Here is a 237,064-nt window from a genome sequence, read left to right on the forward strand (position 1 = left end):
ATTAAGAGTCAGTGAATTATTTAAGTATTTCTAGGGTGTTAATAAATCTTAAATATATTATTTATTAAAGGTATAGAGGGAGTCTTTACTTTCGACTTTTTTTCCATCTTCAGTATTTAGGAAAGCTAGATGTGATAAAAGAATTAAAACAATAATTTTGCTATGTATAACTTGTAGAACATAACCGACTTAATTTTCAAAGCAAAATACGAAGATGTAAATGTTTATTATAAAACAGTATTTTTGTCGTAGACGTACACTGAAATAAAAGAATCTTTGATGTATGACGTTGACTTTCATTTATAACCCACAATTCCCAAACATACAGTTGATCGTGTGAATACATCGTAAAAGAATTATCGCGTTTTGAGTACATCGTAAAAGAATTTAAATAATCACTTTAAAAATGAAGTACAAAGGACATCGCACACATCTTATGGAAAATATAATGTCACTCAAATTCAATAAAATTTATACCAATAGATTCGTTTTAAATTAACGATCAAATCTTATCATTGCGCCAACTCTCTATTTTCAAAAATAAGAGCAGAAATTGATATAAATAAATCTGAAATCAAATGGGTAGGTACATAAGTTAGACAGAGAAATAATATTTTAAAATACCCAGATTTTCGGTACTCCATAAATCAGCGGATTAGTTTCACTAATCCGCTTAGGTCCAGCGGGTGCGGGATTTAAGCTGTTATGAATAGCACTCAGAGCAATAATGATTGTAAACTAACATTTTATGGACTCCAAAAATGTGATTTCGATAAACTTTAATTGCAATTTGCGCCGTAATTAATCATAATTAAGAGTTGGCGCAATGATAAGAATTGATCGTTATATTAAAACGAATCTAATCGTATAAATTTTATTGAATTTGAGTGACATTATATTTTCCATAAGATGTGTGCGATGTCCTTTGTAAAAAGAAGAAATTTTATTATTTCAGTTAGTAGTTATTACGTCCCAAGTGGCTATGCCGCGCCTGTGCCCGAAGAAGCCCAAACACTGAATGTAGCACCATCTGGTAGCAGAATGCTGCACTAATTAGGATTTAAGACTCTTGAGTAATAATTAGTCTAGCCCCCTGCTGCCAGATGGCGCTACGTTCAGAACAATTTTAATTTTATTGTTGTTTTTTTTTAGTTAATTAATCCCACTAAAACAAATTAGTTTTATAATAATCTACAAACGATTTTCTATCACATTAGTTTTTATTTACTTTCATAACAAATCTACAGTGGTTCAAGTTCTATCCGTTTCAAGACTCAATCTACTTTTCCATGTCATCTGTCACTGTCATTTAGTATTGATTTTTATTTGCTGTGTGAGGGAAAAACGGTAAAATTTTTGAATTCTAAAAATTTGTGAATACAATCTGGTTTTTGTGATAATTTACATAATAAAAAGTCAAATAGAAACTAAAAATGACTGCTGCCGTACAGAAAAGTAAATCATCTATCACCGTAAAAGGATCAGCTGATTTAGTCTGCGATTATCTACGTAAGTAATTAATTTCAAGAATTTTTTAGGTTATGTATAGTGGTTTTTTGTAGATTATGGGATAAATTCTATTTTATTTCAACGGGGAATATATCCACCTGAAAGTTTCAAATCTGAACAGAATTATGAACTTACTATTCTCATGTCCACTGATAACAAGATTAAGGAATTTTTGTCAAAAACTTTGGATCAATTAAAAGGTAAGGCAGCATGAGTTTTTGTTTATATCAACATTTTGCTGGTTTGGTTTTACAGTAAAACCTCCGTTAACCGAAATACCTAATTGGGGGAAGGCCGTTTCGGATAACAAGAATTTCGGTTAAAAATAACATTCTTTTTCGATTTTTCTTGTATCAAATTAAATAGTACTATTCTTGGTCAAAGTTGGTAGGTAATGTCGAAGCGAAGATCGGTGGGATATGCGCATTTTATCAATGAAATTCGATATTTTAAAGATATTCCAGAAGCCGCTACAGATAAAATGTTTTAACAACCTATTAATCATTCAGAATTACTCGACGGATATTCGTACAGTTAAAATAATTAATACGATACCGGACAATAATGATTTAATGAGTGAAATTTAAAGTTTTTTTACTTTAATGACAAAAAAAGCAAGCCCATTAGCAGAACCCAATTAAAAATTATTTTACACATCATATTTGAAACATTATTTGGTTGAAAAATCTCATTTTTGTTGGCAAAAAAATATATTAATTTGTTTGGACTAAATTACAGTTGTGTTTATCTTAAAAAGGATATTTTTTTCTCTGATTCTGGCATTGGTTTAGAACTAGAACCTTTAGCCACGTAATTGTATAACTTATCACTAACTCAGGTGTAATGTGTAGTGTGTCTGTTGAGTAAGTGTCTTGTTACTTTGCAAAGTCGACGTCATTGTCTTTGCAAAGAGACGCAAATTGTATCTGAACGTCTGCGGTCCCTCTGGTGAGTACTGATCCCACAAGGACAGAAACTATTGTCATTTATTAATTTATAATAAATGAAAAAATCTCTGACCCTGGTGAGATTCGAACTCACTACCATTCGGAACTTTCGATTCAAAGGATAGGGGCTCTTACCACTGAGCCACAGAGGGGTTTAAAAAGGATATGTTACTATCAACATTCACACAGTGTTGCTAAACTGAATTTTGTTATTTTGAGTGTAAATTTTCCCAGCGATCTCCGAGGGTACAATACTAAAAAATACTATGAGGTGATTTCGTAATGTGTTGTATATTTAATTGCATTTGTTAGGTGTATGAAATATTGATTATGTTGACAAATTATCATCGATTTTGCGTTAAAAATTTAGTTTTTATTGACGAAATCAGCTGTTTCGGTTAAACGATGTTTCAGTTCAAAAGGTTTCAGTTAACAGAGGTTTTACTGTATTTAAAATTTCAATATCATATTTGTAAGATAAATACACCATTAGCTTAATGTTTAAGAAGTTTTGAGTTTCGAATTGAATCCTGAACATGAACCCTCACTTAGGTGATATGCCTGTTCAAGGTAGAGTATTATTTTGTGGGGGTGAGTTTAAGGACATCATTAAATTGGAGGGTCTGAGAAGTTAGCCACATTAGATTTTCACAGAACCTTGAATTTAAGTTTGACAGTGTTGCCATGTGATTATAATGTATAATTATGTTGCACACTTCAAATATACAGAGAAAGCTTTGACTTTGAAAACTATCTTTTTTACATTATTTTATGGATTTTGCTATTTCTTAATTTATGTAAAACACGAACACTAACATATTTGTTGTTTGTTTTGATATTAACTGCAGTTAATTATTAGAAATTTTTTTGTGGCAATTGCCTTGATAGATTACTGGATAGATTTGGCAATAGAGTCAGAACGTCTAAATTTGCGTTTGCCAGATTGCTCAGGTGTTACACAGATATAAATTTATGACTTTATTTTTATTATTTTATTATTTATTATTTGGAATGAATGTACCTACCTGAATACTGAGATGCTGTTAGTTAATGAAAAGTGTTCACTTCGTCAGTACGTTACTTTTGTGTTTATTGTGTGCCTTTTTAAAATAATAAAGTGCCTACAACTATATTGTACCACGTGAAAGTTTTTCACTGTTTAAATTTATTATTTATACAAATCGTATTTTGATATAGATAGTAATAAACTAAAAGTATATAGTAAAATCTTAAAGCAGCAGAATTTTACTTATTTTACACTTTTTAACTTTATTATTTATACTAAAATCTTGGTATTTCGACAATTAGAGAAATTTAAAAATTTTTCTCGTTATTTTATCTATATAGTTAATGTTTTCCATGTTAATAAATAAATTAATAAAAATATATCACATGCTCTTTTCCGATTTATTCTAAAAACACATGACAACACTGTCATGCCTCCATATCCTTATATCTGTAGCTAACTTCTTGGACCCTACAATTTAATGATGTCCGAGTTTAATATTAGCCTGCATTCCCAACATCTCCATAAACTAGTTTTTTCCATTGTTTCCGGTAGGTACCAAGTCTGCCCCGAAAGTACAAGTTCCTTGGATAACAATCAATTTTCTTTCAGAATTTTGGTTTTTTATTTTTGGAAAACTTGTGGTTAGCTATGGCTAGATTCTCACCTGGAGAAGGTATCATTGTGCAATTAGATCGAGAAACCCACAAGAAACCGATCTCCCCCTGTTCTTATTGTTTGAATGTCAACTCTAAACACTCCAGTTGGTGGTCTGTCAGGCCAAGACTACAACCTAAAGAGTCAGTTTTTTAAAATTAAATAATCTACATTGTAGAGATTTTCAGTAGGTCTCTCTTGTCGTTTCCCCATTACTGAGGATCGTGATTTCTTCCAATACTCCTAACAATGTTTCTCCATTGGTCTCTATCTTCAGCTGCTCTAAGAGCTACACAGAATGAGTTTCCAGCTGAATGCTTTATTTGGTCAGACCATCTAGTTGGTGACCGTCTTCTTGATCTTCTCCCCAGAACGTTTCCAGAAACAATTAATCTCTCCAAACTGGTGTCACCTCTGCGAACCATGTGACCCAAGAATTGCAGAATTCGTTGCAGGCATATTGTGGACAGCTTTTTTTAATATTGAGTTGGTTTAGAATAGAAACGTTTGTCCTATGAGCTGTCCAAGGTATGCGCAGCATTCTTCTCCATCACCACATCTCAAAGGCATCAATTTTTTGGCGCTCGCATGCGTGAAGAGTCCAAGTCTTTCAGTAGGTACCTTTCATAAAAATGAACACCTACATTTTACATTAGGTACATTTATAAAAATCATTTTATTTTTCCAAAAAAATTTACTTTGTCCTGATAGACCACCCTCGTTTACTTAAGTTTTTTCATATACAAAAACTTACAGTTCCCTCTAGCAGAAGTTCCTATGTAGTTCCTTGTAGTAAATTTGGAGTAGACCTAGTAAAAAGGTATTTGCAATCTAGAGCTGCAACATCAGGATTACATTCGCATATTCAACATACTCTTATGAAATACTCTGGAATGCAAATAAAAAACCGACCTAATCCACTCTAAAAGAGCAAGCAAGCAAATACTGTAATAAAAGGAAAACCCGATATTTTTGCACATTTTTCAAATGTTGATTATGATTACACCATATACTAGCCTGTTGTGAGGAGTGTATTCAGAAAAAAACCTAAGAAACTATCTGCGTGACTATTTTTCTGTATTTTCTGTGTAATAGAATTTTCCTAAACTGTTTGAAGTTTTTAATAGTTTGATTATTGTTTTAACCAGGTTTTGTAAAATAAAAGAATAATTTGATTTTTTGTAAGTGTGATAAGCTATCAAAATGATTATGTCAAATATTGTGTGATTTTTATTGTTTTTTTGTCTTGTGTTGTGAACTGCTTTTGTGATTTTTTGTTGTTTATTTTCTAGTTGTTTATGTTTGGATACGTGTATGTCGCAACCATGAAGGAGCTAAGGTTTTCTTTCCAGTGAGGATAAAGGAATAGGTTGGCTTGGTTTTTTTATGACTGCTGGTTCGTTTGGTTGTATATTGTTTTGGATCATTGTCTCTTCTATTAGTGTTTTTGTGATTTTGTGTGTTTAAGAAATTTAAGAATTGAACAACCACTTTTAATGTTTTTATGTTATATAATATATATGTGTTGTTTATCGGTATTCATGTTTATTTTAGGCTGGTTAGTGGATAGGTCAGTCAACAAAATAGCACTAGTGGTAACAAATGTAAAAACGCTGGAAGTGATGGAACGATGGGATTTTAAAGTTGAATATGAAGAAGACACCCTTACCAACCCGGATAGAGTATCGGAAAAACCTCTAAAACAAATTAAAAATGAAATCCGTGATGTACTTAAACAAATAACATCTTCGGTTACCTACTTACCTCTATTAGACTGTGTATGTAGCTTTGATATTCAAGTCTACACTAAACCTGATGTGGACTTGCCAACAGAATGGGCTGAAGCGGAGCCAGCTAACATTAAGAATGCGCAAAGTGTTAAGATGAGGTCGTTTTCTACCAATATTCACAAAATGGAAACTGTTGTTACTTACAAGAATGAAGATTAACGATTGTTAGAGTGATTTAGTAAATGTGTCAAATTTCTTAGGTCCACACTAAAGTGTTTTCTATTTATTGATGTTCTCTCCTTTAAAAAGTAGTTACTAAGTATTAAGAACATTTTTTTAGAATATTATATTAATATTTTTGTTTGTAATGTTTAAATAAACTTAATGTTTGTGAGTTTTAAACATTGGATATTTTTTTATGATTTTGTTTTGTTGAAAATATTTCATCGGGAAAATGGTTAAAATTAATTTATTTGAATTTATTAATTTACTTTTTTACTCTTTATGAATTGTCTTTTTAAAAATATACTATAAATGGTAAAATGAACACTTTTTTCATTTTGAATCACATTCAAGTCACCTCCAAAATACATTTTTTAAAATAAACTATTTGGTTAAATGAAGTTAAAAATGAGACAGACTCATTTTCTTTTATAATTTAGGGTTAAGAGGCTACATCATCGCGTCATCAATATTTTTTTTCAAAAGTTCTGCAAACTATCAGCAGTGCGTCGGCAGTACGACAGTGACACTATACTATCAAAAACAAAGGCACACTATTGTGATAATAATTATTATACTCATAGACGCGCTAAATGTTGCCAAGTCAGTCAAGTTTGATTTCTTGTTAGATAGATAGATAGATAATTGATTTTTAGTAATTCTAATGTGACACAAAATCCAGCCATGGGATAGAAAAGCTTATTTGAAGAAAGTGTATTTTTTATTTTTTTGTTCTTCTTAATGGCTGTACAGAGTCGTTTTTGTAATATTTTATTTAATTATAGAGTAATTTCCACATACTAACATATTTCTCAAATTGGTACCGCTATTCTTTACTATATTACGAATATGTGTGCCAAATATCTCAACAAAATATTCAAAATTAAATATGCAATCTTGGAACGCATTTTCCGCGTGCTGATGTTGCCTTTTAGCTATCTTACTTATACTGAAGATAATAATATTTGGATATGATGTTACAGAATTTGCAATATAAAACTTTAAAATCATATATTCAGTATTTTTAAGATGCTTTATGCATTTTAAAACAATGATTTATTGATCAAATACTTTATTAAATTTACACCCACAACTCAAACGATTCCATTTTTTTCATCGATGTCAGATTTAAGGTCCAAGCTTTCATTATATACAATAACTCTTATTATTCTCGTCTCTAGTTTTTTATATTCCGATTTTATTTTCCTAGACCTAGAAATAATCATTTGTGGAGTTCATCATTGTTGAAAGATATGCATAATATTGTTAGCAACTATGGAATAAGTAATATCAAAAAGGTAATATTTAGTAGTAGAAAACACAAGAAACAAATTAATACTTTATTATTTGGTAAAATGCTAATACTCTTTAATCCAAATTCTTTGGTGTGGTCACTGTATGTCTTCATCGAAATTCTTCATAAAATATTTTGTATTGTACCCAATTTTGCCATTAAATTTTCATCCATTTATCTATAGAATACTCTAATGCTGCTATCCATCTGAAAATTGTAAAAATTTAAATTAAAAATTATTTATATTCAAGATTATAATTACTTTTTGTATTTGATAGGTATGTCCTTTTCATGGGCATTTTTCAGCGCGTCACAAATGATAAAAAAAGGTAAGTCCGTGAAAATACACATTTATAACATTTATTCTAACGACATTTTAGTTAAATCTGACAGTTGTCAAATTTGATTTGCAATTTGGCATAAAAACAAATCAGTTTATTGCATTTATAAAATGGTATTTTCTTTGATTTGTATAGTCTTATAAATTGTACAGATTATATTCGTAGATATATTATATAATTCTTAAATATTTTTTTCGATTATAGCGCCATCTATCGACAACTAGAATAAATGTTATAAATGTCTGTAATCACGGACGTGCCTTTTTTTCTGTCACATACAATTTAATGCGTTAGAAAGAAATCGAAAAACTGTGACTCACTGAAAGATGCCTATGAGAAAAAGAATACCTACATTTTAATTTAATTTACTTAATATGTTTCATTTCGATGTTGCTTTAAAGCAACGGTATGCAATGTAGGGAATTTACCTATATGTTAAATAGTTTGTTAATTTAATCTTTACAAAATGTTTTTACACTACTCAAGAAATTAACGCACCACCTTAAAAATCGGTCATTTTGATGTCTCGAATTTCCTAAACCTGTTGTCGGATTTTAATATGTTATAGCCTTATTCTTTAACATTATCGCTGTAATAAAATTGTTGCTAGACAGGTAAATTGTCACTGTATACTGGGTATCCCACTCAAACTGTGTTTTTTTTTTCTCAAACTTCATCACACCCTGTGGAATATTCTAGCATTTATCAAGTACTGAAATTAAAACCCAACTATAGCCTCAAATTGTTTTGCACCTCCTTGTTATCTATAAACCAAACATTTCTTTTACTCTTACCAAATCAATGTGTGAATTTATTGAAAAATGTAGTAGAGAAAAAGAAAATTTAATCATTTGTGGAGATTTCAATTTTAAGGATTTAAAATGGCCAGTTCAAACTCCGCTTATTGGAGATAATCCGAGTGTTCCATTTTACAATTTATTTTTTCAAACCAATCTAAACCAATTGGTGAAAGAACCTACTAGATATCGTTAAGGTAATACACCTTCGATTTTAGATTTGATAATCACTAATGAGGAAGAACTTATCAGTGAAATTCATTATCTTTCACCAATAGGTATTTCGGACCATGTAGTTCTTCAGACACAAGCTCAATTGGACATTACTGGAGCAATTAATGAAAAAATAGTTAAAGAGCTTAGTAAAATAGATTATGTTAAATTAAATCACTATTTTAGAGAAGTAATTTGGCCGGATTTAGATAATTGTTCATGTAATGATTCTTGGAATAAATATAAAGAAATTATATATAAAGGTATTGATAAATGTTCTTCAAAGTACACTATTAGGACTAATCCCAGAAGCCCTTGGATCGATAACCGACTGATCGCAATGACTAAAGAAAAAAACATTTTATGGAAAAGGGTAAGAAAAAATCCATCGGAAGAAAACATACTTACACATAGACAATTTTCCAATAGATTGACAAAGGAGTTGAGATTATCGAGAAGTAATTATGAAAACAGAGTTAGCTCCAGAGGTCCCAAATCTTTTTACAAATACGTTAGATCAAAATTCTGTACAAAAACTGGTATTCCTTTATTAGAAAAATCTAATGGCGAAATATGTTTAAAAGAAGAGGTTTGTGAGTTATTTGCTGAGACTTTTTCCACTGCTTTTACAGTTGACACGGATGCTGCGTTTTCAGGTTTGCCCACTACTGATAGAATAATGGAGAGTTTATCAACAATTGACATCTCTACTGAATTGGTTAGAGAGGTATTATGTTCTTTAAAGACTACTGCGTCTCCTGGATCGGAAAATATTTCACCATTGTTGTATCATAATTGTGCAGATAGTTTAGCGGCTCCAATGGCAGCTTTATTGGCCAAATCTTTGCAAACAAATTCAATACCAGCTTCATGGAAATCTGGTATAGTAACACCGATCTATAAAAGTGGAAATAAACTCCTTTCGTCTAATTATCGCCCAGTAACAGTTCCACCAACATCGGTTAAAATAATGGAAAAATTAATAGCTAATAAATTAATATCCTTTTGGTTAGAGCATAATGTTATTCCAGTCTCTCAACACGGATTTCTGCCGAACCGTTCTGTAACTAGCAACCTTCTTCACTCTCTTAATGAATGGACTTTATCTTTGAACCGATTGACATTATTTATATAGATTTTTCGCGTGCATTTGATAAGGTACCCACACAAAAATTAATGCTGAAGCTAGAGCATTACGGCGTGCGTGGTGAGTTGCTATTGTGGTTAGAAAACTTCCTCTCTGAAAGAACTTTTTCGGTCAAAGTGGAAAATGACTGCAGTGTTCCACGTGCGGTAGCCAGTGGTGTCCCTCAGGGATCAATATTAGGGCCTATTCTGTTTTTGTTGTACGTATCTGATTTAACGTTCGGATGGCAGTCAAAATCAGTTTCATATGCCGACGATTTAAAGTTATATTACTGTCCCGATATTGTTAATACTCTTCAGAGTGATCTTAATCAGCTATCAGAATGGAGCATGAAATGGGCTATTCCATTAAATTCGCGTAAGTGTTGTGTTGTTCAATGTGGATATACTTGTTTTTGAAACTATAAAAGTTATGTCAGACCTCACCTGGAATTTGCGGTATCTGTTTGGTCACCTCATTTACAAAGAGATATTAATTTATTAGAAGGAGTACAACGAAGAGCTACTAAGCTACCTTTTAATTATGCAAGATTAAGCTATGAAACTCGATTAAGAAAGCTTAAGTTGTCTCCATTGACTCATAGAAGAGAGAGAGGTGATTTAATATCTACTTACAGAATTCTTAGGAGAGAATTTTGGGGAACATCGAATTTTTTTAATATCAGCGAAGATGCTAGACTACGAGGTCATCACTATAAATTGAAAAAGGAACCTTTTAAAACTACTGTAAGGCAAAACTTTTTGGTAAATCGAGTTTTTGATAAATGGAACAGTTTAAGTGATGACATCGTAGGGGCTATTAGCTTAAATAGTTTCAAAAACAGGTTTGATGAGAACTAACTGGACATTGTATGTGTAATGTTAGCAATTTTTGTTAAAATAGTTGTTGTAAAATATAAGGATATATTTTATTTTTTTTTATGAGAAAAAAAAATTGTAATTTTTAGGTATACTTACTTTCTAGTTTTTGTATCTTTTTTAATTTGCTATTGTTGTAACAACTTTTATGAAAACAAATTCTTTTGAATATTTACTTTAATTTAATTTTTATTTTGTAAGAATTTGTTTTATGTTATATTATTTAGTTTAAGACCTACAATTATTTTTGTACTTTGAGCCATATAAGCTCTGCTTTGGCTCGATATTATTGTATAATAATAATAATAATAAGCAGAAAGCTGTACTAGCGACGGCCAGATGCGTACGAAAATTTCTGGGAGAAACTCCAGCATACCAAGTCACCTAGGGCTCGATAACACGGAAAGAGTCCCACCAGAGCTCAATCCTTTTGATACCGTAGGTATCTGGGATGAGTCAATTTTCCCCTTAGAGGGAGTGTGAGCCGTATGGCTAAATCTGGATAATAATAATAAATTTTCTTAACATTCTGTTTTTTAATTCATTCACTTACTTTAGATAATAAAAAAATTAGGTACTTTAACAACTAGCCATGTTCTTCATCAATACAAGGTGTTCCTAAATAAGTGCGGCAAACTTTAAGGGGTAATTCTGCATGAAAAACTAATGACGGTTTACTTGATAAACGTATGTCCGCAAATGCTTCGTTTCCGAGATAGGGGGTGTTGAAAATTTTTCTTACAAACTGACGATTTATTTATTGCTCTAAAACTGCGCATTGTTTGACATACAATTAAAAATTTTATGTTCTTCATTGGCTCGCATACGGGTCATATTACAAGTCACGTCAATGGTAAATATAAAATTCTTAATTGTATGTCAAAAAATGCACAATAACTACATCTTAAAACCCACCAAATTTCATTTGGATATCTCAACCGGTTTTAGAGCAATAAATAAATCGTCAGTTTGTGAGAAAACTTTCAACACCCCGTATCTCGAAAACGAAGCATTTGCGGACATAAGTTTATAAAGTAAACTGTCATTTCTGTTTCATATTACCCTTTAAAGTTTGTCGCATATTCTGTATTGATGGAAAACATGGCTAGTTGTTAAAAATACCTAACTTTTTTATTGTTCAACATAAGCGATTGCATCAAAACCAGATTGTTAAGAAAATCTGAGGCTATAGTTGGGTTTTAATTTCAGTATTTTATAAATGCTAGAATATTCCACAGGGTGTAGTGAACTTTGAGAAAAACACAGTTTGATTGGTACACCCGGTATACAATGACAATTTACCTGTCTAGCAAGAGCGATATTGTTAAAGAATAAAGCTATAACAAAATTCGAGACATCAAAAATGACCCATTTTTAAGGCGGTGCGTTAATTTCTTGGAGTAGTGTATCTTACCTCTTTTTGTCAGCATCGGAATCTGTATGAAAATAATAGTGTTTCTTGTTAGAGTCTGGTGGTACAATTTCAAAAGCATACTTTTTAGTTCCTGATAAGTATTGTTGTACTCTATATCCATGTAAATAAGCAACCCCTGCAAAAAATAAAGACGATAGTCATTGATAGATTATTATCAACCCACATTGTGGAAATGTATATCATCATACAAGAAGAACTGGATAGACTTCGATAGCACATCGAATAAGTATCGAAAAATTCGTCATTGGGATCTATGACAACCCAACATATCTGCATGTGGTCTACGGGCCAAAAAGGTTTGGGGAACACTGGTGTAAATAGTATTTTTCCAGAAGTAAATAAGAATTTGTAAAATTGAAAAGGGCGTAATGCGTTGGATGTCGGATTATAGGCTATTGATTATGTATTTTAGAAAGGAACTACAACGTTAACGGGGTTTTATTGTTTCATATAGTCAATGGACCTCTCAGTATAAAAAACCGCGGAGTGCTACCATTTAAAGCGGTGCGTTTTTGAGAAAAGGGTGAATTAGTCCCTAGGCACAGGGCGAATTAGGGTGAGTTCTATGAACATTTGGTGCAAACAAGTCTACAGGAAAATTGTTTCAGGTTAAATTTACTATAGAAATATCACATTTTAAAGTCAAAAATATTTTTTTTTACAAAAATATATTCAAAAGAAAAGCAAGAAAAAAACACGAAAGATAGCAATTTTGTTTTTTATCCCAAAACTTTTTTCAATGGGGATATAGGTATAGGCATTGCTTCACAGAAAAAATACTTCCATCCTTTTTCTTTAACGTGACGTTTGGTATAAGTCCCTATGATTTATAGTTTCCAAATTATGATTTTTTAAAGTTCGCCACTCAGTGATTTTGGGACGTTTTCCTTGTTACTTCGCAAACATTGTTCTGTAACTTTTTCCCGAGCAGATTTAGGTAAATACAATGTTACATTTAATAGGAAGAAAAATCAATTATCTTTAAAATGGTCTATTGTAAAAGGATGTGTGACTATTTTTAAGCAAGATATGGTTGTTCAAAGTTGAATACTTTTAATGATTTTTGTTGTATATTTTACGATTATTTTTAAATTTCTCATTATAACTTTTTTTATTGTATATTTAGGTATATACATTGTTCAATAAAAATAAAACTTATTTTATTTACGTTAAAACTGTCTATTGTAAAAAACTCTAGGACTATTTTTAAACAAGATATGCTTTTTCAAAATGTCACATACACATGCATTAATTCCCACTAAGCTGGAACCATATGGAAAACTTTTTTATTATTAACTTTATGAAAAAAAGTTATTCTTTATAAAATGCTCTGCATAGTCTAAAACCTAAGATGCAATCATCAGATATAAAATTTTGTCAATAGTGTACGAGGTATGTTAAAAAATATGAATTTCGCTCAAGAGTAAAGTAGCTTTATATTTCAAAATATCGAAAAATATTATTAAGAAAAGTTATTTGGAATTAAAAATTCTGTTATAATATGCCATTATATTCTTCTAATTGAAAAAAATGAAAATTTTTAAAATTTTTCTCAAATTACGGATACCCTTGGATATCCTACGGATATCTTGTTTAAAAATAGTCCTAGACTTTTTTTCAATACACCATTTTAAAGTAGAGAAAATATGCCTTTTTTATTTTACAATGTATATACCAGAATGTACAAGAAAAAAAGTTATAATGAAATTTTCTAAAAATAATAAAAAATATCAAAAATCATAAAAGTATAAAATCTTGAAAAAGCATAACTTGCTTAAAATAGTCGTACAACCTTATACAATGGACCATTTTTAAGGTAATTGACTTCTCTTTCTACTAAGTTTACCATTGCATATAACTAGAAATGCGTAGAAAAAAGTTACAGAACAATGTTTGCGAAATAATGGGAAAAATGGCCCAAAAATGCTGTAAGCGGCGAAATTTGAAAAATCCTATTTCAGAAACTATAAATCCCAAATTCTTCTACCAAACGTCATTTTAACGAGGAAGGATGGTAGTTATTTTTCGCTGAAGCAATGCCTATACCTATATCCCTGTGAAAAAAAGTTATGGGCAAAAAAACAAAATTGCTTTCTTTTGTGTTTTTATCTTGTTATTCTTTTCAGTATATTTTTGTAAAAAAAAATATTTTCGACTTTAAAATGTCATATTTTGATAGTAAATTTAACCTGGATCAATTTTCCTGTAGACGTATTTTTACTAAAAGTGCATAGAACTCACCTTAATTCACCCCTTTCTCAAAAACGCACCCATTTAAATGGTAGCACTCCGCGGGTTTTTCAAATTTAGAGGTTCATTGATCATATGAGATAATAAAATCTCATTAACGTTGTAGTTCCTTTTAGCTCTCTTATTTTGAACATAATCAATAGCCTATTACTAGGGCGGTCCAATACGTAGGTACTTAGCATTTAAAAGAAAAACGAAAATTTTGGAAAACTGGTGATTTATTTCTGAACGTAGTCTCCTTTCAGCTTGGTACACTTGACCCAACAATTCCCCACCTTCTTTAACCCGTCTGAAACATACCTTTTCTCGAGGTCTGCAAAGTAGGCTTCCGTGGCCGTGATGAACCCTTTACTAGACTTAAATTTCTGCCCGACGAGTGGTTTTTTCAAGTATGGAAACAAAAAGTAGTCGTACAGGCCCAAATCTGGAGAATACGGTGGATGAAACAACAGTTTGTAGTCCATTTCGACCAATTTAGCCATGGCGATGGCGGAGGTATGATCCGGACCGCTGTCATGGTGGAAGAGTATTTTTTCATCGCAATCAGACACTGCTCTGAATTTGTCTCATGGTTGCATTTATTGTTCAGAGCTAGATAATGCGGTAGCTATCACGCCAACAGCTTTTTTATGCCCAAGATTTCATGCAGGATATGACCAAGGAGATCTTTTGAGATGTCTACCGTCTCAGCTATCTCACACACGTTCAGTGAGTGATCCACCAATACGAGATCATAGATCTCTTATGCTGGGGCCACAGTAACGTTAACGTGTAACGTCCATTATCGTATTAATTAACACACCAAAAATGATGGAATAAACTGCGCGTTAAAGTGACTGGCCACACTTATTTTAGCGCATAGTCAACAGAAAACGCGTTTTTTAATCCAATAATTTAAAGATGGAAGTCAAAGCTGCTACGCTGTTGTATTTTATGTGTGCTAATTATTATTTTATGAATTTATTATTTTATAAACGGATCAAGCAAAAACCAAGACTCAAAAGAAGATGGTGGATGATAAAAATGCACAGAAAACCAACACGGTAATGACATCAAATGCAAACCAGCTTGTTTTATATACCTCATTCGTTCCCATGCCAGATTTTAACGATTTTTTATATTTATTTAAATGGGTCCTATAGTATCCCATAAGTGTGTCTTTTTTCTTTTTCAAATCTTCTACCGTCGCTGGAAAAGATAATGATTGCACAATTCGACGCCAAGCGTCACCATGAACACCACGATTTTTATGTGATTTTTGTCGGGGATCCCATAAACAAGGTTCTGTTTCAAACACTGTTAAAAATTCAATTATTTTCTCATTACTCCACTCCATTTTCGTAGAATAGTATGTACCTATTTCAAAAAACAAATTACTCTGCTGCGCTGCAAGCTAGAACTTGTTGAAACAGTGCAAGTGTAGCCACAACAACGCGATAAGTAACGGAGTAACTCCTTTAAAGTGTCGAAAAAAACCGTCACCCGATCTATCGCCTAACGTTTAACGGCATTAATAATGGCAATAACAAATTAGCGCGCTAAGTCGTGGCTACACCTCTCGTTAATGTCAAATAACGCGTTAATTAACGGCATTAGACGTTACTGTGGCCCCAGCATTATGGGCCATTCCACGAACATACGCCCATTTTGGATTATTTCGACAACGAATATTTTATTGTGCAAAATAAGAAGAACGAAAGTAAATTGCAAATTACATTGTTGTTTATTGGAATAATTATTAGCGCCATTTACTTTCGTACTTCTTATGTTGCACAAAAATATTCGTTGTCGAAGTAATCCAAAACAGGCGTATGTTCGTGGAATGGCCCATACACGTTATCCTCAGCGGTAGCTGTTTTCGGGGCACCTGGGACTGACTTATCAAAAACCGACGTGCCACCGCGTTGAAACTTGTTAAACCAATTTTTGACGATTTTTATCGAAAGATAAGAGTCACCGTTTACAAAATTCAAGCGCGTTTTGATCTCGCTGCTGGATTTACCTTCTAAAAACAAGAGTTGAATCACCGATTGATATTGCTCTTTTTTCATTTTTGCATTTTTCTTAAATCCCCAAACACGCCCGCTTACACACGCGGTCAAAACAGAACCAACAGAACTGTGAGTCCAATTTGGCTGATATTTTGACATAGGCCGTCTACAGAATGTGTATTGGCTCCGTGCGTCTCCCCACTATTTGCAGCAATTTAGTCACGTGACACGCTGTCAGTTTTGTAAGGACGTTTTAGCATTGAGTCTTATGGGATTATTTTGTTAAACTTGAATATTTTATTTTCTAGTGATAATTGATAATAAACGAAAACAAATTGTTAGAATTCATTAGCTATTCTTTTATAGTGTCATTTATAGTTCAACAAAAATATTTTTTGTCGTTAATAAAGATTTATTGACATAATCTGCGATAGTGAGGTTATGTAGGTCATGCCGTATCCGTACTTTTTGGAGTCAATTCGGATTTATCAGAGCTAAAAAGTGTATGTAATATGTACAAAACTTATAAAAACGTAAATAATATTATATGATGTGTATATTGCCACATTCTTCGTATATATAGAAAAAGTTAACCTCACTTCATCCTTCTAACAGCGTTAATTAATTTTATTCTTTGATCTAATTTTTTTGGGAACGAGGAAAATGAAAGTATTTCACATCACTATTTCTCCATGTATTTTTACAGTGAACAACAACAAATTACGTAATATGGCATTTTTTTAAAATGTCCCATTTAAACATACACTAAAGCGTCCTTACAGAGATTCAAGCACCCGCCACCATGAGCAGGTCGGTCGGTTTTGCTTTGACACTTTGTTAACGCTCGGAGCGAATTACACAGTCATAGATAGCCACCTTTACTTAACAAGCCATGAAGTTGAAATTTGGCAACATCTATTGGTAGACCGATTAATTCTGACAGTTCTCATTTGTTTTTAAATAATTTTCACTGTATTTACAGAGAAACTGAAATATTTTACAATATTTCGTGCTCTAAATTATAAAGAACATTTAAAGGTATGTTATTAAGATGATTTTAGTTCAATATAATATATTTTTATATAAACTTGCGTGCATATAGAAATCCGTCCACTTAAAAATTTTGTCATTTTTAATGTCTTATATTTCCTAAATCTGTTGGCAGATTTAAGTGATTTTTTAATATGTTATAGCCTAATTCTTTTACAATACCGCTGTAATAATATTGTTGCTAACTAGTTAAATTTTTATGGTGTACCGGGCATTTATAAAATACTGAAATTAAAACCCAACTATAGACTCCGGTTTTCTTAACATTCTGTTTTTTTTTGATTAATTCGCTTATGTTTAACAACTAGATTTGTTCTTTATCAATTCAGGGTGTTTCTAAATAAGTGCGACAAACTTTAAGCGGAAAGGAACAAAATGTAAAATTTTGACGCCTGTATTTTAAATGTAATCATTTTTTTCGAATCCTGAGAAAACTAAAGCGTCGTTTAAACACAACGATAAGTCACAGCAACTAGTTGTGATGACAAGTTGAAACACTGTTTAGACGCTGCGATTCAATGCGATACCACCTTCAACCCAACTCCAACTTTGATAAGTTGTGCGATGCACCGTTTACACACAATGATAAGTTGCAACAACTCGATTGACCTTGATAAGTTGTTTGATTTATCGCTGTGTTTAAACGACCCTTAATAAGTATTTTTGAAAAATTTAAACGCAGAATGAAAGATTACTTTATTGCCGAGGGCAGAAAGTCCCTTAGAATGAATAAAATGTTTTTTAATGACATATTTGAAACTAAAAAACACATTAAATTTTCTTAATTTTTCACCCCTGTAACTTATTAAAATAAACATAGAAGTTTTCAGGGACTGTCGGCCCTCGGTCCTAACGTAATCTTTCATTCTGCGTTTAAATTTTTGAAAAATACTTATTAGTTTTCTTAGGATTCGAAAAAAATGAATCCCGTTTATATTCTTGTTATTGCTTTTTTTGTGTAATAAACGTTACTTACAAGGAATTACTTTTAATATTATTTTGTACAAACTTCTAATTAATAATATTTTCTTATTCGACTCAAAAAATACTATAAATTTTACCAGAATTTGTACTTTAAAATCGTAGTTTCTAAAGCGGTAGTCCGAAAGTCGGACTACGGACGTCATCAATTGCGACGTTGCCTTTTTCTCTTCATGGCTTGTAAAGTAAAGGTGGCTATGACACAGTGGTAGATTTCTCTTGCGACAGTGGCGCCATCGAGCGGATAGGTTAAGTACTTATCGGACCACCCAGGTAGATGAAGTGTATTGTATGTTTACTTACCAAAAGCATTTTTTGCATTAGCATCCTGATAAAAATATAAACACGCGTCCTTTAGAATACAATATCTCCTACTCCAGCTCTTCCACTGTGTGCCCAATTTTACCAAATAACCAAAACAGTCTGGTTCTTTAATCGAACAGGGAGGTAACATCAAATTACTTTTCGTCCTATCAAGAAAACTGTCTAAAAGCTGTTTGTTATCTATCATCAGTTTGTTCATCTCTTCTACCCATTTTTCTTGCATACTCGAGGATTCTGCGGCTAAGTACAAGGGAACACCGTCATGTTTTTGGACTATGAACACGTGGGATTTGGAAAAGTTTTCTTGGTCGTCTACAGTTTGGATTTCTTGATCATGTAGCATTGTTACATCTACAGGGTGTTTATCCTAGAAAAAAGGAAACTATTATACGTAGGATTCAAAAAATGTAAGTTCTAGCGCAAAATTCCGGACCAATGCTTTGTAAATGCATTTATTTTTTTCGAATCCTGAGAAAACTAATAAGTATTTTTGAAAAATTTAAAAGCTTAATGAAATATTACATTATTACCGTGGACCGAAAGTCCCTGGAAATTTCTATAAATTTTATTTCATTAAGTTACAGGGGTGAAAAATAAGTGAAAATTGAGTGCGATTTTTAATTTCAAATATTTCATTCAAAAGAAAGTTTTCATTTATTCTAAGGGAGTTAGGCCCTCGGTAATAAGATAATCTTTCATTCTGCGTTTAAATTTTTCAAAAATATTTATTAGTTTTTTCAGGATTCGAAAAAAATGGAACAGAATGTGGTGACAGTGACAAGGCTACTAAATATTTGACACGGATTGAGGAATATTTTGAGTTGTTGATTAAATAATATTGATATTGTATTTTGATAAATAATTGATTTAAGATCCAAACACAGAATACACCAAGTCAGTATATTCTGTAATCCAAGTATTTTGTTGTCAGAGATGCTCAAAATTTATCTAAGCGTTCCCTAGTAGATAACAGTATATTATTAAAATCACTTTTTCTCTTTTTTGATTATTAATTTTTATTGTATAGTATATAAATTATTATAATCACTGAATACATAGTTAGTGAAAAAATAATCCTATTAATTAATTGATAATTTAAGCGATTATACAAATATCGGTTATCCACGAACATTCAAAAACTGAACGAAATAGTCATCTCTATGTTGCTGATGACAATGTCATTGTCAACTAATGTTTACATCTCCTGCAGCTTCCATACCAGTGAGAATACTACACGTAATTTGACGTGTAAAGAAAGAAAAAGTAGGGATAGCCGTAAAATATTTGTGCCTACGCTCTTAAGCTTAATTAGCTAAATGGGGATAGCTCCTGTGATTTGACTGTATATCATTTAGTTGAAAAATTTAACATCGAAGTAAAAAACGTTTTCGGACTTATCAGTCCATCTTCAGTGAACTTTGAAGTAGTTGCGCCAATACCCTTAAAACCAAACAGTGGTTGGGTTTAAATTGTTGATAACATACCTACTTAAAAGTATTAATTTAAATGACTTGAAGTAGATGAATATTGATCAAAACTATCCGGGGGCTGCATGTGCCCCTACTCGAAATGAAATCAGTTGAAAGGCTTAAATCTTTAATTCTTACCATGTCCGTTTTGTAGCAGTATAAACATCCATTTTGCTTTAAACAGAACCATCGCCTCATCCATCTGTTGCTAGAATTCCCACTGGCGTATCCGCTGAGTTTCCAAAGGTATCCACTAAACAAAATTTTGGAAGGTTCTTCTTCTTGTTGCGGACTGAGCGCGTAACAGGTCCTGGCCACCTAAAAAACAACAATTTCCGTAGAAACTAAGAGTACTATTAAAAATCTACGAGGAAAAAGTTTTCTTGTAGTTGGCTGTATACCATATATCGTCGCCTTAATACTATAACTTAAAGATTTTAAAGATATTTGTGCTGCTACCATGATGTTGGTAAATACGGAATTCACTCTGCAGCTCTAAAATACTGTTCCTTAACTTTTTGGCTACTGATCTATTTTGGAATACGGTGCAAATTTATTTTCCAATATGGAAAATAACATGAAAAATTAAAATTATCAACTTTTAGCACTACAAACTAATATTTTAAGCATTATTTCGGTGAAAATTAGCCCTCTGCGGTGGGGGTTGCCAGATCTGCTAACAATTCTCGACGTGGTAAGCTCAATGGTTTCACAAAAACATGTGCTACAACTAGATAACTAGAGTTAGCTAGTTGTAGCATTCAGTGTATGTCGTATTCACGATTATTTCAATTAAACAATAACTTGATAACTTATCTTCTCAAGTTTTAGCACTGAATATTAGGGGCATTTGAGTTTTATCAACTTTCGTCAATCATGAATAAATACTTAACCCGTTTGGAGCGAGTTATCAATATTTTACAAAATATAGAGGCAAATGAAATACATCTTGTGAACTAGTTATTTCAAAGACGTCAATTTTGGAGTTATCAAGTTATAGTACTAAGGCGACGATATTACAAAACGATTAAAATCCTTTATAAAAGGTATATTTGTTAAAATCCCTAAAAAGGGGCTACATCCCAGAACTAGTTTTCGATCGGATGACCGATCATCATCAGTGCTTACGTGAATCTAACATGCTAACCACCAAAATACAAAAATATGTGGGTAAAAACCCTTTACAATTGATTCGTCATGGGAACATAGATGAATAATGTGAACTTAAACATGGATGTCCAAAATATCCAATGTATTATGCTCTAGGTACCATTGAGCTCTCACCATATAATCAATCGCTACCATATAGTCTACATGTGAACAAGTCAATTTCGAGCTCAACTTGGTACAGCACTTGGTACAGGATCGGACTCAATGGAGACAACAGGCCAACAGTATTTAGAGTGTCACCACGTCCTGACAAGGGCTCAAGAAATGAGGAGGCGGATAAAGAAGGATTACCTACTATCCTTTAGGTATTTGCCTAGATGACTCTGTGATTCTTCAGGCATAATTACTCTTATTGTTAATAACAAAACCTAATGTCATGTGCAAAGAAACCAGAACAGTATTTTCATACCCCATGACTTCATGACAGTAAATTAGGATATCAATAAATATTCCTATATCAATTCTGTGCTTACCTCCATTTTCAACGTGTCACTTCCAGCATGGGCAATTTTAACAATCTCCGAATGATTCTTGTCGAGAACACTGACTCCGTTAACCGAAAGAACGATATCTCCCACCTCCAAACCAGACGTTTCTGCTGGAGTTCCTGGTTCTATGGCGGATACAACAACTGGTTTCGACCCGTGGATCCGAAATCCAAATTCGCCCGATTCTCGGCGGACTATGACGGTTTTGTCGCAATCTGAAAATCAATGGTAAATCAATTAATTTAAGATATATATACCGCTTTAATAGGCGTCAACGCACTTCCGGTAGGAATCTATGGAAGAGTATCACCGAGCCGCAAGCCCTTATCTCTTGCCGTACTGCTCCCCCATAGTCAATCAGACACCAGCGTATTCTAGTCTAACCCTCAGATTCATATTAGAATTTTAAACTACTGCGTTAGTCGTTTTATTTTTCCATTCAACGGGCTAGGGTTTGAACGTACATCCACTAGATCCACTTCAGCATGGAAGTGAAGTAACAAGTAACGTCGACCTTCTGTCCCGCTTCGCTATCTGATCGACCTATCTGATATAATATAACTAAAGTTAATGTTAGCCTAAAAGTATACGAACCCTAATAACTATATCTGTGGCTTGGTGACTTGGTGCAAAAGAGCCAATGTTAATGTTTTGCTGTTTTGTTTTATTAATGTTAAATTCAACCAAAAAGCCGTATATTAGTGTAATGTTGCTTCTGCTTACTCTTGTATTACACTAGAATGGGTATTATAATCGAAAGTTAGGCAGTTAGGAAATAAAAGTTAATATCGTTTACAAACCATGTAATGCTTCTTTTTTTCGACACCAAACCAGTAACATAATCTTTAATATCTCTTCTAATTTTGCCTTTAACTCTACAGATTGTATATCAGGATCAAGTTCGTTTTGTGTATCGGTTAAATGTCGTTGTAATGCTGGAATTTAATAGAAAAGGCATTATAAAACAAAAGAATTTGAGATTAATATTCACAATTTTACAGAAAAAATGAATAAAAGAGTCACTCTCTGAAGCTACAAATAAAAATATAAAAGAAATGGACACAAGTAGGTCAGCTACAGACAGTGCTGTTTTTGTGACGGTACGCGCCGGTACGCCGTACCGGTACCTTTTGGGACAAAAATAAAAAAACAACAAAATTAGAGACAAATTCCTGAATTTTTTCCTTGCTCACAAATAGCATTAAAACGCCCTTATTGAGGCTAAATTTTAAAAGTTTTCCCGGGGGCGGACCCCCTTTTATGAACACTCCCCAGACCCCCCAGAACATTGCGTACCGGAACCTATATTGTTACAAAAACAGCACTGGCTACAGATATAGATAAACCTTCAGCACAGTTAGTGCTGTAGGTTATGAAGATTATGGTAAGCTCTGTTGAACAACTTCAACCACTACTAAAGAAGATAAGCAGTTTCTGTGAAAAATATTGATTAAAAATTAATATAAAAAAGACTAAATATATGATAATAACAAAGAAAACAAGTATACAAACAAACATTTATATTTAGGAGATGTATCAATTGACAGGCTGATAAATACAAATACCTGGGAACCTGAATTTAAGAAAATAATGATTAAACAACAGAAATAAGGACCAGGAGAGAAATAGCAGAAATGTGTTTGTAAAAATGAAAACAATTATCTGCAATAAAGACCTTACATTAGAACTGAGAGTAAAGGACTCATGAGATGTTACTTCAATATGGACTTGAAAGCTAAACATTCAAGCAAGAACAGTTATTTCAAATGTGGTGTTACAAAAGGATAATTAGATTAGAATAGTATGGAGATATAGGAAAACGAACACTGAAATATAAAGAATACGAAATATTAAACATAATAGAAATAAGAAAGTTACAATATCTCAGACAGCTATAGGAAATGCTAAGATTGATAATAATTAATACAGGAAAATATGAGAGGAGGAAGAATTATAGGAACAAGGACTGGTTGAAAAATTTAAGGGACTGGTTTAAATGCTGTTCAAAAGAGCTATCCAGAGCTGCGGTAGATAGAGTAAAGATAGTAATGATTATATCGAACCTCCAATTGAGAGACGGCACTTAAAGAAGAAGAAGAAGAAGGCTAAAGAATTTACACCAATAGTAGATGTTAGCAACAGATCAGTGTTCCGAGCAAAAATTCATTAAATTGAAGATCATATAATACGTTGTCCACATTCTAAGAGAATATACACTTTAGGTATTACCTTCGATTTAATATCAATGAAACCAAAATCTATAAATTAATGCATAAATAATACAAATGTTGTATAATAAATTTAATAGACCACCAATAAATATAACTTTGGTTTAAAAAAACAAACTTACCCAACATTTTGAAAAATCGCAATCAAACTTAAGACATGTAGCTAAACAGACCACCGTGGCTATTTTTTGAAAAGTGGGTATCAATTCCCGAAATAGAACTCATAAATTTAATAATATCAAATGGGATGCCGTCGCACGAAAGTGTGTTAGAACAACACAAAAATCGAATTCTTACCGGTAAAGCGTGCTAGAAACAATATTTTTAACCGGGAAGGGATACAAATCATTAAATATAGAATTCCAAAAGCGCATTATCAAATAAATATTTAGAGATTACGTGGCGGGAGACAACGATTTGGCATGAATAGAGACTGTTTTGAAAGGTTTGCATTTTGGTCAAATAAACAATGAGGATGTAAGTACACACACATATTTTACAGTCTGATCCGTATAATAATCATTCCTAACGAGTTTTGGCAAGGAGTAAAAACACTGTGCAATAGATTCACGGTGGACGACCTACGTTAAACTGAAAAAAGTTTGAACTGACAAAACATTTTAGTATATTGCATTTTTGCGCATTTTGTAAATACATGTTCTTCCAATAATACTCCTATTTCTTTTTCATTTCTACGTCTGAGGTGATCCATTTCCTTGAGCGTTCCAATGTAGGACATATCTAGAGATTCTTTCTGTTCTCTGTCCATATTATGAGAGTGTGTTATACAGGGTGTCCCGAAAAGATTGGTCATAAATTATACCACACATTCTGGGGTCAAAAATAGTTCGATTTAACCTAACTTGCCTTAGTACAAATGTGCACATAAAAAAAGTTACAACCCTTTGAAGTTACAAAATGCAAATCGATTTTTTCCAATATATCGAAAACTATTAGAGATTTTTTATTGAAAATGGACATGTATCATTCTTATGGCAGGAGCATCTTAAAACAAAATTATAGTGAAATTTGTCCACCCCATAAAAAATTATGGGGATTTTGTTCCCTTAAACCCCCCCCCCCAAACTTTTGTGTACGTTCCCATTAATTCATTATTGTGTTTCCATTAGTTAAACACAACGCTTTTAAAACTTTTTTGGCTCCTAGTATTTTTTCGATAAGCCCGTTTTTATCGAGATGCGGCTTCTTTTTCAATATATTTACGTAAACATTTTATGGGGATTTTGTTCCTTTAAACCCCTCTAATGTTTGTGTGCGTTTCAATTAAACTATAATTGTGGTACCATTAGTTAAACACAGTGTTTTTAAAACTTTTTTATCTCTTAGTCTTTTTTTGATAAGTCACCTTTTGTCGAGATGTGGCTTCTTTTTCAAAATATACCTAAAAATGTAAATTATAAATAAATTTTCAGATTATTAACAGGTCTCTATAATCGTACTAACCATATACAAATATGTGGTGGATTCGACAAATATTCAAAATATCTCGATAAACACTGGCTAATCGACAAATTAATAAGAGGCAAAAAAGTTTTAAAAATATCTTGTTGAACTAATGGCAACACAATATTAATTTAATTGGAATGTACACAAAACTGTGGGAGGGTTTAAGGGAACAAAACCCCCATAAAATTTTTATGGGGTGCACAAATTTCACTTTAATTTTTTTTTAAGATGTTGCTGCTATAAGAACGCCACATTTCCATTTTCAATAAAAAATCTCTAATAGTTTTCGATATATGAAAAAAAAATCGATTTTTATGTTGTAACTTCAAAGGGCTGTAACTTTTTTTGTGTGCACTATTGTATATAGGTATGTGAGGTTCAATCAACCTATTTTAGACCCCAGAATCTGTGGTATAATTTATGACCAATCTTTTCGGGACACCCTGTATACATCTGTACCTTATGACAGGGCATTTACATGCTTTTCACACTTTATCGATATTATGCAAGCGACGATTCAACCTAAATACCTTATTATCAATAATGTTGGTTTCAACATTGAAAGGATTAAATCAATTTAAAAATAAAACAACGGAATAACTTACCAAAAGATTTGTTGTTTTGCCTTTTATACATTTCTAAACAAGATTTTCGATGCACCATTCGATGTGTTACAGCTTGAAACTTCTTTCTGAACTCCTGTTCAGATTCCGTACTCGATATTGAATCTTTTCGGGAAGATGGCTTGTCTATAACAAAAAAATATCCCTTTACTGATATTTTACCGATTTGCCGTTTGGCATGTCACAATCTGGGCTTCGACATTAACTTTTCCAAACCCAATATCATGGTATTCCACAAGAACCCCCATGAACAAATTACACCCAACATACAAATAAATGGTATCACCCTTCATAGTTTCCAAAAGCTTCATATACCTAGACAGAGAGCTAAATAGTCACCTAGATCACTCAAAAGAAATTAGAAGACGCATTGAAATAGCAAAGTCTGATTTCATGAACATGCGTAAAATGTTCTGTAACTCCAAGCTATCAGTCACAATAACATTGAGAACACTAAAGTGTTATGTGTGGTCTCTATTACTATATGGCGGTGCAACCTTGATATTAAAACAGTATGACGTCAACAAACTGAAATCATTCGAAATGTGGATGTACCGCCGAATGCTAAGAACCAGAAGCTGAATCAGCAGAACTACGAATGAAGAAGTACTAGAAATAATGAAGACACGTCCTCATCTGGTCAATACAATCAAAATTAGAAAGACGTCATATCTAGGACACATAATGCGCCATAGGGAATTTGATCAGCTCCAGGTAATATTAGAAGGCAAGCTCAAAGGTAAAAGGGATCAGAGATTGGACCCACACAACAGGGAATGACTTAATTCATTAAGTCATGTGGTCGTTGTTCTGTCACAACACAGAAAAATTTGCTTTATTAATTACCAACCTCAATAGAGAAGGCACTTATGAGCTTTTTACCTTTGGCGTTAGGAAGAATATCACTTCTCTTACTTACCACTTGGACTTGAGCAGGATGTCCTCGCGATAACTTCGTCCCTTTCGTCAATGTGTATCCAGCAACCTTCCATGTAAGGCACATCGTAAATACCTGTATCGTCCTCGTTTTCTGGTGCCCCAGGCAGAACACTTGGACTGGAATCAGTCGCTTTCAGTTGTTCCTGACTGCTAGTGGTAGATTTAGCCATCGGTCGCAGTTTGCTTTTATATGTGCTAGCTCCACGTTCTTCTGACTAAAAATAGGATATAGATTACATATACCCTACAATAGTAGAAAAGGGATGTAAGAATTTATCTCATTATTAAGATCTTTTAAAATTCCTTAAATTAACTAAATTAATCATTACATATTTATTTATAAAACAATAAACACTATGCATACGTTTAATTGCATAAGTAGAACACCTTAGGTAAAGTGCACGCAATTTAGTTTTGCTAACATCAACAAGGTTGTTTTTTAAACTTGACACAGTAAGAAGCATGAAAGGAACAAAAAGGAAACAAATAAGAGGAATTAGAAATGAGCGAAATGAATTGAAAACAAACATACAAGACATACTAACCATATGGAATAAGCACTATAAAGAAAAATTCGAGGCAAGTAACCAACAAGATGAGGAGAGAGGACAGCAGGCAAGAGAAGTGGATAGAGACAATCGAGTAGACGAAATTCATATCAAAGATATTGAAGAAGGATTGGCAAGAATAAACACTGGAAAAGCGGGAGGTGCCGATGACATAGATCCGGAGATGATGAAGTACGTGGGAGAACGAGGCAAGCTTTGGCTGCTGGAAATAATGAGGGAAGCATGGAGAACAGAAAAGATACCGGAAGACTGGGAAGAAAATTTATTGATACCAATACACAAGAAAGGAGATGAAGCGGAATGTGATAACTATAGGGCTATATGCTTATCATCAGTGGCATATAAAGTCTACACCGGGATAATAGAAAGGAAGCTCAGGAAAGAACTGGAAGGAAAACTAGAAGAACAACCGGCATTTAGGAAGGAAAGAGGAACAACAGATACTATATACATACTGAGAAATATAATTGAAAGGAAAAACGAAATAGGAGAAGACTTATATATTACGTTTATAGATATTAAAGCTGCTTTTGATTCTATAAATAGAGAAGTAGTATGGTCAGTAATGGAAGATCTGCAAATCCCGCAAAAGATAGTAAGCGTGGTAAAAAGTACGTATAGAAACGTACTTGCTAAATTACAAATAAATGGAAACAGATCGCCAAAAATAAACCTAAGGAGAGGAATAAAACAGGGGGACAGTCTCAGCCCAGTTTTGTTTATATTAGTAATGGATAGAGTAATGAAGAGCGCTAAAAGAAGGTCAAGGCAATTACAGTCAATAATAGGGTACAGGAATTTAGTACCAGTGATAATGAAGGGATTACTATATGCAGATGACTTAGTAATAATAGCAGACAATAAAGAGAAAATGCAAAATCTAATCAATATATGGGTGGAGGAAATAGAAAATTTGAAAATGGAGGTAAATGTAAAGAAAACGAAGACCATGATCATGATAGTAACCCAAAAGAAAAGGGAAGAAATAAACCAAACGATATTTAGGTGCAAAAACGAAATAATAGAAACAGTCTCGACGTTTGAATACCTTGGAGTAATAATATCAGAGGATGGAAAGATAGATCAAGGAATCTAATACAGAGCGAAAAAAGCAAATAAGATCTACTATGCACTAAATAAAACAATATTTGGAAAGGAAGAAATAGATAAAGAAATAAAACTGAAGGTATACAGCGCAATCTCTGTGCCAACTTTAATATATGCAAGTGAGACATGGGTAAACAATGCAAAAATAGACAGTACAATAAACGCAGCGGAGATGAAGCAGCTAAAAAAAATAGCAGGGAAAACGAAATTGGACAGAATAAGAAATGAAGATATTAGACAAAGACTGAAACAGGAATCGATAATAACCAAGATACAAAAAAGAAAATTAAAATGGTATGGACACATTAACAGAATGGACCAGGGAAGACTACCAAAGCAGGTGATGGAATCGAAAACATATGGTTATAGCATTACGCTATAATATTTCTGCTAATTATATTATCTTATTTCTTTTATTATTTTTTCTCAAAAACCAAACAACGTTAGTCATTCGAAATGCACATTCAAATATAAAACATGGTTTTAACCTGTCACCATCTGTTTTCTCATCCACATAAAGTGTGTCAACAACTCACTATGCATTCGAGTGTTTTTTGTTGTAACTGTGAAAGCATACACCAGACCTAATAAATGATTTATTAGTCAGTCATCTGGTCAAAAGGGACGAACGATAACAGTAATCGTTGTGGTATTTCTTTTCAGTAACAACTCGACAGGCAGCCGCTTTGGGTCGCACCAAACGCTCTCATTTTTAACAATCGACCTTTCTTCCGAGAGACCTAAACAAAACACATTTTCGTTCCAATAATAAAATTACCGTTTGTTTTATTATATTCATTTTTTAATTAAATTCCGCAACTCACCCATCGGAATATGGTAAAAGAAGGAAAGGGAGGCCAAGGAAGAGATGGATCGATCAGATTATAGAAATTGGATAGGAAAAAGGAAAAACACATCAACAAATGAAAGAGTTAGCAAAGGACCGCAAGAAATGGAAGAGATGGATAGAAGATGAATAAAACCTCCGACGCCCCTAAGGAACATAAGGAGTTTCGAGAAAGAAGAAGAAGAAGACACAGTAATGAAAAAACATAGACAAACATATTTACATAACGATGTATTGATAAATAAGGGAACACGATTAGATTCGGATTAATTACGTCATTTTAGTGAGTCAGACGAGTTAGTTAGTTTTGGGGGCTTGCTACCCTTAGTACAGAATAATGTAGTCATCTGTCAACTGAATATAGTATTTGTTCACCTAATAAACGAGTTATGCCTATTTGAGAGTATTCCTGTTGATCAATCCCAACAACCACATCTTTATAGGGAACTTTCTAACTGTATTCCAACAGCATGGAAAACGGTCAAATAACTTCAAGTAGAAACAAAAAAAAATAATAAAAAAAACCTTTTTCAATATGAAATATATTTTTAACTTAATATCTTACCTTTGCCCTAACTTCTGATTTATACCGGTTCTTCTTATTCTCCAAATAGTTCCTTTCCTCAGATCGAATTCTTCTTTCCAGCTTCTTGAACAATCTACCGCTTGTTTTGACTCTGGGTGAATCCTCAAACCCCGCTGGTGGTTGAACGATCTCTTCGGGATTTTCTAGACTGGATATACTTTTATCTGGGTCATCGGTGGTGACAATATCCACTTCCTTTCCACAGTGGAGACAATGGACTTGATGATCTGCTGTCTGACTGCTCGGGTCGCTGTAGAAAACGCTGTCACTGCCTGAAACAGTGTCAAAAATAACATAATGGAACATTTTCTCTTCTTGTTACTATCGTGTGCTTATTTATTTGATGTATTTTATGAACTTGGAAGAAAATTATTTGTTCAGACTTACCTGGACTCACCGATCTTAGTGACTCAGCACTTAGTGCTTTCAATTTTGTCGAGTCTTCAACCTTCTTTGGACTTTGGCGAGTTAATGATAATGGGGAACTCACTGAACTAAAAAGAAAAATTTATTACAAACAAGATAATGATAGAGAATTCCCATTTATTAATACATGAGGAAATGGAATAAATGCAAGAAACAACATACTGTTTACCAATAATAACATGCAGATTGAAAATGTGGAAAGATTTACGCATCTTGGAAGTGTCATATCAGAAAGCGGAGGTACAGAAGACGATATTCGTATGAGGATAGGAAAAGCTCGACAAGCTTTCAGAATGCTCAACTCTGTTTGAATGTCTGGCCAGTATAATACTCGGAGGACAAATATTCGAATACTCCAGTCAAATGTCATGTCTATTCTAATCTACGGATGTGAAACCTGGAAAGTGACATAAACCCTTGCAGAAAAACTGGAGGTCTTTATTAAGAAATGCCTACGAATAATTGTTCGTATTTTCTGGCCTAACATTAACAGAAACCAAGATCTGCTACACCTGGCCGAACAAAAGACAAAATGAAATAGGGTCCAAAAATTCTCGTTGGATTGGTCATTCACATACACCGAAAAAATAGCTCCAGTATTGGAAAGACTGAGGGGAACCCTCAAGGAAATAGAAAGAGAGGTCGTTCAGCACAAACATGGAGAAGATCGACCATGGAAGAGATAAGAGGTCAATGAATGAGAGAAGATCTTAGCGCAAAATGTTGAATAGATGACGTCAAAAGAACTGGAAGAAATTAAAGGAAGACTATGTTCAACTTTGAACACATAAGGCTGGATGATGATGATGATAAGAACAAGCATATGTCAAAGTATTTCGGGATATTTTGATGTGCGCATTAAATAATAAAAAAGATGGATCAGCTAAGAAAGTGTTGAAGGATTTTATTATAGTCCAGGGCGGATCTGTTTTGAGATGGACGTTGAGAGGCGACTCTAATTTTTTTGCAGAAATTGCTTGGAATTATCCCATATAATAATAATTGAGATATTCTCCCACTCAAAAAGGTCCGGAACATTGTTTAAATAATCAAAATGTCAAAGAATGAAGGAAAAATTCGATTTTTTTCTTCGTTTTTTGATTATAACTTTAAAAGTATTCACTTCTGAGAAAAGTTGCACTAAAATAAAAGTTGCCTAATTAAATTTCCTACAATATAAGATTGGTTAAAAATTTTAAAATTGATACCTCTGTTGCAAAATAGCAATAACTGCGAAAAAAACATACAATAATGTAAATTTAGGTTAGATCGGTTCAATAGATTTTGCAAAATACATTTTGCAATCCAGCTTTCGCAAAAAAAATTCATTTTTTCAAAATGTTGCAGGACTGAAAATAAAGCAGATAGCAAGTTAAATTTTTTTTTACAAATAGAAGAATACTCTACCTTTCATTTGAAATTTGTAAAATTAAAATCGGTTAACTACAACGGCGTCAGGAATTTTTTTTAAATAAGCATTAATTTTTGGTGCTACGCGCAGGACAGCGCAGCGGTGTTCGATTCACACAAGTTGATTTCCACCAAAATTTCTTCCAATCTTTATCTAATATATTATTTTCTTACTCCATATTTTGTTGTATGTTCATATTTTAATTCCACAAATATCAAACTAATTTGATTATTGTTTGTGAAAAATTGTTTAAACAATTGCATATTTTTAAAAATAATAGACTTTTATTTTCTAAGTTAAAATGTATGAACAAAGAAAGTTTTTGCTAAAAAAAGTGTTATTTCAAAGGACAGAGTATGTGTTTTGATTTTGCAATAAACAAATTTATTTATTTATTTCGAAATATACTAAAAATTAAAATTTATCAATCATTATCAAAGGTCATTGGAATGCCCAATCAGAGCGAACGTATCCGCTGTCCTGCGCGTAGCACCAAAAATTAATGTTTATTTAAAAAAATATCTGACGCCGTGGTGGTTAGCCGGTTTTAATTTTGCAAATTGTAAATGAAAAGTGCAGTATTCTTTTATATGTAAAAAAAATTCAACTTGCTCTCTGCTTTATTTTCAGTGCTGCAACATTTTGAAAAAATGAATTTTTTTGCGAAAGCTGGATTATTTAAGCAACCTCAGCAATGTTTTTAAGTTATAAACAATTTTTTGGCTTATAAACAAATTAGTGCTGTGGCCAGGAGGGGGTGCTACGAAAATTTATTTTGCAAAATCTATTAAACCGATCTTAATGAAATTTACAGTATTATTTTATCATATCATGAAGTTTTTCTGGGTGAAATATAAAGGTCCTAAGTTTAGCATAAATGGTTGAAAAACGTAAAATGCGAATATTTGTTTTTTATGTTTTTTTAGAAATTATTGCTATTTTGCAACAAGAGTGACAATTTTTATTTCAGTTAATCCTATACTGTAGGAAATTTAATTACACAACTTTTATGTCGATGCAACTTTTCTCGAAAATGAATACTTTTAAAGTTATAATAAAAAAACCAAGAAAAAAATCGAATTTTTTCTTCATTTTTTGACATTTTGATTTTTTAAACAATGTTCCGGATCTTTTTGAGTGGGAGAATAACTCAAATATTATTATTAACTATTTATATGGGAAATAAGCTTCAATTAAATTGGAAAAATAATTTTATTAACGTTTCGACGCCCAAATCAGGTGTCGTTGTCAAAACACAAAATACTACCATAAAACCAGCTCTGAAATGAACCTAAAACAGCTAAACTTATGGCTAAAATTTAACAAACTGACTTTAAATATTAATAAAACAAAATATATCGCCTTTAGCCCAACAATTGTTGACCAACCTACAAATTTTCATATAAAATTGCATAACGCAAAATGTCAAGGACAAAATTGTGACTGTTCTCAATAGAAAAAGTTTTCTCTAGAAAGTATTTAGGTGTCTTCATAGATCAACATTTACGTTGGTCAGACCATATCACTCATGTCAGTAAACGAATAAGGGCTCTAATGCATAAATTTTATATCTTAAGAGATATTCTACCCAGGAAAAAATTAATCATGGTTTATAACTCACTTGCAGAATCAGTCTTAAGATATTGTATTGTAGCATGGGGTGGCGCGTTTAACAAAACTCTTAACATTTTAGAAACAGTTCAAAATACTCTATTAAAAATAATTTTTAAAAAAAGAAAACTGCATCCAACAAAAAAATTATATGATGAATCCGAGATATTTAGTGTTAAATCCCTCTACATCTACAACTGTGTTTTAAATGTTTATATAAACTCAAAAAAATTTAAATTTCAAAGCAACCGATTAACTCGATCAGTAACAAATATGGATATTAGTATTCAGCAGTTCAAAAAATCAGTAACACAAAGATCCCTAATGTTCTTTGGACCTAAATTTTATAACATAATTCCTATACATATCAAACAAGAACCTAAATTATTTAAATTTAAAAAATACATAAAAACCTATCTAAAAACCCACTTACAATTATTTTTGGACGCAATGTCTTAATGTATGAACGACAGCATAAACAGAGTAGAATTTGGGTGTATATTGGTATTATAATTAACAAAGTATTCAGCAGCTAGAGAGGTTTACCGTCCGTCTTGTTCTGTTGCATTATCTCTTCGATAGTTAGGTATGTTACTTCTTAGTTCCAACCTTAATACTACTTTTATGTACAATTTATACAGTTTCGATTGACATAGTACAGTGCAAAACAGGCAACTCTTGCCTAGGCATGGTGCTGAGTCAGTCGATACTAATAATAATATAAGATTTAAATGTAAAATATTGTACACAAATATTTCTGAATAAATTTGAATTTGAAAATTTGAATAAATTTGAACTACTGAATTAAACAAAAATATTGTTGCTAAGTAAAATATTCTTCTAATAATTTATTTAATCTGACTCATTTATATTGGCAATTCAGACATATATTATACATTTTAAAGTAGAAGACTTTTCAAGGGGTTGATTTCATGTAATCGAATGAACGATCTTTCAGTAAAGTCGTCCCAGGAAGGCAACTCATAAATATTGGCAATATCATTTTAAAGTCTTCTACTTTAGAATGTATAATATATGTCTGAATTGCCAATATAAATGAGTCAGATTAAATAAATTATGAGAAGAATATTTTACTTAGCAACACCATTTTTGTTTATTTTAGTAGTATTTTGTATTTTCACAACGACACACGATTTGGGCGTCGAAACGTTAATAAAATTATTTTTTTAATTTAATTGTGACTTATTTCCCATATAAATAGTTAATCATAAAAATGCCACACGGATATAGCTTCAGAACAACATCAAATATTATTATATGAAATATTTTCAAGCAATTTTTGCAAAAAAATATGAGTCGCCTCTCAACATCCAAATGTACTAATATTTTTACAGATGCCCCCTGGTCTATTAGTCTTTCATGTATACTGACGATATAGTGTTGGTAAAACATATCGCAATAGAACTAGAGAACTCTAGGTGAGAAAGAAGACACAATTTTATATGACAAGTGCTTGAAAGATTCTAACAAAAGATTATTACTTTTTCCTTTCACACGATCCACTTTCAGGAGCTAGATTGTGACTCTGTTTCGACGATTTCTTTCTTGATAAACTTCCCGGTAAACTGGAAGACTTCTTTTCCTGGGCGTTCCTTTGACTCACAGGCGATCTGGGTATTCCTTTCTTCTTGCTGTTTTCTTTAGTTTTCTTTCCCCTTCTCGGAGAATTTTGATTACTGAGATGTTTGACTGCGATGTCGCAACTAGATTCGTCTGAAGTTGCTTTGTTTTCTTTTTCTGAAAGAATAAAATTTTTATTATGATTTTAAGAAATATAAATATTAGTGTGGGCTGATTATCGGAGAATAGGCCATTTTTGGGAAAAGTTATTTACCAGCAATTTTATTGCTGGAATCGAAGCTTATGATTATATAAATATATTAATAATATAGGTATGCAAAGTCCGCAGTTAGTGTGCTACTTTTTTTATTAACAAAATGGCGCCCCCAAATCGTGTTATTTTTTTAATTTTTGCTCCATAACTCCGAACATTTTAACTTTACACCAAAAACACCCTAATAAAAATTCACCGAAATTAAATTCTGCATAAAAACATGTTTTTCCCGATCTGCTCCGACGAAAATTTTCTTCGGAAAATGCGGGTTTTTCCAACAAAATCTTTAAATTTCAAATAAAGTTTTAGATAAGCAATTATCTACCAATAATTAAATAACTTGGTGACATAAAAGCTTTCTTAGTTTAGATTATAGTTCCAGAAACCGGTGAAAATTAAACGAATATTTTAGCAACAATTCAATTGTTAATTAATAATTTACGGTCGCAATAATAAAATTGCTGGTAAATAACTTTTCCATGAATTTTGCTAATTAGCTCAGAGTATAGGTACCTGCAGAAATTGAACCACATAAGATATATAATTAGTTACCCATTCCCAAAAAGTTAAACAAAATAACACTTATACATATTGCTAGAATAGGCATGAATGAACAGGCAGGAACTGAGATGCAAATTGTAGGTCTCCCCTGGCCCTCTTTGATTTCAGCATTCGGATGGTTTGTAAATAATAGAAACCACGAAGGTGTTGCCAGAAACTTGGTCTCAATAAAGGTTTGATTTTTGATATTATTTTTAATTTTATTAAAGTAAAACCGTAAAACTTTGAATTGTAATATATTTTAGTGTATGTGGTGCCATCTATGGAAAAGTAGTTATAGTCTTACAATGAAAATTACTATTACTCTGGGCATTCTCTGGGCTAATTATCAAAATTCATGGAAAAGTTATTTACCAGCAATTTTATTGCTGGAATCGAATTATAAGATCCTATATATTAATAATATAGTTATGCAAAGTCAGCAGATAGTGTGCTACTTTTTTTATAAACAAAATGGCGCCGACAAATCGTATTTTTTTCAATTTTTTCTCTATAACTCCGAAGATTTTAACTTTACAACAAAAACACCCAAACAAAAATTCACCGCAATTAAATTCTGCATAGAGATATGTTTTTCACGATTTGCTCCGACGAAAATTTTCCTCGGAAAATGCGGGTTTTCCTAACAAAAATTCTAATTTTCAAATAAAGTTTTAGGTAAGTAATTATTAATCAATAATTAAATAACTTAGTGACATCAAAGCTTTCTTGGTGTAGATTGTAATTCCAGAAGCCGGTGAAAATTAAACGAATATTTTAGCAACAATTCAATTGTTAATAAACAATTTACGATCGTAATAATAACCAAAATAATCATGATACATTGATCAAACTTATAAAGGTTATAAAGATGAGATGCTTATTTAATATTTTATCGACAAAATATAAATTTTTCTTTTTTTTGCATAATCTTCAAATTTTGAAAAAAAAATAGTTATAATACACTGGTCTAATTAGTAAAGTACAAAGAAAGGTTATTTACCAGCAATTTTATTGCTGGAATCGAATTATAAGATCCTATATATTATTAATATAGGTATGCAAAGTCCGCAGATAGTGTGCTACTTTTTTTATAAACAAAATGGCGCCGACAAATCGTATTTTTTTCAATTATTGCTCTATAACTCCGAAGATTTTAACTTTACACCAAAAACACTCAAATAAAAATTCACCCCAATTTAATTCTACATAGAAGCATGTTTTTTCCGATTTGCTCCGACGAAAATTTTCCTCGGAAAATGTGGGTTTTCCCAACAAAATCTCGAATTTTCAAATAATTTTTTTGGGACAATAATTATTTATCAATAATTATATAGCTTGGTGAAATAAAAGCTTTCTTGGTATAGATTATAAATTCAGAAGCCGGTGAAAATGAAACGAATATTTTAGCAACAATTCAATTGTTAATTAAAAATTTACAGTCGCAATAACAACCAAAATAATCATGAGACATTGATCAAACTTAGAAGGATTATAAAGGTGTGATGCCTATTTAATATTTTGTCGACAAAATATAAATTTTTCATTTTTTTGCATAATCTTTAAATGTTTAAAAAAAATTGTTATAAAAAAATTAACATTTCTCAGAAATTGTTTATTATATTCTAATTTTATAAAATACTTAAAATGCGTATTTCATAGGTCCTGAAAATGAATGCTTTAAAAAAAATTTCCAACCATTTGCAAAAAAGTTATGAAACAGCAAAGTAAATATACGAAACCTCCGTTGTTTATAATTTGTTTTAATTGTTTCAAAGCTTAAAAGTGAGTCTATGGTACAATCTAATTACTCACAAAGAATGTCAAAAATTAGTGCAATGGTTATATTTTAATCAAAGATTAAAAATACTTTTTTTTGTAATTTTTAAAGCAAAAATAGGCCTGATACAGAGTCGGAGCTAAAATGTTCACTCGAAGCGACTGACACGCAGCATATATTATTTATAAAAGTGTACGTCTCGCGCGGCCGGTCGTCGCTCCGAGTGAAAATTTCAGCTACAGTGCTGTATTATTCTACTTCCGCGCGTGTAAATTACAAAAAAATATATTTATAATCTTTAATTAAAATATAACCATTAAATTGATAATCGATATTTTTTGTAAATAATTAGCTTGTAGATTATACTCACTTCTACGCTTTGAAAGAATTAAAAATATATATAAATACCGTAGTAATCGTATGTTTATTTTGCTGTTTCATAACTTTTTTGTAAATGGTTGCAAAAAAGTTTTAAAGCATTCATTTTCAAGATATTTGAAATGCGCATTTTAGCTATTTGTTAAAATTACAATATAATAAAAACTTTCTGAGAAACGTTAATTTGTTTATAACTATTTTTTTTAAACATTTAAAGATTATGCAAAAAAATAAAAAATTTATATTTTGTCGACAAAATGTTAAAAAGGCATCTTATGTTTATAAGATTTCAAAGTTTGATCAGTGTATCGTAATTATTTTGGTTATTATTGCGACCGTAAATTATTAATTAACAATTGAATTTTTGCTAAAATATTCGTTTAATTTGCATCAGCTTCTGGAACTATAATCTAAACCAAGAAGGCTTTTAAGTTACCAAATTATTTAAATATTGGTAGATAATTACTTATCTAAAACTTTATTTGAAAATAAAAGATTTTGTTGGGAAAACCCGCATTTTCCGAGGAAAATTTTCATCGGAGCAGATCGGGAAAAACACGTCTCTATGCAGAATTTAATCACGGTGAATTTTTATTTGGGAGTTTTTGTTGTAAAATTAAAATCTTCGGAGTTACAGAGCAATAATTGAAAAAACACGATTTTCTGGCGCCATTTTGTTTATAAAAAAAAGTAGCACACTATCTGAGGACTTTGCATACCTATATTATTAATATATAGGATCTTATAATTCGATTCCAGCAATAAAATTGCTGGTAAATAACTTTTCCCAAAAATGGCCTATTCTCCGATAATCAGCCCAGACTATATATAGTATTTTTACTACAAAAGCGATATTACGTAGGTCAAAATTTTTGACGTAAGAGAACTGTCAAAAAATTAGAATGTAACTTTTCATTATTTTCATGTTTATTATAAATATGGCAATAATGAAAAGTCACATTCTAATGTTTTGACAGTTCTCTTACGTCAAAAATTGTGACCTACGTAATATCGCGTTTGTATACTACATTCGCTCTCGCGAGATTTTTTTTGACACTGACGTTAGTAATTTCTTTTTTGAAAAATTCAGTTGTCAGAAGTGACTGGAAATTACTACAAAACCAACGCACCTGCTCATATCCAATATTATTAATAGTAAACAGACATAAAAATAACATAAACCTTACGCCAATCAATATTTATTTATTTAAACCATTATAATGTATTGATAGCAAATGAGAAAATTATTTATTTTACAAAATAAAAATATTTTGTAGAAATAAACTTAACAAAATTTTATGAGATTAGTAGACACTCCCACTATTTCTAATAATTCTTCTTTTTTTAATGAAAGATTAAGTTGATTTGAGTTGATTTTAGCAGTTAATAGTGTGAGGTAGGAATTTTTGTGTTGTACGTTTCCTATTCCGAATGTCTCAAAAAAAATCTCGCGAGAGCGAATGTAGTATAGTAAAAATACTATATCTAAATACTCACACCTCAAGATTCGAAAATAGGGCTTTTCATTCACAGTCATTTGTTTCGAGCTTCTGTCATGTGTCGCATAGTATTAATATATCTACGTCATACGTTATTGGTATTACCAATGATACAAACCAAAGACGTATGACGTAGATATATTAATAATATGTGACACATGACAGAAGCTCGAAACAAATGACAATCGATGAAAAGCCCCATTTAAAACTTTTAGATGGGTTGCCTGCAGTTTCTCAACTGTCATCAATACGCCTAACTTCACGCGCAACTTTGATACGAGGGAATCCAACGATCTGTCAAACTATTCCAATATGTCTGGCGGCTGGCATGCAATACATTGAAGGCATATGATAGTATATAATAGTGTTATTTTAGTATTTTAAAGTAATTTTCGTATTTTATGTCCGTGTAAGTATTGCTAAATACTTCTGTGACATAGTAAAAAATATTGCTTACGTCAATAAACTTTAATAAGTAGTTAAAAGGTTTTAACTAAGTAATTTGGAAGATTGAAGAAAGCTAGGTTAACAAATTTTATGTTTTATAAGTTTAATAAAAAATAATATTGAGCATCCCTAAAATAGATTTTAGGTAAAATCATCGAGATAATATATAAATTTTATTATTTTAGGTACCTAGTAATACCACATTGTATCTTAAATTTGGAATTTTAATTTAAATAAAGTATCTAATAAAATCGCTTGTGTGCAGTGTTGCCAGAGAAATTTTTGTAAATGCACCGGAATGACTGGAATAGTGACACAAAGTACTAAACCAACACATTTTGTACAAAAGCTTAAAAAAACGTCGTTTAATATTATTTGAAGCAAATTTGTTATGTCACAAAATTTTAGGTTTTTACTTTAGGAGACTTTAGTATCAAAAGTTTGGTTGTTAATTGTATCAAATTGGTACAATTGTAACAACTCTGGCAACGCTGAATTGCCTGCCATACGTCCTGTTATTAAAAATCACGTGGTTTGGATGGCCTAATTATAAAAAAAATATGCATTGAAATCCTTTTCGTATACTCTACCTTATCGGTAGAGTCTTGTTGACAAACTACAGCGTGTCCCTAACACGGCACGCCAGGTTTTCTCAACACGACTCTACCTTATCGGCAGAGTCTACGAGCAGTGTAGGGTAAGTTGAAGCTGTAATTACAAAAAAAAGAAATATGTATGTCTTTGTACTCGCTTTATCACGCTTAACGGGTTACGGGATCTGGATTTCAATGCATATTTTTTTTTTATAATTCTCTTATCAAAGTTGCGCGTGAAGTTAGTCGTATTGATGACAGTTTCTGGTGACAAACTGAATTTGTGCCTTCTAAAATTTGCAAGAGAAACGAACGATAAACAAAACATACTAGGGGAAATCTAAGATTGCATTCCACAACCCATCAATTTATCTAGGTGAAATTCCATAGAATTTTGATTCCTTGTACTCAGATAGGAGTAAAACTAAGAGAAAATGAAAGACAGTTAATATTTCATTCTGTTTCAGAGACAACCCTCATCCTCTTACGTACGTTTCAACGTATTGGAATCTTCAGAGAGGCCTGTTATCTGCTATGAATCAAAACCAAAACGAACTGTCTTACTAGGCAAAATTATACGATATAATTTGCTGTTAGATGCTCTAGCAACATCTATTTAACACAGTGAGAAGTCTTAGATCCGAAAATCTAAAACTTTCATCGTTGGAACCAAAATGCGCAAGGCAAACGAACGATAAGTGAAACAGACTAGGGGGAATCTAAGACTGCATTCCACAATCAGTCAATATATCTAGGTAAAATTCCATCGAATTGATAGAAGACAGTTCTATTGAAGACAATGATAGAGGTTTTAACAACGATGAAAGTTTTCGGTTTTCGGATTTAAGACTTCTTAGTGTGTTAAATAGATGTCGCTACAGCGTCTAACAGCTAATTATTTCGTATACATAATTTTGCTTACTAAGACAGTTGGTTTTCGTTTTGATTCAGAGCAGACCACAGGTCTCTCTGAAGATTCAATAGTGTGAAACGTACGTAAGAGGATGGTGGTTATCTCTGAAACAGAATGAAATATTACCTTTTTTATTATGAGATAATGATTTACCTTGTATATGAGCTTGTTTTTTGAGCTGCGAGTTTTTTCTACTGCCCTGCATGGGGCTTCTCATTCGCGGCTTAGATCTTTTCGGTTTTTCGGCGGATGGTGAAGCTTTGATATTCCTCTTATTGGGTTTGGTGTTCAAGATGGAGTATGTTTCGAGATATGACTTGTTGGGGTTATTTGATAAGTCTAGGGTAAAGTCTTTGCAGCGACGATGGTGGTTGTTCTTCGGCGACGTCCAGGTTGTGCTGAAAGAAAGAAGAAATTATTACCGCCAGAATATAACATTCGATACCTGACAAAGGTAGATGACAAAAAGGAAGACCACAAATGAGATGGGTAGATGACAGCTCAGGGTACAGATATTATGGAAGGAGTTGTGGAAGGCCTATGCCAAAAATGAACGACAGAAGGCTAGAAAGAATAAGAAAAAGTCTTATAGCTTGATATAAGTTATTATTATAGCCTGATATTAATTTAAACTTTTTATATTAAATGATTCGTCAAAACTAACATTCCAAACAAAAAAAATGGAGAATATTATATTCTACGTGCAGACTGTCCACGATCTAATGTAGGTTAGATCAAATATTTTCCAAATTTCAACTATAGCGGCTGTTTCTTTTTATAAACCTGAATTATCCTAGAAGCCACTAAAACTATGAATCTTTCAACCAAAGGGATGATGGCATCTGGTTACCTTGAACACCAAAACATCTCACGGGTAAAAGGGCATAAGAGCAGCAGTATTTTCATAAATAGTGAACTATGTAATAGTAAATATATTTGATAATTCAGTAGACTTTATTCGGAAGGATTTAGTCTTCAGATATAAAACACTGAAGGGGGAAGAAGAACATATTGGCTTCAAAATCTGCAAAAGTGGTTCAAATACCTCTACAACCGGACTATTCCGAATAGCTATTACGATAGGCATCGTAAGAAGAAGAACAATGTGCCAACTACGACTTTCAATCGCATTGACCAACATGGAGAAGGTATAAAACGATAGGTCTGTTCCAACAAACATCAAACTAGTCAGAAATAGCCAGCAAACAGTTGGTCAGTGAGGGAACATAATATAGTTATCAGTGCTATCCCCTCTATCCGCGTTGGTCGACTATTTGGTGATAGTTTCTGACTGATTTGGCTGCTTGTTGGAACAAACCGTATATAAACAACATCTCTGTAAGTCTATGGTCTCTAATACACGCTGAACGCAGCCTACGGCGTCTATTGGATACCACCGGCTAAGTCGGTGTTGACTTCAATTCACCCCGTAATTTGAATTTGTTTTAGAATTACTCCTTTTTAACTGTTTTCTGTTGTAAGATAGTTTTCGTCTTTCAAAGTTTACTAAAAGTAACGAAAATAAACAATTTTCCTACGGAGTGACGTTATACGCAGCCTACAGCCTCAATTGGAGACCACAGCCTAAGAAAAGGCGCTTTATATATAGGGTGAGGCAGATAAAGGGCCTATTAGAAATATCTCGACAACTAAAGGTAAGAGAATTATGAAAATTGGAATACAGGGGTTTTGAGGTATGAACTATTTAATGAAAATAATTTGGTAACTTTGCTACTTCTGGTTATACCGGATGTTGATTGTAACATCGTTTTTTTAAATGGGGCACCCTGTATATTTTTACATTTTTGGATTCTGCTCGATGTCTTCTTTCTTAAAATATGAGGTTTTGTAATATTATACACGGTAGTTTACAAGATAATTAAGGTTTTTTATAAATTTTGCAGCAAACTTCACACCCTGTAGAATTGTACTGATTTGCTACTAACAACTCCATTTATGTTTAAATGATTTTTCATTTAGTCTTTTATTATTAAAAATTATTCATATAGCGAAACGTTTAATTTTAGTATACAGGGTGGGTCGAAACTCGGAATGATCATTTTCTGAGTTTTCTTAAATAGAACACCCTGTATTTTAGTATTGTAATGAAATGATATTTTATAGTACTTTTTTATTTCTTAAGCATTCCCTATATCTAACTGCTTTAATTTGTAAGATATTCGTAGTTCTTTAAGCCAAACATTAATTGCAACAAAAATTACGTGAAATTTTATTAGGATTGCCATGAAAATATTCAATCATAAATATTTTTTTGAAAATAAATACATGTTAATCTAGAATGATCCTTGAATCATTAAAAACAAACCATAGACACTTAGATTACGAGAACGTTCATACTAATATGCAGATTCTCAGTGACACTAACATTTAATTCATTTTAATCATTTACAATAGTTTTTGTTCGATCAGATTTCTCGTAATCTAAATGTCCAGTTCGTTGAAACCGCTCTAGTAAATTTTGAAAAGTTTCTCTTTTTGGTTGTCATTTATCATAGAATTGCTGATGATAAATTCTTATTGCTAGTACTTAGCACATTTTTATTTGTTCTACTATCCTAGAACAAAAAAACATCTGAATCAGTTCCTCATTAGAAAAATTCAAATTAGTAATGGTAGCAAAGCAACTGGAACTTCAAAAATAGTTAGATTGTTTAAGCAAAGCTTATTTTAGTTTAAGCATATTTAGTGTCAAAGTCATGGCCAACTAGATAGAATCTTGTATGTTTTTATTAATATTAAACACACTAACAATCTTAACTACGTAGGTATTTTGATATATCAATCAGTATTAATAAACTAAGGGTCAGTCGAGATTAATATGTGTTTATTTTCGAAAAATTATTTATGATTAAATATTTTCACGGCAAACTTAATAAATTTTCACGTAATTTTTTTGCAATTAATGCTTTGCTTAAAGAACTACAAATAACTTACAAATTAAAGCAGTTAGGTATAGAGAATGCTTAAGAAATAGAAAAGTACTATAAAATATCATTTTATTACAATACAAAAATACAGGGTGTTCCTTTTAAGAAAACTCAGAAAATTCTCATTCCGAGTTTCGACCAACCCTGTATACTAAAATTAAACATTTCGCTATATTATTAATTTTTAATAATAATAGACTATATTAAAAATCACTTGAACATAAATGGAGTTTTTCATATCAAATCAGTACAATTCTACAGGGTGTGAAGTATGCTACAAAATTTATAAAAAACTTTAATTATCTTTTAAACTACCCTGTATAATATTACAAAACCTCATATTTTAAGAAAGAAGACATCAAGCAGAATTTAAAAATGTAAAAATATACAGGGTGTCCCATTAGAAAAAACGAAGTTATAATCAACTTCCGGTATAACCAGAAGTAGCAAAGAGACCAAAATAGTTTCATTAAATAGTTCATACCTCAAAACCCCTGTATTCCAATTTTCATGATTCTCTTACCTTTAGTTCTCGAGATATTTCTAATAGGTCATTTATCTGCCTCACCCTGTATACTTGATGTACTTACTCATCTTCCATGGGCGATTCATAATACCCAGACGATGAATACCTAACGCTTCTTTCATCGTCAGATACATTAGGGGGGCAGACTTTTTTATTTCTTGAAGGCACTGTTTCCGTAAATCTATCCAGCAAATCCGGAGTGGATCCCACGCTGTAACTTCCACAAGAGGAGCTGCTGTCCTCGGACGGAGTCGATCGGCCGGTGCGGATATTAGGCACTGGAGTATTGCAGAGGCTGTGGGAGGAATCACCAACCGTTGTTGAAGCGCTGGTGCATGGAGGAGGAGGGGAGAAGGATGGGACTACCATGTCGTCGCTGATGGCGTCCAAGCCTCGAGCGCTTTCCAGGCTTGAGCCGTCGGTTATATGGGCTTGTTGAAGGTTGTTATAGAATTCGGGACCCTAAACAAGAACAGTGTTTTTAAATAAATATCTAACAATTTATTACATACGTGGGTGGTCCGACAAGTACTTAGCCTCACCGCTTGATGGCGCCACTATCGCAAACAAGGGCGGATGCAGGACCGATTTTCGTGAGGGGCCATGAACTTTTTTTTGGGAGGGGTACCGGGGGTCTGGGGGTAATTTTTATTAATTAGGGCTACAATGGTGAGTTTTAAGGCACTTTTCTAACACTTTTGATTGCCATAAAGTCGTTAAAAACTCATCGTTTTATAGTGCAGTATTGTTTAGATCCAAGTGCAGTTCTTTCAACAAGTTTAATACTATTTTTCCCAATTCTTCTCCTGTCGGGCCATGTTCTTCCCCTCTTTCTAGTATTTCAATAAATATTTTTATGTTCTCATAAGCGTCAATAATGGACTTGACAAATCTTCACGAATGTTGTTCTTGTGTGTGTACCTATCTCAAATTTAAAGAAAGCTCTTTCAAGTGAGATACGTCGGTGGTTTCGTCAAATACGACAGAGTAATAATTTGCGCTTTGAACCTGATTCATTATTTCAATTATTTCTTCACCACATTATGTTATCAATTAATCAATTGATATTGATTGGTTCTACTAATGTATGTTGCTCGGGAAGATGCTATGGATAGGTGTTGTTTAAGAATCTTATCTCCTGATGCGATATTAAACCTTCACAATTCCCTGAAATTCCCCTTATTGCTAGATCCAGCATCTTCGTCCAGAAGCAGAAGGCCATCTACATGATGGCCTCTTAGAGGGATATTTTGTCGATTTAAGAACACTATAGTCTCTACTATTGGTGGTAGTATTTCTCTATTCTCTTGTATCTGTTTAGACCTCTGAGAGTTTATCTGGTTAATGATTGACTTTTGTAGAAAATCTAGCTAAACCTGAACGCACTCCTTGTGGTCTGATGTTTTTTCATGGAATTGTATGGCTCCGTCGTTGTCAATTGTAGTTTGGCGAAAGATGTTAAAGATTTCATGATAAGCCTTTGCAAAACAATCCTTTTTGAATGTGCGAAAGTACCAATTCTTTGTTCTAAGTGCTGGTGACCCAAGTAACGCTTCATTTCTTTTTTATTCTTTGTGCACAGAGTATAGAAATTGATACGATTTTGATGGCCGCCAAGGTCGTTCTAACCATTGGCACTTTGTAAAATTATCAACATTTTGATTTACACAACATCCAATGTCATTCTTGAAGCTTCCGTTACTGCTTTTGTTCAATTTTTGTCCAGATATATTTATCCCCTGTGTTGTACATATATGTGTTTGAAACTAAAAACATTTGAACTGCAAATATTTAACTTGATATTTTTTTTATTCTCGGAGGGGCTATGGCCCCCATAAAAGCCCTCGCAAAAGAAACCTTCTACCATATAATGCATTCTTGTAGACGGCTAATATCAAAATGGCAGCAGAATTAAAATTGTAGCTTAGGAAAAAAAAGCAATATCGATTGGTGATTCGATTCTTGCTTTTGGAAGGCAAATCACGTAGCGCAATCAAAGAGCGCTTGGATGCTGTGTACGGTGACTCTTCTCCTTCGATGGCAACTGTCAAAAATTTGTTTAACGTGTTTTAACGTAGTTGGACGTCAGCTTTTGATGAACCATGCCTAGGTGTTCCCCAAATGGCTAACATGGAAGATCTTCTTCTTCAGGTGCTATCTTTGCTACGGAGGTTGGCAATCATCATAGCTATTTTAATTTTTGAGGCAGTAGCTCTAAATAGTTGTTTTGAGCTGCGTCCAAACCATTTTCTTAGGTTCTTCAGCCACGAAATTCGTCTTCTTCCGATGCTTCTTCTGCCATCTATATTTCCTTGCATTATGAGTCGCAGGATGCCATACTTCTCGCCCCGCATCACATGTCCGAGATACTGTAGTTTTCTTTCTTTAATTGTAAGTTCAACTTCCTTCTCTTTACCTATTCTTCTCAGTACTTCGTTGTTCGTAACTCTATCTACCCAGGAAACCCTCATAATTCTTCTATAGGTCCACATTTCAAAGGCGTTAAGTCGTCTCATTGTCTCTACATTTAACGTCCATGATTCCACTCCATAGTAGAGTACACTGTGTACGTAACATTTTGTTAGGCGTACTTTAAGAGCTAATGTTAAATCTTTACTACATAGGACCTTTTTCATTTTCATAAAATTAGAACGTGCTTTTTCGATTCTGACTTTGATTTCTGCAGTGCACAAAAATCCACAATCTCAAATCGATATACGACCTCAAATCGATCCACGATTCAGTAGGCATCTCAAAAGGCCGCGTGGGTCATACTCTGCATGAAATTTTAGGCATGAAAAAGCTGTCGGCGCGATGGGTGCCACGTTTGCTCACTCCAAACATTAAGCGCAACCGTGAGACCACTTCAAAGTCTTTGACGCTATTTAAGCGAGATCCGAAGAAGTTTCTACGGTACTGGTACACACTCGAGACCAAGGAACAGGCAAAAAAGTGAATGGCACCCGGCGAACGGGCTCAGAGCCGGGAAATCGGCCGGAAAGGTGATGACCACCATTTTTTGGGATTCACAAGATGCGATCTACATTGATTACCTGGAGAAGGGCAGAGCGATGACAAGGTTTTACTATGCCGAATTATTGGGCGGATTCGACGCCGACACTACGAACTGTTGCCCCATCCACCGTATTCTCCAGATTTGGCCCCGTGCGACTTTTCCTTTTATAGGCTAAGAACTTATCGGATCGCCCTAGTATATGAAAAATCAGAATTTACCTTAATAGAACCACTTTTTCTTGAGCTGTCTGTACCAGAATTGGCAGTGATATAGTCGTCAGTAGTAGTACTTTCTGATACATCCGTATTAGTTCTACAAGAATCAGTTCTAGACAGCAAAAGATCAGGAACTACAGCAGGAAGAGGCGATCCAACGGGTGTTTCTGGCGTGAATTTTTTCCTTATCGGTAAAATATTCTCCACTGATAAGTATTGTCTTGGAGGAAATACCGTTGCAGGAGATTCCACAGTCTTCGCCGGAGATACTTTTCTTAAATATGTTAGGTTTTGGTCCACAGTTTCTTCGTCTAGGTTCTCGGTGTCCATGGAAGATCTTTGTTGGTGTTGAATCATGAGCATGTGTTTTCTTTTTGATGATGGAGTTAGAGCGATGGATGTAGAAACGGGTGACGTGGCTGAATTGAACTCTGAGCTGCTTAAGATTGTTCCGTTGTCAGTTCCTGAGTCCACTTGTAGGACTGTCGCTTGCGATTCGTTCCAAATTCCGTCGGACTGATCCCTTGAACGTAAAAGTTTTATTATTAAACAGAAAACATTACTACACATAAATGTAACATGTAACATGTAACAAAGAAGCTATACACCAATGTGAATTTAACCATAAATAATCAGCCAGTTCAAAGAGTTACGTCCTACAAATATTTAGGGGTTTGGTTCACTGATACTAATGACCAGACAAGAGAAATCAAGAGGCGAATAGAGATAGCGAGACAATCGTTTGTCAAAATGAAAAAGTTCCTATGCAGCCGAGACATAAATATGTATAAACTTAAGAACGAAAATGTTAAGGTGCTATGTTTTCTCCGTTCTGCTGTACGGCATAGAAGCTTGGACACTGAAAAAGATAAACATCAAAAACATTGAGGCATTCGAGATGTGGTGCTACAGGAGAATGTGGAAAATACCATGGACAGAAAGAGTAACAAATCAAGATGTTTTGCTGAAGATGGGAAGGAATGCGAAGTCATAAAAACCATACAAACGAAAAAACTGGAATATCTAGGCCACATAATGAGAGGAGAAAAGTACTCTCTGCTAAGACTCATAATGCAAGGAAAAATTTCGGGAAAGAGAAATGTGGGACGTAGGAGGATTTCCTGGTTGCGCAATTTAAGGGAGTGGTAAGGGTGCAGTTCAATACAGTTGTTCAGAGCTGCAGCCAACAAAGTTAAGATTGCTGTGATGGTAGCCAACCTCCAATAGGAGACGGTACTGCAAGAAGAAGAATATGGATCTTGGACAAACACCTTGGTGGAGCAGAAAACTGGAAAACTAAAAAAAGAAGTAAGGAGGTTATCGAATAAAGCCAAAGAATTGTAGAACTGTGAAACATACAGAAAAACTTTTACTGAATACAATAAACAGATAAGAAGAGTGAAACGAGAATCTTGTAGGAGGTTGAGTCAGAGTTCAGATATATTTTTAGAATCCACAAGATTCTTTTTAAGGATCAGGTATAGGAACCACACCTAGGTACTTAAAAGACCTTAGGGCACCTTTGCCGAATCTAAAAACGAAACGCTAGAGCTTCTTCTAAACTACTTCCCAGGTTTAACAATTATTGATGAGCATACTCAAGCTGATAACATAGAATGACCTAAAGATCCTAGGAAAGAAGACTAGGAAATAGTACTAGGTTATATACCAAAGACTTGAGCAACCGCAAAGGTGGTGTACATACAAAAAATAGGACGACAAAATAACGAAACCGATCAGTCTTACATCATTTCTGTTGAAGTAAATAAGAACAATTCTTGATAGATATATTAAGGAGCGGCTATTGATGGATCATCATCTCAGTGCCAACCAGCATGCATCCAGAAGGAAAATCAGTCACTACATGAACAATGGAGAGATTGCATTAATCGCCTTTCTAGATACAGAAGGCGCATTTAATAATGCACTACCAAATTATCTTTATGGTGCAGCAGCATCAAAAGGAATATTCGCAACTGTGTGTGTGTGTTTTCACAAAGAGGGGATGACATTAGATGAACTTTTTGCCACAGATATTTGGAAGTTGAAGATTGAAGATGTCATTGGATCAAAGCAATGTTGGAAAATAGGCTGATTCTAACAGACCTAGACCTGTAAGGAGAGGAGATTTTGGCCAAAACAACTAGCGGATTCCCACGGAGGGAATGCTTCCTCCCATCCTGTGTTCACTCTTGGTGGATGACTTTATCTCGCTCCCTAACGCAGGTGGTAGAAGTGCAGGGGATAGAAGTGCAGGATCTAGTAATTATGGTAAGAAGAAAATATGGTAATGTTCTATCCAGAACACTCCAAAGAACATTAATTATCCTTAGTAGGTGGTGCGACAGGGAAAAACTTGCCAATTCTAGAGAAACAGTAGTAGTCTGTTTCAAAAGGAGACGGAACCTAGGTTATCTGGATAGAGAAACCGTCAAACGACCATTTTGTAAACTTTCGAAAACTCTTATTCATCAACCTTCGAAAAATAGATCCAACCATAGTATGATTTAAGGACCAGGTGGAAGACCTGGTAGAACACCCAAGACCAACTATATGGCTTGTAGAGCCAATGATGGTGATGAGGGATCAGAGTTAGTAATACAGTAAGATGGAAACATTGGTATTGTGTACCAGAAATAAATTAGTAGGTATTGAAATTGTATGGCGAAGTATTTTAACAGGAATATAAAAAAATTACTTATTTACCTGGTCTCGTTAGCTAAAGAATCATTCGAAGTGAAAGGAGAAAGTTTTGCGTGCGGTAGAAAACTTATGGAAGGTACAATCGAATCATCCTTTAGCCAATTCTCCATGTTGATGTGTTGTTCTCCATTAAATTCGTGAGTGTCCAAGTACGTTCTGCTATAAATTAAATGTTCGTGAAAATCCTCGTCGATCGAGTCCTGGGCGTACATTCCATTGTCCAGTGAAGAATAGACGTTTTCTTCCAGGGGTTTACAGACTCCTAAAATATTAAAAGATTATATTAATTAATAAATAATATTACACATATTTACACAGTTATTACAATCTTGCAGTGTTCAAAAGAAAACAACTTGAAGGCCTTTGAACTGCAGCGGATTAACATATGCACATATAGCCAAGCAGCTATTGGGGCTCTATAAGCCCTAATGTGAACTCTAGGCTGGTGTGGGAATGTCAACATGAACTCGACAGGCTGCTGCAACATAACAGTGTTATTCTGGTATGGGTTCCAGGCCATTGGGGCATTTACGGTAATGAAAGAGCTGGTGCACTTGTCAGGAGAGCATCAGCTACAAAATGTCCAGAGCCGGCCGTGAGAGTGCGAAAAGGCACCATCCGCGAACGTAAAAAAGCCTGGATTCGAAGCCAACACAACTCACATTGGGAGGGTGTACCCGGTTAAACACATGGCAAGATTTATATCGGGCGGATATGTGCTAGTACGGCTGATTTATTGCTGAAAACAAGCAGGAATCAGCTCAGAGTTATAACAGGTTTCCTTATTGGGCCTGCACCAGTTAAGGGTCACCTGCATACAATGGGGCTGTTCCATGGAGACTTGAGCTGCAGACTCTGTAGAAGATAACCTGAAACAGTCAACCGTATCTTGCATGACTGCGAGGCATTGGATCGAAGGCGGCAAACACTTTTTGGAGACATCAAAGTGACTCAAAATATGGCACCCACCTACTAGACCTGTATAAACTAGTACAGGGTTCCAGAATTCTGGAATGGGTTTCGTAAAGGAATGGAAGATGTACAATAAGCCAAGTGGCTGCAGTACGACTGATTCATAACAGACGGCTTCCAGGAAAAAAGTATATTACACATGCAATATGTAGTTCATTCTTTCGCTAAAAGTGAAAGAATTAGAAGTGCAGAAAGAAAGTTAAAAATTAAGTTTAATAATATCTTATTAAAATTTATACCATGCATACTTGCCAACAAATTATTTGATAAAACCGTATCTTAATCCTATTACAAAGTCATTTATATTTGAGTAGTATCGTTAAATTTCGAGAGCTAAAGATACTGAATAGCAGTATAATAATTAAAAGTATAACTGATTAACAATAGATTACTTTCTACCTGCACCGTAAACTTAACCATACCATTCAAATACAAATGACCGTGCCATAAGCTTAAGAATAAGGTTCCTCAAATATCTTGATAGAGACTATACCTTCGTTTTGAATCGGCATTTTCTGGAAATACGGCGTGAATATCCTTTCATCGTCATCATTATGAACATCCTCGTGGCTAACAGAATGAACTGGCTTTTCAGGAACAACACAGTCATCTGATATTTTTACTCTTCTTTGTTCCAACAAAATTTCGCCATCCGACAGAGCCTTCATCAGGGTTCTTTTTGACATTTTGCTTGAAGGGGAAAGTTGCGGCTAAAATAAAACAAAAACTATTAAAAACTATAATGTTCTCTAAAGTATGAGTATTTTGGAACATTAGAGAAAGCTACAAGAGAAAGAAATATACATGTCAGGTAGAAAAACAATCACGATGTAAAATGTTGCTAATGACAATGGCTGAGGACTTATTAGTATGGCAGCTGCCAAAGACCCGATTGTGGAAAGCACATGTTTTCATCATAAGAATTTATACATAAAGCAACCTAGTCACCAAATGGAGACACCACAAGCCAAACTGAATATGTTATATATAAAAGAAAGGGGCACTAGACAAATGAAATATGTTACATGCGCTTAATAATGAAGACATGAAGAAATAGTTTCGGTCTAACAAAAAAAACCCTAGAACAAACCTGAACAGTCGACCAGTCAAGCACGAAAATGTGGAACTGCAACGAGGATATAAAATTAGCAGGCCAAAGGGGTATCCCGAAGCCAAAAGAGAAACGACTGGTCCGACCAATAGTGCAAAAAAATAACGGATGTGAAGAACGAGACATTCAACACCATAAAACAACGAAGAACTAGGGCACCGATAGATAGGTACCTATAAAATTTAAGAAGAGGACAGAAAGGACGAAAAAAGAAACGATGATCAGAAAACGACATATTAGAACTGCTCGAAAGTCATATAAGACAAGGAGAAACAAGAAAATTCTATCAGAAAATGAACATTTTTGGAAAAGAATTCAAGTCTAGAATTAACAATTGTAATAATAAGGACGACAACTTGCTTATCAACAAAGAGGATGTTAAATTACGGTGGATAAGACACTGTTGAGAGTTGCTGGAAGAGGAACCTACTAACAACCTAATTCAGTTCAGAGAAACTGAAAACTGAAGTACCGAAATGAGGAATTTGTGGAACCACTCTCGGTAGAGGAAACCTTCAATCTGACTAAACCTCTTTTGAAACCTATTATAGTCTGTAATTATGTGCCCAGTTTGAAGCTGATTGTTCAAATTTCTGTTTAACACATTCTTGATCATCATCAAGAGCGTGCCCAGATATTTTGTTTAAAATATTTTTGCTAAAGTCAAAAAACTTTCAATTGATACGTATTGTCGGTTCTGACATATGGAACTGAAACATAAGCTTTTAACAACAACATAGTCCACCAAGTGGCTCAGAGAGCTATGGAACGGAGAATGCTCAAAATTAAGCTTAGCGACAGCAAATCCATTGAAGAGATAAGAAGGCGATCAAAAGTAACAGATGTAATCCAAAATGTTAGAATGGAACTGAGCAGCACATATTGGAAGAAATGAGGACAACCGTTGGATGAAGGAATTGTTGAATGTCGACCAAGATCAAATAAGAGAATTAGAGGCAGACCTCAAACCAGATGGACTGATGACATCAAGCTAATGTCTGGTCATGAAGGGCTGCGAAAAACAGCGAACAGGAATGAATAGACACACCTAACGGAGGCTTACATTCGACAATGGATGGAATAGACGTTAAAGATGTTGATAATGACTGAATAAATGGCAGTCTTACCTTAAAATCTATAAAAATCTCTTTTTTGGATTCATTAGAATCTTCAGATTCGTGCTCGTCAGATTTGGTTAAAGAAGAGGTTTCACTATCGGCGCCTGCGCCATTACGATCGGGTAAAGAAAAAGTCGGCGCCTTATCTACGATGAACGGAGATCTAGGAGGTTCGTCGGATTGGGTCCTTTGTAAAGGTTCGTGATCGGGAATCGTATCAAAAGGAATAACTTCTCCGTTCATCGGCGATATGCCGAATTTGCTGCCGGCTTCCGAGTAAGATTTGATCAGTTTCCGGCCGTTTGTGGCTATGCCGTTGGTTTGGGCGCCTTGGGATACCATTTTTACCTGTGAATATAAAAAATAAATACATTTTATAAGCTATAAATGGTATAATGGTGTTGAGCTACCTTTTGTATAGTTCTTGGACTTAGGTTTATGTGCGGAGGTAATGGTTTCCTTCCTAGTCCTACTTCGGTTTGAGTGGCCTGTGTTTTCATCGGCACTCTTTTGATTTTATCTTAAAAAGAAAGACAAAATATTATTAATAATAAGAATGTTTGCAGCTTAGTAGGAGTGTTAAGCTAACGTTGAACTTTTATGGTTCGGGTCACATAATAGCCAGACATTTTTAAAACGAAGCTATATAGATTCCAAAGTGGATCTATTTATTTTAATTGCATGAGATATTTTAGCTGAAAAACTGAGAAAATTTTCTATGTTCTGCGTGAAGGTAAATCGTAGATGAGGCAACGTAAGTTTGATGTTGAGCCTTCTTCTTCTTCTACAGCCAAAATTGAGCCTTGGCCTCCTTTATTTTTTGCCTCCACCCTTGCTTGTCTGTGGCTGCTCTTCTCCATACACGGTCTCCTAAAAGGGCTTCTGCGTCGCTGTTTACTGTTTCTTCCCAGCGCTTTCTTGGTTTTCCAACCGGTCTCTTTCCCTGTATTCTAGCATTCAGTGCTCTTTTTGGTAGCCTATCCTCTCCCATTCTTATCACATGTCCGGCCCATTGCAATATTTGTATTCTAATGAAGTCTGACAGGAGTGTTTCCTTATAAAGTTGATAAAGCTCGTTATTGTATCGACTTCTGAAGATTCCGTTTTCCCTCACAGGTCCTAGTATTCTCCTCAGTACTTTCTTTTCGAATGTGTCGAGTTTGCTTTTGGATGTTTCTTTCAGGACCCAGGCTTCACTGTCATAGCATGTTATTCTCGAATTAAGGTTTTATATATTCTCATCTTTGTATTTCGGTGGACACTTTTACACCGAAATATATGGGAGAGGGCAAAATGCGCTCTGTTTGCCTGCGTTATTCTCTTCTGTATTTCTCCATCTTTTGATCCGTCGTCATATATTTCTACTCCCAAGTATGTAAACTTTCCAAATGTTTCAATGTCATCTTCATGTATAATGTTTTGTGGGACTAGATTTCTTCTCGCCTGAGTCATTATTTTTGTTTTTCTGTGTTAATTTCCAGACCTAGCATTTTTTATATGGGAAATAAGCCACAATTAAAATGAAAAAAAATAATTTTATTAACGTTTCGACGCCCAAATCGGGTGCCGTTGTCAAAATACAAAATATTACTAAAATAAACTAAAGTGTTGTTGCTAAGCAAAATTATTTTTTTCATTTTAATTGTGGCTTATTTCCCATATAAATAATTAATCATAAAAATGCCACAAGGAAATAGCTTCAGAACAACTAGCATTTTTGTTTGTGTTTTTAACTCTGCTTATGTTTCCTGTGCTCATGTTGATGTTCTAATCATAATATTAATATCATCGGCACAAGCGGCCAGTTGAACCGTTTGGTTGGTCAGTAGGTTTCCTCGTCCAGTTTGCATTTGCCTAACCACATACTCCATTGCCAGGTTAAACAATGTTGGGGCCAGCTCATCTCCCTGCTTTAGTCCCTGCGAAATGTTAAAAAAGTCTGTCCGGTGGTTTTGTATTCGTACACATGCCTGAGTTTCATCCATTGTGGCTTTAATGAGTCTTATTAGCTTGTGTGATATTGCCAATTCAGCCAATATATAGTATAGCTTGTTCCTTTTGACTGAGTCGTATGCCTGTTTGAAGTCTACAAACACGTTGTGAACATCAATATCGTGTTCCCATGATTTGCTCAAGATCTGTTTGACTGTAAATATTTGATTCAGAGTCGATTTTCCCTCTTGGAAGCCCGTCTGATACTCTCCAATAATATTTTCTGCTAGTGGTTGGAGCCGCTGGTTTATGTTGAGTCTTATCAAATGCCTTTTCAAGGTCTAAACGACATAAGTAAATGTCCTAATTCATTGCATATCTGGACCAACACATTCATGTCGAACAAGGCTCTCTTTTACCCATACCATTTCTAAAGCCAAATTGTGTGTCACTAATTTTACATTCAAGGATTTAACAATTCTGGTGTGTATTATTTGCAAAAATATTTTAAGTATGTGACTCATTAAAGCTGTTGCTCTGTGATCTGATCAGGTTGTTTTACTTGACTTTTTGGGAATTGCTACAGATTGATTGAAGCCATTGTCTGGGGATTGTAGCAGTCTGACATAGGTATTAGTTTAAAGAGTTAAACAATTACGTCAATAACATCTTCATCAATGAGTTTTAATAATTTGATAGGCACATCATATGGTCCTGTAGCTTTGCCCTCTTTTATTTTTTGATGGCATAGACGACTTCTTCTCGTAATATTGGTGGCCGATATCCTCTGTCTTTTCTAATATAATAATAATATAATGACAGTTCTTCTCTTTCATCATTAAATAGTTGTTGGATGTAATTGGTCCAGTTACACAATCTCTCATTCACATCAATATAATAATATCCTCTTTATCATTTTTAAGAATATTCTTTCTAGTGCACTTTCTAGAACCTGGCATTTCTTTGATTTGTGTGCAAATTAAAGCTATCATACCCTTTATCCAGATTTTCTATTTCCTTGCATTTATCGGTGAGCCACCTTTCTTTCTGTTTCTGTTCAATTTCTTTGTTTTTATTCAGGTCTTTTGCTTTATGTTTTCTTCGTTCTTCCATGTGTTCAAGAATTTCTATTGTCATCCAAGGTTTTCTATTTTCTCCACGTGGTTTGAGGTTTTCTTTTCCAACTGACACAAGGGATTTTTTCCCATTTTTGGTCAATAGCAGTTACGATCTTCTTTGTCTTTCTTAAGTTCTCGTTTATTTTAAATTTCGTTATGGTATATCTGTCGTCTGGTTTGAGCGGCCATGATTTTTTGGAACTAGGGCCCTTGTAGTGATCATGTAGTGATCCTCTGCAGTTATAAGCTGAAAAAGTAGGAGTATGCTGAAGATTATCTGTGTGTCTGTGACGCCGTACTAACCAATGATCGTATGCTGGTGTGGAAACAGCTACAACAAACCTGTACCCAAGAAGATCTAAGGCAATCCAACGGAAGAACCCTGGATGCCGTAAACACTGGAATCTCACAATTGGACTGGAGCTGAATAATATGGTTTATGACTTATTGGCATAGACTTGCAACTTAGAAAATCTGACTAGAAAGAGTCTAAACGTATTCAATCATAACGTACAGAATGTTAACGTGCACGAGCTGTATGACACGTAGAGCCATTTTTCTGAAACTACATATCGTTGATGTCCATATCATTCAATTTAGACCAAAGGAAGTAGGTAATCAATAACCACTACCATGGAAAGATTTCGATATATTGCTGTTACTTACCACAAAAGACCTCCTGCTCAGGTTGTTTAGTAATGATAGGCGTCAACTCAGGTTTCCTAACATCCAGTAACCTCTCTTGGCTCGTAGCTATCTGATTCAAATGCCCAGTAGAATAACTAAGGGTAGATAGCGCGTTGTCAAAAGACGCCAGAGTATGAGATCTTGCAAAACTAACATGCTTTTTCCTAAAAGTAACAATCGAATAAATTACAAAACTTGCTTATTGGAAAATATCCTTACCCTGGCAGCATAACAGAAGAAGAATTAGTAACCCTATCATGGCAGTTTTCAATGATAGACCTAGGTTTTTCCATTCTGACTGACTCATCATCGGAAGGCATCCAAGTGTAGCGGCTTGGATCAATGATTGGTTTCCTTCTAAAGTATGACGATTTTAAATCTTCATCATAGCGGTAGATATCAGATACTACCGGACCCCATGGATATCTAAAACAATTTTATTAGTCTTTATTTTATTTATACAGGGTGGGTCAAAGAAAACAGTCCACCTCGATATTTGGCAGTATCTAGTTATTAGAGTTTAAGGAAATGCCGAAACAGGTCGATTTTTGTTTTTATATTTCAATTTTTTGGCATATATTTCATAGATACTAGTGACATCATCCATCTGAGCGTGATGACGTAACCTAAGATTTTTTTAATGAGAATAGGGGTCGTGTGATAGCTCATTTGAAAGGGTGTTCAATTCTCTATTCAGTAATATAAGCATTAATATCATTATTTCCACAGGGTGAGCAAAAAACGAATTTTTAAATTAAATTAATTGACGCAAAAAGAAGAATGTATGTAATATATTTAACTTGAAATACATTGTACTGCTATTAGAAAATAAAAAAAAAATGATTATTTCTCAAATACTGGAACAATTTCACAACTCACTGGAAAAGCGCAGCTAAGGACAGGCAGATATGAAAGGATTTAGGGAAGGCTTATGTCTAAAAAATGTGATAGAAATGGGCTGAAGAAGAAGAAGAATTATTACCTGCTTCTTCTCGGATATGGAGCATACTCCGAGGGATGCCTTCTATAAAGATCGTACAGATTCTCGTCCGAAGGTACTTTCTGTCTCACGCAAGCTGTAAGGAGAGATGTACGGTTTGAGCAAGAGCCTTGATGAGACGAAAGACATCCGAACAAGCTTTGTTTGGTTTCCAAGGCACCCAAACCGCGTTCGGTGATGCAGTATTGTTCCCTAATGTCTTCTCTGTTGTAGTGTGGTGTGCCCTTTCTGTCGCGGCTCATCCGGCTCATCATCTCGTCCTCAGACTCGTAGTTCAGCGCACTATGTTGAATATTGGCCTGAAAATAAAATAGAAATTTATGTATTTTATAAGCTATAAAATCTTCACTTATATATTTAAAAGATAGACAGTAAAGAAACACAAAATCGTAAAACACAGAAATAATGCATAAGCAGACAGAATAATCAGAATTTGATGTATCATGGGGCATAAAACTTCCACCCTCATATCTTTTAAGCCAAAACATGGATATGTTCATGGTCTTGCTTACGTACATCAAAACCTCAATTAACTTTTAATAAAATATAACCTCAACAACTTGGCGGGTATATATTTTTTCAACACAATTTCTTTTCTTCATTAATATTTTTTGAAAACGATTTCCGGAGTGGATATGGAAAGATCAAAATTGGTTAAGAAATAAGTAGACTTATGCTTTGATCTACTTTGTGTTCGTTCTTGCTACCATTATTTGTCTTAGGGATTAGCCGAACTACTTCTGAGGAGAGCTAGCCAGGGTAGAGATCTCCATGATTGTATTTGTGGTGGTGAAGAGGAGACACTTTAGCTAAGGTTGACCTCTTCACGATCCTAAATCAATCGTGGATTTCAAAATGGTTGGTCTAACGTGGTTAGAGCCTAACACAATGGCGCCCAACGTGGGGCGTCAATGTTGACAAAAAAGGCCTATTCTGTTTGCAACGAAATATTTAAAGATTCTAAGTCTCAAAAAGTAGGTAGGGATATCGATAAGAAAATTAAATATTGTATGTATATTTGTTGAAATTTTGAAATACCAGGGGCACCACCGAAAACTTAATGAATAGACAACACAGAAAATAAAAAGGAGAAATTGAGAGCCAATTATTTTGATTTTGAGAATAAAAACAAAACAATAAACAAAAATAAAGGGTTGTTGTATTAATAAATACAGGACCACATCACACAATATAGTCGAGGTCACCCAATTCATATAAACGAAGAACAGACCAAAAAAGCAATATCCTTATTAAAAAACGGCCGCGCCCCAGGGCTGGAAGGAATACCTGCAGAACTACTTGAAAATGGTACTGACAAATTAGCTAAAATAATAACAACATTAATGAACAGATTTCTAAATAGAGAACCGGTACCACAGACATGAAAAGAAAGATGGATAACATCTATACATAAGAAAGGTAGTAAACAAGATCCAAATAACTACAGAGGTATTACCGTAACTATGTGAAGAGTACCATCCATACGAAGCAGAGGAACAAAGCGGCTTTAGGGCAGGTAGATCCACAATAGACAACATTTTCTCTATAATTCAAGTCATAGAAAAAAGGCTGTCAAGAGCCCAAGAGTTGCATTTACTCATGGTAGATCTAACGAAGGCATATGACACGGTCCCCATTAATAGACTATGGGAAGTACTAGAAAAGACCATCATAAATGTATCTATTATATAGGCACTCAAAGCACTATATAGAAACTTGACATCCAAAATTAAAAGCTGAAATAAAATATCAAAAGGTTTCCTGGCCACTAAAGGTCTAAGGCAAGGATGCTGTATATCGCCAGTATTATTCAATATATTTAGACAATGGAAGAAGAAGTGCAATGGAATGGGACTACCGATAGAAGATGCGATACTCTATACGCTGCACTATGCAGATGACCAAATTGTAATTGCACAGGACAAGAAAGATCTTGAATATATGGCAAGGAAACTAATAGAGGAATATAGAAAATGGGGCCTGAAGGTGAATACGGGTAGGGTAGGACGGGAAGAAACGGAGAACCTGAACCTGAAACAGGAGAGTTACAAGCTGCAATGAATACATATATCTGCGAATAAAACTAACTAGTACAGGACGAAACGAAGAAAATATTAAGGAAAGGATAGTAAAGGGAAAGCAGGTGATAGGAGCCCTGAATTCGGTATTGTGGCAAAAAAATATAAGAACAGAAAATAAAAAACGAATTTACAACACAATATTAAAACCAGTGTTAACCTATGGAGCTGAAGTCTGGCAATTAACCAACAAGTACAAAGATAAATTACTAGCCACTGAGATGGATTTTTGGAGGTCAGCAAGAAGATCTAGACTAGAACACATAAGAAACGACGACGTTAGACAACAAATGGAAATAGAAAGAACAATCATAGATGACATCGAAAGACAATAGCTAGTTTGGTACGGACACGTAAGACGAATGGAGGAAAGGAGAATCCTCAAAAAAGTGTTAGAATGGACCTCCACAGAAAAACGAAAACGAGGAAGACCAGCAACTACATGGATAAAGGGCATCTCCAAGGCGATGTCTGAAAGAAATCTAAGAGAGGAAGACTTCCACAATAGAAAGGAGTGGCGATTAGGAACGGAAAGGCGTAGAACGCTTTAAAACCGATATAATATATATGTTATATTAATAAAAAGAACAGGAAGAGAGAATAAACGATAGAAAATTAGGGAAATATAAAATATAGAAGCTGTTACGATATATAGAACGTCACACAGAACCTTATTACAACTTGTTTAACAATCTTATATATGTGGTATCGAATATTCTAAAATATAAACACAACTTTTGATATTGTACCAAAATCCAGTAACAATTTTCCCTTCGATGTTTAATGCTACAGAACTGTTTAGTTTGTATGAGTTTGCCTGGAGCAGTTGCGCGAAATATATTAGTTTTATTTCAGGAAAGCTCGTTTCTTGTTGTTTTATGTGCTTTGCAGAAAGTTTGCTTATTAGATAAGTTAAATGAGGTCGCAGTTCTTTCGGTAGATAATGCGCGAGTTTCTACAACGCGGAAATTTTATACCACTTCGTAATTAAAGATTGTTTGTATGCATGTTGTTTATTTTATGCTCGTATGAAATTATGTAAGTTAAAATATACAGCGAGCTATGATAGGCAATGTCATTAGTTTCAGTTAAGTGTCCATTCGGTAGATTTCGTAATAAAATTTCATGGATCAGCAATAACAAATTTTTAAAAGCTTTTTTAACTAATGAAGTTTTTAAGAGTTTGACATTCTAATAAGCTCTTAATGTTTATATATTGAGAGGTATACGTGGTAGAAAAAATAAAACGGGGAAAACATGTGTATCTCAAGTTCATAAAAATAATTTAGGATTAAAAACAGCTTATGTTTCATTTTGGTTCAGAGATCCAAGCTGCCTATTTAAGCAGAATTATGAAAATATTTCTACGTACCGGACTCTATAGCGGTAGCGACATCTATTGGAGAGAAAGGAGAAGACCCAGATCTAAACAATAAATCTGAAAATTCTCGTGGAACCACTTTCTGGTAACATCCTTAATCTCTGCCTTTTACAATTTATAAGGCAAGGAGACTATTTAAGCCGAATTATTTTCTTGATGAAAGGAGATAAAACAATGAAAGATGGCTTCTATGAACGACTCAAAAGAATGCTGGAAAGAATAACCAAACGAGACGTGCAAATAATCTACGGAGACTTCAACGCGAAAATTGGCAAAGACATCCGAAAAGACGACAACACAGCGTAGTCTAGGCGCCAGAGGGGTCACCGTGTCCTTTTCAATTCTGATGGACAAACTCAACGGTTTTTTATAGATTATTTGCTGCTAATTACGAATTTCGAGGGTGGATTTCGATCCGAGTGGTCAACAAATTGTTATCAACAATTTAATTGTTTATAAGGCTCTGGCTCATAAACTAAAAGAGATAAAAAAATGTTTCAAATAAAATCTGTTCAAAAAAAAAAACGTTTACTAAACTTAAATCCAACAATTAGAACTCAAGATATTGTAAAATTAGTGCACAATGCAAATTTCAAATTGCAAAATAAGTATTTTTCGAAGCTTTATCGATCATAACTCGGCTTCTACGCATGAAATGAAGGTCTCATTTTAAAGCTTAATTAATAGGCAATTACTTTATCTTCATTTGTTTTAAAGTTATACCCGTTTGAAGTTATAATTTTCTTAAAAAAATTATACATTAATTTGTTTATAAGGGCTTCAACCAAATTTGAGCTATAAACATTTATACTTGAATTAACAATAATGATAGAAGAACTCAAAAGGAACAATTTGAGGTTATGAAAATGTTCGTAAGTTTATTTTTGGCCAAGATATCGATATTTTAATGGCGCGGTATGAGGCGCAAGATCGGCTCACAGTCAAGTAAGTGACGAAATTCGTAGCCAAAATATCGATATCTTGGCCAAAAATAAACTTACGAACATTTTCATAAGCTCAAATTGTTCCTTTTGAATTCTTCGATCATTATTGTTAATTAAAGTATAAATGTTTATAGCTCAAATTTGCTTGAAACCCTTATAAACAAATTAATGTACAATTTTTTAAAGAAAATTATAACTTCAAACGGGTATAACTTTAAAACAAATGAAGATAAAATAATTTAACAAGCTTTCTTTGGAAGCCTATTAATTAACACGTTGATGGTCAGAACGTATATGGACGTCTAATTTCAATTGATGTAATGTGACACAACGTCTATAGACGTTGCATTTTTCCTATTCTACTTTGCAAAATACATATAGTGTCACAACACTTGCTTATACATTTGAAGCACTGTCCGTCAACGTGTTAAACTTTAAAATGAGACCTTCTAAGGCTCATTTGCATGAGTAGAAGCCGAGTTACGATCGATAAAGCTTCGCAATATACTTATTTTGCAATTTGTAATTTGAATTGTGCACTAATTTTCCTATATCTTGAGTTCTAATTGTTGGATTTAAGTTTAGTAAACGTATTTTCTTCGTTTTTTATTCAGGAATGGCTTTTATTTGAAACATTTTTTATCTCTTTTAGTTTATGAGCCAGAGCCTTATAAACAATTAAATTGTTTATAACAGTTTTTTGACCACTCGGATTGAAATCCACCCTCGAAATTCGTAATTAGCAGCTAAAACTCAATAAGAAACCGTTGAGTTTGTCCATCAGAATTGAAAAGGACACGGTGACCTCTATTTGGCGCCTAGACTAGCGTGGACGCTGAAAAAGTCAATGAAGAGAAATCGTCAGAAGAATATTTGGCCCCTGTTACGTCACGAATACTGACTAGTACCGAATGGTAACAAACAACGAGGCCAAATAGATGTACACACAATATTTAATCCCATATAAACAATATTTAATTTAACAAAGTTACAACAATAAGGACAACTACGAATTCTTTGTTGTTTCTTTTTCTTTTTCCCAAAAGCCAAACGTAAACTTATACACCAAAGATTTAAAAATATTTACCTGTGTAGAGACATCCAGGTGATTGAGAACCACTCTAGTGCTTCCCGGTAATCCTGAAAAAAATATATATTGTTTTATTTTAATTTATTTAGGTACATATGTTACAGTGAAAGTTGACGTTTCAGGGAAGGTTAACCTTTCCTAGTCACGGTCGACTCTCGCTGGGCATCTTAGTGAAAGTTGAATTCTGAAATAACAAGATCAACTTTCACTAGTGAAGGTTGACCATTCTTAGTGAACGTCAACCTCCCCTACAGCAGTCTAGGGAAAGTTACACAGACGTACAAACAAGATCAACATCCACTAGTGAAGGTTGACAATTCCTATAGTGAATGACAACCTCCTCTACAACAGTCTAGGGAAAGTTAGAGAGAAATAAAAGACTAATCTTAAATCACGTATACTTTTATAACAAAAGTAAATTTAGAATTTGAAAGATGAACAAATAAGAACAAAATAAAACGTGAAACTATAGTCTACAATTTAAAGACTATAATAGAGACGAAAATACTATAGTCAACAATAATAAAATTATTTGTTGCAACATGATAATGCTTTATGGCATTTGGAATTGCATAAAACATTGTTTTTTATGCAGTAACACTTCTTTGTTTGGCACTTCTTGTTACAACTGCACTTAAAAAATCCTTGCCCACTTCCGGTTGACTGAGTAGTAGCAACTGTTCGTAAAGTAAGTGTCTTTTCCATTGGAATTTCATCTTCTTTTATAATGTTTACTGGACAAGTATTAAACTGGGATCTGCAAATAAAAAGATACTTGCAGGCTTAAATGTAAAATTACTAATTATTATACTATGCGGTATTAAATACGTTCAAACAAGTTAAACTTCATAAAAGTATTAAAAATGTAAACTAAATTGACGACAGGTCAAGGTCGTTCGCCCGCCGTGCACATCCGCCAGATGTTCAACATTCCCTAGGCTGATTCCGTGAAGGTTCACCTTCCCTAGTGAAAGCTGATATATATTTTCTACTATCAACATTCACTGGTCATTTCAGTGAAGGTCGACAATCACTAGCGACGGTACACCTTGACTAATATTCAGCTTTCACTGTAACACATACACTAAATAGTTGAAATAGTGGTGAACTGAGATCGAACAGTTCTCTAGAGGTCTACACGATTTCTACAAAATGCATTATCTTTAAATAAAGTATGAAAATAATGTGTAAATATATGAAAAGGAATATTCACACCTCCGTCTATTTCCGAGACGCGTTTCGCGATTTGGAGCTCATCAGTCGGTCTTTGCAAGACACATACGAAATCAGAGAATACCATTTCCGTATAACGGCTTTGTACTAGGATTTTACCACCTAGTAGTTTACGACTGGTTGAAAACGAAAGTCAAATATTTGGTCTGCAATTAAACATATCAAAGACAAAAATCATGATAGTGGATAGACTACATAATAATCATCCACTTCTTCTTCTTAAGGTGCCGAGACCGCTTGTCGATCGTTGGCTCTCATGTTGCGCAGCATATTAATAATCATTGTCTTATTTACAGCCGCACGAAATAGTTCAGTGCTAGTTTTCCCAAACCATTGGCGTAGGTTTTTAAGCCAAGAAGTTGTACGGCGGCCCACACTTCTTTTTCCCATTATTTTACCTTGCATGACAAGGTGAAGTATGTCATATTTTTCTGGGTGACGCATTATATGACCAAAGTATTCCAATTTGCGCCTTTTAACCGTGTTCACCACTTCGCAACTTTTATTCAAACGTTGCAAAACCCTTTCGTTTGTGACTCTTTCTACCCAACTGATCTTCAGAATACGGCGGTAGACCCACATTTCAAATGCTTCTAGGTTTTTTAAAAGCGATTCTGTCAGTGTCCATGCTTCAACCCCGTAAAGAAGTACTGGGAATATATAGCATCGGACCATTCTTATCCGAAGTTCCAAATTTAGATCATGACTGCACAGGATTTTCTTAAATTTCATAAAACTTGTTCTTGCTTTGTTGTGTGTGGATTAATCATCCACACATAACCACAATTGATCGGTTTGAGGTTGTGAGCTCATACTTATATCTGGGATCATTAATCACAAACACAGGGTCACTACAGGAAGAAATAAAACGTATATGTGATTAGCAAAAGGCGCCACAGCAAAAATGACCACAATATGGAAGGACTGTCAAATTTTAAGAGCGTTAAAGATGAGGTTGATTAACTTCTTAATATTCCCAATACTGACTTACGGATGTGAATCTTCGACCCTGAGAAATTCGGAAAGAAGATAGACGCCATTGAAATGTTCTGTTGGAGACGAATGCTACAAATTCCTTGGACCGACCATAGAACAAATAATTCGATTTTAAGAGAGCTAAAAGTTAGCCAACGGCTCTCCAGTAAAGTCCATATCCAACAATTAAAATACTTTGGACATGTTATGAGAGCCAACACAGAAAACATGGAAAGACTCATTACACAAGGAAAGGTGGAAGGCCGAAGATCACGAGGAAGATCCCCAACAAGATGGATCGATCAGATTACAGGAATATGCAAAAGACCTATGCATGAGTTAAAAGAAATGACCAGAGACAGAGATCTTTGGAGACGGACAATACACGACATCACGTCGACCACTATACTCCCTCCGGGGGATCAGGATTGAAGAGAGAGAGTTTACGAATTTAGTTACCAAATTACGAATTGTCCGTTACCAATTGTCCTGTTGCGAATTGTCGCGTTACGAGATGTCTGGTCACGGGTAAATATATTGAAATATTTTACCAACGCATGCCTTTAGCGACCTCTAACGAAGAAAGATGAAGTGAGTGTCGATAACGATTAAAGTAAACTGTAACCCAGGCTTAATCAAGCTATCTGGTGATGCTAGGAATCTACTCCACTAATGCATCAACAGTTTATCCATTTAAACCGGGCACGCCAGGTTTTCTCAACACGACTCTACCTTATCGGCAGAGTCTACTAGAAGTGTACGGTAAATTGAAGCTGTAATTACAAAACAAGGAATATGTATTGTTAAATAATTTTATGGGGAGAATTTAGAGAATTAATTTTATGTCAAAGACCACGAGATCATAAATCAAAGACCACGAGATCATAAATCAAAGACCACGAGATCATAATTTTCATCGCCCTGTATATAGCCAAAATTTGTAAATAATATGATTTAGCCGTAAGCAATGAACTAAATTACGGTCGGTTTTAGAAAGTTAATGTGCCGATTTGGAATAGACAATAGAATGTTTCTAAATGATTTCCTAGAAAGAAATCGACGGCAAACAATTTCATTTAGTTTTAGAATATAGGGTTTTTTCTAGGATATAAGAAAACATTTAATTTTAATATCTCCTGGAAATTTGACAAGACAGAAAATTTGTATACGACACTATTTGTTCTTAAGAAATGAAAGTAGGGATGTAATGTGTAGAGAGAATGCTTGTGATTGGCGAAAAGCTTGATGGAGGGAGAACAGAGTGGTTGAGTGTCAGATTGATGAAGGAAAAGATTTACTGTGTAATTAAGATCGGAAGGGAGCAGTCCAGTTCTAAAAATAGTAATTTGTGTAAAGTGGTGAATTTGGTGGCCGTGTAAGCAGATTCATGTTGAGACAAAATCGTGATCGAGTCGAGAAGTACAAACTCCTCGTGTCTGAAGAGATTCCAGTTTTCTGTCTGGAACGAGAAGCCTGTTTGTATCAATTTTGCACAAGATATCGAGCTGAAAGGAAAAATCTTGGAATTATAAAGATTGATATTGTTTGTATCGAGTCGGAAACTAAATAGAGGAGAGATTTCGAGCGAGTGCTGTTTTTTGTTTGTGAAACAGTTTGGAAGAAAAAGACCGTAGCAGCATCCGAGGAGCACGTGTGGGAGAACCGAGGACAACACAATCCATGAGAAGAAGTTAAAGAAGATAAAATAGGTTAGTCAGTTTATTTGTGAAAAGGAGAGATTTGTTGTATGTTACATACCATATTTGTTTTTGTCAATTTAACAGTTTTTACAGCATAATTTATTCATTCATAAATTCATAGAAGAGATAAATAATCTATTTAAAAGGGGAAAATTAAATTTTGTTTTTTTTTTAATAATAAGAACAGTCTACCGAATCATTTAAATGAAATTTTGTTAAAAGAAAAAGGAGATAGTAGAATTAAAGATTAATTTATTGGATAAGAAATTTTTTACAACAGAATAAAGTTTTATAGTCGATTCGCTAAACTCAGACACAACTGGCTAGTAATTTTAGTCGGTAATTTTTTTCTTTTTGGCCAATTTTTCCAAAATTGTCAAAATTACAAACGACTTAGTAATTAATAATTGTTTAGTAATTATTTTTTTTTGCCAATTTTACCAAATTGGCAAAATTATTTATTAAAATCACTAGTTAGTTGTATCTGAGTTTAGCGAACCGACTATAGTATACATTTGAATCTTATATTTATGGTATAGTATAGTAGTCGAGGAAATGAAGCTGGAAAAATGGCAAAACCTCGCAATTTTTTCGTCTAGCATCGATTTGTACAAAAATTTGGGATTAGGCTCATTTCACCCTCTAGTTCATTTTCTATATTGAGCCGTTGTACGCTTTTGGTTTTTTAAGGGTGAAAACCACCCCTAATTGTAAAAATTATAAAATAACATTTTAAACTTTAACATTGTCAACATTTGCTTCTTATTATTTAGATAATGATTGTTTTGTGCTTTAAGATATAATATCATATTTCAACCCCTTGTTGGAGCTATATATAAAAAGTTTACTTATCCTAAAAGAATAATTTCGGCTTGCATCAATTTACATAAAAATTTGGGGATAGGATCATCTTACACTGTACTTCATATTCTATATCATGCTCAAGGGCGTTGATTATTTTTAGGGGTGTAAACTACCCTTATTTTCAAAAATTATATAAAAACAATGTAAACTTTAATATAGGTAAAATTTGGTTTTGACTGCTTAAATAATGATCTGACGCTATTAGCAACAAGCAAAAAAGAACTACAAAAGTTAATGAAAAACATAATAACAGAAGCCAAAAAATTCGGACTTAAAATAAATGAAGAAAAGACAAAGTATATGATAATGGGAGAGATCCAAAAAGAAAAAGAGAATAACATCATAGTACAAATAGATGGAGAAAAAACATACTCGTTTAAAAGAGCCAAAGAAATTATTTACCTGGGAGCCAAAATAGATGAAAATGGTCATGAAGAAGGGGAGATAAAGGCAAGAATAGCTAAAGGAAATAAAAAATATGGAGCATTACGCACATTATTGAAATCCAAATACGTATCAAGAAAAACAAAAATAAGAATTTATAAGACTGTTATCAGACCTACAGTAACATACGCAAGCGAAACATGGGTGCTCAAAAAGTCAGAAACAGACCTGTTAGAAAGATGGGAGAGAAAAATGCAAAGAGCAATATATGGAGGTGTGAAAATAGAAGGTCAGTGGAGAAGAAGAACCAATAAAGAATTGGAAGAACTATATCAAGAGCCAACGATTACGACGACGATCAAAGCACAGAGAATACGATACTTGGGGCACATAGAGAGAATGGGAAGTAAACGAATGCCAAAAATGGTACTTTCACGAAGACCAATACAAAAGAGGAGGAAAGGCAGGCCAAGGAAAAGATGGAAGGACAGTGTATATGAAGACTTGAAGAAAAGTAACATTGAGAGATGGAAAGAACTAGCACTGGACAGAAGGAGATGGAGAGAGGTTGTGAAGGAGTGTATAAAAAGACTGAAGTGTATTTAAATAAAATTTATAAGTTATGTAAGATATATTAAGTTATTTACTATATTATTTATGTAATCAGAAATGTAAACATTTTAGCCCTAGGCCTACAAGGCCTGTTGCGCTTAATAAATAAATAAATAAATAATGTTTGTTTTATGCTTTAGGATATAATATCATATTTCAACCCTTAAAAACCACCCTTAATAATATTGCAATTTTTATAAGTAGACAATTTAATAGATCTATACAGAAAAAAAGTAGAATTAAAGAATTACAAAAACATTTATTTACACAAAAATAAGAATTTACAAGTATATAAAAATACACATATAAATAGTTTTTTAGTCAACTAGTATACGAACCGGCTTTGTGGTAATATATAGGTACATTGAACATGCTCTATAATGGGACTATTCAAATTTTTCGAAAAAAAAAATTAGTTTTATAAACATAGCTCCTTCATTTTTGGCGATAAAAAGTTTTTTCAATAACAGTTTTGTAGAATTTTTGAAGAGTAATAAGACTGTTTAAATTAAATTCCGTGAGATCCCTTAATTTTTAATTGAGGTGGGTTTAAAGGGCTCGAATAAGGGGATGTTTGCTCGTAAATAGATGTTTTAAACAGCTATATCTCGCTAACTGTTCACTGTAATGAAAATATATGCATAAGGAAATTTTAGCTATTAAAAAAGCTACAATTTAGTAGTCTATCATTTTTTTCGTATCTCCAGTATTTTCGGAGATATTTTGAAGAAAATGATAAAAAATGCAAAATTGCAAAAAATCAATTTTTCTTTAAACTCCAATTTTTCTAATAGGTCAAACTTCTTGGGTGTATTGATAATATACATATAAAAGGAATTACAGAAAGACGAAGATCAATTTTTAGTCACAAGGGTAGGTAGGGGGTTGTTTTCACTGTATTTTTCGTAGAGAAAAATAGGTACCGACATTTTTTTGATCATAAATTCCTCAATTTTTATGTTAGAAACTTTTTATTATTATTTTTTAAAGATCTTATTGTATACTTGAAAAAACATCATGTTAGTTTTCCTGGAAAATTGCAAAGTTTTCCCGTTAATTGGCTTTGATTATTTCAAATTATACATTTGACGAAAAAAGCTAACCTTTAACATGCCGTATCTCGGTTTGTATTGGTCGTAAAAATATTATAGAAAAACAGTTTCGTTTGCGTTACTAAAAGATACAATTTTGATATCTCCAGTTTTTTTGATTAAATGCATATTTTTCGAGTGATTCTCAAAAAACCCTCTAAAAAAGTCGATTTTTCCGTCGAAAAACTGTTATTTTAAACCACGAATAACTCGAAAAAGATTAGTTTTACGAAGAAAATGTAAAAAACATTTTTTTCTTAAAAAATATCGATTTACATGATTAAAATGTAATAAAAATTTCCCACCCCCGAGATGGGGTGGCAACTACCCCCAAGGTTTTAGCGTACAGCAGCATGATATAGAAAATGATCCTTGGACTATTCCCTACCTTCTGTGAAAATTTCAAGTAAATCCATGCTGGACGAAAAAATTGCGAGCCAAAATGCTTCATTTCCTCGACTATAGAAATAAATGATATTTGGAGAATTTACATGATTTTGAGTAGGTATATTTATTTTCCCTGTTTTGTCCTGGATAAAGTAAGCAACGAGAAATACTAGAAGCCACAAACTAAAGGTGATACATTAGAATCAATTCGCCCTGAAAATATATTTTATTGGAAAGTTTTATTAAATTTCGGTTTTGTTTCCATGAGTAGCAATTAAAATTATTAATTATTTAATTGAATTAACAAGATGCTGATCAATCTCATAACAGAGAGAAAATACAGAGCATAATAGGATGTCTTTGTACTCACTTCATAACGCTCAAAAAATTACGGGATCTTGATTTCAATGCATTTTTTTTTTATAATTCTCGTATCAAAATTACGGGTGAAGTTAGTCGTATTGATGAGAGTTGAGAAAACGTGGGCGATCCATTTAAACCGCTATCATTTTTACTCTGCACCGAGTAAAAGAGCGTGAATCAAAATAAACATAGATGATTGCCTTTTAATTCAATTCGATTCTCTTACCATCCTCTGACACATGCTTCTAGATCTACCCGTTTACTCCAGGCTGTGGGTGAAAAAACGTGATATAATTCAGGAATTTTTGAAACCTATCAGGTGTTGTAAAGGACGATGCCAGGAATAACTTCTACTAAAATGTAACCAAAAATATTGTGCGCTTTTTTTTATTGTGATTTTCATTTGTTAAATTTGCAATTTTTAATGATTTTTAATTTTGTACCTTAGGATATTGATTTTAGAGAAAAACTTTTTAATAGAAAGTTGTAGTAAATTAAAAACCCTACAATTTGAGCTATAGTATGTTTAATTTCGTTAATTGGTTATTGCAAAACAGCCTGCGAAAGGTCCGAAATGGCCGTTTTTTACAATTGCATTATTTATTGTACAAATATTTTTTTTTATTTTTTAAAGCTTTAAAATGAAGATCCTTTAATTCCAAACATAAAAAAAATTGTAAAGCCAGATTAACGAATTTGTTGCTTAGATATTATAAATTGTTTATCCCAAGAGGTCAAATGTCGAAGGCTATAACTTTTTGAAAAAAAAAATCGTAGAGAGTTGGTGAAACATCCAATCTCCTTTTAAAGAGTCATATTTTCATATTCTGATGTAAATAAATGCGTAAAACATTTTTAAACCTCTAATTTTTGGGTTTGAAAATAAGGGGGCAAATTTCGTTATAAACATTTAGAGGTGAAGCGGCCCTGTACATCCTATGAGTTTTTAACTTACAGATTATTGTTGCTGAAGATGAAACGAAGATTTATAAAAAAAAAATAAAAAATTTCTACGACCAACTGAAGCCGAGATAATTTTTGGGTTTGAAAATAAGGGGGCAAATTTCGTTATAAACATTTAGAGCTGAAGCGGCCCTGTATATCCTATGAGTTTCTAACTTACAGATTATTGTTGCTGAAGATGAAACGAAGATTTATAAAAAAATTAAAATTTTCTACAACCAACTGAAGCCGAGATAATTGTTTTTTTTTTCTTAAATCGTAGTGCCATTATTTATAATAATTAAGAAATTATTTTACAGTCATTGACTAAAGAAAGACTTATATTATCTTAAAATAAAAATTATTATAAAATATAATTACATTTAATTATAAAAAATTATTTTTTAAATCGGTGCTTTTGCAAGCGGCCGAATTTTGCAAATCGCCCGGCTCGCTTCAAATCCGCGCGCTCGTAACTTGTATTAAATTTTGACACAAAACAATTTAATAATATTACCAGTATAATATACAGTCTATTTACCACTGTATTTGTTTTTCTTGATAAACTTTTATATGTAAAATCCAAAAAGAATAGTCACTACAAGAAGAAAAAGTTTTATATTGTATATTATAGTAAGAAGTAACATTGTTATTATTATATTTATGTAACAATGAAAAAATTAAAAATATAAATAGTTATATATTTCATATATATGTATCATTTTTGTAATATTATTTCTTCAGAAATGAAATTTCACATATAAAAGTTTATCAAGAAAAACAAATAGAGTGGTAAATAGACTGTATATTATAATGGTAATATTATTAAATTGCTTTCTGTCAAAAATTAATACAAGTTACGTAAAAATTTTCCGACCGCGCGGATTTGAAGCGAGCCGGGCAATTTGCAAAATTCGGCCGCTCGCAAAAGCACCGATTTTAAAAATAATTTTTAATAATTAAATGTAATTATATTTTATAATAATTTTTATTTTAAGATAATATAAGTCTTTCTTTAGTTAATGACTGTAAAATAATTACTTAATTGTTATAAATAAAGGCACTACGACTTAAGAAAAAAAAAACAATTATCTCGGCTTCAGTTGGTTGTAGAAAATTTTTATTTTTTTATAAATCTTCGTTTTGTCTTCAGCAACACTATTCTGTAAGTTATAAACTCATAGGATGTACAGGGCCGCTTCAGCTCTAAATGTTTATAACGAAATTTGCGCCCTTATTGTCAAACCCAAAAATTATCTCGGCTTCAGTTGGTCGTAGAAATTTTTTACTTTTTTATAAATCTTCGTTTTATCTTCAGCAACAATAATCTGTAAGTTAAAAACTCATAGGATGTACAGGGCCGCTTCAGCTCTAAATGTTTTTAACGAAATTTGCCCACTTATTTTCAAACCCAAAAATTAGAGGTTTAAAAATGTTTTACGCATTTATTTACATCAGAATATGAAAATACAACTCTTTGGAAGGAGATTAGATGTCTCACCAACTCTCTACGATTTTTTTTTCAAAAAGTTATAGCCTTCGACATTTGACTTCTTGGGATAAACAATTTATAATATCTAAGCAACAAATTCGTTAATCTGGCTTTACAATTTTTTTTATGTTTGAAATTGAAAGATCTTCATTTTAAAGCTTTAAAAAATAAAAAAAAATTATTTGTACAATAAATAATGCAATTGTAAAAAACGGCCATTTTGGACCTTTCGCAGGCTGTTTTGCAATAACCAATTAACGAAATTAAACATACTATACCTACGGTGACCATATGTACTTATTTAAGTAGGACAGTACTTATTTTTAAATGTTGTCCTAATGTACTTTAAAACCTTTCTAAGGACACGCGAATGTACTTATTTTTTCTACAAAATGAATATTTTTATCTTTTACTACTTTTAAATAAATTTCTTTGTATACTGTTCCAGGTATTTCAGCTTTTGTGTCTTGATGGTTTCCAATATTTCCATTCTTTTGTTGACTCTTCTCATGACTTCGTTGTTTGTTACAGGCTCGATCCATGCTATCTTCAGGTACCTTTACCCACAATTCAAATGCTTCCAATTTTTTAGTAGTCGACGTGTTAATTGAGCATGCTTCTATCCCGTAAAGCAGAGTCGAGAAATATAACACCTTGCCAGCCTAACTCTCAAGTCTTAATTATTTCAGTTCTCTTGCACAAACTACCTTTCTCATTTTATTGAAGTTGATTCTTGCCTTCTCTATTCGAACTTTGATTTCTTTGGAGTAATCGTTTGTGTGATTAATTATTGTGCCAAGATAGTTGTAGTTTTCAACTTGTTCTAAAGTTTTACCTTTAATTGTCAGGATTTTCTTCGTTTTAACGATAAAACGAAGAAAACTCGAGTCATTACTTCAAAATATAATGCAAGGAAAAATAGAAGGAAAACGGAATCCAGGCCGTAGAAGAATGTCGTGGATGCGGAATTTGAGAGAGTGGTTTGGCTGCACCACTAATGAACTTATTAGGTCAGCTGTAAACAAAGTCAGGGTAGCCTTGATGATTTCCAATCTCCGATAGGAGTGGCACAAGAAGAAGAAGAAGTCAGGATTTTATCATTATTTTGGGTTTTTTATATCCTCATAAATTTAGTTTTCTTGATGTTTATTGATAATCCATATTGTTCTCCATACTCAACTATCTTGTTCATTAGCTTTTGGAGGTCTTGGAGGGTGTCCGCTATTATGATAGGGTCGTCCGCATATCTAATGTTGTTAATTGGCGTTCCAGTTAGGTACCTTTATTCCTGCTGTTTCTCCCTCAAGAACTTTTTTCACAATTTCTTCAGAGTATGCATTTAATAGTAGTAGTGACAATACACACCCCTGTCGCACTCCTCTTTTAATTTCGAACTCTTCTGATGTTTGTTCGTTAATGCGTATGTGTGCCTGCTGTTTATAATATAGATTTGTTATAATTCAAAGGTCATTGTATTGTAGCTGTTTTGCTTTTGAGGACGTCCATTAGCTCTTTGTGGCGGACTTTATCGAAAGCCTTGTTGTAATCTATGAAACAGAAGTACATATCCTGGTTCACATCCAAGCATCTCTGGATTAGTAGTGTAAATCCAAAGTGGGTTTCTTCAATATCCATATCAAGTGTTTGGTAAATGCGTTTATGAATTATCTTTAAAAACATTTTAAGTGTGTGAGACATTAAGCTTATGGTGAGGTGGTCGTACACAAAACTTCACTGCACAAGTGAAACATTTTTACACAAAACGTGTAACCTACCTAGAAAACTGGAGTACAAATTTTCATGAATTTAAACTATTCAAAAGCATAGATCTAAAGCGGGCTGCACACTCTCGGCGAAGTCGGAAGTACCCTCTCTACACACTCGTTCTACTTCGCGAGGAAGTGTGATACCGACAAAGAGCGGTGCGATACCGACAAAGATCCCTTTGACCAGACTGACAGAGAATGGAAGTAGAACGAAGTGAGGCAAAGTTACACAAGGTGGCCGTCTACGCACTCTCGTACTTGTTGAACCTTGATCGACTTCGGCGAGAGTGTGGAGCTCGCATAAGAAGTGAAATAACATGGAACGATGTTTGTTATTCTCTCGAAGCTTTTAAATTGTATACCAAGGCAACCATGTTAAACGAAGATCAACTCTTTGAAGAACTGGGAATTTTGAAAGACGTGGCTACAAGTGTAAAAAATTGCTGAGTGGAACAGAGAAGAAAAAATAGTCAGGATCGATGGCTTAAAGTTTTTAAGTGTGTAGGTCCATTCAAACTGAAAAACTTACAAATATTATGCGAATTTATCTTTTGTCTTCCGGGTACTAGTGCGGCTATCGAGCGTTTATTTTTTGTAATAAATAATTATTATTGGACGTCGGAAAATCACTAATATCCATATCCACTCTCAAGGCAGCGATGCTGGTGTACGCAAGTTCTGATGAGACTTGTATGAAATGTTTCATTTACTTCAGTCGAAGCCGGACCTTCTTAAATTAATTTTAAATTCAGAAAAATATGAATGATGCAAAAAACCGGAAGAAGTTAAGGCTATTCCAGGTCCCTCATCTAAAAACTCTTAATTACAGGCTTGTAACTTTTTCAAAGTTAAAGTAATCTGTTATGTTTAGTTTACATAATTGATATAATTTTTTATGTTTAGCTACATAGTTTATTTATTTTTAATGCCAAAAAGTTATATTTGTCCAATAACAAGATACATTTTGCGTTTTTAATACATTTTTGTTTTTTGTACTTTTTTTTCTTTCAAAAGATATGGTCACCGTAACTATACCTCAAATTGTAGGTTTTTTAATTTACTACAACTTTCTATTAAAAAGTTTTTCTCTAAAATCAATATACTAAGCTGCAAAATTAAAAATCATTAAAAATTGCAAATTTAACAAATGAAAATCGCAATAAAAAAAAAGCGCAAAATATTTTTGGTTACATTTTAGTAGAAGTTATTCCTGGCATCGTCCTTTACAACACCTGATGGGTTTCAAAAATTCCTGAATTATATCCTGAAATCGACCTATTTTTCACCCACAGCCTGGGGTAGTTATCGGAGAGGCTCGTAAGAAGACTGAGCTAAATAAAAGTTATTAATACAACGTTATTACATGAACTACTTTGTAAATTGTCTATTTTAGTATATTAAACAACGTTTTTATTATTTTTAACGAAATAAAATTACATCTTTACAAGAAATTTTTCTAGAGCGGAATATGGAACGACCCACGTTTTATTAGCGCTTTACAGGTCATCAGGTCATTCTTTATCTCCCACGGGATCCCTCTCAACTTTTAAGGTGGAAAAGTGCATTTTCCAACGCCGAGGAAGGTGTGGGTGTATTAAAAATTCCATAAAGGCGAGGTTTGTGTGGGAAATTAATGGCAAACACCTGCGATGGATTTTATAGCAGGAAAAATTTCCCGGGAAATTTGTTCTTTTATATTTTGAAATCGCGAGCTCAACGGCGAAATGGAAATGGGCTTTTAAAAATTAAAGTTAATACAAAAAAGTTTGAAGTATGCAAAATTATTCATAAGGAAAGAAGTTTTTTCTAAAATATGAACTTTTTAATAAAATGCTTCTTTTTATATTGAACGTGGAGATGGGGAGGTGTAGGTAAAATTAATATCTACAACAATAGGACGAACATGAACCAGCAACCAGCAATCTATGTAAAACAGAGGTGGCTGGTTGCAAAATATGAGACTCTTATCTGTAATTTAGGAATATCTTAAACACTATAGGTTGAGATAGCTATCCAATGGTATCTAATAATTATGATATTACTTACTAGTTAAAGTTATTCAAATGTATTTGTGCATTATTGTCTATCAAAAGTCACTGTCACGTAGATCCTGGTTGTAGAGACGTGGACGTGGCCCCTATGGGGAATAACAAATGACCATTAAAAAGTGTCTGCTCCCATTGTTTAATAATATACAGGGCGAGTTTCGCATTTTGATAGAAATTTATATTCGTCATAATTTTTGAACGATCAGATCGATGTGTCTCTTATTTTGGTCAATCGTTACACTATTACCACCTAAACTGATTTATTCAAACTAGAAAAAAATCAGGTCCGGCTTTAAAAAATTAGTTCGTTTGAGTCTTAGAAAAAATTTCACCCTGTATACGCTTTTTGAAAACTCTAATATTAATTTTAAAAATTAGACAAATAGGCAATTAAAATGACATATTTATTTTTTTCCAAACACGATTACTTAATTTTTTATAAAAAAATCAAATTTGACTATGAATTCAAAATTTGGTAAAGTGAACCATAGTTTTAAAAAAAATTAACTTTTATTACAAAAACTAATTTTTTTAAACAAATATTTGATTTATGTTACCACCCAATCAACTGATTTATTCAAACTAGAAAAAAATCAAGTCCGGCTTTAAAGAATTAGTTCGTTTGGGTCTTACAAAAAATTTCACCCTGTATACGCTTTTTGAAAACTCTAATATGAATTTGACACATTAGATAAATAGGTAATTAAAATGGCTTATTTATGTTTTTCCCCACACGATTACTTAATTTTTTATTAAAAAATCAAATTTGTCAAAATCGCAATTTTACCAAAAAAATAAAAAAAATTAAACAACGTTTTTCTTAAAATTAAAAGTTTCACCATTTTTTTTTTTCTATAACACGTCTAGATCTAAAACTCCCCATAACACTTCTCTTTGGACTCTATAGTTTAACATAGACGTGATCAAATAGATAAATTTTAAATTTTTTCACTTAATTTTTGCGATTTAACTTTGCAATTCACGAATCTGCACCTTTTATTTTTTAAAATTCATAACTTTTACGAGAAGAAGACTGAAAGTCTACAACAATTGTCATAGTCTTCACAATGGTATAAGATATGTGCTGTAAAAATTTCAGAAAAAGAAATTAAAATGGAACGTTGTAGCGAGTTCAACCGTGATTTCATCTTTTTGTTTTCATTTTTAGGTTAACATTCCGATTTTGACAAATTTGATTTTTTAATAAAAAATTAAGTTATCGTGTGGGGAAAAAATAAATATGCCATTTTAATTGCCTATTTGTCTAATTTGTAAAATTCATATTAGAGTTTTTTCAAAAAGCGTATACAGGGTGAAATTTTTTCTAAGACCAAAACGAAATAATTTTTTAAATCCGGGCCTGATTTTTTCTAGTTTGAATAAATCAGTTGATTGGGTGGTAACATAAATTAAATATTTGTTCAAAAAAAATAATTTTTGTAATAAAAGTAAATTTTTTTAAATCTATGGTTCACTTTCCCAAACTTTTAATTATTATCCATAGTCAAATTTGATTTTTTTATAAAAAATTAAGTAATCATGTAGGGAAAAAATAAATATGCCATTTTTATTGCCTAGTTGTCTAATTTGTAAAATCCATATTAGAGTTTTCAAAAAGCTTATACAGGGTGAAATTTTTTCTAAGACCCAAATGAACTAATTTTTTAAAGCTTGACCTGATTTTTTTCTAGTTTGAATAAATCAGTTGATTAGGTGGTAATAGTGTAATGATTGACCAAAATAAGAGACACATCGATCTAACCGTTTAAAAATTATGACGAATATAAATTTCTGTCAAAATGCGAAACTCGCCCTGTATATTATTAAACAAGGGGAGCAGACAGTTTTTAATGGTCATTTGTTATTCCCCATAGGAGTCTCTATACGAGGTAGGAGTATGTACAGTTCCTCATGACTGACCCTGTATGAATACTGTATTATTTTGTATTTTGACAACGACACCCGACTTGAGCGTCGAAACGATAATAAAGTCATTTATTTGGTAAAATTGTGGCTTATTTCCCATTGAAAATAGTTGATTATAAAAATGCCACAACGAAATAGCTTCAGAACAGCATTCGGATATGTGTACAGCATTTTTTCTTTTTTATAAGCTATATTTCTACTAAGAAAATTTTTTTCGATAAAATACTTACTTTTTGAGTTATTTGAGAAAACCAGTCTAAAAACGTGTTTTTTTTTTTGTTGAAAACTAACCATATTCACCCGCAAATAACTCGAACAGTATTGACTTATGGTGAAAAAACACTATAGAACTAAAGTTTCTTAGAATTATTAGTCAGTTTATTCAATTCCGGACTTATCTTAAACGTATGTTTTTTCACCCCCGAGAAGAGGTGAAACTCACCCCCAGGGCAAAAGTACACATCGGCACAATATCACTTTTTTTCTTTGACATGTTCGCCATGTGTACGCCAAATTTCATGTCAATTCAAGCGGTTTTTTTTTAAATTACAGCAAAAGTTCTGAGTAAATGGACTATAAATTAGCTTGAGTTTTTATAAATATGTATATATGATATATATTTTATGATAATATGCTGATTTATATTTAATGCTTATTAAAAACTTTGATATACAATGTGTGTTTTTATTGGGCGAGCGGGCCCGCATCTCAACTGGAACCAGGCCCGCTGATCTATCAGTACGCCATCGCCACTGAGTATCCTAGATATTTAATATTTTCAACTTATTCAATTAGTTTGTCAGTTACTAATATGTTTATGTTTGGAGTATTCTTTTTCATGATATCATCGTTATTGTTTTTTTTAATTAATTTTAGGGCTCTTCCTCTCTCATTAATTTGTTTAGAAAATTTTATTATTCTTGTTCGTTTCCAACAATTAATACTCTATTGTCGGCATATCGGAGGTTATTAAAAATTATTCCGTGACTTTAATACCTTGTTGTGCCTCATCCAGGGAGATAAAATAAGAGTATATTCTAAACAAAACGTGCTAATAAACATGTTTGTTGATGGTCCGACCTTGAACTTAGTTGATATAGCATCGATTAAAATTTGTTCCTAGTAAAACTAACTTCTTGGTGGTTTATAATCAAGAAACGTTAAATATTTTTACGAAAATAGTGTATTTAAACAACCAAGTTTCATCACACAAAAAAGAAACTGTGAGTACATTACCAATTTAATACAAATTAATTATACATAACCAATAATTCAGTTAAAACACATTCAAGATTTCCTGTTTTCGGGTTTCTCTTGCAGTATCCAAATTAACATTTTTGAAAGTTGGCATGCCCTAATCTGAGTATAGCCATGTCTTAAGCTTTAGGCGTCAAATATTTGTCTCTCCAATAATTACCAAACCAATTCCAAACTCACTCTTAATAACCTATGACAAAACTCCTTACAGAATTTTCCTATCCCTAGATGGTTTAAATTGCTCCTTATGTAATACTACTGGCCACACTGATAAAAACTGCATATCAACATCTACCGGAACGGAATCACCTAAAGAACAAATACATCTCTCAGAACTCGAATCCGTGGAAGCCAATCAAAATAATACAGCAACAAACATTTCAGAAGATACAATCAACTGCTCCAACCCTACTTCTGCAGATATCCCAACAACAAATGATTCGCTCACAACGCACCTTCAACAACTTCAGTAAACAGCAATAATACTAATACAACCAATCAAGCCAAAAGGCAAATATCAACCTCTCCTCAATCTCCTTCAGTGGCATTTTCGTGTCTGAAGAGTGGACTATGTATAATTTTCCCAGTTTATCCCAAAGCTTTTCAATTATATGCATTCAGCAGTAAACGCTACTAATCGTGAATTTTTAACTACATATAAAGCAGCCACTTTTCAGAAAAGTTGGTAAATAATTTGCACGCAGGCCATAAAGCCTGACCTAATGACCCGTTACGTATTACGAAATGTGGGACGCGCCATATTTCATCCTGCGGGCTCTTTCCTCTCGAGAATTAACTGCGACTAAATACATTTCGGGGTCCATGAAGTCCTGAGTTCCGTTTGGCCGATACGGCGCTAATTTGTAGCAGATTTGGACCTGATTGCTCGGAATGAGTTTTCATTACGATGAAAAGAATAATCGATTATCCGAAATCCGGAGCCCAATTACCAATAACAGGCCAAAGTAGTGTAATAGTTGTACAGAAAGGTGTAGATCTCACTGATTTACGTCAACAACCAATAACAATTTTCTTCCATTACGTATACATGAGTAAAACAACAACCAACGATTACTCTTTTTAAATACGATTTTGTATACGGAAGCCCCCTTTTCTTTAAGTGTCATTCTTCTATAAGCTCCCCCTTGTAGTGTCACTTCTATCGGAAATCGGAATGAGGCATTTTCCATTCACGCAAGTTATGTTGCCAGGATATTGCACTGTGATTGTTAGAAGTTAATTAATTTATATTTTGCGGCTATTTATGACTTAACAATGCCAGTTTATTATTCAGACTGATCTCCAGATCATTCTGCAGACATTATGACGTCAGGTCGTTGGAGTACTATACTTCGACAATAATTTTAAGAAAGTGACGCATACACTATGTTCACCAATATTGAATGGCGACTGACAATGAATCACCGTCTTGTCAGAGTATACACGAGACTGCTTTTTAAATATTTTCTGTTGGTGGCTTTGCCATTAGACCAGTAGAGTAGCGAGCGTAACAAAAATTTTCTTCGGTGTACACTTCTTTCTTCTTTTTCTCTCACTTCTTTTTTATTTTGCCTTGCATAAGATTTACTACTCAGCCATACCATCATTCTTTCTTCTTCTTAGTTCAGGGGTCTCGTTAATGTCTGGCGCTAATGTTTAGGCGAGGACTGGACCGTTGCAAGATTTTCCGGATCCTACTTGTTATGGATTGATGTGCTTATCGACACTTTTTTCTATTCTGGTCAAGATGTGTCTCGTACAGTTTGAAACAGTGAAACAATAAGAAAAAAGCCTGTAGTCCTTTCCTGGTTCTAACAAGGCTATTATTTTAGACTTTCTCCACGATTTTGGAATTTCACAAGCTTCACAGCATGTATTATAAAGTTGCAAGATCCATTTTTTTGCTCCTTGGCCTAGATGCTTTATTTGTTCATTACGTATATCATCCACGCCTGCAGTTTTCTCATTTTTTAAAATGTTACCACACCGTCTTGGAGTTATTTTAGTGTAAATTGTGTTCCTAGGTGGTATATCTCCTGATTTAATCTTCTAGTGTTTGAGTCTTTATATTTGTTCTCAGTTCTTACATTCACAAGTTAAGTAGCGACTTGGTTTGCTGTATCCTACAAGTTGGCTTATGTTCCTTAAGATCAATGCTCAGTTTTTTTTTTAAAGATTCTATGCTATTTTCCTACTATGTGCCGTGCCAACTAGCCCACTTCTCCTTTATGGCTTGACTCAACTATAGTAGTAGAGCTGCCTCCAAGTCAATAATTTCTTGACTAAAAAGGCCAGCTTCATAGAGGGTTTGGAATGTTCTCATTAGTTCTTTGAACTCCCTAGACATTCTGGGAACATATTGTTGTATACATACCCTGAAGATAAATTTCCTAGAATATATTTTTGAAGTTATACTTCTTTACGCGCGATATGAGGGTGAATTTTAATAGGATTAAAACCTTTGATCCCGGCGCAGTCGCATTACAACTTTGTTCTAATTGGATGTTCAAATGACATGACAAAAATTATCCAATATGGCAGCTGTGGCACAGCTGTGGGACTGTGGTTTGGTTATGTATGGTTGTTGCGTTTTAAAATTTGTAGGAAGAGAAACAACAAACAAAAAGTTAGTTAATGGTTATACTGCCTTTTTAAATAGTTTTCATATTATATTTTTGGACTTATTAACATACAAGAGATGATTGTTGCATGCCAATGTGAAAGCCCATCAAACTGTGACTAGTATGAGTGCCGCAAAATTACTGATAAAAAACCTATTAGCTCGAAGGCGTAGAGAACTGTGGATAACAACAATCAACCGGGACGATCTACGATCTCGCTTATTCAAAGCTAAAGAATCTTACACTGGTAAGTGTTTTAAAAATAGTTGATCAAATTTTGTTATGATATTTGAACATAGCCACTTTGCACGATGTAAGTGATTGCGAAATTTATTGCACAAGTTCTTGCGGCAAGAACTTCTGCAATAGGTTGCAACTAGCTTTCTGCAATAGAATGATTACAGGGTGCAAGTAATTGCATTAACTGACATGAAATAGACAGAAACTTTGACCTACCATAAATTTTAGGTTATGTTGTTTTTATAAATTAGATGGGATTTTTTGAGTAGAGTTATCAGATATTAGATTAAAAATGTTAGATTATTGAGAAAATTATAATATGTATTATATATGTTACAGTTCAAGTTGATTATCCAGTTGGAGTTGACTCCAACTAGTTGGACTCAACTCTAACGGCTGGTTTCAGTTGATTATAAATATAAAATAAAGATTTATATTCAACATTTACTAGTAAAAGTAGACTCCAACTAGGAAAAGTATACTCTTCCCAATGCCATTTAGTAAAAGTTGATTCTGATTCACACAAACAGCCGATTCTAGAAATTAAATGTTACTGAATATGTTCAAATTAGTCTAGCTGTATCGTCGCCCCCGTTAGGTAAATTACCCCGATTCGAATTTTTTGCACAAACTTATTCAAAAAGAGGTCCTTAAAACAAATCTACTGGGTGCCAGGCAGTACCTTGATCGATAAATTGTTTAAACAATTTTTTTTAGACAAATTCATAAAAATAATTTTTTCACTTCGAACAATTTTTTTTTAGATCATTTGGGTTATTCTGAGCGAAAAAAGGTATTTTGTGATTTTTCTCTAAAATTGATTGTTGTCGAGTTATACGCGATTTAAAATTTGAAAAATGCGAAAATAGCCATTTTCAAGGCTTAATAACTCGGTTAAAATCCATTATTATGAAAGTCAGAAAGTGACCAAATCAAAGTTTATAGCCCCCTCTACAAGATCCAGCAGAAATTTTTGTCACTATTTTATTACTAAGCTTTAGCTTTAATTATTAACAATGAGCGCTAAGTGCGTATTAGGCGGCCGTCAATGGTGAGTGCTAAAGAGATGCACCATTCCAGCCGTCCAATGATGAATCTCACTCGCACTCACATTGACGGCCGCCTCACCTCAATACACGGTTAGTGCTCATTGTTGATAATTAAAAATAATATCTTATTAATGAAATAATGACAAAAATTTCTTCAGAATCTTATATAGGTAGTTTTAATCTTTGATTTTTTTTAGTTTCTGACTTTCATAATATATAATATCGTATGGCATTTTTGCCTTTCGGACAGTTCCGGCGCCAATTACACCTTTAACCCTGTGCATTTTTGCGAATTTGTTTAAAATCATTGTTTATCGATAAACTTCACTAAAATCATTCATTATTGTACTCATTTGCCCTCATTTTCGGCAGTAAAGTAACACTTTGTTGTATTGAAAGAAGAATGTTACTTTACTTGCCGCGATAATTAATCAAATTAACCGAGATTGAATGTAAGTGGTCAATGGCAGCAATCGATTATTTATTTGAGTGAAATTAAAATTTATTTACTTTAATTATTAAAAATATTGTACAAAATTTATCTTATTATTAATAAAATTTATGTCAAAAAGTAAAATTCTGTATACACTATTGATAACTATCGATTAAACATCAAAACCGGCCATCATGCAAAAGTCATATGTCATTACTGTCATACGAATTTTTTATTTCGTCTAAAATTAAAAAAATTTCCTCAAAGTTGTAAGTAAGTGTTAATGTTTTTTATGATTGACGATACAATTTTGTACGCACCACCTCAATACTCTTTATCGAACGCGTCTGTTCCTCTGCTCGTAATATCAGACTAGTTCGATAAAGAGTCACTTTACTGACTGACTTTACTGAAATTGGTTAAACAATTTTTCGACCGCGGTACCGCGTGACACCCTGTGTGTTTGTTATACGGATTGTTATACGGATGTATTTTTTTGAGTAAGTTTGTGCAAAAAATCGAATCAGAATAATTTACCTAACGGGGCGACGTTACAGACTATACTAATAAGTAGTTGAAACGGTCAAAACAAAGAAACGCACACTCATCAAAAATGCACTTAAGATTCTCGTATAATCAACATTTACTGAATCGATCCAGGAAGAGTCAACTCCAACTAGTAAAAGTTGATTTAAATTTTTAAAATCAACTTTTACTGCTCGTTTCAGTTGGAGTTGACTCCAACTAGTTGGAGTCAACTCTAACTGAGAATCAACTTGAACTGTAACATATATATAACAAAATCAATTAATACCTAATGCAAGTATTACCTAGAATACATTATTCATTTACAAAAGGAAACAAGTTGTTACAAAAGAAATAAAAATAGAAAATAGTTTCTTTAATCCTTATGTTGTATAATTAAAGTTATCCACCAGAATAATGTTATCTGTGAAGCGTGAAATTGGTAAAAAGTTCCTATAGTTTCCTTAAAAATTGTTTAGTTTGAAATTTAGGCTGACAGAATGTCAAAACAAACAGTGTAGCTTTAAAAGTTGCTAAAGATATAACCAAATTGCAGAAAAAATTGCATGAACATGTTCTATTTAGCTGCAACTTCTTGCAGCAAGAAGTTGCTGCAAGTGATTGCAGCTTTTCTGTTCAATTCTCGTGTGACACGATGCAATTTCTATTGCTGCAAGAAATTGCGCAATTAGTTGCATCGTGTAAAGTGGCTATCTCGTACATTCACATAACAATATTTTACATAAATCTATTAATTTTAGATGAACCTGCTTATTTAGAGCAAGTAACCGATAATTCATATCGATGTGTTAAGTAAGAAACTCGCCTCAGCCTGCTATGCTATAAGATCTGTTTCGAAAGAACTCAATTTAGCATCTTCTAAACTAACATATTTTTCTTTGTTCGAGTCTCATCTTCGATATGGTCTCCCTTTTTGGGGTTCTAGTACAGCTGCCCAATTAGATGTTATTTTTAAATTACAAAAAAGAGCAATAAGGTATCTGTTTGGCCTCAGAAGAACAACACATTGCAGAAGTTACTTCAAAGATCACGGCATTTTAACCATTACATCTTTATATATTTTAGAAACTGTTTGCTTAATTCGTAAACACATGCATGTCTTTCCAGCAAGGCCTCGTCATGACTACTCCACCAGAAATTCAAATTTTGATGTCTATTTACCGATCCCGTCCTCTGAGTTAGTAAAGAAATCTATATTATATTCCGCAAAAAAACTATACAACCATCTTCCTTTACAACTCAAATCTGCAACATCTTTCCCCAAGTTCCGTAAAATGACAAAAGCTCATCTATCTAAAAGACCATATTATTCAGTAGAAGAGTTTCTTAATGACTAACTAAGAAATTACAGTAATGTACAAGTAACCAAACTTATCTATATTTGGGTGTCACATGCAGCAGCTTAAACTTATTAGTTCCTATGTCTATAAATAGTTTACTTTGTTGTATATTCACTTTGCAATTTCTATAAATTGTTGCAATATATCGATTTTGTTTTTTTTTCTTTACTTTATTAACTTATATTTTGTATTTATGTATATTTTTTTTATATTGACGATGTATCAAATTTCAGAAAATTGTATTTGTTATTGTTATTGTTAGATATTATTTATTTATTTTTTCTGACTTTAATTAAGCTTTGTCCATAAAATTTGTATTTTCAGTGACAATAAAGCATATTTCTATTCTATTCTATTCTATTCTATAGAGGACGAATATCATCCTGATCAAGTTCCATTACAGAAAATGGTACGCAAGCCTCAAAAAAGTGCGTAGGTAACATGATGTTGAAAGAATGGGGAGATTGGAAAAGAAGAAGTAAATTGAGAGTGAGTAAATCCAATAAACACATTTATCTTATGCTTTTTCAAGTGGATATAACAACTAAAAAATAAATAATGAAGAATGTTGACAAATTTGTATAGAAATGACAAGTTTTTGAGTGATTTGAACAATTTTAAAAACAGTCTTCTCCTCTCCAGTATAACAGATTTAATATTTTGATTTTTTGTTAAAAACTATTCTCAGCTGAGTACTGTGCGGTGGTAATAGACTGTCTCCTTCTATGCAATAAACCATCAGCTCATGTGATGCTCCAGCTACAATTTGCTTATTCCATATTTTATAACTTTTTCTCAGCTTTTCGCTTTCATGTATCACATTGTTGTTAGAATTAATGGTTCTGATTTAAGTCGAGTTGTAATGCCACTTTTTTTGAATAGCGTAGTTAACCATATATCTGTTATGTTTAAAGTATCCAAAAATGTTTCTTACGAACTTGGTGTTAGTGTTCTGCTGACTGCAAATTATATTCATATTTACCAGTTTCACGTGGACTCATTTAACTTTTCTCTATTGTTTGAGAACATATAGGCCGTCCGCTATAACTTTTCCCGTGCGGTACGATTCATTTTCAATCAAATTAATTTAAAACAGAAAGTGAAACGTACGCCGAAGTGTGTAGTATGTAGTATAGTATACAGTATACAAAATGTATATACACATCGACGTTCGTTTCAATTTATGTTTTGACTTAATTTGATTGAAAATGAATCATACTGCATGGGAAAAGTTATAGCGGACGGACTATATCTGCATAGGTATGCTCTACATAAATGAAAGTATGCACTCTGTTTAAAATTATCAGCTATTGCTCAAAAATTATTAAGTGAATTGAGTCATTCTTTTTTAGATAATTTCAATTTACATTTAATGTTACATTTATCGTTACATCGAGGCCCCATTTACGTTAACTTTACAGTTTTTCTAGTGTATTCTTGGTCAGAGTTCCTCAGTTTCTTCAAAATATTAATTTTGGAAACACTTGGATCTCTTTGTCTCTTCTTTCCAAGATTTTTCTTCTTTGGAAATTTTTTCTTAGCAGACGTATCTAATAATAAACTAATGCCTTTGATGCATGAAGGGGTTTCCGCTGTTGATGCTTCTTGAACATGTAATCCACTGTGAACATCAGGTACCTTATTTTTATCAGTGAAATTTAGTTCACTCGTAAATTATATAGATGTTACAATGTTTTTATAAAAATATTCATCAATTATAGAAATTAATAGTATTGGTAGCATTGGTTACAAAGTTTTTTCCACAGAGTGATTCAAAATTTGCACTTACAATGAGGTTATTTTATTAAAATACTTTATATTATTTATAGGTCTGGATCCTGCGTATGAAAAAAAAGTTGATTAATAGCAAGCTGAAAATTTGTTATTAGCTTAAGGGTGTCTAGTCGGACAAACATTGATATATGGGAACACTGGAACAGGGGAAGTTTTAACTGTGGAACAGGTTAAAAATTTGGAACGGTCAGACCACGAAAACGGCACATGTATTTTATCCGACAGAACAGACTTAAACTCTCCGAACAGAGATTAAACTGTCATGCAAAAATCAGACTGCTATTTATCACCAAATTGGCGTTTTAATGAGTGGAACATGTAGAATATGTCAAATGACAGGAATTATGACAGGTGATAAATAGCAGTCTGATTTTTGCATGAGACTTTAATCTCGGTTAAAGGTCCCTATACTTAAAAAAAATGAGTTTATTGCAACGATATATTTAATAACAACCACATCTAATTTGTCCTTGCCCTTCTATTTTTTCTACTCTTTCTACTCTATACATACAGTTAATTACATTAATAATGTACGATTCTTCGTGTTGGATGTCATACCTAGACTTCTCTTAAGAAACTCATTCTTAATTCTGTACTTTTTTGCCACTCTAATCATTCATTTAAATACCTATTCTTATTTCTGTCGGATTTGAATATTTCGATATTAGGGTGGTAAAAAATTTTAAAAAAACTTTTGTTTCAAACTGAACATCTTTTCGAGATTTAATCAATAACATCGTTAACTTTTTTATATTCTCATAATTTTTAGGTCACATTTTTAATGAAAAGTGAATAGACAGATCCGTTTTGGGACAAAATACCATTTAACTTTAACCATTTTAATGAATAACTGTGCCTAAAAGGTATACTTCGCATAATTGGCAATTTAAAAAAAATCGTTTTTTATTTCATCATTGAAATTAAGAAAGCAAAGGAAGCCTGGATGGAACAACGATATCGTGAAATGGAAAGACTAAAAAGAAAACACGACGAAGTTAATATAGGTACGCAAAAATCTTAAAGAAATTAATTACACTCAGAAAAAAGAAGTTCTGACTTCATAAAAGACTCAAATGGAAAAATAAGCCCAGACTTAAAAACGAGAAAAATAAATAATGGGCTAAATAGATAAATAGAGCCAAATAGATTTTTTTCCTTATTATGAGGACACCAAATATACATTTTCTGATGAAGGATAGGACGGCTACTTGATAGAAGTTCATTTTATCTAACAACAAAACACTGATAACATTTATTTTTAACACTTCTCTTAAATCTATTAGGTACAATTTATTGTTCTTTCTCAAATGATATTTCTTACTACGCGTCTACAGTTATAGTTATTGACTTCAACACACAAAGAAACATGAAACGTAAATTACGTTTCATGGAAATAAACCACAACTAAACAAATATATGTCCGGCCATTTATGAAACTCTCCGAAAATAAAAATGTGTCATGAGCATGAATCACACTCGTTTCATTGGTAGGCGGACTTTGAGATTTGTTTAGCAGTGTTTTCTTTTCATGAAACATGTTTTTCGTTTCATGTTTCATGTTTTTCGTTTCATGTTTCTTTGGTGTGCGGCTTGGCTAAAAGTTGAGAAGGGAAGAGCTGTTTATTTACGTTAGTATGTCAAAATTTTATCTGTATTATTTAATTTATTAATTTCCTTAAAGGTAGATAAAGGCCTTTATTTCGAATAGGGAGAATTTGAAATTGGTCATTAAAAGAATGATTATGATCTATAACGTGAAATGCGAAAATAGAATCTGTTTTTCTATTATTGAAAACTTTCTTGTGCTCTACTATACGTTTCCTAAAGGTTCTACAGGTTTGACTAATGTAAGTTTTTGGGCAGTCACTACATGTATACAAACTTATCAAACTATAGGCCTAAACGTTTACCTACTTATTACCATTTTATATAAGTATAATTAACCAATGATTGATTATTGATAAGGTGTTCACGGTCTATAAGAGCATCATGTACATTAAACTTCAAAAATTCACTTAATATATCTTTTTCGCGCTATTAATAAGTACAAAACTGAAAGTTCTGCATGTTGTAACGAGTTAAACTATCCTTATTATAATTCAGTTATAATAATGTTAACTCTGAATCCGTATATGTTGGTAGCCTGAGTTGAACTGATTACTGATTGTTGACCATCGACAGTCACTGGCCGTTGTATATAAATTACACATAAGCTGACATTGTTAAGACATTGCTGTTTACCATAAATAATAAATATATAAATATAAGTACAGATTTAGGACTAACAATCATAAATATAATATTGTTTCACTAACGTTAACGCAATATCATTGCATCATTATCGTATATTTAAGTTAGCCGTGAATCAAGATAGTCAATAGCTTGTTATTGTTTACATTTGTGTCCGGTTAATACTCTAAAGTCTAAAGTATAAACATATGTACACACAGGGCCCCCACAAGGCTGAGCGGCGCCCGCGTGCGGCATATATTTTAGCGCCCTTAAATCTACTACAATTTATAACCACTTATGAAACAAATCTAGGTATATTTTTTTATTTTTTACTTGTAATAAAACAACAGAAATTGCGAGAACTCAAATTTTATTTTTCTTGTAACTGATTTGCTGATGATGGCAAAGAAAACAAGTAAACCATTAATATATTAGTTAAGAGCGTAGGCGCAAAATTTCGGGCCAATGCTTTTTAAATGTATTCTTTTTTTTTCGAATCCTGAGAAAACTATGTACCTACGTAAGTATTTTTCAAAAATTTAAACGCAGAATGAAAGATTACATTATTATCAAGGGCCGAAATTCCCTGGAAACTTCTATAATATTTATTTTAAAAAGTTATAGGGGTGAAAAAAAGTGAAAATTTAGTCTGATTTTTAATTTTTAATATCTCATTCCAAAAAATACTTTTTGTTTATTCTAATGGACTTTCGGCCTTTGGTAATAATGTAATCTGTCATTCTGCGTTTAAATTTTTCAAAAATAGTTATTAGTTTTTCCATTGGTCCGAAATTTTGCGCCTACGCTTTTAAATCTAGAAGGTGACATCTTAAATCTAAATTGAATTAAATTTGTGTTTTTCTAGATTTGATTGCATCAAATTCTTTTATATTATCTTCAAAGTCAATTTTATTGGCGAGCTCTTGCTATATAGATAATATTGCCAAACCAGAATAATATTTCCTCTAGCACAGTAGAACTTTTTTAATAACATTAATTTTGAAAATGATCTCTCACCACCAAAAGTAACAGGAACAGACACAGTTAAAGTGAGGAGGATTCTTAATGAAAAAGTGATATTTGGTAGATATGTAAGATACTTTCCAATATATTGATTCTTAAGAGTTTTTAGTAGCAAGTAGAGTTTTTAATGGATCAGTTAACTTCCGTTGAAGAGGAAGACAGTTTTTTTTTAAATATCATCGTCACTTAATGTAATAATATTACTAAAAACCCAAACAAATGATTAGGACTTTATCAATTATTCTAATACTATCTAATTCCATTTCTATGTTAAAGGTATCATCTGCTATATTTGTAAGATTCTCACAAATTTTAATTATATGATATGGCTTTATAGCGTCTATCCTACTCGACCATCTTGTATCACTTAGGGGTTTTAGATTTAACTCAGGAACATGTAGTTTTATAATATCCCATTATAGGAAGAGGAACATACGTAAAGTTCTTGTACTGTATTAAACAAGTCTACTATTTTTATTTGACACTTTAGCAGCATCATTCATTAGATACTAAAGCTATGTGCAGTGCGTGGAACATAAAAGCTCGAGGATTATCCTACCCTTATACACGCATATTGGCACCGTTATCATACCCTTGACTTCTTTCTCATGAGTTTCATGTCTTTTATATTTAAATTTTTTAATAGTTCAACTACAAAATTAAATAACCCTTCCCCTGTAATGTCCAATATTATTCGAGAAGCTAAAAAACTCTCTTGTATTTGAACTTTTTTTAGAATTATCGTTCAATACAACATAACGCAAAATTAGGCTTATTTTCTTTGTACGACTTGAATCTGGGGTACAGTCCATAATTATTGAATAATATTTGGAACTATGCACGATACCCTAAATATTATTTTTTTACTTTAGAAAACATTAATACTGAAAAACCAATATTCGGATATTATATTGTTTTTAAGAATACAATAATTGTAGTAGGTACTTATTAATTATTAACACCAAATACAAATTAAGATTTTCATTATTTTTTCAGTAATAACACAATATTTGATTTTTGAGATTTCTCTATGAGTCCATGAAAAAATTAAAATTAAGATTGTATAAAAAAATGATCTTATTTAAAATAAATATTTCTTATTTACCAAACCTTCGGTTTGGCGCCCTTTCAGGTTGCGCTCGCGTGCGTCGCACGCGTTGCACGCCCGGTTACGGGGACTCTGCATACACAATAAATTAATGTAGTGAAATTAACGAGTTTGGGACGAGAGAGGCATAGTTTGTGATAAACGTACTTGCACAAAGATACCGTGATATATCTGTAGAGATGTACCGTTGTTTATCGACTTTCAAAAGACATTTGCTCGTATTAAGCACTTAATATTGATCGAAGTTGTGAGAGACACTGATTTGAATGGTAGAGACGTTCGCATAATTGCAAATTTGTATTGGAATCAATCAGTTTTAGTAGAAGATTTGGAATAACAGGCTATTAATATAAAAGGAAGAGTACGGCAGGGATGCCCCTTGTTGCCTCTGCTTTTCAATGTATACTCCGAAAGAATTTTCAGAAATGCTCTTTCTGAAAAATAAGGAAAAGTTATCAATAGCTTGCGATATGCAGACGATACAGTACTTCTAGCTTGTGCTCAAGAAAATCTGCAAACATGACTTGACAGTGTCGTTGAGAGCTGTAAGGAAGCAGATCTGAATGACCTATTTAGGATGACAGTGAAGAAGAAAAATAAGATAACTATGATGGCAACCAACGTTTTAAAAGGACCAAGGTACATGAAGAAGAAGTGAAATTAAATACATTTTATTATGAATTCATCTACCTAAGGAACAAAAGGCAGATCACTCTTACCAACATCATTTCGATTATGACAACGTAACATAGACTCAAATTCAAAACGTCAAAGAGTGAAAAACGAAAAGAGAAGCGGAAAAACCATAAAAAAGTGATAAACAGCACTCAAGCTTGTTCTATAAGACCTTTAACATTGTTTAATGCCGATCTTCTGTTTAACTCGAACCATATTTTATTCACGGTATTTTCGTCCGGAGAATTAGCTGTAGCTAAACACATTCCGGGTCCATGAAAGTTTAAACGGATTTCGCCAATATAAATAGGTCTAATTTGCATAAAATACGCGACGGAAACTCTAGCAGAGCTTCCAGCAAACGTAAAAAATCACCGATAAGGCCACAACCAGATCCCAAAAGCGGGAATATACGGGAATACTGGGGTGAGCTACGTTCAACCGGAAACATTTTATCTATATTAAAACCGAGTCAGTCAAAACGTTTAGTCCGGGAGACACGTCACGGAATAATGAGATCGATGATAACACGCAAATTTCAGGAAAATTGAATATCCTTTATAAACCCTTTGTACGAGAGGAGCTGAATCTGTCATGTTTAATGAAATACAAATCTGTCGACGATATACTGGGTGTATATTATAAAGTAATCAGTGAAGGACTACAGAATTTACAGGAGAAACACTAGGATTATTTAATTACAAAAAGTTTATTTGAAGACGTTTCTTGTACTAATCAATACACATCTCCAGTACATTTTACAAAATATATGCAGCTAAATAAGATGGAAGTGAAGAAATAGCTTGACTTATGAACCAAATAGATTACAAACAGAAACAGTTTTAGATTACATGTAAGAAAGAAAGAAGATTATGATATAAGGAAAAACAGAACTAAGTCAGTTTTTACATATAAAATATTGCAAAGAACAGAGTTATAAAAAATTGAAGTGTAAGAAACATAAAGCTTTCCAACATGAAGGACAAACAGGATTCCAAAAAAGCACTGATACTATTTAATAATTAACATTATTAGGTTTTTTATTTGACTTATGGTAGCATTATTCAACAAAGTGTAAATGAGAATTTTATTTTGTATTCACTTCAACGGTTTGATTAGAAAGAGGTTCTCAAGAGGTAATGTACCAGGTCCCAGTGTAATATCCAGGAAACCTACAGAGACCCAACTGTAGCGAGACCAAAAAATCTTAGGTATGAAACCGACTGCCGAGATACCAGACAGGAAGCATGGGGACGCGGTATTGTGAGAACTCAAACCATAATCTCATCTGTGGGAACAGCGAACATGAACGGTATAGAGATTAAAACCATTTATACTGGAAAATGTACAATAACCTCAGGATATAAACTAACAAATCAGTTCTTTATATTTTTACCTCGACCTAACTTCCAATCACAACCCAATGAGCTTAAGCTTGATGAATTTAACAGCCACAGTTTACTCTATAGCTATGCAGAAACGTAGACGCATTGGGGCTGAAACGAGTGATCCCACGTTAATACATAACACTAAACTTCGACCTTCTTTTCAGAACAAAGATTGTGGAACAGAGCAAAATCAGAAAACTGCGAAAAATTTGTAGAATTAATAAAAAATTTGTCTAGGAAAGTTATCCCCAAGGGATGTAGACAATAAGATATCCAGCGATTCCAAAGAGCTAATAAGAACATACGAAACCCTCTCTGATGCTGACCTTGTTAGCCAAGAAATAGTTGACTGCAGAGTAGCCCTACTCTAACAGATGAGCCAAACCAGAAAGGAAAAGTGGATCGAAACTGGAAAAATCTACATGACACATTGTACCAAATTTCGTGTAACCTTTTTGAAAAACTTAGGGGTGATCCTAAGGAAGATAAACCTCTTGCAAGGTTACATCAAACCAAGTCGGTACTTAACTTCTTGTGATTGAAAGAACTTAGAACTAACATAAAATCCCAAACACTATAAGAAGACTGAATCAGGAAACAAATCACTTAGGAACTCCATTTACACTAAAAGAAAGTTGCTGGCATGGAAGACATATGCAGTGAATAAAGCATCTAGACCAAGAAATAAAAAAATGGATCTTGCAACTCTATAACACGTGCTGTAAATCCTGGAAAAATCCAACACCATGAAGAAAATCCATCTAATATATTAGCCGTATTAAAACTACGAAAGAAGGAAGAAAATCCTAATTGCTACAGACCTATTTCCCTGATGTATCACAAACCGCAAGAGAGACATCAGTTGGCCAGAATAAAGAAATTCGATTAGCACCTCATCCCATAACAAGCATCATAACAAGGAGGACTCAGACCCGGCAAATCTTGCACCGGTCTAGTCCTCACACTAATAGAACAAATTGAAGTGGGCTGCAAAGAAAAACTGGGGCTGCTTATCTAGATCTGACAGCAGTCTATGAATAGTAAGGTACAAGACACTCTACGAATTGTACGACACTCTCAATGACCGAATAACCACCATCTAGGTATGGTCATATATTCTTCACTACAAAACAGAGATGTTGTATGTTGGGGGGCAGTGTGGGTTCAGTAGTGGGTGTAGGGAGGTAGGTTCAGTGGGCCAGCCAAGATCTTCGTTTCAAAACGTAGAGAACTATGAATACAATAAGAACGGGGGTCGCTCCATTAAAATCAAACATGGCAAAATGGAGGAAGATAGGCCAGGATGATGTGAACTGTGACTGTGGAGAAATACAAAATATGGAACATATTCTTACCTGCAGAAACTGTCTTCTTCGGTATACCATCGAAGATTTGTGGCTCGCCAAAAAAGATGAACCGACTAGCCCAACACTGACCCAAAATTTTACTGATGGCATGTCCGTACACGATAAATTTTAACACCAGAGAAGTCAAATAATGGTTCGTGGTGATGGTATGTTGAACAAATAAAGTATGATCTGGCTCACAAATTGCTCTTCTTTTCATAAGTTATTTGTTTGGAACTGCTCTCTGGTTGAGCGATAAATTATGGATAATACACCCTTTGCTCCATACTTCAAGCGCGTTTTTTACCAGTTTCGTACATTACAAATTTGGAAAGAAATTGCACCATTTTCCGGAAAATGTGGAAAGGAAATTGCTTCAAGAACGAATTGTAATTGCTCTGAATGTGATACCCCATTAACAGAAATCTTTCTGTTCTACTAAGCGATTCGTGAATTCTCGATCGGTAGCCGGCCCTCATCTATTGTCTGCACCTAAGTGCAAATTCGCGTAAAAATTTATCTTTCCAGTTTTTTCCTTAAAAAGAAGCGTGAAAGAAATTGCTCGAGGGGAAATTTTAACATAAAAGCAGGAAAACTATCACGATCTGTTTGCAATTCATTTCATATCAAAGGAATATCCGGTATGGAATTTTTAATGGAAGAGGAAGGATTATACAGTTGCAATTCGAACTGGAAAGTGCAGTTTTATTATTCCCCATCAAAAATGTGTTCGGTAGATAGGGGCTGTTCATTTTAATATGATTTAAACCTTTTTTTCGAAATTATTTTTAGAATATGATGAATGGGGAGTTTAAATACTCGGGTTTTCTCTATTTTAATCCCAGCATTCAGCACAAAAGAGTAGGGGGTGAAAGAGTAAGCTTTTTTGCAATTTTCAGATACATACTACTATTACTATACTAAGGAAGAGTAAATGTACCTAGGTCACACGATCAAGCTAGGCAAACAGAATCAAACGGCAGAGATAACTAGAAGAATCCGAATTGACTATGACCGAAAGATACCAATAAATCTAAAGAAAAGGGTATTCAACAGTTGTACTCTACCAGTTATGACCTATGGAATGGAAACTATGACACTTACAGAGGTATCAGCCAATAGATTGAGAACGACACAGAGGGCGATCGAACGAGCTACCTTAGGAGTATCTCTTCTTCTTCTTTTTGTATAGACATGACTCTGTCTGCTTTTCAATGTGCCTCTAGTAAGTTGTCGTTCCATCGTTTTCGTGGTCTTCCCACTGATCGTCTTCCTATTGGGGAACCGTCTCTCACTGTCCTGACTACCCTATTTGTTGTCATTCGACTTATGTGGTCATTCCATTCTATTCTTATGTTTCTTACCCAGTTATTAATGTTATCCACCTTGCATGTCCGTCGTATATCTGTACTTCTAGCTCTGTCCCATAGAGTCTTACCATCGATTTTTCGAAGGGTCTTCATCTCCGCTGTTTCGAGCAATCTTTTTGTACTCTCTGTGTCGGGTCGTGTTTCTGCCGCGTATGTCATTATTGGTCTGATGACTGTTTTGTAAATTCTGCCTTTCATTTCTTTTCCGATATTTTTATTTCTCCATATTGTGTCATTCAGGCAACCTGCGGCTCTGTTTGCTCTATTCAATTGATCTTCCACTTCTGTTTCGAGCCTTAGATAATGTGATGCCTAGGTATTTAAACTCCATCACTTGTTCTATTTTCTGACCTTCCAGCTCCAATTTACATCTTATTGGATCTGCTGTTATAACTATGCATTTTGTCTTTTTTGAGGAAATTAACATGTTAAATTTTCTGGCGATTATGTTGAACTGGTGCAGCATACGTTGTAAATCATCTTCACTTTGAGAGATTAGCATTGCATCGTCCGCATAGCAGATTATTTTAAGTTGTTTTTCTCCCATTTTTTTCTCCTTTTTTAGTTCTTACTTTTTTTATTATTTCGTCCATGATCAGGTTGAACAATACAGGACTCAAGGAATCCCCCTGTCTTATCCCATTGCCGGTTTCAATTGGGTCAGCTAGTTCATCTTAAACTTTTACTTTTATTGTGTTGTTCTAGTAGATGTTTTCTATCGTTTTAATTATTCCCAGAGGTACCTCTCTCGAGTATAACAAGTGGATAACGTCCTTTAATGTGACCCTGTCAAATGCTTTCTTAAGGAGGAGTATCTCTGAGGGAACATATACGAAATGAGGAAGTGCGAAGAAGGACTAAGTGGAAGATATAATTGGAAAAATTGCGCAAATGAAATGGAACTGGGTAGGACACGAGGCACTACAAAACATCAAAATGTGGACGAGAAACATTGTACATTGGAGACCACGCGAGCACAGTCGTAGTAGAGAAAGACCACAAAAATGATAGCTCGACGAGATCAAAGCAAAAATGGGACGAAACTTGCACCAAATAGCACAAAACAGAGAACATTGAAGAACTCATGGGGAGGCCTTTGTCCAGGAGTGGATGCAAACAGGCTGAAGAAGAGAGAAAAGAGATACTAAGGAAGAAAAATCAGAATGCTTGCATCTCAACTGGCAAAAATACTCCAACTCTGATGAGGCAGTAGAACAAACATTTGAAGAACCTGTTATGCAGACTAATGAGAAGATAACTTCAGTAACTCCAAAAGAAGACTTGAAGGACATAAATAATTTAAATCCTAAAAAAGCTCCTGGATTTGACTTGATAACTAGAACAATATTAATGCATCTCCCAAAAAAAGCACTAGTGAAGTGAACGTACCTACCTCATTAATGCGGTAATTAAATTAAAATATATTTCTACTAAAATAAAACTTCTAATTGTTTAAATATATTCCTTTACAATGGAAAGAAGCGGAAATTATCATGGTCCCGTAACCATATAATGTTCCGCATAATGTTTTCCCTCACAGACCAATATTTCAACTACCTGTTTTATCAAAACTATTCCAGAAATTAATCCTTATAAGACGACAAAGGATTATTGAAGATACAAAATTAGTGCTCAACCATCAGTTTGGGTGTAGATCCAAAAATTATGGTATTCAACTGTGGGGTTTATAAAAAAAAACTAATATAAAAAAATAGTTCAGACTTTCCAAAATAAAGTATTCAGGTGCATTGTTAATGCATCTTGGTACATCCGTAACCAAGATATCCACAGAGGCCTAGGGGTGGGGTATGTTTATGAAGAAATACAAAAAATCGCCTGCCATTGTGATTGGCGCACAAGAAGAATGTGCTTTAAAAATTACAAGCTAAGTAGATTAATACACCGTTTATACAGGTTTTATACACCAGGTGATTCTTAGATTAAATAGTAAATTAGGATCTATAAAAAAGTTACTACTTGGTCTTTGACTAGATTGTAGCATTAAATAAACAATATAAAAAATTGCTATTGATTCATCAAAAAATGTAATTTATCGCTGATGATGATTTTTCGATGAATATTAGGGTAGAGAAAAGTAAAAATTTAAAAATCAACAAATTTGATCTTACCTTGAGGATGGTAATCCATGTCGTTGGCATTAGCTCGATATCTTTTACCTTGTCCTGTAAATCTGTAAAAGAATTGCTTGTTTAATATCAAAACCTAAAAACATTTACAATATTCCAAGCTCTAGAATATCTTACAAAGCTGTAATACTAAAAACATGCATTTCGAAATTAAATAAACAAACTATGAGCAAATTATGGGGTGTAGGGTTACTCCTGGTGTTTTGGAATGGTGAATTGTGTTCTAAGTTTATAGGCCACGGACTGTAGTTTTGGGTTCCTGGAGTTTCGTCTGCAACTGCGACATACACTATAAAAACTGATGCTGCCCGCTATAAATCTTGTTAATCCCTGATATCAGTACTGATCTTTTTCCCTGTACTTTACCTTCCAATATGATTCGGTGCAATTGATATCTTTCACCTCTCAGCATATGGCCCCAGTACTGTATTTTCGTCTCTTTTAAAATATCTTTACCATTTCTTTTAACAGTTTCTGAATAACTTAATACCTACCTAAATCGAAAACATACTTAACTAAGCTAAAAAGGAACTGAGCAGATTGATGTATGGCACCAATAAAGCAGAAAGAGGTTTTCTGCGCTTACAATACCATTACAATATTACCCCGTTCTATCTGTAAAAAAATTATCGATTTCATGTAAAAATTGTATGCAATCTCTTCGAGGAGATGCCTTGGATGTGCTTCAGACCATTGTTGTAGAGGAGACAAATGATTTCGAACAGCTAAAGAAGAGACTATACATGCGATATGGTCACGAACACTTGAAGCATGTCTATCAGTCGCAGTTTAAAAATGGAAGACAAAAGAGAGATGAGGCTCTTCAAGAATATGAGCTAGATATTACCAGGTTAGTGCGATATGCTTATCCAACAGCTCCCGAAGACATGATGGAAAAGTTATCTGTCCAGACATTTGTTTATGATCTTCTTAATCATAAAATATTTCACTGTGATTAGCTCATCACAAGAGATTTATCGATGTCTTGTCTGCGGTTCTCGAATACAAATCAGCCAGCAGGCCTCTGCAGGGTACAGTAAAGTTCGGACTATAGAAGAGGAAGAAGATGAAAGCAAACTTAACCAACTTGTTAATATGATAAAAGACATTACATCTAAGACAATGAAGGTGCATACGAAGAAAGATAACACAAGTTGTTGTAATTGTGGTGAAATGGGACACGCATGAAATCCAAGTAATAACACATAGGGTATGCCCTAGGGTAGCAGCTACAACACAGAACTTTTTAAAAGACCCTCTCATACTACTTCTTTGAATTGTCGTGAAGCTAGTTTATGTATATTATGTAGATGGAGAAATAAATGGTAAAAGGTATAAATTTAATATTTCGATTTTTTAATGCTTCGTTTACTGGAGTAATACATGTTTTGCTGGTGATAGTTGATGGTAATTTAACGAAATTTATCCGTCTGTTTTTCCTTTGACGAAGGATGAAATATTTTATACATTATCATATTAAATTTCCACCGCACCTCCTTTATTTAAGTAACACATAAACACCTTCTCAAATATCGTATACATCACCACATAACAGCAAATCACCCCCCGTAGACATCGAAAATGACACCCTTTTGTCAAATTTTCCTTCTTTCTCCTGCCGAGCTGTAATTATCTAGCGCCTTTATTAAATGAATAATAGAGAATAAGAGCAAAAGGACGGCATGGCTGGTGGCTCCGCTGCTTAATTCTCAATTTTCCATCCCTTACGGATATTCTAGGTGGGCCCTTCCATCCCGGAATGAAGTTAAATAAATTGTTTTATTGGTGTTAAGAGAATCGGACGAAATACACAAACGAAATTTATGTACCGACTGGGAGACGTGTATAAATTCAACAGTCGGGTTAAAATTTTCATACTCGCGTACTGAAACAACACCAACAACTTTTTGCGCTAAAAAGTTTTAGCAGAAGGTGGTATGGAAGTCGTAATTTTATACTGTTCCGTCCCTCCACACATACTTTTCTTAGTTTGTTATTAAGTATTTTATTAATAATTTCCTTTTCATATTTAATTTAATTAACATATATGTATTTACGTTATGAGACTAATACAGTCCTGTAGTACAGCCCTAACAAACTTAGGGACGCTTCTATGGACCACGAATAGGCTTACATAGCCGCAAGTTAGTCATGTTATAACCTTCACACAAGTGACACACACTTTTATAAACCTCCAACCAAGTAGGTATAAGAATTCCTGCTCCTAGGTGAGGATCTAGAATCTAGACACATATAGCCTCCAAGCGTTTCTAAAAAATAATAAAGCCAAAAGTCTGAAAGGAACCGTTTGTTACCATAGGCTTATTATTTCGTGATGGGATTGGTACGGAAAAACAACAAAACAAAGAAAAATTACTACTCCAAATTTAACCCCAACCTTGAAGAGGCATAGAGGCTAAACGATGTATAAATGACACGTATACATTCATGTAAGAATTCGCAGTTCAAATGCAGAAACCAGTACACTCGAAGAAGAAAAAGCATACATTCATCATCAAAGATACCATCATCATCATCATCAACAGCGTTATAACTCTTCCTGAGTCTTTCCGCGTTTACTATTACCTTCCACGTGTATAAATTTCCCATAAATTTCTACAGTGAACAAATATTTTCAATATTTCAACATATTAGAACCTTGTACCTGTCCCTTCAAAACTAGTTTTTTACCCATATACCCGCCAACTATCTTTTCCCGCCAAACAGCGAAACTAAAAGTTGCCCAACTACCAACTACGAGTCTGTTTTCAACCATCGTCGAATGCACACCGCATTGAAGAAGCTCCAAATAATGTAGTTTTTGTCTATTTTCACCTCAAGTATAACAATATAGTTAATGTCAGTGGCCTTATCAACTAGGTAGTAAGTGATAGTGCCAAATAGTAAAACAATATCAGCTGTATCAACTGTAAGTACAAAGATAAGGCCAGGGTAATAAAACAAAAATATACCCTGTTCGTGACACTTCAGCAGCCAGGGTACTGAAGCGTTTTTTCGACAGGTAATACCTATAGAAACAAATTATAACTATTTCCTGCGTAGGATCTGGCGGCCATTTTTATTTATAAACAATTTCCCCTTTTTTTTTCAAATCAACGGAAAACAGTGAAACTTATGATTTTTTTAGTATAAATATCTTCGAGATTATGGAAAAAGCTTTAAAATCACGTATTACAAAGTTTGATATACTCATTTATTGTTAATATAATTGCGAAAAAAGGTCGGAATTGCAAAAAAAAAACTATTTTCTCAATAACTGTTGTAAAAATTAGTGTACAGCTTTGAAATTTTTATCAAATGAGGGTTCTTTGGTGCTTAATTTGTGATAAAAATTTCAAAGCCATTCATTCAATTGTTTAAATTTTATTCAAATTGTTTATCCCAGAGAGCATTTTTTTGCAATAACATAAGTCAGAAAAAAATGACCTTAGAACCATTCCACAGGTGTCAAATGAAAGAGCATCAGCTACATTTTCAACATGGTTTAAAAAAGTGAATAAAAAAGGAACTTATTAGTAATTAATAATTATGCAAAAGTATCGTCAATTTTTCTTTATAAACTTTTTGAATAACTTTTTCCAAAAAAATTAACTTTTTTACCCTGTTTTAAGTGCACAACTACCAAGTAATGTTATCTATATCATAATTGATAAGAAATTGTAATAATTATGTATAATTTCTTATATAACAAAATAAAAAGTTTATAAGGAAAGATTTACGATACTATTGCATAATTATTTATTACTAATAAATGCATCTTTTATTCACTTTTTTTAAACCAAGTTGAAAATATAGAAAACCAATACAGAAGTAAAAACTTCGAGATGTATTCTGGTATAAAATCGTTTATTTAAAACTATAAAATGTCATGGATTGCAGAACGTTTTCGTTCTAAACAGAACATCTTCAGTGCATCCTGCCGAGTATTTTGAAACTAGCACACTGTAAATAGTGTTAACATCATCGAATATGGTTTACATAATGTAATATATTAAAATGTTATGACTACAAGTCGATGTTGATAGATAAAGTGGAACACATGCTAAAAGGGTGCCATGGTTCCCTGCTCGAAGATGCTAGGTACTTGCCAATTCAATGGGCACAGACCAACAAGTTGAATTGGCAAGAACCTAGCATCTTCGAGCAGGGAACCATGGCACCCTTTTAGCATGTGTTCCACTTTATCTATCAACATCGACTTGTAGTCATAATATTTTAATATATTACATTATGTAAACCATATTCGATGATGTTAACACTATTTACAGTGTGCTAATTTCAAAATACTCGGCAGGATGCACTGAAGATGTTCTGTTTAGAACGAAAACGTTCTGCAATCCATGACATTTTATAGTTTTAAATAAACAATTTTTTTAACCAGAATACATCTCGAAGTTTTTACTTCTGTATTGGTTTTTTAAACTATGGTATACAGCCAACTATTGGGATTTTCCCATTGATTTTTTTTTTTTTGAAATATAGCTCATGCTTTTTCATTTGACACCTGTGGAATGGTTCTAACGTCATTTTCTTCTGACTTATGTTATTGCAAAAAAAATGCTCTGTGGGATAAACAATTTGAATAAAATTTGAACAATTCAATAAATCGCTTTGAAATTTTTATCACATATTTATCACCAAAGAACCCTTATTTGACAAAAATTTCAAAGCTGTACACTAATTTGTACAACAGTTATTGCGAAAATAATTTTTTGTGATATTCCGACCTTTTTTCGCAATTATATTAACAATAAATGAGTATATCAAACTTTGTGATACGTCATTTTAAAGCTTTTTCCATAATCTCGAAGATGTTTGTACTAAAAAAAACCATAAGTTTCCCTGTTTTCCATTGATTTGAAAAAAAAAGTGAAAAATTCCATTTTTTGACACTTAATTGTTTATAAATAAAAATGGCCGCCAGATCCTACGCAGGAAATAGTTACAATTTGCTCTTATAGGTATTACCTGTGGAAAAAACGCTTCAGTACCCTGGCTGTTCAAGTGTCATGGAAAAAACCTTATTACCCTGGACTATATGTACATCTTATTCATTTACCTCTCGTCAAGTTCGCGGTGTTGCCATTGCGGGAAACGGTTTGCTATTCTATCAAAAACTCTAGGCGGGATAAACTGTTTCACAAACTCATAATTTAAATTTATAATTTCAATCTCCTATCTCTCATTTACTCGTAACTTAAACATATAATATCAATCTGCTATCTATCATTTATCCTTCGATTGCCTCAACTCTTCAATATACCTATTTTTTGTTACTTTATAAACATTGTGTTTTAATTACCTATCATCCTCTCCTTATCCCTAGCAAAGATTATTCCTTGCAGGTGCTGGATTTCCAGCTGGTCCTTCGACAAAAAGAAGAAAGATAAAAAGAAGAAGAAGTTCCCAAAATCTGTGTGCGAGAATCTATCATAGAACCAGTCAAGTTTGCTACGGCGAGCTCCTTAATCGCACACCACGTTTGTCGGTCAATTCTTAATATCAAAGGTTTTAATATCAATGATTTACATACACACATAATTCAATAAATTGATAAATTTGCATTTAACTTATTTCTACATAAAATATAAAAACCAGTACCGATTAAATAAATATTATCTACGAATCAACTCTTTAGTCAATAGATTTAAAGTCTGGTCCTTCAGGTTGGATTTGAAATTATTTCAAGTAATCTGGCTGGTGGCTCCCCTGTTTAATTCTCTATTTTCCACCCCTTACGGATATTCTAGGTGGGCCCTTTCATCCCGGAATGAAGTTAAATAAATTGTTTTATTGGTGTTAAGAGAATCGAATGAAATACACAAACGAAATTTATGTACCGACTGGGAGACGTGTATAATTCAACAGTCGGGTTAAAATTTTCATATTACAGAAACAACACCAACAACTTTTTACACTAAAAAGTTTTAGCCGAAGGTTGTATGGGAGTCGTAAATTTTTACTGTTGATTTTTACTTTTTAAAGTGGAAAAATTAAGTGTTTGATGTATTTTCTATAAAATTCTGGGATAAAACTAGTTAAAAAATTGTGTATGAAATGTGTACCCAATATTGAGTTAACCTGGTTAATAAAATAGGCGAGGGGTATACACCTAAAAAGACGGAATAATTATTATACCGACTAATGTTTTTTGCATTTCTACCTCACCAAACCTTTTTAATTCGATTCTATACAGTAATATAAGCGCCAACGTTACTAGATACATGGGTAGGTATGGTTTGTTCGACAGTAAATGGTTTGAGTTCAATTAGTGCCGTCGTAAATATTATTAAATTTATCTACCTGGCCCATTGTTAAGACCCACCCGGAGCGATAAGCCACCGAGGTAGACAGAGTTGGTCTTTTGCAATTAACACTGACTAGACGGTACTCCCATAATAAAGCCTAAAATAAATTTTACCTGAAACCGGGCCTTTTATACTATTATCGGTTAATCCGGGCTGTTTATAGTGGTAACTAATTGAACTTAACCATTTACTGTTTAACATACCATAACTAATTGTTATGCTTATGGGCTAATCCGGTCCGTTCTCAGATGTGACTTACATCCCTGTCATGTTACTGTCAAGAGACTATTCAAAATATTTGTTTTTCCGTACAAAAAATACATTAATTAATAGTATTGTTCTTCTTCTTCAGGTGCCGTCTTCGCTACGGAGGTTGGCAATCATCATAGCTATTTTAATTTTTGAGGCAGTAGCTCTAAATAGTTGTTTTGAGCTGCATCCAAACCATTCTCTCAGGTTCTTCAACCATGAAATTCGTCTTCTTCCGATGCTTCTTCTGCCATCTATCTTTCCCTGCATTATGAGTCGTAGGATGCCATACTTCTCGCCCCGCATCACATGTCCGAGATACTGTAGCTTCTTTTCTTTAATTTTAAGTTCAACTTCCTTCTCTTTACCTATTCTTCTCAGTACTTCATTGTTTGTAACTCTATCTACCCAGGAAACCCTCATAATTCTTCTATAGGTCCACATTTCAAAGGCGTTAAGTCGTCTCATTGTCTCTACATTTAACGTCCATGATTCCACTCCATAGTATAGAACACTGTAGACGTAACATTTTGTTAGGCGTACTTTAAGAGCTAATCTTAAATCTTTGCTACATAGGACCTTTTTCATTTTTATAAAATTAGAACGTGCTTTTTCGATTCTGACTTTTATTTCTGCAGTGTAGTCATTATTTTCTGTTATAAGTGTTCCTAGGTAAGTGTACTTTTTTACTCTTTCGATCTGCTGGCCCTCTACTATCAAGATTTCGTTAGTATTATGGTTGTTTTTACTAATTTTCATAAACTTCGTCTTTTTGATATTGAGAGAGAGTCCGTACTCCCTACTACACCTTACTATTTTACTCATGAGTCTTTGCAGGTCTTGTAAATCGCAGGTCTTGTAAGTCTTGTCTATCGGCTATTATTACTGTATCATCTGTATATCTGATGTTGTTAACTAAGATTCCATTTACTCTTATGCCGACTCTTTCATTTTCCAGAGTTTCTCGCATTACCTCTTCAGAATAAGCGTTAAATAATAGATGTGATAGTATGCAGCCTTGCCTGACTCCTCTCTTTATTTCCATTTCTTCAGATGTTTCTTTTTCAATTCTTACTATTGCTCGCTGATTGTAATAGAGGTGTGTTATTAGTCTTAAATCTCTTTCATCTAGGTTTTTATTTTTTTTACGATTTCCATGAGTCGATCATGTTTTACTTTATCAAACGCTTTATTGTAGTCTATAAAACAGACGTAAAGAGGATGGTTAACATCCAAATATCTCTGTGTCAGCACGTTGAAGGAGAATAATGCCTCTCTGGTACCCATACCATTGCGGAACCCATATTGAGTGTCACTAATATCCAGCTCCAGTTTAGAGTGTATTCTGTCGTGGATAATTTTCAATAGAATTTTCAAGGTATGTGATATTAAGCTTATGGTTCGGTAGTCACTGCATTCTTTTGCATTCACCTTTTTTGGCAAACACACAAAGGCTGATGTCAACATTTCTCTAGGGATGATTCCTGTAGTATAGATAGCGTTGAACAGTTCTACTATTATATCCAGGTTTTTCTCGTTGACCAACTTTATCAGCTCGCTAGGCAATTCATCTGGACCAGCAGATTTTTTGGTTTTTATAGAGTTTATTGCCTGACTAACTTCTGATTTGGTTATCTCTGGGCCTACATCTCCCGTTTGGCTATCTACGGATGTACTAGCTTCTCTCTGGTAATGAAATAGTTCCTCGATATACTCTTTCCATCGTCGTAGTTTTCGTTTTGTCTCCATTATAATATTTCCATTTTTGTCGAGCAATATATTTGAGGTTCTTCTATTTCCTATTCCGGCTAGTTCTTTGACTTTTTTATGTAGGTTGTTTAAGTTGTCATATGTGTTTTGCAGTTCTTCTATTTCTTTACATTTTTCAGAGAAGTAGGTTTCTTTAGCCGCCCTAATTTTTCTTCTTATTTGGTTTTGAAGCTGTTTATAGCGGGTCTTATTAATGGTTTTGTTTTTTCTTCTTTCATTCATCAACTCTAGAATTTCCTCCGTCATCCATTCTTCTTTCTTACATTTGGTTGCAGTAAGTACTTTCTTACTTGGTTCTAATATAGAGGTTTTGAAGACTTGCCACTGCTGTTCTACGTTGCAATTATTTCCTGGGTTTATGTTTAGATTTGTGTTGATTTCGTGTTTCAAATTTTCTTTTGTTTCTTCTGACTTTAGTTTCTGTATGTTAAGTTTATTGTTGTTGCGTCTTTTTTAGTTGAAGTTGAAACCTAGCAATAAGAAGACTGTGATCATAAGTATCTGATCACAACAAGAGTATCACAGAAGTATCTGATCAGTAACAATACTGTGATAGTATTGTTACTCTGCTTTAAAATAACTTTTTCAAACACCAAGAATATTACAATACATTAAAACTTTTCCAACTTTAACAGAGTGACAACTTTAAACGTCAAATACAGCTGATCTACTATTTATCAAACTTCTATGTTTTTATTCAGTTTCTATACATTTTCTGACGTTCTAAACGTCACTAGACATTAAATCAAACGTTGCAACAAGTGAAGGGTCCAGGACTGTAATAGCTCAATGTTCCTATGTATCTAGTAGGGTGGCGCTTACTGTATATACATATCGAAACATATCTCTTCTGAACTATTACTTAATGCATTTATATTTCCTTCATTACTTTTGTTTCAAAACTTTTTTAAATATTCCTTATCCTTAGACGTATCCTATTTCTTCTGCGTCGCAGAGCTCTTTCAAAAGCTTTCCCCAATTTGTCAATATCGAAACGAGTAAAAACACACATCCCCCATAATACATACAAGCATACGTTTAAATTTAAATGGAGCATAAAACCTTCTTGTTGATACACCTGCCATTAGATACAATATTCACTCTAAATATTTCATGTCCTCGTCTCTGGTCTCTGGGATCGTTGCCAAGACTACTATCAACCTAACGGCCTATATGCCGTCATTGAGGCGTAAAACGGCATTCAAAGATCACATAAAACACAATGTTCTCTTTCATTCGATGAATATTCACATGTTTGTTCAATATATTTAATCACATTTTATTCCACACTCGAGTTAGTATAATATACAGTGCGTCCAAATTTAGACGTGTCAACATGAATAGAATATATCAAACTTGTAGGTCTGGATCCCGCGTATAAAAAAAGTTGATTAATAGCAAGCTGAAAATTTGTTAATACCTTAAGGGTGTCTAGTCGGACAAACTTTGATATATGGGAACACTGGAACAGGGGAAGTTTTAATTGTGGAACAGGTTAAAAATTTGCAACGGTCATATCACGAAAGCGTCACATGTATTTTGTCCGACAGAACTTCCAATTGATTTCTTACCCTTTCATTAAACTCTAATGCAACAATCAGACTGCTATTTATCACCAAATGGGCATTTTAATGAGTGGAACACGTAGAACATGTCAAATGGCAGGAATTATGACAGGTGATAAATAGCAGTCTGATGTTTGCATGAGAGTTTAATGAAAGGGTAACAAATCAATTGGAAGTTATGTCGGACAAAATACATGTGACGTTTTCGTGGTGTGACCGTTCCAAATTTTTAACTTATTCCACAATTAAAACTGCCCCTGTTTCAGTGTTCCCATATATCAAAGTTTGTCCGACTAGACACCTTTAAGCTATTAACAAAATTTCAGCTTGCTATTAATCAACTTTTTTTTCATACGCGGGATCCAGACATATAGAGGAATCTGTTCATTATTTTGTCAATCATTTGATGCGTATTTCAATGTCTATTTTCATCACTCAATAAGTTTGTGATACTATGTGTATAATCTTCGGGCTCAGCTGGTGATCTTTCGTCTTTTAGTGAAACACCAAATGCACTTAGATGTTTTATTGATATAGAATGAATGACACTAGGGCAGCGGTTCTCAATCTTTTTGAGTCATGTACCACCAAATATTTTTTTAATATTTTTGGCACCACCTAACTGAAATACCTATCTAGCATGGTGATCTAATTAACTATAATATTGGTGCTGATTTTGGCTATTTTTGCGTTTTGTGTACCACCTCAAATAATGATATGTACCACCAGTGGTACATGTACCACAGATTGAGAACCGCTGCACTAGGGTAAACCCCGGGAGAAACGTTGCTTTACCGATATCTTTCGTATAAAAGTTAAAATGAGACTACCATGATGATGCTACATGTTAAATGTATGAGGTGACTCGAAGGAATGAAGTTGAACGCACATCTTGCCTGGTTGAGTTGACTCTAGTCAATGATTCTAATGCATGCTCTTTCTTAGCTGTAGGATAAATTGGGTCATAGCCCACACGACTCTCGAACAAAGGTTTATATTTAGTCAGCTAAATTAATGTCTATTGCCAAAATATTGTTTACGATTTGCAATAATTAAACTAATTAAATAGCTCGCACATGTTTGCAATATAATAACAAATTGGTTGATGGGATATACGGGGTGATAAATATATTATACTGTTTAACATCGGATGTGAATGATGAATATCATTACGAACAGAAACTCATCATCATCAAAGCTATTCCATCCATCGTCGGATGTAAGCCTCCCTTAGGTGTGTCCATTCATTTCCGTTCGCTGTTTTTTTTTATCCATTCGTGGCCAGCTATTCGCTTGATGTCATGTGTCCATCTGGTTTGAGGTGTGCCTCTACTTCTCTTATTTGCCCTTGGTTGCTATTTAAAAATTTGCTTCGTCCAACGATTGCCTTCCATTCTTCCTACGTGCCCTGCCCAGTTCTATTTTAACATGGCAATCTTCTGGATCTCATCTGTTACTTTTGGTCGTCTTCTTATCTCTTCATTGGATTTGCGATCACTAAGATTAATGTTGAGCATTCTCCGTTCCATCGCTCCCTGAGTCACTTGAAGTTTGTGGACTACACTGGTGTTACAAGCCCATGGCAGTACGTACCGGTCAAAGGTTTTTGCTTTTTAAGCATTTGGTAAGTTTGATTTAAATACTGTTTGCAATCAACCAAATGCCGTCCATGCTAAAGAACATCTATTTAAATCAAAAATTGACAGAAAACAATTGAATACATTCTTCTCATTACTATGATGGCACTAATGCGGTTTTGGGATTATAGCAGGGTAGTCTGCTATATCTAGGGCCTACGATATACAAGGAAGGTAACAGGGCCAGTGCTACGCTTCAACCGCCTATTATTACCCCGGATTTTTCCCAAGGTACTCCTACTACCTATTCAGGCTGAGTCGACCTGGGGCCTATAGACATTTAAAAATATCTAGATGTCCTCGCCGGCGCTGGGTTTCGAACCTCGGTCTGCCTGCGTGGAAGTCAGACATACTACCGCCTGAGCTATCCGGGCCCTCATTATCTGTATCTCTTTATTTATATTTAGATTGTATTTTTTGCTTCTAAGTTAAATTTTTCTCGATTGTACTTGAGCTTTCTCTAAATCTCGTATATACCTTGAAACCGACCGATGGCAAGCTTATTACTCTATGATTCTCACAAACATTATCTTGTCTTTTTTTGTGTGTTGCTAGCCAGCAGTTGTGTGTTTTTCTTCCAGTCTTGTGGGATTTTCTCTGCACTCCATGCTTTCTTGCATATATGTAATAGCTAGTCCTCCTCTTTCACTCTCATCTATTGTATTTCTGGACTTATTTGGTCCTCTTCTGTCGCATTTCCAATTTTAATATTCTTCATAGCCTATAATAATTATTCCTTATATTGTATTGTTTCTATACTTCTACTATTTCTGTAGTCTCTATTTTTAAATGGTTATTTTTTAATTTTTTCGTCATTTGCTTACAATTCTTTTCCGAATTCTTCCCAGCTTGTTCGCTTCTTTTACTGATGTCTTTATCATAATACGTTTCTGAATATATTCTGCTTTGTTATTTTCATCTCTTTGTCCTGTCGCCAGGGGGGGCGACAAACGGCCAACTTTATTCAGATGGATTTTTCCAAGTTTTTTATATGTATCTTGACCCGTAGAACACGAATTTTTTAAGTAACAGCTGATCCGGATGTTGATAAAATTGTTATAAACAAAGAACTTGAGGACTTACATAATAGCAATTTTTCGCAAAAACACAACATTTTTTTGTATTTTTTTGGGTCATTCAAAGCAAAAAATGTTCTTATCAAGTTTTTTCGTAGGATGCATAGTTTTTGAGATAAAAAAAAATTGCAATTTTTTAATGCAATCGTTTTAATGTTGCATGCATGCCTACTCGTTCGATTTTAAATGAGAGATGCATTGAAAACATCACTCAAGCACTATGTGTTTATAGCTTTGTTTAACAATAAAAAAATTAATTTTTAGCGATACAAATATTTAAAACCGGTATAATTTGACTTGAACTTTCAAATGCGGTAAGCAGAATTGCTATTTTATTTTTTAATCAATAGTTATTCGGGTTCAAAAATTGCAATTTTTCGATTTTTTGAAAGTTCATCCGCGTTTATCTCGAAAACTATGCATCCTACGAAAAAACTTGTAAGACCATTTTTTGCTGAGAATCACCCAAAAAATACAAAAAAATGTTTTGTTTTGCGACATTTTTTTGCTTAGAATGACCCGAAAAATACAAAAAAATGTTTTGTTTTGCGAAAAATCGCTGTTATGTAGTTCCTCCAGTTCTTTGTTTATTTTAACTATTTATAATGGGAAATTATAAATAGTTAAAATTGTAAAAATGCCACAAGAAAATAGCTTCAGAACAACATTCTTTGTTTATAATAATCTTATCGACCTCCGGATCAACTGTTCCCAAAAAATTCGTGTTTTACGGGTCAAAATACATAAAAACTTGGGTAAGTCTATTTGAACAAAGGAGGCCGTTGTACTCCACCCCCCCTGGCAACAGGACTATCTACATTGTTGATATTATTTCCAGTCTTGCTTCTTCTTCTTCTTCCATACCAATTCGTCTCTTTTTAGGTATATTCTTTGTAATTGCTCATATATATTCTGTTTATAGCCATGTTTCTCTTTATCTTTTTTTAGCTTAATATTTACCTTAGTGTATGGTTTATCGACTATATATATTCCGTTTTCTTTGTATAAAAAACCTTTTAACAACAAAAGAGACTTTAATAATGTAATTTATGTACGACAATTATTAAAATTGAATTATTTAACATCGTTTTCTTATATTTCGTAGCTTTTAGGCTAATGTTATGATAATTACTTTAATAATTAATGATGTAGATTTCATTTATCAAATAATTCTAAGTAATCCCAAGATTCCCAAGGGACAGAATCTTATGTAATCTTCGGCAATGAAGCGAACTGTTGAATAGAGAGCAAGGATTAGCATTAACCAATCAAGACGTGTTACACGAACACCAACTTTAAGAGGATTTATCAAAATTCATAACCTTGTACTAGAGAAATGGAGAATGTTGTTCGCCAGATCTGCTCTAATTCCCTAAAGGACACGAAAGCCCCGAATTAACAAACGGTGTGAGGATGAAGGACTATCGCGATTTGTAAAATAAGTCTCTTTAGTCAATTTGGGACTGCAAATTGACCTAACAAGACACGAGCGTGGCAGCAGGGTCGTTCCTGGGGGATTGGTCATTTGGGCCATACGTGTTTCGAATGTAGTCGCTAATAACCATTAAGTTGGGCAAAAAGGAAGGGATCGGCTCCTGAAATCCCACACGGCGCGCCGATTCCTTTGCTATTATAACTCTATGGCAAATATTTAACTAGGGGATTAACTTTACACATAAAATAAGCGTCGGCAAATTTAGTCCCATAAATTTCAACCAGAAGATTATTAAATATAAATAAGAATATATTGCACGACAAATTATATACAGGGTTTCAGTAACTAAGTGCGATAAACAGGAGGTGATTCTGCATGAAAAAATGATGACAGTTTGCTACATAAACGTATGTCCGCAAATATACCGGGTGGTGAATTGGAAAATGGGCCATAGAAAACTCAATGTAAAATTCTAAACTGTTGAATTCCTGCTTTCTTAATTATTTTACATCAAAAGACATTAGAAACTATTTGTAGAGGATTGAAATCTGTATTGAAAACAACTGTTAAAATTGTTCTACGAATTAAACATATTCCAAAATTTTGTAAAAATGTAATACATTTTTCAGTTTTTTCAGCCCAAAATTAGGCCACACACAGTGCAATAATGTGTCACAATGAAGATATTTTCACATTCCTGAACTGTCAATATTTTTATTTTATCATTTTTATTGTTTAAAAACAATACAGTTGATAAGATACCCTCAGTTGCGGAGAAAGTATTAATAATAAAGATTTTTTATCCTGTCAATGGTGTGAGCATTGTCAGTTAAATAGTAACGTGTGCCCCAACTTTTCACACATACCTACTGTGGCAGTAGGTATTCTAAAATTTTAAAAATTTTAGAATGCGTTTAAATCGTAGAACAATTTTAACTTTTGATTTTAATACAGATTTCAATTTTCTACAAATATTCTCTCATGACTTTTGATGTTAAATAATTAGGGAAGCAGGAATTCAACAGTTTAGAATAATTGTACATTGTGTTTCCTATGGCTCGTTTTACGATTCACCACCCGGTATGGGGAAACATGGAGAGGAGACAGAAATGGAATATGGATCGAATTCTGCAGAAGGAAAGCAATGATCTGAATATTGGAAACATCTATTGGAAAGAAGGAATACACGAAAAGTACACGTTTGTAACAGAATAAAGAAATGCTAAAAGTTTAATAGAATATTATATACAGAGGGCCAAACAAAAGAGTCCACCTCGATATTTGGCAGTAGGTATTTATTAGATTATAAGAAAATAAAAAAAATGTCAATTTTTGATATAAGGGGGACACCTTTTTACGGTACAAACATTTGTCATTTGTCAACTCCCTCATGACTCTGTCAAAACAGAGTCATGAGAACAAAAAATCATACTTTAAATGCTAAAAATACAAAAAATATAAATCATAATATAAAACAAAAATACTTTAAAAATAATAAAAATTATTGTATCAGAGAAGAGGGAATAAACTCAGATAAAATAATTAAAAATAATAAAATACACAGATATGGTGATAAAATACTAAAAATGAAAATTTATTCGATTCTAATAAACACGGAAACCAAAATGAAATTAATAAAAAAAAAAAACAAACCAAATTAATTAATGACAAACAAAACATTCAATATAAAAATAGGACAAATAAATGGTATGAGAAGTATCACAGTACTACATGAAATAAGAAAAACAGCAGAAGAAAATAGTCTTGATATGGTTTGCATTCAAGAACCATACACAAGACTAGGAAAAATTCAACACATGCCAATTAATGCACAATGTGCAAGCATAGGAGAAAATCCAATGGCGGTAACCGTATTATTCAATAAAAATATGAGACTTCTAATTCTAAAACAATTTAGTGATCGACACTGTATCTGTGTAGAATTGCTAACAAAAGCAGGTAAATTTATCATAGCTAACCTATATTGTCAGTTCTGTGAAGATATTGATGAATACGTGGAAAAGATAAGAGCTATATTTATAACGTATAGAGAGGAAAAAGTTATAGTTGTAGCAGACGTAAATGCAAAATCAATATTGTGGAATTCAACTCAAACAGATCAAAAAGGATTATTAGTAGAAGATATGATTAATGAACTAGAGTTGATAGTACACAATAAACCAGGAAACCCACCAACTTTTCAAAACAGAGCTGGTGCGGCTAGCAATATAGATATAACAATATCAAATGTTGCAGTAGCACACCTAGTTAAGGATTGGAAAGTGATGGAACATGCAACAATAAGTGATCACAACCTTATAACTTTCAATCTTAATAACCTAAATCCACGTAATACGGAAATATCTTCGGTAAGATACAATATAGGTAAAGCAAATTATGAACTATTAAAGTCTGAGTTTCGACCACCTTGTCTGGTACAAAGGGGATCTAATATAAATATTGCAACAAAAGAATTAACCAAACAAATTAAAAAAGCAATGGATATAGCAATACCAAAAATAAAAGAAAATAGTAAAGTAAAAAACTCAGCCTGGAAGGAAAACCTCACAAGAATGAGAAGCAGAGTTAGATATGCGCGAAAGCGATATCAACGATGTGGTATCTATCTTGAGAGGCAAATCCTTCTAGGTGAATATAGAAGATTAAAACAAGAATATAAACAAGAAATAAAAATAACAAAAGCTAAAAGTTGGGAAACCTTCGTATCAAGACACTTAGAATTAGATATGTGGGGAATACCATATAAAATAGTTTCTAAAAAAATTAGATGTCCGACAATGCTTTCTACTTTAAAAAAAGAAGATGGAACATTTACAGAAAGTTGGGAAGAATCGGCCGAAACATTACTTAATGTATTATTACCTCCAGATAAATTAGAAGGAGAAACAGTAGAACAAAGAAATATAAGAGAAGAAATGATACAAGAATACCAAATAGAAGAAGAAAGAGAAATAGAGGAATTCACAGAAGAAGAAGTATATGAAAGTATGAGAGAAATGAAAAGAAAGAAGGCACCTGGACCGGATAATATTCATGTTGAAATACTTCAAGCATTGTCGGAACAAATAATTCCAGTACTAACATCATTATATAATGAATGTCTTAGACAAAGAAGGTTTCCCAATAATTTTAAACAAGCAGAAGTTATAATAATACATAAAGGGGAAGATAAAGATCCTGCCTTACCGAAATCATATAGACCGGTATGTTTATTGAATACAATGGGAAAATTACAAGAAAAATTACTATGTAAAAAATTAAATCAAATAAGAACAGAAATTGGATTACATCCTGGTCAGTATGGTTTTAGGAAAGGTAGATCAACAGAAGATGCAATAAATAAAGTATTTGAAATAGTAAACGAAAGCATAAAAAAGTATGTTTTAATGATCTTTATAGACGTGTCTGGGGCTTTTGACAATCTTTGGTGGCCGTCATTCTTTGAAAGACTTCGAAGAATGAGATGTCCAAAGAATCTGTACGGAAGTCTCAGAAACTACTGTCAAGACCGATATGCAAGCCTAAGCTGTCCAACAGGAAAAAAGACAAAACATATCACAAAAGGATGTCCACAAGGATCAGTTTGTGGACCTATGTTCTGGGATGTAATGCTAGAGGAACTGCTGGAACAATTGACTATAGATCCTGAAGTGCTTGGAAGCATAGCATATGCAGATGATTTGTTGTTGATCATAGATGCAAACTCAAGAAGAGAATTAGAAAATAAATCAAATGAAGTATTAATAAGAGTAAATGATTGGATGAATAAAGTAAAATTAACAATATCAGATTCAAAAACAACATATAGTTTAATAAAAGGAAATTTAGAAAGAGATCCAATTATAAAAATTAGAGGGAAAACAATAAAAAGAAAAATGGAAACAAGATATTTAGGTATTATAATAGACGAACAAAAATTATTTACAAAACACATGAATTGTGTCTGTGAAAAGGCAACAAAGATCATGCATAGCATTGCTAGTCTAGCACAGAAGGAATATAGAATTTCGTTCCGACAGATGAGAATATACCTAAGTACAATACTTGCATCAATTGTAGGGTACGGTTCAAGTGTATGGGCACATAGATTAATAAATAAAAAAAACGCAGAAAAATTAAATAGAGCTCAGAGAGGATTTCTTGTAAGAATGACGGGAGCATTTGGAACAACTGCAACACAGGCACTCACAGTTTTAACTGGAGTAATGCCAATGCATTTAGAAACACAAAAAAGAGCATGTAATTATTGGCTAAAAAACGAAAAACATGAAAAAATAATACAAATAATAGGATTAGATATAAGAAATAAAAGAGAATTAAAAGAAATAATAAATAGAAAAAGACAAAATGAATGGGAAAATTCAACAAAATCTAGACGTTTATACAATTTTATACCAATATTAGAAAACATTCCAAATTATTTTAATCCAAAACAAGGTTTAATACACTTTTTAACAGGACATGGACCGTACCCAACATATTTGGAAAGATTTAACTTAAAAGATGATGCATATTGTGAATGTGGAGAACTAGGTACACCAGAACATATAGTGTTACATTGTGAAAATACTATAGAAAATGAAGAACACAGAGAAATGAGAAGAAGATTAGAAAGAATTGAAATAAGAGATATATTACAAAATGAAGAATATTTTGAAATATTAAACAATCTCGCACAAATAATATCTAAAAAACAACAAGAAATCTATAATAATAGAAGAAGACAACCAATAATCCAACCCTGATGAAGTTGAGTAAGATAAAGTTAAAATAAATAAAATAAAATATAAATTCAAAAATAGATATTTACAATTATAATAATAATAATTCAATATAAAATAAATAAATAAAAATAATAATTCAATACATAATTCATAAAAATAAAAAAAAAATAAAAAAAAAAAAACTACCAACTCTCTTCTGAAAATAGAGGGACTGTCTTTATAACTTAGAAGGGAGTTGATAGTACCAAAAATATTTTAAATTGTTTATTTAAATTTGTTTGTTATACGTAATTAAGAGATTATGGCAAATTGTTATTGTAAAAATAGATTTAATAGTTGAGTAAAAAATGTAAAAATATAAAAAAAAAAATATCTGTAATCCCATCAGGAAAAAACGACCTGGATTAGTCACTAGAGGCCAGGTCATATGTATAAATAATAAATAAATAAAAAATAAAAAAAAAATAAAAATAAAATGTCAACTCCCTCCCTTCCACCTTCCCCACCCAAAGGTTATTCAATTCTCTCTTCAGTAGTATCAACATTGACATAAACATTTATACAGGTGTCCAACAAAAATTATTTTGAATTAAATTAATTGACACAAAAAGAAGAATGTACTTATGTAAAATATTTAACTCAAAATACATTCCACTGCTGACAGAAAACAGAAAAAAGGTTTATAATTAACATTGTTTATTGCTTAAATTCAATATTCAACCTATCAAGAGGCAGATGGGTGGAAGCTTGAACATTGAAATTAAGCGAAAAGCAGTGTCTATTTATCAAACAACATTTTTTTCTGTTTTGTGATAGCAGTAGAATATATTTTGAATTAAATAAATTACATACATTCTTCTTTTTGTGAAAATTAATTTAATTCAAAATAATTTTTCTTGGACACCCTGTATAAATGTTTATGTCAATGTTGATATTACTGAATAGAGAATTGAATAACCTTTCAAATGAGCTATCACACGACCCCTATTCCCTATTCAAAAATAAGGGGTGGGGAAGCTGAAGGGAGGGAGTTGACAAATGACAGATGTTTGTACCGTAAAAATGTGTCCCCTTTAGATCAAAAATTGACCTGTTTTTTATTTTCTTCAAATCTAATAAATACTGCCAAATATCGAGGTGGACTCTTTTCTTTGGCCCACTCATATTATATTATAATAGTACATGTGAAATAATTAACAAAGATAATACAAAAAAAAAAGAAACATAAAGAGAAGCAGAAATTAGATTACACCATAGACTAGTCGTAGCAGAATTTATAGTAAGACATGCAGGAAAAGAAGTTAAAACTTAGTATAGAAAAACAGCAATATACAAACTAAAGAAGAGAAAAATACAAGAAAAATGTCGACACAAAACAAACGAAGAGTTCAAAAAATTCAAAAATGAAGAAATCCAAAGAAATCTCGAAAAAAGTGGAAAATATTTAAAAGAAAAATAACCCGGAATGTGGAAGAAATATGTGGAATATGAAAATTTAACAAACATTTTAAGAGGACATAATGGTGGAGTGAAGAAATCAAAACATTACTAAAGGAAAAAACTGCCCGGAAGAAGTATAATCAAACTCTCATAGAAAGTGATAAGAAAGGATATATTACAAAGAGAAACATCAAACAGAGTAGTCAAATTCGCAAGGAGAGAAAGCTGGGAAAAATTTTAAGGTAGCTTGGATATAAAATAAATAACAAACAATTCTGGACTTGCATAAAGAACAACAAAAACTCGCAACAAAAGAAAAGAAATAAGAGCAATAAAAGACAAAAACAGTCAACTAAAAACGGAGAAAATAGAAATATTAGAAACTTGGAAAAAAAAAAACAGGGAACGTGGGAGGAGGGTTGTTCCTGGGGGATTGGTCATTTGGGCCATACGTGTTTCGAATGTAGTCGCTAATAACCATTAAGTCGGGCAAAAAGGAAGGGATCGGCTCGTGAAATCCCACACGGCGCGCCGATTCCTTTGCTATTATAACTCTGTGGCAAATATTTAACTCGGGGATTAACTTTACACATAAAATAAGCGTCGGCAAATTTAGTCCCGTAAATTTCAACTAGAGAATTATTAAATATAAATAAGAATTTAATGTACGACAAATTGTCGAAAAAATATGTGTGGTTCTAAATTTGGTATAAGCGTATTTGTAAAGATCTCTGAGTCTTTCTTCTTGCGACAAATTGGAAAGAATTTAAGATTATGCAGTTTGAGCCTGCGCAGACTGCAGACTTGTTATCGGCCGATAGTTTAGTCGGCTTCTTAATCAGTACAGAGAGGTATGCAGATGCGCACATTACACCGATTCACCGATGCATACCTCTCTGTAGTTATTAAGAAGCCGACTAAACTATCGGCCGATTAAAAAGTCTGCAGTTTGCGGGGGCTCTTAACCTGATTGATCTTTAGGTGTGATAAGTGCATACTCACCTTAAATTCTTTTCAATTTAGGTCGCAAGAAGAAAGCATCATAGATCTGTACAAAGACGCTGATAGCAAAATGTAGAAGGAAGAAGAACAAGGAGGATTTCGATCAGGTCACGAAACAAACGACCATCTGCAGTGCCTTAAAACTCTAGTTGAAAAGTTTATCGAATATAATAGACCAATTGTTCTTATTTTTGTTGACTTTCACAAAACATTTGACACCTCGATGGGAAGATATTAAATCATCTCCGATATGCCTATGGCATTGCGTTCTCATAAACTCATAACAGACGACTTAGGAGAAGCTAGTGTTATGCTACAACAACTACAACACGTAACACACAGAGTTGATTTACATATAAACTATAAGAAAACAAAAATGATGACCAACCTCGTCTCCAGTGAGATAATAGTAATCGAGAATTCGCTCACAGAACTTGTGGAAAATATGTGTATTTTAGTTAGGAAATAAGGTTAACGATAAATAGTCTATCGCAATAGGGGGTTACGTGGGTACTTTTAGCTCACCGCGATTTATTTATTTATTTATTTATTTATTTATTTACGGCATCCATTTACAAGTTTTACACACAACAAGACTTTTACAAGTTACACCTCAACAATAATAAATTATTAAAATAATAAACACATCAGAATAATACAAACAAACATATTGCAAGAACAATACAGAACTACAACAAACTTATTGTAAGATACCCCTTAGTTGTTTTTTGAACAAACCAATTTTGGAGTCAAAAATATCCATTTGTCTTGGCAGGCTATTAGCACTCCGAACCAATCGTGTAGTCGGTTCATTTATACCAAAATTAGTGTGGTGAAATGGCACTGAAAAGATTTCTGATTGTCTGTTGCTTCTACTAGGAACTTTAAGACTAAAAAGTGATATCAATTGAGGACAATCTATGAAAGCATTAATAACTTTGTGTAGGAAGCATAAATCTAACAATGTCCTCCTTGACTCAAGTGTTGGTAAATTTAGACTATCTCTTACCCACTGATAGTCATATTCCTCTCTCCTGTATCCACTCTTATAAGCTGCTACCCTCAAAAATTTATTTTGGACTCTTTCAATATGTTCAATGTAACAGTTGTATGATGGGGACCATACAACTGATCCAAACTCTAGAATAGGCCTAACGAGACCACAAAGTTTTCTAAATGTGAACAAAGACAGGTCTACAGATGTGCGTTGGATAAATCCCAGTACTTTCATCGCTCTGTTTGTTACTTGATTGATGTGGCATGAGAATGACAGTTTGGTTTCTAACCAGATTCCCAAATCTGATACTTCATTTTTAGAGGCTAATGGCAAGTTATTAATATAATAAACGAATTTAATTGGATTTCTTTTCCTCGAGAACGTCATTTTATGACATTTGTTTATATTAAGTGACATTCTGTTTAAACTGCACCAATCATAAAAATATTTAAGATCTTCCTGTAGTATAACAGCATCATCCCAGGATTAAATTTTTCTAAACAGTTTTACATCGTCAGCAAACATAAGAACACTACAATTTTTAATTTTTTCTACTAAATCAACCAGAAACAAGCAAAACAAAACAGGGCCACAATGAGAGCCTTGCGGCACGCCCGATGGAACTGTTATTTCAATCGAAGTAACACCTCCTAATACCCAAAGCTCTTAGTTTTTGTAATAGGACCCCATGGTTAACCCGATCAAATGCTTTAGAAAAGTCAGTATAAATCGAGTCAACCTGGAATCCCTATTCAAAGCTGTTATATATATGATTGACATACAAAACTAGGCTGGCATCTGCTGACCTCCCTTTCATAAAGCCAAATTGTTCAGGATTAAAAATGCCTCTAAAACACCATGATTTGACGGTGGTATTATAGGTTTTTGGGTCCGTGAATCCAATGGAAGTGGTCTGGAAATGTGGTGCGTTTAATTGTTATTAACAAATTATGGTAAAATTAGGTGGGTTTCAGGAATTATTAGAAGCCCTCTAAATATATTAGTAGTGTTAAGGTCTTCCCTGGTGAATTTTTGGTTGCTGAATCGAATACGACTAGTCGCGATTGCTCAAAATGTGTTCTTATTTTGTTAATAACAAAATAATTGTTTATTCGCCGAAAAGCTCGAAATGCGTTATCTACAGTAAGTTTGACAACGACACCCGACTTGGGCGTCGAAACGTTAATAAATTCATTTTTTTGGTAAAATTGTGGCTTATTTCCCATTTAAAATTGTTCAAGACCTTAACACTATCAATTTATTTACAGGGCTTCTAATAATTCCTGAAAACCACCTAATTTTACCATAATTTGTTAATAACAATTAAACGCAACACATTTGGGCTTCCAGACCACTTCCATTGGATTCAGCGACCCAAAAAACCTATACAGTCGAATCCGCTTATTAGAATCCCTGTTATAGGAATATCCCGGTTTATGGAATATAAATTCAAGTTCCCGAAACATTTCCATTTACTCCTTAATAAATTTATCTGTTTATTGGAATAGGATCTAACTAGATAATACCGCTTATTAGCATATTTTGCAGGTCAAAGAATATTTTTTTTTACAATTTACTAAAAATTTAAATTATGTTTGGTATTATGGTTTGTCGTCAACGGCCTGTAGTGCTGGATTAGATATTATTAGGGTAATAAATATTTATTACTTTGTTACGAATACCAATTCGATCTTTAGCATGGCCGACAAATGCATGGGTCATAAAATAATTTTTATTTGTCTACACAACGGCACTGTTGCCTGTTATAAAATTGTTAGAAGCAGTTTATTTAAAATTCACTCAGAGAGTACCTACTTGTTTGCAAGATGGAATTATGGCTTTGTTAAATTCGAAAAGAAGAGAAAAGAACAAGAATGTAACAATCCATTCCTTGACGCCAATAAAACTTCTATTCAACCAATGGATTAAGGATGACCACACGGATTAACAACGAAAAAGCTATAATTACCAATAATTTCTCAAGAAAAAAAAAGTAATTTTGTTATATATGCATTTTAATAAGAAAATATTTACATATCTACATATTGCATACATTTCATATTAATTATAGAATGTATTCATTCACATACATGTAATGTAATTTGGTATTTAACACATACATAGATAAGTACTAATTACACTACTGTATTATTGACGTAAAAAGACCTAAAACCATTTACATACACTGATTATGTAGGTACATATATGATATACATATTGGCATAGTATGTAATAAAACTACATATTGGCATAGTATGTAAAACTACACATTGGCATAGTATGTAAATAATATTATTACGTATATTCGGTAACACTTATTTCGACTAGCCACCAATGATCGGTTATTAGAATATCCCGGTTATAAGAATATTTTTGCCTTGCACAAAGGCTATTCCAATAAGCGGGTTCGACTGTAATACCACCATCAAATCGCGGCGAGCTAAAAGTGCCCACGGGACCCGCTATGTTGCGACTAGACTAAACGGGTGACAACCAAACATGCGAGCTACTCAGAAGAATAAATTTGGGTTGGGCTGCATTCGAAAAAATGAGAGACGTGTTTAAAACATACATCTCAATTAATTTAAAAAAGAGAGCTTTTAACCAGTGCTTTATACCAGTCCTCACATACGGAACAGAAATCATATATACATATATCGGGTGTTGTACAGCATTCGCCGTTTCCCGCATCCTATTCGCCATGCTTTTCGGTCACGAATATCTTCCTCGTTGAGTTGTCTACTGTTCATTGCTTTCTCTACATCTTGTATCCATGTTCTCTTCGGTCTGCCTCTTTTTCTTCTCTCGGGTGGTACATACTGGATCATTTTCTTGGGCCATCTTGTTGGTCCCATTCTCTGGACATGCCCGTACCATATTAATCTTTTTTGAAATATTCTGTCTATAATATCCTTTTCTACTTTCATTCTTTCTTTTATTTCTTCGTTTGGGATATGCTGCAGTTTAGATATTCTGCAGCTTCTTCTAAGCGCGTCCATTTCTAAAGCTTGAAGTCTTTTATTTTGTCGGTCTTTTACTTCCCACACTTCCGAGTTGTACAGGACAATTCCTTCCACGATAGTTTGGTAGATTTTTTTCTTTGTCTGATTTTGCAGTCCTGTACTCCACCAAATGCCATTTAGCTGTTTTATAGCTTTTCTTCCTTGACTTATTCGATATTCTATATCTTGATCGCATGTGGAGTTTTTGTCAAAAATTGAACCTAGATATTTAAATTCATCACATCCTTTTATGTATTCCCCTTCTAATTCTAAGTCTTCAGTATCACCTCCGACTACAAGGTATTCAGTTTTCTCCATGCTCATTTCCAAACCCCATTTTTGGTACTCCTCTTTCAATTTTCTAATCATGTAACTGGCGTCATCTTTATCAGCAGCAATCACAACTTGGTCGTCAGCAAATAGCAACGTATACAAATAAGAATCTCCTACTGGTATCCCCATTGTTTGGCATTTCCTAGTCCAATATTTTAACACATGTGTAAGGTAAATTTTAAATAAAGTGGGCGACAGACAGCATCACTGCAAAAGGCCTTTCGAAGTTTCAAAGGTATTTGAAAGTTTCGTTCCAATTTTAATTGCTGTTGTTGCATTAGCATAGAGATCTTTTATTGTTTGGATGTATTTTCTATTTAAAGTGGTTTGTTGTAATACCTCAAACATTTTTTCTCTGGGAACGGTATCGTATGCTTTTTTTAAGTCTACAAATACCATGTGAGTTTCTAGATTTCTAGCAGAACGTATTTCTAGTAATTGCCTTATGCAGAAAATGTTATCTGTGCATGATCTACCTGCCCTAAATCCACTTTGTTCTTCGGAATCTTGCCACTCCTTTTCTATCCGTTTCTTTATTATTCGTCCGTACAGTCTTCCAACTGAGCTGGTCACACTAATGCCTCTGTAATTATTACAATTTTTTCTACCACCCTTTTTGTATATAGGGGTAGTTATGGAGTTTTTCCACTCAGAGGGCACGCCACTATTGCCTGAAAGGCATCCGTTGAATATTTCAACTAAAATTTCTTTTGCCTGTGTCGTGCTGTGCTTAATGAGTTCAATTGGAATACCTCCGGGACCAGGAGCTTTATTGTTTTTCATTTCTCTTAACGTTAGTTCTAGTTCTTGAATAGTTATATCTTCTAGTTGTTCCAGGTTGTTTGGGGCGATGATGGTTTGCCTTACATATTCCTGTCTATTCTCTTGCAATAGGTTTCTAAAGTATGTTTCCCACTCGTTTATACTTATAAGGGATATCTGGCATCTTTCTTGTACGTTTTGTCTTGTATTTGATATTGTTCTCCAAGCTTCTCTGCTTTTTTTTCCTCCCATAAGAGTGTCTATTTCTTCACATTTCTTCAGCCACATATTTTCTTTGGTTTTAATCACTTCTTTTTTTGTTTCCATTCTTATTCTTGCGTAGGTTTTTCGGTCTTCTGAGCAATTGGTACTGAGCCATTTTTGATATGATTCTTTTTTTTCCCTCGTCTTTTCTTTTAAAGAATCTGTAAACCAAGGGTGATTAGTGTTATTTGAGGATTTTTCCCCTAACGCTTCGAATGCAGCTTCATGTAAGCACTTTTTTAGCCGATCATATTTTTCATCTGCTGTTCATCATAAGTTTTACAAAAACATTAATTAAGAAAGACATAACGAAAAAGGAGGTATCAATGCTTGGAATAAGTTTAAAAAATATAGTAAGAAACGAAGAAGTTCGTAGAAGCACCGGAGTGAAACGTATTACAAGGCAAAAATGGAGATGGGCGTTACATGTTGCAAGAATGAAAGAACAAAAAGTTGCTTGAGTGGAGACCACGGGGAGCCTAGCGATGCCGGGAAAGAAATAGACCGACGACCTCAAAAGAATTGTGACCAATTGGAGAGCAGAGGCGCAGAACAGAAGAAGATGGAAATATCTGGAGGAGGCCTATGTTCAACAATGGACAAATCAGGACTGATTGATGATGATGCACTTACACAGATAGGACATGGTGGGGGGAACATATTTAAAATGACATATTTATAGCAATATTAATTTCCTGAAATAGCATCTTAAAAATTTAATAGTGAGAGAAATCGGAGAGTAGAAGTAGATGCTAAACATTGTTTTTATTTGACCTGTCGTCTTTTTGAGAATTTGAAAAATGTGCAAATTCGGGCAAATTAATTTAAATCCAGCTTACTGTTCTTATTGGGAATAAACCACAATTTTACTTTAAAATAAAATTTATTTTGATGTTTCGTGCATAGTAAACAGGCGTATGACTTGGAACATGTTTTCAAGAGTATAGTGCCAACTAGTGGTATATTTTCAGATGACATGTTTTTAAAATCCGCGTTGAACGTGTTAGTTTAGAAGTACACATGAATAAAGAAAAAAATTTGTCGGTCTATGAAATCTTTAATGATAAAATAATAACAATATTAGCACAGAAAGTATAAATAAAAAAATCACGTGAAAATCATTTTACAGTGAACTATGTTATCGATAAAAGATATCATATACCAACATTGACCCACAATTTAGAAAAAAGAAATAAAAACTTCAAACTTGAAATATTACCAGATATTTACATTTTGGGGATTGAAAAAACAATGTCGTAAATAAGAAGATAACTTGTGTTCAGGGCCGTCTGGAATTCGCATAAAAAGTGTATAAAATACCGTTGAATGAATTTGCTATTGAAAATGATACGTTATCTAATATAAAAAAAAATTTTGGTAATTGTTTCTTCTTATTAGGTCTGGATCCCGCATAAGAAAAAAAGTTGATTAATAGCAAGCTGAAAATTTGTTAATAGTTTAAGGGTGTCTAGTCGGACAAACTTTGATATATGGGAACACTGGAACAGGGGAAGTTTTAATGGTGGAACAGGTTAAAAATCTGGAACGTCAGACTACGAAAACGTCAGATGTATTTTGTCGGATAGAACTTCCAATTGATTTGTTGCCCTTTCATTAAATTCTTATGCAAAAATCAGACTGGTGTTTATCACCAACTGCGCATTTTAATGAGTGGAATACGAAGAACATGTCAAATGACAGGAATCATGTTGGTTAGTAATAGCAGTCTGATTTTTGCATGAGAGTTTAATGAAAGTGTAACAAATCAATTGGAAGTTCTGTCCGACAAAATATATCTGACGTTTTCGTAGTCTGACGTTTCAAATTTTTAACCTCTTCCACCAATAAAACTTCCACTGTTCCAGTGTTCCCATATATCAAAATTTGTCCGCCTAGACACCGTTAAGCTATTAACAAATTTTCAGCTTACTATTAATCAAATTTTTTTCTTATGCGGAATCGAGATCTATATCTCCAATATTCTGCACCATAAAACACAGCTTAAGTATTTTGTTGTTGGTTAATTCTGACATATCGCGTGGGTTCCAGATGTTTTAAAGGAATTGTAGGCATGTTGTGCTGTGTTACTTTTCTTCTTTCTATATCTTATCTACTACCGCCTGTTTTTTCATGATTGGTCCCAGATGTGTAAAGTTATCTACTTCCTCTATTTGTCTTCCATTTATTTTAATTTTAGTTTCTTAGGCCCATTATGGTGGAGTATTTTGCAAGCTTGTAGATGTTTTCCTAAAATTCTAAAAATTCTAAAAATATACTGGCCTAATAAAGTAACAAACGTAGAACTGTGGACAAGAACAAAACAAGAGAAAAAAATAATAGTCACGATTAAAAGGAGGAAATGAAAATGGATTGGACATATTTTAAGGAAAAACCAAAATAATATATAACCAGACAGAAGAACTGTAATAAGAGATCATGAAAGAATTGGTCTGAGATGGAGAGAGCTCAAAGAGAAAGCGAAAAATAGAGAGAAATGCAAAAGACATATATGAAATTTCGGAGAAATAAAACAGAAGGATATGTGAGAATCGCTGAATAGTGCTGTATATTGTCCTAAATTTTTCCTGGACTTGAACTTATTTCTATTTTTCCTTTAATTTTTTCTAATAAATAAAAGAAACAACATGAAGTTTTCCTTTAATATAAAAATGTGATCAATGAATTTAGTCCTCAGGGGTAAACCTACACGTCTATACTTCAAGTTGCTTTTTCCTAATATTTCCAGGAGTCCGAACTTCCAAGGAATCTTTCAGAGAAACTAATCGGAAAATGCAGTAAATGTGTAATCTAGTTAGAGTTTATAGGACTGGATCCCGCGTACCAAAAAAAGTTTATTAATAGCAAGCTGAAAATTTGTTATTAGCTTAACGGTGTCTAGTCGGACAAACTTTGATGTACGGGAACACTGGAATAGGGGAAGTTTTAATTGTGGAACAGGTTAAAAATTTGGAACGGTCAGACCACGAAAACGGCACATGTATTTTGTCCGACAGAACAGACTTAAACTCTCCGAACAGAGATTAAACTCTTATGCAAAAATCAGACTGATATTTATCACCAACATATGTAATTCCTGTTATTTAACATGTTATGCGCGTCGGACTTAAAATGCCCAACATATTTGTCGGACAAACATTTTTTAATATATTATATAAAGTCTGCTATTAAATAAACTTAAAAACAACCTGCTAATTTTCACAATCACAAACTTGTCAGGATGACAAGTTCCACAATTAAAATCTCGTTCCACAATTAAAACTTCTCCTGTTTCAGTGTTCCCATACATCAAAGTTTGTCTGACTAGACACCATTGAGCTGTTAACGAATTTTCAGCTTGGTATTAATTAACTTTTTTGGTACGCGGAATCCAGGTCTATTATATCCAACGCATTGCAATAGCAACAGAGGGAGAGAGATAGAAAGAGAGGTTGCTTTTAATTATATTGCATTTGACACTGTGATGCGGTATGCAGTTGTTGGTTTATGGACTTGTAAAGTTTATGTAACTGATTGTTACTGGGTGATGTTAAGTGTAATTATCACGAATAATTACACCAAACTTTCGGCATGGTTTCACTGAAGCCAAATAAAACGTTTTATTTGGGTAAAGTTTATGAGATGGACACACTCATGTACACATAACATTTGAGTTCTTCTTTTAAAATGGAATATGGGTAACCAAAGACTTCCTGAAGATGCCAAAAAGTTCCGAATAGAACGTGAAAATAGATAGGATTATAGTATCTTCCAGAAATTGTTTACAGCTTTACTCGAATATAAATACAAATACAAGAATAAAAACCGCTAAACGCCGTAAAAATGAGTGGCGCATACAATATTCCAGCTACAAAAGATCTGATATGAATATTACGTGGCGCGAAAATGTATTTTCATTTTGATGCAAAACAAAATTCTAGTTTTATTTAAAAAGATTTTTTCATAATATTTGCTAAATTTGAAGTAAAACGCGCCACAAAAGAGTAACTTTGATACAGTTTGCATTTTGAAACTCTTTTGTGGCGCGTTTACTTCAAATTTAGCAAATAGTATGAAAAAATCTTTTAAAATAAAACTAGATTTTTTTTTGCATCAAAATGAAAATACATTTTTGCGCCACGTAATATTCATATCAGATCTTTTGTAGCTGGAATATTGTATGCGCCACTCATTTTTTTTTAAGGTTTTTCAAAGACTTTTTCAAAGTTATTTATAAATTAAATGTATGAAGTTGAATGAAATTTTCTCGATTACACGTTGAGCTTTATAAATGGTCGCCTTTGTCGCATTATCTCCCAAATGATCTAGTGTCCATTGAATGTACACTAGATTTTTTTTCTATTCGAAATAGATTGAAAAAAAATATTGGGATGGCCGGTAAATGAATTCGGATTGCCCGTTGCCAGATCAAATTTAGCATCGTAATCAGTATAACTACATAAACCATTTCGGGAATAATCGTTAATTGGATTATACTTTTGTAGCTTAATAACTTCTAAACGGCTTAACCGATTTTGATTACTAAACATGATAACTGAAGTTAAAGTATGATAACTGAAGCTATTACAGGAATTATTGAGCTTGAAAAACCGTTTTTTCCCATAGGAAATAGATTTGATCATACTTATGAAACCTATAACTTAAAAATTATTAAAGCCTAAAACACTCAGTTAATGGCGCAATTCGTAGGTTGAAATTTTGAGTACCTAATTGTCGAAAAACCAAAATTTTCAGAGTTTAGTTGTTCAGTTTTTCGGCTATACTGAGTCGTGTGTATGTCTGATCCTGACGGCTTACACCTGATGTAAGTATCTCTGATCCTGACACCATCTGAAAGCTTAACTCGACACTATTGATTTGGCGTATTTGTGGTTCTTATGTCTCTTCTTGAACCGAACCCCCAAAAAATTTGCCGTTTTGTACTTACCAAGTCCTATAGCTGGCTTATGGGTGGTCAAAAGTCACAAACTACACCGGTTCTGAATCGGCCCTCACCCCCTCTTCAAACACAGAAAAAAATTCAAATGGGTGTAACTTTTCCACACAAATACATTTATACGTACATACATGCATACATACATATCCACAAACTTTTTGCCCTTTTTAAATAAAAATTGAGTTATATTTCTGAGCTCGGTAACTTTTGAATGGTTTAACCGATTTTTAAAATTAGACATTTGTTGGAAAGGTAATGATCAGTACTACCAGAAGCCGCAAATTTAGGACTTAAATTTTCGAAATTTTTGGGAGTTTTGGGGACGAGAACGAAAAACAGACCCTAAATAGGAAGTTTTGGTAGATTGAACAACATTTTCAAGTCTAATATACCAGCTTGTTTAAAAATAAAGTTTTTTGACCAATGTGCTTTACTGGTTCTTGACACAAAGGTACCCTCACAAAAGCAACAATAAATAAAATTAGAGTTACACAACACGCTATGGAAAGATTAATGTTAGGTATTACCATCAGGGATAAAGTACCAAACGTAGAAATAAAGAGAACAACTAGGAGTCACAGATCCAGTTGAAAGAATAGCCGTGGCTAAATGGGTTTGGGCCAGACATGTTGCCAAATTGACGGATGACAGATGAACCAGAAAGAATCTGGAATAGCGACCAAAAACAGAGGCATATGGAAGTAGAAGGCGACTATCGACTAGATGGATGGATGATATAAATCGCATTAGTGAGATATCCACATAATACAACTATCCTTTCTAGTTCCGAGGCTGAACTGATTTACCTGCTACAACGAATTGAAGAAGTAAGCCGAACGGTGGGTCTTAAAATAAATAGGGACAAAATGAGAATTATTATAATTATAGAGCCTAGCAATAATCAAAATCATCTAATGATGATAAATAATATCGCTATTGTAGATAAATTTGTGTATGGGCAATTTCACGAATATACGACTGTCTTGGATTATCGCGACAACACATATTTTAGTGTGCAACATACGAAGTGCGAAAGTAAGTGGCTCTAATAATTGTTCCAATAAACAACAATGTATTTTGCAATTTACTTTCGTTCTTCATAATTTGCACAGTAAAATATTCGTTGTCGAGATGATCAACAACAGACGTATGTTCGTGGAATAGGGTATATCTGGGCTATTTAATAACTAACCAGAGGAGCTGTATGAAGAAATAAAGCGCCGATCAGCAATTGCAAATGCTTCTGTCAAAATTAGCAACAATTTTTAAAACCCATGAAATAACTATCGCTACAAAAATGAGAGTGGCAAAAAGTCTAGTTTTTCCAGTTTTCCCTTCTGCATCGGAATGCTATACCCTCATGAAGAAAGATAAAAGGATTATAGATGTATTATTATAGATGATTATAGATTATAGATTATAGATTATAGATGTGCAGACGCAGCAACTAACCATAATGTGCTCTGTGCTGGATTCAAACTAAAACTAAAAAGAATAAAAGCCCCCACAACGCAGAAGAAACCTAATACTCGACTCCTAAGAAATGCCGTAATATCAGATGAGTTCGGAAATAAGATAAATCGTGAGATTAAAAAACAGTTAGAAAGATCTGGACAAGAAAATATCGGTCAAAATCTAGATATCATGAATTCCGCCATGGTCACCATAGCAAACGAAATTTTGAAACCAGAAAAAGACCCAATAAAGAAAAAGGACTGGATGACCGATAAAATACTAGACCTTATTCAACAAAGAAGAAATTGGAAAAACAAAGACGAGATTCGGTATAGAGAGATATATCGACAAATAAGATACGAGGTTAAGCGAGCAAAAGAGGACTGGATGGAACAAAGATGTCGTGAAATGGAAGAACTACAAAGAAAACATGACGAGTTTAATATACATAAAAAGCTTAAAGAAATTACCTACACTCAGAGAAAAAGAACTCCTCACTTTATGAGAAACTCCAAAGGTAAAATAATTCTCGACTTGGATGAAAAAAAGGAAGAATGGACTAACTATATAAAAGAGCTCTTCCTGGATACGAGGCCACCACTTAACACCACAAAGTATGCGAATACTGGTCCTAGTATTTTAAAAGCGGAAGTAGAGAAAGCCATCAAACAGAGCAAAAATGGGAATTCTCCAGGCCCTGACCAAATACCATCAGACTGGCTCAAACTTCTGGATGACGACAATGTCTCACAACTAACAAACATTTATAACCATATATACGAGACTGGCATGATGCCACAGATATGGTTAGAGTCTACATTTATTCCACTCCCAAAAAAGCCTAATACATCATCATGTAAAGACTTTAGACTAATTAGTCTCATGAGCCACTCTCTCAAGCAACTTCTTAAGATAATTCTTAATAGAATCAAGCAGAAATGTGAAGAGACAATGGAAAACAAACAATTCGGTTTCAGAAAAGGATTGGGAACAAGGGAAGCTTTGTTCTCAATGTTAACATTACTTCAACGATCATGGGAAGTACAGAAACCAATTTACGTCTGCTTTATAGATTTTGAGAAGGCGTTTGATAGAGTTCAACATAATAGGTTGTTTGAATATCTAGAAATGATTGGAATAGACGATAAAGATCTGAGACTTTTACAACATCTATATTGGTATCAAGAAGCTTCTATTCTGGTAGACGGCAAAGAAACAGACAAAATTTGCATTCAAAGAGGTGTCAGACAGGGTTGTGTGTTATCCCCAACTTTGTTTAACGTATACTCAGAAATAATTTTTAATGAAGCCTTGGAAGGACAATGTGGAGTTCGAATCGGGGGAGAAACTATTAACAACATCAGATATGCAGACGACACCGCGATCATGGCTGAAAATATCGAAGATCTTCAATTCCTTATAGATCGAGTCACTAGGGAATGCTCCAATAACTGACTTAACATAAATGCAACAAAGACAAAGTTACTTGTGGTTAGTAAACAAGACGTCGGCCCTATGCAACTAATTGTCAATGATGAATCAATAACAAAAGTTAACCATTTTAAATACCTAGGATGTTGGATAAACGAGACACTAAATCCGGATGAAGAAATTAAAACTCGTATAGAAATTGCAAGAGGAGCATTTATGAAACTTAGATCTATTCTGAGCAACTCTCTGCTGAACTTACAACTAAGAATCAAGTTCCTAAAATGTTATGTGTATCCTGTATTACTATATGGATGTGAAACCTGGATCATGAAGGTTAACATGATGAACAAATTAGAAGCCTTTGAGATGTGGTCGTATCGTAGAATGCTCAGAATATCTTGGGTTCAACGCATTTCAAACAGAGAAGTCTTAAACAGAGTAGGTCAAGGCGAAGGTGACTTAATGAAGATGATAAAAAAGAGAAAGCTTGAATAACTGGGGCATATAATGAGAGGTAGCAGATACAGGATGCTGCAGTTAATACTCAATGGAAAGATCGACGGAAAAAGAGGAATTGGTCGAAAGAAATATTCATGGCTCCGAAACCTTCGTCAATGGACTGGCTTATCAGCAGATCAATTGTTACATGCCGCACAAGATCGAGAACGATATCGGCAAATTGTTATGGAAGCTACCCACGCCTAATAATTTGGGCACGGTACTTAAAGAAGAAGAAGATGTATTTGAGATGTACTGCTTGAGAAGAATGCTGAGAATACAATGGGTGGCCCGAAGAATAAATAAATATATACTGAACCAGCAAGATAAACAAAAAGAAAAGACTAAAAACGCAAACATCACAAAAAATAATAAACTATTCTGGAAACGTGGTTCAATGGTCTTAAAAACTTACCTATCAAGGTAAAAGTTGAAGGTAAAAGAAGTCGAGGTAAATCTCCCACTCAATACATGGACCATATTGTTGCTACATATTGGCGCTCCATTGTCAGAATGTGCTAGAATGGCAGACGATAGAGACAAATGGAGGAACATTGGAAAAATCAGCTAATAGCTTCATGATATCACGATACCTGCATCAGGTTAAAGACTAAGAAGACATAACTTGTACTAGGGATGGCGGTTTTTGACAAAACACCTGTTTTCGGTTACTACGGTGACCATATGTACTTATTTAAGTAGGACAGTACTTATTTTTAAATATTGTCCTAATGTACTTTAAAACCTTTGTTTTGCATCAAAATGAAAGGACACGCGAATATACTTATTTTTTCTAAAAAATGAATATTTTTATCTTTTACTACTTTTAAATAAATTTCTTTGTATACTGTTCCAGGTATTGGAGCTTTTGTGTCTTGATGGTTTCCAATATTTCCATTCTTTTGTTGACTCTTCTCATGACTTCGTTGTTTGTTACAGGCTCGGTCCATGCTATCTTCAGGTACCTTCACCCACAGTTCAAATGCTTCCAACTTTTTAGTAGTATATTGACCATGCTTCTATCCCGTAAAGCAGAGTCGAGAAAATATAACACCTTGCCAGCCTAACTCTCAAGTCTTAATTATTTCAGTTCTCTTGCACAAACTACCTTTCTCATTTTATTGAAGTTGGTTCTTGCCTTGTCTATTCGAACTTTAATTTGTTTGGAGTAATCGTTTGTGTGATTAATTATTGTGCCAAGATAGTTGTAGTTTTCAACTTGTTCTAAAGTCAGGCTTTTATCATTATTTTGGGTTTTTGATATCCTCATAAATTTAGTTTTCTTGATGTTTACTGATAATCCATATTGTTCTCCATAGTCAACTATCTTGTTCATTAGCTTTTGGAGGTCTTGGAGGTTGTCCGCTATTATGATAGTGTCTTCCGCATATCTAATGTTGTTAATTGGCGTTCCGTTTAGGTACCTTTATTCCTGCTGTTTCTTCCTCAAGAACTTTTTTCATAATTTCTTCAGAGTATGCATTTAATAGTAGTAGTGACAATACACACCCCTGTAATTTTGAACTCTTCTGATGTGTGTTCGTTAATGCGTATGTGTGCCTGTTGTTTATAATATAGATTTGTTATAATTCAAAGGTCATTGTATTGTAATTGTTTTGCTTTGAGGACGTCCATTAGCTCTTTGTGGCAGACTTTATCGAAAGCCTTGTTGTAATCTATGAAACAGACGTACATATCCTGGTTCACATCCAAGCATCTCTGGATTAGTAATGTAAATCCAAAGTGGGTTTCTTTAATATTCATATCAAGTGTGGTAAATGGGTTTATGAATGATCTTTAAAAACATTTTAAGTGTGTGAGACATCAGGCTTATGGTGCGGTGGTCGTACACAAAACTTCACTGCGAAACATTTTTACACAAAATGTGTAACCTATCTAGAAAACTGGAGTACAAATTTTCATGAATTTAAACTATTCAAAAGCATAGATCTAAAGTGGGCTCCACACTCTCGGCGAAGTTACTTCGCCAAAGTTGACCGAAGTCCGAAGTACCCTCTCTACACACTCGTTCTACTTCGCGAGGAAGTGCGATACCGACAAAGAGCGGTGCGATACCGACAAAGATCCCTTTGACCAGACCGACAGAAAATGGAAGTAGAACGAAGTGAGGCAAAGTTACACAAGGTGGCCGTGTACACTTTCGTACTTGTTGAACCTCGATCGACTTCGGCGAGAGTGTGGAGCTCGCATAAGAAGTGAAATAACATGGAACGATGTTTGTTATTCTCTCGAAGCTTTTAAATTTTATATCAAGGCAACCATGTTAAACGAAGATCAACTCTTTGACGAACTGGGAATTTTGAAAGACGTGGCTACAAGTGAAAAAATTGCTGAGTGGAACAGAAAAGAAAAAAATAGTCAGGATCGATGGCTTAAAGTTTTTAAGTGTGTAGATCAATTCAAACTGAAAAACTTACAAATATTATGCGCATTTATTTTTTCCCTTCCGGGTACTAGTGCGGCCATCGAGTGTTTATTTTGTGTAATAAATAATTATTATTGGACGTCGGAAAAGTCACAAATGTCCATATCCACTCTCAAGGCAGCGATGCTGGTGTACGCAAATTTTGATGAGACTTGTATGAAATGTTTCATTTACTTCAGTCGACGCCGGACCTTCTTAAATTAATTTTAAGTTCAGAAAAATATGAATGATGCAAAAAACAGGAAGAAGATGAGGCTATTCCAGGTCTCTCATCTAAAAACTCTTAATTACAGGCTTGTAACTTTTTCAAAGTGAATGTAATGTGTTATATTTAGTTTGATTGATATAATTTTTTATGTTTAGCTACATAGTTCATTTATTTTTAATGCCAAAAAGTTATATTTGTCCAATAACAAGATACGTTTTGCGTTTTTAATACATTTTTGTTTTTTGTACTTTTTTTTCTTTAAAAAGATATGGTCACCGTAGTTATACCGGTTTTTTGCTTACGATTTAACCTGGCGGTTATAACCGGCCAAAAACCGGTTTTTGCAAAAACCGGTTTTTGCAAAAACCGGTTTTCGTTTTTTTTAATCCAATAGGTTACAAAGTTTCATTTACAATACACTTTAGCTTGCGATACTCCATTCGACTCGATATCAATATGATCAAAATTAGTATTTACTATCGAAAGAACATGTATTACTTTTAACACGTTTGTATATGTGTAGAATAGGTACATTTTAACTCATTTAATACTTCCTGTATGAGTGTATCGTTTTGAAAACGTAGCGAAATTCTTGGAGATTCGTATTCGTAATCAGTAATTCGATATTCATAGTCAGAGCATTATTTTTGGTAATCAGAAAAAGTCATTCACCCACTTTCTATGTCAAGTGTTAAGTGTGAAAAATAGATGATGTTTGCGTCTAATTCAACCAGATCACTTCTTATGTAAATATTATGATTACAAATACCTTTTCAAGGAAATATTATAATAAAACTTAATCATTGTTTCTGGCTGATGAGATTACACTTTCAGTTTGCTTCTGTATTTTATGAAATAAAATAAAATTTGAATTATGGTTTTGTTTGGAATAATTACTTGATAATAATAATTATTATTGGGATCCAAAATAATACCTAACCTAATCCTAATCACCGTAAAAACCTAATAACCGGATTTTACTTTAAAAAGAAAAACCGGTTATAACCGGAACAAAAAACAACCGGTAAAACCGGTTATTGCGAAGTAAAAAAACCGGTTTTAGGTTTAAACCGGTAGGTTTTTCCCATCCCTAACTTGTACGTGAGTAATGTAGCAAAAAAATAATTACTAAAACTAGAAAGTTGAGAACGTGTTTAGTGAACAGAGTATAATAATTGAGAGTTATACAAGTGTTTTGGTTTTTTAACTAGCAATGTTTTTTTAAAGTAATTACCAGCACATCATAATTTTGATTCCAGTTTTAAAATCGTCGGAAACCATACCAAAGTTTGAATTTAATAATTTATCTCAACTCTGGGCATATTATAACTTTTCGCAACTTTAAGAAGTAGCCCGAACGTAGCTATAAATCTCAATTTTCGCAAATACGGTAACAAGCTAAATTGTTGAGTGGACGTTTATCTTAAAAGTTTTAAAAAATAACTTTTGTACGTTGTTTTCTCTGGCATATACAGAGTGATTGATTAGTAGGGTAAAGCTCAATAGCTCCGCTATAGTAATAGATAGCAATAAAAGTTAATAACAAAAATTTTAGCCACCTTTGAGCTTCATATCACAAAATTAGTTAGAATGTTACAGGGTGTTCGATCACACAGTGGCAGACCTAACTTATGTTTTTTTAAATGGAACACCCTATATTTTATTTCATATTCGAAATCCTGTTAACTTCTCCATCACAAAGATATAAAGGTTTGTAATGTTATACAGGGTATTTACAAAGTTATAACCAATTTTGTATGAAAATCGTAACAAGTTCAACTCCCTGTATAAATAAAAATAAGCACAACAGCAATGGTTTATTAATGCCATATTTTTTTATTTATTGTCAAAATTTTTAAGAATTATTGATATTGCTAATTTTCTTTATATCAAATACAGGGTGAGTCAAGTACATTATTTTCTCAGTAATGTTAAATGGAACACCCTGTATTTTATATCATTATTGAAAAGTAACATTAACGTACTTTAATTTATATATAACATTCCGTATGCCCAAATTTATTAGTTTTCGAGATATTTTCATTTTCCAGAGCAAATTATTTTAGGTGTTTAAATTTATCTAAATTTTAAGTAAGCCATGACTGAATTGACAATTGAAGATTACCGAATATCAATCCGGTAATCAATGTAACACTGTAGCAAATAAATAAATAAAAATAATTTATTAGTAATACATTTTACAAACAAAAACACAACCACTACATGCAACATTTTTGAAACAATTGAAAACTATCTTTTTAGGTAAATGCAACAAATAAACAAAGAAAATTAGTAATAAATTTTACAAAAAAACACACAAACACAAAATACAATATTTTGTGAAGACAATTTAGACAACAGTGAAGACAACACTACTTTTGTATGTAAATGTAACAATGTAACAAATAAAGAACGAAACATAATTTATCAGTAATACATTTTGCAAAAAAACATGTTTGAAAAAATTAGAAGCTACTTTTAATAAAATATTTTTAATATTTAATTACATAAGGTATTCAAAATTATCTCCTAACACATTTATGTACGCCTAAAAACGATCATTGAATGAGCTACTTACTCTACGGAGCATTTGTAAATTAACACATCGAAATACACTTTGTATTCTATCTTTCATATCATCCCTTGTTGTTGGAGGTATTTCATAAACTTCATTATTAACGTAAACCCAAAAAAAAATCAGTGCAGTTTATTAAATTCTGGTGATTTGGGTGGCCACGCTACTGGTCCATTGAAAAATGAAAATATCTCGAAAACTAATAAATTTAGACATAGGGAATGTTATCTAAAAATTAAAATACGGTAATGGTACTTTTCAATAGTGATATAAAATACAGGGTGTTCCATTTAAAATTACTGAGAAAATAATGTACTTGCGTTTTGACTCACCCTGTATTTGATATAAAGAAAATTAGCAATATCGACCATTCTTGAAAATTTTGACAATACGTTAAAAAATATGGCATTAATAAACCATTATATTTTTATTTATACAGGGAGTTGAACTTGTTACGATTTTCATATAAAATTGGTTATAACTTTGTAAATACCCTGTATAACATAACAAACCTTTATATTTTTGTGATGGAGAAGCTAACAGGATTTCGAATTTAAAATAAAATATAGGGTGTTCCATTTAAAACAAACATAAGTTTGGTCTGCCACTGTGTTATCGAACACCCTGTAACATTCTAACTAATTTTGTAATATGAAGCTCAAAGGTGGCTAAAATTTTTCTTATTAACTTTTATTGCTATCTATTACTATAGCGGAACTATTGAGCTTTACCCTACTAATCAATCACCCTGTAGGTACACTGCAACCAGTATTTTTAAAGAAAAAGAAAATGTTGGACGAAATGTTATGTTAGTCTTTCTTCTGGTAAAAACAAATGTACAGAATTACCTTACAACACTCCATTCGACGTCATTGTCAATTATCTTTTGATGTCATATATGTATTTAAATTAGTCTAGTCGAGTTAGACCTTTTTTGCTATCCCTAAAAATACAAACGCTAAAGATTGCAGTGAATACAGAACAATATTACCAATAAGTCATGTTCTCAAATTATTCTTAAAAAAATACATGGTCGTATAAATAAAAAAACCAGAAGAAGGAATTAGAAGATAGCCAGTTTGGGTTCAGAAACGGACAAGGAATCAGAGAGGCGTTATTTCCTTTTAATGTGATTGCTCAAAGATGCATGGATATAAATGTGGATGTCCATATTTGTTACGTTGATTTTGAAAAAGCATTTGACAAGGTTAGACATGAAAAAATATAGTTCAGAGAAATAAGGAAAAAAAATATCCTGTTGGTGACACAACCCCCTCCAGGCCGAAACCAAATTTTTTGAGTAGTATGGACATCTATAATAATAACCTATATGTTTCCTGCAGCCGATTTTGATGATAGGTATACATAATTATAAACAAATGAAGATCAAAAAACGGTAAATTTTCGCTTTTTTCGTCTATTACCAAAAAGTTAAGCATTTTAAACAAATTTGAGAGTAAGGAACTCATAAATCGTATAAAAAACTTCAATATGGCGTTCGCTGAATATGTCCATCCTTATTGGTTGCTTAGAAAATTTTAAAATAAATCATAAATTTTGAGTTTTTATAAATATTCATAACTAATGTAAAAATTAACTTAGAACCTTCTTATTAAACGGAATGCTGAGACTTCTGGTGCTTAAATTATACCCTAAATTTCAAAGCAATTGGTCAAATAGTTTAAAAGTTATTTAATTTGTTTATCCCAAATTAATTTTTTTTGCAACACTATAAGTCAGAAAATGATGAAGTTACAGTAATACTTTGGATAGTTTATGAAAGAAGAAGATTTACACTATTAATTTAATTAAAAAAAATGACAAAAAATAATTCTAAATATTGCAAAATTATTTTGCAAAACATGTGAATTAAAAAAGGGGGTGGCTAACTTCGTCTCTAATTGTCCTAGGACAATTGTATTTCTTTCTAAATGTGTATAAAAATTCAGTATTTCTAAATATGAATAAATAAATTTTCTACGGGTAACGGTTAAAAAGTTATTCTAATTGTTTATAAGTAAGCAAAAAATCGACATATTTTTGCAAAATAATTTTACACTGTTTAAAATTATTTCTTGTCATTTTTTTTAATTAAGTTAAAAGTAAATGTTTTTCTTTCATAAACTGTCCGTATTACTGCAACCTCATAATTTTCTGACTTATAGTGTTGCAAAAAAAATGAATTTGGATAAACAAATTAAATAACTTTTAAACTATTTGACCAAGTGCTTTGAAATCTAAAATTTAATTTAAGCACAAGAAGTCTCAGCATTCCGGGCAATAAGAAGGTTTTAACTTAATTTTTACATAAGTTATTTATAAAATCTCAAAATTTATGACTTTTTTTGCAATTTTCTAAGCAACAAACGACATATTCAACGAACGCCATGTTGAAGTTTTTTATATGATTTATGAGTTTCTTATTCTCAAATTTGTTTAGAATGCTTCACTTTTTAGTAATAAACGAAAACAGCGAAAATTTACCGTTTTTTGATCTTGATTTGTTTATAACTATGTATATCATCAAAATCGGCTGCAGGAAACATATAGGTTATTAATATAGACGTCCATACTACTCAAAAATTTTGGTTTCGGCCTGGAGGGGATATGTCACGAGAAAAATCTTATTTCTTTGGACTATTAGTCCAAATTCTAAAGACAAAAAATATAGAAAAAACACAAATTGTAATAGATAACGAACCCAGTCCAGAAATTGAAATCAGGAGAAGTGTTATCAAGCAGGGATGTATTATGTCTCCATTACTGTTTAATGTATATAGTGAAGCCATTTTTGAAGAAGCATTACTATCTCAAAGTAAAGGAATAATAATTAACGGAAGATCTATTAACAACATAAGATCTACAGATGACACCGTGATTTTGGCAAGCTCTGCTGAACAGCTCCTACAACTACTAAACAAAGCAAACAGTTTCTGTGAGGAATATGGACTGAAAATGAATATAAAAAAGACCAAATACATAATAACAACTAAGACAACAAACATACAAACAAGCATACATTTGGGAAATGTACCGATAGAAAGGTTTGATAAATACAAATACCTAGGAACCTGGATTTCAGACAATAATGATCAAACAACAGAAATAAGGGCCAGTAAAAATGAAAATAACTATCTGCAACAAAGAACTTAGATTACAACTAAGAGTAAGAGCTTTGAGTTGCTACGTGTTCGCGATACTGGAATATGGACTTGAAAGCTGGACATTGCAGCAAGAACACATAAATAAGCTACAGTCATTTGAAATGTGGTGTTACAGAAGAATGCTTAGACTCAGAAGTAACTAACCAAGTTGTAAATAACTAAGGCACCGCTTAGGTGTTTAAAAAAACTGATATTTGTATTCAAATCTACAAATAAAAATGTAAAATGTGAAACACAGTAAATATATGAAAATAGAAAATATATGTAAAAAGATAATCATTTTTTATCTACGTATATAAAATTGTACATTGTCTTTTTGGGTTTGGTGAAATATATCATACAACATGCAATATTACTTTTTAGCGGATACCATATCTCCGAAAATTGAGTAACCAAGTAGAGTCCCAGCCTAAAATAAGCTCAAAATAGACTTTCAACAGATAAAGGGGTGAATATTGCCGAACTTATGTGGGTATATTGTATGTATCTCGTGTGGTTATTTTCAGTATCTTCTTGTGCCTAACGAGGTGTCAGCGCTGTAATATTTTCCCAAAAATGGGAAAAGTTGTGTGTACTGTTGCATATTATATACTTTGACTAACAAAAAAGACACTTCTTTAAAAATATGATGGTAGTATTAAGCATAATATCAAAAGTAAAATAAAGTATATGAGGAATATAGTATAGTAGAAATGACAGTAAAAACATAGAAAATGTTAATTTGTCTCTTTTTTTATTTACAACAATCCGCTTCAACCTAATAAGGTTATTAGCGGGATAGTTAACAGTTTATTACACGTTGTTTAAATAATTACAGTATTTGAGATACAAAAGTAGTTTATTAGTGTTGTTATTGTCTAAAATGTCTTTAAGATTGTTTGCTAAATGGTATTTAATTCTATGTCTATTGAATTTTTCACACTTTTCCACTAGCACATGCTTCACTGTAAGGGGCGAACCGCACTCATCACAAATTGGAGTTTCTTCTTTTTTAAGCAAATGTTCATGAGAAAACTGGGTATGTCCAAGTCGTAAACGGGAAATAATTATTTGCTGTCGTCTGGATACCTCGGGTGGTTGCCATGGTCCAACCTTATATATAGAGCTACTCCTCCACTGGCATAGTTTTGATTGGGTCGATTATTGTAAAATCCGGTATAACCTTTCAGGTTGTGTGTTGAGTTATTTTTGAAGTGGATTTCTTGTAACGAAATAAAATCTGGTGCATATTCTGAGATAAGAAGTTGTAACATGCTTAAATGGCTGTAATACCCATTTAAATTCCATTGTAATATACTATTGAAAGTGATTTATTATTTAGTTGAAGCACATCACATGAAAGATGTAATAGTTTTTCTAGTTTTTTGCGTAGTCGTGTGATTCGATTTTTTAATTTTGAGTCAGTAAAATGAGGATGAGTGTTTGTAAGCATTTTATTAAGTGATGTTAAATCTGGTGTATAATCCTTAACAATATTATAGAAATCTTTAGCTCCGTGTGTCTCATTTAGTAAATCCCGAAATTCATCGTAATTTAAAACATATGATTTTGAATGTTTATTGATAAATCTTTTAGCAGCTTCTTCGGTTTCTATTGTTACTTTAGCTGCTGTGTGAATTTGATTTTGTGATTTCTGGTCTACTTGTATCTGCTGTTCTTGGGGTGAGTCTTGAATGGATGTTATTATGCTTTTTTCGAGTTTAGAATTGGTGTCGGCTCTTATTTTTTTGGATGTAGGATTACTTTTATTGCGTTCTGTGTTATATACATTGGATGCTAGCTCTTCTGTTGGAGATGGGGTTTCTGATAAATATCTTTTGGTTGATGTTGATGTTTCTGTTGTTGGAAGGTTATTATTTGACACCTCCATTGAATTTATTGGAAGAAGGGTACTTGGTGAATTATTTTTTGGTGATCTGTTGTGGTAGCCTGTGAAGTGATACTTTGAGGTGGATTAGAAGTTGAAGTAGTATTTGACATATCAGAATTGCTTAGGGGAGAGGTTTCTGATGAACATTGTGAGGCAAGATGGCCATGTTGTTTGCATTTGAAGCAGATCGATTGGTCGCTGGACAAAAATATTTAGTAGCTAACATTATCATGATTAACCATGATAAAATCAGGTATGGTTATATTATTTAGGGGTTCTATGTATACTTGACGCCTAAAACTGAGTATGTGGCTATATTCAGGATTTGTAGCTCCAATTCTCAAACATGTTATTGGTGACATTAATTTCAAGCCTAGGTTCTGGAGAAGATTGCTCAACATTTCCTCTGGTATTGTTGGATGAACATTAGATAAGAGAAGACGTTCTGATGGAGTAACTAATCTACGTGCTAGAAGTACTTCATTATTTATTTTTATGGATCCTGTTTTATTTAGAAAGTCATCAACTACAGCTTTGCTTGAAAGATAAATGCATACTCGGTTATTAGAGATTCTTGACGAATAAATAATATTTTTTGGTTGAACGAGTGGTCCTAGTTGCAATAGATAATCTTGCAATTTTGCGCCATTGATTGAACTGAAGATGATGGCTTCTTCTTTTAGTGGAGTTTTTGGACTAGCTTGTTGAGATGCAATAATAGAGTATATTGGATTGTTTTGAGAAGTGGTAGGAATTTCCATTGTTGATAAATTATTATTCATCATTTAATTTTACTTGAACGATTTATTTTAATTATTATCATATTCAAGTACGGCCCTGGTTTTAATTGTTGTTAATAAAAAACCAGTCCGGTGTTGTGTTGATATGAAGATTTTATTTGGTTAGATTTCCAAAATAAATTTATTACTACAATCTAATTAATGTTCTTCTACTCACATTTTTAGGTCTTCTTATAACACTCACTTTATTGAACAGATATATCACTTTTGTTAATTTACTTTGGTGAAAATACTGGTATAAAATTGCGAATATATCGGAGCTGAAATTAAACACACTTTATGTTTCGGAATCAGGTCCGGTCTCCAATATGTCTCTTTTAATTATGATTTATATTAAAATGTTTACATCAACTTTAAGATATATCACAATGAAATTATGACGAAAATTGTGGATCTGAATATCGTAGGTAAGATTATATTTTGATAACATTCTTTAGGAGGAGTATCACCGAGCGGCAAGCCCTTATCCCTTGCCATACTGCTCCCCCATAAGCCGATCAGCTCCCCCATAGGACGCTAGTATACCTTTAGTCGATGGTCTAAAAATAAACATTGTACCCTACGGCGTCTATAGGAGACGACCAGCTAAGTCGCTGGTCACTTAAATTCACCCCGTAATTTAAATTTGTTGTAGAATTTCTCTTTTTTAACTATTATCGGTTGTAAGTAAGTTTTTTTCCTTCAAAGTTTATTAAAAGTATCTAAAATGAACAATTTTCCTACGTCGTGATGCTGTACGCAGTCTACAGCGTCTATTGGAGACCACCGCCTTTTAGAACTGTGAACATCTTTGTGAAACATTTTGGCGATTCTCTCTACAAAGAAGACACAAAGAATGGCGTGTTCAATGTTCAAATAATGAGGATGATCGAAAGATAATGTATTTAGTAGAAGGTGTGAGAATGAGTGATAGAATAATGTAAGTGAAATTTGTACTTGATAAACAAGTATTGAATACACTGAGATCAATTAGGAGACATACAGAGTCATATTTGTCCCATCAGAGGAAAAAATTATAACATAGAAGGTCACTTTCATGCACGTTTTGGCCAATCCAAGATAGAATATGAAGCAATATATGGAGGACTATGCTTAGGAAGTAGAAATGAAGCTGATATGCTTGAATTAGCAACACCCTTATGGCGATTGGTAACACATTTCTCAAAAGAGAGCAACTCAACTTATTACGTACAAAAGTAGAAAAAATTACTTCCAAATAGATTATTTTTCATGGCAAGAAAAGAAGATATACTTGAATGTAAGGACTGCGAGATAATAGTTAGTGAGACAACCAACAACATAAGTTGCGAAGGAAAAAGGTAAAACTAAACTAAACTAAAATATGGGAGAGCACTACAAAGAATCAAGTGGATGTTAAAAGATGATAAAGAGGATCTATTCAAGGCAAAAATGGTGGAAAAATGTGTTGGGTACTTGAAAGGAAGTACTAATACAATTTGGAGGAAGATTTCCAGTATCATTCCATCATAAAAAAGACAGGAAAGAAGTTGGAAAATAGAGAGACCTGGTGGAGGTCAAACGAAGTTCAAGAAAAATAAAAGAACATTATACAATCAATGGTCAAACAATAAGTCGGTGCAATTTCATTATACTTAATACAGTTAATGGAAAGATACAGTAATAAAGAAACAAACACTTTGGCATTTATTGATCTTGAGAAAGCTTATGATAGAGTTCCTCGAAATATTCTGTGTTGGGCACTCAATAAGAAAGGAATCCCCGGTGAATATGTAAAGATAGTGAGAGAGATATATGAGAGAGTAATCACTAGTGTTAGGACAGGTGAGAGACTGATACTGATAACTTTTATGTGAAAGTAGGATTGCACTAATGGTCGGTGCTTAGTCAAAGGTGGGTGCTTAGAACAAAGACTGGAACCTCTCGAGGAAAAAAGTTTAAAACTTACTAGTTCGAAAACGGTACAGTCGAACCCGCTTATTGGAATAGCCTTGGTGCCAAACAAGGGTTATTTCTATAACCGGGTTATTCTAATAACCGATCATTGGTTGCTAGTAGAAATGTTTCGGGACCTCAAATTTCTATTCCTTAAACCAGGATATTTATATAACCTGTATTCTAATAAGCGGGTTCGACTTTGGAATGTTCAATTAAAGATGGAGTTATTACAAATAAATTATGTTTGGATGGTGAATAAGTATTGCAGAGTAATGGGGAAATATATGGAGATAGATGAAGTGCAATTAGGGTTGGACGGATGAAGTGGAAGGAAGCGAGCGCAGATAGAAAAATTCCAATGAAGCCGAAAGGAAAATTCTACAAAACGATTATAAGACCAGCTATGATGTATGGGACTGAATATTGGGTAGTTAAAAAGAAAGAGGGCAACGAGTGCGTATGGTGGAAATGAGAATGCTTAGATGGATGAGTTGAGTGACAAAGAAGGAAAAAATTAGGAATGACTATATTAGGGGAAGTCTAGGGGTGACAGCTGGAATTGATTCCAAAATGAGAGATCCTAGGATGGTTTGGTCATGTGTAATGTCGAGAAGTTAATCACCCAATACAAAGAATTGCTGATCTGTTGATTGCTGATATTGGTATGACTTAATATAGAAACTAATGGAGAAATGTAATCAGGGAAGTCGACTTCTCAAAGGGATAGAGAAATTGCATATTTGAATTTGACTACTAATTATTCTGATCAACTTTTGTAATAATAATGTTTGATATTTTCAAAAATAAAATTAATTTTATCTTGGGGAAAAGCTCATATATGACTAAAAGAATTTAAAAACCTTTGGTTGCATTTCGTGTTTTAAATCCATGCAGAACCTTTTAAATTGAATAATTTTTTCCAAAGTTGGCATCATATGGGAAACCTTTTTATTAATAATTTTACGGAAAAAAGTTACTCTTAATAAAAAGTTCTGCATCGTCTAAAACCGAAAACATAACCATCAGATATCAAATTTAATTAATCTTATACGAGGTATGTCAAAGATATGATTTTCGCTCAAGAGTAAAGTATCTACCTTTATATTTCACAAAATTGAAAACTGCTATTTCGAAAAGTTATTTGGAATTAAAAACTAAGGTAATATACAATAATTATACCCTTCTAACGGGAAAAACTGTTTTTCAATTTAGAGATACCGAAAATAATTTTTATTTATTACAAATATGATAACTATTCCGTTCCGATAAAAAGTAATCAGCATATTTTCACAAAACACCTTTCAATTAGTTAATGTCTGCCTTGTAACATTTTAGCGATGCTTTTAAATTAGTAGGTAATACCATTAATAATTCATGTATGAAACATTATTAGCTACTTTAAGTCACAACTACTCAACATATCCGCCTTTTCTTTCAATGCAGGTAATTGTTCTATCACACAAATTTTTCGAGTAGCTTCCAACCAAGCTGGAGTAAATCTCTGGACACATTAATTAATGACTCTTTCCAAATGAGCATCATCTGTAAATAGCCTGTGAAGATACATCTTTCCGGTAGGTAACACCACAAAAAAATCGAGTGGCGTTAAATCTGGAGACCGTGGGGGCCAAACAATTTCAGAAACCCGGTATTACCTTACATCTATATATACTTAATACTAAATGCATCTCTTCTAAAGTGTTACAAGACAGACATTAACTAATTGAAACATTAATTAGTTAACCGTTCAATGTTCATTAGATGTTTATTGCATTTTGTTTTGTGAAAATTTGCTTGACATTTTTTTTTATTGGAACGGAAGAGTTCCATATTTGTAATAAATAAAAATTGATATTCGGTACCTCTAAATTTGAGAAAGAATAGCTATTTGTATAACAAGGGAGGAAAGTGCTACTTTTCCTCCCGAGAATGAAGTTTACTGCCCGACGCGTAGCGGAGGGCAGTAATCATTCAAGGGAGGAAAAGGTACTTTACTCCCATGTTATACATATGGTTTTTCCACCTTCCTCAAATAACAAGTCATTTTTTTATTTTTACTTAATTTATTTATGTAACTAACCAACAAAATTTATTAGAACTAAAACTAACAAGTAGCTACAATATAACTGTCAACTGTCAAATATAAGTCAAATTATTAATGTAAACATTGTTAAATCAGAATAACAATTTACTGTTTTTTACCATTCTGTAAAATACAGAGTGTTTTTAAATAAACGTTAAAATGTATTGATATTTACGTAATAGAAAATAGATATTGTACAGGGCGTCAATAAGTTATATTTCATTAATGAAATACCATGACGTCACTTTTACTTTTCCTCCCTAGGGAGGAAAAGTACAACTTTGCTACCTACAATCAGGTCCGGAAAGTATACTTTCGGTAGAGGTAGGTGGATAAATATTTTTTTTTTCAATTTGAAGGATGTAATTGCATATTAAAACATACTTTTTAATTCCGAATAGCTTTTAGATCATGCAGTACTTTTTATGTAGAATAACTTTTTCGTAAAATAAACAATAAAAAAGTTCCCCATTTTTATCTTACCATAAAATGGGGTGACTTTGACGGATTTTGTACTTTAATCCTATAAAAATCATATTTTAAATTTTGCTACATTTTTCTATATGCAAATATGTTATGGGTTTAGGCGTCTACTTTCAGTAGCTCAGATTATAATGACAAGAAAATAATCATGACTTAGAAAAAAAAAATAAAAAATGCCTTTGGTCAAGTTCACCCCATCTGGGGGGAAGTTGACCGTATATGCATTTTGCCTGTAAAATTATTTTTCTTGTAAGTGGGGTTAATTTGACCGTTTTTTAAACCATTTTTTCTTAATTCGTTATATCGGTGGATTTAACAACCCTTGGAATATTAATTCTTTTTTTTTTATTAAAAATGAATTCTTAGATATTTATAAATTCGAATCGTTAAAAATAATTTTAAAAATTATACAGGGTGGCTGAAGTATATCACAATAGATATTTTTCTATGTTTTCGGTCAAATTCACCCCAGCGGTCAAAGTAACCCCATTTTACGGTACCAATTTAAATATATTATTGTTGTTCTGAAACTATTTTCTTGTGGCATTTTTGCAATTAACTAGTTTTGATGGAAAATAAGCCACAATTTTACTAAAAAAATGATTTTATTAACGTTTCGACGCCCAAATCGGGTGTCGTCAAAATACAAAAAATATTAATGAATTAAACAAAAATGTTGTTGCTAAGTATAAAAAAATTCTTCTAATAATTTATTTAATCTGACTCATTTATATCGGCAATTCAGACATATATTATACATTTTTAAGTAGAAGAATTTAAAATGATATTGCTCTTATTTATGATACGATATAAATGAGTCAGATTAAATAAATTATTAGAAGAATTTTTTTTTACTAAGCAACAACATTTTTGTTTAATTCATTAATATTTTTTGTATTTTGACAACGACACCCGATTTGGACGTCGAAACGTTAATAAAATCATTTTTTTAGAAAAATTTTGGCTTATTTACCATCAAAATTAGTTAATTGTAAATATATTATAATTAGTTAACTAGAACTATCTATACAGGGTGTAACGAAAATACAGGTCATAAATTAAATCACATATTCTGAGACCAAAAATAGTTCGAATGAACCTAATTTACCTTAGTACAAATATGCACATAAAAAAGTTACAGCCCTTTGAAGTTACAAAATGAAAATCGATTTTTTCGAATATATCGAAAATTATTAGAGATTTTTTATTGAAAATGGACGTGTGGCATTCTTATGGCAGGAACATCTTAAAAAAGAATTATAGTGAAATTTGTGCACCCCATAAACATTTTATGGGGGTTTTGTCCCCTTAAACCCCCCCAAACTTTTGTGTACGTTGCAATTAAATTATTATTGTGGTACCATTAGTTAAATTCAATATTTCTAAAACTTTTTTGCCTCTTAGTATTTTTTTGATAAGGCAGTTTTTATCGAGTTGTGGCTTCTTTTTTAATATGTTTACATAAAAATTTTATGGGGGTTTTGTTCCTTTAAACCCCCCAAATGTTTGTGTATGTTCCAATTAAAATTTTACTGCGGTACCATTAGTTAAACACAGTGTTTTTAAAACTTTTTTGCCTCTTTGTATTTTTTCGAGAAGGCACTTTTCATCGAGATATTACTTCTTTTTTAATATGGTTCAAAATATACCTAAAAATGTAAATCATAAATAAATTTTCATATTATTACCAAGTCTCCATAATCGTACTTAGTTATACAGGGTGTAACGAAAATACAGGTCATAAATTTAATCACATATTCTGGGACCAAAAATAGTTTGATTGAACCTAACTTACCTTAGTACAAATGTGCATATAAAAAAAGTTACAACCCTTTGAAGTTACAAAATGAAAATCGATTTTTTCCAATATATCGAAAACTATTAAAGATTTTTTATTGAAAATGGATATATGGCATTCTTATGATAGTAGCATCTTAAGAAAAAATTATAGTGAAATTTGGACACCCTATAAAAATTTTATGGGGTTTAGTTCCTTTAAACCCCCCCTAACTTTTGTGTACGTTCCAATTAAATTATTATTGTAGTACCATTACTTAAACACAATATTTTTAAAACTTTTTTGGCTCTTAGTACTTTTTCGAGAAGTCAGTTTTTATCGAGATATTTTGAATATTTGTCAAATCCACCACATATTTGTATATGGTTAAGTACGATTATGGAAACTTGGTAAAAATATGAAAATTTATGTATGATTTACATTTTTAGGTATATTTTGAACCGTATTAAAAAAGAAGCCATATCTCGATAAAAGTTGCCTTCTCGAAAAAATACAAAGAGGCAAAAAAGTTTTAAAAACATTTTGTTTAACTAATGTATTTTAATTAGAGCGTACACAAACATTTGGGGGGTTTAAAGGAACAAAACCCATATAAAATTTTTATGTAAACATATTGAAAAAGAAGCCGCAACTCGATAAAAACTGCCTAATCGAAAAAATACTAAGAGCCAAAAAAGTTTCCAAAATATTGAATTTAACTAATGGTACCACAATAATAATTTAATTGGAACGTACAGAAAAGTTTGGGGGGGTTTAAGGGAACAAAACCCCCATAAAATTTTTATGGGGAGCACAAATTTTACTATAATTTGTCTTTAAGATGCTCCTGCCATAAGAATGCCACATATCCATTTTCAATAAAAAATCTCTGATAGTTTTCGATATATTCGAAAAAATCGATTTTCATTTTGTAACTTCAAAGGGCTATAACTTTTTTTATGTGCATATTTGTACTAAGGTAAGTTAGGTTGATTCGAACTATTTTTGGTCCCAGAATATGTGATTTAATGTATGACCTGTATTTTTGTTACACCCTGTATACAAATATGTGGTGGATTATTCAAAATATCTCGATAAAAACTGACTTTTCGAAAAAGTACTAAGAGGCAAAAAAGTTTTTAAAATATTGTGTTTAACTAATAGTACTACAATAATAATTAAATTGGAACGGACACAAAAGTTTGGGGGGTTTAAAGGAACAAAACCCCCATAAAATTTTTATGGGGTGTCCAAATTTCACTATAATTTTTTCTTAAGATACTACTACTATTATAATGCCAGATGTCTATTTTCAATAAAATATCACTATAATTTTGTTTTAAGATGGTCCTACCATAAGAATGATACATGTCCATTTTCAGTAAAAAATCTCTAATAGTTTTCGATATATTGGAAAAAATCGATTTTCATTTTGTAACTTCAAAGGGCTGTAACTTTTTTTATGTGCACATTTGTACTAAGGTAAGTTTAGTTCAATCGAACTATTTTTGGTCCCAGAATATGTGATTAAATTTATGACCTGTATTTTTGTTACACCCTGTATAATTAGTTATCTATAGTAAAGAAAAAATCATTAAATCCTAATATGAAAAGGTAAAATGTCCAATTGTTCATTTCATATTGTCGATTATAAAATTTTAATTAATAAATGCATGCTAAATACTAATCAAAATGCATAAAAAATATGTTGTAAATTTAATAAATATTTAAAATATATAAGCAGAATCTCTACCTAAATAATGAAAGATATAATATGTCAAAGAATTCAACTGCATATATGTACTGACAAATTCGAATATCTTCAAGCCATTAAAAAGAACAAACCTTTTTACTTACTACAGTTTCAAGAAGTAGTAAAAGAAAAAACATTACATAACCATACTTTACTCACCTTAAAAAATGTTGGTGTTACAACCCTCTAGACATATATATTAACAAAGACATATATAAATGTTGCTATCTTATCCATAAATATATGCATTCACTTCGTTGGCCCCACAATCTTTTAAATATTCGTTAAAAAATTTCTCAGTGCAAAAAATATCTCAAATAATATCTCTAATAAACTATTGGCTAAATAGGCACCTATGATCTCTCTCTAAGTTAACAAAAAACTTACATGTCCATAGCAGCACAAAGTATGGTCTTTAACAAGACTCTTTCATGTCTTTGCTCTAGCCAAAAAAATTTTTATTACGTTTTTTTTATGTTTTATATATTTAATTTCGATTATTGATTTATCTACGATGTATTTATCTCAAAAAATTATTTAGTTTGGTGTATAAATGTCTTAAATGTTAGATTTAGTCTCAGTGTTTGTTTAGAAATAGGTAGTTATCTTGTTTTAAGTAAATACAAAAATTGTTAGCACCAATTTAGTCGATATAAAGTGGGAATTCGTGGATCACGATCAACTCTGAAAAAACGACTATCCAGACTCCAGAGTCTGGATGCAGCGATCCCGCGCAAGCGTTCTGGGACGAGCCCCTGCACGTTTTGCCCATACATGACCTGATTATTCGCAGTCGACAGAGGCGTGCTCGGGAGGATTGAGGCTCTAGAGGAGTTTATTTAGGCTATTGCTAACTCCAAACACATTAAATTTAATTATATAAAAAATATTACCTTTAACAATGATAAAAAACTTAAATACACTGTTACTTTTCGTTTAAATAAATTTATTAAATTTCTGAAACTGTTTTCTTGTGGCAAGTTTACAGAAAACCACTCCAACTAAATTACCACTCCAATCACAAAGTAAACATCAAGGAAGGTATAATCAAATATCTATATGATAGTCAGAAAAGGATAGTCCCTAAGGATATGAGTTCGAAACACATGCTCCAATGAAAACGCATTCCAGGAAGAGAAAAACCTGCTAACAAAGATTTTGACAAAAAAATGACTAACTGTTGTTGAAGGAATTCCACGAGATTGGAGAACATAAACACAACACCACAAGCATTCCAGAGACATCCAAAAGAAGGGATTCAAAGATGACAACACTTCCATATGTAAAGGACTTCATATGGATAAGAAAAATTAAAAAGGATAGAAAACAAGTACAACATTACAACAACATACAACAATACTCAGATCTATCCTGTCCAAAACCAAACCCAACAACACACAAGAAAGATCCAAAAACTGCATCTACAAAATATCCTATGAATTCGACAACTTCTACGTAGGAGAAACTGCAAAACCACTAAGTGTCAGGGTTAACGAGCATGAAACACTCAGCAAGATATGCAAACATGCCTGGGACAAGGAGCACAGAGTACAATGTAAAATGCATCAATAATCATGAAAGAAACATATATAAAAAGATAAAAGTCAAAGAAACAGCCCTCATCCCATACGCGCCCATACCCATGGGCAGGGGTGGGGGCGTGCCACCCCACCAGGCTTTTCGGGTGCTTTAAACTGTATATTGTTATCCATAGTGTACACAATGTAATGTGCAAAATCTTCACGTCTGCCCCCCCTGAAAATTTTTATATGGGCGCCCATGCCTCATCCTACTCAACGAAGAAAAATGTGTAGAAAATTCATCAGCAGAATGCAGCAGGCTTTGGTTACCAATACTAAAAGACCTTTGGAAAGTTACAGAGGTTCCCATTGAGCTCAGTGCGCCTTTATTTTTGCACTATATTTGGTTATTTCCTGCCAAATAGATCTTACTCCATTCTTGTATGAATTTTAAGTCAGTATCTTCTTTTACTCTTTTTAAGATTTTCCAGGGAAGTCTGATGATCTTGTTCCTGTTTAAATGTGGTTACCTTGAGACTCACTTCTGCAGTTACGTTCTCTTTTTCTTTAAGTCTTTGATAGTAGGTACTGGCATTGTCGCTCCGAACAGGGTCGCCTAGTAAGAATATCGGCATTCTTATGAAACACCCTTTTCGATGTACTACGTCGAAGTTATAGGTACTATTGGAGTCTCTCTATCCACCGAGTAGTTTGTTTTCTTGTTTTCCCCACTATTGTTCTTAGGGTATTAATTTCGGCAACCCTTAGCATCTGTTTCGTCCTGTTGGTGTCTTCGCGCACTTATGTGCCATATGTCATGATCGGTCGTATGCAAGTCTTGTAGATTCTAATTTGGCTATCTGTGCGCATGTACGGATTTGACCAGACTATCTCCCGCAGACATCCTGGCAGTGCAGATGCTTTGTTGATCTGACTCCTCAGGTTCTTTACTGGGTCGTGGGTGCTTGATATATCTATGCCCAGATATCTGAATTGCATCACCTGTTCTATATGGTTGTTCTCAACCACTAACTTACATCTGAGCGATCTTTTGCTATTGTCATACATTTAGTTTTGTTCATAGAAATGTTCATATTTAGTTGGCGGCTTATTTGAAAAAACTGAAAGTGCTGTCTCTGAAGATCATCTTCTGATTCGGCAATAACTGCTGCATCATCTGCGTAATACACCATACCAATAGTTTTGTTGCCCATTGTATATCGGAGATTAAGAGATGTTACTTCGTTTATAATTTTGCCCATGTGTAGGTTAAACAAGAAGGGGCTTAAACTGTCGCCTTGTCTGATTCCTCCCGGTGTTGGAATATTTTCAGTGAATTGGTCTCCTGCTCTAATTTTAGTTACGTTGTTGTTATTTAGGTTATGGACTATCTTTGTTGTGCTGGTCGGTGTTTTATTTTCTATTAATATATTAAGAATGTCTCCCAGGCGAACCCTGTCTTCATCAGATCAATGAAATAAATATACGCTAGCATGCCGAACTCTATAGCTTTTTCTTTTATTTGTTTTATTATAAATACTGCGTCTGTTATAGACCATCCCTTTGTCAAACCTTGTTGTTCTTCAGCATTAGTGATTTGCCTTTCCAATTTGTCCTTAAGAATACCCGTGAAAAGTTTCATCGTTGTATTTAAGAGGGTTATTCCTCTGTAGTTTTGTGGGCAAATTTTTTGTCCTTTTTTTAAATATATTGTAATGACGAAGTAGTTTTCAATCCTAATAGTAAATTATTAATATTGAAAATATTAAAAATATTACTAAAAGATTTTTAAATTGAAAACTTATTGGTACACTTTCCTGGTGACACCTCCAAGACTTCTACAATTTGCAAGTCAAATGGATGCTGCAGTGAAGACGAGAAGGAAGGAATTCTACACTATGCAATTCACATCCCCCGTCTGCAGCTGGTAAAGTTCCAACGGAAAAATGCACCTAGTTACTCTACGGAGTAATACGACTATAAAATAAAAATGTATACCATTTTTATTCAGTAGCAATGCGAAGGCAAAACAATCTTACTTTTCAATTAGAATACGGAGTGCAGTCCAGTCCCTTGAATCGCGATTTTCGGCTCTTATTGGAGCCTTCATCGGAAGGAATGTAGGCACTGTTCTCCATATTTTAACTGATTCGTATCGAGAGGTTTTCCCACCCATTGCAACTGAAGTGATGATAGTAGGTGGCTAGCGCCATCTGGCATTGAAAGACGAAGTAGTTTTCAATCCTAATAGTAAATTATTAATATTGAAAATATTAAAAATATTACTAAAATATTTTTAAATTGAAAACTTATTGGTACATGGTATACATTTTTATTTTATTATATTGTAATGCTTTTATGCCATTTCTATGGTGTTTCTGTTTTTGTTTAAGATTTTGTTAAATAGTTACGACAGTATACTTGCAAGTTCAGGGCTTCCATATTTTAAAAGTTCATGGGGTATACCATCCGTTCCAGGTGATTTTGTTTTTTAGCTTCTTGATCTTTGCTTCTACCTCTTCGTCATTGATTGTAGCACTTATATCTGTTTCGTATACGTTTATATTCACTGTTTCTTCAGCAATATACAGCTCTTTAAAATGTCTGTATAGGTACTCCCTCACGAACTCGTTAATTGGTTTTTTCCTGTTCCGAAGCATTTCCCATACTTTCTTTTGGGCACCATACAGGTCGTAGTGCATGTCGCTAGTGAATTTAGCCCAATGTTCTCTTTTGATTGATTTTATTCTTGCGTTTACTTCGTTTCTTACTTGGACATATTCCGCTAGAGCTTCTTCCGATTGTGTGCTTTTATATCTCAGGTATCATTTGCGTTTTAATTCAGAGAGTTCTTTTACCTTTTGACAAAACCACGGTTTGGTGTGGTTTGTCGCTCTCGTGTTAATTTTCCTCTTTCCAATAGCTTCTTCTGCTGGTTCGTTATATAATATGAATGATCGAAATCTAGTAGGGATTGCCGCCACCCCACCACTGTCAGGAATCTACACGATCGTAATTTTTTGGAAGAAATGTGAGAAAGTTGGTGCGCGGACAGGACATTTTCGGAGAGGGTGATACCTACACATATTTTTAGAGATTTTACGGTTATTTGCCCGTCGCGGCGTAACCCAAATTAATAAAAAAGCCAAATGAAAAAACATTCGCCGCCGTCACGACCTTTTACTTAAATAGCCAGCCGATGGGAGCTGCGAACACACATAAAATTATTATAGATCATTTATCTAACGAGGAGGGAGGAAAATTTTAAGGACGTTACATATGATACGTTTCCAGGCTACTGTTATTATGATGTTGCATAAAGATTTTATGGACGTTTTTAAAACAAAAAAATCCACAAGTTGGTCTGACAAATAGGGAGAACCTTTATAAAACAGTACCTACAAGAGTATACTCGAGCATAAAGTCATAATTCACATAATATTAGGTCAGTAAAGAAAAAAAACAGATGTAAAAATATTTGAGGATTTGGAAGGGTCTAAAAGGTATATGAAGATTAGCTGATAACAAATACTTCAAGATGTACAGCTGATTGAGCTTTGTGGTATTATTACATCAGTATTATAGCAAATTAGATCATAATTTCAATATAGATCAATTCAATATAATATCTTGGTAGAAGAAATATCAAAAGTATTGTATTTACTGTTTATAAACATTAACGCAATGTGCCACCTTGCAACGATGGTAACATTGTACATTCAGCAAATTATTCAAAGTGTCACGACCTGGCATTGAATTAAAAATACTTGTCGAGCACGCCCGGAGAAAATAGAAATAATAATATTGTCGTACTTGTTCGAAGCTAAAGGCTGACGTATGTGCGTTTGGGTTATCCCACGATTTACGTTATCTCCTGTAAAGGTAGTGACGTAAGTAATGTAGTACTATACTCCGTGGCGTTACAACCCTTCGTGGGTTTTAACCGACTCAACAATATGCTTCCACTCTTCTCTGTCTTGAGCAATCTCTATCCAATTCTCCACGCCGAAAGCTTTCAGGTCTCCTGCTATATTATCTCGCCACAGGGCGAGATAACTCGCGATAGGGCGTTTGTAACTAAGCTTATAGACAGTTGGTTGCACCAGGGCAAAGTCCCTCTGGAACAACTCTAAAGTTATTATTACACAAGAAAGGTGATAATCGAAAGTTGGAAAACTACAGGCCCATCAGTCTACTCTCACACCTGTTTAAAATACTCACCAAAGTCATAACTACCCGACTAACAAGGAAATTAGATGAATACCAACCATATGAACAGGCAGGTTTTAGAAAAGAATATTCAACTTCCGATCACCTGTTAACCACAAAAATATTAATAGACAAATGTAACGAATACAAGTTTCCAGTTTTTATAGCATTTGACTACGAAAAAGCTTTCTACACTATAGAACACACGGCCGTAATAAACGCAATGCAAAATTGTAGAATAGACAGCAGTTATATTAACTTAATAAAAGAAACTATGAAACAAGCTACAGCTACATACTACCTAAATGAAAATGAATACTCGAACCCTGTACCATTAAACAAGGGAGTCAAACAGGGAGACACTCTATCACCCAAACTGTTCACCTTAGTTTTGGAGGACGTGTTTAAAAATCTCAATTGGAAATATAATGGCCGCTACCGTAATCAATGGCCGCTACCTCATTAATCTACGATTTGCGGATGAAATAATCCTGACAGCTACTGACCTACAAGAACTGCAAACCATGCTTTAAGAACTACACACAGAATCTTCTAAAGTGAGACTGAAAATGAATTTAAACAAAACATAAGTCATGCACTCAGAAGAAACCGTGACAATAATAAACGACAAAGTTATAGAAAAAGTTGAAGAATATATATACTTAGGACAAAAAATAATACTAAACAGGGAAATTCAAACGGAAGAAATAAAAAGAAGAAGAACGTTAGCTTGGGCAGCATTCGGCAAACTGAACTATATACTCAGAAATCAGCAAATTCAACTACATCTTAGATCTAAAATTTTTGATGCATGCATTATTCCGATATTAACATATAGTGCACAAACATGGACAATCACAAAAAAGAATATGAACATACTTAGAGTCACTCAACACGCGATGGAAAGAGCAATGCTTGGCATATCACTTAAGGACAGGAAAACAAACACATGGATAAGACAGAAAACCAAAGTCACCAATGTGGTGCAAAAATCATTTTAAAGTCATCTATGCTGATGTTCTGACCGATTCTGTCTCTGCTTTGGTTATTGCGGCCCATATACATATGAACCGCATATATGTACGTTTGGTCCTTCTGGAGTTATTCAAGTGTACTAAATTTGATCTACATCGACCAAATAGTTTGGAAGTTATTCAATTTGTTTATCCCGGAGAGTGATTATTTAAACAATAATAATTGTACTTGTACCAATAGTGACTCTAAAAGTATTTATCAAATCGCAATCGATTCTTTGAGGTTTCAGTTTTAAGTTATATTAAAAAAATTTCAACATTTTATCAAAATTGTTCTTGAAAATACCGTAACATTTATAATAATTTTGACATTCTTTATGTCACAAGCTTGTAAGTAGGCTCATTGAAAAGATGGTGAAAACACACAATATTTAAAAAGAAAGCACCGTATAATATGGCCAATAGGACCCAAGATAGCATTTTTTTCTTAAAATCACATTTCCACTGTTTACTAACATTAAGAGCTGAAAATTGAAGAATTAAATATCTATATTTTATGATCCGCAGTTTATAGCTAGCAAATACCGCCATAAAGATGGAAGTGGATGGGAGATCGCTGGAAAAATTTGCAATACTTCGCTTTCTATGACACGGAGAACCTTCAGTTTTTTTTTAACTGGGGTAGCTCGAGAAAGTAATAAGAACTGGGCTTCTTTCACCTCCCGGAAAAATCGGATATTTTTCTTTTATATTGTGTTAATTTGTCTTTTTTCATTTATCTAACGAGGAGGTAGGAACATTTTAAGGACGTTACATAATATTATGATCTTCCCAATACGCTTTGACGAACACCCCTATCTTATAGTCGTTGTGATGTTGATCGACGCGCGCCACGTCGATTTCCTAAATACCAATGAACTTCTATGCTAATCCGTGACCCGCCAGTTTATATATTTCAACAAAAGAAGTAAGTATTTTCTTTGTACAGTAATAAGTAATTACTGAACTACGCCAAATTGTTTCTTTCAGTTATATATGCTGTGTGTCCTCGTTTGCTTCCTTTTCATTACCAAGATATTATTTTCAATGTCATTCTGTAACTTCTTCAGCTCTTTCTAACTTACAATCTTTATCAGGAACTTATTATATCAGGTGATTGCACATCCTCATTAAAAAAATAATAACTCTAATAAGATTAGGTACATCCCTTTCTCTGAAAATTTCAAACAACATTAAAGTACTAGGTCTATATGCTAGACCATAACGCAGAATGGCCAACTCTAAATTTTACACACAGCTTAAATAGGTAGGATATAAAAAGTTGAAATTTACGCCGCCGGCAAAACGCTGCCTGGTGCTGATGTCGTAAACAGCGACATTTTATACTGATATTCACGTGGGGAGTATTATGGAAAAACAGGCAGGTACAGTGTTCCCTAAACAAGACTAGAGCATAAACTTGGGACTGGTTAAGAAGTTTACTCACTTATTTGGTTTTATGGGCTTTCTTGAACGTGGAAACGAATACATATGTACACGACAGGGAAAAATCTAAAATGAAATGTTGTTTTTAGATGCGATGCGATATATTGTAACGTTTAAAAGTGTATTAGAGAGTAGAAAGCTTGTAAATGCCCCAGGAGTCGAAGCATTTAAAAATCAAAAAAATAGTTTCCGCTAATTTTCAACTTCTATCTTTTTAGAATTCTTGAACAAAATAAGATTCGCAGACGACATCGCTATTTATGCAGACAGTCTAGAAGCACTGCAACGATTAGTAAATAAGTGAAATGAATGTCGACTCGATTCAAGTTCTCTGTTAACCCAGATATGAAAATATCAAAAGGCACCGCTAGGAAAATATTCCAACATGCGATTCAGAGAACCTATATGAAACGAGTCTTTGTACTCTAATACAGAGTATGGCATTAGTAAAAATAAAAAATAGAGGGTTTCGTTTTGATTTAAATCTGTCTCCTGTCATCCCCCGATAGCGCTATTTCTAGGCTTCCTGTTGTCAAGGAGGCTATGCAAGAAGACAAATTTTGCATTTCACTTATTCCCCGTTAGAGGGCGTTCTAACCTTACTCCGGTATAAATAGTTTTATTTTGTACCGAGAAATACGGAAGTTTTGATGTAAATTTGTCTTCTTGCATAGCCTCCTTGACAACAGGTAGACCTAAAAATAGCGCTATCGGGGGATGACACGAGACAGATTTAAATCAAAACGAAACCGTCTATTTTCTATTTAAAAAAAAATAATTACTTAATAGTTAATAAAACCAAGAAAGAGTGAATAACTACAAATATCTGAGAACCTGGGCAAATGAAAACAATAACCAAGGTAGAGAAAGCAGGACACGCATTGAAATTGCAAAACAAGCATTTATAAAAATGAAAAAAATGTTTGTTAATCGAGACCTTCCTCTGGAGCCGAGGATAAAAGCCCAAAGATGCTACGTATTCTCGAATTTGGAGTACGGAATGGAAATGTAGATATTAAAAGTGGATAATATAAAGAAATTAGAGATATGGTACTGTAGAAGGATTTTGAAAATACTATGGATCCAACGAATTACAAATTCAGAAGAGTTAAGAAGGCTACAAAAGGATTTGGAGGTCATAAAAAAATCAAAACAAGAAATCTGGAATATTTAGGCAACATTACCAGAGGTGCGAAATATTAGATATTCAGGCTCATAATGCAAGGTAAAATTAAGGGTAAAAGATCCATAGGAAGACGAAGAATTTCCTGGCCGAGAAACCTAAGAGAGCGTTATAGTTACAGCTCAGTAGATCTTTTCATAGCAGCAGCCAGGGCCGTCTTAACCATAAACGGCGCCGGGGTGCAAGACTCATTTTTGCGCCCCCTTTTGTCAGAAGATTATATAGGTTATGATAGGTACGCTAAAATTAAAACTATGTTTGTTTCTTTATTTATACAGGGTGGGCCAAAAAAAACAGTCCACCTCGATATTTGGCAGTAGTTATTAGATTTTAAGGAAATGCCGAAACAGGTCAATTTTTTTTAAATTACAATTTTTTGATATACATTTCATACTAGTGACGTCATCCATCTGGGCGTGATGACGTAATCGACAATTTTTTTAATGGGAATAGGGGTCGTGTGTGGTAGCTGATTTGAAAGGATGTTCAATTCTCTATTCAGCAACATAAACATTACTATCTTTATTTATACAGGGTTGGACAAAAAAATAATTTTTGAATTAAATTAATTGGCAGAAAAAGAAGAATCTATGTAATTTATTTAACTTAAAATACATTCTATTGCTGTCAGAAAATAGAAAAGCATGTTTATTTGGCAAATAAACATTGATTTTAGCTTAAATTAAATGTTCAAACTGCCAAGAGGTAGGTGAGAAGTTGTTTGTGATTTCATTTAAGCGAAAAGAAATGTTTATTTTTGAAATAAACATTTTTTCTATTTTCTTAAAGCAGTACAATGTATTTTGAGTTAAATAAATTACATACATTCTTCTTTTTACGTCAATTAATTTAATTCAAAAATTATTTTTTTAGCCACCCTGTATAAATAATGATATAAATGTTTATATTACTGAATAGGGAGTTGAACACCCTTTCAAATGAGTTACGCACGACCCCTATTTCTATTTAAAAAGAATGATCGATTACGTCATCATAAAAATCGAAATGTTTCTGCATTTCCTTAAAATCTAATAACTACTGCCAAATATCGAGGTGGACTGTTTTCTTTGGCCCACCTTGTATATTAGAAAACATGGTTTCAGTATTCAAAAAAGATCAATCTTATAAACTATACCATATATTTTTTAAAGTATATCAAAGTCAACTTTTCTAGCTTTTAAGTTTGCAAAAGTTTTTATTGCTTCGGTGATATCTATTTTTACTTGCTTTTCTATAGGTACTTATTAAAGCCAATTATTTTTGATCAATTTAAGTTTAGAAAAAGACCTTTCTCCTTCAGCTATTTATCTGGAAGTGTTAAATATATCCTAAGACATGTAGAAATATTTGGGAAAACGGAGAGTAAATTATTTTAGAATATACTTAAAATATCGAGTGGAGTTGTGTCTATATTTTTAAAAAATATTGGTAACAATTCTAACTCATGGAATAGATCTTCACCATCTATATCAGATCTATTTCCAAGCGCTAGTTTTTTTTTTGTAAATTTAAACATAGTGTTGTTTTTAAAGTTTTCTTCGGAGTTTCTCCAAAACAATATACTTTCCATGAAAGAAAAATTATAATTATGTTTTGTTTACCAAGACGGTGATTCATTGTCACTCATCGACATTCAATATTGGTCAAAATAGTGTACGCGTCACCTTTTTGAAATTATTGTCGGAATAATCTAAATGGGTTTCATATTTCATTTCCATATCGTAGGTGTAGTAAGCATTAATAACCTTTGTAAAAATATCGAAAGTGCACTTGTATGTTTTTGTTATTTGTAGTTTTTTTTAAGGACAAAAAGCGCAAGTTTGAGCCTAGCAAGTTTTCAGCTTGCACCCCTTGGACTTGGGGCCCGGGTGCCTCGCATCCCTTGCACCCCCGGGTTAAGACGGCCCTGGCAGCAGCCAATGAGGTACGGATAGCTGTGATGATATCTAACCTCCGATAGGAGAAGGAACTACAAGAAGAAAAAAAAATGCACCATATGAAAGCTTATGAATAAATACATCATTTTTTAAAAAAGGAAGAACTTCTGTATCATAGAACGGAGGCGTAGCACCAAAAATTAATGTTTATTTAAAAAAATTCCTGACGCCGTGGTAGTTAACTGATTGTAAATTTTGCAAATTGCTGATGAAAGGTACAGTATTCTTCTATATGTAAAAAAAATCAACTTGCTGTCTGCTTTATTTTCAGTCCTGCAACATTTTGAAAAAATGAATTTTATTTGCGAAAGCTGGATTACAAAATTTATTTTGCAAAATCTGTTAAACCGATCTTAATAAAATTTACAGTATTGGTTTATTATTTCATAAAGTTTTTCTGGGTGAAATATAACGGTCCTAAGAGTAGCATAGATCGTTGAAAAACGTAAAATGCGAATACTTGTTTTTTATGTTTTTTTTTGCAATTATTGCTCTTTTGCAACAATGGTGACAATTTTTAAAATTTTTAACTAATCTTATATTGTAGGAAATTTAATTACACAACTTTTATGTTAGTGCAACTTTTCTCGGAAATGAATACTTTTAAAGTTATAATAAAAAAAAAATCGAAGAAATAATTGATTTTTCCTTCATTATTTGACATTTTGATTATTTAAACAATGTTCCGGACCTTTTTGAGTGGAAGGATAACTCCAATATTATTATACGAGATATTTTCAAGCAATTTCTGCAAAAAAATATGAGTTACCTCTCAACATCCAAATGTACTAATATTTTTACAGATCCGCCCTGGTCAGAAGCGTTTCAATATAATATTGTAACGTTTAAAAGTGTATAACGGAGTAGAAACCTTATAAAGGACAAAAGGCTTAAAAATACATTTTAAATAAACATACTCGCAAATTGAAATAAACGGAGTAAAATTCCATGAAATGGAAGGCACATTGTTTTTTTTTATTTTTTGTTGCTATGTTGATTAAAGCACCCCATTTATTTCTTGCTACAGTAAAATTGAGTATCGTATTTCATGCCATAAAGCAGAATTAATTCGATTTTATTAAGCCATAACCACAGAGGTTTTTTCATAAAAATGAGTATATCTGTATGTATAAAACTTTAAGTCAAAAATCAATATTATTACAAGAATTAAAATTAAAATTACTCACCGGGCTTCTGGAACCACGTCGATATTCACAAGCCGAGCGTTCGATGTCCTCTTCGGGGCTTCCAGGGTCTCCTGGGCCCCCAGACACTACACTGTTCACTGCACTACTGTTTCTGTGGACGGCTCATTTATACCGTCGATGGTGATGTGGTTCACAGGAGTGGCTTTTGGATGGAAGTTGGCGCGAAAATTTTTGACGGCTTTTTTGATCACCATGTCGAAGGTAACTGGATGCCGTCATATCTTTTATTTAGAATTTAGACAGTTTGACCGTTTTTCAATCTCTATGACTTCTCGGTATATACAAGCGTATGGGGGCTGCTATGATGGTTATGGAGTTTTCAAAATCAATTTTGTGACCTGTATGATGATCGTGTTGGCCTAGAGGTGAAATTGAAACGAAACTGTGAACAGATGGAATGTTTGTAAATCCTATTTTGGATTCTATGATTGGTTTAGTAAGATCGGGGGCTATTTGCACAAGAAATTTCAAGGTGTTGTTCATTTGATGTGTTGTCGTTAACAGATCAAAGTTTTTGTTGGGTGGTAAATATTGTATTTAGTGATTTGAGGATTTTGTCAGTATCACCTTTGATGTAAGAAAGAAAAGGATCTAGGGATAAAAATATAAATAAAAACCGCAAAAAAAACTAGGAAAAAGACTTGCCTAATTGAACAAAGTGATAAAGGAGACTAAAGAAAAATAATGGAAGGTACCTACGAAAGCAAAAATTGAAGAGTATAAAGAATAATAAGATACCAAAGCATCTCTGCCGTGGGACCAAATACGCAAACCCTGATCCCTTTATTATAACAGATTATGTATTACATCTTGAGTCTTACTCTGTTAAATGCTTCCTTCAAGTAAATCAAACTTAAGAATGCGGATCTATGGTATTCTAATGCCTTTTCGCTCATCTGTTTTATGACGAATATTGCATCTGTTCACGACCTTCCTGTATGAAAACTTTATTGCTCATTCTGCTGTTATATTAACGTAACGCAGCAATTTTGGAAACATGGCAAGAAGCATTGAATACTACGACTTCTGCAATTTGGGAAGAAAGTGTGCGGAAATGTGAAAAGTTATTAGAAGAATGTTGGATGTGTGAAAATCGCATCGAAGTAATTAATCCAATCATTATTTACAATCCAAATGAAGATACCAACGACAGTTATTATGAGTATGGATCTAATTTTTGATTATGTAAGGTAGGTAATATGTTTTGATTTTCTCCTTAAGAAAAATTTTGAGTTTGTATTGTTATTATTTCATCAGTAGGGGAGAGGGACCAACAGTGAGACAATTTGTTTCCGCTCCCCTCCTTATATCCAATTCGTCTAGCAGTTTGTCAGTGCGTGTCTACTATCGATGCAGTTCCTTCGCGCCAGTATTTACTTTACAGCGAATGGGTGCAGGTCTGTTGTCGAACTACATTTGATTTGCACATGCTAAAGTAATTTTTATAGCTATCTTGTTTTGTTCTAACACTCCAAATATAAATAAATATTTTAATAGGCGATTTACGTCAGGGTAAGTAATATTTATGTAGTTTTGAAATATATTTAAATCTTGTGGATCCAATTTGTTTTACATGATATGCATTACAAAATGGCGGTCGAGGTCGGATGTCTAACAGTGAGACATAACATTAGGTCCAACACTGAGACTGTCTCACTGTTGGACTTTGACAATAATTATGAATAGCTTTGACAATAAGTATTTTATTTGTTTCAGATCAAACATGGATCCAAAGAAAAGAAAAATAGGGAACTGTCCTGAAGAAAAAATGAAAGAAGCAGTGAATCTTGTGCTGAATGGTGGAAGTATCAGAAAAGTAGCTGCTTCAAAAGGTATTGCTTTTCAAACTTTGGCAAGATACACAAAGAAAGCTAAAGAAGTTAGTGATGTCAGTAATATTCACATGTCACCTAACTACTCCGTAAACAAGGTTTTTACAACAGAAGAGGAAGCTTCCCTAGCAAAATATATAATCGATTGCTCCCGAATGTTTTATGGGTTGTCTGTTACCGATTGTCTTAAACTTGCCTACGAAATGGCTGTCTGCAATAAAAAGAAAATACCCGAAAAATGGCACAACCAAGAGAGGGCAGGATTAAAATCGTAACCGACATAAACAACTCTCATTAAGAACGCCAGAAGGCTGTAGCTTATCTAGGGCTACCTCTTTTAATAGACATAATGTGGGGATCTTTTTTGAAAATCTAAAGTCTGTTTATTCAAGAACTTCTGCATTTGCCGACGGAAGAAGAGTAATCTAGACGAAACATCCACTATGACGGTCCAGAAACCACAAAAAGTTGTTGCTGTTAAGGGGGTTAAGCAGGTAAATAAGGTAACAAGTGGTGAGAGAGGAACCCTAGTAACAACATGTTGCATAGTCAGTGCTACAGGCCAGTATTTACCTCCAGCAATGGTGTTTCCCAGAACCCATTTTAAGGAACATATGCTACATGGAGCCCCGCCTGGTACCTTGGGCCTTGCTTCACCTAGTGGGTGGATGAACACAGATTTGTTCTGTGAAGTAATGGCGCATTTCATTAAATATTCGAACAGCTCCAAAGAAAATGCGTCCCTTTTAATTTACGATAACCACGAAAGTCATCTTAGCGTTGCTGTTCGTAACCTAGCAAAAGCTAATGGGGTAACAATCTTAACGATTCCCCCACATTCTTCGAATAAATTACAACCCCTTGATGTGGGGGTTTATAGGGCGTTTTCGACAGCATATAATGCTTCGGTGGATAGCTGGATGCTGCGACACCCAGGTAAACCACTATCCATATATGAAGTGGCAGAATGCGTTGGCATACCTCATGAAAAGGCTCTTACGCCAAGTAATATAATAAACGCATTCAAAAAGTGTGGAATATATCCGTATGACGCAAGTGTATTTAGCGATGTAGATTTCTTGCCAAGTGCTGTTACTGATCGAGAAATTCCAGAAGAAAATATTACTAGTGGGTTAAATTCAACACAACCAAGAAGTGATGATGATCTTAGAACAGCAGAGTCATCAAGTGACGAAAACCCGAATATAACACAATCGGGAATCGAAAACCAAGATACGCCTAGTAAAAAATGCGCCTTTAGGAGTCCTGAAGATTTTCGAGGATTTCCAAAAGCAGAACCACGGAAAGCCAAAAACATAAAAAGAAAGGGAAAGAGTATAATTGCTACAGACACCCCAGAGAAAGAGGCAATAGAAGAAAGGTACAGGGCAAAAACACAAAAGGGAAAGGACAGATCTAAGATAGAGAAAGTACAAAAAATTAAGAAGAAAGTATTTGCTGAAGATTCCGAAACCTCCGAAGAAGAGCCACTACTAGATTCATCATCAGGAGATGAATCTTTTTTTTAAATTGACCCAGGTGATTTTTCGAATCTGCATAGTAACCCGACTAAAGGAGATTTTGTCTTAGTGGAATTCACTGGCAAAAAAGAGAAAAGAAAGATTTATTTCGTTGGAAAAGTCTTAAGAAGCGAAATAAATAGAACAGCAGAGTCAGCAAGTGACGAAAACACGAATATAACACAATCGGGAATCGAAAACCAAGATACGCCTAGTAAAAAATGCGCCTTTAGGAGTCCTGAAGATTTTCGAGGATTTCCAAAAGCAGAACCACGGAAAGCCAAAAACATAAAAAGAAAGGGAAAGAGTATAATTGCTACAGACACCCCAGAGAAAGAGGCAATAGAAGAAAGGTACAGGGCAAAAACACAAAAGGGAAAGGACAGATCTAAGATAGAGAAAGTACAAAAAATTAAGAAGAAAGTATTTGCTGAAGATTCCGAAACCTCCGAAGAAGAGCCACTACTAGATTCATCATCAGGAGATGAAACTTTTTTTTAAATTGACCCAGGTGATTTTTCGAATCTGCATAGTAACCCGACTAAAGGAGATTTTGTCTTAGTGGAATTCACTGGCAAAAAAGAGAAAAGAAAGATTTATTTCGTTGGAAAAGTCTTAAGAAGCGAAATAAATAGAACAGCAGAGTCAGCAAGTGACGAAAACACGAATATAACACAATCGGGAATCGAAAACCAAGATACGCCTAGTAAAAAATGCGCCTTTAGGAGTCCTGAAGATTTTCGAGGATTTCCAAAAGCAGAACCACGGAAAGCCAAAAACATAAAAAGAAAGGGAAAGAGTATAATTGCTACAGACACCCCAGAGAAAGAGGCAATAGAAGAAAGGTACAGGGCAAAAACACAAAAGGGAAAGGACAGATCTAAGATAGAGAAAGTACAAAAAATTAAGAAGAAAGTATTTGCTGAAGATTCCGAAACCTCCGAAGAAGAGCCACTACTAGATTCATCATCAGATGAATCTTTTTTTTTTAAATTGACCCAGGTGATTTTTCGAATCTGCATAGTAACCCGACTAAAGGAGATTTTGTCTTAGTGGAATTCACTGGCAAAAAAGAGAAAAGAAAGATTTATTTCGTTGGAAAAGTCTTAAGAAGCGAAATAAATAAAGAATGCGAAGTTACATTTTTAAAACATCGAAAAGAGGGTTCGAACAAATTTGTATTCCCCGAAATAGCCGACGAAGCTGTTGTTTCTATGAATGATATTAAATTTGTAATGCCCCCTCCAATTCTCTGTGGACACACAAGTCGACAAAGGGCTTCGTTTATGTTTGAAATAGATTTTAGTTTATTAAATGTTCAGTAAAATGTATTGCTTTCTTCAGTGTTTTGGTTAATATTAGACTTTTTCCTGTTAAAATAGTGTTAGCTGTTACTAAATACAATAAAATATTAATTACCAAAAGTCTGCCTTTTTCGTATAAGTGAATAACAAATATATATTTGTGCAATTTTTCTTGTCTCACTGTAGGGCAACTGTGCCCAACAGTGAGACAGGAGCAGCTGTTTTAATTAATTGCCATAAAATATTCTACTTCATTAAAAACACAAAATTGGTAGCAAGAATATTGAAACAGATGTTATAGCTTCAATATGCCTAAAAAACTAGTTACTTTAAAAAAATAGTAAAATAGTTATGTCAGTTACAAAAAAAAAAAAGCGTCTCACTGTTGGTAACTCTCCCCTAAATACTTCTTCTTTGAGTTACTTTGTTCAAATTTTAGGCATAAGTAGCTTCCATGACAATTTGCCAATATCGTTCTTGATCTTGCACGGCATGTAACATTCATCTGCTGATAAGCCAGTCCATTGACGAAGATTGCGGAGGAGTAAATACTTATCACTATAATTTAGAAACAATATAATTTGTAATTCTCTTCTATTTTTGATCTAATAATTATTGTATATCTCTAAATGAATGTAAAATACATTATCAGTGAAAACCGTATTTTTGTTTGTATTCGACGGTGCTTCAAATATTAAGAGAATGTGCTATTAACTTTAATCGTCTGAGATATAAAAACATAAAGCAAATAATTAAGATATTATCTAAGAGACAAAAACAATGGTTAAATGGTAAATATTTTTTATAAAAAAAATATTTTTTATAAAAAAAAATATTTTTTATATTTTGACAACGACACCCGATTTGGGCGTCGAAACGTTAATAAAATCATTTTTTTAGTAAAATTGTGGCTTATTTCCCATTAAAAATAGTTAATTGCTAAAATGCCACAAGAAAATAGCTTCAGAACAACATTAAGAGTTGTTTTTTACAAATTTTAGCAAGCAATTAAAGTAATTACAGAATAATATTGAATTATAAAATTTGTCAAATGAAACAACAATTTGTACTTGACCAAAATCACTTTATTGTTCTAGAAACAACTACTTATAGAAATAGAGATCAAAATTCGATCCTTACAAAGCTTTAACTTTGAGTTGCTTCATCTTTGGCCCCCTCTTTTTAGCCTGTCTCTTTTCTTCTTTAATTTCCCATCGTCTCTGTCGTTCTGGATCCTCCTCGGCCATGATCTTTTCCTTTTCTAAACGCCTTTTTTCTTCTTTCCTCGCTGCGGCCGCCTCAGCTCTAGCCTGGTGAGTCGATTTCAGGAAGGCTTCTTCCACTTTTTGACGGTTCTTGTCAGCTTTGGATTTGGCTGAAATTAATTTTAAAATGAAATAAGATGAATTTTAGATGGTGAAATGATTGAGAACATTAATAATTTTGGTTATGTGGGATAGGTATTAGATGTAAGATGGAACAAATGAAAGGTTGCTTCCAAAGTAGCACCGAAAGGGTTTATTAAGTCTTTTAAGGATGCTTTAAAACTACAGAATAAAACTAAAATTAAAACCATTTGGTTTTTAAGTAAACCTTAAGGTTGCAATAAAACCGCTTTCAGCTTAAAAGGGCCCACTCTGAAAGAGGTCAATAAAACCAAAAATAAAAACCTTCTTAAAACTTTGTTTTCTTAAGCAACTGGTTTTAAAGCGGCTGTGAAGGTGCTTTTAAAACCATGTTAAAAGACACTTTAAGTGCAGACAGTGCAACTGGAAAATGCAAGAGGGACAGAACAGAATGGAGTAGAAAGCTTGAGAAGGTCGAGGCCCCTTTAAGGGCTGTAGCACCAAGATGATGATGAAGTGCAGACAGTTTTATAGCAAACTTAAAAAGGTTACTTAAATGGAGACTTTTAAAGACAATTTACCATATTAAATGATTCTTTAAACCCATATACTCTATATACGCCAACAAATTTTTACATGTGTTATGATAGGTAGATACGTATTGGTAACCATAAAATAATAAAAAGTACTTGGTTATTTCGGACTGTCAAGGTAGAAAAACACTTGCGCACCAAACTTTATTGATACTGTTAACAAAAATAGGTTTACATAACTCACGCGCCCTAAAATTTCTGACTTTTGGAGATTTAAAAATAAAAAAAAAATTAAATCCAAAAATATTAATTTGAAAGAAAAATAATTTTATCTACAATTTTAATGTTTTAATGTTAAAATAAATCGAATTTATGTCTTTAAGTCACTTATTTATTATGTAAGCCTTATATTGTGATCTATCATGGCTTTCAGCATCTCGAGAAAACAATATGGCCGAAATCCAAATATGACTATTTGGTCTATCGACAGAGAATTGTTAAGATCAAATGGTTTTATTCTATACCTTTCCAAGAGCATATATCCTACAAAAAGCAAGGTTGCCTTGGAATTAAAACCGTTTAGTTTTATTGCTGCTGTCAATAATGCCACTCGCTTTTAATCTGAATCTACTCTTATTAGATACTTTAAAACTAGTGACAGATGCTTAACAGTTTTAAAGTTCTGGCAGTATATCTACAAGGTAAGTTTAAAACCATTATCGTCTTATTTACCACAATAAAACCTTTATAAACCCTAAATAAAACTAAAAGGTTTTTATTGTGCTACTTGAGTTATTAGCCCAGATTAATGAATAATGGGAAAGAGTATGAGCAGACAGATGAAACTTAATAATAGCCTCCCACAGGGTTCTGTGCTTGCCCCTTTACTTTTCAGTCTCTATACTACTGACATGCCTACAACCGAATCTCGCAAGTTTGGACATGCTGACGATTGGGCCTTTGCAACAAGCCACAAATCCTTAGAAAACACTCTCTTGAATGATCAAGAGAGATTACAACCAAGTACCACAAAACCGAAGTATCAACTTTTCATCTCAACAACAGGCTGGTAAACAGAAAATTATGGGTGTATTTTAATAAAAAAAACTATTGAAGACACAATAAATGCCCAAAGTACCTTGGGGCTACTCTAGACAGAACGGTCACATTCAGAAAACACCTGACGAAACAACAGCAAAACTAAAAATACGCAAAAATATAATTCAGAAACTCTGCAGTACTACATCGGAGTCCACAGCATCAAACTTACGATCCTCCGCTCTTGGCTTGATATACCGATCCGAGCTAAATCTATAACACCAATTCAAAGAAATACCTCGAATTCCATAGAAATTAAGTTTTTTAATCAAAATGTTGTGATTTACACAATCAAAAGCTTTGGAATAGTCACAGAAAACAGTGGCAGTATAAAGATTATTGTTTAGTGCTTGGTAAACGTCGTGAAGTACAGAAAACATGGCATCAAATACAAAAACATGGCATGTGATAAAATATTATTATCAAAGAGAAAGGACATAAGTCGGGTTTTTATGAGCCTCTCAATAATTTTGGAGAGTACCGGTAGTAGGGCAATAGGTCTATAGTTGCAGGCATTAGATTTTTCGCCACCTTTATGAAGAGGAATAATAATGGCTGTCTTTAGGCACTCTGGAAATTTACCGTTTTCAAAGGAATCATTAATTAGTGACACGAGGAGTTCTAACACATTATCTGTGAGATTTGAGAAGATTTTTATGGATAGTCCATCAGTACTACAAGATGATTTGCTTTTGATACTATTGATCGTTTGGATCAATTCAGATTTATAGATTGGTCTTATAAAGAATGAATTCGAGAAAATTTCTGAATTAGGGAGATAGGAAATGGGATCTTGTTGAGACTGAATAGTTGATGTTATATTTTTACTCACGTTAATGAAGTATTCGTTCAGATTTTCAGGGTTTGGAAGGGCAAATGTTTGAGCTGCGTGGGTTTTATTTCGAAGATCGTTTATTATGAACCAAGTTTCTTTTGCAACACTTTTGGAGTTTCCCAGACGATTTTGATAGTAGGCTTTTTTAGCTGATTTGATGAGTTTTAGGTATGTGACTCTGTAATTGGTGATATATTGAGTGACAGAGACGCTGGTAGTAAATTTCTTGATATAAAGTAGTGAACGCATATTTTTTGCTGATATGCGGATACCTTTGGTAGTCCAGGGTTTGCGACGTTCTTTTTTAATTGTTAATTGCGCAACCACTGCGCGACACGGCGCCGGCGGCTTAAAATTCGAGTAGACGCGCATAATTAATAATTAAAAAACAATGGTCTAAATTGAAATAAGCCCCGATCACTCTATACAGAATCTTTAGACATAATGTCTATACTTTAATTTAGGCACTTGGAAACCTCAAAAGTAATAAATTACATCTGAGTTTTCAAGCCTCGAAAAATGCGTACTTATTTTCATATTTTTTAGATATTAAATCGCTTAAAACTTGAAGACTGTTAACTTCTGAGAAAAATGATAAGATATCTTTTTTATTTACAATGGCCCATAAAACCTAAAAGATATTTTCTGGATGAAAATAGGAGATTGTTGAAATAGAGTGCGCCGCACCGGCAAAAAAATCGGATGGACACGCATAATTAACAATTAAATAACAACGGTCCAAATTAAAGTTAGACCCGATTCAGAATCTTGAAAATGAATGTTTAAACTACAATTTAAGTGCTTGGCAACCTCAAAAATGCTAACTTAAATAAGAGTTTCTAAGCCTCTATAATGGGCATTATCGCATTTTTCAGATTTTATATCGCCTATAATTCGAAAACTATCAACTTTTCAGAAAAATGGTAAGAAACCTTTCTTGTTTAGACTAACCCAAAAAACATAAAAAAATATTTTCAGAAGCAAAAAAAGGTGATCTTTTGTATTTATTTAAAAAAATTGTTTAAACAATTTCTGCCCGGCACCCTTCAGACTTGTTTAAAGGGGACATTTCTCGATAGGAATCTGCAAAGAAACCGAATCAGAAATTTTTTCAGACGGGAGAGGTCTCACCACATGGACTAAATAACGCCAACTTACCTTCTTTAGACAGTCTGATACGTTTAACCTTATCTATGGTGTAGAAAACCATGTTCATCAATGGAGTTAATTTTACACACGCCTCTTCAAGAGGCATCCCTTTCACGGGTATATTGAAACCGAACATAATTACCTAAAAAATATACAATTCATGTAACCCAATAGTGATATATTAGATTTGAATAAAAAAGTGTGATAACTCTACAATAAAGGCATGTACGTACATATGCGAAATTATTAAAATAATTTCAGAGTTGTGTAAACTGTATTATAGGTTGTGGTTCAAAGGAATTGAGAGGTAATTATGTCATACAGACAATATCTAATTAAGTTTATAAAATATCTTACCAAAACCACTGTCACATATACAGGGTGCTTCATTGGGAAACGGAAATACTTTAATTGTGAATAGAGGTCACCGAGGCGGATCTAGGTACACTACATTTTTTGCCCTACCGACTTTTTCGATTTTGCCAATTTCTTTCCTAAGCCATAACTTTAGAACCACCCTGTATATTTTTTTGATATTTGGTACACATGTGTCTCATCCAAAACCCAAACGACCGACATACTAATAACAAGAAAAATCCAGGTCCGGATTAACAAAAAATTATAAAGTAATTGTGACCTTAAAATAACACCCTGTAAATTGAAATTCTGAAAATCTGTTTGTATATTTGAAAAGAGCACAACAAACTAAGTCTAATCGTTTGCTTCAATTTTTCGGCCAGACAATTTTATGACTTTAATTTTAAAATTATATTGAATTTTTTAAGAACTCTGACATTAAAAAGAAGGTATTATTAACTTTTAATTATAAATTATTAAAGCTATTGAATAAATACTTATTTTAAAATTAATCAATACTTATTTACCACATTGGAGCGACCCAATTAGTAATCACAAGAAAAATCCAGGTCCGGATTAACAAAAAAAATAAAGTAATTGTGATCTTGAAACAACACCCTGTATATTGAAATTTTCAAAATTTGTTTGCACATTTGAAAAGACCACAAAAATCTGAGTTTATCGGTTTGCTTTAATTTTTCGTGAAGGAAATTTAATGACTTTAATTTTGAAATTAAATATATTGATAATTTTAAGAACACTGAAATTACAAAGCAGATTAAAGCACTTTTAACAATAAATTATTAAAGTTATTAAATAAATATCCATTTTAAAAATAATCAATACTTATTTACGACATTCGAATGACCTACTTACAAATCACAACAAAAATTCAGGTCCGGATTAACAAAACAATATAAAGTAATTGTAACCTTGAAACAACACCCTGTATATTGAAATTTTCAAAATCCGTTTGCACATAGGTATGAAAAGAGCACAAAAAACTAAGTTTAATCGTTAGCTTCAATTTTTTGGTCAGACAATTTAATGAATTTAATTTTGAAATTATGTCGAAATTTTTAAGAACTCTGGGAACTCATAATAAAAATTTCGATATAATTTCAAAAGTAATGTCATTAAATTTGTCTGCACAAAAAATTAAAGCGGGACATAAAACTTAGTTTTTCGTGCTCTCTTCAGATGTGCAAACGTAGTTTAAAAATTTCAATATACAGGGTGTTTTTTCAAGGTCAGAATTACTTTGTATTTTGTTTTTAATACGGACCTGGATTTTTCTTGTGATTGGTAAGTAAGTCCTTCTAATGCTGTAAATAATAACTGACTATTTTTAAAATTAGTATTTATTCATTAACTTAAATGATTTATTAATAAAAGTTCTTTAAAAACCTGCTTATTAATTTCAGGGTTCTTAAAAATTTGAATATATTTAATTTCAAAATTAAAGTTAAAAATTGTTGCAAAAAAAATTAAAGTAAATCTATAAACTCGGATTTTTGTGGTCTTTTCAAATGTGCAAACAATTTTTGAAAATGTCAATATACAGGGTGTTGTTTCAAGGCCACAATTACTTTATGCTTTTTTGTTAATCCGGACCTGGATTTTTCTTGTGATTAATAATTGGGTCTTTCCAATGTGGTAAATATATATTGATTCATTTTAAAATGAGTATTTCTTCAATAAATTTAATAATTTATAATTAAAAGTTAATAATACGTGCTTTTTAATGTGGAATTCAATATAATTTCAAAATTAAAGTCAAAAAATTGTCTGGCCGAAAAATCGAAGCGAACTATTAGACTTAGTTTTTTGTGCTCTTTTCAAATATGCAAACAGACTTTCAAAATTTCAATATACAGGGTGTTGTTTTAAGGTCACATGTATTTTATAATTTTTTGTTAATACGGACCTGGATTTTTTTGTGATTAGTATGTCGGTCGTTTGGGTTTTGAATGAGAGATATGTGTACCAAATATTAAAAAAATATACAGGGTGGTTCTAAAGTTATGGCTTAGGAAAGAAATGAGCAAAATCGATAAAACACCCTGTAACTCGGATATAAAAGTCCGTAGGGCAAAAAATTTAGTATACCTAGAACCACCTTGGTGACCTCTATTTACCATTAAAGTATTTCCGTTTCCCAATGAAACACCCTGTATACTCGTGGTTAGAGATTGCAATTGCTGATCCAGCAATCTTTTTATGTGCTGAATCCAGCAAATCGTGCTGGATTCAGCAGCGCGGATCCGCAAACTTTTCAAATTCAAAATAAATTACTTCATGTCTTCATTAGTTTCTTTATCCAAAGCCGTTTGTCGGCAACAGTTTACTTAGTATGCTGGAACGTTTATACAGCTTAAAATTTTGAATCGATAAAGCGTAGACATACATTGATACTGCGATAAAATTCTCTGCTGGCGAATGCTCAATATTCAATGAGTTGAACGCTACTTTTCAACCGAAAATGATTGATTGAAATTGATCAATTGAACAATAACAAATAGACTAAGAGCCGCTATAGGTGAAATTTCTTAATCATTTTACGCACGATGGGACCCTATAACTTAAATAGTAGAACCTAAGGCACATCAAAGAAACATGAAACGTAAATTACGTTTCATGAAAATAAAACACTGCTAAACAAATACACTGTGTCCGTAAAGTATGGAACGAATTCTTTTTTAGCTAAACAGAGCATTTTAAGAAATAATCCTGAAACACGTCGATTTTTGATTTTAATTTACCGTATTTTAAAATAATATTCTAATATACAGGGTGAATTACTTTCGAGTAATGACGTCACCGTCATTTTTTTTAAATGGAACACCCCCATTTTGTCTCAATTTTCGGATTACTCTAGCTGAGCTGATTCCAAAAATGTATCACATGTTGATTCAAATTGGTACAGGGTGGACAAAAATACAATAGCTTTGTGTGTTTTCATAAAGTAACGCGTTAGTTAAATTAACAATATTATCAAAAATACTTGTTTTATTTTTGATATTTTAATTAATTTTTGATTTTAATTAATTTTTGATATTGTTTAATTTAATATTTTAATTTAATATCAAAAATTAATTAAAATTTAATAATATGAGCATACACAAAACTATTGTATTTTTGTCCACCCTGTACCAATTTGAAACAATATGTGATACATTTTTGGAATCAGCTCAGCTAGAGTAATCCGAAAATTGAGACAAAATGGGGGTGTTCCATGTAAAAAAAAATGACGGTGACGTCATTACTCGAAAGTAATTCACCCTGTATATTAGAATATTATTTTAAAATACGGTAAATTAAAATCAAAAATCGACGTGTTTCAGGATTATTTCTTAAAATGCTCTGTTTAGCTAAAAAAGAATTTGTTCCATACTTTACGGACACAGTGTATACGTCCGGCCATTTATGAAACTCTCCGAAAATAAAAATGTGTCATGAGCATGAATCACACTCGTTTCATTGGTAGGCGGACTTTGAGATTTGTTTAGCAGTGTTTTATTTTCATGAAACATGTTTCACGTTTCATGTTTCACGTTTTTCGTTTCATGTTTCTTTGGTGTGCGGCTTGCCTCAAAGAAAAGGTCTGAACACTGTGCCGTCACTTTTCAGTGGCACATGCGTCGACAGTGGCGCATCAAACTTTCCACTTATGGACGGGATAAATAAATTAAAAGTTACCCTCCCTTACTAACAGAATTCAATTTTTTTTATTTTTTTAAGTTCTATGTGATTAACACATAAGATTCGGCGTAATTTTAACCCACCACCCCCTTCGCCCTGCCCCCACCATCAAAAACTTCATTTTTCGTTTTTATTTTTTTTTGCTGGGATGCAATCAATTTTAAAATTTCAAAAAATTCACACGCATAGCTGAGGCTTTTATAAAACATGTCTATTTTTCATAGACCCGTAGGTAGAGTGTACATAACCTCAAAAAACTAAAAAAAAATTTTTTTTTCAAAAAGCGTATAACTTTTTTTGGGGAATAGCTGCAGGTCTAATTTTTTCTTAATCTTGCGTGTATTATCAAACTCTATATTTCTAATTTTTTTCAGATTTTTCCGTAAGGCTCGCCACCTTCAAGAATCCGAGAAACTGTTTTTTGGGGGGTTTTTGGGGATTTTCCCTATTTTATAGACTTCATAATATATCAAATCAATTTCGATTTTATAGGTTATATGTAACTTGAAGTAACTGAGTCCTTTAGAATATTTAAAAATGGGAGAAACACCCCCTTAAAAAACAGTTTTTTGGATTTTTTAAGGTGAACAGCGTTACAGAAAAATCTGAAAAAAATTACGATGAATCTTATGTCTTAATCACATAGAACTTAAATAAATGAAACAAATTGAATTCTGGTAGTGAGAGAGGGTATTTTTTAATTTATGTATCCCGTCCATAAGTAGAAAGTTTGATGCGCCACTGTCGACGCATGTGCCACAGAAAGGTGACGGCACAGTGTTCAAACCTTTTCTTTTAGGTTCTACTATTTAAGTTATAGGGTCTTATCGTGCCTAAAATGATTAGCAAATTTCACCTATAGCGGCTCGTTAGTCTAAAATACTTACTTTTTCAGTATCAGGCAATTTCAAAAGTCCGGTCTCTTCAGTCTGTTTCAGTCCAGAAAATTGATCGGAAATGTGGATATAATCTATGTATTCGGGATACTTATTAATTACAGTGGACACCTTGTGATCCAATATGGCAGAAGCGGCTTCCCCGATTTCGCTCATCACGTTGAAACTGGATGGCAAATTGAATTTGTCGCCCGATTTACGCTCGGGACAATACACGCTCAAATCGGCCATGTCTTTGACTAGACTCGTTGCTGTTTTTTTGGTGGCCAGGCAGAACACAAAGTTGTCCATGTCTTCTTTGTTCATACGTATGGTGAAGTGGATTTGGTCCATGGTGGGCCGCATCATGCCGGATAATGTGGCTAGCAAATCCTGTCTCTAAAACGCAAGGAAGTATATAAGTATATTATATAGAATATCTTCTTTTAAACACATTAGGAAAACAGCCATTAGATGGGGTATGGTTTGAAAATTCAACAGCTACTCCCCTTCTCTCTGGTAAATTACTCCGCGATTCAAAAACATATTCCTGTGTGCATCACATTACGATTTGACGGACGAAAAAGAAATTGAAAATAAAAGTTGTCAAAACTTTAAAAGCGTTTTTCCCAAAACTGCTTTTTTCAAGGGCGGTAGACATTGTAACGCAAAAACTACTTCGATCCACCTGAAATTTTTCATTGATTTTCTTTAGACATCTCGTGAGGAAACGCTGTCGAGATATTTTTTGTTTTATGCTTATTATTAAATAATAATGATATTCACCTTTTTTTCAAAAAAAATTCGTTATTTTGACTTCTGAGTGATCATCTGAGCAGGGTTGGCAGAAACCAAGGTTTTTTTTTCAAAAAACCAAAAAATCAGGTTTTTTGGTTTAAACCAGGTTTAGGTAGGTATTTGGTTTAAACCAGGTTTATTTGATAAAAAGTATTATAAGTCTAAATACAGTATTATAAAGTTTTACAGTATTATAAGTCTGTAGTCTGTACTTTAAAAATGAATAAATTATTTTATAACATAATATAGAGTCGAGTGACTGAAGGTTGATATGAGCTATTACCTCCGATTTCGTTCAACCTCCATCGATTTGCATGAAAATTGGTGAATGGTTAGAGGATATCTCAAGAAACAAAGGTGACATGGTGCCAACTTGCGCTTTTACCCTGGCAGTGGATGCCACCCCTTCTCGGGGTGAAAATTATTTTATTAAAAATAACCCCATAATTAGATAGGGGGACAAATTCTAAGCAAAATTTGTTATATAAAGTTATTAAAATAAATCAAAACTTTTTGAGTTATTAAAGATCAAAAATTTTAATTTTTCGTAAGAAAAATGCATGTTTTTAACCGATTTTTCATAAATAACTCAAAAACTATAAGTTTTTACAAAAAATTTATTATTACCAAAATTGAAGCTAATAAAAAATTAAATAAAATCCTTACTAAAAAAACATTTTAGTATTAACTAAAAGTGAGTTATAGGTAATTGAATGCATATTTTTTTCGGCGAGTACGCAAATCTAAGTATCCAAGCTTAAATTACGGGAAAATGATACATTTTATAACATAAACTTATTAAACATTTGTGAAATACAGTGGAACCCCGATAAGTCGGCCCCGATAACCCGGAAGTCCGGCTAACCCGGACCGATTTTCATCAGATAAACATTTTGATTTTCAATATTTTGTATTTTTCAATTTAATTGTGGCTTATTTCCAATCAAAATAGTTAATTATCAGACAAACCTTTCAACAATAAAAATGTATGTAATTATATAATATTTGAGACATAATGTGTACTTATGTGTGTAATTTGAACTATACGATATTAAAAATGACTCATAGCACACGCCGCAGAAACAACAGCCACCTGTCTGTAGTATCTATTCCTTTTTATTTCAAACTGTCAGCATTGTTTAGGAAAGACTATTTAAAAAATTGTTTTATAAACAATGGTCTTTAGTATTGTGTGTCTTGTATTGTTCGCTTCCATTTGCTTACGTTTGGGTTTGGTGTTTTTTTTAGTAATTTTAATGAGTAGGTACTGTGCATATTTATAAATATATTTCATGTTATTTCAATTCTAACGGAGTTTATCTGTAAGTGTACCGTATTTTATTAATTTTTACCATATTCTCCGGCTATCTCAGATTTTCGATAACCCGGATCGGTCGCGGTCCCGATTAATCCGAGTTATCGAGGTTCCACTGTACTTAGAAATATCGGTTATAGGTAATTGAATGCATATTTTTTTCGGCGAGTACCCAAATCTAAGTATTCGAGCTTAAATTACGGGAAAATGATACATTTGATATTTGATAACATAAACTTATTAAACAGTTCGTCGGCTTACTGCCAAAACCAACTAACTCCACTTTTTAAAGTTTTGAGGAATCAACATTTTAAACTTTAATTTGAAATGAAAAATCGTTTGAATTTAAAAATGATTTAATGACTGAAAAATATTAAAGTAAATAACATTATAAACGAAACATTTTGTTAAAACATTATTAAAATGAAGTGAAAGTTAAAAAAAAGTACAAAATACATTTTTTTCTCATCAAAATACATGTACAAAGTTAGTCAACTTCTAGGTAACTTTGAACATCACTGTACTCCATATCAGGCACTTGTCTTGTTTTGGCAGAACTAGAATATTGTAAATGATAAAATACTATTTTATTTAAACAGAGATGTGCAGACAACTGCACATATCTGTTTTTGGCTGAATAAAAGTGTCATCATTGGGATTAGTTGTTTTGAGACCCTTCTGTTTTCCACATTTAAAATCTGCTTTGAAGTGTCTGGTTTCATCAGTACATTCTTTGATAATTATTAAGTACAAAGGCGTACTTAACTCAGAATCGACAAAATGTGGAGTTAGTTGGTTTTGGCAGTAAGCCGACGATTTGTGAAATGAAATATTTATCAAACGAGATACCGAACAAGTTAATAGCATTAAAATTTATGATCCAAACATTTTTCAAACGTTATCTTTTAAAAAATTTTCCAAAAAATGTTATCGTTTTTTTTTAATAACTCCGTCACTTTTTAAGATATCAGGTTCACCTAAAAACGTTTTGAAAGGTAATTCCAAAGGCTATTAAAACGCGTTGAATTTAATCTTTCAAACTCCTTACTTTTTTAAAAATCAAAGATTAAATGGCCACCGTTACATGGTTCTCGCAGCAAAATTTAAGCTTTAAACGTTTTTATCTGGGTTATTTTTCACTCTACATAAATGGTAAAACAGGTATAATATTTGATATAGAAACAAATAAAATTTGGTTAATTACCATTTTTTACGTATATTGAGTATTTTTATAGTTACTATCAAAAGAAAATGAAAATGACGATAATTTTAAAAATTCTGTTTTTTACATTATCTTTTTTCAAAAATATGCATTCTGAACCGGTGAAAGTTGTTAAAATCATTACTTATGCTAACACAAAGAAATTTTTGTAAGGATTATTATAAATTTTAATTTTTGTGGAAATGGCATAATATGTTTTATTTTTCACTTTTTCCTAAAAAATTCGAAAGGGTTCTCTTAGTTTCATCATAACTTGCTTAATTTTGATGATATTAACTTCTTCTGGAGCTCATTTGTTAGGTATTCTGAAGTATTTTGATGAAGAGTTTAACAGGTATATTTTATAAAATGCATCCTTTTTGCGTTATTTAAGCTTGAATACTTAGATTTGAGTACTCATCGAAAAAAATATACATTCAATTACCTGTAACTCACTTTGAATTGGCATTAGTTTAGTACTTTGAGTGAATAGTGTATTCAATTTTTTATTGTCTTCAATTATGGGAAGAATAACTTTTTTGTAAAAGCTAATAGTTTTTGAGGTATACGTGAAAAACAGCTTTAAAACATGCATTTTTTTTACGAAAAAATCAAATCTTTGATCTTTAATAACTCAATAAGTATTGATTTCTGTTAATAACTTAATATAACAAATTTTGCTTAGAATTTGTCCCTCTATCGATTTATGGTATTATTTTTAATAAAATAATTTTCACCCCAGAAAAGGCGTGGCATCCACCCCCAAAGTAAAAGAGAAAGTTGGCATCATGTCACCTTTGTTCCTTGAGGTATCCTCTAACTGCTCACCAATTTTCATGAAAATCGATGGAGGTTCAACTAAATCGGAGGTGAAAACCTTCAGTGACTGCACTAATAGTAATAAACAATGAAAAAATTATTAAGACAACTTTTATTTTTATTTACACACACAAAAAATTATCTAATATAACAAAAAACATCTTTAAACGTAAATAATATTCAAATAACTAAGTTCGAAAATACAAAAATAGAATTTATTTAGATATCTTTAGTTTCTTCATTTGCGGTAGATGGATTAAAAACTTTATAAAAACACCATTTTGGTGTTTCTTAAAAAAGCCAGTTGGTTTAAACCAGTTTGGTTTCTTTCTTAAAAAAACGAGTTGGTTTAAACCTTGGTTTAAACCAAGGTTTCAAGAATGTTGGTTTAAACCTGCCAACCCTGCATCTGAGTGATAAAAAACTCAAAAATCGTTAAAACTAAAAAGCTCAACAGCGTTATCTCGAGAAACTTATAATCTACTTAATAAAATCTTTTTGAATTTTTTGTTTCACGTGATCCAATGACGAGTTCTGATGTCCGCAAAATCCATTTTTTTTTGAGGTATCTGTAAAATGTTGCCACCATGGCTTATTTTTCAATATAATATTCTTTAAATTGTACTGGATGTGTTTATTTAACACCTTGGCTGCGTTTAAAGATATTTGTAAACTTACATTGAGTGCGTTACAAGGCATATGTCCCGTATTGGGACCGTGCAAGTTCGGCAAAGCGACACCTATTTCTACGCTCTGCAACTTTATTCGCACTTTTAATTATATTGACCAATTATATTAGTCCTGGTTACTGGATAATTGTCAAGGCCATAGTCCAAAAAAATAATAAGAAGAAAAAATAAGATTCAGGTTATGTTATTAAAACGTAAACAATTGTATGTAGTAAATAAAATTAGTTATTAAAATGCAGTACTGCAAGCAAAATACAACTAATTAAATTTACCTTTAAGTATATAATAATTGCATATCATATCAATATTGTGGAGCAACATATAATTTTTCTTCTTCAATGACAGTAGATATGAAATGTACGTCAATTTGACAATTTCAATTGACTATGAATTATTTAAGAAAGTTGCAATATTTCACCGCTATTCGCGCACTATCATTTCTAAATTCCCTTCCAAGTACTTGCACACCGCGAATACCCCATTTGCCACTGTGCTTTTACGACACAGCAGATGCAGCCAGCCGCTAATTGATAACCTGCTTCTTCTTCTACGGCACTACAGCTCAAATTAAGCCTCGGCTTCCTTTATTTTTTGCCGCCACCCTTGCTTGTCTGTAGCTGTTCTTCTCCATACACGGACTCCTAAAAGGACTTGTGCGTCGCTGTTTACTGTGTCTTCCCAGCGCTTTCTTGGCTTTCCAACCGGTCTCTTTCCCTGCATTCTAGCATTCAGTGCTCTTTTCGGTAGCCTATCCTCTCCCATTCTTATCACATGTCCGGCCCATTGCAATCTTTGTATTCTAATGAAGTCTGACAGGGGTGTTTCCTTATAAAGTTGATAAAGCTCGTTGTTGTATCGACTTCTGAAGATTCCGTTTTCTCTCACAGGTATTCCCCTCAGTACTTTGCTTTCAAATGTGTCGAGTTTGTTTTGGGATGTTTCTTTCAGGACCCAGGCTTCACTGCCATAGCATGTTATTGGTCGAGTTAAGGTTTTATAGATTCTCATCTTTGTATTTCGGTGGACACTTTTAGACCGAAATATATGGAGAGGGCAAAATAAGCTCTGTTTGCCTGCGTTATTATCTTTCGTATTTCTGCTAATTGATAACCGTAAGGTGTTAGTTTAAAAATAAAATAATTCTAGCATATTTAGAAAAAATTACAAAAATGTTTTTGAAATGTTGATTTCAAACCATACCTTTCCCTTGTTAGGTTAAATCAAAAGAATTAAATAACTTACTTTAATAAGTTTTAATTCCACTAACATCCCCTCGCAGCAAGTTCTTCCACTGCACCACAAAGTAAAGATATTCTCACTCTCCTTGGTTAAACTGGTATTTTCATTCCTATCTAAAGTCCCGTCATCTCCCACCAACGAAAAGTTATCTTCGAACAATTGCCTGTGAGTATTGAACCATGTGTTGGCTATCTTACTGTTTTTGCTTTTGCCTGTGGCAAAGTTGATGAAATATACAACCAATCCGGCCATCATGAGTATTTCTAGATAGTAGCTGTCCCAGTTTTGGCGGAAGTTGAGTGGAACTTTGGCAATTGTTATTTTTGGTTCTGATTCGACATTTTCTTCTTTCAATTCGTAGCCTTCGAACTCTTCTCCATCTTGGAAATGTTCGAATTCTGAATCGTCATCATCGACTACCATATCCGGATCGTCCTCATTCTCTGGCACTTGTTCTAAAAGTCAACCAAATAAATTAGCAAGTAAATATTACTATTACCTCTTCGATGTAGATGTATAAGCTGTTAATCATATTATACAAAATCAATGAGCACAATATACAGGGTGGGTCAAAGAAAATAGTCCACCTCGATATTTGGCAGTAGTTATTAGATTTTAAGGAAATGCCAAAGCAGATCGATCTTTATTTTTATATTGCAATTTTTTGGCATATATTTCACACTAGTGACGTCATCCATCTGAGCGTGATGACGTAATCAATGATTTATGGGAATTGGAGTGATCTGGCAGCTCATTTGAAAGGGTGTTCAATTCTCTATTCAGTAATATAAACATTAATCTCATTACTTATACAGGGTGACCAAAAAAAATAATTTTTTAATCAAATTAATTGATGCAAAAAGAAGAACGTATGTAATTTATTTAACTCGAAATACATTGTACTGCTGTCAGAAAATAGAAAAAAATGTTTATTTCACAAATAAACATTTCTTTTCGATTAAATTAAATCACAAACAGCATCCCACCTACCTCTTGGCAGTTTGAACATTTAATTTAAGAGAAAAGCAATGTTTATTTGGTAAATTATCATTTTTTTTCTATTTTCTGACAGCGATAGAATGTATTTTGAGTTAAATAAATTACATACATTCTTCTTTTTGCATCAATTAATTTAATTAAAAAAATATTTTTTTGGCCACCCTGTATAAATAATGATATTAATGTTTATTATATTACTGAATAGAGAATTGAACACCCTTTCAAATGAGCTACCATATGACCCCTATTCCCATTTAAAAAATCATCGATTATGTCATCATGCCCAGATGGATGACGTTACTAGTATGAAATATATATATATATATATATATATATATATATATATATATATATATATATATATATATATATATATCAAAAAATTGCAACTTAAAAATGCTGCCAAATATCGAAGTGGACTCTTTTCTTTGGCCCACTCTGTATACATACTTTCTTAATCAGTGACAGTGTAGCATTTTTTTATTCACTCTGTATATCATATAACTTTCAAAAGGTTTCTATTTACCCTTTGAAAATTGCGTCAAAAGTTCAAAAATACAATGAACAACTGCTAATCTACTACATCTAACAAAAATTATAAATGACCTAAATTCAGTGTTATAAATCTTTCCTCAAATTTTAAAAATTGTAGCAGATGTTTAGTTTGGAATATATATTTAGATATTACGTTATTTTATCAAGTTTTGCATTTCTCATATTTAAAAGACTTTTATTATTTTTATTTCTAAAGGTTTCGATATATTTTCTTGTTGGCAAGAATTTGTTTAGAATTTCAGGCAGTTGGCAGGAATAACATTGTTTGCATTTTTAGATATTGCCTCCTTGAATGCATTTTCCTTATTTACATTTAATCACCCAAAATGGAATATAAAAAAACGTAATAGAAGGGTTATTTTCCTTTAGGAGCTAGGCATAGAACTAATAAAGGCTCTTGTCCAACAAATGGTTGAGAATCTGATGGGGTTGCATATTCTCATTGTAGTTACATTGGATCTTATGGCAAAAACTTAGGCATAAATGAAGCTAAATCTGATGGTAAGATCACACTACAAAAATCTGGTATTCCATTTGCATCAAAGAAGCTATTGGTAGAAATGAAGGTGTAAAAAAACTGTCAAAGACAACCATAGTGTGTGCCAAGTGCAATTTATATGTGTGTGGCAAACACAGGGAATAATACAGGGAAAGATCAGAGGCGGAAGGAGTATAGGAAGAAGGAGAGTGTCATGGTTAAAGAATTTAAGGGACTGGTTTAGATGCAGTTCTCTAGAACTCTTTAGAGCAGCGGTGGATAGAGTAAAGATAGTGATGATGATATCCAACCTCCGATTAGGAGACGGCACTTGAAGAAGAAGAAGGCAAACACAGTAAAAAAAAATGTCTGGTTCTGTTTCAGTTGCAGAGATGCTGCAGTTCAAGAGTGGGACTTAAATTAGCCTTCTTATTTCAGACTGTTTTGTTAATAATTCGTTAGTTTCAAGAGCTTTACATTGTTTATATTAATATTTTAGAAAATGCTGTGTTTACTAACCATAAGATTTTAAAATATAATCCATTTCTAACATTTATAACAATTCTTAATAAATATATTAGCAATTTTCTAGGTGGACATTTTTTACCCTCCCTTGGGCATACATAGAACCTACATATTGTTGGGCGTTTAAAAGGGTTAAGGTACTCTGTCTCAGTACTCGAATGTTATTTTGAAAAGCAGACGCTGTTTATAAATATAAGTGGGGAAGTTAGTAAACAGTGTTGTTAGTAATTGTAAACATATTTTTAGAGGTCAAATAGAATAATACACTAACATAATGAAAATTTCAGGTACAAACAAAACCAAATAATTGAAAAATACAACAGGTAGTGAAGTTCTGTACCTATTTTAAGACTATAAAAATAATATGAAGTAAATTCGCCTAAACGTGTATATACAGTCCCTGGCCATATTATTACGACCACCTATGAATTTCTACAAAAATCAACTATTCCACTAGGTACGTTTTGTTTAAAATATGATTTTTAAATTTAATTTTGTTATGCAATGTTAATGTTATGCATTAACTATTCGCGGTGTGCAAGTACTTGGAAAGGGAAACGAGAAACGACCGTGCGCGAGTCGCGGAGAAATATTGCATCTATCTTAAATAATTCATATTGTCAATTGAAATTGTCAAATTGACGTATATTTCATACCTTCTGTCATTGACGCAGAAAAATTATATATTGCTCCACAATATTGATATGATATGCAATTATTATATAAAGGTAAATTTAATTAATTGTATTTTGCTTGCAGTACTGCATTTTAATAACTGATTTTATTTACTACATACAATTGTTTACGTTTGCTAAACATAATCTGCATCTTATTTTTTTCTTCTTATTATTTTTTTGGACTATGGTCTTGACAATTATCCAGCAACCAGGACTAATATAATTGGCCAATATAATTAAAAGTGCGAATAAAAGTACAGAGCGTAGAAATAGAGGTCGCTTTGCCGAACTTGCACGGTCCCAATAATATATTTAATAATAAACAGCAATAAAATATTTGAAAATATTACCTATTTATATTTTTTTAATATTTCGTTCAACTTCTGACCATAATCAGATGGAAAATATTTGGGAGCTTTCAAAACGAGAAATTTCCGATGAAAAGGTCACTAACGAAATTGTTTTGATTAAAGGACTAATATATCGTTAAAACCACAATGACAAATTGAAGCAAAAAAAATTTAACTGCATTCAAAGTATGCCAAGATGGGTACTAGCGGTAATCAAAGTTAGAGGGGGCTCAGAAAAATATTGAAAAAAGAAAAATATGTGATACTTTTTAAATATTTTATTGGTGTTTATTATTAAATGTAATAGGTACATTTAATAATAAACAGCAATAAACCATTTGAAAATATCACATATTTGTATTTTTTTAATATTTTGCTGAACCCCTCTAACTTTGATTACAGCTAGTACCCGGCTTGGCATAATTTGAATGCAGATAATTTTTTTTGCTTCAATTTGTCATTGTGGTTTCAACGATATATTAGTCCTTTAATCAAAACAATTTCGTTAGTGACCTTTTCATCGGAAATTTCTCGTTTTGAAAGCTCCCAAATATTTTCCATCTGATTAAGGTCAGAAGTTGAACAAAATATTAAAAAAATATAAATATGTAATATTTTCAAATACTGTATTGCTGTTTATTATTAAATATATTATATTTAATGAATAACATTAACATTGCATAACAGAATTAAATTTAAAAATCATATTTTAAATAAAACATACTTAGTGGAATAGTTGATTTTTGTAAAAATTCATAGGTGGTCATAATAATATGGCCAGGGACTGTACATATGTATGAATTATAAATACAAAAAAGTTTTGCTTTTATTATTCAACTTTACAACATCTGAGATGTGTAAATATACACTCACTGACACAAAATTCCGCTACCCAAAACTTTTGATTAAGTTTGACACTTTATAACTTTATTATTTGTACTCCGATTTTCAAGATTTTTGCACCAGTTTGTATGTACATGTATGTTACGTTTGTTATTATTCTGGTAACAAAAAAATTTTGCTTGCATGCCATTATACGGGGTGAATGGAAGTGTTGTATTTCCTCCTAATTTAAAAAAAAAACTCTGGAAAAATGGAAGAGCTGATTTTGTTTCATAGTCCTGTCATATTATCCTGGAGGCATCACTAAAATTTTGTTTTTTGAATTATCCGAATATCTCCTTTCTTGTAAGAGCTGTACCATTTTTTTGTAAATAAAAATACTGATTGACTCATAAACATAATTATTTTAAATAGCCCAGCAATGCAGCCCAAATCTTAATCCTATTGAGAATTTATGGAATGAATTAAAGTAGCTATTCGCTGTCATCCTAGGCCTCCAGAAAATTTGGTACTATTACCCAGGCAAGGGTAACACAACTTTATTCGATGCCAAACAGCATGCAAGCAGTCATTGCTGCAAGAGGTAGACACACCCACTATTGAATTGTTTTGTTTTGTTGTTAATATTGTTTTGTTTTGTTAATTTTAGTGCATTTGATATTTTTATTTAAAAAAAACCTTTAAAGTAGTGTTTTTATTTACAGCTCTTACAAGAAAATCAAAACATTTGTGATACTTCCAGGATAGTACAAAAGGAGTATGAAACAAAATCAGCCCTCCAATTTTTCCACAGAATTTTTTAAAATTAGACGAAAATACAACGCTTTCATTCACCTCCGTATAACGCCATCTAAGCAAAAATTGTTGTTACTGGAATAATAGCAAAGACATCAATAAATGTACCTACAAACTGATTCAAGAATCTTGAAAACTGGAGTACAAATAATAAAGTTATAGATTGTCAAACTTTATCACCAATTTTTGGTGGCGGAATTTTGTGCCGGTGAGTGTATTTGCAACATGGACTGGAAATTTTAGAGCATGAAAACAGTCTTGTCTTCTTACATTTGAACCAAAACAAAGAAATTGTATGAAGGAATTATTAATAATCCTATGTAATTCCGGATTGACACTCAGTCCAGATGGACAGGCACCATGAGTGTGTAAATAGGTCACTGGCTCTGGCACTGCTCATGCTACTGCCATTACATGGCGCTCCCTAAATTGTCGGTTTTTAGGGACGGAAGTCCAAGGACAGGCAGTGTGAGTGTGCATGCGTGTTCACATTCAGCTACTCTCACTCACTTGTCATCGGCAAAGCAGCAAATGAGTAAGTGAGCAAGACGATGCTGTCGTCACCTTCCATCCTTGGGAGTCGTTCGGTAAATGAGTTGTGAGGACATTGGTGAGGACTGATGTGTTGACTCGTGTTGATATTGTATTTCAGGCTAAAATCGTTCAGGCAGGAGCATTGGCAAAGGCTGAGGATAAATCTGGCAAAGTGTTTTTGAGACATATTTTAAGAATTTATTGAAGAACTGTTCATTTGATTATAATGTAATTAGATTTAAACACAAAAGTATTTTATGATATAGCTACAGTAAAACCTCTGTTAACCAAAACATCGTTTAACCGAAATGGCTGACAGTTTCAATAATTTAGTCAATAAAAAGTGAATTTAAAAAAAGCAATGAAATTAAGGAAAATAATTAATAAAATATTCTATTTTCTTTTGTGTTATATCTCTCCCAGAGCCGTGCGGTACATCTTTTCAATGTGATGCAAGTCTTCGAAATGCTGCCACTTAAGTATTATTGAAACTTAACTTTTATTTTTATTAAATGAAACGACACAAAATGAACGAAAACATTTATTTTAAAAACAAAACATACCTTTACAATTTTGCCCTTCTGACTTTAATTTTGGCAAACTGTCAATCTGATTGGTGTAGTCTAACGTAGCCGCTAGTGAGGACTCTTGAAATGAGTGCTAAATTTTTTAGTTTTGTTTGTCTTATGGAGCTTCATAAATAGTTTTTAATAATTTTTAATTTTGAAAAACTTCTTTCCCACTTTAATATAGCTACCGAGACAGGCAGTGTTAATAAAATTCTTAGTGATACAACTATATACATTTGGGTATAAAGAAATTAGGGTATTTTGCACAAACAGTTCAAAATCTCAAAACCTTAAAAAAAAGGTTTCATGGAGTATGGTATCATTTGAGATATATCATGCAATTCTTCTAGAATATAATTTGAATCTATATCCAATTCTTATTCTTTTTCTATTGAAAGTATTGAATGAAGATTCATACAATACTTTTCTAGTGTTTTATCATCTACCTATTTCTCTCCATTTAAAAATATCACATAAAAATTTTTAGGAGCGAAAATCGGCCAACCAAAGAATTAATGGCAATGTCTAAAATATAGATGAAACCATTTATTTTAAATTTATCTTCCTCTGTTAAGAACTCATCCACAGATTTTTCGTAATCAAATTGGCGCCTTTTTCTGCAATTTCATAAGCAGTAATTTTCATTTGGTCGTAGCCAGATTGTCTGCAACTTTTCATTTTATTTTTGTAGTTTCTGACAACATTTTTACACAATCTGACAAATTTATAGTTACATGTTGCAACATCTTTATACTACACCGCTTTTCCATAACTTTTCCAAATCAACCTTCACCAGTTGAAGCACTATAGCCTCAAAAAAACCAGTAAAGAATTTCTCGATAATTTATTCTGACTAGAACTAAAAGCGACAACTCTTATCGTCAATGGGAGCTGTTTAATATGAGTTACGTCTGGGATACAATCGGCGATTATCAAAAAAATATTTAGCGATTTTTGCTATTTTGACAATTTTGTTTAAAATAACATTACCCATTAAACTTATCAATTCATATTTCCTACTGTTGTTTAATTAAATAAGTCACAAACTACTTATCGGACTCTCGTTAAACTCTCCTGATATGTTCTTCCATTACTGGATCCATAGGTGTAACCAGGGGGTCGTTTTGGGGGTTATAACCCTCCCTTTTGGATGTACTTTGAGCTCTATACGCTTAACACCATTGTTATTCCATACCCCCCAGAGATCTTCAAGTAGATGTAACCCCCCGCCCTTAGGGTCATCCTGGTTACACCTCTGACTGGATCAAACTCAGAGAGCAATTGTACTAACTTTAAAAAGTTTCCATTATTAGGTTAAAACAAATGATCAGTTGTTCCACGAAAAGCTAAACATTGTAAGGTCAAAAGTCTAATTCTTTTCACAACTTCTCCCCAATCTTGAATTATCCATTATTACATTAGATATTTTACTGATTATGCTGCCCCCCTTGTGATGCCGCCTGATGCGACTGCCTCACTGCATCATAGCACGGCACGGTCCTGATCTCCCCAATACTATGTCATTTGATATAAGAATACAAAAAACAATGTTATTTTTAACCGAAATTCTTGTTATGGGCATCCTCCAATTATTTCGGTTAACAGAGGTTTTACTTTAGTTTTAAAATTTTTATACTTAATATAATCTAATAATATACAAAAAAAAACAAAATAATGAGTTTTTTTATACATTAACAATCTATTAATATAAGCAATAAGCAAAGTCTCGAGTATCACATGATTTTTAATGTTGTTAAAAAGATAAGATTAGTTGTTATAATAAACTTTCTGTTTTGGTATATTTTAGACTTTTTCATGTTGTAAAACCTAAATAAAAACTAGCATATCAACTTGAAATCAAACCACAATTCACTGAATAAACCTGATTATCATATACAAATAGTGAGTAAAATAACCTTGGGTTACTTAATTTAATTTTAGAATACCACCAGAAAAATCTAAAATATAAATCTATACTGACTGAAATTTTGACTATAGATATATATCTAAAATATGGTTAAGATGTTATATCAAATGAACTGTCCTAATCTTTATGTTAACTAAAGATATATATTATATACTAACCTGGAGGCCCCTCTGTGTCACTTTGTACTTCTTCAGAAATGATCTGTTCATCTTCAACTTCGAAATCCTCGAATTCAGCAAACTCGTTGTCTGCCTGATCGTGAAAATCATTAGTTAAACCACTCTGAATTAGCAGAATAAAAAGAATAAAATATCGGAGCAACATCGTATCACTAATTTGGAATTTACTTGTATATTGTGATTGTGAAGTGATCGAAGTGATCCATTTATGTCAAAATTAGATAACCTTATTTTCTATTGATTAGATTCTTCGTTTCTGTTTACTAACTGTGGAACTATTACGATTACGCAGCAGAAAAACAGAATATACAGCCATCACTACAACTGTTTACTGTAATGTGAATTAAGATTTCCATCTATGAACTTAAATCACATTTATTTGACATGCGTTTCAATAATTCCAAGAAAAATATTAATGCAACTACCGAGCAAAGAATAAAATTTATTATTTCTTATTAAATAAATATACTGTAGTTTAAAATTTTAGAATACACCCTCAATACAGGCAACACTTAATACAAATTATTTCTTTTCAAAATAAGTAATTTTATTGATTGTAATTTAAGATTTCTATAATCTTTACTCAGATTTGAGTACTAGGAAGTTTCTTTCTGTCCTTTTCCTAGAAGAATGAAAATGGAATGTGATTGAAAGGAGTCCTTTTTGTTTTCTATATTCGTCGTCTGTCTGCGGTCTTAGAAATTGTAAAAGTCGCAGATTAAAGGATGTACCAGAAAGAACTTTCAACATGAAAAGTTTCAGATTTAAATAACTATTTACCATTTTAATTTTATTAAAGTGGTGGATTCTGCATCTGAGACTTTTCAATTTGTAATTATTATTTAATACAGTGGCGTAACCTGGGGAGTTTTGGGGGTTATAACCCCTAGCTATTGGGATGTACTTTGAGCTCTATACGCTTAACATCCCACTTAATTCCATACCCCTCAGAGACCCTCCAGTAGTTGTAGGTAACCCCCCCCTTAAGGCTGGATCATCCTGGTTACACCTTTGATTAAATACGACAGTAAAATAATAAAACGGTTAACTTTTTCACGTCGGCGTCCGTTATTTCATTTTCTACAAATATCATTACTAAATATAATAAATATACAACATAATTGAAAATAAACGCTTCTTTCTCTTTCTTCACTTCCTTTAACTCCCACTACTGTTATTTGACTGCCTTATTCATAATATGACTTATAGGGTAAGTGCACCAGTAATGGACATACCGCTAGTAATGGTCACCTTAAGCCAATTAACGTCATTATATTCATTTCTTATTACATTTTACCGCACATTTTTACATTACCCTGTTGATTATACTATCCATAATACAAGGACGAACTCTGCGCCATCTGACAATGGTTTTTGACTAACTGTCATGCGTAAAACTTTGGCGCGCCAAAAATCAGTTTGTTTTGATCTATCAGACAAGTTGTGTAGTCGTTGGGTTGAAATTAGTGCCGTGAACGTATTATTGAAATTTATATATTTATTTTGTGTTGTTACACAATTTAAAGGGTAAGTACTTTGTATTTTTTATTCATATTTACTAAAAACATTATTATGAAAGTTTTTGATCATGGGTGACCATTACTGAATGAAAATTCTGTTAGAAATTTAGAAATGGTCACCACGGGTGTCCATTTCTAAAATACAATGATCTATTAATGGTCACCAATATATTCGATCCATTTAGCGCTTTAAAAATTATGTGTTATTTTTTTATTGTTTGTTTGCTTAATACATCATTGTGGAGGTTTTTGATTATGGGTGGCCATGGTTAAAATACAATCATTTATTAATGGTCTCTTTATCCATTTCGAATTTAGAGCTTTAAAGAATTTAAAGTAACCTGTAATTTCTTATTATTATAGACATGGATACCCAGAGAGGAAAGAAAAGGCCTTTTTTTAAATGGACGGAAGATAAAATGAGCCTTGCTATAGACGCAGTAAAAAATGAAGGCATGTCCAAAAAATGTGCAGCTAAAGAATTTTGTGTTCCTAGAACAACCTTAAAGCGTAGACTTGAAAACAATTGTCTTAAACGAAAAATGGGTCCTAAAACTATTCTTTCAGAAGGCGAAGAGAAATTATTAGCTAATTGGATCTTGTCTATGGGCAGAAAGGGCTTTCCTGTTAATGCAACAAATCTACTCTCCACGGTGCATAAAATTATGAAAGAAACTGGGAGGTCGACTGTTTTTAAAGATGGGATGCCCGAGAAAACTTGGTTCGCTGCTTTTCTTCGAAGACATCCTGAGATAAAAAAACGAAGAGCAGAGTCTATTACAAAATCAAGAGCTGCCGTCTCTAAAGCTGATATAGAAAAATGGTTTAATGAAATTGAAAACTATTTAAAAGAAGAAGGTATGATTGACATACTAAAATACCCAAATAGGATATACAATGCAGACGAAACCGGGTTTAGCCTTGATCCTAAATCTGGTATTGTCCTTGGGCCGGCGAAATTGGAAGAAGACTTTTATGAGAGAAAATCTAATGCAGAAAAAGAGCAAATAACTGTTATGGCCTGTTTTTCAGCCGATGGTATCACAGTTCCACCAATGGTCATATATCCGTACAAAAAAATACCAAAGGATATAGTTAATTCTGCACCACCAGAATGGGCAGTGGGACGATCACACTCCGGATGGATGAACTCGGAAGTATTTTATGAGTATATCGGCAACCATTTTTTGCCCTATCTCAAAGAAAAAAATATACAACAACCTGTTTTGTTTTTCGTGGATGGACGTAGGTCCCATCTAACTAAACAAGTCAGCGAATTATGTGAAGCAAGTGGTATCATCCTGGTTGCTCTTTTCCCCAACGCCACTCATATTCTCCAACCAGCCGATGTTTCAATTTTTAAACCTTTAAAAACTGGTTGGCAGACAATAGTAAGAACATGGAAATTTGAAAACTTTCCGAAGGATGTAACAAAGTATACATTTGCAACCATTCTAAGTACGGTTTTTAAAAAATATGCAACGGAAAGTACAATACGCAACGGTTTTAGAAAATGTGGACTGTTTCCTTTTGAAAAAAGCAATGTTGATTACACCAAATGTGTTTCCACTCGGCAAGTTGTAGATCCTACAAATCTATCAGATATTAAAAACACAATTATTACAAAAGGGAATATATTATCCGAACTTGAGAAAAAAATACCACCACTTGAATTGAATCATTTCAGAACAAATTTCGGCAATAAAGATGACTGGAAGGGAGACTTACAATTTAAGAAACTTTATGAGGTTTGGGCAGAATTTAAAAATGATGCTTTATTAGTAACAAATAAACATAAACATGTCACTGGGGAGGATGACTCTAACTTAATGGAAGGAAATGAAGAAATGTCAATATCGTTTTCAGTTCCAACAGCGTCAACTTCAACTCCAAACGGTAAGCAGAGAGAAGAGAGTGTAATTCTTCCAAATGAAGAACAGTCACAGAACGGGAACAGCACTATTTTACAAGATAAAAGTACTACTTCACTAAATGTTTCAGAGTCATTTCTTTCACCGGATAAATTAGAAAACGTTGCGCTGTATAAGGACAAAGAAGACCAAGGATATGTGGTTAGCACTCCTTTCAAAAAATGTCTCATTTTTCCTAAGACTCCTGAAAAAGAACCACCCAAAAGAAAACGAAAAATATTTCCAGCAGTTGTATCCACTACACTTTACAGGGCCCATTATGATAATATAACGTCTAAAAGTGGCCCTTCAAAACAATCACAAATTAAAATAAAAAAGCCTGCAGTAAAGAGAAAAGTAATAAGCGAATCTGAATCTTCTGCCGATGATGTTCCTTACTGTGATGAAGATCTAGATACGAGTGATGTTGAAAATTATACGATCAAGAATATTCATGATGGAGATTTTGTTATTATCAAATACAATGGAAATCTTTATCCAGGTAACATTCTATAACTATAATATATTTGTTGTTTCCGTCTCCTAACAGAATTATGTTTTAATGATCAAAATTTTTCTTTGTTCTAGGAAAAGTGATAAAAGCTAACCAGGAAGGAGCAGAAGTTTCGTCAATGGAAAAAGCAGGCTATGACTGGAAATGGCCAGAAAAAGAAGATGTATTATTTTATTTTTATGAGGACATTAAAAAGATTATAAGGGAACCATTAGTTAAAGGCAAACGGGGTTATTACTCAGTACCAGAACTATCTAGTTTTCTTTAAAGTGCGTTATACAATTTTTAAGTGAAACATTTTTTTGTAGGACATCACGGGCGTAGCCAGGTTTTAGTTTCGGGAGGGGTTTAAGAAAATAAAACAACAAAAAGTACATAAAATAACCCTTATATTCATAAGAAAAATTTTATAAATCTTAATATTTAACTTTTAGGGGGGGGGGGTTGTTGAAACCCGAAACCCCCCCCCCCCCCCCCCGGCTACGCCCATGGGACATAAGTTTACATTTTGCTATGTTTTTTTTGAATGGTTGTTAAAAATTTCAGCAATGTAACGCAGTGAAAAGCTTATATAAAAATATATTTGATAAAGTGTCCATTACTAAATTATCGATAGTCCATCACTAGAGTTTTTGTGACCATTACTGGCGATTTTGGCATTTGTGTAGCAAAAAATATTTTTTTGGAAAAACAATTTTTTTTTAGTTATTTACTTGGATGTATATGAAAGTATATACCTTTCTTAGTATCCTAGCACAGTAAAAAAAATTGTAAGTCAAATACTTCATTAGAACGAATAAAAATAGTACAAAATTTTCTCTTGGGTGTCCATTACTAGTGCACTTACCCTATATTATAAAAAACGGACATGTAAAAAAAATAAAAATTTAGTTAGTAGTGGTATCTTATAGAATTTTTCCGGTTCTTTTCAACAGTGCTAATAGTTTCCTTCAAACACGGACGCAAATACGTTATTTTCAGCTTCACAGTTGAATGTTTGTTTCAAAATCGGACTCCTGCTATGAAGGTTTATTTTAAAAACGGACATCTCCCCAACAGTCCAATAAGAATACTGTATTGTGATCACATGACTGCGAAATCAACAAATCAACTAAAACTATAGGAAGTGGGATTTTCATTGTACAAAAAAAAACAATTTATCTCAATTTTTCTTTTAATATGACACATGTCCATCTTTGATATGAGGTCACTCATTTATGGATTAATTTATATTGATTGATAAACCCCACTTGGTTTATTCTTCTCCCATCCCATTCCATTCCCATTCTCCCATCTCTGTTATCTGCAAGTATTACTTGGCCATCTGCAAAGTGCAAGTTGTGTAGTTTATGATCTCCAATTGAAATACCCATAGCTTCATATTTTCTATTCGATATCCAAATTCCTTGTTTCTTGTTTTTGGGATTTTGAATATCTGGAAAATCTATCTCTATAGGAGCTAGTGTTCAAAGTGCTTTTCTCTGGTTCGCCTTATACAGAATACATTGTCTATAGAAGATCGACCAGTTTTTTCAAAATAAATAAATATTACTTTGAAATACTTACATGGTGATTCCATACAAGTTTGGGTGTGTATGTATGAAATTTAATAAAAAAAAATGTTTCATTGGGTAAACAGATATATGTGAAGGTGGACTAAGATTCGGATCCCGTACTATATTTTGTGGCTTACCATTCTTCTTCTTAATATGCCATACACCAAAGTGCGTAGGGACTACATTGGAACCTTGATAAGTCGGATTAATCGGGACCGCGGCCGATCCGGGTTATCGAAAATCCGGGTTAGCAGGAGAATATGGTAAAAATTAATAAAATACGGTATACTTAGAGATAAACTCCATTATAAATGCCGAAACATGAAATCCATATGCACAGTACATCTAAATTACGTACAGTTGTATAGAGTATAGAGTATTGTTTACTTCTTGGTAAAAAACTCAGTTGAAGTGAAAAAAATTTTGTTTTGTCTGATGAAAATCGGTCCGGGTTAGCCGGACTTCCGGGTTATCGGGGGCCGACTTATCGGGGTTCTACTGTATCTCATTACTGAGGTTCTGTTCTTGGAGGCGCGATACAGCTCACCTGTGTTGTGTATTCCTGTCCATTTCTTAATATTCCTTAACCAGGATAGTTGTTTGCTGCCGACTACACTTCTACCTTCGATACTCCCTTCCCTTACGGTTATGTAGCAATAGATAATGTCTTGAATTACTGACGTCTAGAGGTGTATAGAAATCCTTGACTGCTACATCTCGACTACTGATATTTTCCAATCAAATTTTAGTACATATAAAATAAAACGGTTTTATTGTTTCGCTTATCACTGCAACGAATGCAATTTCCACTGACTTAATTGTATTTTGCTTGTATTAAAGTAGCAAATCGATGTTTATTCTAATGGGTGGAAAGAAGATAGATAGGACGATGGTAAAGATATTTTATCTGTTTCTCGCTGTGGTTACTGTGTTTTTGTTCAGTTGGTTTATATCTGCTATAAAGCTAGAAGAAGATGTGATTTTGTCAGGTAAGTACGTAGGTCGGTTCACGTTTATTACATATTGTGGGTGCCATTTTTATATTCAACATGGAAACAATAGAAAATTAAATTAGATGAATTTAACGAATTATCAAATATGTGGGCCCTTTCTATTGTAAATGTTTATGATGAAATCATTCTACCTCTGAAAAGTGACTTTCTAATTTTAGACTTCACCTGTATCGATAGATGAAATAGTGCATTCTGTGTGTTTTAGTGAGAAATTTTTTTAAATGTTCGTTCGATGTTTGTTTTATATACAGGGTGTTAATAAATAAGTGCGACAAACCTCAGGGGGTGATTCTACATGAAGAAATAATGATAGTTTGCTAGATATAGGTACGCATGTCCGCAAATGCTTCGTTTCTGAGATACGGGGTTTTTCTTACTAACTGACAACTTACTCTAAAACCAGTTGAGATATGAAAATGACATTTGGTGAGTTTTAAAAGGTGGTTATTGTGCTTTTTTTGATATACAATTAAGAGTTCTATATTCATCATTGGCGCGCGTACGGGTAATGGTCTGAATCTTTTTAAAAAATCCATTTTGCTGTTTTTTATATGAGGAACGTTTTTTTTAATTTTTTTTTCACTTCATTTCTTTTATCTAGTAGGTATGTATGTAAAGCGTTAACAAGCCTTTTAGGCCCATTGGTGAGTGGATAATTTCCATCGTTTTCTGTTGCTGTCAGCTTCCAAACTCTGATTCCCAACTCACTGACGCCTTCCATTACTGCGTCTCTCCGTTTTTTGGCCTCAGGTGCTCTCCAACCAATATTCTCGTCTTGTCTGTCCACCTGTTTTCTTTCTAGAATACTGAGCTATTCTACTCTGCGTTTTCTCACTATTTTTGATATCGGTGAGTTAGCATACAGTTGGGTACCTATACATCTTTATTTGTTTGGCTTTCTCTATTCTCCCTCAAATACTTTTCCGCCAAATATTTTGCGAAGTATCTTTCTTTTCCAGGCTTCCAATCTATTCTGTTAGTTTTATTCATAGTCCATGTCTCGATCCCGTATAGCATTGTGAATCTAATTATCGTTTTGTATACTCTTATTTTTGTATTACGTGATATTTCTGTAGCCTTAATTATTTTGTTCATAGCCCCAGCGCATCTATTGCTCTTGATCAGTCTTCTGTTATGTTTTTTCCTTACATGTCTGATCGATAAGTGCAACCAAATACATATATTCGTCCACCCTCTTAAATAATTCTACCCCTTATCCATCCTCCACCTCTAATTTAAAATGTCCCATGCTATTTCTTTCTTTTTCCTCGCAATTTCCATGTATGTACTTGGGTTTATTTATATTCACTTTCAGTCCAATCTTCCAAGGCTGCCTTGTAATAAGAATCAATAATAACCACATCATCAGCATATGCCAAGTGTTCCTTATAGAAAAGAGTCCCGGACTTATTTATCCCATTATCCCTCACAATTTTTTCCAGAGCTATATTGAATAACAAAGTGGACAATGGGTCTCCTTGACGAACCCTTTTTTACTTCGAATTCTTCTTCTAGTGTACCATTAAATTTCACAGCACAAATGGTTTTTCTTCAAAAGTGTCATTTTTACTAATCTTATTATTTTTGTTGGTACTTGAAATTCTATTAGCGTTTTCATTCTTGTAATCAATAAACAGTACTTGTGCTGGAATGTTGTATTCATAGCAATTGATCAGGATTTGTTTCAACATAAAAATTTGATCGGTTGTTGATCTTCCCTATCGAAATCTTCCCCTGGTATTCTCCTAGATTCTTCTCCACATATATTTCTAGTCATTTTTTGATTAATATGGCGACTACCTTGTATATTGGGTACCTCTTACTCTAACAAGGATATTCCTCTATAGTTGTAGTTTATTCTTCCCTAGTTTGCGCACAATTCTATCTCCCTTTTGGTGTGTGGGTATTATACTGGACTTGTCCAATTTTGGGGCATTTCTTTAGCGTCCCGTACTTCTATTAACTCACTAATTTGTTTTCGTAAGACCTTTGCTCCGTGTTTTAAGTTCTCTTCCACAATGCCATTCTCACCGGGGCTTTTGTGATTTTTCATATTTTTTATTATTTCTTCAATGTTTTCCTTTATGGGATTTGGGATTTCTTCTCCTCCTATATGGGGTTTGAGAACAGTAGTCACTGTCATTTAGCAGCTCCTCTTTCCATCTTTCACATATTTGAACTTCATCCACAACCAGGTTTTATTGCTTATATTTTACACTCATTGCTACTGTGAGTAGTAACTGACCGTACAGTTGCTACTCACCGAACTTATTGTAAAGATATACTGTCAAAAAAAAACAACCCACGTGCCTTGTGGATGTTATAGGATGCTAATATCCTTACGAATGTTTATCCATCACTTGGATGTCTTAATAATAATGTCATTGTAACATATTTCGTTAACATTTAAAGGGTTTTACCCATGTATTTTTGATGGTTCAGTATGTGATTTGCCTGTCCTCCTCCTTCCAAGTGTCTTCTCTATTGAGGTTGGTGATCTTCTTCTTCTTCTTCTTCTTCTTCTTCTTCTTCTTCAGCCTTCAGTAATCCAACTTTGTGCATAGGCCTCCCCCAATTCAATCAGGTGTTGTCTATTTTGCGCCACCTGTTTCCAGTTGTGTCCTCCAAACTTCTTTATGTCATCAGCCCATCTCATTTGTGGCCTTCCTCTACTTCTTCTTCCTAACCACGGTCTCCATTGCTGTATTTCGTGATTCCATCTTTTATCCTTCAGTCGGGCATTGTGCCCTGCGAAGCTCCATTTTAATTTGGCAGCATGTTCTCCTGCGTCTTTTACTTTGGTTTTGCTTTTAATCCATGTATTTGTTTTTTTTTGTCTATGAGCCTCACCCCGAGCATTGATCTTTCCATCGCTATCTGTGCCTTTACTATTTTATCCATATTGGCCTTGGTGAGCGTCCACGTCTGTGAACCATACGTAAGTATAGGGAGGATACACTGATCATAAACTCTGGTTCTCAAATATTGTTCTATTTTAGTGTTTTTCAAGATCCAACTCAGTTTTCCAAATCCTGCCCACGCTAACCTTATTCTTCTAGTAATTTCGTCAGTTTGATTTTCTTTGTTAACTTTCATTATCTGTCCCAGGTAGATGTATTCGCTTACTGTTTCTAAATCTATGTCATTCAACCTTATTTTTGTAATGTTCGGTGTATTTGTCATTACTTTTGTTTTTTCTAAGTTCATCTTAAGACATACTTTTTCAGAAGCTTGAAATAGTTGCGTTATCATGGTCTGTAATTCTTCGAAACTTGTAGCTAATATTACAATGTCGTCAGCATATCTTAAATGACTCAGTTTTCTTCCATTAACATTTATTCCTTTATCTACCCAGTTAATGTCTTTGAACACGTCTTCAAGTCTTCCCAGTGTGAACAGCTTTGGTGAAATAACGTCTCCCTGGCGAACTCCTCTGTTGATTGGTATAGCTTTGGTTTTCTCATCCATTTGTATTTTCATTGTACCTTTCTTATAAATATTATGTATGAGCATTCTGCATCGAGAATCTATCCTGCAGTTGTTCATAGCTCTCTCTATTGCCCAAAGTTCTATGGAGTCGAATGCCTTTTCATAATCAACGAAGCCAATGTATAAGTTCAAGTGATATTCATTTTCTTTCTCTATTAGCGTTCTGACTGTAAGAAAATGATCCGCTGTACTGTAAACTTTTCGGAATCCTGCCTGCTCAACCGGTTGATAGCTGTCAAGCTTCGTTGTTATTACTGTTATTCTTAGTTATTACTCTCATAAACAGTTTGTACATTTGGGACAACAGGGAAATTGGCCTATCGTTCTTCAGATCTCCCCTGTCTCCTTTTTTGAAGAGAATTATTGTCAAGCTTTCTTTCCAATCATCTGGGACTTCTCCTTTGTGAAGGCATTCGCTGAAAAGATTTTTTTTTCAAAAATCTTTTCAAAAAAAATCTTTTTAACGAGGTTGGTGATCAATATTTCTTTCTGTTCTGGGCTTGATGAATTAGGTCATTCCCTGTTGTGTGGATCCAATCTCTGACGTCTCAGCCAGGATTTTTTCTTTTATCCTATATCCCTTTTACCTTTGATTTTGCCATCTAATATTACCTAGAGCTGCTCAAATTCCCTATGGCGCATTATATGTCCTAGATATGGCGTCTTTCTAATTTTGATGGTATTGACCAGATGAGGACGTGTGTTTATTATTTCCAGTACTTCTTGATTCTTAGTTCTGCTGGCTTAGCTTATTCTTGGCATTCGGCGGTACATCCACATTTCAAATGAATTCAGTTTGTTGACGTCATACTGTTTTAATGTCTAGGTCTCACAGCTGTCTAGTAATAGAGACCACACATAACACTTTAGTGTTCTTTAATCTTATTTTGACTGATAGCTTGGGGTTACAGAGCATTTTACGCATGTTCATGAACCCAGATCTTGCTATTTAAATGCGTCTTCTAACTTTTTTTAAGTGGTCTAGCAGAATATTTAGCTCTCTGTCCAGGTATGAGGCTTTGGGAACGCTGAAGGGTGATACCATTTACGAGCCCCTTCATATTTCACTTGGCCCACCTTTGGAATACCATAAACAAGTGATAATCAACATAGTTTTATAAGTTCCCATATTAATTATTATTGCATTTTTTACTAATATTTATTGAAAACATTACCCTTATGGTTTGTTTTGTTTATTTCAAACAATAATAAAAAAATCGCTATATCGATGCTTTTGATTCAATTACATACATACATTGATTTTTTCATAATTATTATTCATAAATTATCTAAAATCACAGTAAGGCTATGGAAAATGATATCAAAACAATTGTCAATTAATGTCAAATACATTTCGTGATATTATAAAGCCTATTGTCGTTTGTCGGCATAAAGTCATCGATGGGAATGAGTGAAGGTAAAGTTATGTGTGAGAACATTGGTTCAATCATCAATAGATTTTTTAATTCTAGAAAATCAATTCGAAAATCGTGAATATGTTTCAATTGTCACAGTATAGTGTAAGAAATATAGTTAAGAGATACAAAACCTCAGGTTTTGTCATCACAAAACCTATAAATGTAGGAAAAAGTAAAATAAGCGAAGCAGATAGAAGGAGATTAAGACGCATTATAGTGAAAAACCGACGTGCAACTTATCTAGATTTAAGTAGTTTTTGGAGTAAGATCGACATGTCACTGAGATATCCACAAATTAAGATTTTCTACTTACAAAATGATTGATAAAGTTAAAAAATTAAATACCAATTCTTTGTGAAAATTTTAATTTTATCTCAGACTAACGAAAATCCAGTCTTAACATTACAACACAAGAAAAATAAGTTTAAATGGTCAAAAGAGCATTGAGGTTGGACAAATTTACTAAGGGATACAATACAGTGGAGTGAAGAATCCAGATTTGAAGTTTGTCTTGGAGTCGAGTTGGATACAGTAGGAGTCGAGTTATACGCAGGAAAAGTATAGCTTTTCAGCTTAATGTTTTAACAGAAAAGTCAAATTTCCTACATTTATCATGGTCTGGGGCAGCATGTCATCGAATAGTTTGAAGGATTTTAATAATTTCTTACCGATTGTGGAACAAAGTCGTTTCAATAAGTTTAAATTAGCGAAAAATTTTTTCCTCCAACGAGACGGCGAGGTTGCCATACCTCAAAAAGGAGTTTAAACTGGATTGGTGACCACGGTATACTACTTCTGGAATACGTTTCTAACAGTCCCGACTTGTCCCCGAGAAAAACTTTTGCGCCTCTTTTTTACGCGAAATAAAAAAAACATTGAAGAAACATCCTTCTAGATCCGTCAAAGAATTGAAGCAAAACCTGCAAAAGATATGAGATCCATTTATACCAGAGTGTTGTCAGAACTTTAAAAAACTATGCTTCGAAGAATTCTGAATCTGATTAAAAATAAAAAAGATGTCACTTAGTTGTAAACTTCCACATTTGTTTTGTTAAAATTAGATATTTTTTGCGTTTTTTTTAATTTTTTATTATTCTGTTTAATTAATCGTTCTTATTAATTTAAAACATATAGTCTAAGAGCTAGCGAACCCTCCGACTAACGGTCGTCCTGTAAGGCTAGAAATTTGTCTAGTGATAATTCATAGCACACCAAGGCTAAAAACCATGACCTGGCAGGCCTCAGCGGTGCACGTGTATCTACCAGGTGAATCGAAAAGTGCAAATTTAGGGGGTAAAATAAACTTTCTCCTGTAAGGTTTAAATTTAATTATGTGTTTGAGTAAGTCATTTAGAAGAAATGTGTACAATGACAGGCGATTCTGAAGAGCATAAGACCTTGCCAGGCGAGGGGAAATTTTAGGGGTTTTTCCTAAAATTATTTTTTTTTGCATCGAACAAATTTTTTTTAAGTTTTTTTAATCATTCCAAACAGAAAAGGTCTTTAGTGATTTTTCTCTTAAGTTATTAGTTTTTGTTATATAAGCGATTGAAAATTTTGAAAATTGCGAAATCGGCCATTTTTAACCGTAAATCGGACATTTATCTAAAAATTTCAAAGTTGCCAAGGTAGGTAGATATTCTTTAAACATTGATTGATGAAATCCCAAAGGGTTTTTTGCAATACGATATCGGAAACCCCTTTGTTTTTTAATTGCTAATCAAGCGGGCGCGACGCTGTAGTATAAGTGAGGACGTTTGAGTTGGCATAAATTCATTATCTCGAGAATGGGCAAATTTCAAGAGAAATCCTCAGACAGGTCGATTTTTATTTTTAAATTAGGACTTTCCGGCATATATATAATACTGGTGACGTCATCCATCTGAGCGTGATGACGTAATCGATGATTTTTTTAAATAAGAGTAGGGGTTGTGTGATAGCTCATTTGAAAGGCTATTTAATTCTCTATTCACTAATATAAACATTAACATAATTATTTATACAGGGTGTACAAAAAAAATTTTTATTTAATTAACTTTGATTACATTTGACAAATAGAAGAAAATTTTTTTGTACACCCTGTATAAATAATTATATTAATGTTTATATTACTGAATAGAGAATTAAATAACCTTTCAAATGAGCTATCACACAACCCCTACTCTTATTTAAAAAAAATCATCGATTACGTCATCACTCCCAGATGGATGACGTCACTAGTATTATATATATGCCAAAAAGTCCTAATTCAAAAATAAAAATCGACCTGTCTGAGAATTTCTCTTGAAATTTGTCCATTCTCGAGAGAATGAATTTATGCAAACTCAAACGTCCTCACTAATACTACAGTGTCGCGCCCGCTTGATTAGCAATTAAAAAAAAACAAAGGGGTTTTCGATATTTTATTGCAAAAACTTTTCGGGATTTCATCAATCAATGTTTAAAGAATATGCACCTACCTTGGCAACATTGAAATTTTTAGATAAATGTCCGATTTAGGGTTAATAATGGCCGATTTCGCAATTTTCAAAATTTTCAATCGCTTATATAACAAAAACTATTAACTTAAGAGAAAAATCACCAAAGACCTTTTTTGTTTGGAATGATTCAGAAAACCTAAAAAAAATTGTTCGATGCAAAAAGAATAATTTTAGGAAAAACCCCTAATCTTTCCCCTCGCCTGGCAAAGTCTAATGCTCTTCAGAATCGCCTGTCATTGTACACATTTTTTCTAAATGACTTACTCAAACACATACTTAAATTTAAACCTTACAGGAGAAAGTTTATTTTACCCCCTAAATTTGCACTTTTCGATTCACCTGGTAGATACACGTGCACCGGTGAGTGAGGATTTATCACTAGACAAATTTCTAGCCTTACAGGACGACCGTCAGTCGGAGGGTTCACTAGCTCTTAGACTAATATTTTGTATACTTCTGGAAATCCCAAAAATTATTGATGAATTAAAACTTTCAAAGGCTAGGTATGCTGGACTTTTGTTTTTGTTCTATAAAATTGGATTTCCTTTTAAATCTACATTGGGCCAACTGATATGGGAAGGGGCTCGTATTTGTATGCTGGATGTAATTTGTTCACGGAAAATTTGTTCTTGTGGAATACCTTGATTTTGGTTTTGGAAAGGTTATTGTCCAAGCCCAGACTGTGACTTTCTTCTGATAATATATGTTCATCAATATTTTTAGTTGGTCTTCTGTTTCCGCTAATACTACGGTGTCATCGGCATATCTTACATTGTTAATTGCACCTCTTGCACCTTCTAATCTCTTGCACCTTCAGGGCCATCCTCAATAGAAGCTCTGAGTGGACAGAATGCACCCTTGGAGCACTCCTCGTTCTATGTTTATGTATTGGTGTTTCCGTTTTCTATTCGAACGCATCCTGTGTGGTTCCACGGTTCCAGTATGTATTGCTTATGATAGCTATGTCTTGTCCGTCCAACCCTACTTCTTTTAGCACCTCAATCAATTTTTCGTGTCTGATGCGGTCGAAGGCCTTTCTATAATCGACAAAGCACACATACTAAACTTTTTTAAATGTGTTATTGTTTTAGACGAAGCCGACTCAGAGGAATTCGTGAACGATTCGCTGCCGATAGGCTTCGTAGAGGCAGATTTATTTTATAAACTAAAAAATGATCTGGAGAAAATTATCGGTCAAGTTCCGTTACACTCCGACATTGGGCACCTTTTAAATCAAGAGGACGTATTCAAACATCTAAAACCCTATCTGATGAAACTAAGCGAAAAACAAAGGACAACGTTCAAACAAGAAGTACAACAAATTTTAGAAAAAGCACGAGTCCTACTTTCGTAAGAAGAGAGTGCTTGTGATAGTAAATCATGTAAACTTAACCGCAAAAGTTATGCACCACCAAATATTCATCATTCAGCCTATACTTGCCCACTGCTGGACGTAGGCCTCCCGTAGTTGACCCCACAAATCCCCACCAAAAACTATACTCACTTTAAAATTAATTTTTTCGTGAATGGATTAAAGCCTTACGCTATTTTTTTATTTCAGATTTTTTTTTGTATTTTCATAGTTGCGCAAATGTTTACTCAAACTTGTTTTTGAGCTTATACCGGGCATAGTCCTGTCGCCAGTGGGGGTACAACGGCCCCCTTAATTCAGATGGACTTACCCAAGTTTTTTTTTAAGTATTTTGACCAGTAGAACACGAATTTTTTGGGTAACAGTCGATCCGGATGTCGATAAGGTTGTTATAAACAAAGAACTTGAGGAATCACATAACAGCGATTTTTCGCAAAACAAAACATTTTTTTGTATTTTTTGGGTCATTCTAAGCAAAAAATGTTTTTGTAGTCCAAGTAATGAAGCTTAAAATAGGTCAAAACCTCGCAATTTTTACAGGATTTATCGATTTGCTTGAAAATTTGAGAATAAGTAGTGGATAGTCCAAGGATCAAAATCTATATGAGGCCGAAAGGCGCTTTAACCATGGGGGTGGTTGCTACCCCATGTCGGGGGTGGAAAGTTTTTATTTTATTTTGACCGCCAAAGTTGTTAAAAACATTCATTCTAAGCAAAAAACGTTCTATACATTTTTTTGATAAAATTAATAGTTTTCGATTTATTTGCTATCGAAAGTCTTAGTTTTATAGCGAAAAAATCAATGTTTTTAATCAGTTTTCTGCTAATAACTCAAAAAGTTTTCGTTTTATCAAAAGAACTTTGCTTAACAAAAATGTACCTTTAAAAAATATAAACAAAACGGTTCTTTTTATTTTCTTTAAGAACAATAGTAATCGAGCTATACTTAATTATATGTTAGCTCTTCTTCGTCAAATGCTAAATATTGTATTTTCAAAGTCAAAAGACGAGAAAACTATGCATTTTATCGAGGATAACTTGTTTAAACTAATTTAAAGTGTTTAAAAATATCTATCTCCTGAAATAAAAAAGTAGTCTCTAGCTCAAAGATTAAGTGACTTATAATAAAAAGAATGTCAGTCCCTATTTTTTTCAGCGAAAAAGTGATCGGAGACTTCACCCTACTCACCACCCTAATTAAAATTAGTTATTGCCCTTATTTGGTCTTCTTTATTTATGTATTATTAATAGGTTCTAGAGGTTTGACCGGCTTATAATAATTAGTTTTTAAAAAAATGGAGTTAAAAGCGAATAAGGTATTTTTGTAGTTTGGCAAAAAATGCCATTTTCTTCATAATGGAAAGATTCATATCAGAGATACGAAAAAATATTTAAATATAGAATTGTAGATTATGTAATTTCCAAGAGAAAGGTGTGTAAAAAATTTTTATACGGTAAAAATTGAGTGAGCTATTGACAATTAAAACTTATAATAACATGCAAAAATCACCTTTACCAACCCTTTCAAAGTCACCTCTTTTTGCGACTGAGGATTTTAAAAAGATTTATTATTAATATCCTTATAGACCTTATAAAAACCAACAAAATTCTTTTTTAACCAACGTTCTAGAATAAAAAATAAAAAAGCTACGATTAAAAAATTAATATATTTTTTGAAAAAAAAAGGAGAATTCCAATTGGAAGCATAATAATGTAAGTTAGCGATGTTTTTAGTCACTGGCCTTATCTATTCTTCTTTATTTATGCATTATTAATAGATTCCAGAAGTTTGACTGGCTTAGAATGATAAGTTTTTAAAAAACTGGAGTTAAAAACGAATAACGAATTTTTGTAGTTTTGTAAAAAACTCCATTTCCTTCATAATAGAAAGATTAGCATCAGAGATACGAAAAAATGTTTAAATGTGAAATTGTAGGTTATTTAATTCTTGAGAATTTGGTTTAAAAACTTTTTAAAAACAAAAATTGAGTGAGTCGTAAATGAGTATATTATCGAAAAACATTGATTTCTTTAGATATAAAACTAACACTTTCGATAGCGAATAAATCGAAAACTATTAATTCTATCAAAAAAATGTATAGAACATTTTTTGCTTAAAATGAATGTTTTTATCAATTTTTGCGGTCAAAATATAATAAAAAACTTCCACCCCCTAGATGGGGTGGCAACCACCCCCATGGTAAAAGCGCCTTTTGGCATCATATAGATTTTGATCCTTGGACCATCCACTACTTATTTTCAGATTTTCAAGCAAATCGATCCATTCTGTAAAAATTGCGAGGTGAAAAGCTTCAATTCCTGGACTATTACAAGTTTTTTCGTAGGATGCATAATTTTTGACATAAACGCGGTTGAACTTTCAAAAAATCTAAAAATTGCAATTTTTGATCCCGAATAACTTTTGATTGAAAAATAAAATAGCAATTCTGCTTCCGCATTTGAAAGTTAAAGTCAAAATCTATCGGTTTTGATTACTTTCATTGCTAAAAATTAATTTTTTTATTGTTAAAGAAATATATAAACACATAGTGATTAAATGATGTTTTCAATGCATTTCTCATTTGAAATCGAACGAGTAGGCGCGTATACAGACAATTTCTACGTAGATTACCTACATTAAAACGCATGCATTGGGCACGGAAAACACTATGTGTTTATGGCTTTGTTTAACAAATAAAAACTTAATTTTTAGCAATGCAAATAATCAAAACCGATAGAATTTGACTTAAACTTTCAAAAATGCAGTAAGCAGAATTGCTATTTTATTTTTTAATCAAAAGTTATTCGGGTTCAAAAATTGCATTTTTTCGATTTTTTGAAACTTCAGCCGCGTTTATCTCGAAAACTGTGCATCCTACGAAAAAACTTGTAAGAACATGTTTTACTGAGAATCAACCAAAAAATACAAAAAAAATGTTTTGTTTTGAGAAAAATCGCTGTTATGTAATTCCTCAAGTTCTTTGTTTATAACAATCTTATCGACAGCTGGATCAACTGTTACCCACAAAATTCGTGTTCTACGGGTCAAAATACATAAAAAGATCTTGGGTAAGTCCATCTGAATTAAGGAGGCCCCCTGGCGACAGGACTAGCAGAAGAAACAAAATATTTTTTTTTTAGTTAAGTTTGAGCCACCCTGTAGGGAGAACAAGGTACTACAGAGGTGAGTTTACATCAAAATCGTGTTGTAGTCTATGTTTTGTGAATATTTTGATTTTTTAATTCCTCTGATATCTTTAAAAACAAAGAAAATATACTGTCTTATTCTTTAACATGCGTTTGAAACAATACTAAATTAATCAAAACAATTCTGATCGACGCTTATAAGAGTTATTTGTCGACCAGGTGAAAGGTATGTATACAGCGCAACATGAGAGAGACGAGATTGTTTAATGGAGGCTCTGTGATGTTTTACGGTAGAATTTCCTCGACAGCAAAAATGGATTTGATGTCGTTACAAAATATTTCTTCTTCTTCTTTTAATGGCGCTACAACCCTTTGTGAGTCTTGGATTGCTTAACAATGTACTTCCATTCTACCCTGTCGGATACTTTCCTTCGGCATTGCCTGATGTTCATGGTTTTAAGATCTCCCTCTACGTCGTCTATCCATCTTTTACGGGACCTTCCTCTTTTTCTATTTCCTTGAGGCTTCCATATCTGGATTACTTTTATAGCTCGATTATCTGGAATTATTTCTAAGTGACCAAGCCAGTTTAGTCTTTGTGACTTTACAAATCTAATAATATCTGTGCTCTGCATTAGTTCATCCAGCTCGTGGTTCATTTTAATTATCCACGAACCATCGCTGCAGTGGGTTGGTCCAAATATCTTGCTTAGTATTTTGCGCTCAAATATTTTCAGTTGATTTTTATTAGTGGTTTAGAGGGTCCACAATTCACATTCATATGAGACCACTGGTCTAATTACTGTTTTGTAGATTCTAAGCTTAGACCCACAATTCAGTAACTTACTTTTCATTAAGTGTTTGTGTACATAAAAGCACTTATTATTCTTATTACCGATTACCGCTAACAATCCTTGCTTGTATTTATTGACTGGTGATTTTGTCGTTTAGTATTGAGCCTAGGTAGGGAGAAGTGGAAGCATATTCCTGGGTATGGTTGTCTACCTTCAAATTTTTCATGTTGATTCGACTTGATGCACTCCATATAATAATTTGTTTTATTTTCATTTATATATAGACCAAATGTACTAGCTTCCCATTTCAGCTCTATAGTTTTTTTCGCTTAATACCCTCTTGTTGCGGCTTATTATGGCAATATCATCCACATATGCGCATATTTGCATAGATCTTGTATTAATACAGCCGTTCCTATCCAATTTTCTAACAGCTTTTAAAGTTAGATTAAAAGTGTTGTTGATAAGGCATCAATTACACAATATTTAAGTGAGGTAAATATTCAAATATTGAATTGGCCCCTTAATGAATCCTATTGATCACTTATGGGATAGTGTAGGTAGACAATAAGAATTCTATCAGTCTTTCTTGCTTCTCTATAAGGTATAGAAACGATGGTTATTGCTATCTGCAACTCCATAGTCCAAAATCATACGGTCTGCTTCCAGCATGCTTAGGCGATGTGAAGCTGCTATTTGAATTAGAGGGATAACACACGATATTAGTTTTGTTAACTGTCGTTATTTGTTATTGTTAATTTAGTATTGCTTCAGTTACAACACATGTTAAAGAATGAAACCGTCTATTTTCTTTGTTTTTAAAGATATCAGGGATATTCAAAAAACAAAATGTTCACAAAACATAAGACTACAAAAAAATGTTGATGTATATCCACCCTTGTACCTTGTCCCTCTTACAGGGTGTCTCAAACTTAGCGTAAGAAAAAAAAATTTTCTCCCACCCGGCGTAAGCTCGAAAAAGAAATTCGAGTAAACATTTGCCCAACGTTGTAAATATCAAAGAAAAACCCAACATTATAAGAAAAATTAGCGGAATGCGGTAATTCGTTCACGAGAAAATCAACCATGAAAATGAGCATTACTTTTGGTGGTGCAATACTTTTGTGGTTAAGTTTATCTCGATAAGTAAATAGAAAGTCCTATGTTTGAGTTAAGTGGTGAAGTAGTGTGGTAAAATAAAAAGTTATTCTTAATATTAATTATGCCTTTTCATTTTATTTTTAGAATAAGACACTAATGTGTTCATTTAGCTTGTCAAGAAGATATACGTACCATTCTTCGATGTTTCTTTGGTCCATCGAGGATAGTTAATTAACAGAATCACTGTGAAATTCTTCAAAACAATAGTGGTAACCTTTCCACCTAAGACGAGTATATACAAATATCTTTGGTGTTTTCCTTACAGAATCACACGCTTTTATAATGCAAGTCAAGATATAGTATGTTTATGCTTTTAACTTTTAAATAATTCTACAACTATAATAACTAGCTTTCAAGAATTTCAGCAAGTGCCGATTGACGCCACAAGGTCTGTACTTGGAAAAGCAAATAGGTAGGAATCTTTATTACTTATAGTCGGAATTATATCGAATAAAATAGAAAAAAGTTGAGTTAATATTAATATATATTTTGTAAGATTGATGGAAAATAAACCAAGAAACAGTCTCAGCATCATTATTCAATCTTCGTTTATCCACTGCTGGACATAGATCTCCCTGCATCTCTTGCATCCAATTCCTATGGCAACGTTTTAAATCGTCAGTCTAACCTGTTGGTGAACTACCTCTGCTTCGGTAGGCATCATCTCTTGGTCAATATTCCAGTATCTGCTTTGTCCATATGTTATCTGTCATTCACTGGTTAAAGGATTTTCTTTTAAGACAAATTGGTATGTCGGACGATTTGAAAATGTGGTTTAACTTGGCGAAGGCTGCCAAAGTCAGTCTTATACGACGGAAATCTCAACGGTTTGGTTATCTTTTTCTGTGCGAATCTCACGACCTAGGTATTTATAGGTCATTACCTCTGGTTCATAGATCTTGTTCCAACGCATATATCTTTGCTCACTACAAGATTTGTCATCACCTGCATTTTAGGTATATTTATTTTCAATGCCCCATCTAGCAAGGAAGGGTAGAGCTGATTTAAAAGTTCTTTGACCTCACCTCTCCTATCAGCTATTAGTACAATATCATCTGCAAACCTCAGGTGGCTAAGCTGTTCTTTGTTTATATTCGTGCCCTTGTCGATCAGTTTTGCTCTTTTACATATGCAAGAGAAAGTGTATAACCTTGACTTACTCTTTTACTTTGTACTTTTTAGCTTCGGTGGAAAGTGTAGTCATACAGATCTCTTTCGGCGCTATAATTTCTTTAAGAATTTTGCCGTTTACTCCACGTACACTGACTGGGTTGTTCCAGTTTCTCTAATATTTCTTCTGTCATTCACTTATTCCTGCTAGTTGTTTTATTTTGGAGAAGAAAAGTGTTGTTGACATCATTAAATACCTAATTCATTCATAAAGGTCCATGACTTTTCAAAATCATTCACAGTTTAACTATATCAGAGAACCTTTTCTTCTGTATATGCTTTTCTTGTATAGCTGTATCGTATTTTTCCATTAGCTGCCTGAATTGATGCAGAATGATGCAGATGCAGAAGATAATTAAAGCCCGAATTCAAAATTGATAGGAAGACACTGGAAAATAAACAAATCTATAAGACAATCAGATAGTAGAGCTCGGTACGGTATAGGTTATTTGCTTGAGTTGCAAATTGAACGAAAATAAGTAAACTAACTTTTGCGTCCAAAATCGAAAATATGCGTCATGTGGGGTTATATAACTTAAAACGGGGAAAGATTATTGGTCTTGTGGAGCAAGTAATGTTCTCAGAGGGCATAGCTGTAGAGCGAGACGTAAAGCAGGGCGTTCTGTCCAAAACCTATGCTAGGTAACAGGACTAGGAAAGCTCAAAAATACAGCAAGGAAAGTCGCCAAAAAGTAATAACGGCTCGCCACGATCGTTTAATTGTCCATTCAGCTGGACGACACCCAACCATTTCTCACGTGCAGCTCCAAAGGCAGCTTTTGGAAGCTACAAGTGTAACTCTTTCAGTTGAAACGATAAGAAGAAGAGTTAGTGCCAAGAAGTATACAGCAGGAGACAGTTATGGGTTCCCGAGTTATCCAGGCAGCACAAGATTGATCGCCTAAATTGGTGTCTTCACCACCAAAACTGGAACATTGTGAGTTGACAAAATGTGCTATTTTCAGAAAAAGTCAGGATTTGTGTAAAATCAGATGACCCACGAAATCGTGTACTTAGAGGTCGAGGAAGACAAGCAAGAACGAAAACTGTCAGATCTATTCACAAATATACAAGAGGAAGTGTAATGTTTTGGAGAGGAATTGTGATCCGTAAAAAAACTCCAAATTTTCATCCAATCAACTTTAACTGCTCACAAGTATGTTGATAACCTGTAGTTAGGCTCTGGAGAGGTGCAACAGGAGAAAATTTAATTTTCTTGCATGATAATGGACCTCCACATACCAGTCGAGTGACTAGAGACATCATCGAAGCAGAAGATATCCCTTGTTTGGAGTAGCCTGCTTGCTCACCCGAGCTTAACCTTATAGATAATTTGTGGGATATGCTTAAAAGAAAAATTAGAGCTCGCCAGGATAATCCACAAAACACCTCACGGCTAGCACAAGCTGCTCTTGAAGGATGGAGCAACCTACCGCAACAAAATGTTGATAATTTGATGAGGAGCGTGCCCACGCAAACTGAAGCTTGCATAAGGACTAGAGGTGATAACACTGACTACCAAAAAAAAAAACAAAAAAATAAATAAAAACAATTTAAACATTATTCATTTTACATTGAAATTTTTTATGCTATTGACTTTAAAACAGCTAATTTCAATTTGTTTGTTAAGAGGATGGGTACATATATATTTTCGGCTGCAATGCTATTCAAATGGGGATTAATTTTTTTCGAATCCTGAGAAAACTAATAAGTATTTTTGAAAAATTTAAACGCAGAATGAAAGATTACGTTATTGGCGAGGGCCGAAAGTCCACTGAGAACTTCTATAATGTTTATTTTAATAAGTTACAGGGGTAAAAAACTAAGAGAAAATTTAGTGTGATATTTAATTTAAAATATCTCATTCAAAATAAACTTTTTATTTATTCTAAGGGACTTTCGGCCCTCGGTAATAATATAGTCTTTCATTCAGCGTTTAAATTTTTCAAAAATATTTATTGGTTTTTTCAGGATTCGAAAAAAATGAACACAATGCCCATGGTAATATTTCCAAATCTATCTTTGTCATACAATGCACTCAGTCGAATAGAATATTGTCAGTATATTATTGTCTGTCAGTTAGACAGTGACAATCAGTGACAATTTTAAATATTTGACATGGCATCGGGAATATTTTGAGTTGTTGATTAAATAATATTGATATATAGTGTATTTGATAAATAATTGATTTAAGACGTGAACTTAATGAAAAGGTATTTATTGTGTATTATTTGTGGAAGATCCAAGCAGAGAATACATCAGGATAATAATATATTCTGTAATCCAAGTATTTTGTTGTTAAAGATGTTCAAAAGTGTAAGCGTTCCATAGTAACAATATATTATTAAAAAAATCACTTTAACACTTTTCCTCTTTTTTCGATTGAGTATTAGTTTTTGTTGTACATATAAATTATTACAATCACTGAATACATAGTTAATGAAAAAATTATCACATTTATTAACTGAATTAATAATTTGTCAATTATAAAAATAACAGTTATCCAAGAACATTCAAAAGCCATCTCTTTAAACTAATGATGACATTTTCAAGTAGAATGACATTGTAGTAATGTTTACATATCCATACCAGTGTGAATTTTACTACACGTAATTTGCCGTGTAAAGACAGAAAAAGTAGGGATACCCGTAAAATATTTGCGAATTATGTACCGATGGCCTTAAATACTTTATCGTTTTATTTAATTGTTATACAGCGTGTCCAATTAATTAAGTCGGCATCATATGGGAAACTTTTTTATTCTTAGTTTTATGAAAAAAAGTTATTCTTTATAAAAAGTTGTGCATGGTCTAAAACTAAAATACAACCATCAGTTATCAATTTTTTTAAGCCGTATACGAGGTATGTCAAAAAATATGAATTTTACTCAAGAGCAAAGTATCTTTATTTTTCCCAATATTGAAAATTGTTATGAAAAGTTGTTTGGAATTAAGAACTATATTTTAATATGCAATTTCATCCGTCTAATTAAAAAAAATGAATTTTTTTTAAATGGATAAGCAACATTATTTTCAGTTATTTCAATTATGATAACTCTTTTATTATTAATTTTACGAAAAATAGTTATTCTGTATAAAATGTTCTGCATGGTCTAAAAAATAAAATACAACCATCTTATATCAAATTTTTTCAATTTTATACGAGGTTGTTCTGAAGCTATTATAATATTAAAATACTTATTTATACGAGGTATATAAAAAAATATGAATTCGCTTAATAGTACTTAAATAAAATACCGGTATTTTTCACAATATTGAAAATTGTGATTATGTAAAGTTGTATACCTAGAATTAAAAAGCATGTTTCAATATGTAATTACATCATTCTTATTGAAATATTCTGAACTATAAAGGTAGTTTATTCTTGATCGATATTCATCTTTTCTGACATACCTCGTATAAAATTGATGAAATTTGATATTAGATGGTTGTATTTAAGGCTTTTGACCATGCAGAACTTTTTACAATGTATACATTTTTTTCGTAAAATTAATAGTAAAATAGTACAATATTATCAAATTATCATAATTGAAATAACTGAAAATAATGTTGGTTATCCATAAAAAAATTCAAATTTTTTTCAGTTAGAAGGATAAAATTGCATATTAAAATATAGTTCTTAATTCCAAACTTTTCATTATAACAATTTTCAATATTGTGAAAAATAAAGCTATTTTACTCTTGAGTAAAATTCATATTTTTTGATATACCTCGTATACGGCTTAAAAAAATTGATAACTGATGGTTGTATTTTAAGTTTTAGACCATGCACAACTTTTTATAAAGAATAACTTTTTTCATAAAACTAAGAATAAAAAAGTTTCCCATATGATGCCGACTTAATTGGACACGCTGTATATTTGTTATTAAATTGCTTTAAAATAAAAATATTTTTTGACTTCGTGTGTTCGTTTTTTTTTTAATTCGCACGAAATAATAAGAAGTATCAGGTGATTCCATATAAGTTTGGGTGTGTAGACGTATAGTCGGTATATTCGGTAATTTTGCTCCAATAAATCTGAAATTTTCAGAGAGTATCCTTGAAGTTATGTAATTTCATTTAAAATAATAAAAAAATCGAAAATTTTAAAAGTTCCAAACCATACCCCCTTTAAATAAAAAAAACTTTATCTTATCTTAAATATCTTATTTGATGGATACCACTTTTGGCATATCAAACTTGATATCTTATTTTCTGTCGGTTTCTTTGATATACTTTGATCATGATCATCGTATGAAGTTTTTTCCGTTAATTTCTTACCCTATCCCTACCGTTCAAGCACGAATTTCAAAGTCATCTTCAATTGTTAGTCGAAGCATTCCACCAAATATTAACGATTATTTATTTTTATTTTAGCTTAACTCTGATGTTCTAAATTTAGTTAGTAGTTTATAGGTATTTCCTATTTTGAATTTTATTTTATCCTTTATATTATTTTTATGAGATGAATCGTTTGGTTGGAAAAAACTCTTCACCTTAAATTTCATTGCTTTCCTCCTCCGTGGATTTTCCGTCAAAGTCTACTTCTTCAGTAGCTAGATCGTCCAAAATCATATCTTATCCTTCAACTTTCAGAAGGAGCTTTCAGAAAACTCCTACTCGTTTTCATCGTAGTCTGCTTTTTCTCCGTCAAACTCGGCAAACCTTTCTTCCATCGTATTCGAGAGATAAGCTTGCCCTTTTTCATAAAACATCTTGAAGAATAAATGCTGATTTGTAATCAACAGGAAAATAATGCTTCTACGTTCGTAACGCTTTCACCTTTGTTGACACCAATATATCTGAATTATGCCTAAATATTTAAATTGTAATTTTATTGTGAGCAGGGGTCTAATGGAACTCGACGTACTAAAGAGGGGGGTTAATCTTCTATTTTTAGATTGAACTCTTAGTCCAGAGAAATAAGATTTTTCTCGTGACACATCCCCTTTCAGGCCGAAACCAAATTTTTTGAGTAGTATGGACATCTATATTATTAACCTATATGTTTCCTGCAGCCGATTTTGATGATATACTAGTTATAAACAAATGAAGATCAAAAAAACGGTAAATTTTCGCTTTTTTCGTCTATTACTAAAAAGTTAGGCATTTTAAACAAATTTGAGAATAAGAAACTCATAAACCATATAAAAATCTTCAATATGGCGTTTTCTGAATAGGTCTAATATCCTTATGTGTTGCTTAGAAAATTGCAAAATAAGTCAAAAATTTTGAGATTTTATAAATGTTCATACCTTATGTAAAAATTAAGTTAGACCCTTCCTATTACACATAATGCTGAGACTTCTTGTGATTAAATTATATTTTAGATTTCAAAGCAATTGGTCAAACAGTTTAAAAGTTATTTAATTTGATTATGCCAAATTCATTTTTTTGCAACACTGTATGTAAGTCAGAAAATTATGAGGTTACAGTAATACTTCGGACAGCTTATGAAATAAGAAATTTATACTATTAACTTAATTAAAAAAAATGACAAAAAGTAATTTTAAACAGTGTGAAATTATTTTGCAAAAACATGTCGATTTTTTGCTTACTTATAAACAATTAGAATAACTTTTTAATCGTTACCCGTAGACAAATTATTTTTTCATATTTAGAAAGACTGAATTTTTATACACATTTAGAAAGAAAAACAATAATTGTCCTAGGACAATTAGGGACGAAGCTAGCCCCCCTCCCTTTATTAATTCACATGTCCTTGTAAAATAATTTTGCAATATTTAGAATTATGTTTTGTCATTTTTTTTTTAATTAGAATAATAGTGAAAATCTTCTTCTTTCATAAACTATCCAAAGTATTACTGTAACTTCATCATTTTCTGACTTATAGTGTTGCAAAAAAAATTAATTTGGGATAAACAAATTAAATAACTTTTAAACTATTTGACCAATTGCTTTGAAATTTAGGGTATGATTTAATTAGTTTATAGTCTCAGCATTCTGTGTAATAAGAAGGTTCTAAGTTAATTTTTACATAAGTTATGAATATTTATAAAAACTCAAAATTGATGATTTATTTTGCCATTTTCTAAGCAACCAATAAGGATAGACACATTCAGCGAACGCCATAGTTTTTTAGTTTTGTATAGGGCAGAGGCACCACTTATGGCCACTTTAAGAACTTTCTTTATTATATTTCTCTTGAGAAACATGAAGGATTCGAATAAAATCTTTCCGCTCAATGTTATTTTTACTTTCGAATTAGCTCTACTAAGAAATCAAATGATCATAAGGATTCAATTTAGAATGAAAATATTATATTGTTTTATATTTTGAACAACAAAAATCGCCACTTTTGGCCATGTGTTTCTACATTTGGCCATACAGTTTCCCCACTTTTGGCCACCCAAAAAATAGGTAAAAATAAAGATACAAGTTGATATTTATGTTTAAATATTTATTGAACTACAAAAATAGGTAAAACAAAATAAATTTCTGGTAATACAAACAAATAGGTAAAAAGTATTGAAAACTGTTGTACGTAGTGTTTATGATTTTATATTTGTTCATAAATGTCTAATTTTCCTGGAAAAATAGTCTTAAATTTTCTTCCTTGTTCCTAGATAATGGGATCGGGTAGTTTTCCTAAAATATCGTTTTTATCTATACTGCAAACATCATTTTCAATAGGACAAAACACAGTTTTCTCCTCATTAGCACTTTTGAAACATTGTATCCCATACTCTTCTGATGAAAGGACATCTATAATTTTGGCAACATATTTATATGTTGTCGTCGATCTTTACCCAGTTGCTTAAATCTTGCAAGTACAAAGTCTCCCAATTTGAGATCATCGGTATCGAACATTTCAATATTTTCTTGTTCTGGTTCCACGAAGTCAACATCGTCTTCACTGCTACCAGTTTCCTCCCAGTCTTCATGTTCTTCCGAAGAAGAGTCTGAATATAGATCTTGCTTTTTAGGTTTCGTCGTTTTTAGTTTTGTTGTCTTTTGTTCCATTTTTTCGACTTTTTTGTTCCTTCATCTGTTTGTTATGCTCTCGAGCCTGCTTCCTTTCTTGCTTTTGTTTTTCTTTATCATTTTTAAGTTTCTCACATTCTTCATGATACTCCACCCAGTTATCAGATGTGACAACACTTGGTGTGTATTTTTTGTTCTTTGAGTGCGGTTCCTTTTGTTGAGGGTAAGGGAGAACATTGTAAAATACTGTAGAAGAAATCGGTTTTTGTGCAAAAAAATATTACGTTTGACTTCTTCTACCTTATTTGAACGAAAACTGCTATCCATCGCAATACTGTTAGCAGTCGATGTGGTTGGAACTTGATCGCCTAAATAATCAGAAGTTTCCGAAAACACAGCATTGATCATATCATCATTTACAGTAGATACCAGTGGCCATATATTTGGAGGAGCATTATTATCAGGTTCTGGATCTTCTCTCGCCAGAACCGGATCTCTACTTTCGGTTGATTGAATTTCTACTTTATTTGTAATTTGTAACCAAACACTGTATAGCGATTTATATTCAATATTAAATATTTTACCTTCCCATTAATTTTTTTTTGTTGTCTTAAATTGGTCCAGAATACCCACATCAATTTTTGATTCTAAATATTTAAGAAAAACTGTGGCTTCAGTGTTAATATCTTTAGTTTGAAACACATCGGGTGTTCTCAATACAATTTTACTGTAGTCCACATTATTTTCCGAAAAAGGATACAGACCTGTGGTTTTAAATCCCGATGTTATGTTTGAGGTCATTTTTGGATCATAAATCAACTGAGCAAGTGCCATTTCCTTATCTGACGAAGTTTGTTCATCGTAGATGTGTTTTTCTCGCGGTCCAATTACAGTATCTACCACTTTTTGGGGCTAAACAGAAATGGGGCTGTTTCATCCATATTATAAATCCTTTTTGGATAATCTAATATACTGGTAGCACTCATATCACTTAAATTCATATTCATACGAACCTCGTCGAACCATTTACGTATTTTCTCTTCAGTTACTGCACCTCTACCACCGTGAATGTATTCTGCTTTTTTCTGGGAAAGTTGCTTGTGCCTGTTAAGGAAGCTGTAATACCATTTTTTTTTCTGGTTGATCATTGACAAAAGAAGTTTTAATATTTGCCTATCGAACAAGTTTTTGTACTGAACTCAGTAGGTCTTCAGTCTCTTTTCCCAAGTGAGAGTCGAATCCACAGGGCACTGAATTTCTTGGAGACTTTCCGGCTATTTTATTACGCAAAGTAGTTCTCGGAACTTTAAATTGACGACTGGCTGTGGCCACAGGCATTCCTTCGGATATGTCATTTAATGCTAAATTTACTTTTGGAGGTGAGTACTGGAATTTAGGTATTTTTACCTTTTCTACTCTGCTCTTATTATTCTTTAGTGCGTTTGGCATTTTTACTAAAAGAAATAAAGTAGGTATAACTATGTAAACATGCTACATTAGTAGAAAAGTAAACTGGCCTTAAGTGGATTTCGTTTACCTACTTGTGGCCAGCAGGTTGGCCATAAGTAGGTAAATAGTGATTTTTCGGTTTCCACTTATGGCCTCCGTCATTTTTTCAAATTTCGTACTATTAATTATAATGAAAAATAAATAATATCAAATAAAAAGTGTCTATTTACCTTATCTAGCACTTCTAGTGCAGAAAAAATATCATATAGTATTGTATTGAAAAGGATGATTTCAGATATGTGTCTTATGAAAATTCGTTAGCTAGCTTGGCACGTGCAACACACTACCACTCAAACATCAACAATAAAATAAACTGATCAGTTAGGTAGGTTTTTGTCACTGTTCCCACTTCCTATAGAATTATTTGACGTTTTAGCAGCTTCAAGGTTATTGGTTGATGGACGTCATGCTTATTATCTTACAAATCACAGCGAAATGGCCATATGCGGGGTAGTGGCCATAAGTGGTGCCTCTGCCCTACTATCTATGAGTTTCTTCTCATAAAAGCGAAAATTTATCGTTTTTTGATCTTTATTTGTTTATAACTATGTATATCATCAAAATCGGCTGTAGGAAACATAAAGGTTATTATTATAGATGTTCATACTGCTCAAAAAATTTCATTTCGGCGTGGAGGGGTTGCGTCACCAACAGGATATTTTTTTCCTTATTTCTCTGAACTATCTATGTATTTTACCGTGTGCTTTTATACAATTTTCGTGTCAGACATTTCTTGGTGGAACTAATCGGAAACATATTTGAGAATTAAATGGTCAGTGAGCAAGCAATTGTATTATAATACCACATACGATGAAAAAGATAGCCATAAGAAGAGTTGCTTGCGTGACACGTGTTTAGTTATAGGAGAGGGGAAATATTAGTATATATTATAATCTATATTTAATTATAGTATCTATTTTGCTCAGGATGGGCCTAGTCTGGAGTTTTATGGAAATTCGACACAGAATTAGCGCAAACACGTTACTTGGGGATGTTTGAGATGGCTGAACACGAATATCATGTAGACAATGGTCTCTGAGGCATCTGGTGCCCAGAACGAAATGATTTTGTATCGAATTTCTATAGAAATCCTGCAGAAGAGTCCCCTCCTAGACATCCAGACAGCTCAGAGTTCATAACGGACATAATATTCGTGTTCATCGACATCAAAAACCCAAAAGTAACCACGTTACACTGATTTTGTATCGATTTTCATAAAACTCTAGGAGACGAAGATCGTCCTGGGCACTAGGTGCCTCGGAGACCATCGCCGACATGATATTCGTATTCAGCGTTCCCCAAAAATCATCAAATAAGAGGTCGTACCTATTCTGTATCAAATTTCGACAAAACTCAAGAAGACGAGACCCGTCTTTTGGCATTATGTGTCCAAAAACCCCCAAAGTAATTAGTTTGCAATGCATTGGCATCGAATTTCCATAAAACTCCAGACGAGGCACATCCTAGTCATCAGGTTCCTCGGAGGATATCTTCGTCATGATATTTGTCGAAATACACTATGGAAAATGCATTTTCCTTATCCAATAATGCAATTTTAATTTCGACACCATCACTTTAGTTCACAAAATTTCCTAACGCTCTTACGAATCAAATGCCACAAATTTCAATGAGATTCATCCAACTGCAAAAAGTTGATCGTATCCTCGCCTATCGTATCAAATTTTTATTCCAATGTTGATGCAGAATACCCTGAATATCTGCTTATCCATATAATAGAATATTTCGAAAATGGCGTTAATGTACTTCAAATCGTACTTCTAAAACCTATGTAACTAAACCTTGTATCTTTTAATAATGTTCAAATTAATGTAAAAATATCCACTCTCTCTCTATAATAAATCATTTCAGTAATCAGTATACAATCTTTTTGATTGAAGCAGATTGCGATAAGAAAAACATATCCACCCTGTATAACTCGAGGGAGGAGTCATTTGGCCCACTTTGGTTTACTTTTTCTTCTTCGACACATCGTTGTTAGCTGCAGAAAGCAGAAAACCAGAGAAACCTCATTTAACGACGACCAACACCACAAACAATGTATCACCTATAGCTGACCACACACGTTATTATTTTGTTTTGTATTGGCAGACGTCCAACAGCAGATGGAAAGGAACATAATATGCTGCGTTTTCGTTAATAAAACAGCTTGAAAAATGTTTCTGGCAAGTTCTTGATGTTCTTTACAGTTCGCAATAAGAAGGTAACAAACAATGATAAATTCTGGATTGTTAAAACTCAAGAAAAATAAAACAATATACAGTGTGTCAATTTGAACCACCCTCATTGAACATTTGGGTACCGGTACCACCCTCTATAACTTGGTCCCTATAGGAAATCTAAAAATATGTAAAAACACGTGAAATTTATTTGTGAAGAGGAAATTTTGTAGACCAGTTTCCAGATTTATTTATTGCTCTAAAACCGGTCCAAATATGCAAATGAAATTTGGTGGGTTTTAAGAGGTAGTTATTTTGTACTTTTGACATACAATTAAGAGAAATGAATTTCGACTCAATTCAAGCTTTCTGCTTAACCCAGGTATAACATACCAAAAGGCACCGCCAGGAAAACATTCCACTTTGCGGTTCAGAGAGCCCATATGAAACGAGTCTTTGTACTCTATGCAGAGTATGGCATTAACAAAATAAGAAAATCTACGGTTTCGTCTTCCTCCATCCCCCGATAGCACTATTTCTAGGTCTACCTGTTGTCAAGGAGGCTCTAAGGAAGACAGATTTTTACCATTCCGACCGTAGATTGTCGATATAAATTAAAATAATTTATATCGCAGTATGGATAGAACGCCCTCTAACGGGGAATAAGCGAAATGAATTTCGACTCAATTCAAGCTTTCTGCTTAACCCAGGTATAACATACCAAAAGGCACCGCCAGGAAAACATTCCACTTTAATCAAAACGAAACCGTAGATTTTCTTATTTTGTTAATGCCATACTCTGCATAGAGTACAAAAACTCGTTTCATATGGGCTCTCTAAACCGCAAAGTGGAATGTTTTCCTGGCGGTGCCTTTTGGTCTGTTATACCTGGGTTAAGCAGAAAGCTTGAATTGAGTCGAAATTCATTTCGCTTATTCTCCGTTAGAGGGCGTTCTATCCATACTGCGATATAAATTATTTTAATTTATATCGACAATCTACGGTCGGAATGGTAAAAATCTGTCTTCCTTAGAGCCTCCTTGACAACAGGTAGACCTAGAAATAGTGCTATCGGGGGATGGAGGAAGACAGATTTTAATCAAAACGAAGCCGTAGATTTTCTTATACAATTAAGAATTTTATGTTCACCATTGGCGCACAAAAGTATTGCACATAAGCACATTACCCGTATGCGCGCCAAAGGTGAATATTAAATTCCTAATTATTGTAGATATATCAAAAAATGCGTAAAAAATTAGGGCAATAAATAAATTGTCAGTTTGTAAGAAAAATTTCAACACCCCATTCTGGGAAACGAAGCATTTGCAGATAAATATATACATATAAATATATAATATAATATAATACATATAAATATATCCATATAAACATACGTTTATAAAGCAAACTGTCATTATTTTTTCATGCACAAAATTACCCCTTAAAGTTTGCCACACTTATTTAAAAACACTCTGTATTGACTAAAAACAAGGCTAGTTGTTAGATCTCACTTTTTTTATTATCTAACACAAGCAAATGAATAAAAAAAAAATGTTAAGAAAACATGAGGCTGTAGTTGGGTTTTAATTTCAGTATTTTATACATGCTAGAATATTCCACAGGATCACGCGAACTTAAAAAAAAACACAGTTTGATTGGTACATCCGGTATACAATGACAATTTACCTGTTTAGCAATAATATTATTACAGCGATATTGTTAAAGAATAAGGCTATAACATATCAAAAAAATCATCTAAATCGGACAAGTTTATTGTGCATAATCGGAATAAATCGGACAAGTTTAGGAAATTCGAGACATCGAAAATGACCCATTTTTAAGGTGATGCGTTAATTTATGAAGGAAGAAGTGCATATTATTTTTAACTTCATGATATATCCACGCCCCAACTAATTTCGGCAGCTTTTATAATTTTTTTTCTATGATTTTCTTTCTATATTTCGAATTTTTTCAATTATGTCTTTTTTATCTCTTTTTTAATCATAGTGTGACGTTGTATTTTTTATTTCTTGAAATTCGTTACAAAGTAGTTAATTTTACTGAGATTGTTTAATTTCAACATATTAACGAGGTAACAACATTACAAAAAAATGATAAGCAAATTTAATGATCCATTGTTGGGAACAGGTATTGTTGAGATTTTTATGAATTGACAATAATTTTGGGTTTATTAGCAGTGTAATACCTAAATCAATAATATCATTGTAAATACAGTGTGGAATTTGAAATGTACAGGGTGATTCACACAACTCTAGAATAGTGCATAATCTTTATCTTTAATAAAACACCCTGTATGTCTTTATATTATTAAAAGCTATTAAAGACCTATATCATGTAGGGTTTATTAAAATAGAGGGTGGAATTTTGGAATTATACAGTGAAGAAACCACTTATGGAATAAAATTGTTTGTGTCCTTATTTTAGAATAAAAAAAAACGCTGGGACCCGTCAACTTTTAAATTCAAATGTCCGCTTTTTAACTATAAATTTAAACGTACAGAGTGCTTCACGCAAATCTATATAGTAATAATATATAAAATATTATTTGGATGTCGACCTACAGAAGATGTAGCTGGTGAAGATTATGCGAATGAATCGCAAAGAAGAATGGACGATATACATGAGTTGGTCCGTTCCCATCTTCAGGTCCCTAGCGACCGAATGAAGAAACGGTACGATACCCAAGCCGAAAGGAAAGGTATGTTTTAAGAAGAACGCAAACTCTGGCTCTATAATCCAAAGTTGCGAAAGGGTTGTTCTCCAAAGTTGCAGCAGTTATTGGGAAAATCCGAACCTTGTTATGGAAAAAATTTACAACGTTATCTACTGAATAAGCAAATTCCGAGGGGAAAGCCGATGATAGTACACCATAACCGACTGTCGCCATTCGAAGGAGACCACGAGGTAGATGAAGAAATGGAACCGAGTTCAAGAAGTACCTGACCTCACGTTTGAGGAATTGCCTATGGAGGTACGGGTAGAGGAGTGTTTCCACTGAAGAAGAGCAAGATCTACTCGCACTTCCATGACTACTCACTCCCCATGTTAACGCGGCCAGTATTAAAAACGCACGAGGGTTGGCATCCGCCTTTCTAAGGAAGTTTGGTCGAGTTTCAGAACTTCAATGCTCACTGACAGCTCCCAGCAAAGCTTTGAAACTCCAAGATGCATCACGTTACCTTTTCTATCTGGTAAAAAAAGACATTATTCATGACCAGCCTACCTACCAATATGTATGGGGTGCATTAATTCAATTGAGAGAGCACGTGTCGGAGTCCGACGTACAAAAGTTAGCCATGCCAACGTTAGATTGCCGCCAATTAGATTGGAAGGTTGTCCGAAATATGGTGGAAGAAATCCTTAAGACACCGAGGTCCAGGTACTAGCCTGTTGCGATCCGCATAGTTACTGGTGTGGAACGAAAACTGTCCCTTGTCACTTTTATACAAGTGGGAGTTGTAAAAGAGGGTTCAGTTGCCGATACCAGCATCCAGTTCGAATCCCGATAAGATTCCAGGAGGAACCATCTCTTAAGGAGGGGTCAATATTATGACCCAGTTGCCATAAAATAATACCCGAGACCGAGTGTACGAGATTATTCTATTTACGTGCTCGATTCATTAGAGAATGTTCGATTATAGGCCAAAAGAAATTTTGGGAAAATTCACCAAACGAATAATCTACAAAAGGAAGTTTTTCGATGACATACTGCAGTGATATATACGAGACCATTATTTGAATGAATGATTTTAGTTCTAATGTACGCGCGTGGCAAATTGTAATTTTATAGAGATAAATAATTATATGTGTTAGTTTTGTTATTTATATGTTTTAGAGTATTGTAAAAAATTGTAAATATTAAATGAATTAAATAATAATTATGTGTAATTAAAGCGTATAATCAAGATGTTTTTATTTAATTTAATTTTATTTTTATTTAAAATAAAGTGTGAAAAAGATAATAAAAATATAAATTAGTAATTTCTTAACAATATCCTTACCCAACAATGGATCATTAAAGGCGCTTATCATTTTCTTGTAATGTGTTACCCCGTTAATATGTTGAAATTAAACATTGTCAGTCAAATAAGCTATTACTTTGGAACGAATTCCAAGAGATAAAAAATGCAACGTCAAACTGTGATAAAAAAAAGAGATTAAATAATTGAAAAAAATCGAAAAACAGAAGGTAAATTATATAAAAAAAACTGCAAAAGCTATAGAAATTAGTTCGCGTGTAGATATATGTGATGAAATAGAAAATAATCTGTAATATAGATGAATCAACAGATCAAAGAATAGATACAGTGGTACAATCGTGGTTTCTTCCTCTACTGCAGTATCTTCAATCCCCATTACTGATTCTTAGCACAAAAAGTTATTCCGGGGGTCGTGGTCAAAAATGGGACAATAAGTATTACTAAAGTAAGGGACAAGTCTGTCTGTGTGGTAGAATGAGAGTGCGGATGGAGAAGAGTGTTAAGAATTGATGTTGAAATAAAGCAAACTATGTTGGAGAAGAAGTTAAAGGGTTGAAGAAGGGCAACTAAAGAGGGAGAACTTAAAGTTAGCAGTTCGAAAACGGAATGTACATGCTTAGGGAAAACTAGGATGAGTAGGAGAAATTAAATATCTTGGCTTCTAAAAAACGGAAAATGGGACAATAAATTAAGAAATTGCCCACAGGAAAGATATATATGAGTGTGACGATGCCTGTGATGATGTCCAATGGGGAAATGTGGCCTGTAAAGAAGAATCAGGAAAAGAGAATGGATGTAGCTGAACGATGGTCAGAAATGAGTGTCGAAGAAGAGTAAAGAACAGCGACCTCTGAAACGAGGAAAGCTGAAGAGGAGGATCAAGAATAGTATACAATAAATGTGAACTATAAAAATTGGGACAAATTAAAAATTGAAAATCCCAATAAATCCAAGAAATCTACGAATATGTGGTGAATGTGGACGCGGCGCTCTAGGGTTTTTTCAAGAATCGAGAAGTGAACAAAGTATGCCTAGTTCTTAGTCTGCGGGTGTTTATTTTTGTTGGCAGATTTCGGTTAATTGGTATATATGTACATATGTTTCAAAAGGATGTCGCCGCAATTTTTAAAAGAGGGAGATTATCTGAACCGGGGCTTTGCTTTTCTTTCAGTTTTAAAATGGCTTCTCTAATTTTCTCTTTGGTGGGGAGTTACTGCCGATCATTTTCATTCATTTGGATCATGTGAGACTCCATCGCATAAGATTGTCATTAAGCAGTTATTCGAAATGATTCGTCCATCTCTTCCATTTCCTTTCATATCAGATTTTTTTTCATTTCTTCAGGGGTTTATGGAACTTCCCGGCAATAAAATCTCCATGTCTCTGCTATATCTTCTGCGCTGGTTCTCAGGGATCTTGTTTGGTCTCCAAATGCTCAAGTTCTGATTTTAAAATCTCTTGTTATAAAGCGTATATTTTCTAAATAGATCTCTCGGATGATTTTTTATCGTGGCTCTCAATTCCTCTAAATATATTGTTCTATAAATATATTGTCCTCTAAATATGTTATTGTTGTTTATCAGCCTGGTATCGTCATTTTATTTCTTTGTTGATGTTTCTCAAACTAGCTTTTTCCGTTTCACTATGTACACCACTTTGACAAAGATTTCTTCTATTCTCAATTATATTAAGGATTTCATCTCTTATTTAGTGTTTCTGTTTCACATGATTATTTATAATGACAGTATATTTATGGAATTATTATGTAACTTATGCCTGGTTGCACCAACAAATCTTAAGGTCCAGCTTAGCTAAGTTCAGCTTATAGATCCATAATTTTCGATTTTTATCTAATCACGTTTTAAGTGAGAAAAAGTTTAAGATGCAATCCACGTGGCACGAAGCAGGGAAGCAGGATGCAAGCCACGAAGCAGGGATCTTGTTTGGTCTCCAAATGCCCAAGTTCTGATTTTAAAATCTCTTGTTATAAAGCGTATATTTTCTAAATAGATCTCTCGGCTGATTTTTTATCGTGGCTCTCAATTCCTCTAAATATATTGTTCTATAAATATATTGTCCTCTAAATATGTTATTGTTGTTTATCAGCCTGGTATCGTCATTTTATTTCTTTGTTGATGTTTCTCAAACTAGCTTTTTCCGTTTCACTATGTACACCACTTTGACAAAGATTTCTTCTATTCTCAATTATATTAAGGATTTCATATCTTATTTAGTGTTTCTGTTTCACATGATTATTTATAATGACAGTATATTTATGGAATTATTATGTAACTTATGCCTGGTTGCACCAACAAATCTTAAGGTCCAGCTTAGCTAAGTTCAGCTTATAGATTCATAATTTTCGAGTTTTATCTAAGCACGTTTTAAGTGAGAAAAAGTTTAAGATGCAATCCACGTGGCAATTCATTTTGGTAAACTGAAAATTGATCCAAGACTCAATGGTGCGACTCATATGTTTAGTAAGCTGAAGTTAAGGTACGTCTTAAGCTTAAGATATGTTGGTGCAACCAGACATAAGATGCATTCCACGTGGCAATCCATTGTCACAAGCTGAAAATTGATTTAAGACTCAATGGTGCAATGAGTATGTTTAGTAAGCTGCCCAAGTAGTAAAATAAAAACATTTTAGTTTTATTTAAGGTTTACAAAGGTTTTATTGTGGTAAATAAGAAGATAATGGTTTTAAAGCTACCTTGTAGATATACCGCCAGAACTTTAAAACTGTTAAGCATTTGTCACTAGTTTTAAAGTATCTAATAATAGTATCAAATAAGACCAATTAATCTTAATAGATAATTTGTTTTTTTGTAGTTTTAATGGTTTATTCTCAGTTTACTTTAAAACTAATCAGTTTTATGAAGAACTTCCGGAATGTTTGGTTTTATTTTTACTTTTAGTTTTAGTGCAGTTTTAAAAATTCTCCTAATATGACTAATAAAACCTATTATTAAATCTACTTGATCTCAAGACTATTATGTGTTCATGTCACTAAAACATATGCCTTAAAACTACTTTTTTATTTGTCTTTAAAGCTGCTTTCTTAAAAGCAATTAGTAGGCTATATTAAAACCAAACGCTCTTAACTGAATAAATTTGGTTATCGTAAAGACTAAACTCTGCTCCTTGTTAGAAACAATAAAACTAAACTCATCCCCTTTTCTTTCATGTCCAAAAGGGTCGGCCAAAACATTTCGCTCTAAATGTTTTAGAGCGAAACAGTGTTTTGTAAAAAATGGAAGTACCTACAGTTAGTATGGAAGAAATAAGTCGCAAGTACTTAAAATATAAACGAACTGGTCATTTTAAAAGAAAAATACAACACACACAGCAATACGACACCTCGATTTTAGGTTAGATTCACATTAAAACCGAGTGGCATTATTGACAGCAGCATTAAAACTAAACGGTTTTAATTCCAAGGCAACCTTGCTTTTATGTAGGATATATGCTCTTGGATAAGTTTTGATCTTAACAATTCTTTGTCGATAGACCAAATAGTTTTATTTGGATTTCGGCCATAGTGCTTTCTGGAGATGCTGAAAGCCATGATAGATTACAATATAAGGCTTACAAAAAAATTATAAATAAGAGTCTTAAAGACAAATTCGATTTATTTTAACATTAAAACATTAAAATTGCAGATAAAATTATTGTTCTTTCAAATTAATATTTTTCGGATTTAAATTTTTTTATTATTTTTATTTTTTAATCGCCAAAAGTCAGAAATTTTAGGGCGCGTGAGTTATTTAGACCTATTTTTGTTAACAGTATCAATACAGTTGGGTGCGCAAGTGTTTTTCTACCTTGGCAGTCCGAAATAACCAAGTACTTTTTATTATTTTATGGTTACAAATACGTATCTACCTATTAACACATGTAAAAATTTGTTGGCCTATATGGAGTTTATGGGCTTTAAGAATCATTTAGTATGGTAAATATCTCCATTTAAGAAACCTTTTTAAGTTTGCTATAAAACTGCCTGTACTTAATGTGTTAATGTGTCTTTTAACACGGTTTTAAAAGCACCTTCACAGCAGCTTTAAAACCAGTTGCTTAAGAAAATAAAGTTTTAAGGTTTTTATTTTTGGTTTTATTGTCTTCTTTCAGAGTGGGCCCTTTTAAGCTGAAAGCGGTTTTATTGCAACCTTAAGGTTTACTTAAAAATTGCAACCTTAAGGTTTACAAATGGTTTTAATTCTAGTTTTATTCTACAGTTTTAAAGCATCCTTAAAAGACTTAATAAACCCGTTCTGTGCTACTTGGGTAAGCTTAAGGCTCGTCTTAAGCTTAAGATATGCTTAAAGCCGTAAACTAAGCTTACGAAATAAGCGTGTTGCCCCACTGAGTCTTAGAATCAATTTTCAGCTTGCCACAATAGATTGCCAAGTGGATTGCATCTT

General features: G+C 33.1%; 4 protein-coding genes across 8 annotated transcripts; 2 read left to right on the top strand and 2 right to left on the bottom strand.

Moving 5' to 3' along the window:
* Window positions 1-1,244: 1,244 nt before the first annotated feature.
* On the top strand, window positions 1,245-6,251 carry LOC114327124 (mitotic spindle assembly checkpoint protein MAD2A). Its single transcript, XM_028275629.2, has 3 exons — window positions 1,245-1,509; window positions 1,563-1,709; window positions 5,674-6,251. Exons 1-3 carry the CDS (start codon window positions 1,434-1,436, stop codon window positions 6,066-6,068), a joined length of 618 nt encoding a protein of 205 aa, XP_028131430.1. The 5' UTR covers window positions 1,245-1,433; the 3' UTR covers window positions 6,069-6,251.
* A 1,147-nt stretch (window positions 6,252-7,398) lies between these two features.
* Window positions 7,399-167,487, bottom strand: LOC114327122 (uncharacterized). 5 transcript variants are annotated; one of them, XM_050647808.1, is made up of 24 exons: window positions 167,404-167,487; window positions 100,871-100,932; window positions 64,534-64,586; window positions 59,026-59,342; window positions 58,263-58,469; window positions 58,023-58,207; window positions 54,717-54,826; window positions 54,316-54,654; window positions 52,571-52,787; window positions 51,109-51,367; window positions 48,406-48,925; window positions 45,236-45,633; window positions 41,851-42,095; window positions 35,195-35,450; window positions 30,632-30,738; window positions 30,224-30,516; window positions 27,116-27,350; window positions 26,179-26,322; window positions 22,679-22,813; window positions 21,864-22,093; window positions 20,359-20,538; window positions 18,731-19,118; window positions 12,135-12,270; window positions 7,399-7,572 (listed from the first exon to the last, which is right to left on the bottom strand). In XM_050647808.1, exons 2-24 carry the CDS (start codon window positions 100,887-100,889, stop codon window positions 7,524-7,526), a joined length of 5,022 nt encoding a protein of 1,673 aa, XP_050503765.1. In that variant the 5' UTR covers window positions 100,890-100,932; window positions 167,404-167,487; the 3' UTR covers window positions 7,399-7,523. The 5 variants fall into 5 exon arrangements, with proteins under 5 accessions (XP_050503765.1, XP_028131426.1, XP_028131427.1 ...); XM_028275625.2 differs by lacking the exon at window positions 167,404-167,487 and adding an exon at window positions 155,296-155,590; XM_028275626.2 differs by lacking the exon at window positions 167,404-167,487 and adding an exon at window positions 155,068-155,586.
* Window positions 167,488-173,143: 5,656 nt separating this feature from the next.
* Window positions 173,144-196,775, bottom strand: LOC114327125 (PAT complex subunit CCDC47). The gene is made up of 5 exons (XM_028275631.2): window positions 196,447-196,775; window positions 188,040-188,491; window positions 181,988-182,374; window positions 177,051-177,183; window positions 173,144-173,455 (listed from the first exon to the last, which is right to left on the bottom strand). The coding sequence occupies exons 1-5, from the start codon at window positions 196,610-196,612 to the stop codon at window positions 173,217-173,219; spliced, it is 1,377 nt and encodes a 458-aa protein (XP_028131432.1). The 5' UTR covers window positions 196,613-196,775; the 3' UTR covers window positions 173,144-173,216.
* A 5,972-nt stretch (window positions 196,776-202,747) lies between these two features.
* On the top strand, window positions 202,748-216,900 carry LOC114327127 (uncharacterized). Its single transcript, XM_028275636.2, has 2 exons — window positions 202,748-202,956; window positions 211,459-216,900. The coding sequence occupies exons 1-2, from the start codon at window positions 202,818-202,820 to the stop codon at window positions 211,719-211,721; spliced, it is 402 nt and encodes a 133-aa protein (XP_028131437.1). The 5' UTR covers window positions 202,748-202,817; the 3' UTR covers window positions 211,722-216,900.
* The last annotated feature ends 20,164 nt before the right edge of the window (window positions 216,901-237,064 follow it).

This window comes from Diabrotica virgifera, chromosome 3, assembly GCF_917563875.1.
Source record: "Diabrotica virgifera virgifera chromosome 3, PGI_DIABVI_V3a".
In the NCBI taxonomy this organism is placed as follows: Eukaryota; Metazoa; Arthropoda; class Insecta; order Coleoptera; family Chrysomelidae; genus Diabrotica; species Diabrotica virgifera.

Excerpts from the sequence above, each read along its gene's own strand:
- LOC114327124 (XM_028275629.2), top strand. The coding sequence starts at position 1,434 with ATGACTGCTGCCGTACAGAAAAGTAAATCATCTATCACCGTAAAAGGA. Across the intron at positions 1,510-1,562 it reads TTTAGTCTGCGATTATCTAC|ATTATGGGATAAATTCTATT; the intron begins GTAAGTAATTAA and ends GGTTTTTTGTAG. Across the intron at positions 1,710-5,673 it reads AACTTTGGATCAATTAAAAG|GCTGGTTAGTGGATAGGTCA; the intron begins GTAAGGCAGCAT and ends TGTTTATTTTAG.
- LOC114327122 (XM_028275625.2), bottom strand. Across the intron at positions 54,827-58,022 it reads TGAGCAGGAGGTCTTTTGTG|ATAAAATCAAAAGAGTGCCG; the intron begins GTAAGTAACAGC and ends TTTCTTTTTAAG. Across the intron at positions 30,517-30,631 it reads ACTAAGATCGGTGAGTCCAG|GCAGTGACAGCGTTTTCTAC; the intron begins GTAAGTCTGAAC and ends ACACTGTTTCAG.
- LOC114327125 (XM_028275631.2), bottom strand. The coding sequence starts at position 196,612 with ATGTTGCTCCGATATTTTATTCTTTTTATTCTGCTAATTCAGAGTGGT. Across the intron at positions 177,184-181,987 it reads AATTGCCTGATACTGAAAAA|GTAATTATGTTCGGTTTCAA; the intron begins GTAAGTATTTTA and ends TATATTTTTTAG. Across the intron at positions 173,456-177,050 it reads TATCAGACTGTCTAAAGAAG|CCAAATCCAAAGCTGACAAG; the intron begins GTAAGTTGGCGT and ends AATTAATTTCAG.
- LOC114327127 (XM_028275636.2), top strand. The coding sequence starts at position 202,818 with ATGTTTATTCTAATGGGTGGAAAGAAGATAGATAGGACGATGGTAAAG. Across the intron at positions 202,957-211,458 it reads AGAAGATGTGATTTTGTCAG|ACGAAGCCGACTCAGAGGAA; the intron begins GTAAGTACGTAG and ends TTATTGTTTTAG.